Source organism: Eublepharis macularius, chromosome 4, assembly GCF_028583425.1.
Source record: "Eublepharis macularius isolate TG4126 chromosome 4, MPM_Emac_v1.0, whole genome shotgun sequence".
Taxonomy (NCBI): Eukaryota; Metazoa; Chordata; class Lepidosauria; order Squamata; family Eublepharidae; genus Eublepharis; species Eublepharis macularius.
The window spans coordinates 158748961-159036553 of record NC_072793.1 but is presented as its reverse complement, the minus strand read 5'-3'; the positions used below and the strand labels follow the sequence as shown (position 1 = coordinate 159036553).

The 287593-nt window shown below is 45.0% G+C and overlaps 7 protein-coding genes, 1 long non-coding RNA gene and 1 other non-coding gene across 13 annotated transcripts in view; 5 read left to right on the top strand and 4 right to left on the bottom strand.

Moving 5' to 3' along the window:
• Window positions 1-1706: 1706 nt before the first annotated feature.
• Window positions 1707-11628, top strand: LOC129328815 (uncharacterized). Of its 2 annotated transcripts, none has more exons than XM_054978103.1 (2): window positions 1707-1811; window positions 8946-11628. In XM_054978103.1, exon 2 carries the CDS (start codon window positions 8963-8965, stop codon window positions 11030-11032), a length of 2070 nt encoding a protein of 689 aa, XP_054834078.1. In that variant the 5' UTR covers window positions 1707-1811; window positions 8946-8962; the 3' UTR covers window positions 11033-11628. The 2 variants fall into 2 exon arrangements, with proteins under 2 accessions (XP_054834078.1, XP_054834079.1); XM_054978104.1 differs by lacking the exon at window positions 1707-1811 and adding an exon at window positions 3575-3795.
• A 2232-nt stretch (window positions 11629-13860) lies between these two features.
• LOC129328816 (uncharacterized) lies at window positions 13861-34640 on the top strand. Of its 2 annotated transcripts, none has more exons than XM_054978105.1 (3): window positions 13861-16301; window positions 25968-31009; window positions 33568-34640. In XM_054978105.1, the coding sequence occupies exons 2-3, from the start codon at window positions 30235-30237 to the stop codon at window positions 34086-34088; spliced, it is 1296 nt and encodes a 431-aa protein (XP_054834080.1). In that variant the 5' UTR covers window positions 13861-16301; window positions 25968-30234; the 3' UTR covers window positions 34089-34640. The 2 variants fall into 2 exon arrangements, with proteins under 2 accessions (XP_054834080.1, XP_054834081.1); XM_054978106.1 differs by having other exon boundaries at window positions 13867-16301; window positions 33568-34630.
• Window positions 34641-34644: 4 nt separating this feature from the next.
• Window positions 34645-52412, bottom strand: LOC129328817 (uncharacterized). Its single transcript, XR_008596894.1, has 4 exons — window positions 52186-52412; window positions 39674-39836; window positions 37133-37226; window positions 34645-35986 (listed from the first exon to the last, which is right to left on the bottom strand). It is a non-coding gene; the product is annotated as an uncharacterized LOC129328817 (long non-coding RNA).
• LOC129329502 (small nucleolar RNA SNORA38) lies at window positions 36503-36639 on the bottom strand. Its single transcript, XR_008596990.1, has one exon. It is a non-coding gene; the product is annotated as a small nucleolar RNA SNORA38 (small nucleolar RNA).
• A 54380-nt stretch (window positions 52413-106792) lies between the features above and the next one.
• DDR1 (discoidin domain receptor tyrosine kinase 1) lies at window positions 106793-177957 on the top strand. 2 transcript variants are annotated; one of them, XM_054977701.1, is made up of 18 exons: window positions 106793-107071; window positions 136396-136518; window positions 142880-142982; window positions 144605-144833; window positions 145687-145834; window positions 147551-147653; window positions 149257-149443; window positions 149981-150227; window positions 150366-150518; window positions 150643-150806; window positions 152484-152682; window positions 159482-159592; window positions 160043-160281; window positions 162648-162775; window positions 164707-164907; window positions 172587-172821; window positions 173519-173668; window positions 174323-177957. In XM_054977701.1, exons 2-18 carry the CDS (start codon window positions 136443-136445, stop codon window positions 174461-174463), a joined length of 2814 nt encoding a protein of 937 aa, XP_054833676.1. In that variant the 5' UTR covers window positions 106793-107071; window positions 136396-136442; the 3' UTR covers window positions 174464-177957. The 2 variants fall into 2 exon arrangements, with proteins under 2 accessions (XP_054833676.1, XP_054833677.1); XM_054977702.1 differs by lacking the exon at window positions 159482-159592.
• A 608-nt stretch (window positions 177958-178565) lies between these two features.
• Window positions 178566-201827, bottom strand: LOC129328563 (uncharacterized). The gene is made up of 6 exons (XM_054977705.1): window positions 201690-201827; window positions 199807-200074; window positions 198404-198499; window positions 196171-196404; window positions 189506-189528; window positions 178566-183527 (listed from the first exon to the last, which is right to left on the bottom strand). Exons 2-6 carry the CDS (start codon window positions 199855-199857, stop codon window positions 182309-182311), a joined length of 1623 nt encoding a protein of 540 aa, XP_054833680.1. The 5' UTR covers window positions 199858-200074; window positions 201690-201827; the 3' UTR covers window positions 178566-182308.
• Window positions 201828-208422: 6595 nt separating this feature from the next.
• LOC129328564 (zinc-binding protein A33-like) lies at window positions 208423-215111 on the top strand. Its single transcript, XM_054977706.1, has 6 exons — window positions 208423-208848; window positions 210209-210304; window positions 211114-211347; window positions 212091-212113; window positions 212592-212908; window positions 214439-215111. The coding sequence occupies exons 1-6, from the start codon at window positions 208423-208425 to the stop codon at window positions 214960-214962; spliced, it is 1620 nt and encodes a 539-aa protein (XP_054833681.1). The 3' UTR covers window positions 214963-215111.
• A 9233-nt stretch (window positions 215112-224344) lies between these two features.
• Window positions 224345-243689, top strand: LOC129328565 (uncharacterized). 2 transcript variants are annotated; one of them, XM_054977708.1, is made up of 4 exons: window positions 224345-224416; window positions 227398-227787; window positions 229624-229748; window positions 242791-243689. In XM_054977708.1, exons 1-4 carry the CDS (start codon window positions 224383-224385, stop codon window positions 242941-242943), a joined length of 702 nt encoding a protein of 233 aa, XP_054833683.1. In that variant the 5' UTR covers window positions 224345-224382; the 3' UTR covers window positions 242944-243689. The 2 variants fall into 2 exon arrangements, with proteins under 2 accessions (XP_054833683.1, XP_054833682.1); XM_054977707.1 differs by lacking the exon at window positions 242791-243689 and adding an exon at window positions 230868-231502.
• Window positions 243690-281057: 37368 nt separating this feature from the next.
• The window catches only part of LOC129327722 (nuclear factor 7, brain-like), a 6752-nt gene continuing 216 nt past the window's right edge, over window positions 281058-287593 (bottom strand). The window contains exons 1-5 of the mRNA XM_054976477.1: window positions 287396-287593; window positions 286302-286397; window positions 282825-283058; window positions 282368-282390; window positions 281058-281346 (exon numbers count right to left, since the gene is read on the bottom strand). The exon at window positions 287396-287593 is cut by the window's right edge and continues 216 nt beyond it. Of these exons, the coding sequence (XP_054832452.1) occupies window positions 281058-281346; window positions 282368-282390; window positions 282825-283058; window positions 286302-286397; window positions 287396-287593 (840 nt within the window). The remainder of the gene's footprint in view (window positions 281347-282367; window positions 282391-282824; window positions 283059-286301; window positions 286398-287395) is intronic.

Genomic DNA, 287593 nt, shown 5'->3' with positions numbered 1-287593 from the left:
CCGCAGAGCTCATTCAGCATTTTTTATAGCCTAAAGCCTGTGCTTTTTGCTGACTATGCTGAAGGACTGCTGAAAGCCTCTGCCCCATAGAGAAAGCAGATAAGGGAAAAGGTACGCTTTCAGAAGCCCTTGAATCGGGACCAGTAGCCAATGGGAGTACTCCAGCAGTGACGACACGTAGCCCGATGAGCTACTTTAAAAAGAGGCTACCAGCCACCAGAACCTGGCTGCTGCCCTGGCCAGTGGCTAGAGCGGTTCCAGCTTGGAAGCCTCTCTCCCTGGCTAGGCACAGGCCAAGGGGCGCCTTGTCTTTTTCGTGTCACGATTTAGGTTAAGTATTAGAGTGACTAGCGGAGCGTGAAAAAAAAGCTCCAAAGATCATAAGGATCGCATTAAGATTGCCTGTTATCCATTAAGTGTTAAGTGTTATTCTGACTTAGAGTATGGAAGCTATGCCCTATTCTAACTTAGAAGTTAAGTTGTATTCTGTTTAAAGTGTAATGTTAAGTCTGTAAATTGCTTTGCTTTGTGGTTTTATTCTTTGTACCTAATAAACTCTATTCTTTTAGCATGATATTAGTGTAAGTGTTAAGTGCCCTTAAGGGAAGGAGACTAAAAGGCTCCCTTAAAGCGGTTGCCCCGGCTGGGGAAAGCTACGGAACGAACTAAGGCTGACCGGTTGGGAAGTGGTGTGTTTGCTTCCATTATGGGGGTGTGAAAATTGCCACCTGGGTCCCTCATAAAACCCACAAGGGAGTGATCCAACACGCTCACACCCAAGAGAAAAATCACACCACAAAAAGGTTCACTCTGTTCAAAGGGGTTGCCTCCAGACTAAATTTTCCCATGGCAGAACGGAACTCTCCTGCCTCCCCCCTCCTACTGCATTTCCACAAAATGCTGTTCCTAGGGGACACATGGAGACAAGAAGTTGCCTTAAACTGAACCAGGCCATTGGTCCATCAAGGTCAATATTGTTTGCTCTGAATGTAAGGTTCCCATTCCCCTGGTGGGGGCGGCTGATCCCATTCCCACCTCCCTGCCCCCACTTACCGGGCCAGTGGGGGTGCGTGCCCCCCTGGCGGCGCCCCCCTGGGCAGCGCTGCACACCCTCATGAAGCACAGCACGCTCCTGTGCCCTGCAGTGGCACACTCCCGCAGAAGACTCCCCAGTTAGGAGCCAGCATCCCAGTTTCCCGCTGGGAGACCAAAGGGACCTGGGGACCTTATCTGAATGGCAGTGACTCTCCAGCGCCTCAGGCAGAGATCCTTCACATCCCCCAATCTGTTAAACTGGGAATGCCAGGGAGGGAACCCAGATCTTTTTCATGCCAAGCAGATGCTCTCCCACTGAGACATGGCCACTCCTATGGGTAGGGGATTTTGAGGAATGACATGAGGGAGGGTCTGCTGCGGAAAAGGGGGATCAGTGGAAAGGCCACTTTAGTCTGGATCCCACCCAAGGTTTGCAAATGCCGATTTAAGGAATGCAGCATAATGCTACTCATGAGATCCCTGTTTCCTGCAAGTACCTCCCTCTCCGGTGTTTATCTGGCCTCGAAATAGTAGCCAAAACATTCATTCGTTCATCCCCCATTCCTTTGGCTTGAGTTAAGTTTTCATTTTCTGTAAATCAGCTCCCTTCTTGGAGCCATCATGGTTTTGTAACACAAACATCTCACGACAGGAAGTATGTGAACTCTGCAGATTAATCTTGCAGCCGACAGAGCTATATATATACCACTGGAAACCATTTAAGCAGAGAAAAGCAAACTAGACTTTAACTGAGAGAGACTGCCATAAGTAAGAGGGTGAGTGTTTTGTTTTCTTCATCTAGACATGCAGAATTCTAATTGTTGTGGGGCACAAACACTGGGTCGAGCATATTGTTGGCTTTCTTAGATTAACCTGATTTCACTCTACTGGTTTGAATCCCGCTATTGCCATGAGCTCAGTAGGTGGCCTTGAGTAAGCCGCTCCTCTCAGCCCCAGCTGTATTGTGGCGATAACATTAACTTGTTCACCGCTCTGGATGAGGCACTAATCTGTCTAGAAGAGTGGTATGTAAGTGCAGTTATTATTACTATTATTTCTTATTTTTGTTCTTACTTTGTTGTCTGTTTTTCCTGGGATCTAAAGCTTTCTAAAACACATGTGCATATATGATGTGAAACATTTTGCCTGTTTTGTGAAAAAGTGATAAAAATAAATAATTGACATAACTGCATACATTTTTTAAAAAACTCCAAGATCAATCCTTCCTAGCAGGAGTGCAATGCAGGATAGCAAACTCTGGCTTGAGAATCATGGAGTTTAGATAGAGCAGGCGTTCTGGAGGGATGTGAGGCCATTGATTCCTTCTTCTTCCATTTTGCCCAAGGGAACTGATCCATGTAGTCTGGAGATCCATTGTAATTCTGGGACAACTCCAGGTTCTACCTGGAAGTTGGCAAACCCACTGCATTCCCATGGAGTGCTGTTAAGCTCCACAGGCACCCTTCTCTGCTACCTTCGCAGCACACCAGTGAAGCACATTCATAAGCAGTTACAAGAATTGAGAGGTTTTGTGGTAGGGTTGCCAGCCTCCAGGGGATAGCTGGAGATCTCCCAGAATTATAACTCATTTCCAGGCAACAGTGATCAGTTCCCCTGGAGAAAATGGCTGCTTTGGAGAGTGGAATCTATGCCATTATACCCCACTGAGGACCCTAGCCCAAACCCCACCCTCTCCAGGCTCGTCCCCCAAAATCTCCAGGAATTTCCCAACCTGGACCTGGCAACCCTATCTTGTGTGCTTCCCGTTGTTGGGAATGTGAGGGATGCACAGACCCTCAGATCCCCCCCCCCAATAATTTCTCACTCTCAACATGCTGTTTGTGGGGGGGCGGGATGCAGAGTGAAGTCCACTTAGTGCACAGGCAATCTTTCCATATCCAGGCATTCTGCTCCAGTTAGCAAGGATCCTGCACCAAGTACTTTTTTAAAAGGGAAAAAAGGTCTTACATTTTTATTTTAAAAATCTCCAAAATCTTATCTGTTTTTTAAAATGTGCTTTAAAGACTATTAAACCACTTTCTGTAAACCAACTGTTTTTGTCTATAGCCGCTGTTGCATATGTTTACACATGACATGTTAATCTTGCACTTTTCTCACAGGGAGTATTGCTTCTAGTACCTATCTCAGTGCCTGTAGAAAAGAAGAGAGTTTCTAATTTACGTCACACTCTCCCCCTTCTTTTCAGGACTGCTAAAGTCCACTACTGGCCCCTGGACAAAGATTCCCTCCGGGTCCCTATGGCATTTTTTGAAAACAAACCACATCATTTGCCTCGCTGCAGTGGGCCCCCTGGGGAATACAGGCATTCAGAATTTTGTCCCCCTAGTTTTCTTCTTTGGGCAGCCTGTTCTCTTCACATGTAACTGTGGAGAGGAGAAAATAGGATTTCTTCTGGCTATTACTGAAGTCCAAGCTAAACTTTATGCCAGACGTGTGTTCTTTAACAAGTTGGGTGATGCAATTTTACTTGGAAACTGTAGTTTTCAAAGACAGAGTCATTCGGGATCGCTGGGGAGAGGAAGGATTTTTGCACTAGATTCTCTGCTGGCTACTCAGCTGGCTGGCTACTCTGCTGGCTACTCAGCGCCCCCCCTCCCTCCGCCCATGCTCCAGCTGTCATTATTGCTGGGACAACTATGAAATTGTTTTCTTCAGCAATCTCAACGGAGAGAGGAATGACCAGCTCCCTCCCTCCCCCACCACGCTGGTTAGAGTCAGCTGTTTAAATATCTTTTGAAGGTAAGCAGGCCAGAAAATAATTTCCCGTCCCTAGCACACCCAACCACAAAATGAGATTAGGAACCCTAGGATCACAGTTTTCTTTTGTTGTTATTTAAAAGAAACTGCCGGGTCCCGTACTTGTGTGTGTAGTGTCTAACTTTCCCTTATAGAACTAGCACCACGACCTGGGGAGGGAAATTTAGTTGGTGAAAATGGTACCGGAGGAAAGGTTAAACACAAGTTTTCCCCTAACAAGGCAAATAGTGGGTGCCTGGGGTGGTTTGGGGCCAGGAAAACGGCCAAGAGGAGAAAGCCGAATCCTCCTCCTCCTCCTTCTTGCATGCTGTGGTCTTTCTTTGAACCCGGCCTGCCTGCATCTGGGTATGATGACATGTGTGAATCTTGCCGGGAGACAAAGAAGTCCATACACACAAAGGTCAAAGTGCAGAATGTGGATTTCTGTTATCATTTTAAAGTTTTGTAACAGCGATTGCATTGTTTTAATATATATATTCTTACGAGAAGTGTTTTATGAAGCTTTGCCATTCGGTGAGAATCTCTTGAGATCAGTCAGCCCCCCATGTATCCAACCATGCAATTCCAAATGGCACTTAAGTCTTTGCAAGAGAGGGCAGCAGTTTCCGATGATTCCCTTCTCCCACTTCAGACCCTCACTTGGCCCCTTTTTATTTACTGCTCCTTAAGTCTTACCTAAAAATCTCCCAGTTAAGTTGAAAAATAGCAGACTAGGAAGCAGGATAGACAAGAACACCATTTCCTACTGCATGGAGTTGTTCCCATGGGGGAGCATTCAAAAGTGGCATCCCTCCCTTGCAGTCTGGAGTGGTACAGTCCATTCTATGTTACCACCTCATTCTCCAACATGTGTAAACTTCTGCCTTAAGCACATGAACTGCAGAGGCTTTGAAGCAGCAAGGGTTCTTTCTAAGCCCTCTCCTGGCCTATAGAAAAGCACCTCAAAAGTAAAATTCAGTATATTTCCAGTATTCTTTTGTAATCAGGATTGCCTTTCTCTAGTTGGAGTGGGGAATCACCCACTGCCAGTAGCCACTTCCTGCTGCCATTCATCCGTCCAGCAGGGAGAAAATGTAGGAAATGGGGGGAAGATCAGAATTATCCCAGTGTGCTGAAGCGTCTCCTTGTATGCCCCAAAGTGACACCATGTCGCCAGGTTAAACCATGGAGTTTGCCCAAATGCCAGTATGTCCCTGGTATCCCCTGGCAACATGCTGATGTCACTTCCAGGCACACAGCAGTAATGTCAGTTTGTTGCTGGTGACGGTGACATCGTCAGTGAGCACCCCACAACCTGTTGAGGCCTCCACCCAACCCTATCCCAGATGCTTTTTTGGTGCAGAAACAAAACTGTAAGTGGCAAGCGGCTATACTTTGGGAACATTATTTACTAATGTATAGGTCACCGCAGGGCTTTTTTTTCAGCAGGATCTCCCAGGATCTGAGATCCGGCATCTCTGAAAAAAGATCACGTGACTGGTGGCCCCACCCCCGGAGCCCAAAGACCCGTGGACCATCTCCTCGGGTGGGGCTTCTCCCGGGCTGCCTGCTTCCCTAGCCTCCTCCCTTTATCTTTCTTTCCTTCTTTCCTTGCTTCCTTCTTTCTTTCCCTTCCTCCCTTTCTCGTTCCACGTCTTTTGTTCTTCCCTTTCTTTACCTTCCTTCCTCAGGTGCCACTGCCGCCTGTCTGGCTGAGAGGCAGGCCAGGAGGGAGAAGAAAGGAAGAGAACGCCCCCCCCCCTATGACGTCGTCATGTGTTTCCGGCACTTGTGCTAATAGAGAGATCCACCACCTCTTTTCCCAGAAAAAAAGCCCTGGGTAACAGTGTTCTCAGCAGCGTAGAGCCGCTTCTGTATGCATTCTGACAAACAAGTGAACCTGCAGTTGGAAGCCACAGGCCAGGAAGCCACGGCTAGAGCCTATCCATAGGCATTAAAGCCCGTGGTTGTGGGAGGGGCTGTGGCTCAGTGATGAAGAGTGTCTGTTTTGCATGCAGAAAGTCTCAGGTTCAATCATTGATGTGATGTTTTCCCAGAAGGCTAGCCAGTGCCACCAATATGATTTTCCCCCCTCATCGCAGTACAGTTTCCCACTAGACTCATGTGCTGCATTCATTAGTAATTACAAGGTTTAATGTTTTGCCTACTGCAGTCCTTTATGGCAGATTTTTATAACTCATCAGGAAATACGCTGCCCATAGAGGGCTAGAGTTTCTGAATTTCTATTTCATGTTCTGCTTTATTGTGATTTTTACACTGAATTGGGGAACTCTTTAATCAGCCCTCTTTTATATAACTTTAAAGGTCACTCTGACAAGCTCTTAGTTTTATATCTTTCATCTGACCAGAATTGTTATATTAGTAACCTTAATGCGAGCAAATCTACATCAAAGTCCTCCTCCTCCTGCCACCTGGGCCGATTCCAGATGACTAACCTTAAGTCGCTTCATGCCGCCCTCTTCCGGATCGCGACGGGGAAAATGCGAAATATCGCGTTTCCTCGCGCGAGTTTTGCGCGTCATCGCGCAAAACTCGCGCGAGGAAACGCGATATTTCGCATTTTCCCCGTCGCGATCCGGAAGAGGGCGGCATGAAGCGACTTAAGGTTAGTCATCTGGAATCGGCCCTGCTAGGGTTGCCAACCTGCAAGTGTGCCCTGGAGATCTCCTAGAATAACAACAACATTCGATTTATATATCACCCTTCAGGATGACTTAACACCCACTCAGAGCAGTTTACAAAGTATATTATTATCCCCACAACAAAACACCCAGTGAGGTGGGTGGGGCTGAGAGAGCTCGTAGAAGCTGTGACTGACCCAAGGTCACCCAGCTCCATCAAGTGGAGGAGTGGGGAATCAAACCTGGTTCTCCTGATTGGACTCCTGTGCTCTTAACCACTACACCAAACGGACAACTGTTCTCCAAACTACAGAGATCAGTTTCCCTGGAGAAAATGGCAGCTTTGGAGAGTGTTCTCGGTGGCATTTTACAAAGCTGAGGTCCCTCCCCAAGATACAGCCCCAAATTTCCAGGAATTTCCCAACCCTGCCCAGATCGCTTACCCTCCATGTACCACCTCACTTTGTCAGTCTGCCTCTTCTTCAGTCTGCTGTTCATGATGCTGCATCACCCATGTTCTTGCTGTCTTTGGAATCTTTCCTCTCAGTTGTCCCATAGACCTTAATGTTAAACAAGGATGCCACTGCTTTGCTTCAAAGGGGCAGAAGGGTGTTATTCTCTCTGTCTGAAATTTGACAACAGGGGTGTCCTAGGGAAGTATTAGCACCCCTTTGACTTTTGTCCAGAGCAGGGCTTTTTTTCAGGGGGAATGCGTTGGAACGGAGTTCCGGAACCTCTTGAAAATGGTCACACGGCTGGTGGCCTCGCCCCCTGATCTCCAGACAGAGGGGAGTTTAGATTGCCCTCCGCGCCACGGCCTCTGTGTAAACTCCCCTCTGTCTGGAGATCAGGGGGCGGGGCCACCAGCCATGTGACCATTTTCTCTGAGGGCAACCTGCTGAGTTCCACCACCTCTTTTCCCAGAAAAAAGGCCCTGGCCCAGAGGATGGAAAACCACAAAGGTACAGACCTGAGAAAGGGGGGAAAGGTCTTCATTTGAGGCCAGTAGGAAATAATAATGAAACAGAATTATGAAATGAAACAATAACAAGAAAAATCCCCATACCAAACAACTTTCCAATGCAAAAGCCCCTTTGAAAGAAACAAAGCAAATTCCCATGCCCAAGTCTATTCCCGCCTACTAATCTGTACCAGTTCTGAATGTCCTGACCTGCATGGCCCAGGTGAACCCAATCGCATCAGATTTGAGAAACTAAGCAGGGTCAGCCCTGATTAGTACCTGGACGGGAGGCCCCCAAGGAAGTCCAGGGTCGCTACACTGAGGCAGGCAACGACAAACTACTTCTGTTTGTCTCTTGCCTTGAAAACCCTATAGGGTTGCCATAAGTCAGCAGCAGCTTGACAACTCTTTCCACCACTGATCTGCATCAGGGTTCCCATCAGAAAAACGTGTGTGGATTTTTGTCACAGTCTAGTGGCAATAGGAACCGTTCTGCTTCAGAGCTCCCTAAGGCAGTGCTTCCGTACCTTACACCACACCATAATAACGATGATGATCAGGGCTCATTTCGAGGGGGAACGCGCAGGAATGCCATTCTAGCAGTTTCCCAAAGAGGTCACATGTCAGGTGGCCCTGCCCACCTGACTCTCGGCCATTTTGGGCCCGTTTCAGCCTGGATCGGGCCTCTGACGGGTGGTGGATCACTCTCCCACTCAGCAGCGGCCTGATCCTGACAATGTTGGGCCCCTTTTCGGCCATTTTCGGCCCGATTTCGGCCCTGAATGGCCAGGATTGGGTCAAAAACAGCCAGGATAGGTGATGTCAGGGGGTTTGGCAAATACAAATCAGTTATGCTAATGACACGCTTCCAGTGTGCTAATGAGTTATACTAATGAGTTCCTCCAGCTCTTTTTCTACGAAATGACCCCTGATGATGATGATGATCCGTCAAGAAGCCTGTCAAGGAGCCTGAGTCCTACCATGACAAAAACAAAAAGCCCACTTTTTCCAAAAGGATATTTGTATGTTTACAGGCATTCTGTACTACTAGCATGCCAAATGGTCATGGATGGACAATCAGTAGCAGGTAGGGGATGGCACGTCACTCTTGCAGATGGACATGGGGACTGAAGGAGAAGGAATACTTAGTAATTGTTATGAAAGTCTTCCATCCCACCTAGACTATTTCTGCATCCCACTGGTGGTACACAAACTACTGGTTAAACTGCATCACTGCTGTCTGTTTTCTGGCCATGAAGAAGCAGCACCAGCTCTGTGGATTTCAGTGCTTTATCAAATTGATTTTGACTGATATTAAAGGTTTTACAAATTGCAAACACAGCTTGATCAGTTTGGGATCCTTGCTTTTCGACTGTTGCTGTGAAAATAATTCTCTTTGTTGTCTATTTGACCTACATTATTGTAAGCCACCATATTCATAGGCAATGTGAATGTTTAAATAAATAAAGCACCTGAGAGTCTTAAGATAGCGCCTGGAAGAGTGGTTAAGAAAAATGTTCTTCTTAGTAATCAATTTAAAATATGTTTAGGCTCACAGGTTAACAGCATGGCGAGTGAAGAGGAGGATTGCCAAGCTGTGGTTAAGGCCGAACTGTCAGTCTGCAAAGCTCAAGATGTGAGAGAAGATACAGAATTAATTATGAAGCCCTACGCCAACTGGGAAGAGTATCTGATGCCAGCCCCTCTTTCCATTGCTATTTTGGGAAACCTGATCTTCATTTCTGCAGGCCAAGGAGACTTCTCCATCAACAAGAATCCACCTCCCCGTGGCTTCAGATACCTCCGTTACCCAGAGTCCTTCAGGGCCTGCTTATGTCAAGTGAGCAACGAAGGCTGGCATGCCTTCCACGAAGCCCACGTCAACATGGACAAGATCCGACTGCTCACAGCAAGCATCCCAGGAAGAATGAAGCTCCTGGTTGAAACTCTCTTCCAGGAGGTAGAAGTGGTCAATGCCGTGCTCCCAGGACAATTGAGCAGCATGAAGTCTATAGTCACAAAGTGCACAACCCTCGCTTACAATGTGAAGGATAAATATAAGAGCGTGATCTTTCTGATCCAAGAGCTCTTGGAGGCCAGTACAAATGCCAAAACAGCTCATACAAGGGAGCTGGAAGAGGTACAGACCGCATTGAGGCAGGCAAAAATTAGAGAGGAAATGGCAACCAAGCATATGAAGTTGGCTGAGGAATACTATAATAAAATGCAGAAGCAAACTGAAGATACATTTAAACGCTATAAGAAAGCCATGGATGATGTTCCTTCCGGATGGGAAGCTATTGCGATGACAATTGTGGAGAATTTAGGAAATGCATTTGCTGGCCTAGTCAATGGTTTTGCCAACATACTGCAAGGTAAATCTAGGACATCAACAGGAAACGGTCCTTCTGGTGGATATGAAACTTTGCAGAGCCCCTTACCTGCCATGAGAATCTGTAGGTTTTCATCCATGTTACTGACCCATGCATCAGGACTCAAGGACCGTGTTGTTAAGCAGGGTGGCATCAACCTTCAAAATGTTTATGACAAGAGGACAGGGGAGGTCAAAACCAACTGGACAAAGCAGGGTTTCTTAGATGTGAAGAATGACATAGAAAAGGAAGAAAACTGCCTACCCAAAGAGAAAGCTCTAAACATTTGTCAGACTGGGATATATGTCTGTGGTCAGCTGGAGCAAATGGCAAAATCTGCCAGAATAGGAAAGGAAGAAGAAAGTGCTATCATTAAGAACATCAAAGAACTTTGCCAACAGGCAGCTTCTTTTGATTCCTACAGCAAAGGCATCCTCAATGCTCCTGCCTTTACACCAAAACCACCCCATGTGGCTCATTACCAGAAAGAATCAACAGGAGGATCCGTTGGGGTGAGAAATGCACACCTCAAGGTACAGCAGAGCCGGGAGATGTACAAGACGATCCAAGAAGAATATCAAAAGAGCTTTGAGAACTTTAAGGAGGGAAATGAAAAACTGGTGGAAATCCTGTGCCTGATGGAGCAGTGCAAAGTGAAGGAAATTGATTTTGAAGCTGCCCTTAAGATGCTGACGAAAGGCCTAGAGGCAATGGGACAGGTCCAGCAGCAGTGGGAAAAGATGATCCGGTTCTTCGGAATGATCTCCAATATTATTGATACTCACTTAAGTCAAAGGATTAATGACTGCCTGGAATTTGTGTCAGATGTCCAGCAGATCAAGGGGTATTCATCCAAGTCCTTTGTGACAGACACCATCTACAATCAGATGCTCAGTGCTTCAGCTGTGGTCCACCTGGTCCATATGATTGCCGAGACCTACACAGAAGTGTCTGAAAAGCACGTGATGGATCAGGTCAGCAGTCTGGGGAGGCTTCTGAGCCTGGATTGTACACATCCAAAATTTAATGATGAATGGAACGCACTGAGCAAAAGATGCGACGAGGCCCGCAAGGGTATTTATAGCATGGTAATAGAGAAGAAAGTACAATTTGATAGGAATATTGAGGCTAGAATGAAGACCATTGAGAGAGAGATGAAGGCTGTGCTTCCCCCAATCAGTGCAGCAGAGAAAAAGATGATTGAAGAAGCAGTGGATGAAGGGAGAAAGGAGTTGACAGCATGGGAGAAGGCTCAGTTTATCTAGAATGGCACATCCAGCATTGCACAGTATGAATGTTCATTGTTCAGTAGAATATAACAAGCAGAGGACCGATGAGATCTTGTGAAGGAGGAGATGTCCAATTCTCCTCTAATGGCCGACTTCCCTGTGGCATCTCCTCTTATCCATGATTCTTCTCATTTTCTTCAATTTCCACTTTCTCCTAGCTGGCTCCCATTTCCTTCTCATCCCCCCACCGCCCGTCCTCTTTCCCTCCCCTTAACAGCCTCTTTCTCACACATCCTCTACTTTGGCCCCCATCTCCTAGAGGACACCGTATAAAGTCAGGCACATTTTGACTTCCTATAGCAACCTAAAATGCCACGGTAACATATTTTTCTGACAAAAGATTCCCCCTCCCCCCAGCTTGTAGGAACATCTACTTTATCACTGAGGGGACCCATTGTGTGTGTGTGGGGGGGGGGATGAGCCACCCAGTACATCCACAATTCAGAATTAGAATATACAATTCCACTTTCTTTTTTGCTTCTTCATATTTTGTTTACAATGCATAGGAAATTACTGGGCACAATATACTTTTAAAAAATAATTATCTGCTGACAGATACAAAATAGAAAACTGACTAAGAAAAAAAGGAAGAGTCATGAGAAAAATGAAGCAGAGGAGAGAGAGAAGTGCTTCAATTTAACATTGTAATTTGAAAGACACAGAAAAGATCATTTTTCTCCGTCTGTTGTCCAAAGATGACAAAGGCCACGCTCCAAAAGCATTGTACCTTCAGCCGAAGTTTCCTTTGAAATTTTATACTCTAGACAGGGCAAAACCCACCATGATTTGTTCGAACCTGGTACAAACTTTGTAACATGCTCCATCTGAACTGAATCATAAAAGAAAAGATTGTATTTTATTTCTGAAATCATACAAGTTAACCCTTATCATGGCAAATGAGTCGTCGTGAGGATGACCATCCTATGTAGCTGTTCTTCCTCCTTTGTTCAGAATGGAGGTCAGGTATGGAGACTGAAAGCATTCAGCCTAGAAATCAAGAGCGGTGTCCTGCCACTCCCCCCAGCTAGGTGTGGAGCCTTCCATCAGTGCAAGGACTTTCCTCCAGAGAAACCGCCTCTTCCAGAGGAAGTAGTCTCCTAGGGCCAGAAGAAGGCTCTGAGCTCCACTGATTGATGTAGCAATCCATTATTTCATCTGCCTGCAGTGTTCCATCCTAAAGACCAGGAGTTCAGCTGTGGCACCCTCTAAAACAGAAGGGTACCCGGAAGTGACAATTAAAAGAAGCGTGTAACATATGGATGAAGAACTGACTTCCGCAGCCTAATGTCAGGACCTTGCAAATTACCTGTTATTTGGACTTTTCTGAGGCCTCTCTGCTATTTCTCAAAGTTGGGATAGTTTGGGTCTTAGCATTCTCCTAAAGATTACTTGACCTGTGAAAGTGTCACTGAATGTTGCATTCTTACCATTGCTTTTTTCACTTTGAACAGTGATGAGCTTGAAAGCAAAATCATAGCCTTGCACGGAGACGGTAACATGACCTGCATTGTTTTGCGCAAGCTACACGCAACATTTCCTTGTTTTCTGTTTTTAATTTACGAACTGATAGCTAACAATGCAACTTTTAAAACACTGGTTATCATTTGCTATATTTTATTATTTGCTATATTTGATTGTCATGCGTAGTAATCTTTGATTAATTTGAGTGTACTTTATTTGCAAGAGCACTGTTTGCTATATCAGTCCTTATGTCTGTGATATACAGTTCTTCTTGTAAACAACCATTCTACTTTTATTCTCGTGTAACTTGCATACTTTGAATATTCAGTAAATTCTGTTGAACCTCCAAATGGGTGTGGCTTCATGAGAAATACACCAGAACTAGATGTGGCTATTATTGCCCTTGCAACTGTGGGGATTTTTGATGCTAGAAATATTCATGTCAAAAATGACCTAGTTCCAAACCTAAAGGACATGAGTACAAGACACTGCTTCACACTGAGTCAGCCTATTGGTATATGGAGGTCAGTGTTACTTGCTCTGACTGGCAGCGGCCCTGCAGGGTCTCCGACTGAGGGCTTTCACATCACCTGTTACCTGATCCTTTCGACTGGAAATGCCAGGAATTGAGCCTGGGGTCTTCTGCAGGCAAAGCAACGCCACCACTGAGCCATGGTTCTAATTTGCAATTACTGTTCTCCCCTAACTTGGGACCCATTCATATGTCGTTGTCCCTTTTTTAGAGTTTCTCTTCCCTTCCGCTTTCTCCTCAGTGCATTCAGCCAGTGGAGGTGGTGGAAGCCAATGGTCAATGGAAACAATATGTGGTTGCACATAGAAGGTTCTATGTTCAGTCCCTAGCAAATCCAACTAAAGGATTTCAGGGACTCAGGAGAAGGTATTTCTCTGCCCACAAGAGTCAGATAACACAAGTCTGGGCTCAATAGATCTGACTTCCTGTAAAGCAGCTTCCCGTGTTATTTGACAAAGTTACAACTAACTTATAATAACAACTGTGCTTATATACCGCTCTTCTAGTGCCTCACCCAGAGCAGTGAACAAGGTAGTGTTATTTTATTCCCACAAGACAGCTGGGCCTGAGAGGAGTGGCTTGCCATGGCTACCTACTGAGCTCATGGCAGTAGTGGGATTCGAACCAGTAGAGAGTTGATTTGCAGCCAAACCACTTACCCACTGTGCTACAGCAGCTTGGCAGGGGTCACATTTACTTTTCGGTTTCTGTTGAAGAAATTTATTAATACTAAGCATTTTAAAACATTTGTTAGTTATGATTATTAATTATACTGTGACCCATAGGGTTCCCAACTTCAGACTGGGAAATTCCTGGAGATTTGGGGGTGCAGCCCGAGGCGGACAGGGTTTGGAGTAGGGAGACAACTCAGCAGGATATAAGGCCATACAGGACACTCTCTGAAGCAGCCATTTTCTACAGGGGAGGTTGCTGATGCTGGAATCTGGAGATCCGCTGCAATTCTGGGAGATCTCCAAGTCCCACCTGGAAGCCTTCATTCTTTGTGCAACGCTATATATCAGTATCCAGACCTGGAAGCCACATAAGATTGCCAGGTGCCTGCTTTCTCTGAGGAACTCCTGTATTTTGGAGGCCTCTGGAATACCTGGGTTCCGCTTCTCTCTGGTAAAATCAGGGGAAGTAGCTGTGGAAACTCAATCGGTGAGCAGCCACAAGGTCCCCGTAGATGCCCGCAGTCGGATAAAGGGCTTTTAAAGCTACCCAGGCTGTTGGGGGTGAACTAGATAAGAAAGGTCAGCAGGGAACTTGACAAATTCCCTGTGAACAGTTAGGAGACAGAATGGGCACTGTGGCGAGTTGTATTTCTATTTACATTGTCGTCATCATGTGCCTGTTTACTTCTATGGATGAAAATTAGCATCTGCAGGGTATTTTTTCCCCCCTTCAAATATTGTCCTCTTTTGGAGGCCGTCCAAAGATAAAAAGTTGTAAACAGCTGTACTGGCCCACAGCATACCCAGAGGAAGAAAAAAATCCCGTGTCATACTTTTGTATTAGGGCCAATCCAAATGACCCCAAATTTTGTACAAGCTTTGAAGTTCCAGACTTCATTTTTTAAACTGAAATGTGCCTCCATTGTTTACTTCTTCCCAGAATGCAAGTGCTGGAATCTAACACTTTCAACCATTAGTTCTCTGTCATCATCCAACACTGCCAGAGCTGGCATGAAAGACTGCCTTTATTCTCAGTTTCTTTTTGGTAATGTCTGTCTGATGAAGAGCGCCAAGGAACCCAAAAGCTTGCACAACATTTTGTGCCCTTTTGATTGGTATTGCACGGGTTTTCATCGGTAGATGGCCCACCTAAAACCACATCTCTATGCCAGTGGGTCCCCCAGAGGGGACAGAAGCTGTATGGTTCCACCAGATCTGCCAGGGAAAGTTCTGCAAAAGGCACTGTATGTGTTTTCCGTATGGGGTTCAACATGGAATGGGGATACACTTAATACTGGGTCCTCTTTGTGGCACTTAGGAGCATTCCCAGTGCTTCTCAGTACTGCCACAATTTGTGTCAGTACTATGACCCCTTTGTTGTAGATCGGGAGCTGAGGATAACAACAAGTTCAAGGTTGAAGACTCATCTCAGGGACTTTTCTACCTGGAATGATGGCTTCCGTTCTGAACCTAAGATCCCTGCTGGATAAGTTACCATACTATTGGTCTTTGATAGATCTGTCCAATGTGAATTTGTCTAAGACTTTAAAAAAAGAATCTAAACATTTAAGCCTTGTTCCTTATGGCAACAAGCTGTGTGTTGTGTGAAATAGCTCAATTTTTTTTAAAAAACCCAAATATCTTACTCGAAGATGGCACAATCCTCAATGATTTTGTAACATAGTAAAGAGTCCAGTAGCACCTTTAAGACTAACCAACTTTACTGTAGCATAAGCTTTCAAGAATCACAGTTCTTTTCATCAGATGCATCTCACCAAATGTGATTGGCTGGGAGCACACTCTGCTGCACCCTTGCAACGATCTGCTTGGAAGGGAGAAATGCTATTGGCCAGGAAATCGGAGGCATCAATGACAAACACAAGTTTGTCCTGAACCAATAATGCCTTAACTGGACATAAGCAATCGTAGCTTTCCTTCCTCCCCCGATCCAAAATTATAACATTTTTCTCAAGGCACAATAGTGACAGGCATACGTATTCTAATGATGGTTGCCCTGGGAGTCATAAATCTGTCTCCTGTAGACACCAAAGCTCACTCACTGTACATTGTCTTGCTTATAGGATTCCTTGTATCATGGCTCTTTCCATGAGAAGTAATGAGATTTGCTCATCAGTATTCCGATGCCATTTTCAGTCAGGCATGGAAGAACTTGTGAGCTTTGCACAGAGTCTGATAGAAGCCAGGACAGACTTGAGCGCGTGTCACAAATTAAAGAGGCACATTTTGAGCGCATCACAAGAAATGGACGAGGCCCTGGAAGAGCTTAAGGGAGGCCTGCATACCACTGATGCCAAATCTGCCGAGCTGGTAGCACAGAAGAAACGCTTGGAGGATGAGAGACAAGCACAGACCCAGCAACTGAGTAACTTAAGGCACCAACTGGACTCACACAGAAACCTGGAAAGCAAGTCCAGGGAGATGCTGGAAGTGACTCGGAAGCATCTTGAAGAAATGCAGCGGCAGGTCTCAGAAAAGGAAAAGCAAAGAGAGAACAGTGAAATGATAGTAGGCATCGGTGGTGGACTAATGTTCATCCCTGTTGTGGGATGGATTGCAGGTGAGTGGCTTCTTATTGACTGTTTACCGACAGCTATGCATGACAGAAGGTTTTGCACCAAGGCCAATGAAACTGCTTTATGAAAAGCTGGATTTTGGGGGGAAAAAACATTTTGAAAAAACCACCAGTGAGGTCATAGGAAAGGCAGAGAGAGATCTATGCTGGGCACTGAAACCTTTGACCTCTGGAAATGCTGTTCCTCCCTGTCTCCCCCTACACAGTCATTTTTTCATTTCCACCAAGCACCAAGATTCTGACACTGAAATACTTGTTAGCATTCTTGCTAAATATACCAGCTGAGATTTTTTTTAAAATTTATTAGGTGAGAATATTAATACATACAACTTTCAAATATCATCTCAATATCATTTTCCCCCACCCTTTCCCTCCCCCCCTTTTTCAGGACTTCCAACAGCTTTCCAACCCTATATCTTAATCTATTCCTATCTATCCCCTTTTTCTGTAACTCATTATATCATATTTACATTCTGCTTTGTTAAACTAAGCCCTATCTGTTAGCTTCGAATCTATTATTATTAACTTAAAATCTATTATCTATTACTATCTGTTAACTTCAAATATATTTAAGTTTAACCTAACAATTAAATAAAATATCTACTTTATTAATTTTACCAATATCTATTAACTCCAAGTCCACTTAAATTTAGGCTCACAATTAGCTAATACTTCACTTCATATGGTAAAGATTCTGTCTCTTTCAATTAAAAAAAAACATTCTAATAATTTTCAAATTGCCATAATTCTCCTTTCACGTCCCACTTCTTTTCTGAATATGTTTTCAATCTCCCCCAATCAGTAAAAAATTCTGCTAAGTTCTAATCTCTCAACTGTCTTGTCATTTTATCCATTTCCGCCATGTACAGCAATTTATACATCCAGTCTTCAATAGTTGGTATTTCTTGCACCTTCCATTTCTGCGCGTATAAAAGTCTTGCTGCCGTCGTCATGTAAAATAGTAATGTTCTGTATTGCATAGGGACATCTTCCATACTTAAATTCAGTAGCAATAGTTCTGGGTTCTTCTTTATTTGGGTCTGCAAAATCTCATTTATTACTTCTAAAATATCTCCCCAATACTTTCTAGCTACTTCACACGTCCACCACATATGATACAATGATCCTTCATGCTTTTTACATTTCCAGCATTTATCTGACATATTTGCATTTCCAAGCGCAATTTTCTTAGGTGTTAAATACCATCTATAAATCATCTTATAGACATTCTCTTTAATACTGGTACAAGTTGAAATCTTCAGTGTAGTTTTCCATAAATATTCCCATGACTCCATTGTTATTTCTTTGTGACAATTAATTGCCCACTTCACCATCTGTACTTTGACCGTCTCATCCTCTGTATACCACTTCAAGAGTATTTTATAAATGTTTGATATCTTCTTTTTACTTTCTTGTAGTATAGTCTCTTCCAACTCTTAAGTTTTTCCATTTGATTCCTCCTTTTGAACAATCCGAGTTGTAAAGATCTCTAATCTGTCTATATTGGAACCATCCATAACAGGGAGATAACTCTTCCTCCGTTTTGATTCTTATCATTTTTTGTTCCATAATCAATATCTCTTTATACGGTAGACATTGTTCTTCATTATAAATAGCTCTCAGATCGATCACTTCAGACGGTACCACCCAAGAGGGGATACCTTCATCCAGATATTTTTTATATTTTTTCCAGATCGTGAAGAGGCTCCTTCTGATATAATGGTGCAAAAACATAGAATCAGCTTTTATTTTATCCTGCCATAAGTAGGCATGCCATCCAAACAACTTCTTATAACCTTCCAATGTTAAGAGTTTGCGGTCTTTCAGTGACATCCATTCTTTTAGCCAAACTAAACATATTGCTTCATTATATAGTCTAATATTCGGCAACTGCAGTCCACCTCTTTCTTTAGCATCACACAGGACTTTCATTTTTACTCGAGGTTTCTTGCCTGCCCACACAAAGTCAGAGATCTTCCTCTGCCATTTTTCAAATTGTTTAGTGCCTCTAATAATTGGAATTGTTTGTAATAGGAACATAATCCGTGGTAACACATTCATCTTAACTGCCGATATTCTTCCCAGCCATGACAGATTTAATTTGTTCCATTTAATCAAGTCTCTATCAATCTGTTGCCATAGCTTTTCATAGTTATTCTTGAATAAATCAATATTTTCCGCAGTTAGCTCAATTCCAAGGTATTTAACTTGTGTTACTTCGCAATCAATAAGTTCCATTAATTCTTGTTGCTTTTGTTTAGTCATATTCTTGCATAATATCTTTGATTTCTTCTTATTAACATAGAATCCAGCCAGATCTCTGAACTCTTTTATCTTACCAAGCAACTTCGGCATGTTTTGTATTGGATCTTCCACTATAACCATCACATCATCCGCAAAATCTCTAACCTTGTAGGTAAATTCTTTAATCTTTATGCCTCTTATAGTATCATCTTCTTGTATTTGAATCAATAGCAGTTCCAAAATCAAAATGAACAACAGTGGAGATAATGGGCACCCCTGTCTTGTACCCTTTCTTATTTCCAATTTTTTTGTTAAATCGTCATTTACTACAATTGCCGCACATTGGTCTTTGTATATTGCTTTTACTGCTTGAATAAAGTCTTTTCTCATTTGCAGCCTTTCCATTGTGGCAAACATAAAATTCCAATTCAGATTATCAAAAGCTTTTTCTGCATCCACAAAGAAGAAGCCAACTTCTTTTTCCCAATGTTTATCGTAGTATTCTATAGCATTTACTACAGTTCTCAAATTGTCTCTAATTTGCCTGTTTCGAAGGAACCCTGCCTGCTCTTCTGCAATGAACTCGACTAACCAGTCCTTTAATCTCTCCGCCAAAATTTTTGCAAAAATTTTGTAATCATTATTTAACAATGAAATAGGCCAATAGTTCTTGACATTGCTTAAATCTTGATTTGCTTTTGGTATCAATGATATGTTGGCCTCATTCCAAGACTCTGGTATCTTTTGTCCTTTTAAAATTTCATTCATTACCACTTTCAAAAAAGGTGCCAGTTCATTTTCCAATAATTTGTAGAACCTGGCCGTAATTCCGTCTGGGCCTGGTGCCTTCCCTAATTTAGTTGTCCGAATAGCCTCTTTTATTTCCATCTCCGTTATTTCTGCATTCAACTTTTCCTTCCATTTTCCTGATAATATTGGTAAATTGATCTTGTTCAAATATTGATCAAAAGTGTCCAAATTCACTTCTTTTCTTTGATGCAGTTTTGCACAATACTTAAAAAAGGCTCTGCTAATAGCCAATTGATCTGTTAACATCTTACCATCTTCTTGAATCTTGGTGATTACTTTTTTCTCCCTTTTCTTTTTCAATTGCCACGCTAAATATTTCCCAGGTTTATTCGCACCTTCAAATGACTTTTGATTCAATTTTTTCAGTTCCCACTCTAATTCTTTATTATTCATTACTCTCAACTGTTCCTGCAAAATTTTTATTTCTTGATTCAGCTTCTTCTTCCCTGGTCTTTTTTTTAATTGTAACTCCTTGGCCTTTATCTTTTCCATAATTTCTTGCCCTTTCTCTTCTTTTCTCCTCTTGTCTCTTGCATTTAAATCCATTAGAGTTCCTCTAATCACTGCTTTATAGGTGTCCCAAACTTTGTCAGTTGAAACATCTTTATTTAAATTGTATTGTATAAAGAATTTGGTCTCTCTTTGTAGTAGCACTATATTATCTTCTAATTGCAGCAAATCTTCATTTATCCTCCATCCTCGTCTTTTGGTGCCTTTCCCAAATTTCCACATTACTGGGTTATGATCTGAGCCTACTTTAGGCATTACTTCCACATCTTTAGTCCATACCACCAAATCTTTGGAGGCCCAGATCATATCAATTCTTGATAGTGTCGAGTGTCTCACCGAATAGAACGTGTATTGTTTTGTTTTAGGATTACTTCTTCTCCATACATCTTCCAAATTTTCCTGATCTTTAATTTCAAAAAAGGATTTTGGCAAAAGTCCTCTTTTTTTGTGAGCACCTTTCGTTTTTTTATCATCGTCCAAATTTGTTACTCCATTAAAGTCACCTGCCAAAATTATTTGAGCATATGTTAGTCCATCCAGTTGGTTCTGTAAATCCTTAAAAAAGTTCTCTTTAGCACCATTAGGTGCATAAATCCCAATCAAAAGTATTTTCTTTGTATTCCAAATTATTTCCACTGCTATATATCTAGCTTCCGCATCATTTAAAATCATTTTCGGTTGCAGCTCATCTTTAATATATAAAACAACTCCTCTTTTTTCTGGTTTGACGCGGCTGCAAATTCTTTCCCCAGTTTAGCAAATTTTAAATATTTCACATCCTGTTTCCTAATATGTGTCTCCTGCAAACAAATTATATTACAATGTTTTTTAGATAGCCAGTGGAAAGTGGTTTTACGTTTAGAAGGTGAGTTTAGTCCATTTACATTCCAAGATATGATTTTACACTCCATAGTCAAATTTTAGATCTTTTGGGTAAGTCTTTTTCATAATCCTTTATGAACATTTCCATCTCATGTCCAGATCTGAGTGTTCTTTTGATCTCACGAAATTCAAAGCTCAATCCTTCTGGTATTTCCCATCTATATCTAATGTTCAATTCTTTCAGCATTTGTACTAGTTCTCTGTATTTCTTCCTCTCCAACAAACCTCCCCTAGGCAGTTCCTTCATTATTCTCACTCTTTTTCCATCAATTTCCAGAAAGTTTTGAAATTGCTTACTCACAATCTCTTCTCTTGTTCTTTTTGTTGCAAATTGGACTATTATATCTCTTGGTAAATTTTTTTGTGCTGCATATTTTGAGTTGATTCTGTATGTTACATCTAGAAAGGCTGCCACCTCATCCAATTCTTTGTTAAAAAATTCTGCTAGTATTTCTGAAATCTGCTCTTGGGTTGATTTCCCTTCCACTTCCGGGACTCCGCGAAATCTGAGCTGTTTTTCCATATGTTTACATTCCACCATGGCCATTCTTCCTTTCAAACCCTTGGTTTCTATCTTGTGTGATTCAGCCAACTTGTCAGTTTCATCTTCCACTGTTTTAACTTTCTGCTGTGTCGATTGTAATTCTTTCTTGACCTCATCTATATTATTAACCAGCTCCACCATCTCTGATTTAAAAGTCTCTTTGAGCTCCTTAATGTCCTTCACAATCTCTTGCATCATATCTTTGATCTCCTTATTCCCCTCTGCGACTTTTTTGTCAAGACTATCCAATGCCATTTGCTATTCTTTCTTCGACATCGTGGAGCTTGCTTTACCTCGCTCCCACGAGTCTGCTCTTTTCCTTAACTCCGTGGCGTGGCTGATTTACTTTTCTTGGTATAAACGTCAAATTTTAACAAAGTCTTTTTAAAAATTAGCGATCCTAGTGTCCAAAATGTTGGGCGTCTTTTCTCTATGGTTTTTTATTGAAGTTTATGCCCTTTCCCTTATCCAAAATGTCCTACTTCTGTCCAATTTGATGTCAAGCACTTTCCCTTCTCCAAAATGGCGTTCTTCCTTTTCCGGTTCTTCAAAGGCCGCTTCCAGCCAATCTCTCTGTTGCACTGACGCACTTCTGGTTCCTCTTCTCGGCTCAGCGTTTCTCACAATTTTTCAGCTTTCCCACACTTCGCTATCTCTTTCAAGCCGCAGGTATGTAAACAATAATCTATTTTCCGAGTTAGCTCTTCTCTAAAAAGTTCTTTTTTCTCAATTACTTTGCCGGAACATTCAAAGTAAATTTTTAAGTCTTTTGCAATTTTTATCTTCTACTTTAATTCAGTTCTTTTACCGATTTTCTTCTCAAAAAGAGAGATAGCAATCGTTACCTTATTAGTCCTTCTTTGCGGGTTGTAATAGCTGTTTCAGTAATTAAAATAGTCCAGTTTTCCCAATTTGGTGCTGAAGCTTGGGTACGGAGGTCTTAAGCCAAAAACTTGACTCCAGAGCTGCTGCAGAGATCTTTGCCACCCGTCTACGAGCAGGACCTCAAGGCTGGGTGGGTTATCGTTGCGTAGATCCCCCCCCCACAGCCGAGATCAACTCACTCTTGGGATCTTAAGCGTACTTGCCTATTCTCCGCCTGAGAACAGGGGGCTGCAGGCAATCTGCACCCCACTAGCCCTCACAAACAGCAGCACGGACAGCTCAGCTCCCCGAGCTGCGTCAGCCCTCCATGATCCCCAAGCCGGAAGTCTCACCAGCTGAGATTATCTTTAGCAGAGTGTGAATTCTCTACCCAAGTCCCACATTTCCCCTATTTGAGCTGTAGGCTCACATTCATTTAAAAACTTGAAATGTAGCCCCAGAACTGCTACATTCTATTACAGCTGAACTGCTCTGCAGCATCCTTAGATTCTAAATTGGTGCTTTCGCAACTGTGCCTCGAATTCTGTGATTCCTTCGTAACTTATCAGAATATTCTCAGTGAGAAAATAAATAGGAGTAGACTAGCTTTGCTTGAAAACAGCCTCCTCTGCAATGTGTACTTACTTACTTAATTTGGTATCTAGCCCGCCCTCCCCACAAATGGGCTCAGGACTGGGTTCAACATTAATAAAATACATAATTATATAAATACAATTAAAATCATATCATAAAATCACAGCTCAGATGGCCTATTGCACATTCCTGCCCTCAAATACAAAGAGGGAGATACCCAGACGGATGAGATGTCATTAGACAGGAGAAGGCGACGGGAGGCTCAATGATGGTCCTAATACTGGCCTCAACCATATGCCCGGCGGAACATCTCTATCTTGCAGGCCCGCCGAAATGATACCAGATCTTGGCGAGCCCGAGTGTCTTCAGACAGAGAGTTCCACCAGGTTGGGGCCAGGACCGAAAAAGCCCTGGCCGTGGTTGAGGCCAAACAAGCCTCCCTGGGGCCAGGGATCACCAGCAAGTTCTTACCTGCTGAACGAAGCACTCTCCAGGGTACATACTGGGAGAGACGGTCCCTCAGGTATGCTGGTCCCAGTCCATTTAGGGCCTACAGGGGCATAGTGGATATGTTCTACCTTACACATTTATGCACAAGGCAAGAACAAAACCTTAAAAGTCTATCACATTCCCATGTCACCCGAGTTTTTGACCTACAACATGCAAGTTGTTCATGACAGGGACGCAAACTCACATTGTAGGGAAGGTTCTCTTTGCAAGTCAAAATAAGCATACACAAGTGAATAAGCGTATTCAAGATGACTCACTTCCTACCCTTGTGCACCACCAGAGAACGCTGCTGCAGAGGGAAGCCCCGGCAAGGCCCCATGTCCCTCCAGAAAATGTACCATGGCAGGAAGTCCAGCTAGAAAGCAGGATGGGAGCAGATGGCAATGCTCGCCCCTCTGCCTTCATCCCAGCTGGTATTAGGAGTAGGTGGAAATGCCTACCCCCTGCCTTAACCCAGCTGGTATTAGGAGTGGAGCAGGTGGAAACGCCTGCTCCCCTTCAGCCAGCTGGGATCATGAGTGGAGCAGGTGGCAATGCCCAGTCCCTGCCTTCACCCAGCTGGTATTAGGAGAGGGGCAATGGCCACCCCCTGCATTAACACAGCTGGATTTAAGAGCAGAGGAGGTGGCAATGCCTGCCTCCCTTCACCCAGCCATAATCAATCACGAAGCAGGAGGCAATGCCCATTTCCCCTTCACCTGGCTGGAATCAGGAGCAGAGCAGGTGGCAATGCCCCCCTTTACCCAGCCTGTATCAGGCAAGAAGCAGGCAAAGCCCATCACCCCTTCATGTGGACAAGATCATGCATGGAGCAGGTGACAATGCCCACCTCCCTCCTTCAGCAGCTTGAAACAGTAACAGAGGAGGAAGGAATGCCTGCCTTTCTGCCCTCCCCTTTGTACAGCCTGTTGTATTTTTTCCCACAATGGGCTTTGTTGCTAGTCTTACTATATAATTGAGTAAGCATATTTAAGATGACACACTTCCTACCCTGTTGGCAATGCTCAACCCCCCCCCCCTTAACCCAGCTAGTATTAGGAGTGGAGCAGCTGGCAATGCCCACCCCCACCTTAACCCAGCTGGTATTAGGAGTGGAGCAGGTGGAAATACCCGCCCCGCTTCAGCCAGCTGGGATCAGGAGCAGAACAGGTGGCAATGCCCACCCCTACCTTAACACAGCTGGTATTAGAAGCAGTACTGACAACTAATGTTGTAATCCACCCAGAGGAAGAAAACCAATTCAACAGCCAGCTCATATAGAAAAAATAATAATTTTGTTCCTCTGAAGTGCTAAAGTGCATAAGTGTTAACAGTGCTTATTAACAATAAATATAATATTTAAAAAACAGTCCACAATAACTCCTCTAGATAACAATCATGAATAGTGAAATTCATTCAGTAAATACATTCCAATAGAAATTCAACTGGTGGAGTCCATTAATTCCTCCATACAGAGCCCACTTCAGTAAATTCCAGTCAATCAATTATCACAATCTTGTATGAAATGTTTTTAACTTCATTAATCTTTCCTTATTTAGGAGGCAATCAAAATCCAATGAAGAGCTGTAGGAGAGTATTCAAGCAATGGTTGTATCTTTAAGCACCTGGCATACCAACGTGGTGAATGAGTATGTATTTGGGGAGCAAAAGTAGATGGAATGTTGCAGCCTGTGAGGAAGTTCTGTACGAAACGAGATTGCATTTTAAAGTATGCCAGCAACACCCGTTGGCTTAAAGGTGAAGCTGTTGCTTGAGGGCTCTCCTACAGTTTCTCCTTGTCCCCCTCTCCACAGCCATTTTTAAAATTTCCACCAAGCACCAGAACTTCCCACCCTTAAATGCTAGTTAATGTTCCTGCTAAAAGTACCAGCTGAGATTACCTTTAGATGAGGATAGTGTGGATTCTGTACACAAGTCTCACATTTTCCCTACTTGAGCTGTAGGCACACATTTGTTTTTAAAGAGTTTACAACCAGCTCCAGAACCACTTTATTCTATTACAGCTGAACTGCTCTGGGGCATCTTCACATTGTAAATTGGTGCTTTCCCAAATGTGCCTCAGACTGTGAGTCCTTCGTAACTTATCCGGAAATCCTCAGTGAGAAGATAAGTAGGAGTGGACTAGCTTTGCACAGAAACAGCTTCTCCTTCATCTTTCTCTTCAATGTGCAGCTACAGGGGCACATGCATGTGTTCTACCATGCACATTTATGTCCTGGGCAAGAACAAAGCCACCCTCCCATGTGACTTGAGTTTTTGTCCTATGACATGCAAGAGGTTCATGACAGCGTCTAAAAAAAGACATTGCTGGAAGGTTCCCTTATGACAAAGTCTGCAAGTCAAAATTCTACAATATCTATTGTTTCTTATTAACCTCAAGAGGTAATTCAAATGAAATTCCCTGTTGTTCAGATCAGACAGCTTGAGTTGGTATTCTGGCCTTGCTACAATATGCGTTTCATTTCACCGAAGTGTCAAGAGAGGGTATACAAACAGCCCACTCATTCATTAATTTGGTGCCTGATCAGCACAGGTAAATAGGCCGAACTGACAGGTTTTCAAGCATCCCTAAGTGAAACTGCCACATAACAGTGGGATTCACTGATGCTGAATAAATACTACTGAGGCTAATTCCAACTTCATCAAAACAAACAAAAAACTTCTACATCTTTAATGGTTCCACATTTCTGCAGGTGGCATCATGATTGGTTGTGGCCTGGCAGATATGGAGGCGGCAGAGAGAGCAAAGAAGGATGCGGAAGCTGAAGTTAACCGCCATTCAGCAGACATTGACCGGCACACAACTGAAACCTACAGACTGCAGGCTCTGGAAAGAGAAGCTGAATCAAATATTCAGACAAGTGAAAGGAGGCTCTCTTCCATTCGGTCAGAACAACAACAGCTGGCTTCCCAGCAAGCAGAAGTAGTGCTCTTTCAGAACACCCTGAGAAAATGTGTGACCTTCTTAGCTGTGTTGGCAGGGAAAGTAGACACAGCTGAATTTTTATGTAGGGATGTTGTAATCTACGAAGAGCTCGAAAGGATTCTTGAAGACATTCTCAATCACGTGTTTCCCTTAATGGGGCAGGGAAAGGAAACACGTCTGATGGCCCTCTCCAGTGCAAACATTCGACGGCTCATTGAGAGGTTAAAATCTGTTAGGGCAATGCTCAGTTTACATGCGCCACGGAAAGGACATGCTATAGACTTCTAGCCAGACACTCTCAATTAATGCAAATGCCTGAGACAGAGAAAGCTTTTTAATGTTCTTGCTTTTCAACCTTGTACTTGGGCAATCTCTAGATATGAACTGCATATTCCACCCCACCCCCTTCACTGCCACTTTTTGTATCAACACAAAACCAAAAGAGAGTTATGGTAACAAGCCAACTGGAAAGTAGAAACCCACTGGAACTTACTAACAAAGATATCAATTACACACACCGAAATATACAAAGTGAATATAACTATGTAAGCCACAAATTTTGACAAATACACCCTTTTAAACAAAACGAACCAATGTTGGCAAAGGTTCCAATCTCATGACACAAAGGACCTCTTAGAGCTATATAGGGACAATATGAATTGATGTACACTCAAATATTTTATTTCTTCAGCGCAATAAAATTCTTTTCACTAAATTTATTTTTTTAATTCTATTCAATTTATAGTCTGCTTTTCCCGCAAGCAGGCTCAGAGCGGATCACAGAAGGTAATAAATACAATAAAACAGTGGCGCTCATATTGCACATCCACAAAAATTCTCATGGCAAGGATCAATAAAGAAAAAGAACATAAATGGGACACATCTGTAAATCTCAAAACTGGGTGGGTTTGTGCTGTTGATGAGTAAACAGACTCACGCCAAGAGACATACTGGAACCCCAAAAGCCTCTAGTGGAAAATGAGACTCGAGAACAGGGGTGGCCAAACTGCCACTCGGGAGCCACGTGGCTCTTCTAGACATATTGTGCAGCTCCCAGAGGTCTCGGAGTATTGCCATGGCCATACGTTTTAGTTAAGTTTATTTCCCTCCCTTCTTTCCTTGTCTTTCCCTCTGTTCCGTTCCTTCTTTCTTTCCATGTCTTTAATATTTTCAATAAAAATGTTGGGGTTGCCAGGTCTGACTCAGAAAATATCTGGGGACTTTGGGGAGGGGGTGAAGCCTAGCAAGGATGTCACATCACTTTTGTGATGTCACTTCCAAGTCAAAGGTCATGTGATGGCTCTTCCCAAGCTCGAACCCTTCTGATGTCACTTCCAGCATATTTCACCAAAACTCCACCCCTTCCTGTGATGTCACTTTCAGGACACTTCCACAAACTGACCTCTTCATTTGAAGTCACTTCAATGCATCATATCCTGCGGCTCTCAAACATCTGTTTATTCTATGTAGCTCTTACATTAAGCAAGTTTGGCCACCCCTGCTCCAGAGCCTGCTTAAAAGGTCCAAGATCTCAAAGGAGGCCATCTGTTCCATAGCTTGGAGGCCATTACAGAGAATGCCACCAGAGTGCAGGAAGCAGCGCCCCAATGGTCAAAAGCTGAACAAAGATTCTCGGTGCCTGATCATAAAGATCAAGGAGGTAGATTTGGGTGGAGATGCTCCTTTGAGTATTTGGGAAGCAGACAGTGATGAGTGGGATTCAAACCAGTAGAGAGTTGATTTGCAGCCAAACCACTTACCCACTGTGCTACAGCAGCTTGGCAGGGGTCACATTTACTTTTCGGTTTCTGTTGAAGAAATTTATTAATACTAAGCATTTTAAAACATTTGTTAGTTGTGATTATTAATTATACTGTGACCCATAGGGTTCCCAACTCCAGACTGGGAAATTCCTGGAGATTTGGGGGTGCAGCCTGAGGCGGACAGGGTTTGGAGTAGGGAGACAACTCAGCAGGATATAAGGCCATACAGGACACTCTCTGAAGCAGCCATTTTCTACAGGGGAGGTTGCTGATGCTGGAATCTGGAGATCCGCTGCAATTCTGGGAGATCTCCAAGACCCACCTGGAAGCCTTCATTCTTTGTGCAACGCTATATATCAGTATCCAGACCTGGAAGCCACATAAGATTGCCAGGTGCCTGCTTTCTCTGAGGAACTCCTGTATTTTGGAGGCCTCTGGAATACCTGGGTTCCGCTTCTCTCTGGTAAAATCAGGGGAAGTAGCTGTGGAAACTCAATCGGTGAGCAGCCACAAGGTCCCCGTAGATGCCCGCAGTCGGATAAAGGGCTTTTAAAGCTACCCAGGCTGTTGGGGGTGAGCTAGATAAGAAAGGTCAGCAGGGAACCTGACAAATTCCCTGTGAACAGTTAGGAGACAGAATGGGCATTGTGGCAAGCTGTAGGTCATGGTACAAACACCGAGTCATTACTGATCCATGGGGGATGTCACATCACGTTTTCTTGGCAGACTTTTTACGGGGTGGTTTGCCATTGCCTTCCCGGGCATCTACACTTTATCCCCAGGGAACTTCCCAGAATGCAAGTGCTGGAATCGAATACTTTCAACCATCAGTTCTCTGTCATCATCCAACTCTGCCAGAGCTGGCATGAAAGACTGCCTTTATTCTCCTTGATTTTTTGGTAATGTCTGTCTGATGAAGAGCTCCAAAGAACCCAAAAGCTTGCACAACATTTTGTGCCCTTTTGATTGGCCCCAATAAAAAGGTATTGCACAGGTTTTCATCGGTAGATGGCCCACCTAAAACCACATCTCTATGCCAGTGGGTCCCCCAGAGGGGACAGAAGCTGTATGGTTCCACCAGATCTGCCAGGGAAAGTTCTGCAAAAGGCACTGTATGTGTTTTCCGTATGGGGTTCAACATGGAATGGGGATACACTGAATACTGGGGCCTCTTTGTGGCACTTAGGAGCATTCCCAGTACTTCTCAGTACTGCCACAATTTGTGTCAGTACTATGACCCCTTTGTTGTGGATCGGGAGCCGAGGATGACAACAAGTTCAAGGTTGAAGACTCATCTCAGGGACTTTTCTACCTGGAATGATGGCTTCTGTTCTGAACCTAAGATCCTTGCTGGATAAGTTACCATACTATTGGTCTTTGATAGATCTGTCCAATGTGAATTTGTCTAAGGCTTTAAAAACAGAATCTAAACATCTAAGCCTTGCACCTTATGGCAATCAGTTGTGTGTTGTGTGAAATAGCACGTATTTTTTTAAAAAACGCAAACATCTTACTCGAAGATGGCACAAATCCTCAATGATTTTGTAACATAGTAAAGAGTCCAGTAGCACCTTTTAAGACTAACCAACTTTACTGTAGCATAAGCTTTCAAGAACCGCAGTTCTCTTTGTCAGATGCATCGTCAGATGCAGGATGGGAGCAGGTGGCAATGCCCACTGCCCGCCTTCACCCACCTGGTATTAGGAGCGGAACAGGTGGCAATGACTGACCCCGCTTCATCCAGCTGGGATCAGGAGCGGAGCAGGTGACAATGTCTGCCCCCCACGTTCACCCAGATGGAATCAGAAGCAGAACCGGTGGCAATGCTCGCACCCCCTTCACCCAGCTGGGATCAGGCTCAGTGCCTACCCCCTTTATCCAATCGTGATCAGGTGCAGAGCAGGAGGCAATGCCTGTTTCCCCTTCACCCAGTTGCGATGCCCATCCTCCTTTACCTGGCTGGTATCAGGCGTGGAGCAGGTAACAAAGTCCACCACCCCTTCACCTGGTCGAGATCATGCATGGAACAGGTGATAATGCCCACCCCCTTCCCTCACCAGCTGAGATTAGTGACGATGGAGGAGGGAATGCTTACCTGCCCACCCTCCCCTTTCTAAAGCCCCTTGTATTTTTTCCCCAATAGGTTTTGTTGCTAGTGCTACCATAAATTGGTTAGTCTTAAAGGTGCTACTGAACCCTTTAATATTTTGCAACTACAGACTAACATGGCTAACTCCTCTGGATCTGTGCAAATTTGGTGCCCTTACCTTTATGAACATCTGCTCCAGACCCTTATATACATTCCCCATTGAAAGTAATGGTCCCAAACTCTGGAATCTACAAAAACATGGATTTCAATCCCGAACCAATAATGCCTTAACTGGACATAAGCAATCATTGCCTTCCTTCCTCCCCCGATCCAAAATTATAACATTTTTCTCAAGGCACATCAGTGACAGGCATACGTATTCTAATGATGGTTGCCCAGGGAGTCATAAATCTGTCTCCTGTAGACACCAAAGCTCACTGTACATTTGTCTTGCTTATAGGATTCCTTGTATCATGGCTCTTTCCATGGGAAGTAATGAGATTTGCTCATCAGTATTCCGCCGCCATTTTCAGTCAGGCATGGAAGAACTTGTGAGCTTTGCACAGAGTCTGATAGAAGCCAGGACAGACTTGAGCGCGTGTCACAAAATGAAGAGGCACATTTTGAGCGTATCACAAGAAATGGACGAGGCTCTGGAAGAGCTCAAGGGAGGCCTGCGTACCATTGATGCCAAATCTGTCGAGCTGGTAGCACAGAGGAAACGCTTGGAGGATGAGAGACAAGCACAGACCCAGCAGCTGAAGAACTTAAGACACCAACTGGACTCCCACAGAAACCTGGAAAGCAAGTCCAGGGAGATGCTGGACATGGCTCGGAAGCATCTTGAAGAAATGCAGCGGCAGGTCTCAGAAAAGGAAAAGTTAATAAGGTACAATGATATGATAGCAGACATCGGCGTTGGACTAATGGTAATCCCTGTTACGGGATGGATTGCAGGTGAGTGGCTTCTTATTAACCGTTTACTGACAGCCATGCATGATAGAAGGTTTTGCAGCAAGGCCAATGAAACTGCTTTATGAATAGGTGGGAAAAAACCTATTAACTGCCTGTGAGGTCATAGGAAAGGCAGAGAGAGATCTATGCTGGGCACTGAAACCTTTGACCTCCGGAAATGCTGTTCCTCCCTGTCTCCCCCTACACAGTCATTTTTTCATTTCCACCAAGCACCATGATTCGGACACTGAAATACTAGTTAACATTCTTGCTGAATGTACCAGCTGAGATTATCTTTAGCTAAGCAGTATGTGAATTCTGTACCCAAGACCCACATTCCCCCTATTTGAGCTGTAGGCTCACATTCATTTAAAAAGTTGAAATGCAGCCCCAGAATTGCTACATTCCATTACAGCTGAACTGCTCTGCGGCATCCTTAGATTTTAGATTGGTGCTTTCGCAACTGTGCATTGAATTCTGTGATTCCTTCGTAACTTATCAGAATATTCTCAGTGAGAAAATAAATAGGAGTGGACTAGCTTTGCTTGAAAACAGCCTCCTCTGCAATGTGTACATACAGGGGCATACTGCATATGTTCTCCCTTACACATTTATGCACAAGGCAAGGACAAAGCCTTAAAAGTCTAGCACACTCCCATGTGACCCGAGTTTTTGATCTACAACATACAAGTGGTTCATAGTAGGGAAGGTTCTCTTTGCAAGGCAGACTCTTCTTACTATATAATTGAATAAGCATAGTCAAGATGACTCACTTCCTACCCTGGTGCACTACCAGAGGGCACTGCCGCAGAGGGAAGCCCAGGCAAGGCCCAATGTCCCTCCAGAAAATATACAATGGCGGGAAGCCCAGGCCGGGAGCAGGATGGGAGCAGGTGGCAATGCTCACTGCCCGCCTTCACCCAGCTGGTATTAGGAATGGAGAAGGTGTCAATGCCCACCCCCCCAGCTTAGCCCGGCTGATATTAGAAGCGAACCAGGTGGCAATGTCCATCCCCTGCCTTCATCCAGCAGGGATCAGGAGCGGACCAGGTGGTAATGCCAGCCTCCCGCCTTAACCCAGCTGGGATTTGCAGCAGAGCAGGTGGCAATGCCTACCCCCTGCCTTAACACAGCTAGTATTAGGAGTGGAACAGTTGGCAATGCCCGCCTCCCCTTCACTCAGGTGGTATCAGGAGCAGAGCAGGTGACAATGCTCGCCCCCACCTTCACCTAAATAATCCTAAATAGTGAAATTCATTCAGTAAATACGTTCCAATAGAAATCCAACTGGTGGAGAGTCCATTAATTCCTCCCTACAGAGTCCACTTCAGTAAAGTCCAATCAATTATCACAATCTTGTATGAAGAAAATATTTTTAACTTGCTTAATCTTTCCTTATTTAGAAGGCAATCAAAGTCCAAGGAAGAGCTGTAGGAGAGCACTCAAGCAACTATTGCACCTTTAAGCACCTGGCATACCAACATGGTGGTGAATAAGTATGTATTTTGGGGGCAAAAGTAGGTGGAATGTTGCAGCCTACTAGGAAATTCTGTACGAAACAGGATTGCATTTTAAAGTATGCTGGCAACACCCGTTGGTTTAAAGGTGAAACTGTTGCTTGAGGGCTCTCCTACAGTTCCTCCTTGTCCCCCTCTCCACAGCCATTTTTAACATTTCCACCAAGCACCAGAACTTCCCACCCTTAAATGCTAGCTAACATTCCTGCTAAAAGTACCAGCTGAGATTACCTTTAGCTGAGCGTAGTGTGGATTCTGTATACAAGTCCCACATTTTCCCTACTTGAGCTGTAGATGCACATTTGTTTTTAAAGCGTTTACCACCAGCTCTAGAACTACTATATTCTATTGCAGATGAACTGCTCTGGGGGATCCTCACATTGTAAATTGGTGCTTTCCCAAATGTGCCTCGGACTCTGATTCCTTTGTAACTTATCAGGAAATCCTCAGTGAGAAGTAGGAATGGACTAGTTTTGCTAGAAAACAGCTTCCCCTTTATCTTCCTTGTAAATGTGCAGCTACAGGGGCACGGTGCATGTGTTCTACCATGCACATTTATGCCCTGGGCCACAAAGCCACCCTCCCATGTGACTTGAGTTTTTGTCCTATGACATGCAAGAGATTCATGAGTGTTTAAAAAAGACATTGCAGGAAAGTTCCCTTAAGACAGAGTTTGCAAGTCAGAATTCTACAATATCGTTTATTGTTTCTTTCTCATTAACCTCGAAAGAGGTAATCTAAATGAAATTCCCTGTTGTTCAGATCAGACAGCATGAGTTGTTATTCTGGAATTGCTACAATATCTGTGTTTCACTTCCCAAAGTAGCAAGAGAAAGCATACAGACAAACAGCCCATTCATTAAGTTGGTGCCTGATCAGCACAGGTAAATAGGCCGAACTGACAGGTTTTCAAGCATCCCTAAGTGAAACCGCCACATAACAGTGGGATTTACTGATGCGGCATAATACTACTGGGGCCAATTCCAACTTGATCGAAACAAACAAAAAAACTTCTACATCTTTAATGGTACTACATTTCTCCAGGTGGCGTCTTGGTTGGTTTTGGCCTGGCAGATATGGAGGAGGCAGAGAGAGCAAAGAGGGATGCGGAAGCTGAAGTTAACCGCCATTCAGCAGACGTTGACCGGCACGCAACTGAAACCAACAGACTGCAGGCTCTGGAAAGAAAAGCTGAATCAAATATTCAGAAGGGTAAAAGGAGGCTCTCTTCCATTCGGTCAGAAAAACAACAGCTGGCTTCCCAGCAAGCAGAAGTAGTGCTCTTTCAGAACACCCTGAGAAAATGTGTGACCTTCTTAGCTGTGTTGGCAGGGAAAACAGACACGGCTGAATTTTTATGTACGGATGTTGTAATCTACGAAGAGCTCGAAAGGATTCTTGAAGAAATTCTCAATCACGTATTTCCCTTAATGGGGCAGGGAAAGGAAACACATCTGATGGCCCTCTCCAGTGCAAACATTCGATGGCTCATTGAGAGGTTAAAATCTGTTAGGGGAATGCTCAGTTTACATGCGCCACGGAAAGGACATGCTATAGACTTCTAGCCAGACACTCTCAATTAATGCAAATGCCTGAGACAGAGAAAGCTTTTTAATGTTCTTGCTTTTCAACCTTGTACTTGGGCAATCACTAGATTTGTACTGCATATTCCACCCCCCCCCCTTCACTGCCACTTTTTGTATCAACACAAAACCAAAAGAGAGTTATGGTAACAAGCCAACTGGAAAGTAGAAACCCACTGGAACTTACTAACAAAGATATCAATTACACACACCGAAATATACAAAGTGAATATAACTATGTAAGCCACAAATTTTGACAAATACACCCTTTTAAACAAAACGAACCAATGTTGGCAAAGGTTCCAATCTCATGACACAAAGGACCTCTTAGAGCTATATAGGGATAATATGAATTGATGTACACTCAAATATTTTATTTCTTCAGCGCAATAAAATTCTTTTCACTAAATTTATTTTTTTAATTCTATTCAATTTATAGTCTGCTTTTCCCGCAAGCAGGCTCAGAGCGGATCACAGAAGGTAATAAATACAATAAAACAGTGGCGCCCATACTGCACATCCACAAAAATTCTCATGGCAAGGATCAATAAAGAAAAAGAACATAAATGGGACACATCTGTAAATCCCAAAACTGGGTGGGTTTGTGCTGTTGATGAGACTCACGCCAAGAGACATACTGGAACCCCAAAAGCCTCTAGTGGAAAATGAGACTCGAGAACAGGGGTGGCCAAACTGCCGCTCGGGAGCCACATGTGGCTCTTCTAGACATTGTGCAGCTCCCAGAGGTCTCGGAGTATTGCCATGGCCATACGTTTTAGTTAAGTTTATTTCTCTCCCTTCTTTCCTTGTCTTTCCCTCTGTTCCGTTCCTTCTTTCTTTCCATGTCTTTAATATTTTCAATAAAAATGTTAGGGTTGCCAGGTCTGACTCAGAAAATATCTGGGGACTTTGGGCTGGCTGTGTGTGTGTGTGTGTGTGTGTGTGTGTGTGAAGCCTAGCAAGGATGTCACATCACTTTTGTGATGTCACTTCCAAGTCAAAGGTCATGTGATGGCTCTTCCCAAGCTCGACCCCTTCTGATGTCACTTCCAGCATATTGCACCAAAACTCCACCCCTTCCTGTGATGTCACTTTCAGGACACTTCCACAAACTGACCTCTTCATCTGAAGTCACTTCAATGCATCATATCCTGCGGCTCTCAAACATCTGACGTTTATTCTATGTAGCTCTTACATTAAGCAAGTTTGGCCACCCCTGCTCCAGAGCCTGCTTAAAAGGTCCAAGATCTCAAAGGAGGCCGTCAGTTCCATAGCTTGGAGGCCATTACAGAGAATGCCACCAGAGTGCAGGAGGCAGCGCCCCAATGGTCAAAAGCTGAACAAAGATTCTCGGTGTCTGATCGTAAAGATCAAGGAGGTGGATTTGGGTGGAGATGCTCCTTTGAGTATCTGGGGAGCAGACAGTGAAGGGCTTCAAAGCTACATGTCTGCACCTTATTTAAGTATTTATAGCTTGTCTTTCTCCCCCAAGGGGACACAAAGCTGCTTGCAAACTGCATACAGGGTTTCTGTGCATTCTTGCAAACAAAAGAAAACATGAGCATCTCTGAACAGAAAAGAAACTCTTAAGTCCTAATGAAAAAAGAAACACTGGAATAGTATGGTGATGTGGCAACATGTAGGTGTGTATAGGAAAGTGATCTCACATGTGCCTGTGTGGAAGGGGACCGGTTGTTTACTGTTTACTATTTTCACATTTTACCAAAAAAACCCAAGATATATGGATGGAATCCACCCCACGGTGGGGGCCAACTCCTCTTGTGCACTTCCAGGACTGATGTTTTCTTGGGGCTTTTTTTCTGCCATACTGCATTTTTTAATCACATGGCACCAGTTCCCTGATCAGCTCATGCCAGCTCCTGAGGGCAAACGCAAGAGAAAACTGCCATTAATTTCATAGGAAACAAGGAGGTACATCCCAAATCTTTTGTCCATTATCTAAATTATGTGCAAAGCAGAAGATGGAAGAATGCTGAAGAGGTAGTCTTCTTTGCCATGTTAGATTGCAGGCCATGGATGCTAGCTTTAATGTTCCCTCTTGTAAGGAAAAAGACTCCGTGCCCTTATATTAAAAAGAATCTGGCCCATCAAGGAGAATGAACCTAACCAAGTTTATTCTTTGCAGTGCTAGTTTTCTGCTTACACAAGGGAACACTAAAAAAAATTGCAATCTTCCACCTGCAACGTATTCTACCACCTAATTCTGCTGCATGTATAGGCCCCTTGCCCCCCCTCCAAAGCTACGCACCCACAATATGACTGTTTTAAGCAGCTGTCCCATAGAGGGAAAGGGCCTCATATCTGAATAGCTGTAAGCCAGGCAGCTTCAGCAATTGAAACAGAACTGCTCTGAGACTACAGACCTGCTGTGCAGGAAATGTAGGACTGAAGGCCCAGGAAAAGCACAAAACGGCAGCTAGTCCTGTGCAAAACAACCTCCATCCCCATTCATTTGCCTCCAGTTCTTACGTGCCCACACACAGAGCAGTAAAGGCACGCCTTTGCAGGAGGTTTCAATTGCTACGCTTCTCAGTTATCCATAAACTAAAAACATGTTTCAAATATTTATGCTCCACACTCATAATCAAACTTAATGGCGATGTAATTTTACAAAAACAGAATAAAATCCCATCAGTAGGAAAACTACCAAAACAATAAAAGCCACAGGAGCGCTGCGGATAGCAGTACCAGGAGTCAAGGAGTAACAGAAAAGCATCCAAGCAAACACTGCCCTCTGCTGCCTGTCTCCACCATAGCAAAGATTGAACTGCTTTGATGTCGCGGAATGTTAGCCTACATTCTAACTACCAAGGGTCATTCATAAAATTATGAACGTTGGGGCAGCTGGTGAGAGGGCTGTCTTGCCACGGGGTGGGGGGGGGGGAAATATGGCCATGACAACATCACAGAAGATTTTATGCAGTAACTGCATCTGATCCCCCAACCATAATCCCAAAAAGCTCTAAAGTTTCCAAACCGGAAAGGCCATTTGATCACTGACATACCAGTTCTTGATCCACGCATCGTTTGTCCATTCATTTCAAGCGTTAATGGCTGTTCCCAGTCCCAGAATTCTCTTGTGGTTTAGAGTCTCTACACCTTGAAGAAATAATCGTATTTTTAAAAAATGAACTTGACTTACACTTGGTAAAAGAGTCCTCACTACAGGTTTAAGTTTCTGCATATTAAATATTCTAGATGTGTGTGTGTGTTATGTCATCTCCAACCTATGGCTGCCCTATGAATGAAAGACCTCCAAAATGACATTTTAGATGACATGTCTATTATTAATGAATCATTATAATTTGGCAAAGGCAGGGCCACTGAAGGGTTATCTTGTCAACTCAATTTATATGGCCTCTCCTCCAGTTCAAGCCAGCAGCAACTGTGCATTTCTCAGAGGTGATGCATTTCACCTCCCATGAAGCTCTTATGATGTGCTGTCCTCATTGTGCCATTGACCCAAGAACCAGCCCAGAGTAAGGTATTGATGACTTACTCTGAGTGACTCCCAACACATGCATGTTCGAAACTTCCACAGCGATCCACTCACAAACTGGATCCAGCAAGGCCCAGACTGCACAAATAGCAGATGAATTGGTAACAGACTGCAGGGGCCATAATAGTCAAGGCTGCATATATGAACATTCCTTAGGGAAAAAACCCCCTACACACAGAAATCTAGCATATCAGAGAAAAATCTATGCTAGAAGCACACTGATACTTAGTGTTCTAATTGCAGGAAGTTTCATGAGGGGCATTCAATCCTGATGAATCTCACCTACAGTTTGACACAGTATAGCCCAGAAACCAGGCTTTTCTACTGAACATGCCAACACAGCTCTGAAGTCAAAGTCCTCAGCCTTATTAAGTCTATGAGGTCTTTCAGATTTCTGATGAGGAGCAATGTCAGCTGCCACAAAATGGCTGCCATGGGAGATGTGGCCAATCTTAAAATAGATGCCATGGTAACAAGGGCAATTAGAAACTTGGGAGGTTCCAAGCCGAGCATTCGCCCATTAAGAAGTCAGCTGTTTCTGATGGGATGCCTCCTGAGAACTTCTGAAGCTTCATGCTCCAATGCAGGGGTTTTTTTCTGGGAAAAGAGGTGGTGGAACTCTCAAGTGGCAAGCTGCTTGGCAATTCGGGTATTTAAATGCTTCAGTATGCTCCTTAATGATTTGGGAATCTTTACAGATCACACCGAAGCTCAAAGCAGCACTTTTGTCGCCATTTCCAAACAGAAACAAAAGTGTTGCTTTCAAAAGTCAGCTGCTTTTCAGCTGATGGGAGGGGAGGACCCCCCTCCTGTCAGCTGAAAAAAGCTGCAGGCTTTGAAAGCAGCAACAGTTTTCTTGCGAGACAAGAAAAATGTTGCTGCTTTCAAATGCACCTATTTTTTTCAGCTGAGGGGAGGAGGAGGAGGGGTCCCTCCTCCCCTTTGCTGAAAAAGCTGCCCGCATTTTAAAACATCTTTTTTTCAGCTGATGGGAGGGGAATCCCCCTTCTGTCAGTGGAAAAAAACTTCCGGCTTTGAAAGCAGCAATACTTGGGCTGATCAGGGAGGAAAGGGGTGGGGCCCCCCCGGACATGTGATTACTTTCAAGAGGTTCCGGAATGCTGTTCTGCTGTGTTCCAGCTGAAAAAAAGTCCTGTTCCAATGAGATGGAAGATAGTTAGGACGGGCATGCTGTGTTGGAGAAGAGACGAGTAGGGGGACAGGAAACAGATCTATGGGAACCATAGAACCCATAGTTATCACACTGGAGACTACCGATAGGATACTGCCCATCTATCTTGGCAGGAACAATAAACCATCTTGTATTTGCAAGGAAGTGTAGGACTAAAGACCTTAGCACAGCCTCCACATTGTAGGTGTGCTCTCGTTGCAAGGTCCCACGCCTTTTGATCTACCTCCAGTTCTTACGTGCCTCTACATGAGAGATAAAGACACGCCTTTGTGGGAGGTACCTCCTCTCCATCTGTTTGTTTCTGCTCAACAAGTCGTCAGCTGAAATGACTCCTGTGATGAGGAAAAGTATCAACAAAACCGTATTGGGGTGAAGCAACTACTGTTCACAACTGAAAAAGCTGGGGGAAGACAATCAATGCATTAATTTTTTTTCAAGAATCACACCTTCTTTCCCGTCTGTGGGGAGGGGAAGGATCAGTAGTGGAGGCAGCAACAGTTGCAAGAACGACATTTATTGGAACTCACAAAGGCAACTAGCTGAACAGGTCAGAACTAGGCCTCTACAACTATGGTCACAAGACCTGGGCCTCGCCTTTCTGGAGGGCTTCGGGGAGTTATCCTTAAAGCAACAGTACCAATATGCCACACTTTCCAGCATGAACTGAGCAAAACTTACAATTAAGCTCCATGCCAACCCTTTTTACAAAATCAAAATTAGGATTCCAAGTAACAGTTTCTCTCTCTACCCCTTGAACTCCTCAAACCAGTGTGGACTGCACAGACCCCCTCCCTTAAATATTATGACTCCCTGGATCTCACACCACCATCTTAGGAGAATAAGAATATTATTTACCTTTTCAGAACATACCGCTTCTCAGGCTGAAGTAATTCAGGTATTTTTGGGTCCCATACTGAAGGGCCACACCTCAAAGGAAGAAAGATGATGTCTCAAGGAACTTCAGATATGGAAAGCCAGAAGGTAACGTGCTGTAACCTTTTCAGAGCAGGTGTCCCATCTGAACACAGCAGAGAAAAACAGGAAAACAAGGGATTCTGTATTCAAAATGAGATGGTATTAAGACTGTAAGTCCTCAAAGCAGGGCCCTGCTTTTTGCTTACATCACTCTGTAACATGCCATATATGTACAATTAACAATTCACAGTCAGGACCCAAAACATCACCACCCTTTCAAATTCTGTACCCAAGGAACTCAAATTCTATGTTTTAAAAATTATATATGAAAAGATACAGTTTGGCTTCTTTTGTTTGGACATATGCATACGTTATTCAGAATCTCTAATCAGTTTTGCAAAAGAAATTTGTTCTGGCTAAGGGTGCCACAGCAGAAGGAGCTCTTAATTTAGGACAGTTGGATGCATGGAGGGGAAAATATGGGTGCAAGTCAAAGCACGGTGGGCCCAGACAGGTGCTATTTGGAATTTTTGAAATATAATGTTACAAATGCAAGAATGAAGCACTTGTTTTTTTAAAAATATTAATGCAACTGGAGTGATGGAAACTAAAGTGGAATGTGGAAACAGGTTATGAATTAGGACCAGGGAGATGTAAGAAGCTGTGATTGCCACAGAATTATAGAGAAGATACCGGCAGGCGGGGGAGACAGCAAGACGAGGAATATTATAAGGGACTGGATGAGTGCCAGTTCAGATACTGCAACAGTGGTTGTGTTGGGGTTAGTGTATACTGAGGTCACTATCACACAGGTAACTCCAGCCGTAGGTTTCCCCATCTCTCTGACCCCCCAACCCATGGCCAGCTCATGGGAAGCACAGACCAGTTTGGGTTAAGGGGGATTTAAGCCAGACACCCCCATCCTACTCCGACTGGTGACAGATTCAGCCAAGACACTGTTGCAAGAAAGTCATGGGTATGATACTGTAATTCCCAAAGCATTATGTGCAAGAAAGAAAACCATGCTAACACAATTCAGTGAAATCAAAAAGAGTCCAGTAGCACCTTTAAGACTAACCAATTTTATTTTAGCATAAGCTTTCGAGAATCAAGTTCTCTTCGTCAGATGCCTGATACAGAGACTGGTCAAACACAGAAGAGCAGGAGAGAGAAGAGAGGCGGCAATTAGGGGGGGAGGGGGAGGGAGCAATCAAAACATTCCTTTGCTAGTATATGTAAACATCTCCTTTTGGTGTGTGTATCAGTTGGCTTCAAAGGAGTTTGCCCTGTTAGTTTGTAGAAGCCAAACAGCTAGACCATCCAATTCCAATGCAGTATGGGCCTTCGATAATCACAGCTCTCCCTGCCAGATGCATCTGACAAAGAGATCTGTGGTTCCCGAAAGCCCACGCCAGGTACCACTCTTTTTGATTTTGCTACCACAGACTAACACGGCTAACTTCTCTGCATCTACAATTCAGTGAAGAAGAGTGCTCACTCATGACAGTCACAAACCCCATACCCACATAGGTGTAAAAAATGCATATGGCTTGGGGGAAAGCTTGAATGCCATTTCGGCCACTGAACATAGAAACTTTATAAAAGGTGGTTCTCCAGGTAGGGTTAGCCTGACTGCAGCCTTATGTGACCTACTTTTTCTTTATTAGCACCCTTTCGGCCACCAATGTGTTTTAAAGACACAAAGAAGGAGTACACACTGGATCTCTTACCCAAATTCCTGCGCACACAGTTTTCCATTAAGAATTTGAGACATGCCATGTAGGATAAGATCAAGGTCCACAACGAACAGCAGGTATTTAGCAGCCCACCAGAAACTGGACACCAGTGTACTTAAAAACCACAGTCTACTTTTAACCAGCCCTATTTTAGGCCACAGCTGACTGTTTTTAAGTATTGGGAGCCAGTGTGTGCCAGTAAACATTTTTTAATGAGCCTGTAACTTTGAGGGTTAAATTTGTACAGATTATTGGAGAAGCAAACCATCCCTTCAAAAAGATTCCCAAGCAGCTACGATCTCCTCCCTTTCCACCTAACATAACTAGTTTTGATAGGATGAAGGATGGAGTTACGGCAGGTCTAGCCTGCCATGTTATTTTGAAGTTCTATTTACTTTTTACATGTGTGGAGTTCTTGGTAATCGTCCTTTAAAATGTTAGGTTACCAGAAAGCAATACAACAATTTACAAAATTCTATTTTAGCAGGGCTTTTTTTGGTTTGAAAAAACAGATTCTTGATTTGTGCTTGTTAGATTGTACTAGCCCGAATAAAGGCAGGTCGGCAGTGTTTAATTTAGTTTATTGGATTTATACTCCACCCTCCCCACAACAGCAGGCTCAGGGCAGATCACAATACAACTTAAAACACATTACATGCTTCAACTATCGTTAAAATTATAAAATACTATATACTATCATTAAAATTACATCTATATAAAATTACATCTATATGTTGGTCTCATATCTGAGGGGAATACACTTTTGTCAACTAGAAATCCTCTCCTGGATTTAGAAGGAGAAGGTGAGAGCACTAGGAGATCTTCCCACCCAATCCCAGTACACCGTGGTTGCCCACCATGATCCCCACATCAGTATCAGAAACACACCAGCACTCTCCATCACCATTTCAGCTTGAGCAAAGCCTTACAGCTTCCTAGCTGCACAAACACTGCGGTAACTCTGAGTCTTCCCAAACACTGTGTCCTAGATGTTCTTCCCCTAAACGTATAAAATTGTCTCATACCAAATCAGACCGCTGGTCCGTGTACTCCATCACTGGCACAGCTGTCTAATGTCTCAGGCAGAGGACCACTCCAGTCCTCCATCCAGAGTCATTTCAACTGGAGATGGAACCTGGGACATTGTGCATAAAATGGAGGTTTCTTCCATTTTAGAAAAAAGGATACCCTGCTTTTCCACAGAGATGAATGCCCAAAGCAGTTTACAAGTAGAAAACATCAATAATACAACAGTTTTAAGCCAATCCAATGAGCAAAATCAGCAGTAAGTAATCCAAATTTTAAACTCTAGTTTAAAATACTAGTCATTTTCAAAATTCTTCCAGAATAAATTAGTCTTCAAGTTTCTCTAGAGGACTTTGTCCTGTGGCTGTCATATTCTCACACTTTATTTGCTATTCTGGCATTTCTGGCACAATATATTCAGTTCTATTCTCAACAGACACCATGTTGGCAGGAGGCTCGCCTTGATACTGTGTTTAGCCAAAAGGGCAACTACTATTTTTTCCAGGTGTGCCATCAAGACAAAGAGGGAATTGTTTTACATTTGTGTACAAGGTACATGTAAAGTAATAAAATCATTTGGGCAGGTGGGTCATCTTTCATTCAGGGTAAGATTCCTTTTAGGCAAATGCAATATTTCTTCTGGATGGCGTTAGATACTTGATTTCAGTTACAGTTTGTATTCCAACTGAGATAACAGTTCCAGGTGGAAAAGTTTCAGCTGCGCTTGGTTCTACCAACAGATTTTAGTCATCTGGACTGTATCAACCAGCTCCTCAGCCATCTCTTGCCACTTTCCACGAAGCCATCGAAATAACCTGTGGCTGATACTGTTACTCTTGAGAGCATTTTCTGATCGTTCTTCCCCAAGGAAACAGGCTTCCTTCGACTGGAGGTTGCATCAGTCCACAAGTCTTTGATAGACATTCTCTGTGAGCCAATTCACCTCCAAACTTGTCAAAATGCCAGGACAAGTGTTATTTGCCCTCTGCCCAAATATGCCTTTATTCCACGTGTCCCATCCTCTTCTTGCTGTCTCCATGTTTTCATGAGGTAAACCTCTGAATATCAGTGCAGAGCCCCACTGCAACCCAAGCTCTGCTCACAAGAGTCACAACCTGAGTTCGATCCCGGTGGAAGCCGGGTTCAGGTAGCTGGCTCAAGGTTGACTCAGCCTTCCATCCTTCCGAGGTCGGTAAAATGAGTACCCAAGTTCCTGGGGCTAAAGTGTAGATGACTGGGGAAGGCAATGGCAAACCACCTCGTAAAAAGTCTACCAAGAAAACGTTGTGATGCGATGTCCCTCCATGGGTCAGTAATGACGCGGTGCTTGCACTTTTACCTTTATCAGTGCCAAGAGGTAACATAATGAGAAGACCTTGGCCCCTCTGCCTTCTTTGTTGTCCTTCCAGGGCAACTGGTTTGCCACTGTGTGAAACAGGATGCTGGAATAGATGGACGAATGGTTTGATTCAGAAGGGCTCTTCTTGGGTTGAATCTGGCAGTAGTTTCCCTTAGAGTTTCCTTTCCCCCACAAAGAGCAATCTGAGGAGCTCTTTGGGACTGTACTGTGACTGAAGAGATGAGAAACTCCCATTCTACTGACAGAAATCCCCTTCCCCATTGAATAACACTTATGTGTCGTACTGAATTGTGTTGTCTATAGCATCTTAACTGCTTTTAATTATGTTTCCTTGGGGTTTCGATTTTATTTCCTTACCTCACAAATCTTGCGTCAGGAATGCAGGATCTGAATGCCATAAATGAAATAAATTCATGTTCTGTACTCTGAAAGCAGGGCCCCTCTTCTATATCAGGCCACAAGTCACCAATTCCACACATACTTGTTTTACTCGACCACAAGTGTTAACCACTTAAACTTTCCATCTACTGCTCTGGTCTGCTTCCCTCCCATTAGCACTCATAAAAGGAACAGAGCTAGACAGAGGCTAATGCTGAAGCCACCGGTAGGTCACCCTTTGCGGGTGGGAGAAGCTTCAACATCAGCCTCTTGCACCCCAACGCACTGACTTCCAATCTGCTGCTGAAAAGCACTCAATATTTTATCGGAGCGTGGTAATGACTTGGCAGGCTGCACTGGAGACCCCAGCCCACAGGGCTGCTCGCAGCCGGGAAAAGAAAACAATGGCTTTTGTAACATATTAAATTGGCTGGGGAGAAAACACAAGACTGTGGCCACTCATGCCCTTATAAACAGAATGCTGGCACTTAAGAATCTGAACATTTTCCTCCCCACACAGGAAGGCCACAACTTAAAATTCAAAAGCAACTCCTAAAAAGGAGCCAGGTAGGCTCCAAGGAATTTTAAATCTCTTCCCAGCCTAGACAGAAGTACCACAGAGGCATTTGCCAAGCAGTTCACACAATAAAGTGGCATTTGGAGCGTTAGTGAGGCAAAGTGCTTAGAATGTTCTGTGTGTGTGTTATGTGTTGTCAAGTTGCCTCTGACCTATGGCAACCCTATGAAAGACCTCCCAAACATCCTATCATTAACAGACATGGCGTCTTTTATTGAGTCAAGCCATCTCGTTTTAGGGTTTCCTCTTTTCCTGCTGCCTTCCACTTTTCCTAGCATTATTGACCTTTCCAGATAATCTTATCTATCCTAGTATGACATTCTAGAATGTCATACTAGGATAGATGCAGAGGAGTTAGCCGTGTTAGTCTGTAGGCTACGCATCTGATGAAGAGAACTGTGATTCTCAAAAGCTTATGCTACAATAAAGTTGGTTAGTCTTAAAGGTGCTACTGGACTCTTTTTGATTATACTAGGATAGAAAGCTTGAGTTCAAACCCTGACTCACTATGGAATCTCACTGGGCAATCTGTGGCCATTCTCTCAGACTGTTACCTCACAGGGTTGTTATGAGGATAAAATGGAAGAAGAGAGAACCTGAGCTTGTCTAGAAAAAGAGAGCACTAGATAGAGTGAGACCAGACATGGAAGACAAGGCGTCACAACAGGCATCCGGCAGAGACCCTTCCCCATTTGCCCTCATTTCCTAACGCAAGGGTGGGGGCATCTAGAGAGACTAATCTCTCTTGGTTCCAAAGCGTTGGAACTCCCTTCCCCCATCCATATACCCCATAGCCTTTGAAACTCAGGGAGCCAGGCAAAACCATTTCTTTTAACCTGCCCTTTTTATGAATGTGGGTTTAAACCACCTTGCGTTCAAGACATGAATATTTTTACATCTTCTTATTGCCCTGTGGGTTGCTGAACTATTTTGATTGTTCGCTGTTGGTTTTACATGTAGATATAGCTTAGGTGAGGTCAGTTCTCAGAAGCTAAGCAGGGTCGGCCTTGGTTAGTGATTGGATGGGAGCTCTCCAACAAAGACCAGGGATGCAGGGGCAGGCAATGGCAAACCACCTCTGTTAGTCTCTTGCCATGAAAACCTCACTAGGGGTTGCCATAAGCCAGCTATGACTTGAGGGCACTCTCCACACCCTGTCTTAATTACTTAATAACATTTCTGCTACTGTGGATTTCATGACTGTATTTTTAAGTTTTATTGGGTTTGTGGGGGGGGGGGTTGTAAACATTTTATCTATAAGTAAGATTTCTGAACCACTTCAGAAAAAAACACCTCAAGAATGGTGGGTGTCAGTGTTTTCAAGAAATGAAGAAAGGGCAGCCAGCTTGGTGTAGTAGTTAAGAGCGCGGGACTCTAATCTGGAGAACTGGGATTGATTCTCCACACCTCTGCTCGAAGCCAGCTGGGAGACCTTGGGTCAGTCACAGCTTCTAGAAGCTCTCTCAGCCCTACCCACCTCACAAGGTGTTTGTTGTTGTGGGATAATAATGACATACTTTGTAAACTGCTCTTAGTGGGCATTAAGTTGTCCTGAAGGGTGGTATATAAATCGAATGTTGTTGTTTTTATTTAAAAAGTTGTATAGCTATCATACAAACATCATGAACAAAGGATAGAACACAACATCAGTAAAACAACATAATAAAATTTGAATACAAACTCTGAATGGTTATAACGTAACAACAACAACAACCAGTACCTTTACATATTCTTTCATATTATATTATGAAGCTTAATCACATTTTGGGAAATCTTAATTTTCGGTTGTAAATTATTTTTTCCATATATTCCAGAAAGGGAAACCCTTTCTCGAATGTTGTTACTGCTGTTAGTCTTGGCTGTCTTACAATATATACCCAAATGGGAGCCTTGGAGCATTCCAGGTTGCAGCTGTAGTTCGTGCAAGACAACAAAGAGGCCCCGATAGGCCCAGCTAGATTTCACATGAACCGATTATTCTAACCCACGAGTGGGAACAGTGAGATTCTACAACAAAGTAGCCAATATGAGAAGGATTTCCTGAAGGTAGACGGTTTGGACCCATTATAAAACTATGAACAAAGGCATGCTGAAGTGGGGTCTACTTTAATCCCCAATTAAAATAACCATGTAGGAGGCGATGCGAAAGACTTGAGACCCTGGAAAGCCACTGCCAGTGAAAGTAGGCAATGCTGACACTGAAAGACCAATGTTCTGACTTAGTAGTCCTATTCACAAGTTACGGTGAACACACATACAAGCCACGTACAGCGCGTTCTTGTTTTTTCTCTATACGTTTGTAGGGCAATTCTCATATTATGTGTAATGCAGATACAGCTGAATATGCGATTGAACCCGCATACTTATCCAGATATTGTCCTCAGTTTCATTTGCAAAGTGAACACAAATTGGCTCTTTCTTACAAACATAAATCCAGGATATACATGCATTCATAGTATCTCGTGAATAGGCCTACTGTACAGTGGATACTGTACGGCAGCTTTGTGTTCAAGCGTCTGAGAGAACTGAAGATGCTGCATAAAAATAAAAGGCACCAGAATATTAAAAACCCACAGATATATGGGGACTGCAAGGTGCAAGCCCTCCAGAGGAACCTGAAGACTCTTTTATTCTAGAAGGCTTTTGAAAATGTTTAATAGGCTTTCAAATTTGTTGTTCTAAATTGGGACTTCATATTGTTGGTTTTGCTGTTTAAATTCTGATTGATTTAAAATGGTTGCTCCATTGGTGCTTTCTACTAGTGAACCACTTTGGGCATTCATCTGAGTGGAAAAGTGGCATATAAGTTTTCTAAAATGGATTTTTTTAAAAAAAATCCCTCACAGAGACACAGTACAGGCATCTGCTGCTTAGATACACAGAAGCTCACTAAATTGCAACTTAGCCCAAGTGAGCCTGATCTCGTCAGATCTCAGAAACTAAGCAGGGTCAGCTTTGGTTAGTAATTGGATGGAAGACCTCCAACAAAGACCAGGGTTGCAGAGCCAGGCAATGGCAAACCACCTCTGTTAGTCTCTTGCCATGAAAACCTGGCCAGAGGTCACCTTAATTCAGCTACGATTTGAGGGTACTTTCCAATGCACTCCAAGAGATCTGTACTGAAGCAGAAGAAAAAACAGACAGACAGCTTATCTTTCTCATATACTACTGATCCTTCCTTCCCACCTGCCTCCCACTTCAGAGCAGCACACCACAGCCTTGTTCAGTGCAGCAGACACTGGAACCAAGGAAGGAAAGGATGGCAGAAACTGCAATGAAGCCATCTCCTACTGCACTGGTAAAAGTATATCGCAACCTGATAACCCGAGATGGGTACAGCTTGCCTGCAAGATGAGCCACAAGCTTATGCACCAGGGAAAACAACTTCTGTATTCTGAAGCATCATTGTTCTCCCAGCAACTGTGTTGGGACCAGCACAGCAACGTACTCTGCTGCACAACAGACGTTCCACTGGCTGCCTAGCCTTTGTAATAAAGCCAGTGTTTTCTAGCAGCAGTGGTACGGGTTTTCTGGGAAAATTTAAATAATATTAGCCAAGGGAAGGCAACTACACCACATACGAGGGTGAATGATGGATCTATGTACAAGTGCTGGGGTTTGTCCACGACTCCTATCCCACAGTTATTTATTTACTTCATTTATACCCTGCTTTTCTCCCCAGTGGGGACCCAAAGCAGCTTGCATCATTATCCTCTACATTTTATCCTCACAACAACCCTGTGAGGTAGAACAGAGTGGGAGTGTGTGATGGACCTACGGTCAACCAGTGAGCTTCCATGACAACACAGGAATTTAAATCCAGGTCTCCCAGATTCCACTCTGACTCTAACCACTACACTTGCTCTCATTTAGTCCATTTAACATGAATGACTGATATAACAACTGCTCTGAGAACTATAGACTGGCCATATTTATCTGTGTGATAATATAGCACTTTAAGGGCTCAACTCTTAATTTTTTTTTATTTACTTCTATTTCTAAACAAATAAAGGGGTCAGCTCTTACGATCATACATGACAGCAAGGCTGGAAGATTTTATCTATTTAATAATAATATTTTATTTAAAACTTTTCTATGCCACCTTTCCACCCAAATAAAGTCCTCAAGGTGGCAAATATCAAGCATAAAAAAGTTCAACATTAATTTTTTTTAAAATAATGTATATGAACAATAATTCAACTAAAACATATACACAGGCATGACACCAAAAAAAAACCAGACAGGAGAAGACTAATAACTGATTGGAATATGCCAAAGAGAACAAAAAAGTCTTTTGCTGGTGGCAGAAGACAAGAACAGAGGGAGAATGATGGATCTCCCTGGGAATAGAATTCCAACAGTTTGGTACTACGACTGAGAAGGTCCTACATCTCTCAAGAATGCCTGCATCTCTCGATCGGTTTCATAGCACTAACTAACAGACTTTCCTGACTTCTGAAAATAATTTTCCATTCAAAGGAAAGTATGAATGAACCGGGAGGGCATCAGAGTGTGGCGTCATAAAACCACACACTTTTAATTCACAAAATAGAAAAAGCCTATTGGGTCTGGCTGCAGAAAATTCAGTTCAACTTTATATGCTGAGTTGGGCTGCACATGATGCGTGCCATGGGGATCAACACCCTCCCTGAGAGGTGATCCGTCCCTGGCTGTTTCGTTAGAAGGTAGATCACGACCCAGTGTTAGACCACTCTCCCGTTTCTGGTGGAACACTTGGTCCGATTCTGGCAAAGAACTTTGGACTGGGTGGGCCTGATCCAAGGAAGCACATGTGGCTAAGCATATGCAGCATCATTTCACTCAGTTTAGGGATGCCATGATTAAGAAACACTGAGCATAAAGCACCTTTGACTTTAAATACCTTCACACGAAACAGCGGACCACTAGGATTCTAGTTTGCAAGAGTCTACACATGACTGAAATCAGATTACATCTCACACAGCAACCAAGGCAGTTATGTATTGAATTACTGTCATCACCCCAGGGATGGTGTGCTCTCCAGTAGCTTCACCAGTAGAACAAGCTGCCTCCTCATGCGCGCACACCCTGGAAGAGCGAACAGAGCACAGTTCTTCTTTCATATTCCTTTGAGCTCCATCACTGCCCACAATGATAAAACGAATGCCCCAAAAGTCATACTCTGAATGCATCTCTCCCAGCACAAAATGGGAAACAATCTCCCATTCATAACAACAATAATAACTGCACTTATATACCACTCTTCTAATCAGATTAGTGCCCATTCAGAGGATTGTCTCCACAATACAGCTGGGGCTGGGAGGAGTGACTTACCCAAGGCCACCTGCTGAGCTCAGGGAAGTAGTAGGAGTCGAACCAGCAGAGTGCTGATTCTCAGCCCAATCACTTAACCACTATGCTACAGCAGCCATTTCTGGAGGAAGCAGACATATCAGGCAACTCTGGGTGGGGTTCCTCAAGATATGCCCAGCAATGCTAGCCCAGCCCCATATCACCAACAGCCCTGAATAGAGAAGTTCTCTACTAGACAATGGAGCTCACCACTCCTCTCAGGGCTAAGGGAGATTGCCAGGTGGTAAGGAACTCACCATGGGAGCGCCTGTCCTCCTGATGAATAGATTGCCTAGCCTAGGTCTAAACTATAATATTCCCTGAAAAGGTGACCACCTTCAAATTTTCCCATTAAAAGATCAGTTGGATTGGAGGTCATATGAAAAACCTTGACTTGCAATCCTGGAGAGCTGGCTGCCAGTCAAACCGTACAATACTTAACTCGATAAAGCAATAGTCTGACTTGGTATAAGGCGGCTTCGCATATCTTTTTTGCTCAACTGGCTTTTCTCTAAGTGAGATCACCCTCCACACTTTTATTGCAAGGGGGGGGAAATCATTGCCGGCCTTTTTCTGCTCCTTCCCATCTTTAAAATGCCCATTTTTGAAAGAGATCCTGTCTTCAATCCCTGTCTCTCGCAGAGAATTTGCCCTTTTTTCACTGCTGTGGATCCTTTTCACAAAGCTGTCCTCTATGACCCCGAGATCTCTTCCCCAGACATTCATTCCCAGTTCAGATGCCCATCAATGTCTTCCTCGGCTTCTTTAGCCCCAAGTTATGTTACTTTACACTGAACTCCATTTAGAATTATGTTGCCTGCTCATCCAACTTGGGAGAGATCTTTTATAAAGCTCTTCACAATCCCTTTTGGTTCTTCCTACTCTAAATCATTTGGTGCCATCTGCAAACCTGGCTCCTCCATTTGCTCTTCCCATCCCAATTCAAGATGATTTATGAACAAGTTAATGAGCATTTAGACCCAAAAGAGATCCCTGGCAGACCCCACTGCTTACTCCCTTATACTGCAAGAACAACACTAACCAAGTTGGCCAAGAAGAAATTCCGCAGCTCACACCAACATACCAGCATCATTAAAACGAAGAGCTGCAGCTGTCCTATAATGCAGATACACAAATGACTGGCTGAACCATGAGGACAAAGAAGCCTCTCTGTGATAACTGATAAAGGGACAAAAAGGAGAATCTGCAGGCAGAAAGGGAGGGGGAAAGCCACTCCTTCCACATTCAGACACGTCTCTAGTAGGGTGGGGAAAATATTGCACATTCATAGGAGACAGGATCAAATTCTGCACATGCCCGAAGATGAGCCGTCTAGGCAGATTGCCAACACACATGCAAGCCTGCTAACTGACCTGGAGGAAATCTCCTGTCCTGTGCATTTAAGAGAGACTTGATGCATGGAAATGGGCAGGGAAGGTTTTTCCCGGCTCAGAGGGCAAGATCCAGGTCCGACAGCCCCTTAAAGAGTAATTAGATGTCCAAAGCCCATACCTTGGAAATCTAGTTTGTCTTTAAGGAGCTACTGTAACCAGATCTTGCTCTTTGACTGCAGACCAACAAAGAGAAACTATCTTCATGGCTCAAAGATGAATAACTTGGTAAATAACATCCCCTTCAGGGAACAGGATATCTTTCTCCAGGCTTGTTGGCAACATTAAATGTAGGTCATCCACACACCTGTATAGTAATGCCTATAATTCCCCACAGGAATACCAACCAACTTTTTTAAAAAAGTGTACCACTTTTAAAGAGATTCACTTTGAAGCTTTCCCCTTTTGACAGTGGGAAACATATTTCTCCCTTTGCACCGTTCGGTTTCCCCCCACCCCCCACCCCCAAAATGAAAGCTAATATTCCTGCTGAGAACTGGAGACATCATTGTACGCAGGTATGCCGCAGACGTGCCCAGACTCTCGCCTGCCAAAGTGTGCGCGCCCTCCTGTTAACAGAGAACCTGCATCGGTTACACCTTTCGCGCAGCTGCCTCGCACAGACAACGCGCAAACCCCGGCAGCGCTCCTACCTTCCCCATCCAAGCGGCTGAACACGCGGCTGCCAGAAAACGCCGCTGCCTGCTAAAGGTCGCGCCCAGTCCTCTCTCACAGGCGGAGCTCGCACTGGCGGGGCCCGGGAAGTTTCGCCTTTTTGCAAAGTCGAGCCGCTTTCCCACCTGCCCATCGTGTCGCCTTCCAGATCTCATCCAGGACGCCGATGCGAACAGATACGCAAAACGCATGCAGTACGAACCAACTACCCTTCACTCTACACTGCAGTGCCTGCCGGGAACCTGCAAAAAATGCTAAATTGCCTTTCCTCTCTTTTCATTGGCTTGCCAGGAGAGCCTTCCTATTGGTCAGACTGAGATCGGAGGGGGGAGCTTCCCTAGCCACGCTTTCCTGCTGCTGGCTGCAAGGCGGGGTGGGAAAACGTTGCAGAAGTCTGAGGAATGGGCGGCACAGAGTTCTTCGGCGGGCGGGGATGGCGCCGTTCACGAGTTCATTGCCGCGTTGAATGGGGCTTTGCTTCTAAGTGTTTAGTAAACGTTCATGAGGATTTGGTTCTAAGTAAGACAAACTGACGAAAGTGTCATTCTTTAAGGGGAGGGACATGGTTTTATTTTTTTAAAATATATTTAGTTTCGTTATTTATAGTCCGCCTTTCTCACCGAGACTGCAGGTGGATTGCACAGCAGTATACAGTACTAAAGTTCAAAATCCCCATGCCTTTTCTGAGGGCCAAGCTACTTGAACAGCAAGTGGATCGAGTGGAGGGCAAGTGAACAGGGAGGAATACACTTGCCATTGAAGTGATGCGTCACTTTGAGATTACTTCCTTACAGTACAACCTTCCTATCTTGAGTAGCTTGTCAGCTGCAGCCTCCCCCCCCCCCCAATAACTTTTCATCAGTTGTAGACTGAATGACAGTTTGGAGTATTAGTTAAGAGCAGCAGGACTCTAATCTGGAGAGCCAGGTTTGATGCCCCACTCCTCTCCTTGAAGCCAGCTGAGTGACATTGGGTCAGTCACAGCTCTCCCAAGCTCTCTCTCGGCCCATCAGATTGTCTATTGTGGAGAGAGGAAAAGGAGATGTTTGTAAGGCGCTCCCAGACTCCTTCCTTCGGGTTGTGAAGGGTGGGGTATAAACCCAACTCTTCTTTCACTGCTCCTCAGGACAATTTTCCTTAGCTGGACTTCTCTTGCTGTGGCCCTTTTATCTGAAAGGAAGTCTTGGTATGTATTGAAAGGTAAAGGTATTAAAAGGCCTAGCTTGCCCATCTTCCTTTGCATCTGGTCTTTGTATTACATTGATTTAGAAAGGAAGTCAATTGAGTCTGTCTGTGGGATGTTTTCCTGATGTGACCTCTCTATGCTTGCTAACATGCCTGTTCTCAAAACGGTTGCCTCTAATTTCAGTGACGAAGCCCAGTGCCCGGACTGTCTGAAGTGGTTAAAATTGTGTATGTCCTTTTAAATGTCTTCATATTTTGTTTCCCCTCATGGAATTTACAAAAATACCTCAGCCAACCAGTGGGAGAAACGTATACACAGACTTTGTATGTAATTGGCTGCAACATATGGCATCATTTTAGCAGCTGGTATTCCAGCCCTGTACACTTGCAAGGTTGCAGCTTTCCCCTGAGGCCTGTTATTCTTTCATTTCTTCCTCTTCATCCCTCATTTCCTTTGTTCCATATCTGGGCAGCATCAGCGGCACCAACTGCATTGTGGTAACATTCCTTACAGGGGAATATACTTTTAAACTCTGGAGCCTCTTGGCAGAGAAGATATCAAACCTGCTAAACCCTTAAATCTTCCTCTGCAAGGAATGGTCTTTTGTCCTCACAGCTGTGACTCTAAGATCTCTCCTTGCCATGTCCCCACCCAACTGGTGCCCCAGTGTGCAAAGTATTATAAAATCCACAAAGAAAAATGCATGCTTTCTGGGGTTTCTTAAAAAGGCTTTTCAGGCCAGGTTGTGATTTATAAAATTAGCTGTAGAAACCTGTCGTCCTTGAAAGAGATTCTTGGCGTAGACAGGCCACCCAGTCCTGCATCTCAGCAATGTGATTTTTTTACCATGTGCTATAATTTGAAAACCAAACAACGGTTGCCATGCAAGAAGCCAAACTGTCAAAATTTAAAATAAATGGGGAGGAAAAAGACAAATCGGGATGGTCGTACAGGAAAATGGAAATTACTCATGTGAGGAATACCCTAATTTGAAATGATCGGCCAGTAGGTGTCAGTCTAGATCCTTTTTTATTTTAAGCCTCTCTACAAATTCATTTTCAGTTTCTTTTGAAACGTTGGCTGCTTTGCTGTATGTTACGACATCTACACCATCCATCTTTTTCGTTTTCCCTCTGATCAGAACTATAATTTTCATCCAGATTCTGTGCCTTGCTGTGCTGGGGAGCAAGATTTGGGTCCAGTAGCACCTGAAAAACCAACTAGGTTTCCAGGGAGTGAACTTTCACCTACGAGAAGTGGGAAAAGGAAGTCCTTATAATCCAGGCAGAGGGTGGATGTATACTATAATACATGTTGAAGTTACCTTGATAGAGCCTGGGTGTGAAGAGCAGAAAATAGCATCTGGAACGCAAGAAAAATCCTATGTCCCGATTCAACCCTGAGGGATCTATTGTTCCAAATTTGCAAATAAACTCAGTTTCAGCAATCTTATCTCGCAGTGTAATTTTCCTTTGAAGTTGCTGTGTTAGGACTCTCAAAAGTAACAGATAGAAGACTTGAGAAAAAATATAAAGAAGTTTTATGGAGCTATTTATTTAACTTCATTTCTGTGCTGCCTGTCTTCCCAGTGGGACTCCAACTGACTTACATTGGTCAGTATAATAATAACCTTGTGTGGTCAGATAATAACCTTGTGAGGTAGGTTAGGTTGAGAAAGTGTGACTGGCCCATGGTTACCAAGCGAGCTTCCATGACAGAGTGGAGAATTGAACCTGGGTTCCCCAGATCCTAGTCTTTAACCATTACACCACACCGCCCAGCAATATTTTATTACAGCATACAAAAACCAATGGGTTTAGACTGGAGTAACTCTGCTTAGGGTTTCACTGATAGCCTTTAAAATTTCACAAGACTCCTGGTTATTTTTGCTGCATCACTTCTACCCTTCCAGAAATCCTCAAGACCTTGTAAGGCAATGCAGACGGAAGAGTTTTAATATTTTTGGTAATTAAATTCAGGTAGTCTACTCTCTGGTTCTTCATCCCATAATGCCCTCTGTCCTGCAAGACCAGTAGAAGACCTGCATCTTCCAAACAACCACTGAAACCAATTTGGATTTCACTCCCCCAGCTGTTCCCATGAGTCCATTGGTGAAGCATCTGTTTTGTATGTGTGACTCATTCAGTCTAACCCTGCCAATGAGGGTACATTGCACCACCCAAGATGGTTCTTTAGTCATGGCACCCTAGTGGGAACAGGCAGAATCCAAAGAGAGTGGGAGATGGTTTCTGCTGTAGGACAGGTGTACACCTCTGGCTCATGCTCTCACAGTAATCCTCTAAGCTCTGCTTTCCTCCCAGAAAAAGAAGGTATTTGTGTGAAAATCCGGCCTTTCCTACTTGGCTATGATATGCTCAGACCTGAACGAATCATCTTGTTTCTTTTACAACAGATGCAGTGTGCAGGGTGAATAAAAGGTTATAACATCATAGAAGTATGGAGCCATGACATTTTTCTCCTTGTTTTAAAAGAAGCCATTTTGGTTAGAGTGTTGGACTGGGAGACCGGAGGTTAAATCCCTCTTCAGTCTTGAAGTTCCTGGGATAAAGTCTAAACCAGCGCCTTTGTCCCAAGCTAATCTACCTCACAGGGCTGTTGTAAGGATAAAATGGGGGAATGCCCTGAAGAATGTGGTTCAAAAGTGTAATAGAATTTGAATTCACTCCTTGAAACTGACTAACCATAGCTTCAGAGTAGGCAAAAACTCCCTCCCAGTTACTAACCCAGATCAACCCTGATTAGTTTCTAAGATATTGTTTGTTTATGTTTATTACGGTCAGGGCTATCCAGGTCAGGGCCTTTTTAACACTCTGGACTTCAATTTTTAAGGCTTTTCCATTGCTGATCTCAGGTGCTGTTTCGTTGAATTGTTTGGCTAGTCTGCTGTGACTTTCATTTGAAGCCAGATTGTATTTGGTTGTTCTTCAATAAGATGTTTTATTGTGTTCTATTGCGTTTCTTATTTAGTTATATTATTTATAGGGAGAGAAGGGATATTGGAAGCCATCTGTGTGGGGTGCACATTTATTAAGTAAATAAGCTACTGGTCTCAGCGCGAGCACCCAGAGGAATCTGTCCGGTTACTCCAAATGCCGGACACTTAATGGAGCTAGAAATGATCTGGTGGGGAAAGTGTTTGCACTGAAGCAATGTGGCCTGAAAGCATGCCGAAACATGATTTCTTGTTAAGAATTTTGTTATGTTTTGTGGCTTCCGGAAAGGGAGAACTCGCTTCAGCAGCACTCCCACTTTCCCTTAGCATGCAATATATTTTGCCTTAACACATCATAAACACTCTTGTTTCTTTTGGTAAGATGGTTCATTAATGTGGCTATGGTGACACACAGCACAACTTTGGCCGGGGGCGGGTACTTGGTGGGAGACAATGCTCTGTCAATGCTTAACTCTTCTTTGTTTTTCTTGTCCACGTAACGTCCGAGACAGGGAGAAAAGCAAAGGGTGGATTAATTGTATCGACAAAGGACTCGTGAAACTGCCTGTTACTGAATCAGGCCATCTGTCCATCATGGTTAGTATTGTCTACTTAGGGCCAAACTACAAGTGACGAATGACACAAGTTGGACACTTGTCAGCTTCTCTCAAGTTTTGATGGGAAATGTAGGCATCCTCGTCTTGCAGCTTGGCTCTCTGACTGCTGTCCAATGGACTTTTCAACTATCACTTGCCCAACGTTCTGCCAAGCTGCCTACATTTCCCATCAAAACTTGAGGGAAGCTGACAAGTGTCCAACCTGTGTCATTCGTCACTTGTAGTTTGGCCCTTAGACTGGCAGCAGCTCTCCAGAGTCCCGGGCTGCAGTCTCTTATATCACCTCCTACCTGATCTTTTTACCTGGAGATGCCAGGGATAGATCCTGGAACCTTCTGCATGCCACGCCATGCCACTGAGCCACAGCCCTTCCCATATAGTAACAAGGATGTTCTAATATTCTTACAGGGACTGGACACATTTATGGAAGACAGTTCTGTCAATAGCTATGGCTGTTAGCCACGATGGCTAAACTGGACTAGTAACCCTCTGAATACTGGTGCTGATGGGCAACCACAGGGGGAGGCTTCGGCCTCCGTGTCTGGCTGGCCACAACATCAGACAAGATGCTGGGCAAGACGGCCCATTGCTCTGATCTAGCACAGCTGTTCTGATGCTGTTTTTATTCTTCAACACTTGTACTTAGCCAGATGAGAATATTTTATAATTTTATCCTGCCATTTCTGCACGGAGCTACAGGCAGTATGGTTTCTGTCTTTATTTTAGCCTCATAACAATCCTGCTAGGTACGTTTCGCTGAGAGGCAGTGACTGAATTTTCTTGCTTAACAGGGATTTGAAGCCTCATAGTTAGGGTTGCCAATTGGCCTGGGGGGAAAAAATGTGTTGCCTGTTTCATAGCGACCTGGTGTGTGGAAACGGGCAGCGGAAGCTTTTCAGGGTTTGGAGGCAAATAACATCCGGATATGTGATGTTATCTGCTCTGAGCCCGCTTGCAGGGACAGCAGGTTATAAATTTAATAATAAATAAATAAATGGGCAGTGGAAGCTTTTCACGGTATGGAGGTAAATAACATCATCTGGAATTTGCTGCAGATCAAATGGATATTAAAAGAGACCAGTTTAAAAGTTAGCAGCTCATACACCTGTGTTCTGTATCTGACCAGTTACACCATTTTTTTCTCTCCCTCCCTCCCTCCCTCCCTCCCTCATCAGCTACGCATTGACTTGATAAAAACAAGAGCAGGGTACCATACATTTAGCAACAGAAGGATTAGCCAGGTGAAGCTTTCCCGAACCCAAGGTGGAAAGCTACCCTTGCCAGAGTTTCCTTTTCCAACAACTGTGACAGTGCATTTGGTCACCCTAGTCAAAATGGTGCTTAACGGTATCTCCCACTATTAATTTTTAAACAAAAAGCTGTGCTTACACAGAGTGATAAACATAACTGTTATTGGAATATGCATGTCAGTATTCAAATAACGTAAGTGATAACTAGAGGTTCTGTGGGAATGAGAAAGGCTTCATCGGCTGCATTTCTGTGGCTCAGGTTGCCGCTAGGGCGTAAAAAGGGGCGACCTTGTAAGCAGGGCTTTTTTTCTGGGAAAAGAGGTGGTGGAACTCAGTGGGTTGCCCTCAGAGAAAATGGTCACATGGCTGGTGGCCCCGCCCCCTGATCTCCAGACAGAGTTTAGATTGCCCTCCGCGAGGGCAATCTAAACTGCCCTCTGTCTGGAGATCAGGAGGCGGGGCCACCAGCCATGTGACCATTTTCAAGAGGTTCCAGAACTCCGTTCCACCGTGTTCCAGCTGAAAAAAAGCCCTGCTTGTAAGGTACCAGTAATCCCTTTCCTCCCATTTTGCCCAAATTTAGCTTCTTACATTTAGCCCAGTGCAGTTAATCTAATAACACCAACCAGCCATGTAATAATTAATTTGATCTCGTTGACCTCCAGACAGCACCGCAGCAACCTTCCTTTTTCCCATGGAGCAGCATTTGCATATTTCTCCCTCAAAGCTTGCAGTTCTTTATAAATGCTTAACTCCTTCTCTCCTTGGACCCCTGCCATAATGTTGTGTGGGCAGGATTTTTCTTCTATTTCCTCCATCAAAGGAGTGCTCTTGGCCACTGCAGGGGCCTTTAAGAGTACACTCCCTTCCAACCCAGATACCAGATGCTAATTCATGCTTCTCAGGAATTTCTGTCCCATGACTTAACTTATAAGTCTAACTTTCTACATGCTTGAAATGCAGCAATTCTTGAGCTGGGAGGGAGGAAGGGATGAGATCTAGCAGGTTACCGCAGGCATGGTGTTCAGAACCCAGAAACGAGGCAACGGGTGGTGATTTATTCCAAATTCCTTACGCACGATGCCGTGTTACATTCTGCAGAGTGTACTCCTTGTTGTGTGCGCTTAAAACTATTTTGTTCATAATTGCAGGCTATTTTTAGATTTTTTTTTAAACAAAGGTCTTTATTGCGGTTTTCAAAAGGCTTTTAAGTTGACACAGCAGTGGTTACTTGGCACCAATTAAATGTTCAGCAAGAAAACGTTAACTGTGGTTCAGAACTATAAATCCTGTACTGAAAGCAAATGTTTTTCTATGTAAGTTGCATGTATGCATATACACAAATATTATATCGGCCCATACTTTTCACAGATACAACAGATGGCTATCATCTGGTTAAATATACAGTACGTGTGATTAATTTGAACTTAACCAAGCAATGACCAACGTACGAGCTGGAATGTGTGGTATTTTTTTCCTTCCCTCATTTCTACCAGCACGGCAGCTGTTATAGCCTCAATTCATGTATTATGAACATACTAGCATTTTGTTTTGTGAAGGGCATGAACCTGGCCAGTTGACAAGCTCACGCATTGCCTCCTTCCCCCTTTTACATGGTAGAAATTTCCTGATAACCGGGATTCTTCATTAGCATTAAATCACAATTAACATTGTAATTCCCAAGCAGAATTTCTCTCTTCTAAGCACATGGGTTTGGAAGGGTCTAATTCTGTTTAGGATTGCGTTGGAAGAATCCCAGTTTCTGGGAAGGAAACCTCAGTTGGTTGAGGTACCCCATTTTGGAAGTCATGAGACGCTAGAATCAGCTGAAGGCTTCTGTCTTCAGTCTTCCGTTGTACCACAGGGAGAGGGGGGAGAGAGTGTGTATGATTCCAACAATTGACTAGCTTCCTTACCCATTATGAGCATACCCTGGTTCATCTATGGCATCTGAAAGCAGCAACAGAGAGGGTCTTTTTAATGACTAGGGCCCACAAAATGGGCACAAAAACTGTGTTAAAACCTCTCTCCAAGTCAATTACTAAGCAGACCTGCTTATCTTTCTCATAGGTGCCTCTTGGTTTAAGGTAAGCATGCCCAGGAATTGCCTCTCTGGGTGTTGGAGGGCTAAGCAAAAGATATTTGTGATGGGAGAGTAATCTTCTATCAGAATACATTTTGGAGTTCCAAGAATTGGGAACTTGCTTGTTTTTAACCTGAAATTTTAAAAAAAAATTCTCTTCTATTCCTATCAAAATTCCATAGGCTGAGGAAAATTACCCTGAGTGTGTGAACACTAGTCTTCTGGTGCATGCTGTAGATTTGCCAACCAAGCATACTAATACCAGTCTGTTTGTTGTTGTTACTTTGGGGGCCAGTTGGCAGAAAACCAAGAAGCAAGGTCATTTTCTTTCTTTCTTTGGCAAGTAGTCAGTTTTATACTCGGTGCCTCCTCCATATTTGCCTAAACCAGATCTGCTGAGACATTTTAAAAAAAAATCCACTGGTCTCTGTGTCAGGCTTCTCTGGTACCAGAATTGTTTGTTGATTTATTTGTTTCATGAGCTATCAATCCAGGCTGCTTCCACTCCAAGGATTTCCCACATTTCAGCTGGTGCCCAGGAGGCTGTAGAAACCCTGAACTGGCACCTGGAGGCAGTTTTGGAGTGGATGCTGGCTAACGAACTGAAGCTTAATCACAGCAAGATAGGAGTGCTACTGGTGAGGGGGAGGTCTCACCCAAGATTTATGGCATTACCCGTTCTGGATGGAATTGCACTCCCCTTGGAGGAACAGGTCCATAGTTTCGGGGTGCTCTTGGATCCAGGCCTACTGCTGGATAAGCAGGTGGCAGCTGCGGCTGGGTGCCTTTAGCACCTTTGACTGGCAGTTGAGGCCTTTCCTGGGCCAGAAAGATTTGGCCACTGTGATGCATGCCCAGGTTACCTCTAGATTAGATTAATGCTCTGTGTGGGGCTGCCCTTGAAGAACGCTGCAGCCAGGATGCGGACTGGGGTGGGTTGTAGAGAGCATATCCCTCCAGTCCTGGCTCATCTAGACTGGTTTCCACTTTGCTTCCAGGCATAATTCAAGGTGTTGGTGTTGACCTTTAAAGCTCTGCATGGTTTGGGACCAGCACACCTGAGGGACTTGCCTACCCTCTTGAAAACCTACCTAACCACTCTGATCATTTTAACGCTCCTGCTTTGGGTGCCTCTGCCTTCCGAAATTAGGCAGGTGGTAACCCAGGAGAAGGTCTTCTCAGTTGTGGCACCAAAACTCTGGAACTTTTTCCCCGGGAAGATTCGCATGTCTCCTTCTGTTGCCACCTTCCACCAGTAGATGAAGACTTTTTTGTTTCAGTTGGCATTTCCTTAGTGATCTCCCCTCCCTCCCTGATGTTTTAGCTGTTGTTTTTATCTTTTGTATTTATTTTAAGCTCTGGTTTCAAATTGGTTTAATGATGTATTTGTGTGCTGGTTTTAATGATTTTTAAAATCATTTTAATCTGTATGTTTTAATTTGTTAGCTACCTTGGTGACCCTTTGGGGACAGAAATGCAGGATAAAAATCTTGTAAATAAATTGATACCTATGTTTTAGCCACCTGTTTTTTAATCTCTCTCTCTCTCTCTCTCTCTCTCTCTCTCTCTCTCTCTCTCTCTCTCTCACACACACACACACACATACACACACACACACAACACACACACACTTTGTTTTAGTTTAAACCAGTTTAAAATGGTGTTTCTTGAGCAGCAATCTATGAGCAAGAGCAATTTTGGGGTCTGAAGGAGAAACAGCTTAGTTACAGGACTTTGGTGAAGAGCTTGTCAAACAATTATTGTTTTCATTTGTTGACCTTTGCAAGGGACTAGTCTCTCTAGGGATCACTGAAGGCTCTGCAAATACCAGGTGTTTTTTTAAAAAAGTTGTTAAAGATATTGCATTTTTCCTCTCCAGCATTACTCCTGTCCTGATCTTTTCTGAAGGGGGAAAAAAACAGAAGAGAATCGCCCATAGCTCAGCCTGAGTTTTAGGAATGGGGGAGGGGTTGTTGGATGTCTCTGCAAATACCTATAGGGTTTTTTAAAGTTTTTTTAATTAAAACAAGGTGGATGGTGAACAATCCTGAGGGTCACACAAGAATGCTTCATGTGGGGTTTTATGGACATCAGGCATACAATGGAAACCACAGCCAAAAATGGGAGAGAAAATGGGCTGTCTGGAATCTCCATTGCAAGGGCAATTTCACACAGCATCTCTTCAGCAACCAGACTTCCATAGAAAATCACTCTGGTATGAAATATTTATCATACTTTTGTACTACCATTTTATGTGGAGCTGATAGACATCCTGTACTACCCTTTAAAACAATAATGGTCCATCATAAGTGACAGATAATGGTCCAATAATGGTCCATCATAAGTTGCAGCCTTCTGGGGCTGCTGCATGAGATTCAGTTCCAAACTTGAACCCTAATTCAACATTATACTGGGGTTTCCAGTGAGCTGTTCCTCCACCCACCCTGCAACTTATTCTTTGTCGGACGCTGATCTAGAATGGGATTGTGTCACCGAGGTTAGGGGAAGTATTTTTACTGTCTTTCATCCACAAGGAGCTGTCCTTCCTTGAGATGTTATTTGCTTCATCTTTTAATGATTTAGTACTTCTTCAAAAATCTCACTCTTCCTCCAAGGATCTCATAGCCATGCAGGTGGTTCTTCCATCCTCCATTTTATTTTAACAAACACTCTGTGGGGTAAGATAGGTTGAGAGAGTGTGTGACTGGCCCAAGTTCACCCAACAGCCCAAGTTCAGGGGCAGAGTGGGAATTTGAACCGGGGTCTCCCAGATCCTAGTCTGACTATGTAACCAGTATACAACACTGGCAATATTGTTTACTTGTCTGTTTCTTTCAGTGACCACAGGATGTTCAAGTAGGAATAATGGATGCAGGGAGAAAGGGTTAAAATCCTTCTTCCTATTCACTGCAATCCTAATCCAAACCAAAACCCCAGCATGGCTAGTATTGGCGGGGGGGGGGGGGCTTTATTTGGGAAGGAGAAATGGGAGAAAAGTGGCTGTGGTTTACCAAATTTGTCATTGTACTCTACTGCTTCTAGAATTAGACGGATTTCTGGATGGATGAAGCCACAAGATTCTCCATCTCTCTTGGCAGTACAGCAAGTATTTGTCCAAAGACCTCTCTGTGCATGTCCATGGATCAAGAAAAATGAAAGAAAGAAATTATGTGTGTGAGGGTCGGGGCACAATTATGTCCTTAATGGATAAGTTAAAGGTCTGGTTCAGTTAACATAATAAATACTCACTTGCATTTTTCTGCTGGAGTCAGCAGTATAGGAAGAGATTTAGCTCAAATCTGATGCCTGGAAGAGGGAAGGAGTGAGAAGAATTTAGCATGTGGCCCAGTAGGGTAATTCCTTATGAAGAAACTGAAAATAAGTGGAAAGGAATTGTCAGCATGAAAGTGTTTTGACCTCTCAAGTTTGAAAAGGGAGGCTATCAGCCCTTAGCTCTATTTAGTTAGCTGTTACTCAAGTTTCTTGCTAGTTGTGATTTCCCCTTCATCATCATTCATGGTCACAAGCCAAGCTACTAAGTAAGACTGTGTAAGGCCTACAACACCTGAGAAGTGGACTCGATGCCCCTCCCATTCCTTTTATTCTCCCAGAGAAACAAGAATAATGGATCCTAGAGTCACATACACCATTTAATGCGCCAGACCCCACTTCCCTCCCAGAACAATGCTTTCATTGCCCTTGACAGGTAAAGACAGGTTCTGCTTAAGAAAGCAGAAAGTTGCTTGAGAGGGATTTCAGTTACCATGGTAGACACATATTTATTTTGTCCCATTTTTGTCTCAGGTCAAAGAAGTTTTGGAAACTAGTTATTTCTGGTGAAAATCAGGATGAACGCAAAGCTAAGGATTGTTGCGATTCAGTTGTAAATCGACCTTCTCGCAGGGCCATCAGTTGGAGATACCTGCCTTTTTAATACTCAACTTTTAGAACTGCCTTTCTGCTTTTCACACAGCAGAAAAAGTGGCAACACAAAAGCGGCAAAAGTGACGACTTCAGCTTTGTTCAGATGGCCATGGGGATGTAACAAGCCACTGCGTGGTGTTGAACGTCAGACTAGGATCTGGGAGACCCTGGTTCAAATCCATGCTCTGTCATAGAATCCCACTAAGTGACCTTGGGTCAGTCACACACACTCAGCATAACCTACCTCACAGTTGTTGTGAGCCTAAAATGGAGGAGAGGGAAACAATTTAAACCACTTTGGGTCCCCACTGGGGAGAAAAGTGGAATATAAATGCAGTTAATAAATAAATGAATAGCTGGTTTGGACAGCAAGAGGCCGAGACCCAGGACTCCTGGGTTTGGTGGCTAGCTCCAATTTACAAAGGGCTTCAGCCGTAGTAGCAAACCATTTTATTTCCAGCAGGCCTAAGAGTGTGCCTGATGGATGGTACATTGTTAGCATTTGGGACTGTTATCTTTCCCCTGGGAACCCAGCAAATGCTGTGGGAAGTGTGACATTTACCTCAGCCCTTCTGACCTTGGAAGCAAACAGCACTGTTTAAGATCCCATTAATGTCAGCACACAACCAAGAGACCCCAAGCACCCTCTCCTTTCCAGGCTAGCTCATGCAGGGCTTTTTTTTCAGATGGAACACAGTGGAACGGAGTTCCGGAACCTCTTGAAAATGGTCACATGGGCTGGTGGCCCCGCCCCCTGATCTCCAGACAGAGGGGAGTAGAGATTGCCCTCCGCGCCGAGCACCAGGGAAGGAGACTTGGACACTTTGGGCACTCAGACTTGGGAAGTAAGACCCTTGGCGGGGGGGGGGGGAGGGTCTCCAGACCAGAGGAAGGCTCAAGCCCTGCCTCTTGATATCACATGCAAATTCAACCTTCTGCTTACTCAGAAGTATGTCTTGCTAAACTCCAATGAGTCTGACAACGAAATAAATGTGCCCAGGGAACAAGCTACATTTAATGGCAGCAATCCAACCTATTAAAAAATGGGCCTGTCTTGTTTGTGTAAGCTGGAGGATGTGGGAGCCATTATTTAAGGCAAAAGGGGTAAGCCCGTGAGGGGAGCTAGCCCTTCCATCTTCACCTCTCATTCCCCATAGCTCCCCCTCCCCTTTTGTCCAAACTGATCTGATTTTTTCTCATCAGCTATCTCAGGGACCATTAGCAGAGTGTTACGGTTTATAAATCTTTGAAACGAATGTTCCAGCATTGGAATTCAGTTGAGGTTTAGAGTGCTTGTGCAGCCAGTTTGGTTAAGAACGCAGGACTCTAATCTGGAGAAACGGGTTTGATTCCTCACTCTTCCACTTGAAGCCAGGTGGGTGACCTTGAGTCAGTCACAGCTTCTAGGAGCTCTCTCAGCCCCACCCACCTCACAGGGTGATTGTTGTGGGGATAATAACGGCATACTTTGTAAACTGCTCTGAGAACGGAACTACAAGTGACAAAAGGCACAGGTTGGACACTTGTCAGCTTCCCTCAAGTTTTGATGGGAAATGTAGGCGTCCTGGTCTTGCAGCTTGGCTCTCCGACTGCTGTCCAATGGACTTTTCAACTGTCACTTGTCCAACATTCTGCCAAGCTGCCTACATTTCCCATCAAAACTTGAGGGAAGCTGACAAGTGTCCAACCTGTGCCTTTTGTCACTTGTAGTTCAGCTCTAAGTGGGTGTTAAGTTGTCCTGAAGGGCGGCATATAAATCGAATGTTGTTGTTGCAGGATATGACACAGCTGTGGGGGGTGATGATTAAACACCCCCTTCCCCGTCCCTTTTGCACTTCCACTATATATGTGACTGGGCAGGGCTAGGTTTAAAGAAACAGGTATACTGTCATCGCTAGGATTTCCCGCTTAACTCTTGCAATCAGCATGAGCCTTTGCAAGGTGGGAGCATCGTGCTGTCATTTCCAGTTTGTACCTGGAAGCAATGTTACGGTGCTTTAGGAATCTGCCCATCTCTGTATTTTTTACATGTGAATCCCTAGAGTGTTGTGATGTCATTGCCATGTACAACCAGAAATGATACTGCGGTGCTGCATGTCATTGCACAGCATCACTCTCTACCCCTGCCCCATATTTCCACTGGAACGAAAAGGCCTGTGGGGTCTGGAGACCAGGGACGGGACCTAGTCCATCACCCCTGGGAGGATATCAGATCTGTTGGTAGGGTTCCCAGGAGCCCAACAGTGGTGGGCAAACTTCCAGCAGTTTGCCCTGGGGATAACTGATTGGTGGCAATTGGTAGGAGGTGGCAAGTGACCCAGTGATTGCCTGCCTCTGGCAAGTGACCTAAGCAGGTGGGTGGGCTCCTGGCAGAGTGCAACGACATCACTTCCGGAAATGATATCATCATGCCGGCTGCGGGAGTGCTCCCACACTCTGCAGGGACCGATTTTGGCCCTTCAGAATTGGCCACCTGCGAGGCGCGGGAACATTCCCTCGGCCAGAGCAATGATGTCAGTTCCAGAAGTGATATCGTTACACCGAGACCAGTAAGTACTGGGAACCACCCTCCAGGAGCCTATGAGGACCTGGCAACTGTGTCTGGTGTCCACCTTATATACAGTTTGGGATTTCAGTTTAATCCTGATGATGATGCTATACAACTTTTGCTTTTTGGAATTTGTCCGTTGTCCACCACAGCTGGTTGCAATTTTTGTCTAACTTTAGAGAGTAAATCAGTTGTAACAGGAAACTTCCTGTTGGATATTTCCAGTTATAAAGGGGTAGAGAGAATCCACTGGTAAATACGATTGATTGTGAGAGGCGGAGCGGTGGTGGAGAGTGCCCTCAAGTCATAGCTGACTTACGGCGACGCTGGCAGGGTTTTCATGGCAAGGGACTATCAGAGGTGGTTTGCCATGAATCTCATGCAAAAAAGAAAGTAGTGATGAACCTGAATTTTCTTCACAGGCCGTTTTAAAAAGGAATATTTCTCCTCCTCCTGTTTCTTGCAGTGTTCCCCACCTGTTTCACATTCAGCACCAGTTGCCACTTGCAAGCAACTACCTCCTTTTCACAACTGTCTGCTATACAGTTGTCTCTTTATGGGAAGTCTTGGGAACAGTTGTCACACCGTCTCTGAATCGGCATCAGTTGAGCTACAGGGTGCTTGGGTCAAGCTTGGATTAAATCCTCCTCCCTTCCATTACATACAAAAAGGAGATGAGAAAAGCAATCTCTGGGATCCAAGGATAAGCTGCAACGTCGTCTTTACATCCAATATCCAAATATATGAACACCATCCTATCTTCGAGAGTTCACACCAAATTATGTTACATTTCCTGGGGTTTGTGTGTGTGTGTGTTGCCTACTAAAATGATAATATTGTGTACAGAGGAGAAATATGCAGTGAGAATTACATTTTCTGCATGATACTAAGTAAGAATGTTATGTAGTTTAGGTGGCAAAACTGGAAGAAGGGATTGGCCCAACAATATTTCTTCTCGGGCTGCAATGGGGTCTCTGGGTTCTTGGTCCGCAAAAGGGATTTTCTGACAGTTACTTCCACAGATTCCCTTTACTGTTGATGCTAAGGACTGTGGACTATCTGGATGGAAAGCATCATGCACTTCCATTAAACCAGAACACCTTCACTCGGTATCTGAAGAAGTGAGCTGCGACTCATGAAAGCTCATACCCTACCACAAATTTTGTTAGTCTCAGGGCTTTTTTTCTGGGGAAAAAAGGTGGTGGAACTCAGTGGGTTGCCCTCAGAGAAAATGGTCACGTGGCTGGTGGCCCCGCCCCCTGATCTCCAGACAGAGGGGAATTTAGATTGCCCTCTGCACTGCTCGGCAGCGCGGAGGGCAATCTAAACTACCCTCTGTCTGGAGATCAGGGGGCGGGGCCACCAGCCATGTGACCATTTTCAAGAGGTTCCGGAACTCCGTTCCACTGCGTTCCTGCTGAAAAAAAGCCCTGGTTAGTCTTATAGGTGCTACTGGACTCTTGCCCTTTTCTACTGCTACAGACAGACAAACAAACACAGCTATCCATCTTGATCTCCCTTCACCAAAGCTCATGGGAGACCAATGTATGGGGTAGCACAGTCCCAGGCAGAGTTGTGTGTGCACGTTATGTGCCATCAAATCACTTCTGACTTCTGGTGCGCCTGTGAATGAAGGCCCTCCAAAAGTCCTATCATTGACAGCCTTGCTCAGGTCTTGCGAACTGAAGGCCGTGGCTTCCTTTATTGAGTCAATCCGTCTCATAAGCAGAGTTACATCCTTCTCAATGCATCGAAGCGCATGGGTCTTAGAAGAGCACACCTCTTAGGAGGAGTGCACTGCAAGTCAATCAATAGAATTCGCACCTGAAATCCTCAGTTATCAAGAGAGAAAAACTGAACGTTTGTCAGTTTCTTCCCCTTTTCATGTTAGCGTGTGATTCTTTTTCCATCTTCCTGACCTAATGGGTGTGACGGTGAAACACTTGCTGCAGGCCATAAGGAAAAAAGCTGGTAGGCGTGTTTGACAAAGGCAAAACCATGTTGGGGCTTGCTCAGTTTCAAAATCAAATGGTGGGAGGGACGCTTAGTAGCTGTTCGCACAAAGCATAATTACCACATGGAATTCCCAGCCACAAGGCTGTCCATTGTTTTGGATGGCTTTTTAGAAGTATTATGCAAAGTCACCGAGGCGATGTTTATTAGTAGCAAAAAATGGACCTCTGGGGACAGAACCAACCACTATACCTCTAATTTCTAGATGCTGATAACAGCAGAGAATAGCTTTCTCTTCCATATCCTGAAGTATCTGCCTGACCACAGTTGGAAGACTTGGCAAGTTGGAGCTGGGCAGGGTTTAAATTATTGGGTGGGAAGACAAAGGATCCTTAAAGAATCCATAAATGCCATTTCCTGATAGCTACCAATTTGGCCCCCTTTTAGCTTTCAAAAAAAAAGGTAGCTGGGAAGCTGCCCCCATTGTAATCTGGGCATCAGATCCAGGCCTGATTTAGCAAGGCATTTGATACGCTCTCTGCCTTCGAGAGATACGGAATCAGTGACTGCCTCCCATGGGGGATAATCTAACATTTTGTTACAGAGAGGCTTCCCAAAAGAGGAAAAGGGATTTTTAAAGCTTTCCTTTGCCGCAATTAGCTTGATTTAATTGAGTCAGTGCACTGCAGGCATCTTAGGTGTGGTGCAATTTACTTGTTTCTCCTGTCTGCTTGTGACATTCCACATTATGTAGAGGAAGAGACAGAAGAGATTCTGCTTTGAAGCCAGAGAGTGGAATTTCAGCTCTCCTTTTGCCCTTTGATTCTAAGGATATATTTTCAGCACTGAATTATCACTTTGAGAGGAGCAATCACACACACATATACCGTGGTTAAGATTTCTTATGAATGTAGTGCCGCATGATCAATTTCCATTCATTACTGCCTCCCAACTAAAGATTTGCTTACACTGCCATACAAAACCCATGGTGCTGTGTGACTGTGAGAATGTGACTAACCGAAGTAAGGCATTAGTCCTGTTCACTCAACATTATGCATATTGCTTTCAATATGCATGCAGAGTATGAATGGGTGTAGTGGTGTGCACCCATCGTCTTTGTCCCTGTAACCAGTAATACTGAATATTCCTAATCACGGGAATGCAGCCTACATATGTACAAAATGGACTCGAGTCGCGACCCATAATGTTCTGTGCCCATGGCCCAGTGAGCAGGAGTAGGAAGAGGGTGGGGCTAGTGGGCTCATTTTTTCCCCACTGCCCTTCTATGAGTGCATAAAATCAAGATGCATAAAATTGAGCCAGCAGAGATAATTGCTAACACAAAAACAGAAAATGCCAATGAGAATGGCCAAAATCTGAAACTGCAGATAGATTTCTCCTTGGAGTCTGTGTCAGGTGGAGAGCTATCATGGTAGAACAACAAGATCTCAATCCAGTAGCGCCACCAACAAGATTTTCAGAGTGTAAGCTTTCAAGAGTCAAGGCTCCCTTTATATCTGATGAAGGGAGCGTTGATTCTCGTAAGCGTGTACCCTGAAAATCTTTTTTGTCTTTAAGGTGCCACTGGACTCAAATCTTGCTGTTCTTCTGAAGTCTGTTGCTTTGGGATAGAAAAAAAGATTATTACGATGTAATTTCTCCTGGAGATTTTACAAACCCTTAAGGTATAACAAATGGTGATTCGTTTTCGTTTTCTCAGCCATGCCGGATGCTCCTCTCGGCTGGTCCGAGAGGAAACGACCGGGCACCCTGACCGGGCGGCTGATCCGCAAGGATTAGCCCCCAGGACTCCCAGGGAGGGAGCCAGGGTCCGGGACGCGGCGGGAAGAACTCCCCGAAATCAATGCGGGGGGGGAATTGCCCGTTTGTCCCTATGGAGGCCGGCAGATGTGCGCGGCGCCTCGAGTGCCGCCGGGCAACGAGAAACGGCAAGTAAAAGAAACAGGCGGAAGCCTGTAAACAAGCGAATCCCTTCTGTTCTACAAGCGTTTGTGAAGGAGAGGTTGATCTGAAGAAGACTCGCTCTTCCCCTTCGTGGAGTTCCAGAATTTTGTTGGCGCCCCTCCCCCCAAAATGGCAGCAAAGAAGCAAAGTCCCGCTCTCGGTAAGTCAATCTCGGCTACCTTGCAGAAAGGGGAGTCGCTCGAAGAGTTGGTGCGCAGGGCGGTGGTGGAAGCCATAAAACCCTTTGTTGACAAGCTGAACGAAACTGATCAAAGGGTGGGCTTAATTGAAAGCGAGGTGAAAACCATTAAGGCAGCAGCGGGGGGGGCAGAAAAGTCTGCTCTGGAAAGTGCGTCACTTGTGAAGGCTACAAAAAAGGAGCTGAAGTTGGTGGAGAACCAGCTGATCGGGCTACAGGTGGAACGAACGCAGACAATTTTGCGTCTCCAAAACGTGAAAGAGGAGGAAAATGAGGATCTGTGGGATTTGGTCTCGGAACTACTGGCGACACCCGCGAGGACGACTAAAGAAGAGGTTAAAAGCGCCATTTTGGAGGTCCGTCGGGCTTCTTCAAAATATGCAACAAAGCGACAGTTGCCTCGTGAGATCATTATTGACTTTTCAACTAAAAAGATTCGGGACACCATCCTATATAACTCATACAATGCGGATTTGGACTTTATGGGTTTGAAAGTCAAGATTTTGAAGGACGTTCCATTTCTAGTCCGGAAACGGCGTTTTAAATATAAAAAGTTTGCAGCTCTTCTGAGGGACCATGGAATAAAGTACAAATGGTTATTCCCGGAAGGAATATGGTTCAGATATAAAGATCAGGCCTATAAGATATTATCAGAAGATCAACTAAAGGATTTTGAGAATAAAAACCCAGAACTCTGCTGCACCAAGAACGAAGAAAAGGAGGAGCCGGAGGGGGGGGAGGAGGAGGAGGAGAGCATCGCAACAGCAGTTGCACAGAGAGAATTGCGTCCGGGACCTAGAAGGGGGAGGAAAGTTTAATCAGAATTTGAAATGTTTATTTTCTGTATGATTAACCACTCCATCATTATTCTATGGAGCTATTTTTGTATTATGACAGTATGAAGGGAAACATTGAAGTGTAGTGTTTAGTGTTTGTAGTTCATTCCCCCCCTTTTTCTTTTTCCACCCCCCTTTGTCCTTTCCCTCTCCCCTTTCCTTGTGATAGTCTGGTGTAGTGTTTTGTAGTTATGAAAAATAAAAAAAATTATAAAAAAAAAAAGGTATAACAAATGGTCACTTTACCAAGGAAAATATTACACCGTGCCTGTCTCATCACTGTATCTGTTAAGCTGACACCATCTCCTCAGTTATTGCAGTGAAGGATGGCACAAAGCTGGCTGTTGTGTGTGTGTACAGCTTGGGCTTAGAACTACCTATTTGTCTTTTCAGAACCAAATCCCATCACGACATACCTGAAAAATGAGAATAGTGGAATTAGAGAGGACTCCCTTAGGAATTGCTTGTGCCTCCCTAAGAAATCTTATTTCCCACTTTGGAACCAGGCTCCAGTAGCAGGCGTGAACCACCCTATGAATTCCACAGTGCTGCTGCACATTCCTGTCTCTGGCTGGCACAGATGTGTGGATTGTCCATCATAGGAGTGGCTAAGAGGCCTTATGAAATTCCACAGGGCGGTTTACGTGGCAGCTGTCACATGAGAATTGGTGATACAACAAATATGCCCAGCTCATTCAAGTTTAGAGACCACGGAGGAGGAATAAATGGAAAGAAAGGGCTCCCTTGAACTGGGTTTGGTCATGGGGTAAATTGAACAGTGGTGGCATACTGGACTTCTTTGAGTCCAGTCTGACCCACTCTGCTAAAATAGGTTGGTGAGTTTCCTCACCCATCTCCAACACAGATTGTTGCTTTGTCCTGCAGCTAGTGATAAGGCCCTAGCTAGAAGTGTAAACTAACTTCAGTTTTTACTGTGTTTGTAAAGGAAGCGTATAAATCAACTAATTTAATAATCTGGTTCTGCCAGCAGATATTCAGTAAAGTAGACTCAGATTGTTGCCAAAGAGTTCAGCAGGCGTTTTAAGGAAAGACTCTCCAATACCAGGGAAGTTGCTGAACACCATTTCTGGTTCTTGGTTTGTTTGTGATAATTTCCTTTGAATTTTTGTGCGCGTTCCATTCAGGCATCATTTTAGTTGCGAAGGATCAGTGGGGGAGGGGCATGGCCTTGTCTGAGATGGACAAGACTCTTATCTAAAAGCACATGACATAGTTGCTTTTCACTCTCAGGACATTCATATGCTCAGATTGACTGTGGGGACCAGTGGGTTGTACATGGAGCCACATATTTTTTTTAAAAAAACAGGCTCTTAATTTGTATCATAATTGTTTCCATTTAAGGAATGAATGTTTGTTTTTAGAATAAATACATATGGATTTTTAAAAAATAGCTATGTTTGATTTCCCCCCCTTCCCTTCTGGCTTGTGGCAGCGCATAACACTCTATCCAACTGTTCTGCCCACCGAAAATTCCCCCATGGATTCTTTTTCCAGATAACAACCACCCTTATCTTTTCAAGTGACCTTCAGCTACTGTGTGAACATGAAAGGGTACTCAGAGGAGGCAAAAGGTTATCATTTATTTAAGGGAGATGTGCATTATAAGTAGTTAAAAGCTTCTGAACACAACAGTAGTGGCTACAGCCTTACCAAATGGCAGTTTGTTTCTTTTTCCGGGTGTGGGATTCGTAACCACGATTAAGAGACTGGGAGCCATTATGGTGTAGTGGTAGAAGTGCCAACTATGAGTTAGAACATTCCTGGAGATTTGGAGGATGAAGTTTGGGGAGAGGAGGGACCTCAGCAGGGTGTAATGCCATAGAGTCCACCCTCTATAGCAGCCATTTTCTCCAAGGGAACTGATCAGTTGTAATCCCAGGAGATATTCAGGCCCCAACTGGATTTTGTTAATCCTAGATTAGATTGGGATTAGGAAAACCAGGTCTGAGTCCTCACTCTGTCTTGAAGCTCTCTGAATTATCTAGAGCTAGTCACACACTTCTCAATCTCACTTACCCCATAGGGTCATTGTGAGGCTAATAAGAAGAGGGGAGAACCAGTCTATGCTACCCTAAGCTTTGCGGTGGAAGGGTAGGATAAAAATGGGGGTACAGACTGAATAAAAACCTAGGTTAAACTGAGCCCAACAATTAACCATATTTGTACCTGTCACAAAGCAAGCCCACTGTTGAACTGACCCTAAGTTGTTGAGTTTATAAACCTGAACGAACTCAAATGATGTCTGATAGAAGCCATGGACACGTGGACATTGGCAAGGGATTTCTAGAAGTTTCTGTTTCTTATGTCAAACAGACAGCCTGCTACAAGGAAGGCCCAAATAAAACAACAACACTGTTAGTCACATACAGCTCTCAGTTCAAACCAGTTCAACTTGCTCATCTTTCAACATTATATATGTAGGGTTTCCAGTTGCCTATCAATGGTAGGCAATCTCCCCGGGGGTTGTCCTGTTGCCCGCCGATTGCTGGTGATCGGTGGGAGGTGGCAAACCGCACGGCGAACGCCCACCACTGGCAGGCAACCTGGACAAGTGCGCAGCAGGCACTCTCCTGGCAAGGCGTGATGATGTCACTTCCTCAAGTGATGTCATTGTGCCAGTGGTGGGCATGCTCCCACTCTTTGCAGGAGCCAATTTTGGCCCCAAATGGGAGAACATTTCAGTCTTCCAGGACATTCCATTGCTGACCTAAGGGTGGCTGTCCTCCAACAGTGAAACTGTTTACTGATTACAAGGAGAGATTGCTGAAAATGAGTACATTTAAAAATTCAGAACAATGGACCCCCCCACCCCCCCAGTGAGGGCTGCTCTAATCAAGCTAATTACATTTCACATTGTACCTCCATATCCTATCGTACTTCTTCGCAATACCACTCCCACTTCTAACTGGGATAAAAAGACTCAGATCTCCATTCCTACTCATATCTTTCAAAGGGAGATCCCCTCTTGAAAACTGATACCCCTGGAAGTTCTTTGTTGGTTTTAAGTTGCTACTGAACTCAAACATTGCTCATCTACTGCACACCAACATGGTGACCCACCTGAAACTGTTATTTTTTTGAAGCCCCAACTGCAAATTGGACAGCAGTCAAGTAACCGACAGCAGAGAGACCTCAGCTACAGTTCCTGATCAGAGATGGACAAGGAATTTTGAAAAGGATAGCTTGAGTGACAGAAAATCAATTATTTTAATTTTGTCCATATCAGTACTGGCTCCAGTCAAGATGATCCTATCTTGTTTTAATGGACAGGCTGGAGAACAAAGCACAATTGCTGTGATGCCTTGCGGGGGTGGACAGAGGGATAGCAAAAATCCATAAAATGAGGAGCAGCAAGAAGGCCTCTGGGGAGCCCAGGTCTTAATTTAAATCAGGCCTCCTCACACATTCACTTCCCTAATGTGTGAAGAGGAAGAGAAATCATGAATTTTATGAGACGAGGAGATTTACTACATGTTAAATCCCTGAAAAAGACTGAATGGCTGAAATGCGTCGAGTAACAATTTATAGCACTTTTATGAGTTGATGTTGCTGGTATAACTGCTATTTTTATGACAAGCATGTGTCTGTGATTTGAGTATTTGAGTGCATTCAGGTCTGCCCTATAATAAATATTTGCATTTATATAGTTTTTTTACAATGATCAAAGTCCTTTCTCATTTACTCATGAATCTTTAGAACAATCCTGTAAGCTATGCCATTGTAGGGTTGCCAACTCCAGGTTGGACAATTCCTGGAGATTTAGGACTTGAACCTGGAAGGGAGGAGTTTGGCAAGGAGAGGGATCTCAACAGAGTATAGTGCCACAATACAAAGCAACCATTTTCTCCAGGGGCACTGATCTCTCTGTCCTGGAGATCAGTCATAATTCAAAGATATTTCTAGGCTCTACTTGAAGGCTGACAACTAGGGTTGTCAGATCTCCTGCTACAGTGGCAGACATCCTGCTGGCACCACCTGCTGCCCGCTGCCACTCTGTCAGCTGGTAGGAGAAAAATTAATTTAAAAATCACTGTTGGCATGACAGCATGATGTCATTTCCAAGGAAAACTTAATAGTGCCATACTGCCACTTTAGGAATCTCTGGAAACTCTGTGGTTTTACTATAGAGTTCTGGCAATTCATAGAATGGTGGCCATGACATCACTTCTGGTTTTTCCCTGGAAGTGAGATCATGCTGTCGTGCTGATGGTATCACTGCCCCCATGCCTCCAGACTGACCAGCAACTCTACGGTATAGCAATCTCTCTTTTTATTGATGAAGAGTAGTACTGTGGCTTGCCAAAGGCCAACTAAAAGGGCATTTTTATGTTACCCTTCTTCCAAGGAGTTTACTCTTCCATGACTGACAGTAAGTGTCACGGCAAGCAAGCATTTGAACCCAGGTCTCTCTCAGACCCACACTACAAGTGACAAATGACACAGGTTGGACACTTGTCAGCTTCCCTCAAGTTTTGATGGGAAATGTAGGCAGCTTGGCGGAATGTTGGACAAATGACAGTTGAAAAGTCCATTGTACAGCGGTCAGAGAACCAAGCTGCAAAACCAGGACGCCTACATTTCCCATCAAAACTTGAGGGAAGCTGACAAGTGTCCAACCTGTGTCAGGCATCACTTGTAGCTTGGCTCAGTCATAGTCTAATACTTTAACCATTATACCACACTGCTTCCCAGAGAATGGGTGATTTGAGATTGGAATCAGGGACTACATCATAACTCACCACTCAGACTGGCAAAGCCTGACCCTATCTATGTTTACTCAGAAGCAAGTCCTTTGGAATTCATTTTCACTTACTCCAGTGCATGTGCGTATACAACTGGATCCTTAGCTACATTATTTGCACAAACTCCCTGCTCAACTAGCTCTATTTCGTAATGTAGAAATAAAAGCTCTTTAGGACATTCTGATAGCTATTTAAAAAATGTAAAAAGTTGATTTAACATATTCATAGACCACCTTTCAACAAACAGAGTTCTCAAGGCTGTTTAATGTATTAAAACATGTACATCAGTACATCAATGAAATTGCTGAGCAGTCGGGTTAGAATGGATAAAAGGAAGTACTTCTTCACCCAAAAGGTGATTAACACATGGAATTCACTGCTACAGGAGGTGGTAGCAGCTTCAAGCATAGACAGCTTCAAGAGGGGATTGGATAAACATAAGGAGCAGAGGTCCATCAGTGGCTATTAGCCACAAGGTATAGATGGAACTCTCTGTCTAGGGTAGTGATGCTCTGTATTCTTGGTGTGTGTGTGGGGGGGCAATCAGTGGGAGGGCTTCTAGTGTCCCTTCCCCACTGGCAGACCTCCTGATGACACCTGGTTTTTTGGCCACTGTGTGACACAGTGTTGGACTGGATGGGCCATTGGCCTGATCCTACATGGCTTCTCTTACATATGTTCTTATTCTGTCCAGGCATTCTGCAGTGGGTGGAAGCAATCCTTCTTAAGTATTCTGTTTTGGGTTCCCTAGTCTTGAGCACATAAGCCTCCTGTTAACGCCATACATCTGCCCTGGCACGTGGACTTTTGAGCAGGCGCAGATCATTTTCTTTCATTACCACTATTACTCATATGGGATTTAGGGTCACCAAAGTCTGATATCAAAAATTCTGAAACCAGAGTGTAGCGGGGGGGATGTACATCGGAAAGCATTTCCCACAGTTGTTGCTGCCACAACTCTATATTGTACTACAATGAACCACTTCCTTCAGGGATAGTGGCGGTGGCTGTGGCCAAACTATATATACACATGCGTCTCACATGCAGTCTGAAATGGTATGCTGCGCCTGAGCTCAAGAACCTGGCAATCTAGTGCTCTTACACTGGATGCACCACTTAAACAATGCCCAGTAAAGTGAAAACAATTTCTCAACTAATTTACAAAAAGAAGAAGAAGAAGACAGCCTTACTTAAAAAAAAAAATCTGTCAGCAAACCAAATTTGTGGCTTTTACACTAAATTTTGGCAGTCGGCCCCAAGGTCCAAAATAATCAGGTCAGGGTTTTGTTTTTGGTTTTTATTCATTCTTATTGGCAACTCTGAGGGGATTAGGGGACAGACTTCTAAATCAGATAATGCAATTTGGAAGCTGTCTCCTCTTTCATTTAGCAAATCGCCTACTGCCCAGTGGCTGAGGGTCAGGACGGAGAGACCCTGGCAGTGAACATATGACAGCTACCCAGTAACACTATATCCGTTCCCGGCACATTCTTGGCTCTGTATGCTGGCTCCAGGCGGGTGTCACCCGAGCTCCTTGCTGCTTGCACAGCCAGGACAGGGGACTGTTTACTCCAGGCAGGCCTTGCAGAGTATTATTAGCTCTCTCCAGTTTCTTGTTTGCATTTGAAGATGCGAAGGTCATCGCTGGAAAAGACACATTAGGTCATGTCTCATCCATCTCTTTCTCCCCCCCTCCCCAAAGCCCCTGCAATCCATTCCTGGTAGGTGGCCATGGAAACGGGTGGCCACCACTTCTGGCTTCCTTCAGAAAGGAGGAATGGAACCAAATGGATATAAGAGCGAGCTGCAAAGTCAAGGCTCCAGGCGAGCGAGCCTCTTCTAAGCTGGAGGAAGGGACTTGAAGCATAGATTCTTGTATGAGAAGTGTTGGAAAGACATTGTTGACAGTCGAGTTCGTCCAAAAATAAAGTCCAAAACCACAATCCGTGTAGTACTTGTTTTTAGAACCAACTCAATGACACAATCAGTGTGCAAGCTTTCAAGTTCATTAGAACTTGTCTTCAGAGTGGATGGTACAAAAAATGGCTTAAAAGGAGCTTTGGGACAGGAGAACGGTGTTAAGTAATTCCTGTTAAACCTGCATTGCGTGTGTCTTTGACGTAGAGCAGATTCAGATGGAGCAGGTTTCAAATTACTCCAGGCAAGAGGCAATAAAATGGTTATGCTTCATAAAATAAACAAAGTCCAACAAATGCCTCTGATGCTTCTTTAAACCAGTGAGACTCAAAATTCCTTTTCAGAAGAGAGACTGGAAGGAATCTCGAGAAAGTCATTGTATTCACTCAGGAAATACATTTAAGGTGTTGGACGAGATCTAGAGTCAATTGAAGCCAAATCAGGTAGTTCTACCCTGTGTTACATTCTCAAAGTCACACTAGCCTCCAGATGTCCTATACATCTCCTAGCTACTTTGTGTGTGTGTGTGTGTTGTCAAGTTGCAGCTGACTTATGACAACCTTGCAGAGTTTTCAAAGCAGGAGACATTCAGATGTACCATATAGATGTGGTTACATCAGGATTTTTGATAGACCGGGCTCCTGGTTTCTCTGCAAGAAGTGGGAGATCTGGTACAATCAGTGCAGGACAGGTTGGGACAGCATTTTTTGATTTACTAATAGGAAATGGGGACCATTCTATACTATAAATGTGCACAAAGAATCTTGGGAGTTGTAGTTTAGTGAGGGTGCTGAACCGTCCTATTTGAGATCTCAAATCTCATTTGAAAGAATTTCAGTTTGCAATTTGGGTGTTATATCACGTTATGTCTATAGTCTTTGTTTTGTTTTTATTCATTTTATTGTGGTTATTTTGTTTATATTGTAAGCTACCGTGAGTTCCTGCAAGGTAGAAAGTTGGCTAATAAATGTTGTAAATAAATAATAAAATAGTCCATAGATATGCCTTGTAAATTTCCTCAAATGAAAAAGTCCTGTAGATGTGTGAGCAAAAAATCTCTCAGGATACTGAACAAAAACAATAACAACTCTGCGGTCATTTTTGGCCCCATCCCCTCTTTTCAATACCAAACCTCAAGCTTCGACTATATAATCAAAGGATAGGCCATCTTTAATCATGAACAAAGTATCCGCCACAGAGTGCCATGTAGATGGATCAAGCAGGGCTACTGTACCTCCAACTCCGTTAACTGGCCAAATAACCCATTCCTTCCTGACAGGCTGTTGCTTACAGAATTCTAATTTGTCCCAAAGCTATGGGGGAGGTTATCTGGGTGGGACTCTGGCAACCTTACTCATCTCTCGGTAGGTGTTTGTTTCCCTTTTATTGTGATCAGGGGTCATTTTGTAGAAAAAGAGCTGGAAGAACTAATTAGCATAACTCATTAGCATATGCCACACCCCTTGACATCACCAGAAGTGTGTAATTAGCATAACTGATTTGCATGTGCCACACCCCCTGGCATCACCTATCCTGGCTGTTTTGGACCCAATCCTGGCCATTCAGGGCTGAAACTGGGCCCGAAATGGCAAGAAAGGGCTGAAAATGGCCATAAAGGGGCCCAAAATGGTTAGGATTGGGCTGCTGCTGAGTGGGAGAGTGATCCACCACCCATCAGAGGCCCGATCCGGGGAGTTCTGGCCCCAATCCAGGCTGAAACGGGCCCAAAATGGCCGAGAGTCAGGTGGGCGGGGCCACCTGACATGTGACCTCTTTGGGGAACTGCCGGAACTGCGTTCTTGTGTTCCCCCTCGAAATGAGCCCTGATTGTGATTGAGAGGATCTAGCCAGGTTTCAACTATACTGTGGCACTTTTAAAAAAAATAACAAGAGCTCATAGCAACAACTCTCTCTTATCGCTTAAGCTCCTTCCTGATAATACAGAAACCAGTATCACTTTGCACCCAACACAGGCTGGTACACCATGAGCTCTGGTGAGGTCTCTGTGTTCACCCCTGCCAATCTCTCTGACTAAAAATTCATTTACACAATTGTGCTACCTGAGTCATGTCTATATGTTTTAGAGAAGAGAGGGATACTGTAGAATTTCACATCTGGGGATCAAATATTGCAGTCATTTCACTCCAGATATGCCCTCTTGCCAAAGTACAGGTCAAGCTTTGCTTATGAAGGTCCAGCAGGACACCTGGGTTCTCCAGGAGGTGAGCAGTGCACAGTTGACTAGGGCAACACCATATGTTCCAGTTCTCCCACTATCACCTATTTGCTAGTAACAACATGTCATGGTAAACCACTGTCCCTATTTTGCTTGTCAGGGGATGTTAAAGATGTTTTTAAAAAAAATTAGAGAGAACACACATGCACTAAAGTTTTCAAATTTGCATCCACTTCTTTGGTCTGTACAAGCAAAATCTCAGATTAGGTGGGTGGATGCATGTTGGCATCCGCTCCACTATAGTGGAAGACCTCCCTCTGGCAACTTGTGTTGCCCACTACAGTGTCAATGGCAGAAAAATATTAAAAAAACAAACAAACCTGGCATCAAATGCGCTGCAATGTCACTCCAGGGGAAAACCTGGAAGTGATGCCAGCTAACTCTAGGAATTGCTAGAAACTCTATTGTGGCCCCCTATGTTCTGCCCCCCAGAGTTCCTCCAGTACCCTGCATCAATCAGTGGTGGCCACTGGCTAGTAAAGATTATATGGTCACAAACACGGGTTTGGAGGAAGCAGTTGGTCTTTTTTCAGTCTCTAGAGGCCACCATAGGGGAGCAGGGGTTGGTTTGAAGTTCCTGTCCTCTTCAAAGAGAGGAAGGAAAGTGGCAGAAATCATAACAGATATAGTTATCTGTGCTGTATATTTTATTGTGAGTGTCCTTTTGTGACTTATGTGTATTAAATTCAGTGCCTAAGTTGCCCCAACTCGTTGAAAATTTATTTGCATGATTTTATCCTGATTCCAATTTCTTGTTCTCTCCCAGTAACCTCCTGTTTTCCTGCTTACTTCTCTGTACTTTTGGGAGGAATGACTCAGGGAGTGTGAGGGTTTGACTTCCCTGTGGCTGTTCAGGTCTGCTACGGGGCGGGAAAAGGGAGCCAGAGGAAGCCGGGATCTTTCTTGTATAAAATCCAAGGAGGGAGGAAAGCCAAGATGTTCCCCTTCCTTTAAATTAAAATTTTGGTAGTATCAGCTAGGTTTGCCATCCATGAAGTCTGAACGGATGGCAAAGGGCAGTTAAAGGGTGCCAGGGTGGGAACTTCCCCTCACCTGTGGCAATCCCTCTAAGAGGTGGCACTGTTTGCCAGGCGATGCCCAGAAGAGGAGGTTGTTCAACATGTGAAAGGCCAAAAGGGAGGTTTAAATGCACTTTTATCAGGCCTTGTAATTGACTGACAACTATGGAAGAAAGTAGACAATTGCTCAATTTTTCTTTCCTTCCACAGCTGCCCGTTTCGTGTAGTGGTTAAGAGCGGTGGGACTCTAATCTGTAGAAATGGGTTTAATTCCCCACTTGTTAGCTTGAAGCCAGCTGGGTGACCTTGGGTCTGTCACAGCTCTTCCAGAGCTCTCTCAACCCCACCCACCTCACAGGGTGGTTGTTGTGAGGATAATAATAACATACATATGATGCACCTTCTCCAACAATGACCAACAAAATGCTTCAGGGACAGTTGACAAATCAGCACAAAGGCGATAGCTACCGTCTGGTAATCAGAGATACAGCTTTTTGTGGTTAAGAGAGCCATTGATAAACTTACCCTCCGTAAACTTGTTTTGATCCTTTTCTTTGTCATATGTACTAGTGGCCATAATAACACCTTGTGGCAATGAATTGCATATGTTAATCATATATTGCATAAATCAGTTGCTTTTAAAAAAAATAATTTACCTATTAGCAATGAATCATTTCATGTAGAATCATGTGATAATTTTGAGAAGCGGGGGAGCCCTTCCTCCCCCCATGCTGCGATTCCAACCAGAATCAGACCCCTGAAGCACTTGTAAATCGAGTTTCCACAGAGAACACACAGCTGCTATATGGCTGCAAGTTGCCAGATTGTCACGACAAGTAAAATGTAAGTTCGGTGCTCAGAAATCAGAATTCTGGCAAAATTCTTTCTGAAACCTTTTTATGGTGTGGACTTGGCAGTCATTAACGGTGACTTCTCTGTACTCTGAGAGACAAAATGATAGAGTCCTAATTCCTGGTCTCTGGGGACAATCTTGATCAAGAATTAAAGCGCCAGTTTGACGGTGGCACGTTACTATCTCCCACCCCGTTCTATGCATATTGACAGATCCCAAGGGCAGTGAGCAATTTCTGCATTATCTAGTAGCTGTTTCTCCCCTCCCCCTCCCCCACACACATATACACTCACATGCCACTCCTTGCCACAATCCTACCATATGGGCCAGGACTAGGTGTCACAACCCCAGCAGTGAATAATGAATGAATAAACCCCTACTAATGACAACTCCGTCTCCCAGTGGGATAAACTGAGAGCAGACGACAAATGTGTGTGATGATGATGCCTTTGAAAGGGGAAAATAATAAGGAAATTGTGAGGCACTTCTGTTCCAGGGAGAAGGGAGGCCGCTTCTGGTTTTTTCACTCGGGCAACGCCTGGGGGCTTTGGGCAACCTTAATTGCTTTTCTCCCCCTCAGTAGAGCTTATTTTACACACACAATAAACTAAGCTGTATCCTACTCGTGCTTATGTCGCAACAAAATTCTCCCTGTCTAATTCGATCTAAAGCCCTAGCTAAACCTGGGGAACCTAGCGCTAGTGACTCAGCTGGGAACTGTGCTTTAATGAAACTATGTCTGAATACAGTCCACTCTGCTATGGTTAGCATCAAACCAGGATCTGAAAGCAAGATTTGAAGTTGATCCGTTAGTCATACATCCTTAACTATGGTTTCATGAGAATTTGTGACTGTAAATACATGGGTAAATGCTGGCTTGGTCCCCAGTGCTGGCTTGGTCCTCAACGCTGCCCTCTCAGGATACTGAGCAAAGACCATCATACGAGCATTTGTCAAGGCAAACCAGGGTTTGATCAACCATTTGCAAGTGGAGTCTTGGTTTCACAAACTAACCAGGTATACCACCCTGAGCTCCTTGAAGAATCAGATAAAAAGTGCAGGATGGATGTTGAAAATAGGGCTATCACATCTCAGGGGCTAAATCAATGGGGAACCTCAAGAGGAAATCTCAAATCTTGAAGTGAGAGACCAAAAGCAAAGGATCAAGGTATTTCCCTCACTCAGCCATCACCACCCTCTCTTCTAAACTTTAAAATTAGCTCTGGTAAGTCACAATTCAGACCACATTTATTGCTTCTTCCCCTCCTATAGTCACCAGAGAGTGCTGAGCAGAGGAATGGTTTTACTACAATGTCAGTATACTTTGTGGCAGTTTCACAGCAATTTTGTGAATCAGCAACTTAAGTAATCTGTTGATATTTACCTAAAGGACATAGGAGGAGCTAGGCTCAAGGTCCAAGAAGGAATAAAGAAGTTTTGTTGTTGATTATAGCACTCTTAAATTTTGCCCTGTGCCTTTCAGCCTTTTTTTTTTTTTGGTAAATAAATATTCCTTGTTAAGTGCACGCGTCTCACACTGTGTCTGCCCACAACAGGAACCACACAGTTTTGTGCTTGTCTGTAGGACATGCATTTGTTCCACTGTTCAGCTGTATCCAAGCAAAAAACTGGACAAACCTGAAACGCAAGGAACGGATGAGACAGAATAAAAACACAAGAGGAGAGAAACAATAGATGTATCAAGGTACTTTTGCAACAGAGACTGAACTCCTATGCATATTCACTCAGGAATCCTTTTTGGGGAAAGTAGTGGGGCTGACTTCTTTGGGATGCAAATATGAAGTATTTTATTTCCAGGGACTTTAATAGGACTCGCTGTGTGATTTTAGCCTGATACGAATTTGCTCCTCAAAATTCTCCTTTGCAAATGTTACCTTGAGTATTTCCTTGATATTCTCTAATTATTTCCCCAATGCTCATCCTTATTTTTGATACTCAGTCACATTTTATTTGAGTAGTTGGTATCGGACCAAACTGGATAGTTAGTTTACATGCAGTGGCATGTTGGATTTGTCAGTGAAGATGGCTGTGGGGGGCATTGCCTGCTGGAACTTCAAAAGTCAAAAGGGGTGGCTGAACAGGATTTCCAGGGGTCAAGAGTGGGCCTCCTGTGTCCTGCATGACTTTATGTTCCTTCCTTTGATTAGCAGAACCAGACTAGATTATGCAAAATAGGAGAAAAGCAACGAAAGTGAGAGGGGAACCCATGAGGAGACATGGGGCAGGGAAAATCCCTCCCCTCAACACCCCCCTGTGTCCTTTCCTCTTGCTTTAGGCCTTGGTAACCTTGTTTTAGGTTGCATAGGTAACCTAAAATGTCAGACAACTTCTTGCAAAGTAGAGTTAGGAGACTTTGCTGTATTAAAACTTTTTATCTGATCATATTTTTTTAAGTTCATACTTTCCTGCACAACTGGGGGTTACCCTAGGTTTACAGAAACCTGTACCTCAGTTCTGGTATCTTCCTCCCCCCTCCTCCGCTTGCAGAATTTTTTATTTGTATGCACAGATTTCACCCTTTCTCAAAGATATGTGATATGCACACATATACAGCCTCAGGATCCAGCTTTTCAGCACAGAATTTGGATTACCTTGACACTGAATTTCAGTGTTTCAAGGTGATGTACAACAGCCCTTTCCAAAACTGTTCCATCAGCCATCTGCACTCCTTTTCTCTCTCACTCTGTCTCCTTTGCTCCTCTGACTGCCCCCTTCTCTGCCACTATATTTAACCACAGGAAACCTCCTGGAATCACATAGATAAAGCCGGTACTTCTCCAAGAGGCGCCAGGGGCCTTGATCCCAGCCATACTTTATACAAGAGGTACCCTGCCAGTTAAGAGGCTGGAATGGAACAAAACAGGTTGTAGGTCGAGAGCTGGGAGCGGGGGAGACTTCAGCGGAACTCTGAATGGTGGATGGTGGCGGTAGTTCTATCAGAGCTTGCGTTCCATACGTCCCCTTCCCTCCCGGGAGATAATCTCCCTGGGAAATCAGAGTCTCCTTCTCCAGCCAGAAAATCTCTCCGGCTGGCAGCCTAGAGCCCAGACGGCTTGGGAGGGGGCGGGTCACGCGTTGTCACATTTATGCACTTAGAGAGACAGGCGGAGACGCCAGCAGAAAACTAATGTGCTGTCCGACACTGCTGCTGCTAGGAGGGGTGTGTGTGGGTGTTTTGTCCTCCTCTTTCAAGTCATCGTCTGTTCACAATGAAACGGAAAGGCCAAGTTTCAGTGTCACCTTCCTTCCAATAGTTGGTGCCAAAACAAAGGTGGGTTGCAGGGCCCCAAGATGCCCAAGAGCACTCCAGATGCCCAAGAGCTGACTGGCAATGACCGAGTTACAGGTGCTGTGCAGTAATCATCTGAGTAGTTACTGCCTGGCTCTGGGGCTGCCATCTGCTTTGGCGGAGCAAAGGCTCCCAGTGCAAAGCAAACAGTACTGGCCTGTTTCCTGTACCTATTACACACAGATGCGTGTGTGTGCATGGGGTCACTTGAGGCTGCTCATGGGGTTAAAACAATGCAATAAAACCATAAAAGCAATAAAATGAGAACGATCGTAGTCTACCTCACAGGATTGTTGAAAGAGAGTTAAATGGAGGAGGGGAAACTGATGCACACCTCCCTGAGCTCCTGGGAGAGATCCAATAAAAATGTAAATAAATAAAACTGTAGAGGTGTGCCTGTGGAAGGCAAAAACACCTGTCACCCCTGTCAGCCCCCTTGAATTCAGGACAGGAGCTTCCCAAGGTGGCTAGGATTCCTGATGATGTTCTCCGTAGTTTTATGCCTGGGCCCCAGAAATAGATTGGAGAGATACATGGATACAATCATCCTACAACAGCCTCCCAAACAGTGATTATGGGTCTCCATCTGTGTGTGTGTGTCAGTCCCCATCCTTAAAGAGAGAGATGGAGACTGCCGTGTCAGTTGCGTCTGTCAGTACAGACTCCTGGGTTTTTGGGGAGGAGCTTTGGGCAAGATGTCCTCAGTGGGCAGTCTTCTCTGAGCAGGCTTACTTCCTTGCTACTACGCATTCAATTGCCCCCTCCCTCCAGACTAAGAGCCAAGCTACAAGTGACGCCTGGCACAGGCTGGACACTTGTCAGCTTCCCTCAAGTTTTGATGGGAAATGTAGGCATCCTGGTCTTGCAGCTTACAGAAGTTTACAGAGTGGCAGTCTATGGGAGGGAGAACATGCGGTCAGGAGGGGCGTGCAGGTGTCAAGCTCTTGCTGGGCGCCCCCCTTCCCCTCCACTGGGTGTGTGTGAGGGGTTTCTGTAAACTTTAATTAAATGGAGAGCCAAGCTGTAAGACTAGGACGCCTGCATTTCCCATCAAAACTTGAGGTAAGCTGACAAGTGTCCAACCTGTGTCAGGCGTAGCTTGGCTCTTAATCTTCATTTCTGCCCAGAGGATGAGGGAGAGATGGACCATGGCAGCCGCTCTTTCTCTTCATGCCTGTATCTTCTTACCCCAGACAGTGACTGTCAAGAGGAGGAAAGGGCTAGGGTTTAAACATGAACTCATGAAGCTGGCTTAGGTTGAGTCAGGTCATTGGTCCATCATGGTCAGTATTGTCTACTCTGACTGGCAGTGGCTCTCAGGCAGAGGTCTCTTGTATCACTTCCTATCTGTTCCTTTTAGGAGGAGATGCCCAGGACTGAACCTGGGACCTTCCGCATCATGAAAACCAGATATTCTTCCTCTGAGCCACAGCTCTTCACAGTAGGCTCCCTTTGGGGGCTTCGGAAAGACAACACTTGCCCGAATTTGTGTGATGCTCTCGGGGAGTGATTCTGCACACATGGGATAATGCACTTCCAATCCTCTTTATAGATCATTTGGAACAGATTTTTTTTGTGTGCGGAACAAAAAATCCACCTCAAACGATTGATAAAGTGCATTGAAAGTGCATTATCCAACGTGTTTGGAATCAGCCTGTCTGTGGCTCTTTAAGGTGTAGGGAAACAACTTGCCCATCCAATCCATGTGTTGTGTTGCATTTCCAGGCCTGCCAGTCCTAAGGTCCCAGGTTCAATCCTGGGCATCTCCACTCGGAAGAATCCCAGGGAGCAGCTGGGCTTTGAAAGATTCCTGGCAAAGATTCCTGACTGGCTTTGCTAGTCAGAAGAGATAAAACTGGGCTAGCGAGACTAATATAGACTCGATATAGAGAGTTGCTCTGTATGCTTGCATATCCCAGGAATCCTGACTCAGCCCCCGTCTCCAGCTCTGCTCCCTTTCAGGCCATGTTCTGGTTTCTGTTCTTCCTCTGGGCCCACTTGCCCTTTTCCCATGAGGCAGCTTCTCTGTGTTGTTGCTGTGCTGCCCTCTCCTTTCCCAAACCTTAAATTAGTCACATGCACCCCAGCCAAAGAGAGCCAACAATAGCCCTTTTGTCCTCCCTCCTTCTTGCTATTGTGGGCTTATAACACAGCCCTCTCTTGGCAGTGCCCGTCTGCGGGATGCCCCCCCTTCTCTCATTCGCCACAATTCTCTACTTGCCAAACAGCACGGGGTGAGAAGGGAGTGTGCCAGGCGCAGAAGCTTGGCACCCTGCCCTCTCCTTCATTGGCAAAAAGACTCCAGCCAGGGAGTGGCTGGTACAGGCCTAAGGCAAACAGGAGAAGTGTCGTACCATACCAGTTAACTCTCTGCAGGCTGCGAACTTCGTCCTGCTTATTTATATATATATTTGTACTCCACTTTTCTACCCCAGTGTTTGCAACTGCGTTCTCCCCTCCTCCATTTTAAACACAACTCTTTTGAGGTGGTTAGGCTGGCTCAAAATCACTCAGCAAGCTTTCATGGCAGAACAGGGATTCGAATGTCGAGCTCCCAGCTCCTAGATCAGTACCCTAACCTTGACACTGCATTGTTGGTACAAGAATGGCGTTGATCTGCGGCATGCAGCTTAAGGAGGTTTGCATCAGCAAACAGGTTTAGGGCTACCAGATGCAAAGGACTTCTGTGCTTTCGATTGCTTATGTAGGAGAGCAAATTTCTCTCAGGCGGAGTTTTTCTTACCCCCCTGGAAGTCAAGCCGTGTCTGTCCAAATTCCCTCTTCTTTTGTAAGACAAAAGGCAAGCCGGGGCGTTGCTATTTAAGCTATTCTTTGAAATATGGGCTTCATGACAGGTAGGGCTGCCAGCCACCTTTCTCTGGCAAATCTGCTGTGCCTTTAACTGCTGTGTGACTGGCACACATTCAACAGATTCAGCACAGACCGTGTCTTGGCAAGGAGAGCGCTGGCTTTAATTCATGATTGGCAATTTGAAAAAGGACACAGGGGAATTTATGTGGAGCCCTTCCCCGGCTCTGAAGTACCAGCTGTGCTTTTGTTCCCAACATGAGAAAATGCCAAAGCTCAAACCAACCTGAAATCCAGGCACTCGGAAGCAAAATTTGTGCATACAGCTCTGTGGTTAATCAGTAAGGGAAATCATTCTGCACATGGTCTGAGACCTTATTGGCTAGCCTAACATGCTTCACAGCTAGTCTGGTTTAAATTATGCCACTGCTAACTCTTAGGATCTAACTCCACATTATGTTTTTCATCAGGGTGCTCCTCAGGTTTGCTTATTCAAATGTATATTGCGAGCTCTATGCTGGGAAATAATCCCAAGCACAGAGAGGCACTTTTCAGATCAGGACTCATGGAGAAAGAGAGTTTCAGCTTTCCTCCCATGTCGTTTTTCCAATTTGAAATGGCCCCGGGGGATGTTATTTGCCCCATTGGGGGGTTTCCATGAGCACTGATGGAGGATGTATCTAGGGGACAAAATACCACCACCTGAGACCGTTTCAGGTCAGGAAAACGTTGTATGAGGGGAAGCTGAAGCCCCCACCCCTCATGCACCACAGTTCCAACCCAAATTGGACCCATCTGTGCCAAGGATCCAGTTCCCAGTATGGAACCCACAATACAAATTCGATCAGATGAACTCGGGGAGGACCTAAGGGGAGAATACATAATACGTAGTTAGGCCCTAATTAGTTGTGAATGGGTGACTTGTGGGAGGACAACAGAGCATAAACAAGCCAACCCACCCACTCTTGGGAGCCTTCAAGCAGCTGCGCAGTTCAAAGCCTGAATTTTTTTAGCTGCCCCTCTTTTTAAGAGATTTTGATGAATGATGCCAGGGTTCCCAGCTAGTCAAGTAGAACCAGCACCTTTTATCTTTGATAGCTGAGCCCTGGAGTAGTAGTTAATATGAAGAACAGTGTGTATGGGTGCCGGCATCTCCGTGAACTCCACAGATGACACTCATGCCCCTAACCCACCATGCCATGCCCTTTTATTCATGCCCACAGGCCATGGTTTCCGACAGGCAAGCTCCATCAATCATGTGAGAAAATGAAAGACTGGGAAAGGAAACCAAGCTTTTGAAAATGAAATGAAAGACAGACAAATGCAGTTATCTGGTTGCCTTGGGCAGTGGAAAGTTTTGTTTGCACAACCAAAGTTATCTGGAATCTTGAGAATCTGAGTTTAAAACAAGTTCCTAGTCCTTAGGGAATTTAGTTTGCTTCTTACTTAGATCTATTTTTGTTCTGTTTTTTCCACAGTACAGACCCAAAGCAGCTTGCCACATTGTTCTCCCTTCCTCTGTTTTATCTTCACAACAGCTCTGTAAGATAGGCTAGGGCAGGGCTTTTTTTCTGGGAAAAGAGGTGGTGGGACACAGTGGGATGCCCTCGGAGAAAATGGTCACATGGCTGGTGGCCCCGCCCCCTGATCTCCAGACAGAGGGGAGTTGAGATTGCCCTCCGCGCTGGCTCCGGAGGGCAATCTCAACTCCCCTCGGTCTGGAGATCAGGGGGCGGGGCCACCAGTCATGTGACCATTTTCAAGCGGTTCCGGAACTCCGTTCCCCCGCGTTCCAGCTAAAAAAAAGCCCTGGGCTGGGGACAGTGATTGGCCCAAGGCCCCCAATGGCCGACTGGGAATTCAAACCTGGCCCTCTCACATCCTAGTCGGATGCTGTAGCTCGTAGCTACTATACCATGCTGGCTCGATGATTGTGCACTGCCAGACCTAAGCAAGATTTTGCAAATGCAACTAGCCACCAGTCAGGTCTTCTCCAAGCCCAGCCCTCACTTGTACACAATCCAGGAGGAGAGGAAGTAAAGGAGAGTTCAGTTCTTGGCTGCAGGACAACTTAATTCTTCCTGACCCAGCCCTTCTTATTTGTCAGTCCCTGTCCTCTACCGGCCCCTGTGCTCCTATTTTGTTTGTCCAGTGTAAATTATAAATCTCTAGGGCAGGCAATAAAAGAGAGAAGGATAGCAGATTAGGGAATGAGTTGTCCCACCCTAAGCCACCTAATACTCTCTGCAGGTGCCTTTTGGCCTTTTCAGATGACATTACATGTGAGGAACAGGTGTAGAAGGGGAATGGACAAATACTGCACCCCACACCTATGCCGTGGCGGTCTTCGCCATGGGACAACCAGGGCAGCTGCCCTGGGCCCTGTGCTAGAGGTGCTGTGCTGGGGGTGCCAACTGCCAAGCTGCCCTGCTTGCCAGCTGGTGCTGCCGGCTTTTATGCCACCACAGCAGGTGATAAGGACAAAAGGTATTCCGACTCAGGAGGCAATGTTGGCAAGGGATGGAGTCTCTCACTGCCATAACCTCACTTCTCTTTCCTAATAATAGTAGCATATTTACACACTCAACGTATACAGTTTTTGGACCACTTCAGCTGTCGTGACTTCCCCTAAAGAATTTTGGGGACAATAATTTGCAAAGGAGATTTCTCTACTGGAGAGCCCCCTCCCCCCATATAACCTGAGCTCTCTGGAGAGAGGGTGTAGCTGTGCCCTTAGTCCATTCACATGACTCATCCATCTCTGGCTCTCCAAGCCCCCCTCTCTGTTCATAAGGAATGTCGCTCAGTCCAATTTCTGGACACTTCCAAATACTTTTGCCACTGCAGGGGGCCGCCTGACTGTCAGAGGCAGTGGAGTGTGGCTGTTTGATTAAACTCCTTTGACAGCACAGCACAAAAGGGGGCCCATCCCAGCACCCCCTCTGAATCTCACAAGCTGGCACCTCCAGCTTCAACCCAGCTTACGTCATTTTTTCATAGTATTCAATGGCAGATTAATCTCTCTAGACAAGAAAGTCGCTTCCCTCACCCAATGGATTCTAAAGCACAATCCAGAGGCTCCTATCAATTAACCCTCTCTCACTTGCACTGTCTGTGTGCTTGTGTGTATGTATTGGGGGAAGAGTTGCATGAGTCAAAATACAAGGTTTTTCTTTAGAGAAAAATGAGGAAAAAGTATGAGGGACCCTCTTGATTTGGGTGGCTTATGAGGTTGTTTGTCTGTTATATTTTTGGCCCTGACTAGAGAACCAACCAAGGTGACAGGAACCTGTGGCCTAAGGGAACCAAATGAACAGGAATACCTGAACTTCTGAGTTTTTCTGGGGTGGTGTGGGGCTTTGAGAACAGGACTTGGGAAAAATGGGAACCGGGCCAGGGCCGTTTCCAGATGGCTTACCTGAAGCTGCTCCATGCCGCAATGTTGTGGATCGCGCCGGGGAAAACTCGAAATAATGCGTTTTCTCGCATGAGTGTTGCGTGACATCGCGTAAAACTCACGCGAGAAAACGTGATATTTCGCGTTTTCCCCAGCACGATCCACAACATTGCGGCATGGAGCGGCTTCAGGTAAGCCATCTGGAAACGGCCCAGATGTAAGTCAGAGGTCTTAGGTTTATCAGTGGAGTTCAACTTTATAACATGTATGAAGTAACAACGAGGAAGAGATAATGCCTCTGAGAAGATGTATTTTCTACCTCCATGCGGTTAAGCAACTTCTGTTATGTCTTATATTTCACACTTGTTTGGTTATTTGTTTGTTTATTACATTTTTATGCAGCCTCTCCAGGAACCTGCCTGAGGCAGCTTACAAAATAAAAAAGTCATAAAAACAAAACACTAAAAAAGTAAGAATTAAAAAACCCAGTCCAGCATAGGCCACAAAAACAGACCACTTACATCATCAAATAACAATTTCCAGATTAAAATAGCATTAAAAAAATCAGCTCCTTAATAAAAAAAACCCCGATTGAGGAGAAATATTTTGGCTTGGTGCCTAAAGAGGAAGAACATAGGAGCCTGACAAGCCTCAAGAGGAAGAACATTCCATAAGTGAGGGGCCACTATTGAAAAAGCCGTGTCTCTGGTTGCTACCTACCTCACTTTTGAAGGTGGGGGCACAGAAAGCTGGGCTTGTGAGGCAGATCTTAACTGGTGGACTGGACAATATGGGAGGAGGTGGGCCTTCAAGTACCCCTGCCCCCAAGCCATTTAGGGTCTTAGAGGTAAAAATCAGCAAATGGACAGCCAGTGCAGATCTCTGAGCATTGGGGTAACTAATAATGCTCCCTTTATCCTGCTTCTGACAATAGCCTTGCTGCTGTAATTTGGACAAGCTGAAGTTTCTGAACCATTTTCAAAGGAAGCCCCACATAAAGCACATTCAAGTAATCTAACCTGGGTGTAATGAGAGCATGATCACCATGGACAGATCATGCTTTCTGAGGAATGGCCATAGCTGGCGTATCAGCTGAAGATGCTAAAAAGCTGAAGATGCTAAAAAACACTGAGGAGACCTGAGCCTCAAACTGTAGACCAGGATCCAACAGTACCCCCAAGCTATGAACCTGTTCCTTCAGGGGGAACGTAACCCCCCTAGAACTCCTTAGTCTTCAAGCAACTTTGTTATTGACCAGCCAGTACCTCAGTCTTTTCTGAACTAATCTTCAGTTTATTGGCCCTCATCCATACTGTCTCCAGGCATCTGTTTGGGATTCCCACAGACCAACCTGTCTCAGCTGTTAAGAATATATAGTGCTGGATGTCATCTGCATATTTGTGATACCTCACTCTATATCTCCATATGACCCTCTCAGGGGTTTCATGTAGATGTTAAACAGCATGGGGGACAAGATGGAACCCTATAGGACCCCGTGCCATAAACACCATGGGGCCAAGCAGCAGTCCCCAAGAATCACCTTCTGGAATTGGCCAGTCAAGAGTGGAACCACCAAAGCAAGGTACCTCCTCTCTCAATTCAGCTGCCTATTCAGAAGGACACCATGGTCGATGGTACTGAACACCAAAGAGAGATCCATGAGAATCAACGTTGATGTACTCTCCATTCCTTGCCCAGCAAAGAACATCCATTAGAGCAACCAAGGCCATTTCTGGCTCGCCCAGTCCTGAATCTAGATTGAAATGGGTATAGATAACCTGTCTCCTCCAAGACTGCTTGAAGCTGCACAGCCACCACACACCCAAGCACCTTGCCCCAAAATATGGTTGAATCATATGTCAAGGAAGCACATAAATAGTCAGTGTGGTGTAATGGTTGCAGTGGCATAGCGTAGGTTAGGGGTGCCCGGGGCATGAGGTGGCATCCCTGGTCCCATGCGCGCATGCAAAGCACATGCGTGCTCTGGGCCCTACACGATGATGTCACTTCCTGGAAGTGACATCATCACACATGGGTGCACCTCTGCCCATCAGAGCGCTCCCATGGTTCGGGCCACTTGCCTCATCGCCCCTTACCACTTCGCCACAGCTGCCCGCTCCACCACTGGTCGCCGAACTGATGGTGGTGGCGTGGGCAGCTGCATCAAAGAGGTAGGGCCCAGGAGAGGCAAGCAGCCCATACTGCTGGAGTGGGGAGGGGCAGGGAGACGAACGGGGAGGTGGGCTGCCTGCTGCGCCGCCTGCCACACCACTGGGGCACCCACTAGGCACCAAGCTGGCAGTGGTGGCACAGGCAGCTGTGGTGAAGGGGTGGGGAGGTGGGCCGGGAGTGCTCTCGAGGAGGGGATGTGGATGTGGCGCCCCCTCAATATTTTGTGCCCGGGGCAGCTACCCCTCTGCTCCCCCATGCTACATCACTGAATGGTTGGCATGTCAGGCTAGGATATGGGAGACCCAGGTTCAAATACCAACTCTGCCATGAAAGCTTGCCTGATGATCTTGGGCCAGTCACACACACTCAGCCTTACCTACCTCACAAGGTTGTTGTGAGGATACAATGGAGGAGAGGAGACCAAAGTAAACTGTTTTGGGTTGCCATTGGGGGGAAAGGAGGGGTATAATTAAATAGATAAATGAATCTTATGACAATCAAATTTATTCCTTTCCTCACCAGTGAAAAATTGGGGTGGGGGGGAGACAATAAAATGACCAGAGGGAAAGAGCAGACCAGACAGAATATATATGGAGAGGCTTGGGTGATATTCTTCATCCCAGGACAAATGAAAATATTCCAACACAAGGAGCAGGAAAAGAAACACAAACAATGAGATGTGAGACCAGGAAGGTGATATACCAACCTGTCCAGCCAAGTGTTTTGGGCCAGGCAGGTCTTTCCCACCCTCTCCAGTTCTTTGCTATCTGCTTTCTTCTCCCTCACTGATTTTTGTGTTTTCTCTTTAGACTGGGAGCTCTCTCAAATACAAGAAGTCTATCAGCCCTTTCTCCTAATAAAAGTAACAAGTTCATGGAGATTTGTTACTAGTTCCCATGAAGGACTCTTGGAAGTCTGAAAGAGGTTGGGAATTTTTTGTGCTGAGTAAACCTGTGCATACTCAATTTAGTTGTTTTTCTTTGTCAGGTCATTGGTTTTTCGAGCTTAATTCTGTCCGTTCTAACTGATAACAGCTTTCCAAGATCCTCAGCAGAGGTCTTACCCAATTCTCCTACCAGAGATTCTGTAACTGGTGAAACCACATGTTGAATCTGGAATCATATACATGCAATCTATGGCCCCTGTCACCAGGCTATGGGTCTTTCCCGAATGCCAATATTTTTGATGCTGTCTCTGTTGCACTGAGTTGACGCAAGTTCTTGCGCCCAGGTTATTTGAAATATTAGAATGTTGTGACCACACCTTTGAACTCACCTATTTCTTACAGCCGCAACCATCACATGTTTTAACTCGGCTCCTGTTCCCTTTCATCCTCATGTCCAGGGCTTCTTTTTCTGGGAAAAGAGGTGGTGGAACTTCGGACTGCACAATGACGTCACTTTGGGTCAGCTGGAACAAGGGGAGAGTTTTTAAAAGTTTAAATCACCCTCGGCGGAAATGTTCACATGGCTGGTGGCCATGTGGCGTGGAGGGCAATCTAAACTCCCCTCTGTCTGGAGATGAGGGGGCAGGGCCACCGGCCATGTGACCATTTTCAAGAAGTGCTGGAACTCTGTTCCACCGCATTCCAACTGAAAAAAAGCTCATGTCCCATGTTCTTAATTGCCCAGTACACACATTATAGCAAATGAACATACATCCGGCATGTATGTACATACTTCTAGAAGAAAGAGCTAACATATATCCACTTTAATAATAAAACCAGGGACCAGTATCTGGATAAATGAGAATCTGATATCACACATTCAGCGATACGTGCATTGAATCTAATGTCAGAAATGCTCTGTGTGTGTAAGAAAAGGCAATCTAAGTGTGCGCGGGCACAGATTTATATGTTGACTGCCCAATGATCTGACAAAGAACAGCAACTAAATTGGTTGTGTACAGAGCTAGTCACAATGTCTACCACCAGCACTGCTCCATAATTCTGGATATTCCAGTGTCTGCGATTTGACTTCTGACTGATGTGCATTCATAAATGCAGGCATTACAGGATATGTATGTGCTTCATTAAGAACCGCCCTTTCTCCTGACTCGGTGGTTGTTTGAGACATATCCCAGAAGGCCTTATCCTCCTGGCAGGTCAGTAACAGAGTGCAAACTTGTGATGGCTGCCATTAACCTGTCTCTCCAACAGCTGGATTCATCTGCTCGTCATCTAATCACACACATCCCAATCATCATGAATACTTCTAGCACATTATATTATACACGGAAGAAGATCTGGTTGCAACCAATTGTGCCTCTGGTATCTGCATCTTCTCTACAGGCAAGTGGAGATGACATTTATTTTTCAGCGTGAAAGCGTTCAGGCATCTGCATGTGATCATGCAAAGAGGCCAATCACTCAGAGCTCCTCTTAGGTAACCTTCAGCCGAGCCATGGAATATCTGGTTTTTGTTTTCACTCTGTACACCTTAAGAAGGAAGAAGGGTTCTTCGTAACTCAAAAGCCCACGTCTGCTATTTTAAAGACTCTTTGGCTCAAAGAAAATTATCATCTTGCTTGCTGTGTTTTCTGTCATCCTGTAGGATCTACCGAACTATGGTTAAAATCCCCAATGATGGCAGTTTAGTTTAATTTTTTATGGTCCAGCCTTCTTCTAACGAGCTCAAGGCAGCATATATCCTCAAAATAAACCTGTGAGGTAGGTTAGGCTGAGAGAGGACAACTGGAGAAAGACCTTCATATGGGATTACCAACTCTGGGAGGGGAGAGTTTGGGAAGGGCAAAATATCTTAAAGTTCCAACAAGTTAAAACCAGGGTCGAATCCACATTCACCCATTACCCGCATGTTTATCGGATATCTTCCGTTTGCCTCCAATCCGTGATTTTTTCCTCTTCATTCACATCCCTGCTTCCAATCCGTCTTTCTTGCGCGTCCCTCCGGTCACATGGCCGCTCAAAAACCGCTTTTTTGGGCATGACCTTTTTTTCCCCGCCCATTTTTTTAAAAAAAAATTTAGCACACTTTTCCGTTATTTCGATCTTACCTTATAAAGAAACATCATTGAAGATAATGATGCCTCTCTTTCCCCCACTGACAGCACTGATGGCTCTCTCCCATTTCTTTTTTGGAAATTTGGAAGCATGTGGGAAGCTTTTGTGGGCATTTCCTATGCAGGACAGTTCAGTGCCTGAAGTTTACTGAAGTTTCACTTCCTTGGAGTGTCATTATTTCGATATTTCATAATTTCGATATTACAGTAATATAAAATAAAAAAATAAAAAACAGTTAAAAAGGAAGTTTCACGAGTCCGTTCTGAGAATGGATTCACCCCAAAATGATTTTTCAAACTACCAGATTTGATTCAGAAACAGCACAATCAATAAATCCAATGCTATGAAGTCAAAAACAGTCTTTGCAGACTACGGAGCACTTGCAAGTTGAATCAGCCAATAGGAACTCTCAGAACGGCCGGAGAGACAGGAAGTGGGGGGGGGGTTAAAAAAACGCATAAATTGCGCATTGGCCCGTTCACGGCCACCGTGAAACTCCCGTTGAAAACCTGTGACCACATATTCGGGAGAAATGCGAATGAAATGCGTCTGTTTAATGAGGTAATGTGACCGGCACTCGGGATTGCGTGGGGAATGCGGGGAACATGCGACTTAGAATGAGTAATGTGGATTCAACCCAGTACATAAATATGGTTAAGAGCAAATACATACAGTTAAAAACACAGTCTAAAATTAATTTACCCTCTACTAAATGCCATCTGGAATACAACAGTCTTATTGGCCTTCCTGAACTTAACAAGCAAAGAAACCTGCAGCACTCACTCTGGTAGGCCATTTCAGGGGAATGGAGCTGTCACTGAGAATGCCCATGAGCTAAATATAACAACAACAACAACAACAACAACAACTAGGGTTGCCAGCTCCAAGTTGGAAAATTCCTGGAGATCTGAGGGGTGAAACCTGGCGGAACCTGGAGAAAGTGGGGTTTGGGGAGGGACCTTGGCATGACGTAATTCCATACAGTCCCTCCCAAAAGTAGCCATTTTCTCCAGGTGAACTGATCTCTGTGGCCTGGAGAGTTGTAATTCCGGGAGATCTCCTGCCACTACCTGGAGGCTGGCAACCCTAACAACAACATCCGATTGATATACCATCCTTCAGGACAACTGCGGCGCCCAAGAGCATGCCCCGGGAGGTGCGTTCCCCTGCTTTTTCCCCAACCGGCCAGGTAAGCAGGGGTGGGGGTGGAGGGCGGGGGGACTGGCAACCCTACTTCCTGTTTAACAGCTGGAAGTGATGTTATAGCCGAGTATGATCCCATTCCTTCCGGTCTCCACCCCTGCCCCCTGAGTCCCCTGACAGGGAGAGGGGTAGCAGATGCACTGATTTAATACTCCTGAGTCCTGATGCTCCCAACTACCTTCACTCAGAAGCACCCTATAAATGTGACCTTTTGCATTCTTATTCTATCTGGGTTGGCTCTGGTTAGAGCTGGAGGCACAAAATGGTCCTCCTCTGTACACTACTAATGAATATGAGGTTAGTGTTACACAACTTCCCAGTAGAACTATTTCCTCTCTCAACGTGAAACCCTTAATGGCTTCCAAAATCTGTTGCTCAAGGTTGCCTTACCTTGCCTCATGGCATTCTGTTCCCTGCCACCACCCAGAGGCCTGTCTGCAAAATTCCATACCTCAAAGTACAGACTTGCACACAGTCTGTACATCTCCCAGTATGGCTGTAAATCATGACTCCTTTTCTTTCTGAGAGAACCCCGAGTTCCCCTCCTATTTTGAAGCAGAAATCCCCCTCTTTCTTCTTTGAGGCATCTCAACCATCTCCCCCTTTGCTCTAATGAGCTAGATTCCACTTCAGTTCCAGGGAACCCAGGAGTCCTGTCTCGCAGCCTTTCCCCCCCACCCAAGCTGTGCTGCGTAACCCACTTGAAATTCCAGATTCCGTATCTCCCTCTCCCCTCCCAGCTGCTCTCTGAGTCACTTCAGTTAATCCACCAGGAGACGTCTAGACCTGCCTCTGCTCACATCTTTCTGCTGTTAAATTAGGAGTTTAGGGTTGACGTTTTACCTGCTGGGGCCTGCACCAAGGCCCTCAGTGGTAGGCATCTGAAAAACGACTTGTATGAGTTCTAATGCTGAGCAATGATGTCTTTCCTCTCATTTTGAAGCAATTCAGATACTGTTCTCTAATTGCACTTCATGTACAGTCTGTTCCTGTCTTTCTGTCCCCCCCCCCCCCGGGAACAGAATTTCCCAAACTTCTGATAGCTTAGGCTTACTTGTTTTATAAATAACAATTACAGGCACATTCTTTACATTATGTTTCAAAAGATTTAGAACATGGAAAAGTAGGAATTGTCTGCTCTTATAGCAGCATTCCTAGGGTATCTGCGGGAGTCACTGTTCTGAACATGAGTTCTGATTGGAGCCTAGAATCATGCAGAGTCACATGACCAGCATGTTTCTGGGTGGGGGCTTTGCACCCAGAGTGACTGAATCATCCAATCACTTGCAGTTAGGGTTGCCAACCTCCCTCTCTTCCCCATACTCTGCCCTCTCCAGACGCTTTCCCCAAACCTCCAGGAATTTCCCATGTCTGAGTTGGCAACACTACTCACAATGCAGGGATACTCCAACACTGGAAGGTGATTGGCCAGAACACTACAGCATGCAGAGGTACAACTATCTCTGTCTTTTGTTTTTCAACCATCTTTTTGATCCTTGAAAAGCCACTGCCCGTACTTAACTTACTCTTACCCTAGACTGTACCTCTCCGTGTTAATCATATGTTTTAAACTCAGAGTTGCTCTGCAGTTTATAAATCTTTTGTACCATGTGGACTAGATGGTGCAGCTTCAGTTCAGCCCAAGGAGAAGGAAAATGCTACCCTATAACATTTCTGGGTTCGCAGACAAAGACTAACTGAACGAGGAAAGGCTTAAAACAATTTTGAGATGAACAGTAACTAAAACAATTTGTACAGCAGTCTCTAAGCCCTGTTCTACTAGAACGAAGGTCATGCGGTTGTAGTACATGTCCTCAAACTACCAGTTCTGCAATGCCGTTAAACATAATGGAATGTCTCTAAATCAGATATTTTATCACTCCCCTCTGTGCTTTATGTACACAACGAGCAGTGTCCCTCAGGTTAAAAAGACTGGCTGTGTAGCCCCTCTCAGGGCTTGCTGTATAGGGATTTTTATTTCCCTCTCCCCACGCTGTACAGCACAGTTCTGTGGGAAAGCGAGAGGCTAGGGATATATACATCTGACTTAACTGACTGCATCCATCCTACAACTCTCTAGTTGCAGCCCTATTTTAGGATACAGTTCTTGCTTACTTCAAAGCTTATTGGGAAGCGCCTTCTATCCTAATTAACTACCTCCAAAGGACCCCTTAAGTTACAGCAGGAGGTGAGGCCTATTAAAGCCCTTTCTTGCTCCATTCTGAATCTATAAATGCATACTGACCAGTGTTTAATGCTCAGCAATTCTCCTCGCTTGCAGCCCAGGGCCCTGATTTATGGAGGTCATTTGGAAATTTTAGCCCCCTCTGTAGTGTTTGCCATTTTCCCAACGTTCATAGCACATGCAGATCTGCATTGTAGATACTCAACGCCTTCATTTTTGAGCCCCTAACAAAGATAAGGTGACAGGCAGACCAAGAGTCCTGTGGCATAATAAAGGCCAGTGTGTTGCTTTCTTGGGAACCTATTTCATCAGATCATTTGCTGAGTAGTCTTTTGTGAACAAAAACGTGTGCAGTCATAAAGTCTCTTGTTCCCTTCTTCTTGACTTTGAACCATTCATCCATCTCCTATGATTATTAAAATGTAAATTGCAGCTTCCTGTCACTCATAGCAGCCAGGCGGACAGCCCTCCCTGCCCCCAGCCCAGGATTACAGTAAGAAGACTTTCCCTATTGAACCTTCCAGCAATTTGTATACAAAAATGGTTTCTAGTAGGGCTCACCTCTGGAGAAGGTGACATCAAGGTAACAACAAGAGCTTCAGGAACAACTGGAGGGGTGGGTGGGGAGACCAAATCACACCAATTAGAATGAGACCTAGAGGTCTCCACCTCTCTTTCCAATAAGGTTAGCAGCTGCCCAAGGGTGAAAAATATTATGTCCAATTAATAGAGAAGTCATGCATGGAAAAGGGTTGTTGAAGCTTTTTAAGGCATGAAGCTAAATAACATCACCCACTTGCAGATCAAACTGATATACTGAAAGTTGAACTACACGATACGAATGACACGCGAACAACACGCGAATGGACTTACACGTGTCTCCCCGTTGCTTTCCTGTACACTCGCCAGCGTGGCCAGACTGAGCTTGATCTCGTGTCTGTGCTGGCACAGGTTTCTTCTGCGCTCCTCAAAGATGCAGGAATGGTATCCCATCATGCACTGCCAGTTTGCGCATGCTTAAACCGTCCCCCGTCCCCTATTGCCTTTCTGTGCAGGAACAGAGAAATGGAAGCAAAACAGAATCACCACTCTGCAATGGCGATTCGATAATATTGTCTGCAGACACTCACCAATGTAAACCACTTTTTTGCTGACACGAGCACAGAGCAGAGCCACGGACGTGAGTTCATCGGGGGTAAAACAGACTTGGGAAGATGAGGGGGGGAAATGAATCTGGCCACTCGCATAGAGTTGTGTAATTCATCTCATCTAGTTAGGCTCTCAAAGCCTGTCTAGTGCAGCAGTTACAGTGTCAGACTAGGTTCTAGGAGACCCGGGTTCAATCCCTAGCTCTACCACTGAAACTCACTGGGTGACCATGCACCAGCCACTCTCAGCCTAACCTACCTCACAGGGTTGTTGTGAGGATAAATCTGAGGAGAGGAGAATGATGGAAGCCTCTAGACAACTAGAGGGACAAGTTAAAAAGCCGGAAACCTTGCTTTCCAAGGTAGCTTCTAGAAAAACTGGCTGGCTTATACATTTTGTATTTTTCTTTGTATATAACTAAGTAAAACAATGTTCCTATACACTAATCAACCTGTTCTATAATAAAGTAAAACGAAATTCATAAGCACCAACCAACTATTCAGGCTTGGGTAGCCAGCAGGTCTGGGGGGGAAATGCTCTGCCACTTTAACATAAGCTTAATGTCTGGAAATCAGCAATTTTCACAGCATGGGGGTAAAAAACATCACTTTAAGCCTCTGTTAAAAGTATAATACATCCCCTCCTCCCCTCGAAGCAGTTAGCAACCCTGTCTCAGATTAATCCACAATTACAAGAAAACTTCAGTTCTCTTGAGGGAAATTATTTGCTATCTCAAGTGTCTAATTCTGCCCCACTTAAATTTTCACTTCCACTATTCTGTAATTTACAGTCCAAACAGCCATTGTGGAAAGTCCAGGGCTGTTGGGATGGCAGCAGAATATCATTCCTGAAGCCAGGATATCCTGAGTTTGACAACAGCGTGATTCACCTCATGTCCTGGAAATTCAGTTCATGCCAAAAAAAAAAAAGTTCATGGCCCACTTCTTTCTGGGAAGAAATTCCATTCAGATATGTTATTATTAGTAGAAAGTGATGCCTCTGCATTGAACAGAATGATTCAGAATCTCCCAATCCCTTCCCTTCCCCTTAGTGGGTAGAGATTTCCTTCACGGATGTCAAGGCAGCGTACGTTGTTCTCCTCTGCTCCATTTTATCCTCACAACCACCCTGTGAAGTAGATTAGGCTGACAGGAAATGCCTGGTCCAGGGTCAGTCAGTCACTTTCATGACAAACATGGATTTGAATTCAGGTCTCCCTGAGACCCCAATTCTGGCACAACATTCTAACCACCAGGGCTTTTTTTCTGGGAAAACAGGTGGTGGAACTCAGTAGTGGAACTCAGGACCACACAATGATGCCACTTCTGGTCAGCTGGAACAAGGGGGGAGTTTTTTAAAGTTTAAATTGCCCTCGGCAAAAATGGTCACATGACCAGTGACCCCGCTCCCTGACCTCCAGACAGGGGAGTTTAGATTGCCCTCCATGCTGCTCCAGTGGAAATCTGTCTGTAGATCAGGGGGCAGGGGCCACTGGCCATGTGACCATTTTCAAGAGGTGCCAGAACTCCGTTCCACTGTGTTCCTGCTGAAAAAAAGCCCTGCTAACCACTATACCCTATACCACACGAGATTTCACACACACACACACACAAATGTATATATGTATGCATGTATATAATGTCCCATGTATATTAGTGTATATGACCTATGTTTTCCTCACAGGGCCCATAATGGCCTTTGAAAGCATTATAAGATCTCTTACAGATGGCTGTGGGTGGCTTCTACACTCCAAGATTTCTCCACATTGCATTCATTTCCACAGTGCTGAGATGTGTGTTGGCTTCCACACATGGGAGTTTTCTGTGTAATTCCCTTTGTCTTTTTATGGTTTTCTCCTTCCACATGTGCTTTGCTGCAGATCTGCATTAGTAGCTGGGGCTATGCTCATCACAGCTTCTGAGCCGAATTATCCTTTTTTTCTTTCTTTCTTCATGTGTTACAGGCTATAACGGCTCTACTAAAATCTGAAATAGATACATGACAATCGATTAATGCTATAAGACAATATTGACATACAAATCATATCTCTCCGGCCATCTTGTAGCTTCTCCTTCCCATTCAGTTCCAGGCATAGTCCCACAATGAAAAGGGTTGGAGACATCCTTTTTAAAAAAATGAAAACTGAGCATTCAGAGGGACCACAATTTGAAAAGGTAGGTGAAGACAGATTGTTTTAGTGCTATGATCATTACTGTTTTGTGTGTTTTTTTAACTCACAAGAAAACCCTGTGGTGGGGAAGTGTTGGGAAATGGTGCTGACATAGGTGGGACCAGGGCTTTTTTTCTGGGAAAAGAGGTGGTGGAACTCAGTGGGTTGCCCTTGGAGAAAATCGTCACATGGCTGGTGGCCCCCGCCCCCTGATCTCCAGACAGAGGGGAGTTTAGATTGCCCTGCCGCCAAGCAGTGCAGAGGGCAATCTCAACTCCCCTCTGTCTGGAGATCAGGGGGCGGGGGCCACCGGCCATGTGACCATTTTCAAGAGGTTCCGGAACTCCGTTCCCCCGCGTTCCCCCTGAAAAAAAGCCCTGGGTGGGACCTTTGCAGCAGAAAAATGTACACCATTCTTCCACATGACATGCCAATGTGCTTGGACTGTATTCATTCTAAAAAAACCAGTATGAAGCAGGTTTGGGAATGAGTGTATTAACAACAGAGAAAACCCGAAAAGAGGACAGGTAGTGGCTTATGTTGTGCAAATGTTCCAAAATAAAATAATATTTTTAAAGTTCCAGTTTGAAAACCAAGGTGGTGGTGGTGAAATCTCTGTGTGGATGTAGCCTTGCTTTCTAGAAATGAAGTAGTCCTCCTCCAAAAAAGACATCTTGGCAAAGGATTTTTCTCTAGTAACTGAGAACTATGAGAATGTTGTGTAGCAGCTCAGGATCTCCTGCTTAAAAAATAATAATTCCGAATCCCAAGCAGATTGGAACAGGAGATGGTGTTTAACCTTCGCTTGCTATTTCCTCAGTCTAAATCCACTTAGGGACTGATTTATATCAAGAAAATTGCATGGGTAACACCTTTATGGATCTTCGGAGCAGCCATGTGGAACTGGCAATTAACTCTAGTGTAGCAATAATGTGTTGCAGTGCTGGGAAACCTTGGCCCAGAGTAGAAAGTGTGGCCATTTCTCATGCACGGAGTCCAGCACATTCGTGAGGAACCCGGTGTTAAATAATTCATAGAAATTCCAGAGCATTGCGTATATATTGAAGCAGTCCCCTTTGCTGGAAGCTGCTGGGGGGAAAGCGTAGAAAATTTGCAACCAGCAGTGGCCCTGCCATGAGAAAGAAGAGGCAAGTGTCTTTCTTTGCAATGAATGTTGGCTGCTGTCAAGGGTGGAAAAACAGCTTGGGTACGCTTCCCTGGGGAGTTCCCTATAAGCCCCACTGAAACAGATATGAGGGGCTGTGCATTTTAATAGAGAACTTCCTAACTGGTGACAAAGGAGCCTCAAGCCCCACTGCTTGAGAAAGGGGTTTCCCCTCCCCTTTTTAACCTCCAGCTCGATGAAGAGGTCTGGAGACCTGGAAAGCTGGCACGGCGTTTTATGATCTTTTGGTTGACATTAATTAAACGTATTATTTTGGTGTTTGCTCCCTAGGAGTAATTAACATGTGTAATCAAGATAATCCACACTATGGTATTCCCCATTACTATGTATGGATGTGAGAATTGGACATTGAAGGAAGCTGGAGGAGAGTTTTGCAGCTACCATGGACAGTCAAAAAGACAAAGAAGTGGGTTCAGAATCACATCAAGCCGGAATTTTCCATAGAAGTTAAAATGACGAGACGAAGATTATCGTCCTTTGGTCACATCATGAGAAGACATGATTCTCTGGAAAAGTCAATAACGCTAGGAAAAGTGGAAGGCAGTTGGAAAAGAGGAAGACCCAAAATGAGATGGCCAGACTCAATAAAAGAAGCCACATCCTCCAGTTTGTAAGATCTGAGGAAAATCGTTAACCATAGGACATTTTGGAAGTCTTTCATTCATAGGGTTGCCATAACCCAGAAGCGATTTGTTGGCACATCACACACACAATGTGGACAGCTGTGTACTTTTTGTTTTCTGCCTTGAGAATCCTCTGCGTCACGTGGTCTTCAAGCCCAACTAGGAGGCTTTTAACTTTTAGATAGTAAGTTCCCTGGAACCTAAAAAAAGTCATGCTGGATGATGCCAGAAGTCCATCTAGCTCAGAATGCTAGGGGATCAACCAAAACCCACAAGCTAGATGTGAAAGCAGTAGCACTCACTTACTGCTGGCTGCCAGTAACTGAGGCTTCCGGGATACACTGCTTCTGAACGTGGAGGCTCCATCTGGCCATCATATCTAATGGCTAAACAAAACTTCCATTATCAGCGGCAGCTTTTTTGTGCCAATGAATACTCTGTCCAGTGCTAGATTTACTGATGATAATAAGAACAGCACCATATTTTTGTATGATGTTTTTAACTGTTTTAATATGGAATGTTTTAAATGTTCTTAATGTTGTTATCCGCCCTGAGCCTGCTAGGGCGGAATACAAATACGATACAAATAAATAAATACAGTTATTTGTTTCCTGATCTGCTGCCCTCCACCTCTCGGCAGCAATCCATGACCAGGATAGGGGACAGGAGACTTAGAAGTGGTTTCCTCTTCTCACACAAGAGAAATCCCTTCTGCAGGTCGCCTTGTTCCGAGACAAAGAGCTGGGAGGGGAGGAGATTTTTGCTCGACCTCTGGAGTCCAACTTTCCCTCCGGGTACAAGACAGCCGCGTCCTCTCTGCGTGCATGCATAAGGCAGCGCCACTTACCCAGGCGAGGGGGGCCTCTCTTGGGAAAGGAGAGGGAAAACTCCGCCTGCCAACAGCTGAGCAAAAAGGCGTGAGCGGATTTCAGAGGCGGGTGGGAAGGGGGCGGACAAAACCTCGCCGGGGAAGAAAGGCAAGCAAGGCAGGAGCAAGGAAGCTGGGAGGGGGCTTCGCTTTGGCTGCCCGCCCACTGGCAGCCGAGCCTCCGCCCCGCCGGCGTGCGTGTCGAGAGGAGCGGGCGAGCTATGCAAATGCTGGATGAGATCAGCGCGGAGCAACTGGCGCTGCAACTTCGGCGCGGCGCTCTCGCTCGCCAGTTCCCAGCCGGAGAGGCGCGGGGCTCGCCTCTGGCTCGCTGACCGGCGCAACTGGGTCTGTCCCGCGGGATCTACCACGCCGGGTGGATTACTGCCTTTCGGAGTTTACGGCTTTCCTCGTTTCCCCGCAGGTGGATTTATCGCCGTTTCGTTGGGAGAGGAGAATCTGGGAAAAGGTAATCGCAACCTCCTTTATTTTTGTTTCTTTGCAACCTTGAGACGGGGTGCAAAAGTGTCCGATGCGGTGGCTGCAGCTCCGGAGGCGAAAGAAGCGCAAACGAAACGGGGCTTGCCCGTGCCCGACCGCACTTTGCGTTCAAGCCGCAATTCACCTGCTGCCAGCCTGAACGTGCCCAGCCGTGGATTTATGGGCTGCCCTCTGGATTGAAATCCTCTGTTTTTAAAGTAAGGGGCGAATCGGGGTTTCATTTGAAGGGGCCGAGTTCGGCCACAGAATCTTCTTCGAGGCAAGTTTAGCCTGGGGATGAAGAGCGTGCTTCTGAGCATGGGCAGAGCGCCTCTGAATCGCAAGCCGTGTTACGTATTACAAAGGGAAAGAAAGGCCTTTCGTGTGGCAGGTGGCAGGCGGAGTCGCAGCTGGTCTCCGGGAAGTCCCAGCGTGTGAACGCGGCAAAAGGCACACGTGTGAAATAGTTTCTGCGTTTGGCGGATTTTGTTCTGTGTTTCTTTTTCTTTTTGCACGGCTTTACTTTGTTATAAGGTTAATTTATTTGTGCTTTAAAAAAAGAGTAGCAGAAGTGTTGCAGATAGATAGATATATGTATATATGCAATAAATAAATAAATACAGACTGCATACTCATTCTTACATGGCAAAATATACAGGTTTTGTCACGTCTGAAGCATCTGTAGATAATAACAGCTAACACCCCCCCCCCCACTCCCCCAAGTTATTTGGCCCCATCGGCCCCTCTCAGCATTGAAGAAAACGCTGGTCTAAGTTTCCCACAATGCAAACCTTATAAAAGTGAGATCAGATTTCACCTTTTGTTTGACTTTTCTTATTCGGATTTCGGCTGTGAGGTTTTACAGGCAGGAGCACGCCAACCCAGCATGTGCGAAGTTCCCCTTCGGTCCCCATTTCTCATTGGTGACGCCAGCTGTTTCCCAGAGGCAGGTGGGGATATGAGCGCTTGTGTTTCCTCCTTATGTGCAGAGAATGCATTATAACATTCCCACTAATGCACAGCGGAGGAAGAAACTGTGTTCCGTAGGCTGAAAGTCTAATAAATGCAATATTAATAACAGTGACGAATAACCCATCAGTGTGTTTAGAGAGAAAGCCCCGGTCACCATATACTTTCTTTAAAAAAAAAAAAGCATTGCTTTTAACATAATGCCTGGGAAACCATACTGTATCAATACTAGCCTGCAGCATAGGGTTATTATTACTGAGATAATGTATGTGAGGCACTTAGGAAAAGCTCTCTATGTACATGTTATATAATGATTATTGCCATTATTATTTATTGGACATAATGAATGCAATGCATGAGATCATAATGCGGATCTGTTACCCTTAGGTTCTTATTAACCAACAGTGTTCTTAAGAAAATCAGAATGAGGTTTAGAGTGTCAAGTGTATAATTGGGGAGACCTGAGTTCAAATCTCTGCTCAGCAGTAAATGCTCACTAAATGACCTTGGGCCAGACTCAGCCTAACCAACCTTCCAGCATTATCGTGAGTATAAAAAGGATAGGAGAACTCTGGATCAGACGCTTGGAGAGGAGGTCTAATAAAAATGAGACAGAAGGGGGCAATGAGAATACCTGCTTATGGTTACAGTTGGGGTTCTAATTGTTCTTCAGAATTGTGAGTTTTCCCAAGTGAATTTCTGCAGAGTTTACGAAGTGTGTGTGATGCAGGCCGCTTTAAATGGAGCACCTGCTCTGTACCGTCTATCTTTATTGACTGATTGATTGATTTTTTAAGAAAAAAATTGCATCCCACTGTATCCCATTGAATCAGAGCAGCTTCCAGTTTTTCTAAAGGCAAACCCCAAAGGGGCCTGTCTAAATTATTAAATAGTTTCTAGTATAAAAGAGACCAAATAATTTTTTAAAAAACAACACTGTAAAATCTATTGAAAGTAAAAAAAAAACCACACACACACACAAGCAGGCATTAAAAGGGCTGTATTTTTCTGCAGGCAGACTTCATTATACCTTTTCTATCAATCATTTATTGTTATGATTATTATTATTGATGATGATAATGACCATCATCATGGCAAGCAAAATGTGAGAGTGTGAGCTGAGAGAGGGTTTCTGTGTTGTGAAGATCTGGGTCTCTGGTTTCAGAGACTGTTGTTCCTCCTGCAGGGCCAGTGGGGGCTTGACTTCTTAGGAAGCAACTACAGGAGATGGCAGGAGAGTTTTTATTTATTGGTTTTCTGCATTTATACCCCACCCTGCTTCCTACTGGGGACCAAAAGCAGCACACCTTGCTCTCCTCTCCTCCATTTTATCCTCACAACCAGCCTGTGAGGTAACTTAGGCTGAGAGAGAGCAACTGGGCCAAGGCCGCCCAGCAAGCTTCCCTGGCCAAGTGAGAATTCGAACCTGGGTCTCCCAGGTTCTAGTCTGGCCACTACCTCCTCCTGGGTCTACTTCTGCTTCTTTTAAGAATCTCGCTGGGGGAAGATAAAAAAAGAGCATCAGGATAGAGTTATGGAGTATGTGTGGGTGTGGGTGGGTGAGGGGTTTAACCTTTTCCTCTGCACCGTGGTATAGTGGCCAGGGTGTGCGACTAGGTCTGGGAGACACAGGTTCCAATTCCCACACTGCCGTGGAAGTTTGCTGAGTGACAGGCCAGCCAGTCACACTGTCTCTCAGCCTAGCTGACCTCATGGGGTTCTTGTTTTGATGATAAAATGGAGGAGAAGAGAATGAAGTTGTCAGTCACTTGGGATTCCCGTTGAGGAGAAAGGTGGAGAAATCAGGGACGAGTCACACAGATCAAAAGGCCCCGTGGCTTGAAGGGACTCAAAGGGGTGTAACTCTGCTTAGGATGGCCCTGCAAGTCTCCCTCCAGCCCTGGGATGTCTGCCCCATGGGGGTGGGTGGGAAATATTAGAGATGCTTCTATAGTTTCTCCCGTGTGGAACAAACAGCAGCTTCTGGAGCGGGGTTTGTGAGGGGAATGAGATCTAGAAAATGGCACAGGGGATGGCTTACCCCCTCGCCCTAGGACCAATTTGAAGCTGATCCTTCTGCGGTGTTTAGTGTTTATTTTAAAAAAAAAACCCTTAAGAGAACGTAATCACAGAGCGCCCCGAGGTCAGGTTTTGTCCTCACCAGAACTTTGCCCCCAAGGGAAATGCTTTATTTTTCTGTACAGGAGTGCACAACAAACACCTGTTTCTATAAGGAGAAAAGGGTGCATGTACAGAATATCAACAGAGTGGGAACTGAAACTGTGAGTTCCCTTCCCTTGGCCACCCTAGTGACCCCAGCCATTGAGAATGAAGCCTGGTACGGTCTGCTCTAGCCCTGCCTCTTCTTCTAGATGGGCGCATCCTGGGATCTCTTTCTCCAGTGTGCTAAAGCAAGGATAAGCAATTCCCAGCATGTGGGCCAGATAGTAACATGCTCCACTATTTTGCTCAGCACTCAAGGCTGGTTGTCTGCATAAGGTACCAAGGTGAGCCCCTGCAGCACGGGCAGAGGCTACTGTGGCCCAGCTTGCTCTCTGCATACCTGGAAACAAATACTAACAAAAACTACATTGTTTTTCCACTACCACCTGCCCCTTTGTTTGCTGACTCACCAACATCTTCACAGGTAGGAATTTGGGGGCGGGGGTAGCACTCTGACCAAAAAAGGTTGCCAGCCCTTGTGGTAGAGTATAACACAACCAGGAGAACCAGTTTGTTTTCAGACATTCACAGAGCTGAGAAGCTAAGCTTGTAAAAGGTCACACAAACACTGTGAGCTTTTTGAACACTGCATTGAGGCAGACCTGGTTTTTTTTTGTCAAGTTTGCTTTTGTCAAGCAACTGCATTCATTCCCTGCTCTCTGACAAGCGTACCTGTCTGTTTCCACAGCAAATGTGTATATAGACAACATGAGGGTAGGGAGTGAGATTTCACATTGCATTTTTTCAGTATCTAGATCATTCAGACAGAGGCTGTGCATGATATGTAAGTACATTGGCTGTGTTTAGAAAATCCACTGTGCACAGGTCAGGGGCCAGTGTGTGCAGTCTTGTTTCTCCATCAGAGCTATCCCAAAAGCTTTCTGCACCTTAGGTGGGCCAGTCCCAGTGCCCCTGCTCTCTGTCCTGCCCCAAGCTATCAACTGTCTCATGATTCACTTACTGCCATTAATGCAGGAGAAAGTGGGAGGAATTGCATTGGAACCCAGAAGCTGATGCTTCTAGGCAATGCTCTAGGAATCTTTGAAATAACTAATGTAAAGACCATAGAGATTTTGGAAGTTCCTAGAGTGTTGCCTAGGTGGCCAGCCAGCTAGTGGGGATGGGGAACATAGCCCCCCTCCCTCCGGCATCCTAGGCAATAGTTTAGGGCTGTCTAGTGGGTGGATGGCCCTGTCCTCAATGCACTTGTTTGCATACATGGTTTTTAGCACATATACACATTCCATTTTAAATATGATGTGTACTTGTAGACGATGGGCACTCCTTAAGAAGGTAATATATGTAGTTCTAAGTCCCTGACCAAAGTAAGATTGCAATCCGGATTTTGTAATTTAAGCACAGGTACAGGTTTCCTGCCCTGAGGATCTTACTTTCTACTGTTCTGTAGTCAGGAAGAGTGGCCAACCAACCATTTTGCTTGGTGCCCAGGGCCATATCTCCACCCAAGCAACCAAGGCACAGGCAGAATGGCTGAGGCCAGCTGTGCAGGAGAAGGCAACAAGAATGGCTTGTGCCTGTCATCATCTCCTAGACCTGCAAAGCCACCAGCCAAGTCCAAGGCTGAGTCCAGTCCCTGAGATACTGGCAGCACCGCTGGGGTTTGGCTTGCTCCAAACATGTCTGGCCAAGTACAAGTCCTCCCCCTTCACACTCCAAAATCTTCACACTTTTTTCAGCATTTGGGCTAAAAACGTGGCCTGCCTTTGCTCTAGCAGCCTCTTCAGTGGAGGCCTGTAGGGAGGTATGGTGAAATTGACTGAGGCAATGTAAAGGAACTAGGCAGAATGAGATTTACAGTGCTCTGCTGAGATAATATAACCCCTCTCTACCCCCTCTCAGGGAGCAATCCTGAGCAGGTCTGCTCAGAAGTAAGTAACATTTTATTCAATGGGGATTCCTCCCAGAAGAGTGTTGTTAAGATGGCAGCCTTAGTCTGCTACTTTACTCAAAACCAGGGCTTTTTTTCTGGGGAAAGAGGTGGTAGAACTCAGTGGGTTGCCCTCAAAGAAAATGGTCACATGGCTGGTGGCCCCACCCCCTGATCTCCAGATCTCCTCTCTGGAGATCAGGGGGCGGGGCCACCAGCCATGTGACCATTTTCAAGAGGTTCCAGAACTCCGTTCCCCCTGAAAAAAAGCCCTGCTCACAACGATTGGGCAGGACTCAGGTAAAAATCCAGTGCTGTGTGCATTGCAGTTAGGATGCCAGTCGCCTGCTTGTAATGGGAGGGCTCTCATCTTGCCCGCTGGAGAAGTGGGGAAACGGCCTGGGGCCAGAAATGATGTCCATGGTGTTTTCTGTGATGTCCTGGGTGTCACCTGATGCATTGATGTCACATCCTGGTTTTCGGGCAGATGTGATCTCATGCATTGGCGGATGTCATTTCAGCCCATCGCCCTGTCCTGAAATCTTCTGGCCAGCAATCTGGCTTCCCTAACTCCAGAACTCATCTCATCCTAAAAATCTCAGCTTTCTTTAAAAAAATTTAAAGGAGCAAGTTTCTAGTTCTTTTAGCTGCAAACGCAGGCTCATAAGTGCAGGTCAAGTGGCATAGCTCTTTGCAACAGCAAAAGCTAAATTAATTATAATGATGTCAGTGTATGAAAGCTGAAAATTTAGGGAAGGGGTCTAGAATGCTCTGAAGGGAACCAGGCGCCAATACTCCCCCATACCTTCAGTGTCAGCTAGCGCATTCAATGGATTTTTAACAATATCTGCATCAGCCTTGAAGGATAAGAAAAGTGTTTCCAGAGATTGCCTACCTCTGGCTGCCAGATGCTGGGGTTTAGTAGATAGGGAGGGTATCTTCCTTGTACACTGTCTGTGAACTCCTCTGAGGCATCTGACTGGCTGTTGTCAGTGCAGAAGGTGCTGAGATAGATGTTAGCTTGACCCATATTTTGTGCTCCAGGTAGAAAGCAAGGCTTCGGTAGGAAGGAGGATTTGTCCTGAGTTCTTCAAGTGTATCCCTACAGATGATAATAGCATGCAGCCTCATCATAATACAATGACAGTAAAGCTACACATGAAAATGGTCTTCTTTCCCTTAGGTCTCGTGTAGGCCTCCCAGAGCAGTATCTTTATGCTGATTTACCCCCCTGGCCATCATAATCTAGAGATGCTCTGTGGTAGCAACAGCCTCCAGAAGGAACAGGTAATCTTGGCCTGTGGCCTCTCCATATCAGGTGGGGGGAATCACAAGGAACATTACTGGACACTACTGTGGCAGTAGAAAGTCAGGTTGTGGAGACTGTTTACATAGCCCTCTGCTTATGACAAAAACAATGTGTAATGTTGATAACAGGCCTGGAGAAAAATGTCCTGTCCCTTTAATAGAGGTTTTAATGGGATTTTGTTTAGCAGGCAGTGTTCTTGCCTCTTGAAAAGTTTCAGCTACCTATTTCCACACATTAAGCCTCTATTAAATTTCTCCAGGCCAACTCTTGATTTCTCCAGGTGACAACTCTTAACAACATGTCACCCCAACTACAGAAAGGTTAATTGGAAGCTATTGGGCAGGGATGTGACAGTTTTGCTTGTGCTATCTTGTAAAATGCTACACAATAAAGAGATCTTAGATCTATTTAGGGACCAAACAGATATCATAGCTAAGTGTTGTCATGTGATATTATTGTACAGAATTGCCAGAAACTCTATGGCTTTACCACAGCAATTCCTAGAGCTATATAGTATCACTTCTGGGTTTTCAGTGCACATATGATGCTCAGCAACCCCATGTTCCCACCCCTCAAGCTCCCACTGGTTTCCAAGACATGGCCTGGCAACCCTAGTGCTATGTCTTCTGCCTCTCTTTACATATGTGCTGAGATGTGCAACGAGATAATGGGGCAGTAATGAAGATAATTTAACCTTTGGCTTGTTCCTCATTATGATACAGAGACAGGACAAGAAGCGCAAGCCAAGTACCAGAAGATGGCCGTTTTCACACTGCTTACCGACCATGGAACATAGTGCTGAGCTTCCAGAACGATAGCGTCTTCCTGCCGTTCTCGCCCAAAATCGCACCAGGAGGACGCTGCCATTCTGGGAGCTTGGCGCGATGTTCCGTGGCTGGTAAGCAGTGTGAAAACGGCCATCTTCTGGTGCTTGGCTTGCGCTTCTTGTCCTGTCTCTTTTGGTCTGTTGCCCATGGACCTGCTTGTGACTTTCTAATGAGGGCTCCCCCTCTTTCTGTCACTTGACCTTGATAGCCTGTTACATGCTCAGTGAGTAAGTCTACTGCCCTAGCAGACCTTTTCTTAGCCTGTTTGCTGCTTCATAGCTTGTTGTTTGAATACCTCTGCAGTTCTGAACTGTAGTAGCAGATTGGCCTGATACAAAGACTGGACTTCTGTACCTCTTACAGAGATGCAGCGGATTCAGTAGGTGTTTTTCTTTTCTAATAACCCCTAAGTGATAAGCTGTGTTTGTTGACATTCCCTTGTCTACAGAAGTGATAACAAGTCCAGGAATTCTGTGATCCTCCAGTGCATGTGTTTATACTCTGAATGAGATGAGAGCCAGTTTGGTGTAGTGGTTAAGACAAGCAGTGGGACACTAATCTGAGAACTGGGTTTGATTCCTCACTCCTCTACTTGAAGCCAGCTGGGTGACCTTGAGTCAGTCACAGTCACAGCTCTTCCAAGAGCTCTCTCAGCCCCACCCACCTCACAAGGTGATTGTTGTGGGGATAATAATAACATACATTGTAAACCGCTCTGAGCGGGTGTTAAGTTGTCCTGAAGGGTGGTATATAAATCGAATGTTGTTTTTATTATTATTTTCATGCGCACAGCTCTGTACAATGCTCTGTAACTTTTGTCACATGTTGTTGATTAGTATATGTGTCTGCCTTGCACTTTGCCATTTTTTGCCAGCCTTAAAAGAGAACAGTTCTTTGTCTCAAAGCCCAATGGGAATTCACCATGAATTGCCATCTTTATTTCTGGCAGGATTGCTGTGTTTTTAGCAGGCAGGAATTCAGCTTCCCTCTCTCGCATTTCCATCCCAGGAAATACTGTACCCAGGGCTTTTTTTCTGGGAAAAGCGGTGGTGGAACTCAGTGGGTTGCCCTCGAGGAAAGGTCACATGGCTGGTGGCCCCACCCCCTGATCTCCAGGCAGAGGGGAGTTTTGAGGGCAATCTCAACTCCCCTCTGTCGGGAGATCAGGGGGCGGGGCCACCAGCCATGTGACCATTTTCAAGAGGTTCCGGAACTCCGTTCCCCCGCGTTCCAGCTGAAAAAAAGCCCTGACTGTACCTGCTGTCTATTCCCATTATGAGCACATTTCACAGTTTTAATCTGAGTGCAAAACACAGAGTTAAAAGCAACTTTGAAGTACTGTAGAAAATTACAGTGATTGTAATCCATGATTATATGTTTGTTTTGGATTTTTATTTTGCCTAACCCACAAAATTCCAGTTATAATGAAGGAAACAAATTTAAGATTTGTTAGGTTTTTAAACTTCCCCTGATGATTTTCACCATAGTCCCTTTTCCACTCTGATTGACCCATCAGTTCAGTTAAAAATAAAAACCTTACAGCATTTCTGGAAAATCCTTACACTTGTCATGTTTCGAGAGAAAGAAAAATATAGCTGATGTAGTGTGGTGGTGTGTCAGACGAGGACTGGGAAGCCCAGGGTTCAAGATCCTATTTTATCACAAGGCCTCGTTTTCTGTTTACCTCATGGTAGAACAACACGTGCTGCCTTGAGTTCCTTGAAGGAAAAACGAGATTAAAACCTAATCAGTAGTCCCAGAATCAAACAGGTACTCGCCTGAACAATAGGTTTGAAAGCACTCCGGCCTATCTGAGAAATGGCAGTGGGACGAAAAGAAGGAACATTTCAGTTTACTAGGCTTTCAAGGTCAAAACCACAGCACAGGGCTTTATCCATTAGATTATTTCCTTCTCTGTTTTTCACTCTAGTTAAATTTTCCTTTCCTCTGTTTTTTTTCGGGCTTTCTTCCTCCTCATGCTTTAATTGTAGCCTAGTAGAGCTCAGCTCGCCCTGGAGCTTTCCAGCTAGTTCTCAGCTCTGAACCGGTAATAAAATTCCCTCATCTTGAAACTGCTACGAATGAAGTGGTAGAGTCCTGAAGTCATAGAAGCGAATGTACCACTTCAGAATGCATCTAGAGGATACATTTTTAAAAAATGTTCTCATAGGCTGGGGGGAAAAACTCTCCTCCCTGAAAGCTCGTGGAGGAGGGAGAGAGGTTCTAGTGTAGCCTCGAAAACTACTAATTTTTATACTTAACAGGATGTATTTTTTTAAATGTAGGGGTCCATTCAAAAATGATACCCTACCACAGCTGCAGGCTGAAGGGATACAGTCCATTCTACACTCTTTGGACTCTACCATTGCATTCTGTAGCAATGCATAGTCCCAACATTATACGCAGAGCCCAGGGGGTGGACATTTCTTTCATCTTGAGCCTGTGCCTGCTTATTTGGGAGACCTGCAGAGTTCAAGGGGGCTGACCTCCCAGTGAGCATGCATAAGATTTCAGCCCCTGAGGCCTGGGGTCCTGAGCATTTCTCCCTTTAGAAAATAGCAACAGAGCATTTCCTCTTTCTTTGGCTTGTTTTCTCTTCCCTCTGAAACTGTTGCTGCTATGGACGTGGTGCTTTGTTTGGGTTTTTTAAAAACACATAAAAGCTCCATCACAGCAAATCTTTTAGCTTGGACATAGTATTGGGGGCCATGAACTCTTCTGCAAGAATTACTAGTTTGGCCGTAAGAAAGTCCATAATGTGTTAGCTATTTTATCTGTTTGAGGATTTGCCTTCTTTTCTCTTTAGCGGACCTGATTCTCCCATGTATGGCTGAGGCTGAAACCAAGTCCTGAGCCCATTGACCTTGAGGCTGATGATTGACAGTGTGTCTTCCAGAGCCCCTTCCCTGCAGGGTATTGTTGGCCCTTTGTTAATGGGCCCCAGGGCTTGCTGCTCTTCTATCTCATCAAGTGCATTAGAACCCAGTTCTCCTAGACTGTTTGTATTGTGCCGTATCCTGCCTTCTCTTAGCGACAGTGTAGGACATTTGCCCAAGGCTACCCAGTGTATCTGACCCTCCTTGGATCCCTCTATAGAAAGTCTGTGAAGTGATGATAGCCATAAAGGGCTGGTCTTCAACAATCCCTTGTTGAGAGTTCAGGGGAGACGGATGGGCAACAGTCAGCAGGCATCTAACATCTGGTATTGTCAACAGGTGTGCCCTGTCCCTTTAATAGAGGCTTAGAGCGGGACCACAAGTGACGCCTGACACAGGTTGGACACTAGTTAGCTTCCCTCAAGTTTTGATGGGAAATGTAGGCATCCTGGTCTTGCAGCTTGACTCTCTGACTGCTGTCCAATGGACTTTTCAACTGTCACTTGTCCAACATTCCGCCAAGCTGCCTACATTTCCCATCAAAACTTGAGGGAAGCTGGCAAGTGTCCAACCTGGGTCAGGCGTCACTTGTGGTCCCGCTCTGAGTGTATGGAATGGGGCAGTTGAAGGGTTTCACAGTATGGAGGTCAATAACATTTCATTAAGCCTCTATTTAAATCAAAACAAAGCCCGAATTCTCCTTAGAAATTAAAATGACAAACTGAGGCGATCGTACTTGCATCACACAAGACTCACTGGAGAAGACAATAATGCTAGGAAAGGGAGTAGGAAAAGAGGAAGACCCAAAATGAGACGGCTAAACTTAGTAAAAGAAATCATGACCTCCCATTTGCCAGATCTCAGCGAGGCTGCTAATGATAGGATGTTTGGGAGGTCGTTAATTCAGCTTGACGGCGCATAACATGTGCAAGCCTCTAGTAAATGGATGGGACAGTTTTCTCTAGGCAGTTGGCAACTTTATTAGCATCCTCCTCCCAAATCTTTTCTAAAGAAGTGCATAGATTATCAGTTCCACAATTTTCCATTCTTGTTTCATTCATTACATTTATAATGAAGGCTTCCTCCAAGGAGCGTGGGATGTAGTACATGATGTTTCTCTGCCCATCTTTAAAACATCCCTGTGAGATAGATTAGTATTCCAGGAGCATTGCCATACAGGGAAATGATCATGCCCAAATTAGCCCATGGTTTTCCTTGTCTGGAAAATGGAAATAACAACAGTGCTGCATACATGCTGTGCTTAATGGCAAGGCAGAACTACTTCCATGGGAGGAGGGGGGCATGCATTGGTGCAAGAAGCAGACATTCCCAATCCCATTTTGTTCCTGGACCCCTTTTGCACTCACAGTTTAAAGCACCATTTTTGAGCAGTCGCAGTGGCTTTGGTTTGGCACCGATCCTTTCACACTTCCCAGCAGTTTTGATTTGGCCTCTTGTGATTCCTTTCAGACCTGCCTCGAAGCCTCTGTTCAGTTTTGAGCTTTTGGGGTATTGCAGTGCACGTCACTTTTTTTAAAAAAACTTTGAGCATGCATAGTAACGTTTCTACATCTTCTACTGAGAAGCCTCCCATGCCCACCCTTCAACAGCACCGCCCATCTCACTCTTCCGAAGGAGTAAGGCAGGACTTCAGTTTGCATGGCACATTTTAAAAAAAACTCTGAGCATATGTAGTAACGTTCCTGTGTTACTACATCTTTTGACAGACAAGCCTCCTCCCATGCCACCCCTTCAATCACCTACCTCCACCCCACTCTTCCCGGGGTAAGGCAAGACTTGCCTCCCCAGGGGTAAGGCATGGTTGAGGGGGGAGCAGATTCATACAGCTCTGGCTCAGCTGAGATGCGCTGAGCTGGGGCTTGGCTGGGACAGCCACTCTCCTGCTCCGCAGCCGGGCTGTGGAACATGAGAGCCGCCTCGTCCGAGCCCCGGCTCGCTACACTATCTTGTCTGAGCCCCAGCTCAGCTGAGCACACAGTGAGCCAGGGCTCGGACAAGGCGGCTCTCGTGCTCCACAGCCTGGCTGCGGACCAGGAGAGCGGGCGCCCCAGCCAAGCCCCGGCTCGCTGCGTGCTCAGCTGAGCACACAGTGAGCCAGGGCTCGGATGAGGCAGCTCAGACAAGGCAGCTCTCATGCTCCACAGCCTGGCTGTGGCACACGAGAGCGGCTGTCCCAGCCAAGCCTCGGCTTGGTGCGTCTCAGCTGAGCCAGGGGTGGGTATGAGTCTGCTCCCTCGCATCATGCCTTACTCCTGGGGAGGCAAGTCCTGCCTTACACCAGGAAGAGTGGAGTGGGTGTGGGTGGTTGAAGGGGCGGCATGAGGGGAGGCTCGTCTGTCAGAAGATAGTAACGCAGGAACGTTACTACATATGCTCAGAGTTAAAAAAAAACATGCTGTGCAAATTCAAGTCCTGCCTTACCACAAAAATGGGGTGGGAGTGGGTGATTGTCAGGAGGGCTGCAGAGCGGCCAAAAAAAATGGTGGAAAAAGAGTTCAGAGAGCTGAGTTTGGTGGGTGTGGTTAATTCCACACAAACCAATCAGCTCCCAGGGAAAAGGAGGGGGGAAGTGCTGAAAAACGTTCACATTGGCATTAATCGGGTCAGCCCTGACTGGGCAGCTGATTAAAAATTAACATCAGGGTATATCCGCAGGGAGAAAAATTGGGGTAAGGGGGGGGGAAGAGTGACACAGTGTCCCATGACTAGCTTGCAAGTGTGAAACCCCTGCAAACATGTGATGCAGAACAGGTACGGACATGCTTTAAAATCCTAATGTGAAAAGTACCCTAGATATGGGATACAAAGAGATCAGTGGGATTCAGAAGCTTACTGCCTATGGACGCTGAGGTTCCGTTTAGTCACTGTGACTCCTAGTCATTGATGGAGCTATCCTCCATGAATCTGTCTAATCCGGTACCACTGAGCCATAAACCTCAACATGCAGGACAATAAGACAGTTGTACCATAGTGCCAGACTACTGAGTTTCAATACTGAGCTGGAAGCTATTCCTCGTTCTGTGTAAGAAAAGGAAGAAAGTGACATAAATAAACGGGAATAATTTTAAAAAAAAAATAGTGGCCAAGAGGCTTCAGTTGTGATCCACTAAGTCCTTGGTTCAGATTTGACCTCAAATGACTCTCAGCTTCACACCCTCAGATAACCTTTGTGGCAAACAGATAACTAAGAGGGTAATAACATTCGTTGCCAAGCTTACGGGGGTCAACTCAGATGTGGTGGTGGCAGCCATATTTGTTCATATGTTTACTTTATTCATGTAGAACACGATCCCTGACCCTTTGATATGCCAACCAAGTAATTTTTCTTCAAGCCTGAATCACTTTCATTGTTAGAGCAGGATGGGGGAAATTCAGGTGAGGGACCACAAGGTGAGGAGGGGAAAGGTTTAGCTGCCTTCACCTGGGTTCCCCTTTGATGGTAAAATTAGATATCCTTTTTAAAAAAAATATGACTGGGTCAGACATTTGAACAAACAGACATGGCCACTCCAGTCATGTCTAGGTAAGTCTGGCAATATTGTCTATGAAGTAGGTTGAACGATGAAGTGCTACAGAAATACAAAGTAGTTCTTATTATGAAGTCCATATTCAAATTCAGACAAAAAAGTGTGGGTATCTTGCTTGAGGCCAAACAGTTTATGAATGGATGAAGCTGCAGAGACTTGATGGAGAGATTTTTTTTTTTAAGTGAAAGAAAACAGGTGGGAAAGTCAGTTGGGAGGATGACTTGTTTCCTGTGGGTTTTATTTCTGAGCCTTTTTGACTGAGCGATTCCAAACTCCTGCCACTAATCCTGTCCTATCCCTGTTTGAAGCCAGACAGATTCAGAGTGAACTTCGAGGGAGTCCAAAAATGGAGCTCCAAAGCTAGATGCTGAGGCCACCTTTGCGACGGGATGGCAAGGCCGGCCTATAATTAGAAGCTGCATTGCATGGCAGTGACACCCGCCTGCTGAACTTACATTAGAGCCTCGTAATTCAGCTTGGATTTCTTTCTTTCTTTCTTTCTTTCTTTCTTTCTTTCTTTCTTTCTTTCTTTCTTTCTTTCTTTCTTTCTTTCTTTCTTTCTTTCTTTCTTTCTTTCTTTCTTTCTTTCTTTCTTTCTTTCTTTCTTTCTTCTGTCAAATAACAAAATACGATTTCATGGACAGAAATGGCAAAGCCAGGCTCAGGTATCAATAGCTGTCAACTTTCAAGAATTATCTTTGTGTGAGGGGCTCCAGAAATTTATAAAAAATACCCAGGTTTCTTTAAGAAGACTTCATATTTTGTTGACCCCTCCCAAAATAATTAGCACCATTTTTGTAGTACATCTCTAACCATGCATTCTTTATTTCTGTGGCATTTGGCTATTATAAACTACATTACCTAATAAAATTCTTGGTAGGACTCAGGGCCAAGCTACACATGACGAATGACACTTGAACGGCAAGTGGATTGAGTGGAAGGCAAGTGAACAGGGAGAAATACACTTGCTGTTCAAGTGTCATTCGTCATGTGTAGCTTGGCCCTCAGTTGTCTTTATGAGATTGGAGTTCATAATTCCAGAGGACTTTGGTGGATGACTAGAAACTAGTTCTTTGTAAACACCTTCCTGGTATGTAGGCAGGAGGTGTTAGGAGTAGCTTGGTTGTGTTTTGAGTTCACAAGTTTGCAGGGCTTGTCAAGGTGAATCAGGAACAAAAGTCAGAAAATTTGGAGTGGGGGGCTAATAGCCCCCCACTGTAATATCCTTACAGATTGCATACATTGGGGCTCTAGCTTGGTGAAGGAGATAAGCAGGGAAGCTGTTGCAGTGAACAGAATTATGCATATGAAGCTGCCTCAGTAGTTTGTCTAGATCCGTACCTGGTAGTGGCTGTCCTGGGTCTGGGGCAGGGATCCTTTAAGGAGAGCTCCCAGGGACTGAGGGCCAAGCTACACATGACGAATGACACTTGAGCAGCAAGTGTATTTCTCCCTGTTCACTTGCCCTCCACTCAATCCACTTGCAGTTCAAGTGTCATTCGTCATGTGTAGCTTGGCCCTCAATCTAGGTTCTCCTGCTTTAAATATATGTGTGTATACTCAAGAAAATGGCTAACTCTATATTCTTGAAATTGGATGCTAAACTTAGCATTTATTTGCCAGTCCGAGTAAACGATACAAATGCGTATGTATGTTGAAAGATGGTAGAATTAATTTTTGCATGTTTTTTAATTGAGTTTAAACAGTTGTGGTGGTGGGGGGGGGAGAAGTCGAGGTCAAGGGGTTCCATCTGTTTTCAAAATGAGACCCTTGCTGGTATCCTGATGTTGAAGGGGGGGATTGAAACCCCCTTACCCTGGTTTTCACTGACATACTTAATATTGGCTACCAGTTCCCATCCCACGGGATATTTTGGTTGAGGTAAGCAATATGGACTTCCGCCTTGAGTTTTATGTCTACTGAATTTTATGTCTTTTAATGTGATTTTATTGTGGTTTATTACGTGATATCCTCTCTAAGCCTGCTTGCAGGGATAGCAGACTATAAATTCAGTAAGTAAGCAAGCAAATTAAATTAAAATAAAATAAAATAAAAGTAGTGGTACTCACTCCATGGCTCACAAAGGGGCATATTAAAGATTTCCATCAAGCAGAAGAGCCACATGGCTACTATATGCCCTGTTTGCCACCCCACCACATGCACACATACAATAAGGATTGATATTCATGTATAAGTATTACTTTTTACATTATAAAAGTACCTCTAAACATGTAGAGTTGTCTCTCTGTACCTCCACTAAACCTTAGCTAGCCCTTGAGTATCTGAAGTGAGGGGAAGGGTTTGCAAATTAGACTTCTGACACAAAGCAGTGTGCAAATTTTCAAAGTTCTCCAGAACTCTTTGTTAGGCTGAGTGTTAAAAGATACATGTTTCCTTATTTCAAAAGTATCCTTTAAGATGAACTCTGCTGTTGCAAGAGGTAGGGTAGTTAGATCTCTTTCTCTACTAAGTGGGGACCAGCAGCCAACCACAAACCCCACTGGGCAATAGCCATGCCTCTGGAGAATTGCTTATGCTTTGTTTCAGCATATCTTCAGCTCTTTAATGGATTTCTGCTGATTTTCTAAATCTTTGCAAATTTCCATGTTTCCATGCTTATTGAAATGTCTTTGATATTGACTGTACTAACTCACACTGTGTAATCTGCCTTGCGTTTCAGTGAGAAAGGCAGACTATAAATGATGTATTTAAATAAATAACAACCCTAAGGGCCAGTTCAGATGGTGAAACTGACAACAGTTACATTCCTTTTGCCTGTCTTGGTCCAAAGCAAGACCCCACATAAAGGCAATGAAAAGTTGTAAGAACTGCAGAAGATATCTTCCTAGGTTGCTTGTGTGCCTGACCAGTTTGGACCTGTGTTATATAAAGAAATAACAAGACTTCTCAAGTTTGCCCTAGATACTGCGTGTTTTTCCTCTTCCTTTTTGATCACTGTCTTAACGGTCTATTTCTTGTAGCTTGTATTTTGCCTTTCACCTTCCGAAGCCTTTAAAGGGCTGAAAAAGACCCTGCTGTGATACTGTGGAATGCCCCATTGAGTGGAACAGAAGCATTGGGGGTGTGTAACAAGGAGAGAGGACATCAGCTGCCCCATTTCTGTAACTTAATAATAATAATAATAATAATAATAATAATAATAATAATAATAATAATACGACTTTTAGCCCTCCCCATAAGCGGGCTCAGGGCAGGTCACAACAAGGATAAAACAGTAAATACAAACATCAATACATTTCCACAATAAAACCAACAAAATCACATCAACTACAGTACCCCTCAAACTGCAGCACATTCTGATAGTCCCTGCCAGAAAAACGAGCAGAGAAGGGGGTTTGAGCTGTTCTGATCAGATCTTCTCATGAGAGGGGGTATGCGTGAGGAAACTATACAACGCCCTCTTAACTATACAACTCCCTCTTAACAGGAGACTGGTAGTGAGGCTTGTCAAATGGAAACCAGGCTGGCCTCAACGATACGCTCGGCGAAAGGATAAAAGATCTTGGTGGGCTCGAGTATCGACAGAGCGTGCTGCCAGGTTGGAGCCAGGACCCAAAAGGCTCTGGCCCTGGTCGAGGCCAGTCAGACCTCCCTGGGGCCAGGGACCACCAGTAGGTGTTTATCTGCTGATCTAAGTGCTCTCCAGGGTACGTAATGGTACATAATGGAGTTGTACACAACTCGTGATGTGCCAGGACTCAACAGCTCACATTTTGTTATTGACAATGTGGTGTAGTGGTCAGAGTGTTGGATTGGGACCTGGGAGATCCAAGCTGGGATCCTGACTCTACCATGGAAGCTCACTGGGAGCGGAACCACAAGTGACAAAAGGCACAGGTTGGACACCTGCCCGCTTCCCTCAAGTTTTGATGGGAAATGTAGGCAGCTTGGCGGAATGTTGGACAAGTGACAGTTGAAAAGTCCATCGGACAGCAGTCAGAGAGCGAAGCTGCGAGACCAGGATGCCTACATTTCCCATCAAAACTTGAGGGAAGCTGACAAGTGTCCAACCTGTGCCTTTTGTCACTTGTGGTTCTGCTCCTGGGTGACCTTGGGCCAGATGCTCTTTTCTGGCCTAGCCTACCTCAGAAGCTGTTTTGATAATAGAATGGAGGAGGGGAGAATAGTGTTGTGAATCTCTTTGGGTCCCCATGGGAGGCAGCATATAGACCCTGTTTTTCATTTCTAGGCTGACAGCACCCCCCCCCACACACACACCCCAGGGTTTAAGGGTTGCAGTTGACTTGATGAGTTCCAAGTTGTGCAGGCCTGTTTAGCAACAGCCTGATATGCAGAACTTACATAGGTAAAGCTTTCCCCATTGCTTTATCTCCAAGGCAGGAAAGGCTTCACCTGTTACATTTCTGCACAAGAGATTGCTGATATGTGATGTAAGTTAAGTTTATTGTTATAACTTTTGAAAATAACTTTAAAGTGCCTTGTTAGCTTTTTTGAAGTAACAATTATAGTGCATAGATATGCTATGATAACTATTTAAGAATTAATACATTGTTAAGTACTTTAAATATTTAATAATTGATAGTTAATACTAAATAATTTTTCATTTTAAGTGGACTAGTATATGTAGTTCACTACACGTCTACTGATCTAATGGCAAGGTTTATTAAGATGAAGAGATTAAATATTGATGAGTATTATGAGTAGTTGAATATCTGAAATTTACATTTTAAATGTCATATGATTACTACATTATTATACTAGTGACCAAGCCCATTTTTTAAAAAAGGGGCTCTACAAACAGCTCCTGCGCTGCACACTGGACTGATTTTGGCCCATTTGGGGTCGAAATCAGGCCACTGCAAAGCACAGGAACGCTGCCGGGGTGGTGCAGTGGGCCCTGGAATACTCCCGTACTCCACAGCAGGCCGATTTTTGCCACAAATGGGCCCACTTCGGCCTCAAACGGGGCGAAATCGGCCCGGCAGAGTGCAGGAACACTCCAGGGTCCATCGCACTGCCATGGCCTGCTCAGGGCCGCCGCCGCTCCAGGCCTTCCTGGGCCTCTGCAGTGCCAGGCCTTCCCATTGCCACACCAGGCCTTGTTGTTACTGGGCCGCGACTTCCTGCCATGGCATTGGGCTTTTCCGCTGCAGCATCAGGCCTTCTTGTTGCTGGGCTGGGCCTTCCCGGGCCTCCAGAAGCCCCAAGGTGGCGGGAAGACAAACAGTGTTGCCGCTGACTCTATTCTTATCCCTGCTATGTGCGTCTGCACGGGGATAGAATGTGTCGTCAGCAACACGGCTTGCCTTTTATGTCTTAGGATTTTGATAGTCCTTGCAACATGCATTTTAAACTGTTTTTTTAAACTTTCCCCTCTTTTCCTTTTCTTCTCTCTACCCGTAAATAAAAATATTTTTAAAAAGGAGGGATTGCTGATAGCTGATAGTAATAGCCCATTAAAATGTCTGGGAGCAAGGACACAAACAAAGTTCAGCAACCCTAGAGGGGCAAGCATTGCCAAATGTTGCGTGTCTTTGTGCTTTCCCTGGACCATCACAAACTGCAAGTTGTCCCTCTGTTTCCATTTGGGGCAACGGCAATTAATTTGCCAGTTCCTGTTGACCCGCTATTGTGCACTTCCTTTAGTTCTGCACTGGAATTCAGAATTCAAGCACCTTCTTTTATGATGTGATGGGATCCCCTCTTCCCCCATTCATCAGTTTTTTTTACAGTGTGTGCAATATGCCAAGTTCTTATAAACATTTACCATACTGAATGCAGAAAATATGAAAGAGCAATTAAAGAAGAAGACATATGTAGGCATCTGCTCTCTGTGTGGTGCTTGTATGTGGTCAGGTCATGAGAAGTCATGTCAAATTTTTCCACTTTTCTGCAATTTTTTTTTGCTCCTTGAAGGCTCTGTGGTATGAATCGAGACTGATCTTGTTGCAATCCGCAGGCAGGAAGAGCATTACGGAAAGTGTTCTAAGACAGATTTGGTGATTGTTGTTTAGTCAGCGTTTTGGAGAGATGTCTCCTTACTGGCCCCATTTCTGTGCCTTTGACACCAGTCCGCAGTACAGAAATTAAGGAGCTGAAGCTTTGCTATGTCTCCATCTCTGGAACATTCACGTATGTAGTTTCTGGATGCTGGCCTACTGTTTAAAGGTAATGGAACAGGGCCAGGAGAGGAAGTTGACAACCCTTACCAGCTAGGTTGCTATCCAGAAGATTCTTTTAATTCTTTTGTCATAGCCCTTCTTTGATTTCTTGCTTGGTCTAGTTAGAGCCAAGCTACAAGTGACGCCTTACACAGGTTGGACACTTGTTAGCTTCCCTCAAGTTTTGATGGGAAATGTAGGCGTCCTAGTTTTACAGCTTGGCTCTCCATTACAGCTGCAAGACCAGGATGCCTACATTTCCCATCAAAACTTGAGGGAAGCTGACAAGTGTCCAACCTGTGTCAGGCGTCACTTGTAGCTTGGCTCTTACTTGTAGCTTGGCTCTTACTCTCTCCTGTCTTATGGGGGACTGATAAAAAGCTCTGTTTGCTTGGGAGGCAGGGGAGGGGAGTTGAGGAACAAGACACTGCAAGACACTGCAAGACAGAGACAACTGTGTGGTACTGGCAACTGTCTTTTTCGGCAGCAGTGGAATTAAAAGAGAAAGAGTATCCTGGATTATAATCCAATAATCCTACTAAGTGGAGATTGAAAATAGTGTTGATTTTGTATTATGAGATTCAGATGTTATCATCTACATTACAAAATTATTCCTGTTGAACTAGAAAATTAGAAATGTAACATCTGTTCTCATTCTCTCCTCCACCCCCCAGTTTAAACGTAGGTGAATCCTAGAAAACCCAAGTCTGGGACATAAATCTGTGTTTCTCTTGCTGCAAAATGTGAGATGCTTTTCACAGAATTTGAGACAAGAGTTTACCTTTAAGATTTAAGAATTTCATTTGTGAAATGTATGCTTCCGGGTTCCCCACCCCAACTTGTGGATTCCCACTGCATGACTTGCATGTAGCACTGCCAATAAGCTGGAGAACATATCCTTTAATAGAAGTTTTACTAGAGACAGTCTGTATAGCCCAGACTAGCATTATCTCAGTACATCTTGGAAGCAAAGTAGGGTCAGCCACGGTTAGTACTTGATGGGAAACCACCAAGGAAGCCTGGGGTTGCTATGAAAAGGAAGGCAATGGCAAACCACCTCTGCTCATCTCTTGCCTTGAAAACTCTGTGGTCCTGGCATCATCATGTGATTGTACATAGTTAATATTAATGTGTGGGAAATAACATGGAGGTAAATAATAACACCGGGTAAATAGTATCAGTTAATCCTCTGTTAAAGGTAGCTGGCTCAAGGTTGACTCAACCTTCCATCCTTCCATGGTCGGTAAAATGAGTACCCAGTTTCTAGGGGGTAAAGTGTACATGATTGGGGAAGGCAATGGCAAACCACCCCGTAAAAAGTCTGCCAAGAAAACGCCCAGATGCAACGTCTCCCCATGGGTCAGTAAAGACTCGGTGCTTGCACAGGGTGCTTGCACCTTTACCTTTTCCCCTAATCCTCTGTTAAAGGGTCTGAACATTTTTCCTTTGGATTGTTGGCAACTGTATTTGTATATTTCAATGTGAGTGTATTTTTCCTCTTTTATTTTAACTAGAAAATGATTAGGCCTCTAGCGACAAAGAATTCTGCATAACAAATAATTTCATCCACCACCACTCTTATCCTTTGCTTATGCTGTTGGGAGAATTTGGCTTCTCTGCGTATTTGGAAAGCTGAGGGGGGAAACGATACGAAGGAGTGGTCATGTTAAGTGGATTAATATGAACTTTGGATGTGAATAATGGAGAGAAAACAAACATTTGCATTCTTGTAGCAAGTTCTTCAGGTCGAAGGATTTGGCAAAATACTTGGTGAATTCCAAAAAGTAATATGAGGCTAGTGTGGAAAAGGGCTGTCTTGATCAGACCTTTCTTGGATCAGCACTTTCTGAAGTGCACAGAATCTGACCCAGATTGGGAGACAGATGAACCTACTTTTCTCATAAAGAAAAGCTGTCATGTGGCTTGGATGTGTGCAGATGCAGCTAACTGCTCTGTTGTGCAGTGAAAAGATGCCCCCCTTTCCTTTTTTTTCTGCCTGGCTGTTGATGATGTATAATAATAACAGCTTGCTTAATGGGCAATTTGGCGGCTGTATATCCGAAACCACCCTGGAATGCAAGTCAAGTCACGCCTTCCTGCCAGGGTAGGGCCTGGAACCAGTTTTGTCCACCTTTGCCAGAGTGTATGAGGAGAGCTGGAAAATGGCCATTCTGGAGAAACGCAGGGGATTCAGAAAGGGAGCAGGCGGCAACAAATGTGAACAATTAGAACTGCATGTCTGAGCTCTTTTAGAAGGGGATAGGATTGTAATCTATTGCAATATTTTTTGTGATTATCACCTTTTTATTGCACAGTCTGTTACCTTTGTAATCTAGGTCGTGCTTTAGACAGCCTTCTTTAAGTGATGTCTTATGCTGTTTGATTGAACTGTTTTTAAAGTTTGTAATCCGCCTCAAGTTTCAGTGAGAAAGGTGGCTTATAAATGAAGTAAATAAAATAATCAATTGCCAAATTGGGTTCCCATGTACATGAGAATTGAGTTCCCAGTGCAGAACTCCAGGGGTACTTCTGATCCAATGTCCTTACACCAACCACATGTCTGCCTGTATGAACTGTAATGTATTTATCAGTCTTCAGTTGGCTATTCTGTCAAACTTGTTTAAATCAAGGAACTCTGAAATTGTTCCTGGGAATTGATAGAAATCCATAGCAAAGTTTTCACAGCATCCTTACAAAACTTCTGCGTCCATTTATATATCTATATCTATATGCCCACGGAAAAAATACAAAATACCTCTGCCGAAGAGGGCTCCAGTCCCCAAAAACTTGTGTCATGGTAAATCGGTTACAGTGCCACAACAGCGTATTTTATTTTGCCATAACAGACCAACATTTCTGGAATTTTGGAACATATTTGGTGGTGATGGTAAGAAACCATCTGCTTTTAAACTAGTTTTAATCAGATTTGTTTAAATTTTGTAGCGTACAGGTGCCCAGAGCATAGAAGTTTCAGGTAAGCCTTGGTAGCTCTCATGAAAACTCTACCTGTATATTTCAGTTCCACTATTCTCCTTGCCCTGAGCCCGCTTGCGGGAAGGGCGAGTTAGAAATGTAATAATAAATAATAATAATAATAAAAAATAAATAATAATAATAATAATAATAATAATAATAATAATTTTATGGAACTCAAGATGGCATTCTTAGGGTTTCCGTGAGGTTTTTCGTTCAGACACTGACCAGATATGGACCTGTTTAGGTCTAGCAAAGTTGCTTTCTCATAGTGATCCTTCTGCATTGTATAATTGTTGCGGCATTCACAACAAAAGCAGAGCATCCACAGAACAGTTTTGTCCATGCCCAACCAGAGGGCTTTCCTTTGCTAAAAAAAACTGTAACCAGTAGTTGTTATCTCACTATAGTGTTATAATGCTATACTCAAGGCCGGTGCTCCCATTGAGGCAGGTCTGGCCCTGCCTTGAGCGCTGAGGCACTGAAGGGGGCGCCGGGGGTGGGGATGCGTGCTGCGGAGCTAGCCCCACACCGCCGCCACCAACACACGCCCCTGGCTGGGCAAAGCAGCCACAGGCCAGGCACGGCAGGCGTCCGGGGTGGCGTGCAGAACCTCCCCAGCCACCCGCTGCGCCTGACTGGGAGCGTGGGCAGCCTCTGCGTGCCGTCCCAGCTGCCCGCTAGCCAATGGGGCCGGCTTGCTGTGTGATGACGTCACATGCAGTAATGTCATCACGCAGTCCGGGGGGGGGCACTCTGTGCAAGTGCGCATAGGGGCAGCCATGGGTGCCAGAAACCTATAACATGTCTCTATAACACCTTCCTATTCACGTGGCTTCAAACTTGCTTTGACAGTGATCTTTCAGGAAAGATCATAATAGAACAGGTTTGGAAGAGGATGGAACAAAGTCTGGGAAAACCTGATAGTGGATGAAATTGAGGGCAGCATTATGTGGGTGCTCACACACGCAAAAACAAACGTGGGGCAAAACCTCTGTTTTGAGCAACCCAAGATAGTACTGTAGGGCTGACGAAAACTCCTCAGAGACCAATTTAGGGACCTTGTCCTTTGTTTCTGCTTACGCAGCCTCGGGATCATTTCCTTGCAGCCAGGACTCTGTGATCGTTTTCTGCCTTATGGTATGTTTAATCTAATGTTTAATTTACTGTTGGCAGTCAGTCAGAAACTGTGGGGGCATCCATTGGGCTTTGCAGCTTTCCACAGCAGGCCAGTTAAGCTGGGCTGGCACTGGGATCCCAGCTGCCTTGCATTCTTGCGGCATAGCTGAGATTCCTCGCCTTCCTTGTCCCCTTCAGTGCCTTTTGTTTTTTTCTCTAAGAACAGAGAGGATGTGGTGGGAGATCCCCGCGTTGCAGGGGGCCAAAAAGTAGCTGGGCAAAATGAGGACACCTTCAGCTGCTGACAGAAACTGAGGAAAGGACAGCCGAATCATACTCCCCCCCCCCCCGCCTCGCATCATTGTTATGTGACAGCTATTCATACTGTAGTGGATATGCTTTAATCCTGACCAGGCTTAATATGAGCCGAAGTTTAGCCCCAGAATATGTTTTTTAATATCATGGTTCTGGGGTGCCATTTTAGGCTTCAGGAAGGATAAGAAGATTTAGTAGCGGGTGGATGGAGATTTTCAGTAATATTCTAGGGGGTGCCTCCTTTTTTTTGCAATTTAATCTTTTGTTTTTAAGAACATTTGTTTATTCTCAATATTTTCACAATGATCAAAGGTACTGTAGAGAAATAATAACTTACAATATGAGTTCTGGAGGGGAGTGGTCTATCTCCCGCCTGCTCAAAATAATGCCCTCCAGCCACAGAAGGGTGGAATGATAATCAAGGGGGAGCAGCTCTGAGCATGTGAAGAGTGCATTTCCTCACTCTTTTGGGATTTGGTAGGCTGAGATTATTAGATGGTATGGCTTCCAGGCAGGCATAGCCCCTTGGTGCCTTAAGAGTGATTCCGCACACGTTGGATAATGCACTTCCAATCCTCTTCATAGATCATTTGGAACGGATTTTTTTATGTGCGGAACAAAAAATTCACCTCAAATGATTGATAAAGTGCATTGAATTTGTGTGGCACCACAGTACAGCTCATCAGTCCTCCTGTATCTTACAGTCATATCCTCCCCCCGCGACACCCATCTAATAGCTGAACATTTCCAACTGAAGCATGGCAGTCCTTTCAGGTCTTGCCTATCTCCACTGCAGTTTTCTAGCCTGTGTTTGATATAGGATTTATCCCTCTCAGTACAAAGGAGGTGTCCAATCAATGACTTGATTCATCCCCTCCATGTTGGCACCCCCTCCCCACGGTGCCCTGTCAGCTGCTGTTTACCAGCCTTAGATCAAGGCAGCTGTTTGAAGGGACATTCCAGCAAAGGATTATGGGAGCAGCTGGCCCACAGCCCTTTCACACCCACACATGCTTTATCCCCACATCCCAGTGGCCGGGGAACACTAAGGGGAGGGTGACATTGGTTGCTAGGCAGCAGGAGTTCAGCCACTGCACAGGCAGAAAGGGAGTCACTTGGGGTCCTCTTTCCTCACAATAAGAGAGCATTTTCAGTGAAGGGGAACTTGATATGTGTGTATTTGTCTCATTAGGGACCGTTCTTTGCCCAGCCCCGTATCTTATAGCAGGAGTGATATTCCAAATCAGCTGTTTGACAAAGTTCTCAGGCAATTCAAGTCACTCAAATAGCTGCAAACCCTTTTTGGGCCAATTTTTGATGAGATTTTGGGAGCATGTATGATTGATTATCCTTTGTTTGTAATGGTGAAAGCAGGCTTTGAGTGGGGTTAGGGAATGCCACTCATTATGGGATATTTTAACTTTTTCTCTCGCTGTTCTGCTGATCTCGTCTACTCCCTCTTTTCTGAGACTGGTTGGAGGAAAGTGTATAAAAAACTATGTTTAAGTTTTCCTTTTGCAGGTGAGTAGTTATTTGGAGGGGATAAGTTTGATGAGGAAAATGCTGCTGCAGGAACGTGTCGAATTCCCCCCCAACTCCAGCACTGCTTGCCAGCTCCATATTCTCCCACCGTTTCAGACTTATTAAGAAAACTGCGCAAGATCTGATCCTTGATTTCCTGCTGTCTCATCTACTTTGGATCTCAGTGGGCCCTGTGTCTTGGGATAATGTTGGCAAATTGCTAACGTTATGCCACTGATGAACATGGAACAAAAAATGGCTTGGTTCAGACAGTCCTCCAAACTGCGCATAGGAAGTGAATTCACGGTTTGCACATGCTCCCGTTTGTCCTTTGGTGCATGGCTGCCCTTTCAACTTCTCCTTCAGTCCTCATGATGGTTTGTCAGGATGCCCAGATTGGCAAGTAGTGCTTTCCTTCTAAATTAACATCAGAAACAATAGCTCTGTTCAAATGTTACAGTGGACACATGTACAACCTGCAGTTTTGTGCATACACCTACAAATGAAAGTAGAGACCAGTACCTGGATACATGTGGGGTTTCAATCACACATGTAGCTGTGAATGTGTTGAATGTTATGTGAACATATATAAAGAATACTCAAGTATACCCTGTATATGGATTGTACATGAATTCACTGTCACTTGTGAACAGGGTTTTTGTCTTTCTCCTTTGGAAGGAAGAGGCACAAAAAGAGAGAAGACAACCCACAACTCCCTCGCATGTCTCCAGCTCACAAACCATGTGTGTGGGGGGGGCGGGGGTAGGAGCCAAGGATTGATTTAGAAAATTTCTGTGCTGCCCCTCCAGGAACCCTTGAGAGATCTAGTCTGGTTTAGTAGTGAGAGTATCACATCTGGGACATGCAAGCTAAAATCACCCACCATGGTATGTAGCAGAGTGGCCTTGGGACGGTCACTCTCTCTCAGCCTAACCTACTAGTTGTGAGGACAAAATAGTGGACAGTAGAATGATGTAAGCTGTTTTGAGTCCCCATTGGGAAGGAAGGTGGCATATAAATGAAGTAAATATAAATAATAAATCTATCTGAACTGCCTTACAAAATAAAACATAATCTCCTACTGGTGACGACTTGCTTTTTATCCCTGTGCAGGCACACTCGCACACCCTGCCACGGGGATAAAATGTGAGTTGTCCACAACATGGCTTGCCGAGGAGGCCCCAATAGGACTGCCATTCCCCCACCTGGGGCAGAGGATCCCCTGCTCCCACCCTTCCTTCCCCCGTGCCCACTTACTTGGCCGGGTGGGGGAGCATGCTTCCGCGGCCACAGTGGCCCAAATTGCGCCCTGCAGTGCCCTACAACAGGCCTGTTTTGTGCCAAAGTGTAGTGCTCAGGGAGCGTGGGGGAGCACACTTTGCCCCACATGGCCACTTTTGACCCGCGTGACAGACGTGACGTTATCAGGCAAGCTTTATGCGTGCTGTCCGCATGCATAAAGAAAAAGACCCAGGACAAGGCAGGGTAAGTTCCAGGCTCCCAGGCTCCCGCCGGGGGACTCAAGGGACCTGACAACCCTAGGCCCCAAGGAAGCCATCACTGGGGAGCTCCAGCATGGCAGCAGTGCTGCTGCAGGGCCTTCAGAGGGCTGCGCTACCCCCGCCCTCTCCACCTCCCCACTTACCTGGCTGTCAGGAGAGCACCTCCCAGGGTGCACTCTCTGGTGGTGCAGAGTGCTCCAGGGTCCCTTTTGACACCCTCGCAGCACTCCCAGGCTCTGCAGCAGGCCAGTTGGGCCCACTGCGGCGTGCAGGAGTGCTCCGGGGGCCATTGTACCACCTCAGCAGTGCTCCCAGGCTCCACAATGGCCCAAATCTGTAGTGTACTGGGAGCTTCAAGCAAAAAGGCTTTCATAGCAAGGTTCCATACAGCTGCATTCCAATTGGCTGTGTTGTTAAGCCAGCCAATCAGGATTCCCCTGCAGACTAATGAACTAGCGAATAGGGTTTCTGGATACCAGGTGTTTGCTATTGGTTGAGTTTAATTGTGGGCGTGTTCTGGAGGGGGAGTTGAGTGTTCTATAACTGCTGTTTTGATGTTTGTGCTTCGAGTGGTTAATAAAAGAGTTATTGGAAATCACTTGATCAGTTTGGGCTTAATCGGGCCGCTGCAGAGCACCGGAGCACTCTAGGGCCCAGTGAGCTGCCCCAGCAGTGCTCCTGGGCTCCGCAGTGGCCTGAATCGGGCCCGTTTCAGGCTGATTCGGGCTGCTACGGAGTTCAGGAGCGCTCTAGGGCCGGTTGTGCCGCCCCAGCAGTGCTTCCGCATTCCACAGCGGCTCAAATCAGGCGCAGTTTGACTTGCTGCAGGCAGCGGATAGGCCCTCCCGAGGCCCTGTAGTGGGGCCCTGCCAAATAAGTTTTCTTGAGCCCGTTGTATTTTTCCACAGAATGAGTTCAGTTGCTAGTAAAACATAAAACATCGTAAGTTACTAATTAAAACCCACAATTAGAAACCCAGTCAGAGCATAAAAGCATTGAGCAACTTAAAACGCATCTCAAACATTTCTCAGGCTAAAAGAAGACTATAAAAATGATGTTTAAAAGATCGAGTCTGTTTCTAAGAATTACAAAATTTGTATACAATTTTTTATTAAAGCTGTAAGATTTCTGTAGGGAGTTTTTCCTCCCATTTTGACATAGGAGTATGCTGAATTGTGTTTTGGATCACTGAAGAAGATACTGTGTCCAAATGAGTTTGGTCTTGTGTTTCACAATTATTATGAGGAGTGTTTTACGTGTTATTCTTTGAAGCATTTTGTGATACTGTTATTTAGTAAAAGACATAATTTGTTTCTGTTTTCTAAACAAAACCAGGTTTAAGTAGATTTTCCCCCTTAATCTTTTTGGCTTTTTAGTTGTTCTATGGGTTGTAGGTCCATCCCAACCCCCCCCCCCTCATTTTCCTATGTATTCATTGGGAATTTAAGCAGTGTAGCTGTCTTCATGGTCTACAGACTTGGGGGTTGAGTGATTGTGGAAATAATTAGCATTTAATTTAATCTAGACTGTTTCCAGTCTAAATAACCATTTATTTAAATACTGGATTATTCCTGGCCAGTTTGTGAGCACCTTTCATGGATATTTGACTTGGCCTACTAAGTGTTTTTGAAAAATAAAAAAAGTAAAAAGTCCAGTGGCACCTTGAAGATTAATAGCATGAGCTTTTGTGAGTGTGAACTCACTTCTTCAGATGTAATGGAAAGAAAGCAAGTCATTTCCCTCATATTTTTTGGTTTTGGCTCATCAAAGGACTTGCTGTGTAAAATCAAGCTGGGAATCTCCTAAACCAAAGCATGGTGTACTCAACCACAGGTTTGGCTTGTAGCCTTTCCCTGTGATTATGTGTCACTTGTCTAATTATTTTGGCCTGGCTTGAGAAATAAGGACAATAGCAGGATGCCAGTGAGTCTGGTGTGTGGAATGTGAATCATTTAATAGCTTGGGGGCCAAGAGAAAGTGCCTGACCCCAGGCGGAAGAGGCACAGGACGGCCTGCTCATGTTGAGTCAGCCAGGCTAAGGCTGTCAGCTGTGTGTAAGGAACCCCTGTGTGGTAAACTAAATTTTCTCCTTTTTGAAAGGCATGAAGACTCAACTGCTGGTGTAACCAGTGAGCCCAGAGAGCATTATGGGACCTACAATGCTTTGCTTGCTGTTCTTGGCTTCTGTTGGTGCATCGGAGTTGGAAGAACACTTTGATCCAGGTGAGAAAGACAAAAATGATCAACGAAGAAAGGGGAAAGGAGTAGAGTTGCCAACTTGGATTAGAAAATTCCTGGAGATTTGGAAGTAGAGTCTGGGATGGATCTTAGTGGGGAATACAAAGCAGCCATTTTCTTCAGAGGAACTGATCTCTGATATCTGGAGATCAGTTGTAATTCCTGGAGATCTCCAGCCTGCACCTGGAGATTGGCAACTCTAGAAAAGAGTGATGCATCTAGTTGAAGTCTTCAGATGGAAGCATGGGTTTATAAACCATGTTGTGCAGAATTATAGTGGGGGGGGGAGAATGGACGGATGAGAAGAAAGGACAAAGTAGGTGAGGACAAGAAAACAGAATCTGTGGATGAACTAAGGGGCAAAAAGTAAGCTTAGGCTGTGCAGTGGCTCAGTGCCATTTTCAATAGCGGAACTGAGTCCTAGAATGTGTGAGTTAATAGTAACGCAAAGCTGCTTGAACATAAATACGGGTTTGGGAAGCTGCCTTGGACAGAATCTGCTATTTATTTATTTTTATCCTGCTCTTCCTTCAGTGAGGTCAAAGCATCTTACATGGTTCTCTTGTCTTCTGTTTAACCTCACAACACTGTGAGGTAGTTTAGGCTGAGAGGAAGCTTTTTCAGTTATTAAATTTTAACACACGTATGAGGAGAACGTACTATGTGCGATTCTTTTGATGCACATGGTTGCCATTTTTTCTGAAAAGGGCCATGGTCATATTTTCCATTTCAATACATGCAAATCAGAACTCTGGAAAATCAGAATTCTCCCACATATTCTAGGATTTAATTCTAGTATTGAAAATAGGATTATGCCCAGGCACAAACTAAACTTGGTGAGCTATGATCCGATTCCCAAGCTTCCAGCACAGCCAGCACAGTTTTGAGACAGTTTTGAGGCTTCTAATTTTAGTGATCAAGCACTGAACAAGAGTAAAGGAAGCCAGTTTGGTGTAGTGGTTAAGAACAGTAGGACTGTAATCTGGAGAACCGGGTTTGATTCCCCACTCCTCCACTTGAAGCCAACTGGGTTACCTTGGGTCAGTTACAGCTCTCCGGAGCTCTCAACCGCTCTGAGTGTGGCATTAAGTTGTCCTGAAGAGCAGTATATAAACACAAGGTTATTATTATTATTAATGCAAGTGGAAAGGGGAAAGAGAAATGGCCTGGGATGAAGAAGGACAGGCAGGCTGAAATAAGGCATACAGAAATAGGCACTGAATAGAATTCAGCTCCCGTGATTGAGCACTATGGAGTTTGGTAGAATTCTTTGTCAGCAATAAGATTTTTGTGCTCTCCAAAGACATAATACAGCCATCTGCTTGAAAGTAAGCAGGTCTGGTACTAATTGGTGTCTGGAGACTGTATGGGAAATCCACGTGTGTTGTCTTGAGCTCCTTGGAACAAAACGGGGACATAAAGATCCTAATGAAATTACTTGGAAGTAAGTCCTATTGATCACAATGGGGCCTGATTCCAAACAAACATGATTAGGAATGGGCAGTATGAATTCAGTTCAATAACAACACATAAAAATACAAAGATCATTAATGAAAGTGGTACCCACACAAGTCCCTCCCTGTGTAGAAAGCCACCAGAGTGTCACATTACATAGAATTTTTTTAACAGTTTTAATAACCAAAACTGGTTATTAAACACCATTAATTCAACTTGGACATATGTTGTACTACCATAAGAGCATAAAGATTATACCCAGAAAATATGGTTGTTCTTTAAGGTACACCTGGACTCAGATCCTGGTGTTCTACTGCAGACCAACATAGCTACCTACCTGAAAAAAATGCTTCTGGTAGAAATTTCCTGTCTTCCCAACTGTTACTGTCCCTGGAACAGAAAAAAATTGTGACACCTGTTTTATATCTGCTTTTTTATCCTACCAGAACTAACAACAGCTTGGTGGGCCTACTAGGAAAATGGCAGCGGGAAAGGGTTAAATCAACCCTCCCCAGAGTACTGTGTCAGGAGAACAGAACTTTCCTGTCTCTCTGCTGCCGCTGCTCATTATGAAATGCTAAGCACGATGTGGGTGACTGCAGTGGGAATGAGGAACTGGTGAAAATCACATGTGTGAAACAACTGTTGGGCAACGTCCCAGTATCTTTCTTGTAAAATCCTAGCATAAAATTTACCCTTTTTATTGTCTTCCAAGCAACAGCAAGTGTTTCACACAATGAGATACTGATAGACTTGAAAGCTTGCAGACTATTTGACATGTGGGCATTCTCTTTTTGTCCGTGTCATTTGTTCCCTCTTGTAACTGAGTGTGCCCTCTGGTGGAAAATGTAGTTGTGTACTAGTACTCTGTTTCTGATGGTGGGGAAATGGCCTGTTCCTGTTTTTAAAGAAATCATAGTATGGTTCTTTCTTTGTTGTTGTTGTTTTGCAAGTTAAAGGAACTTAATTTTGACAGCTTTGCCTGCCCTGCCACCCTGTCCCCTATTCCAAATTCAGCTTTGTTAATGGATCGAGGGGGGTGGGTGGGAATAATGAAAAAAAATAAGAGATTAAGGTGTACAAAAGGGCTGTACGAGATCAGATAACAGTGTCCCTTATGTAAGATAATAAAGAGCCCCGTTGTGCAGAGTGGTAAGCTGCAGTACTGCAGCCCAAGCTCTGCTCACAACCTGAGTTCGATCCTGGTGGAAGCTGGGTTCAGGTAGCCAGCTCAAGGCTGACTCAGCCTTCCATCCTTCCGAGGTACCCAGTTTCCTGCAGGTAAAGTATAGATGACTGGAGAAGGCAATGGCAAACCACCCCGTAACAAAAGGCTCCCAAGAAAACATCATGATGCGATGTCCCCCCATGGGTCAGTAATGACTCGGTGCTTGCACAGGGGACTACCTTTACCTTTTTTTACCTTTATGTAAGATAATATGTCTGTCTTTTGTGAGAGAACTTTATAAAATGGTAAACAGTGAGGTGAGAACAAATGGAGGAAGACTGGGCTCCCTTTGCTCTAGAATTTGGAATCCTTGGTGAAGCTGATTGGCAGGCTCCTTAGGACTGGCAGAAGGGAGTATTTTGTTCTGTGTGTAATGATAAAAAAATGCCCTGCTCCAAGATGCATTCGTGGCCATGATCTACACATGCAGCAGGTTGAGGTGGTAGAATGATGCAGCGGTAGGCTGGACTGTACCACTTCATACAGAAGCAGAAAGTCACACTTTTAAAGATTCGCCATGGGAAAAAGCTCCCTGCAAATTAAAAAACCAGCTCTTCTTCCACATGGGGGGTGTAGAAATGCACCCCCTATGAAAGCAGCTTGGGTCTAAGGCTTGATTTGAACGTGAGGCCTTAGTATGACGTTTAAACTGCGTCCATGCAAAGCAGGTACATGTTCTTTGTTTGCATGCCAGAGGCCTGGAGACATTGCAAAGATAGTCCTGGCATGCTAACTAATCACCCGTTGCTACTTTTCCCAGATCGTTTGCAGCAATTTAAATGAGATGCTGAACTGATGCAGCCGTTTAAATGAGATGTTGAACTGGCAGAGTCATAGAGGAACTCTTTGGCTTCACCAGATTCACATTTAATTCAAGCTTTGAATGGCTTAAAAGGGGGGTTCAATAAATGCAGGAAGGATGAGACTGTCAGTGGCTCTTAGCTGTGATGCCAGCCTGTGTACCTGAAGGTTTGTTTAGCTGTTATATCCCTGATTATCAGATGCTCGGTACAAAGGTTGGCCATTGCATCCATGGCCTGATTGTGAACACTGGGAGAGGCACGTGACAGCTAGCACAGATGGACTTTGACCTGAACCACCCTTGGCAAAGGTGTGTGTAAAGGATATAGAAGGACGGCCGGCTAGGCAGGGAAATTTACAGAATGACATAATTTAGAGAAAGGAAGAATAGTACTCACCTCCTGTAGTGCTTCTCATGGCATTTAAGATCCTTTTATCTGTGCTCTTATTCTGCGGTCGCTAATGTAATTTGTATGGTTTTAGTATTGATTTTAATTACCTTTTCTTTCCCTCCCCCCCCCTTGCAACCCACCTTTAGGGCTTTTTGTTAGTGGTTCTCAAACTTGTTGAAGTGGGACCTGCTTCTATCCTTACTCTACTTTTTGAGACCCGCTTGTAACTCCACAGGGCTTTCCCCCTTCCCCAACATAAAACTTGGCAGTCTCACATCACTTAATGCACATTTAGTGTTTATAAACATGCAAAGCAACAGGCTGTATATTTCATGGCTGTGTTGTACATTCGACAGAGGGAAAAAACCCAAATTTACCAGGGAGCCTCTCAGAGCCAAGCTACAAGTGACGGATGACACTTGCCTGGCAAGTGAACAGACTCGCGTGTATTCCTCCCTGTTCACTTGCTGTTCACTTACACTCGATCAAGTGGAGCGCAAGTGAACAGGGAGGAATACACGTGAGTCTGTTCACTTGCCAGGCAAGTGTCATTCGTCACTTGTAGCTTGGCTCTATGTATCTCCTCTCCCAGGATACCCTGTTCTTCTTCCTCCAGGCTTTGCAACCCACCTTAAGAGAGTCATTGCTGGTTTGGTGTTCTGAACGGTGATTTGCGAACAAGGGGGAATGAGATCCAAAGACTCAAGGATGTTCCCTGATCTGGTTGCAAGAGAGATGACTGCAAACTGGCTTCTGTGGGTTCTCTCAAGTCGTTTTTAAATTAGCCCACTCTGGTGCTTGGAAGATGGAAAAATCTTGCTGGAGGCCGGAGCGTGGAAATCTTTCCTCTCATGCCTCTTCCTTAATTTAAATATCTACTCTCACCACCTGGAAATTCCAAAGCTCCTGTTAGCTCCCTGGGAAAGCAGCAACAGGTTTAGCCCTCGTGCCTTCCTTTATCATCCTGGGAAATAAATTAGAGCTTTGGGAAGGGTGTGAGGGGAGGGACAGCTGTACACTTCCTCTAGGCCTAAGGGTGGGGTGGGGGCTGCTTATAAGCTGTTCTTAACAAGCAAGAGCGCTTAATTGTGGATCTGTAGCAGAATGCTTAGATTTGGCCCTAAGGGAGTAGGCAAAAGCTTTCTGTCCAGAGACTTTACAGAGTATCTCTGGAACTTTCGGCACCCTGGCCAACTGCTAAGCTTGCCTTCCCAGCAGGGCTAGCCTTGCAGGTGCTACCCATGGGTGCCACCCTCTCTCTCTCTTTATGCATAAGGACCCTTTCCCATCACTTGTCCCTGTAAGTAGCAGGGAAGTGGAAGGGGGAATAGCCTTGGACTGGGAGGTGGGGTTGGAGATGGAAGTGGCCATTCAGACAGTGGCCTCAGCGCGGCAAGACGTTAGTCCCGTTGAAAGCAGTGGGCCTTAACCTTAGTTGTGACAAACTGTCATCATAGGCTTTAGTGTAACTACATTGAGACTAACTAGTTGCAGTTGGATCAGGCTAAGAGAACAGCACTGATATCATCACAAGAGGAAGATCTGCACAGACTTGTGGGGGAAGAAAATCCCTTGTCTTTCCCCACTTCCAGGTCCAGCTTCATTTTCCTATGTCAGCTCCCTGCTTGTTCCCTCACTGAGGGCCAAGCTACAAGTGACGCCTGAGCCAGGTTGGACCCTTGTCAGCTTCCCTCAAGTTTTGGTGGGAAATGTAGGCATCCTGGTCTTGCAGCTTGGCTCTCTGACTGCTGTCCAATGGACTTTTCAACTGTCACTTGTCCGACATTCCGCCAAGCTGCCTACTTTTCCCATCAAAACTTGAGGGAAGCTGACAAGTGTCCAACCTGTGTCATTTGTCACTTGTAGTTTGGCCCTTAGACTGGCAGCAGCTCTCCAGAGTCCCAGGCTAAAGTCTCTCCTTTCCTGTCACCTCAGGTTCCCCACTTCTCTGGCTGATTCCACTTTCCCTCCCTCTGCCCCCTCCAGCTCTGCTTCTCTCCCCCCCCCCCGCCCAGTCTTCTTCTCTGGGTGCTGTTTTGGCTTCTTGTGGCAACCTGTATGCTGCTTGTTTCCTTGTTTGGTTCTCCCCTCTCCTTTTACTAAATCAGGAAGAATTTTTTTAACCTCTTGGTTTGTAGACCTGTAAAGTGTAACGGGGGCTGAATTTTTTGGTACTTCTCTTCTCCATTTGTGGTATTATTGTTATTATTGTTATTATTCGAATTATCCAAAACAATCAACAATAAGCAGAAGTCACATGTTATTATTGATTGGCCTTGCTAAAGTGATACACATTTCCACCAGAGATCTAAGTATCAACTAGATATTGCTATAATATGTATGCTGTTCCAAGTTGTTGTCAAGGGACAACCCTTGAATTTTAGCTGTAAGGATACGCATGCAGATGGTGGGGAAGGGGCCATACTGACTTTAGAAGATGTTCTTCAGTCTCTCTTCCTCCTTCTTACAGCCAAGTGCCGCTATGCTTTGGGCATGCAAGACCGTACCATCACAGACAGTGCCCTCTCAGCCTCCAGCGCATGGTCTGATTCAACTGCCGCAAAACACAGCAGGTGAGGATGACCTTTGAACTGCATCTCAGCTGGCCACCCATGTCTTTTTTATCTGGTGTTAAAATATATATATATTTAAATGGCCCATCGATGTCCTCCCCTTGAAGGAACAGGCCTGTAGTTTGGGCCCAGCCTACTGCTGGATTGGCAGCTGTGGCCAGGAGTACCTTTGCCAGCTTCGACTGGTTAGACAGCTGCGACCGGTTAGCCAGCTGCGACCGTTCCTGGACAGAAAAGATCTGGCCACTGTGTTGTCTGCCCTAGTTACATCTAGGTTAAGATTACTGCAATGTGCTGTATGTGGATCTGCCCTTGAAAAGAATTCAGAAATTTCAATTGGTGTAGAATGCTGCAGCCAGGATGTTGACTGGAGCAGGTCATAGGGACCATATCACTCCAGTCTTGGCCTGTCTATGCTGGTTCCCTATTTGTTTCCAAGCACAATTCAAGGCACTGATATTAACCTTTAAAGACCTACATGGTTTGGAACCAGTATACCTGAAGGACCACCTACTGCCTTATGAACCTACCTGACTGCTGCAGTCATCTTCCAAGGCCCTGATTCAGGTGCCCCTGCCTTCTGAGATTAGGCAGGTGACAACCTGGGAGAGTGCATTCTCGGTCAGGGCACCAGAACTGTCTCCTCAGGGGGAGTCATCTGTCCTTTGCTGTTGCCATCTTCCGCTAGCAAATGAAGTCTTTTTTGTTTCATTTGACATGCCTTCAGTTATCCCTCCTTCCTGCCTAATGTTTTAATTGTTGTTTTTATGTTTTTCTTTATATAGTTTAGCTCTGGTTTTAATTGTTTTAATGATGTGTTTTTCTTGGTTTTAATGATTTTTAAGATGTAATTTTATTATGTGTGTCTTTAATTTGTTAGCTGCCTTCATGGCCCTTATGAGGGCAGAATGTCAGGGTGTAAACTTGGTAAATAAATAAAAGACATAAATATGTTGCTAATCAGTTTAATTTGCATATACAGTTTGCATATTTTTGCATGCTTCCTTTTGCTTCCTCTGGTCAGGGAGGAGGACACGAGTAGCATTGATACTAACCCTTAAGAGCTAGAAATATTCAGAGTGCACACACACAGCTTCTGTAATTCTACTACTCATCAACCACTCAGTCTCGAGAATGTCACTGCAGTCTTAAGGGCTAGAAGCTTGTGATTGTTATTAAAAAATGTAAACAGAGTCTGTGCCAGATATTGATTTAGACAAAATGTTTGCAGACTTGGAGAATGCACTCTGCCCTTCTTTCATGCAGCTACCATTGCCTACATTTGTAGATATGCTCCACTGCGTCTGTGCACATGAGTTTTAATGTCCAGTTGCCAAACTGTCTGTAATGAACTAGCTATGAATAATTTTCATATGTAGGGCGTGAAGAAACTCTCAGGTTTGTAAGATGAAGGGCTTAATCTGCATTCAGCAGAATGCTCATTTGCATTACAAATACCTCACGGCAGCCATCTCTTCTTCATGAACAGTGATCAGATGTTAAGCAGTGCGAGAGAAGTCTGACAGGAATTTTCCCCTCATGAAAGGAAGTATTTCATAGTAGGCCATTTACACATACTTATGAAAAATGGTAAAGTAACACTTCCTATTCCTGCTGTACAGGCTAGGGTTGAGTGAGGGGGACGGGGCCTGGTGCCCTGCAGGTCCCGTCTACCCCAACGATGCCGAGTACCTGGAGATTGACCTGCGCCAGCTGCACTTCTTGACCTTGGTGGGGACGCAGGGCCGTCATGCAAGTGGCCACGGCAAGGAGTTTGCTCGCACGTATCGGCTCCATTACAGCCGAGATGGGCACCGCTGGATGCCCTGGCGTGACCGGTGGGGCAACGAGGTGAGCAAAGGATAGAGCTGAATGAGCATTGTGGGAAGCAGCCAGTGGGATCTGGGGCGGGATAGAGGTGGCAGAATGCATGGCATCTACAGAATCTGCAGCAGTGCGGCTCATACGAAGTGGACCTAGTTGTGATTTTCATTGGTGGTTTAAGGTGATTGTTTCCTGGGTATTTCCAGAGATGTTTATTTTTAATTAAAGGGAGCCAAGGCAGGCCTCTCTGAACAGCGATGTGATGTCATATGATTTTAACCTGTTTCCCTGCAGTGTTTTCCTGATCTAAATTCTGACCTCCTCCCTCAGGCTGCTGCTTGCCCTGCTGGAGAAAAATATTTGTACTTGTGATCAGTGCTTTTTTTCTGGGAAAAGGTGGTAGAACTCAGTGGGTTGCCCTCGGAGAAAATGGTCACATGGCTGGTGGCCCCGCCCCCTGATCTCCAGACAGAGGAGAGTTGAGATTGCCCTCTGCAATCTCAACTCCCCTCTGTCTGGAGATCAGGGGGCGGGGCCACCAGCCATGTGAACATTTTCAAGAGGTTCCGGAACTCCATTCCCCCGCGTTCCAGCTGAAAAAAAGCCCTGCTTGCGATCAAACTTGGAGTCTCCCATGGCAGTCTTTAAAGAAAAACATTAGGAGATCCAAACGCTAATCTCACATGTAACAAATTCTTTGGCCCTGTGTCTAATAAACAGACGTGGGTTTTTGTAGCGAGCTAGGTTGCTCATTTCTACCATTTCCCAGATGCAAGCCTGAAAAAACACACTCACTGCTCTGTCATGACTCTGCCCAGCAGGGTCTTTGGGAAATGCCAAAGGAGTAGTAATTCCTCTTAACCACTTTTTTCCTCCTCAGGTGATTTCAGGCAATGAAAATACAGAGGATGTGGTATTGAAAGACCTGGGCCCACCAATCATTGCTCGTTATGTCCGCTTCTACCCACGTGCCGACCGCGTCATGAGCGTCTGCCTGCGTGTGGAGCTGTACGGCTGTGTCTGGAGAGGTAAGGAAGTCAGCTGGTAGATCCTTCTTGCCACTGTGGTTCAGCTCTTTCCTCTCTCTTCCACTATCTCAATTGCCCGTGTAGTTCATCACTTGTTTATAGATAAATAGCTCTGCTCCCATGTAAGCTTGCTTCTCAGCACCCCTTACCAGGGCTTTTTTTCTGGGGAAAGAGGTGGTGGAACTCAGTGGGTTGCCCTTGGAGAAAATGGTCACATGGCTGGTGGCCCCGCCCCCTGATCTCCCGACAGAGGGGAGTTTAGATTGCCCTTGGAGGGCAATCTCAACTCCCCTCTGTCGGGAGATCAGGGGGCGGGGCCACCAGCCATGTGACCATTTTCAAGAGGTTCCGGAACTCCGTTTCCCCGCGTTCCCCCTGAAAAAAAGCCCTGCCCTTTACTATCTTCCATGCTTTGTAATGTTAAGGTTGATTCTTGTGTGTGTGTTTGTTCATTTGCCACTGGATGACATGCACGTGGATTGTATGAACTGTTGTTGCTGAGATTCAGGTGATGAATGCTGGTCACTTCTTGATGCTGTAGTGATCAAGAGATAAGCATACATGTCTAAATGAGTTCTAGGGAGAACTGTGAATTCCAGATTACATTGTACAGATTTGTGGTACAGCATAAGCATTGCATGAGGAATGTCCCAGGTCCAGTGCCTGAGATCCTTAGTTTAAAAGGTTTCAGGTAGCAGGACTGGGAAGGCCTTTCTTTCTCTGAGCCCCTGAAGACTTGCTGCCTATCAGAAGAGGCAGATGGATCAATGATCTGACTTGTTACAAGACAGTTTCTCATATTCATATACATCTGCACCGAGCCACCAATAGTTCAGTTCAGGCGTTGTGCCAAGCCACGGTTTCTGCTAAACATATGTTATACCCCAGGCTATGGTTTGCATTGCACTTCCAAACATCTAAGCAAATCCAGGGTTTTGAACTGATGTCTGTTTTCATTTTCTGTCTCCTAAGCACTCCATTTTTATATTACAGGCTTCTGGTGGAAGATCAACAGCTATAAGTGTGTAAAATCGCACTAAATCATAGTTTTGCAAAAACATTTTGAATCAAGTTTTTTCTGCATCTGGCTAGCCAGCTTATCAAAAAATGTGGATAATTGGGGTGGGGGCATGTGCCTTAGCAACCTTGTTGCAGCTAAGGACGTCTGGGTTTGGTTAGTGCCTGAATGGGAGACCTCCTAGGAAATCTGCATACTTTGTCTTGAATTCCACGATGGAACAAAGGCAAGATAAGATGCATGTGAGTGCCATCAAGTTGCAACCAACTTATGACAACCTCGTCAAGGGGTTTTCAAGGCAAATGAGGAGCAGAGGTGGTTTGCCATTGCCTTCCTCTGCAGAGCAACCCCTCTTTCTTGGTGGTCTCCCATCCAAGTATTGACCCAGGCCAACTCTGCTTAGCTTCCAAGATCCGACAGGATTGGGCTATACCATGCCACTTTCCCATCCATGCAAATTATAAATGTAGCAAATGAATGGTAAGTTCATAGCTGAGGCAAAATTTGAACCAGGGACTCTAGGCCTTTAGTAACTATATAACACCTACCATGTACTTACTATTTCATCTTTTGTTCTTGCATTGCATACCCCCCAGACTGTTGGTGTTTGTGCTTTATCATCCTGAGGCCTTTCACACAGTTGTGTTCCAGAGGAAGACTGCTGTTTTGAATATGACGTCCTCTGTCTCTTTACACAGATGGTCTTCAGTCTTATACAGCCCCTGTAGGCCAGATTATGCCTCTTGTCCCAGAGCCAGCCTACCTAAACGACTCCACTTACGATGGGCACAGCGTCAGCAAGTGAGTGAGTGATCACCCCTACCCGTTTTTGCATTCTGAGCTTGGATGGTCCTAAATAGTGATCATTTGGGCCTGGATTTATTCACGATGGGTTGCAGTTATGATACAGTAACCTGCTTATTTGAAGGACTACAGGAAGAAAACCCCTGTGTGGTCAGATTGCTGTCATGTGAATGGGGTTGCAAGCAAATCGTGTGGATCCATCTCAAAGAGGAGATGTCAGGCAGGTCCAAACTAGATGTTATGTCTCGTACACACATCATCCCAGTTCTCCTGAGTCAGCTGTGATGTTTGTGCAGCCAAATGTGACATCAGGGAGCTGAAGTCCCCAAGGTTGTGCGAGTCCAGCCAAAGAGAGTGTCAAGGCACTGTGATGTGTACTGGACAGGGTGTTGGATGTGGAGCGGCGAGTCTTGAGTTCAAATCCCCCAAGCTTATTGGGTCGTCTTGGGCACGTCACATCTCTCTGTCTCAGTGACCCCTCCGTAAAATGGTAATGATCATGGTCTGTGTTCCATTTGTTGAATGACTGAGACAAGAACTAGAAGGTTATTTGTGCTAAAAATGCTGTAGATATAAAAACACTAACAGAAGAGGAACCCAAAGTTGGGTGGTGCATAGAGGCAGATAACAAGAAGGGGCAGGGAAGACTCAGTGAAGTACATGCCTTGAATATTGAAGATCCCAGATTCAGTCTGTGGCATCTCAGGTAGCTCAGGTGTTGGAGGAAGACCTTTCTCTGCCTGGGAACCTGAAAAGCAGATCCTGTTCTCTTGTATAGCTGGACTAATGGTCTGATTTGGTTCATGTATAAAAGGAGAGAGAGATGGGATTGAGATTGTCAGCTTCATTTGGGTCATTCTTTAGGATGAAAATGAATGCCATTAATCTTCCTTGGTGTATTTTCACATTAGACCGGGTTTTTTTCCCCAGAGAGGAAATGCACCATTAAGCATGTGAACAAATTTTAAGGTTGATTAGTGATGATAATATAAGGTGGAGAATATGTAGTTAGTTTCTGTAATGTGAGTCGAAACAAGTTAAAAACCATATGGTAAAATGGGCTCAAAACAGGGGAAGTATAACTTTGTATGAGGAAAGTGTGGAAACTGTTTATGTGGAAACTGTGTGTGAAAAGTGGGACATTGCTGCTTCTGTTTAAATAGGGATACTAAAGGGAACAATTTAAGACATCCAGATAGTGTATTACTCTTCATTTGGTGGATCAGCTAGAATGATTAACAAGGCAGACTAGTGGCTTCAAATCCCTGCTCTGGTTGACCTTGGGCCAGTCAACATCTCTCAGCCTAAACCACCTAACAGGGCTGCTGTGAGAATAAAATGGAGGAGGGACCATGAATGCTGCCCTGAGCTCCATAGCAAGATGGTGTGATGAATATTTTTAAAATAAATGATAGCCCGTCTTGGTTGGAAATGTTGCAAACAAAATGGTGGCTTTAGCCTTAATAATGAATGTGCTCTCTTGTGGAGAGATACTGGGGAAAATGTAAACTGTAATGACGCACATCGTAAGTTACATCCCAGAATTCCCTTCTTCTACACATTGTTCCTCTTGTCACTCTGCCTGTATTTTTAACTACAGGTTGCAGTTTGGAGGCCTTGGTCAGTTGACTGATGGAGTGGTGGGCCTGGATGATTTTACCCAGACCAAGGAGTTGCGTGTGTGGCCAGGGTACGACTACGTGGGATGGAAGAACAGCTCTTTCCCCAATGGCTTCATTGAGATGGAGTTTGAATTTGATCGCCTCAGAGCCTTCACATACATGAAGGTACCGAGGAACAGTTGAACATCCTTCTAGAAATATCTATAGGACATCAGTGGGCTGCCAAGAGTGAGGGACGCACCGTGCTGGAAGACACCAACCGTGATGAGATACGACAATGGCTTGAGAGGATTGGGGGAGGGTGATGTTGGGACGGGGACAACACAAACTGATTCACATGGCTACAATTGGAGTTATATGAATAAATTGTTACAATTTAGGGAGAAGAATATATCTAGGACTGAATTGCTAAGGAAGTGTAAGTGTCCAAAACTTGGTGAACATCAACAATCTCATACAGATTCTGAAAATCGCTAGTCTTGCCTTTTGGAGGAGCAGAAATTGCCTTCTTCCATGAGACAGTCATGGAGATATTTGAAGAGTATAATCATGTCTGCCCCTTAGTCGTTTCTTCTCCAGGCTAAACATAGTAATATTCAAAATAGACATAGAAGAGAATAGCAGAGAAAAGAGCTTGCTTGGAAGCTGTCTCTCATTTGCGCTTTTTCCATTTTTCGCATTTCTTGCCCTGCCCTTCCACAGGTTCACTGCAACAACATGCACACCCACGGCGTCACTGTCTTCCGACAAGTGGACTGTCTCTTCAAGCGCAGCCTGGCCACTGCTTGGGAGCCCACCCCCGTCTCCCACCCACTGGCTGTGGATGTGAGAGACCCCAGCGCCCGCTCCCTCACCGTGCCCCTGGATGGAAGGCTTGGCTTGTTCGTTCAGTGCCATTTTCACTTCGCTGGCGAGTGGATGCTCTTCAGTGAAATCGCCTTTCTCTCTGGTGAGTTGGAGTCGATGGGCTGGGACTGGAGGGTGGCATGTGGAGGGAGTAGGCCATCTCTTTTCTTACCACCCCAGTTCTGTGTTGCGGTCATTCTTTCCTTGTTCCCTTCTCACCTACCTGTTCCTTTGCTTCCAGACGTTGTGGATGACCCCTCTCTTTCTGCTGCTAGCCGCCGGCCCCCAGTTGTGGCCCCTCCTCGTTCCTCTGGCCGCGACACTCCCATCTCCCCAGCCCTGGTTTCCATCCTGAATGAGAAAGCTGGTGCCCACTCAAACCTCACACTCCCAGGTGAGAAGCTGTTGATGAATCTGAGAATAAGGCCTGATTTGTTCTGGGGAAGGCTGCCTGTTTCAAGATGGTGGCGCTTGAAGACCAGACTGTGACTTCTTTTCTCTGTTTCTTTCCCTTTAAGACCAGGAGAACTCAGGGGAACCAAAGTCAAGCCTGCCAATTGCAAAGGACGACAACAGCAACACCTCCATTCTGATAGGATGCCTGGTGGCCATCATTCTACTCCTCTTGGTGGTCATATTCCTCATCCTGTGGCGGCAGTATTGGCAAAAGATCTTGGGGAAGGTAGGAATGCTGCCGTTAGAGTTCCAGTGTAACGGTCAGAATTCAAACAGCCTGAATGTTTAGCAATGTTGTATGTATTTAAGTGGGTTAAGTCAGATTTTTCAGAGCGGATGCTTTTTTTTCTGGATTAAAGTTGAAGGCACATTTCACTTGTAAAAACATTTTACTTCTAGTATGGACAAGTAGGTTACCCATCTACGGAGGGGCCCAGCTCCATTGTTTTTCAGGAAGCCATTGAACTGGGAAAACCCCCTAATTTGAAAAAAGGCAAGGCCAGAGCAGTAACTCAGGCAGATGTGGAGCAGGCAGCCTCCTCTGAGGTTGGGAGATTCTGTTGTGTCTGTACATGAGGAGCGATTGAATGAGCCCATCATACTCAGAGGAAAGGTGAAGATGAATGATTGGCCTCCGTTAAAGGCAGATGGGAAGGAGGTGAGGCCAGAGCAATGTCATGCAGAGATACAGCAGTATCCTCCACAAGGACATTTTAAACTATTTGTTTAATATATGTCTTTCACTAGGGATTTCTTTCACCCAGTTGGGAAATTACTGAATTAAGATCAGTAGATGAGCAGTGATGCTGTTTTCTCTCCTCTGGGAAGGGGGGCAAGTTTAGAGAGGGCTTTTGAAGCCTCTACAAAAGGTGGCAGGGAAAAGAAGGGAAGGAAATGGTTGTGTGGTCTTGGGTGGAAATGTAATTTTTCTGAAGGGTGAAGAAGAGTGGTGTCTGGTGGATTAAAGCACGGAGGAACTAAAGTTGCCAGTTTCCTGGTGAAGGAGGCATATAGCAGAGAGTGAAATGTGAACGCGTCTCAGATTTTGAGCTGTGGTTGTGGTCCGTGAGAGGTTCATGAAGAGGACAAGATGTGGGCCCTAATGTACCCATTGCCTATAGAGCAGTATGCGCATATAGGGAGGGTAGGAACAAAGACTCTCTGAGGGTTTGTGAAGGAGTAAGGGGCTGTTGGTTTCAAACTTCCTGCCCTCAGAGATCCTGGACACATTCAAGGGTATCTCCAGACCTACACAGCATACTAGCCAGTCCTCTTGGATCTCACTGGCAGTCTACATGAACACAGCTTTGAAATGTGCCTGATCCTCCCTTGCTTCTGCACATCGCAGGAGAAGATGGAGGACAAGCTTTATCTTCTTCGCAGTTTGTCAATTGTGACTTGCCCTGTGGCTGATGAACCATAGTGTTCCTTGGAGCACAGTTTGAAAACCGTCAGAAGAGAGTCTATAATTCTGACTTCCCAAATGAATAAAGGCAGAGGGGAAGGGAGTCTATTGGACCAAATTAGAAGTGTCAGGCCTGAAGGCAGATGGGTGTCTCACCGGTGGGTGCAGGCAGGTGACTGGAGAGCCTTTATACTTAACCAGACGGACTAGATTGGCTCTCTAGGATCACATGATTTCCCAGGTTGGGAGGATTATGGGCTGTCATGTGAGTTCCTTGCATTTTGTAGTTCCAACCTACACGTCCCAACAGCTCAGGGTTTAGTGAACCATCTCCTAATTTAGCCCTTATAGGAAAAAGAATTAAACATTTCTATGTTTCTTGGGGAAGTAAAAGAGTTTGGTGGCTTAAGACTTGAAGACTCTGGGCTGGGAAGCGGGATGCCAACTATATCAACCTTTCTCACCCTCGTCACTCACTGTCGGTCCCCCACCCCACAGGCTCAACGCCGAATCTCAGATGACGACCTCACTGTTCGCCTCTCTGCACCCAGCGACACCATTGTCATCAACAACACGATGGGCTCTCACAGGCACTCCAACCGCTATGAACGCATCCACTCGGGGGAGACGGAGTACCAGGAGCCCAACAGGGCTCGCATGAAACTGCCAGACCTGCCCCACAGTTCTGAGAACTCCGGTGAGCGGGAAGAGACAGGACAGAATCGGGGAGGGAAGAGGAGGGGAAAAGGTATTTAGGAGGTGGCAAGGGAATGGGTTGGACCACTGGGGAAGTTCGTGTCAAGATGGTAAGAAGGGTGGCCAGTTTTTGTGTTCATGGATCCACATGTGTTCATGGATCCACTTGAACAAGCTAGCATTTTCATGGATGGCTACATAGCGGTAAAGACTGTCGATCAGGGCCTTACAGGTATGGCACCTGGGCATTATGAGGTCACCAGCTGGGCAAGTTTGACAAGCAAATGTGGTTTGGGGACGATCTTCTTAAGGAGGTAGGGGATGAGGCCATGGCTCAGTGGCAGAACCATTGCTTTGCATGGAGCAGGGCCCAGGTTTGACCCCCATCATCTTCAGTTGAAAGGATCAGGTGACATGAAGGTCATGAGACTCTGAAGAGCGGTTGTCAATCTCAAGACTGACCTTGGTAGAGGTCAGTAGAAGGCATCTCCATATATAAGCAGATTGGACATATGAAACACAAAGTCTTATTCCTTCTTTTCTTCAGAAGTGCTCCAGCACACCTTGATCACATTTGAGGGGGGCTGCTAGAGGCCCTAGATACAGCTCCCCAAGAGGTTGAATCTATCTTGCAGGACGTTTTTTCACTACCCTGCTTCAGGGATCCAGATCTTTCTATACAAGGCAAATCATTCATTCATTCATTCCTTGCCTTTCTCCCCAACGGGGACCCAAAGTGGCTTCCATCATTCTCCTCTCCCCCATTGACTGGCCCAATGTGAGCTTCCATGGCAGGGGAATCAAACCTGAGTTGCCCAGATCCGAATCCATCACCACACCAACTATTACACGCTGTTATGTTAAAATTATGCAACTGTGCATCTATTTTTCTAATTTATTAACCAAACGGCAAATGTATTCTGCGAACCCTGTGTGGAGCTGTGCAAAGCATCAAAGCTTCTCTGTCATAACCCTGCCTCAGCCCTTGACCAGGGGTTTTCACATTCATCCTTGTAGTCATAAGGACTAGAATTCTTCATTTTTTAAGGGAAAGTGATATTCTTAGGATGCTTAATTCTATTCCTGGTACCAAATCCAGCATTTTGTTTGGTATACCTGTGGAATTTCAGGATGAATGCAGCTCAGTTTATGTGTTGTATGATACAGATATTCTCGCTTAGGGCTGAAAAAATCAGGTCACTTAGGAAGCATCTTGAGTTATTGTTGAGGCATGACGTTTCTCAGAGAGACTTAAATATTTAGGGAGATGTCCAAAATGACTCAAAGGTATTTAGTAGATTGTCTGGCTTTTCACTAAGGAGTTGACCAAACACAGACTCTTAGCTACCTACCACATTTTCTCCCCCTTCCTCTATGGAGCTCATGATGCTATACATAGTTCTTCTCCATCTTACCCTGCACCAATCTTATGAAGTAGGCTAGGGCAAGAGAATGTGGCTGGCTCAGAGTCATCCAGTGAGCTTTTATGGCTGAGTGAGGATTTAACCTGAGTCTCCTCAGTCTGACACCCTAACCATTACACTGCCCTGGCTTTTATCTGTAAATCTTTCTTCCCAGTCGCTTCATATTTCATGTATTCTCATAATAAAGAGATTGCTTTGTAAATTTTCACACATTTTCACACATACACCCTTTGTTATTTTGTTTAAATTGAAAGTTTCTCCTACTTGGGCATTGGGGTCATTTAGACCCCAATTAAAGAGACTAGGAGACACATTTAACAATCTGTGATACAATTTTATGTTTGTATATTAAGACATTGCTTAAAAACATCTGATTTTTTAAATTATTATTATTTATTTGAGGTGTATTTGACCCTGACTGATTACTTTCCACAACTGCAGGAGAGTGAAATATATGTGCTTATTATGTTGTCATAGTGCTGTTTTGAGGCTAGTGGAGCCAATGTGAGCAAAAGCCCTCTTTGTTAGAAGAAGAGGACATTATTAATACAGTGTTTATTTTTCATTGGTATGTGTATTTACTAAAATATTGGTATCCCACCTTTCTGATTTTAAAAGATATCCGTAAGGTAGCTAACAAACTTCATTTTTTAAAAAGAACCATGCAGATTAAAAGCACAAGAAACACCAGAAAACAAATTATCTGATAAAACTGGAACAGGGGAGTGGGAGATGACAGACATCACGAGTGCAAATTATCAACAGAACCAAGAGTAGCAGTGGCAACTATAGATTCTAGTAGACCAATGGTTCTCAAAAAATTGTGGTAGTATTATTGGGATTGGGGGCAGTGATTTCTTAGTAAAACTCTTCATCCCTCTTTATACTACTTCTGTGTCCCACCGGTGATATGTGTACCACTAGATGAGAACCACTGTCTTAGAGCTCTCGAAGGTTATCTGAGAGAATACCACTTCGGTCTGGCGCCATCGCAGGGTTTGGGGGCTGTGTGCCTTCTGGTGGCTCTCTACTACCACCACTGTCGACATCAGTTGGTGTTGGGGGTGAGCCCACCAGAAACTCTTGAGCCTCAACAACTGCCCAACAATACCAACACTGTATTGTCGAAGGCTTTCACGGCCGGAGAACGATGGTTGTTGGGGGTTTTCCGGGCTGTATTGCCGTGGTCTTGGCATTGTAGTTCCTGACGTTTCGCCAGCAGCTGTGGCTGGCATCTTCAGAGGTGCCAAGACCACGGCAATACAGCCCGGAAAACCCCCAACAACCATAATACCAACACTGAAGTTGGACAGTAGGACAGCTGAGGCAAACTTCTCCAGGGAGGGAGTTCCACAGGCTCTGTCCTGTGAAGCCAATCATCATTCTTTGCTGAGGGGAGGGCCATGAAGTAGGAGCTCTGAGGAAATGTCTTCACAAGCAGGTAAGTTACAGTAACACCCAGCTGCCTGTCTTTCTAATCAGGAAAAAAACTCATCCAATCTCAGTCAGTCATGCCAATTAAACCTGCCACACTGGTTAATCAGCTTTCCCACAGCTTTTGTTAATTCCTTTCCCAATGAAATCATGTAGCCCTAGGCTAAAACTGTATATATAACTGCCTGCTGCCCTTCTTTTGTGGGATGAAAAGGGGGAATTACTGACAGGTCCCACACATTTAGTTCCACAGGAGGCTCATGTTTATTGGCTCATGCCCTACAGCCATAGTGAATCTTCTGAGACCACCAATATGCTTGGACCAAAAAGAGTCCAGTAGCACCTTTAAGACTAACCAACTTTATTGTAGCATAAGCTTTTGAGAATCACAGTTCTCTCCGTCAGATGCATGGAGGGCAAGAAGAAACTGGTCAGATATAGAGGAGGAGAGGGGAGGGAGGAGTAGATGCAAACAGCTCCTTCTGATATGGAGATCAGTTTGCTTCTGTAAAGGAAATCAGTTACTTTTGATAATGAGATAACCATTCATAGTCCCTATTCAGTCCCAGCTTGACAGAGTCAAATTTACATATGAATTCCAATTCAGCAGCTTCCCGTTGGATTTTGTTTTTGAAAGGTTTCTGTTGAACTACAGTGACCTTTAAGTCTTTGATGGAATGTCCTGGTAGATTGAAGTGTTCTCCCACTGGTTTCTGGACGATGCCATTTCTAATGTCAGATTTGTGTCCATTTATTCTTTTGCGTAGAGGTTGGCTGGTTTGTCCAATGTACAGAGCAGATGGACATTGTTGGCACATGAGGGCATATATCACATTGGAGGATGAGCAGCTGTAAGAGCCAGAGACAGTGTAGTTGATGCCATTGGGTCCTGTAATTGTATTCCCTGGGTAGATATAAGGGCAGAGCTGGCATCTGGGTCTGTTGCAGGGCCTGGTACCTGTGCTGGTGACTCTGCTGGCCGATTCATGATTGTAAGTGAGAAGTCGTTTAAGGTTGGGGGGCTGTCTGTAGGCAAGGAGAGGTCTTCCACCCAGGGCTTCTGAGAGAGAGGTATCATTTTCCAGGATGGGTTGTAGCTCACTGATAGTACGTTGGATGGGTTTGAGCTGGGAACTATAGGTGACAACCAGTGGTGTTCTGTTGTTAGTTCCTTTAGGTTTGTCCTGGAGCAGGCTGCTTCTGGGTACTAGTCTGGCCCTGTTGATTTGTTTCCTCACTTCATTTGGTGGGTACTGTAGTCCCAAAAATGCTTGTTGTAAATCTCTTAAATGGAATTCATATGTAAATTTGACTCTGTCAAGCTGGAACTGAATAGGGACTATGAATGGTTATCTCATTATCAAAAGTAACTGATTTCCTTTACAGAAGCAAACTGATCTCCATATCAGAAGGAGCTGTTTGCATCTACTCCTCCCTCCCCTCTCCTCCTCTATATCTGACTAGTTTCTTCTTGCCCTCCATGCATCTGACGAAGAGAACTGTGATTCTCAAAAGCCTATGCTACAATAAATTTGGTTAGTCTTAAATATGCTTGGAGTTTCTGGAAAAAAGGAGAGGAAAAGGGGTGAGGGGGGGGGGAAGCTGGGGCATAGCCTGGAAGGAGATGAAAGAACAAATAGAACAACGGTTGACATTAGACAACATCTTTGTTCCTGTGCACTTTTATATCCACTTGCATGTATATTGTTTGTATATAAGGTTGTATATTGATGAGCTGTTGCTGAGAACTGATAGCAAACTGTCACTTATGAGTGACTAAAGAAGCAGAAGGGAGGGATGGAGCAAAGGATTGGGTGGGTGAGGGCTTGATAATATCTAAAGGACACTGGAGATAGTTTCCAGTTGATGAGTTTTGTCCAAAATAGCCCTTCTACAAGGAGAAGGCAATTCTGCTGATATTAGCAGGGGAGATTAATGATGTCTGAGGATTTCTCCTCAATCTGCAGCCCCCCTCGCCCCCACGTAGCTATTCCTGAGGGTCCCCCAACTCTCATAACAGTTTTTCAGGTGATGGAAGGGAATGCAGTTGAGATGGGGAGGTGGGAAGTACCTGTTCAGCAAGTGGAATTCACAGTTCTTTGGATCCAAACAACCGGTCTGATCTATATATTTATTAAAATCATACATTAAAGACTTTTTTGAATTATACCCAGACTATACCATTTTACATTACAGTTTTCCAGGTCATGTTTTTAATGCTTCCTCATATAAATAAAGAAAGGTCAGCATATCATGGCTAGTTTTTCCCCCTGAAGCAATCCTTTTCTATATGCAGGGAATCTCTTACCCAAGGGAACATTCAATAATAGGGCCCCATCCGTGGCATCTAAAGTGTCCGGGTCTACTGAAGACTCTTATCACACTATATTCTTGAACGTGTCGCTTGGACCTACGCTTTATTAGTATCAGATTCCTAAAGTGAGAGCTAAGTCAGCTTCAGGCAAGTTTCGGCTAAAACGGGTGAATTCTAAGATCCTTTTTATGGCCGTCAGAGAAGTACCTAAGTCAGATACTAAAGAATGCAGAGAACTGGGGAAGGAAAAAGCAGCTGCTTGCATGGTGGGTCACAACGAGGATTCCAGCTCCCACTGAAAGGGGATATAGTGGACTTTTGGGAGGGCATCAAGAGGTGGGAGAAGTCTATCAAACTTTTATCCTACCCTTTCTTCCTGGAGCTCAGCATCAAACTGGTGTTCTCTTTCTCCATTTTTTTCCCCTCAGAAAAATCCTTTCAGGTAAGTGATGCTGAGATATGTGTCCGGTCTAAGTTGTCTCTAATGAATTATGACAGAATTCCAACTTGGAGGCCAGCACTCTAACCATTCCATCACACCACTCCACCAGTGCAGCTACTGAATTGCCACACTCTTGTATGGTGCTGCCGCTGCAGCCCCAGCACCTCCGTGGCTGCTGCTTAGTGCCCTTCAGTGAGGATATCTTGTCCCCCTCCTAGGGCTGCCAACAGGCCTGGAGAAAAACATGCTGTCATTTTAATAAAGGCTGAAGAGGATGTTACTTAACAGGTGATGTTCTTTACCTCCATGCCATGAAAAGCTATATAAAAGGGATAGGACATTTTTCTCCAGGCCTGTTAGTAACTCTTCCTCCTTTAGCCTCTGGAATCCACTCCATAAGCCACTGCAAGAGAGAAGTAGCAATCTTCCCTTAGTTTTGGCCCCATTTCATATTGTTTGTACGTACACCCTCCCTCCCTCCCCGAGTGTCATGGATAGCCCCTTTCTGACACTGACCCCAGGATTAAGTGGGGATTACCCAGTGCACCTGTAATTCGTGGTACAGGTTGCACAAAGGGGGAAAAAGTTGGTTAAACTGTTCCTGGGCTGTCCCATTCCAAATTGCCAAGGAAAGGTGAAACACATGGTTGAAGGCTTCATCGCAAAATAATTCCCCGCACTCGGAAAGAAAGCATTTGAAGGAAAGGCTAGAGTTTTCTTCCTGACATTTGCTTTTCTGCATGTAAAGGGGATGTTTTTATTGGGCGAGGGATAATGAACATTCAGCCATGTGATTCCACCCCACTTAGGGGATTTAGGGCACCTGCTGTTTTCTTTGTTTGAAAACACGGGGGAGGAAGAAGTAAGATTAAAACATTTGAGCCCTTTGAGACAAGGGCACGAGAGCCAGAGAGCAGAGCAAGGGCCAGGCTCCTGGGTTTCGTCCTTCTACCCACAGTGCTGAGGGTGGGCACCGTTCCATCATTATACTCTCTGTTGTTTGGTGTCCGTGTCTTTTGCTGCTGTGTTTTGGGACGAGAGGCCTGAAGGGGACAGGAATCCCCTAAAGTGCTGCCTCTTCTCTGTGTCATGCCTTACCTTCCGTATGCGTCCCTCCATCCGTCTGTCTGTTCCTCATCCGTCCGTTTGTCTCCTCCACCCACCTGCCCTCCCCTTCTCCCGACAGCTCTGCTGCTCAGCAACCCGGCTTACCACCTCTTCCTGGCCACTTATGCCCAGCCCATGGGAAGGCCTGCTTTCCCGCCACCCAACCGGGTTAAACCCATCAACACCAATGGTAAGGAGGGTCACCAAGCTTATGTGGCGCGGCTGGGAACCTGGGTGGCCACCGTCCCAAGTTAGAAACATTCTGCCTACTGCAATTTCTCTTCCCCCCCATCGGGGGTGCTGTCTGTCTTCATCTCTCTTCCTCCACCGTGTCTGCCCCCCCCCCAGTTCATCTCCCTCTTGTCTATCCTCCGCATGGCTAACCTCCTTCTCAGACAATGTTTAACCTTCAGCTTTGCAGGTTCTGTGATGCGGCAGCTCCTGGGGGCTGATGGGTGGCCGGGGGGGCAGGAAATTCAGGAGGGCTCCCTGGACCAAAGCTGAGATGCAGTTGCCTCTGAGCTAGCCATGGCTGCTGGGTTTCCGACCAAAGCAGCCGCCCTTAGGGTGGAACAAGCACCTTGTTGTGTTTAACTGTTGAGGTGAGTTCCCTCTACTTTTTTCTTTTCTTCTTCTGCAGCGTGTGGGGCAGACTACATGGAACCAGAAGCCACAGGCGGCCCACCTGGCTTTCAGAACAGTGTGCCACATTACGCTGAAGCCGACATCATCAATCTGCAGGGAGTCACCGGCGGAAACACATACGCGGTGCCGGCTGTCGCGGTGGATGCCCTCGCCGGCAAGGATATGGCGTTGGGGGAGTTTCCCCGGGAGCGGCTCATTTTCAAGGAGAAGCTGGGAGAAGGGCAGTTTGGGGAGGTAAGTCCATTTGTACACCCAGGCCCAGTAGTCGGGCACAAGGTCCAAGCGTCAACTGCAGCAGCCGAAGGACCGGAAGACACAAGGGCACTTCTGGGTGTGGGGGATTCCTGCTTTGGCAGTGCTAAGCTGATTCCGCACGCATTGGATAATGCACTTTCAATGCACTTTAGCAATCATTTGGAAGTGGATTTTTTGTTTCACACACGAAAAATTCAGTTCCAAATGATCTCTAAAGAGGATTGGAAGTGCATTTTCCAACGTGTGTGGAATCAGCCCTACACACCATTAGTATTCTAACCCATACAACTAAACCGAGCAGTTCCTCCTTATCGTACGGCTGATTCTCTTTCTTTTTTTGCCTTTGCCTTTTTTTTTTGCTGCTTTGCTTCTTCTACCCTTCTGATCAGTTTTCCATTCCTATCTGAGATTTCCTTCATTCACTCTGTTGCTCTCCTGACTCATTCAGCCAGATTCTGAAAAAGCCTACAAGCCCAGGCTTGGATCCAGTGGAACGTTTCCATTAACGGGAAGGATTTCCATCCGTAGTGTGTGATCTTTTCACCTCCCTGTCTCACTGCATCTCCATATGCCCCCTGAAATGCCGCTCCTAGCCCCACGAACAACATTTCAGGATATTTGGGACTGCAGCAGGCAAGGAGAGGCAGGAAAGTCACAGACAGTGGATGGAAAATTTCTGCCTGCGGAAACGCTGTTGGATCCAAGCATCCCCTTGATGTCCCCACACCCCACTGGCATTCAGAGGTTAACTCTCTGAGCTGGAGTTCCCATCTAGTCATGGTGGCTCATAATCACCGAAGGACTTATCCGCCACTGAATTTATCTAATCCCCCTTTAAACTAGTGGTCATCATTACAGAAAAGGCTATTTAAGGCTCCCTTTTCCTCATCCTAAATTCTCCACTGCCTTGTCAGAGAAGCGAGTTGCATCCATTCAGAAGATAATCCTAATACTACATACAAAACCATAGCTTGTATGGATCTGCGCTGCAGCTCTGAGCAGTGCTCAGCCTCCAAGACACGAGTTCAGGTATCTCCCGCTTTGCTTGCTGGCAAAGGAGCTTACACTAGAGTAAACTAGAAACGAAAAACCTTTACTGAATCTGAGCATTTACTCACATCAAGTTCTCAGGTCTGCTTGGCCCTGTTATTTAGTAGCTCCTTTGACAAAGTCACCTGAATGCACAAAGGAACAGGACAGCTGTGCGGAGGGGTGGGTCTGGGCTGGTTTGACTTCTTTGTACGTTTGCCCACTCCCCTCTCAGCCCAGTCCCGCTGTCTTCAACGGCCAAAAGGCTGCTTAGGGAATGTCTTTGATAGGAAGCTGATTTTCAAAACGATGGGAAATAAACCTTTATCATCACTGTTTGACTCCAGTATCGAGCGCTGGCCTGCAGTGGAAAATGCCTGCCCATACCGACACTTGCCTAAGGAGGATGCTTTCAGTTATGGCACCTCCTGCCCAAAAAGGGATTTATTTTTTGTTCTTTCAAGGCCATTGTTTTGATTTCCTGTTTAGGCTATGTTCAGACGTCACAATAATTTGTGAAGTTTTTAGGATGCAGTTTGTGCAACGAACTGGTCAGTCACAAGTAACGATTCCCAGTTTGGCCATCCGCCTGTGTCTTCTTGCCTTTCTTCCTCCTCCCTGCGGGAAGAACATCTTCCCTGGACACCCAGCTGTCTGTTCAGGCGGCCTAAAGGGGGCAGTGATACTCAAGAGACACTGGCTTGTGAATTCAGACATTGCAGGGAGATGTTTCATTAGTACCAACAATGGATAACAATCCATTACAAATCCTAGTTGGAGCCCTCAGGGTGGTGCAGCTAATAGACAAAACCCAGTTTGTTGGCCTCTCTTTAGGCAAAGGTCACAACCCACAGGAGGTTGAGCACACCACCGTCTTTAAACCACAGTATATCTTGTAGTCCAAATGCTGTACTACCAACTTGCCAACTTGTGATGCTGAAAATATCGAGACAGAGGCAAAAAATGAGGTCATTTCTTTAAACTCTTCCCCTTGCCCAAAGTTACTTGGATTCTTCAGCAGCATAGCTATGTTGAACTTCAAGCAAAAATACTAGATTTATTTCTTTAAAATGCCTTTGCTCTGCGTTTTAATCCAGAGTATCCCCAAACTTGCTTACAGAATAAAATTATGTCAATAAAATGGACTGGTCACCCTAGTTATTTTTGCTTAAATTGTGAATATGTTTTAAGGCCAGGACTATTACTTGTGATAAAAGGATCGAAGGGAGTATATGCGCGAAGGATATTCTTTGGCAATTATGACGGGCTTCTTTGACTTTGCTATCTGATTGGATGGATTTGTCTCTCCACCCAAGGTTCACTTGTGCGAGGTGGAAAACCCCCAGGACCTGCCAAGTTTGGAGTTCCCATTTAATGTGCGCAAGGGGCGCCCTCTGCTGGTCGCAGTGAAGATTCTACGCTCTGACGCCACTAAGAATGCCAGGTAAGAGGATAACGCTGTCTGCCTTGGTGTATACCTCAGAGCCAAGCTACAAGCGACGCCTTACACAGGTTGGACACTTGTCAGCTTCCCTCAAGTTTTGATGGGAAATGTAGGCATCCTGGTTTTACAGCTTGTCTCTCCATTACAGCTGCAAGACCAGGATGCCTACATTTCCCATCAAAACTTGAGGGAAGCTGACAAGTGTCCAACCTGTGTAAGGCGTCACTTGTAGCTTGGCTCTCAGTCTAGACATTCTTATCCCATCCTTCCTCCAGTATTCTGAGGATAGCATACATGGTTTCTTATGGCCCCCTTTTTTTCTTTACAACAGTCCTGTAAAGTAGGCTAGGTAAGTTTTGTTCCATCCTGCTACAGTCAAAATATTATTAAAGTTATAAGAATCTGCTTTACATTGATTTAGTACTCTGGCAGTGCAATGCTAAGCACAGATGTGTCCTCTTAAGCCCACTGACTTCAGTGGACTTAGAATGGTGTGGTTCATCTAGCCTAGTGCTGTCAACTGTGGCTGCCGGTAGATTTCCAAGTTCTTCTGCAGCATTTCCCCTCAACTTTATTGCCTGGGACTGCTGAACTGGTGAGAGAGAAAGGTTTCATACATTCAAAGCACAAGTTTGGTGTAGTGGTTACGAGTGACGGGACTCTTATCTGGAGAACCAGTTTGATTCCCCACTCCTCTGCTTGAAGCAGCTGGGTGACATTGGGTCAGTCACAGCTTCCCAGAGCTCTCTCAGCCCCACCCACCTTACAGGGTGTTTTGTTGTGGGGATAATAACAACATACATTGTAAACCATTCTGACTGGGTGTTGACTTGTCCTGGAGGGCGGTATATAAATTGATTGTTATTATTATAAGTTCTCCAACTGAAAGACTCTTATCAAAACTTTTCTTCAGAATGGCTGTCCATTGATTTATTTCTCCATTTGAAAATTCCCAGCTATTCCTGATCACTCTCCCCCATTTCTTTCTTTGGCCAGGCTGATGAGATTTATGGGGGTTATGCCTATGGACCCAGCCCTGAAATTGTAGGGAGAAACTTAACAGCTCTGCTGCTATAGCCCCCTGTTTACCCCTTCTCCCCAAGATCAGTCATTTTGGCTAGGCCTGGAAAACTCGATGGGTAGAACATAAGAAGTGCTCCACCAATGAGCAAACGGACAACCCATCCACTTTGAAGAGTCTAGTAAGAATTGTTCTGTCATGGTATGGTGTGGATTTTGTGGGTTAAGCTGGGGAGAAAGAGCTGAGGGCTGGTGGACGGTGGAACCCACCATAGAGTAGCTAGGCCTTGGGCCGATTCCATATTGCCTATGTTGATGATCCTCAGCTTGCCTTCTGTGGCTGTCCTGGCACCCGTCGCTGCATTTACTATTCTATTAGTTTTCTTGGAGGTAAAATTAAAACTACCTTGAATAGAAGAAGGGGAAAAAACATCTCGCTGCAATATCTGAATTCACAAGCCAGTGTCTCTTGAGTATCACCGCCCGCTTTAGGCCACCTGAACAGACAGCTGAATGTCCAGGGAAGAGGAGGGAGAAAGGCAAGGAGACACAGGCGGATGGCCAAAGTGGGAATCATTGCTTGTGACTGACCAGTTCGTTGCACAAACTGCAGCCTAAAAACCCCACAAATTATTGTGATGTCTGAACATATCTGCATATCTCCTTGAAGCTCTTCCACCTCCCACTTGCAGAAGCAGAGTTAATTGTATAAATTGAAGCAAATCATTGCCAGTTTTCCTACCATGCCTGAATTATAATGGTTCCAAAACTTTGCTTCCCTCAGCACAAATTCAGAGATCGTTTTTAGGTTCTGAAATGATGTGCTTGGGGAGGAGGGCCGCTTTCTTCCTTTGAGACCAGGGAATCACCCTCTTCCTTTTCCCGGTATGTTTTCTGTCCTGCCCACAAAGGAACGACTTCCTGAAGGAGGTGAAAATCATGTCTCGCTTGAAGGACCTCAACATTGTGAGGCTGCTGGGCGTGTGCGTGAGGGACGACCCCCTGTGCATGATCACGGAGTACATGGAGAACGGTGACCTCAACCAGTTCCTCAGTGGCCACGAGCTGGAAGATAAGATGGGCGGGAGCCCCAGTGGGAAGCCAACCATCAGGTATTAACCCCACTCGTCTGAAAGCAAAACTCCACCACTGGAGACTTGAGGTGGGAGAAAGTACCTCAAGTAAATCCTTCAGGTTTTAATTTCTGTTGCCCAATTTATTAAATTCCCCTTCAAAACAGTATAGTCCTTTGGCACCTTAAAGACGAACAAATGTACGGCGACACACACGTATTACAACATAACATTGTTTTTTATTGGGGCTCAGATTATCCTCAGGCAAAGAGTTTTCTTTATCAGCTGTATCATCCACACACTGCAGGACACATGGAGAGAGTCTTGCCACAAAAAAGGCTCACATGGTTACCTTTTGGGAATTTATATCAGCATTCTCCAAGCTATAGAAGTTGTTGGATTTTGCAATTTTGTTTTAAAATATTTACATGTGCCAAGATTTATTTCTCAATTTTATTCTTGTTTTTATTTTAAACATTTTATTAGACAGCTTTTCAACTCGGAAAGTGTCTTCAAAAAGAGTTTGTGCTCCACTGTAATCTACCTTGAATACATACAGAAAAGTGATGTAAGCCTTTTTAATAAACAATTAAATTTGGCAAGCTGGTACTTTATATATTTATCGCAAAGACTTATACTTTCCTGTTGTCATAGAGACTCAAGGAGTTTTACACTAAACTCTACAAATAAGGAATTTCTGGAGTAAATTAAAAAGAGTCCAGTAGCACCTTTAAGACTAACCAACTTTATTGTAGCATAAGCTTTCGAGAATCACAGTTCTCTTCGTCAGATGCATCACTGTGGTTCTCGAAAGCTTATGCTACAGTAAAGTTGGTTAGTCTTAAAGGTGCTACTGGACTCTCTTTTATTTTGCTGCTACAGACTAACATGGCTTCATCTTCGTTCTTCTGTGCCTCCACACATGGGGACTGCGCAGGCGCAGGCCAGCCGCTGGAGAATTTTCTAGAGCTTCCATGGCTCTGAAGGGGCCGTTTGTCGCGCGCCTCAGCGACCGTTTTCCCGCCCAAACGGTCACGTGATCCTCCAGCGACCAACGGCCCCTTCCCTCAGTTCTCTTCTTGCCGCCGCTTGGAGAGAATGTGAGCTTCGTTGCTCTGTGCTTTGTGCTTTTTCTGACTTCTGACTGATCTTTGGCTTTTTGACTTTGGACTTCGGACCTCGACTAATCTTCGGCTTACTGATTTGGACTTTGACTGGACTCGGTAAATACGACCCGGATTGTTTGACCTCTCTCTAGCGTGCCCCTGAAGATGGCCTCAAAGGCTCTCTTTAAGCATTGCTTACAATGCCACACGAAAATGGCCAAGACCGATGGCCATGAACTGTGCCTCTTTTGTTTGGGGGAGACCCACAATGTGTCGGCCTGTAGGATTTGCCAGGGCTTCACCAGCAAGGCCCGGCAGGAGTGCAAGGCCCGACTGAACTCCTCCCTGTGGCAGAAGGTCATGTCCGGAGGCGCCCCGTTACCTTCCCCCAAGGCCGGCCCTAGCCCCTCTGTCGAACGGCAATCAAGAGCTGGCTCAGTGGCCTCCGCGAGGTCGGGGTCGAGACCGCGTCCCTCGAGTGCCTCGGCGTCGAGAGCGGCCTCTCCAGCGCAGGGACCGGTGCGGCCGCCCCGTAGCGCGTCGTCCACCAGGTCGGATCCGAGACCGACATCGGAACCGAGGATCCGGGTACCAAGTCCCCGATCGGAACCGACGACCGGATCGATTCCGATGAAGTCTAAGAGGTCGAAGCCGAGGTCCCCTTCGAAGGCGAGGAGCGCGTCGGTTCCGAGGTCTTCTTCGGAACCGGCGAAGAAGAAGAAGACTAAGCATCATCGGTCGCCGCGTCCCGCTCCTCAGGAGGAGGTCATTGTGCTTCCTCACACACCTTCCCCTCATCTGGGCTCCCCCGAGCCAGAGGACATCTCCGGGCCAGTGCCGGATCCGATGGCCTTCGAAACGGTGCCCGCAGAGTTCTCGTCGGGGCCGGAGCCGAGCCCGCACCGTCGGAGCCGACCATCGCCTGCTCTTCGGTCGCCGAGGCTGGAACCGAGCCCGTCTCCTCGTCGGAGCCGTCCATCCCCTGCCCATCCATCTCCACCTGCTGCTGGTCGTGAGCGACGTCGGTCTGGGGACAGTGTCCGATCAGCCCGGTCCACTGCGTCCCAGCATCGACAGGCCTCCTACCTCCCCTCGCCATACCGTTGCCAGTGGGAAGGGGCACCTGCCGGCTTCTCCATGTCGGAACCGGGGCCATCGACGTCGAGGCCGGCGTGGGCTCCCCCTCCACTCCAGGTTCCGGAATCCCAGCTCGGTTCCGATGAGGAGGATGTGGAGAGCTTTGGCGGCTACCAGTCGGAGTCCTGGTCCGAACCGTCGCCAGCTGAGGAGCTAGTGCCATCTGCGGACTCGCCATTCGAGGACCTCCGCATCTACGCCGACCAGATGGCAAGGATGGCCAAGGCTCTCGAGATGGATATCTCTTCAGCAGTCCCCCAGACCAAGGACAAGCTCCTCAAGCGTATCTATGGGGATAATCCGGCGTCCGTTGGCTTCCCCATGCTCGAGGGTATTGAGGAGATTGTGGAGAAGGTGTGGCAGGTGCCCTGTGATCAGCCTCCAACATCCAAGCGCATCGAGCAGCTTTACAAGATCAAGCAGGGCACCTGGCCGGCGTTGGTGAAGCACCCTCCACCTTCCTCCTTGGTCACAGAGGAGTTCAACCCCCGACGATCGGGTCACTCCTCAGTGCCTGCCGATAAAGAGGGCAAGAAGCTTGATGCCATGGGCAGGCGCCAGTACATTGTAGCTTCGTTGGGTCTGAGGATTGCCAACTACCAGACCATCATGGCAGGGTACCAACTGTACCTCTGGGAGAAGTTGGCGTCCTATACCCGAGACCTCCCACCTGAGCAGAAGGCTGTGGTGTCCCTGCCGCAAACAGAGGCTGTCCGGCTGTCTAAACAGCAAATGAATGCTGGGAGCCACGCTGCTGACACTGCTGCTAGAGGGATGGCTTCGGCGGTGGTCCTCAGGCGCCACTCTTGGTTACGGTCAACGGCCCTGTCCCAAGAGGTGCGTTCCAGGGTGGAGAGCATGCCCTTTGAAGGGGACTCGCTGTTCTCCAAGTCCACCGACGAGACCCTGAAGAAGAAAAAGGAGGACAGGCAGACGGCGCGGTCCTTGGGTCTGGCTCCAGCGGACAAGCCCTCCTCCAGGTCACGGTACGCTCCCCGGTCCGGCCCTTACCATTACCAGGGCAGATACCAACAACAGCGGCCGGGCTACCAACAGTATCCTGCCTACCAGCAGCGGCCTTACCCTCCCGCACAACAGCAGAGGAGGCGTCGGCCCTTCAAGCCTCGTCTGGCACAACAACAGGCCCAGCAGAAAGATCAGCAGGGCGCCGGGAGGCAGTACTGACGGGTCACGCCAGCCGTATCCCCAAACTTTTCGGACAGACTGAGTCCACTCCTCTCTGAGTGGGAGTCAATAACATCTGACTCTTGGGTCTTAACGATTGTTGAACTGGGATACGGGCTGGAGTTTGTTGAGCTGCCTAGATGCAGTTCACCCCTGACAGCTGTCAATAACACTATGGCCGAGCTGGATGCGGAGATCGTGTCGCTCTTGGCCAAGGGTGCTGTGGAAGAATTGCCCTATGAGGATTCTGTACAGGGTTTCTTCTCTAGGTTCTTCCTGGTCCCCAAGAAGGATGGGGGCTTACGTCCCATTTTAGATCTGAGGGGCCTTAATGCCTTCCTCAAGGTGACCAAATTCAAAATGGTTACGTTGGCGGCTGTGATCGCCTTGCTGAAACAGGGAGATTGGTTTGCGGTTCTTGACTTAAAAGACGCATACTTTCACGTGGGCATACGGAAGGAGCACAGGAAATACCTGAGCTTTGTTTACCGGCAAAGGGTTTTCCGGTATAAGGTGCTCCCCTTTGGCCTGTCCACTGCCCCACGAGTGTTCACTAAATGTGTGGCCCCTGTGGTTTCCTTCCTACGGAAAGAAGGCTGTACCATCTTTCCGTACCTCGATGACTGGCTCATCGTGGCTGAATCGGAGTCTAGGCTGGTGCAGGACATTGGCTTGGTACTTAGCACTTGCCAACGCCTGGGGCTCCTGGTGAACTTGGAGAAATCCAAGCTGGTGCCCAACTGCAAAGTGTCCTACATTGGTGCACTGTTAGACTCTGTGGAGGGTAAGGCTCTGCTTCCCTTGGAGAGGGCTCGGTCCCTAAGGGTCTAGTGTCCATGTTTAAAAGGAACCGATTCCAGTCTGTGCGCACTATCCAGTGCTTACTAGGGCATATGGCAGCGGCCACCTCTGTGGTGCCTTTCGCTAGGCTGCGTATGCGCCCGCTCCAGAATTGGTTTGTGCGGAGGTACGATGCTCTGCTGCACCCTCCGTTCCTCAAATTCTCTATCCCGAGGGTCATCCTCTCCTCCTTGGACTGGTGGCTGTCTGATGATAACTTGTTTAGAGGGACCCCCTTTGGGTATCAGCACCATGACGTCACGGTTACCACTGATGCCTCTCTGTTGGGATGGGGGGCTTACTGTGGTGATGTGTCTGTGCAGGATGTCTGGTCTGAGAGGGAAAAGACCCTCCATATCAATGTGCTTGAACTAAGGGCCATTCGTTTCGCACTTGTGTCTCTTACAGCACTGCTGAGAAATCGTCAGGTCTTGGTGCAGACGGACAACACGACTGCCATGTACTACGTGAATCAGCAGGGGGGCACAGTGTCCATGGCCCTGTGCCGGGAAGCCACACTCACTTGGCAGTGGGCTATCAGGAACGGCGTGTCGCTCCGTGCTATACACGTGGCTGGGTCAGACAATGCCCGGGCAGATGCCCTCAGCAGGGTCCCTTTGCTGGACCACGAGTGGGAACTGAACGTAGAGTGCGTTGGGCCGATCTTCCAGATGTGGGGTCATCCAGTGATAGACGTGTTCGCCACTGCGGCGACCACCAAGGCCCACACGTTCTGTTCCAGGGCAGGGAGCGACCCCCTCTCTATTGGGGATGCCTTCCAGTTTACGTGGACGCAGGGCTTGCACTACATGTTTCCTCCGTTCCCCTTGATTCCCAGGGTCCTGTGCAAGATAGAGGAGGACGGGACGGACTGCATCCTGGTGGCCCCCTTCTGGCCACGGCAGGTTTGGTTCCCGAAGCTCCTGCGGATGTCCCAACGGACATATGTGAGTCTGCCCCCTCGGCAAGACCTTCTCCTAAACGGGAGCCTAGTCCACCACGGTCCCAGGAAGCTGCACCTAACGGCTTGGCAGATCGTTCCTCCCCGATAGGCTTTACTGACGAGGTACAGAGGGTCCTCCTGAATGCTCGTCGGCCATCCACTAGGCGCGCTTATGCGGCCAAGTGGCGCAGGTTTGAGCTCTGGGCACTTGCCAGAGGAGTGGTGCCTGACAGCAGTCCCTTGGGGGTTGTGTTCGAGTATTTGTGCCACTTGCGTGGCCTGGGCTTGAAGGTGTCCTCCCTCAAGGTCCACCTGGCAGCGATATCAGCTGCTCACACCCGAGTTGAGGGTGCTACGGTGTTTTCTCACCCACAATCCCGCCAGTTCCTTAAGGGCATGTACAATCTTTACCCACCTGTGTCGGCGCCAGTGCCTCAGTGGTCGCTGTCCTTGGTGCTCTCACGTCTCATGTTGCCTCCATTTGAACCTACGGCTACATGCCCCTTGGATATGCTATCCTACAAGGTAGCATTCTTGGTGGCCGTCACATCGACCAGGAGGGTCAGTGAGCTGTCTGCACTGCGGTCTGACCCTCCCTTTCTTGTGTTTCATCCCAAAAAGGTGGTCCTGCGTCCCTGCCTCGGGTTCCTGCCCAAGGTGGTGTCCACCTTCCACCTCTCGCAGGATATCTCACTGCCTGCATTCTTTCCTCAACCTTCCTCTAGGGGGGAAAAGGCCCTTCATTCCCTAGACTTGAAGAGGGCCCTAGCCTATTACCTGGATAGGACAAAGGAATTCCGCTCCTGTCCTCACCTGTTTGTATGTTTTGGGGCCAAGGACAAGGGTAACAGGGCTTCCTCACAGACCCTGTCTAGGTGGATTGTGGCGGCCATTAGCAAGGCCTATTCCCTGGCAGGGGTGGCTTGCCCGCTTCATGTCAGAGCCCACTCCACGCGGTCCCAAGCATCCTCTTCGGCACTCCTCAGGGGGGTGCCCCTGGTTAACATTTGTAAAGCAGCCACATGGTCCTCTGCAGACACCTTTGTCAGGCATTACGCCGTTGATGTCAATGCGGAGCAGGATGTATCTGTGGCCAAGGCTGTCTTACACTCCCTTTTTTCCTGAAGGAGTTTTGGGATGACTTTCTTGGCGTACCTGCTGGGTACCCTTGAGTGAAAGAGTGTATATATGTACCTTGGGGTGTATATATATGTAAATATTGAGTATTTATGTGTCCTTACACAGTTTTTTACATAGATGTATATATGCATATCTATTTATTGTTGTTCTTGTTTGTTCAATAAAATTGTGTTGGACTTCACCCCCACCTTCCTTATTGTGTGAAGCTTGGTACACTCCCATGTGTGGAGGCACAGAAGAACGAAGATGAAAACAGGGTTAACATACCTGTAACTTATGTTCATCGAGTTCTTCTGTGCTGACACACAACCCTCCCTCCTACCCCGCTGTGAACTCCAATGCACGATAATGTGATGGCTGTAACGGAAATTGGTGTTTTTAAGGTGTTATGGCTGAAGTGTGTTGGTCAAGCGGCGGCAAGGGAGAACTGAGGGAAGGGGCCGTTGGTCGCTGGAGGATCACGTGACCGTTTGGGCGGGAAAACGGTCGCTGAGGCGCGCGACAAACGGCCCCTTCGGAGCCATGGAAGCTCTAGAAAATTCTCCGGCGGCTGGCCTGCGCCTGCGCAGTCCCCATGTGTGTCAGCACAGAAGAACTCGATGAACATAAGTTACAGGTATGTTAACCCTGTTTAACTCCTCTGCATCTATGACCCTGAAGTATATTGAAATTCATCAGTTAGTATACTCTGAGATTCATAACTGACTTAAGATGTGTGAAGATAACTTCCTGATTTTGGTATTTCAAAGTCACCATCAAAGCCAGATTTTAAAAGCCACATTTGAAATGCAAGAATATAAACATATTTTGAAATTTTTTGCCAGGTATCAAATATTTTTCAACTTCTGGTTCAGGTATATTTACTATCCTGTCTTTCTACTAAAATTGCGCTCAAGATGGCTCACAAGTAAGGTCACACAAGGATTATCAGTGCCATGCCACTGTTACACCGTTCTAAGTCCACTGACATTAGTGGGCTTTGAAAGATGTAACTGTAGGATGGCAATGAAAATAATTTGTAAAAACTTAAAAAGAAATTAAAAAAAACCAGTAGCAACAACTTATCAGCAGCCAATCTCAAAACAGCAATAAAACAGAGTGAGTAAGAATCACTTTTAAACAACCATCCAGATTGCAAGATAGAAACTGGTAGGCCAGACAGCAAAGGGAGAGATCATGACATTTCACAAAGTCATGAGACTCCTGAGGTAATTTCTGTCCATTCTGGCTCTCACCCAACTACACAGAGGTCAGGTACCCTAAAGGCAAGCCAGTTACACCACTGCTTGATTCGAATATTTCTTACTTGTATCACAGAGGGGAAAGTCCCTGACATGGCTTGTTCTGTCTCTCTCCTTGCCACACAGCTACCCAACTCTGGTCCATGTAGGGGCCCAGATCGCCTCAGGAATGGCCTTTCTTGCTTCCCTCAACTTTGTGCACCGGGACCTGGCTACCCGAAATTGCCTGGTGGGCGAAGGGTTTACCATCAAGATTGCCGACTTTGGCATGAGTCGGAACCTCTACGCTGGGGATTATTACCGCATCCAGGGGCGGGCAGTGCTGCCTATCCGCTGGATGGCCTGGGAGTGCATCCTCATGGTAAGATCACAGAGCCATGAATACTGCATTGTGGGAGGAAGGTTAGAACAGTTCCACAAAATGGCCTGGGTTACCCAGTTCTCCTAGTGTGGATTAGCTGTTCCCTTCTTAATAATAGCACCCCATATGGGTCAGATTTGTGGATTTGTTTGTGAGGGAGATTGTGTGGTGTGGCTTTCCGAAGGGAGCTGAAGGGAAGGAGTCTTGCGGTGGATGAAATGGGGATTATTTGGGCTTGAAGAATTATTAGTGTGGAGGATGTGCTGAGAGGGAGTTTCAGGATTCCTAGAAAATGTCACTGAATCGTTCCACTGTTATTCAGCTGCCTTTCTGGCTTCAGAAGACTCAGCAGGCAGCGTTTACAGACTGCCAGACATGTTTTCAAGCCGTAAAGGCTAGACACTGTTTTACAATGAAAGCTGAGCTTCCCAGGAAACTCGGTTCTGAGGCTTTTGCACTCCTGTGGCATAGATTGTGTTTATGGAGTTGTGCAAAATTGAAGAGCTAAGCCTGGAAGGTTTTGGTTTGTGGAAATCATCTCGGCAATGCCTCCGATTTTTTTTTTTGAACATTTGGTGTAGAGATAGGGAGGAAGGATAATGATTGGGGGGAAAACAGGTAAGGGGAAGTGATAGGGGGTGTGTGTGTGTCATCTGCTGCCCTTCTGTATTCTCACTCCTACTCCATTTCTCCTCAGGGTAAATTCACCACGGCTAGTGACGTCTGGGCCTTTGGGGTCACACTGTGGGAGGTTCTTATGCTCTGCCAGGAGCAGCCCTACAGCCAACTTACCGATGAAGCGGTCATTGAGAACGCTGGCGAGTTCTTCAGGCACCAGGGCAAGCAGGTATCAACCACAGGGCCTGGCCAGAGTTTCAGAGTGGACTGGGAGGGATTCTGGGTAACGGGATCCACTATTTATCTTAGCTCTCACTGCTAAAACAACCTCAGCACACATTAGGGGGCCTCTGCTGTTGAGGCTATCAATGGTATTCTGCAGCATTGGAAGACGGACATATAATTGGGCAGGAGGAGCAGGCCCACACAACCTGTGACTCGCCAAGTGGGGCAAGGCCTATCTTATCTTACCACAAGGGGATAAAACTTGTGATTTTGTTCTGTGCCTGAAACTTCAAAGGGGGTGGGTGGGTTCCAGCCTGGGATATGTGATCTCCCCCCTTTAAAATTTTCATTTATATTTTGCTTTCACTGGTCTCAAGGAAAATTTGAATGTCATTTTTTAACTCCTGGTGTCTCTTCCTCCCAGTGACCTCTTAAACTCTGTAATTCACAGTGTTTGAGACCAGGGGAGTCTTACGTATTTTTCTGTCAGACATAAGGAAAGGCAGACTCACAGACAGATGATTGGACAATGTCCTGTTGATCTTGCCTTTTGTCCCAGAAACTCGGGAGTGGCGTTCACAAGTTCCTTTCCATGTTGTTATTCCCATTCATTTAACCTCACATGCATAACAAGCAGTGCTTTCTCCTCCCTCCCCAGGTCTATCTCTCCCGTCCTCCCGCCTGCCCTTTGGCTGTGTACGAGGTGATGCTGAGGTGCTGGGCGCAGGACGCCAAGGACCGCCCGTCTTTCCACCACCTGCACCGTTTCCTGGCTGAGGATGCCCTCAATATGGTGTGAACCAGGCTGCTAGTGGGCAGTGGAGACGACGTTGAGGATTTGGGCAGCGCTCCAGAGACTGTTGAGGGGCAGGATGAGGCTGCTAGGGCAGCTTGTTCTGGAATCTTCTCTAGCAGGACGCCTGTAGGATCTGTCCTTCCTTGGCCCTGCTCAGAACCACCTGTCACTCTCCTTCCACCCACCCCAACCTGTCCTTGTCTACCTATTCTGCCTCTCTCTCTCACTGTCTTCTACCTACCTGTCTCCAGTCTCCTTTTCATCCTTTCAGTGAATGATCCAAAACTGCCAAATGGAGATAATCTGTTCACTATGCTCACCTCTTCTTTTTTTCAGCCTTCTTTCCCACCAGCAGACTCCCATTTCCTTCTTACCCCTGTGTCTGCTGCTGTCTAATCCAGTTCTGCCCAATTCTCTCTGTCCTCATACAACCAGCTACACCAAGACCTGCCTTTTGACTTTAAACACACACACTTATTTGGGTCCCTCTGGGTTCTTCCTGTCTCTGTATCCTTCCTCTACTCCATTATTTTCTCTGTGTTTCCCTTGCTTCCCTCAGGTTCTCCACAAGTGAGTTGAGCCTTCCTAAGGGAGCATGGGTGGTTGTGAGGTGCTTCTCCCTGCCCCTCATTCCTCCAATGCAGGAGCAAACATAACCTAACTTCTGATTGGTCCAGGATCTGGCATGCTCATCCAATCAGCTCTTCTCAATTCCATGCTAGTAGCCATGCTTGTGCTGCAAGCGTTGGCGAAGAGCGGCGGCCTAAAGGGCACTGAGCCTGTGGCTGAGGTCTTGCCTTTGCGTGGCAAGTTGTTCTTTATCACTTCTCATCTCCCATCTGCAGTATGGAGATGATAATGTAGACCTACCTTACAGAGCTGGTGTAAAGATTACTGAGATGATGCTCATGAAGCACCCTCAGAAACTTCTGTTGTCATTAATGCAAGTGGTTATGTTGAGGTGGATGTAATTTCAGGTTTCTGGGCTGCCACTACCCAATGGTTTAAAGTCTCAAACTATGGGACAGGACCTTCAGGGCGGGGTTGGGGGAGCATAAAAAGGAGGCACACCTGGAACCACCAGCACAGAATTCCAGGGGGAAACTGGATCTTGAAACAGGTGGAATCTTCCTCCCCAAGTCATGAGTGGGTGAGATGCCTTCTAGTGGAGAATTCTCACTGAACCACACTGGATTTGCCCTGTCAGCCCATCCTGGTTTGGGAAAGGCCCCTGCTTTGACGTTTCCCCAAATGTGTGTTTTGCGCCGTGTCAGAGACGTCATGTTCAAATCCCCCCTTCGCAGACTGTGTTGGATTAGGACAGATCTTTTGCAGGCCACATTCATGGGACTGCATGCTCCACTGGTTGGCACTTCAAGGGATCTGTGAAGTAAAGAGTATGTTAAGAAACTGGAGGCAGAGAGAACTTACAAAGTTTGAGAAACCTTGCCCTAAAACACGTCCTTCCTCCTCTGCTGTGCTTTCCCTGCTATTGAGAAACGAGTTACGCCCATCAGCTGAATAGTCTACTATGGCCCAATAATATTGGGAGGGATGGCAGGGCAGGGAGAACAATGCCCAGTTTGGGTTTTTTCCCCTCATATAGAGAACTAATCTTCTAAACTTAGGGAATTCTAGCTCCTGTTCTGTTCTTTCAATTTCTACTTGTTACCCAGAGAATAATTTCATTCCGCTGAGGAAAGAAGGCAGGAATTTGATGTACTCAAAATCGAGGATCGATTTCCTACCTTTTAAGTTTCTGCTACGACTGGACTAACACTGGCTAAGCAAGTAGGGCCTTCTGGTCTGAGCACACTGGGATTTTAACTGAGCACTGGACACTTGGAGAGGCTGGAAGAAGTGGCTTCGAAGGTACTTTGCAAACCCATCGTAGGCTGGGCAAACCCAGTACTAGCTGCTCTTGAAGGGGGGTGGGTGGGGTGGGGGGAAGAGTTCTTGGTCTTAGCTACTCTGACAAGTAAATGAGGCCAGAGACCAGACTTGAAGCTGGGCATGACCACTGTTCAGCCTTCAAAAAAGAATGAACACTGGCCTTCTGAAAGGACTGCTTTTCCATTGATGCTTGCACAGCATTGACCTCTAAGCTGCCACAGATACACACCAACTGGGGAGCGGGCCTGTTCTTTGTGAACTGAGTTGGCAAGATTGTAGATATTGTATTGTAAAACGTGCAGGGGGGGAGGTGGAGGGGTTGCAGTTTCCAAAAGCCAGCTGATGGGTTGGGGGAATTGTTGTGTTCTCTATGAGTCCATTCGGAGCTGTTAAACAAAAAGACGCCATTCCCAGCAAATCACCACAATTATACGCGGAGCTGTCGCTCACAGCAACGGGACGTGTGCACAGCCAAGCCATCACAGTGAACGCTGTTAGATGAGGTCCACACGGGCAACTCCTCCCAAATAGCCGGTGCAGTTCGCTTTCATAATGCCAATGCACTGCTTGTCTGAGGGCAGGGGAGATAAATTCTTTCCAACTATTGTTTGGTTTCCTAATCACAAAAACAACCCCAGCAGACTACATTCATAGAATCATAGGGCTGGAAGGGACCTCTAGGGTCATCTAGTCCAACCCCTGCACAATGCAGGAAATTCACAAATACCTTTCTCCCCCCCCCCCGCATGCACACCCACATCCTTACTCCATGCCCAGATGATGGCAAAACACCATCAGGATCCCTAGCTGAACTGGCCTGCTGAAAGTTGCTATCTGACCCAAGGCGGCAATCGGCCTTACCCCAGGCATGTGAGAAGGGGCCACGAAATTGACTGAAGTTGATCAGCATCTTTCTGAATGTAATGTTTATTAAATGATAGTTGTGGAAAGCAGAATATTATTTTGATGGGAGGGAAGAGGTGAGATTCCTTTTAAAAAATCTCATTCTGAAATAATGTGTGGTTTCTGTGCACATTTTCCCCACTTCAATCAAGCCCTAAATTATTTTTTAAGTGGTAAATATATACATTGAACATCATCCGAAAGGTATGAGGTGCAACACAATCCTAGGTATGTTTACTCAGAAAGAACTTCCTTTTAAGTTCCACGGGGCTTATTCCCAAGGAAGGAAATCTGGGATTTAACAGCATTCCGTTGCTTTCCAGAGGGACAGTTGTAAGCAACCTTTGGCTTGTGGGGACAAATTTGGGGACTTTTCAAAGGGGTGAAATGCCTCATTTTATGTAGATGTATATTTCTATTTGGAAAAAAAATCAGCAGCCTTCTGTCTATAATTGCTTCTCTGTTTAATGGCACCTCCTCCTCACTACCCCTGTCTTGATTCCTTTCTGTGCGTGTGTCCCCCCAACCTGGGATATTTGTAGCTCTTTGTTTGTTTGTATTTTGCATCAAGATGTGTACATATTTGAAGAGCAGAGAAAATAGACAGATTTTTTACACTAATATATAGATGCTATCGGGTTTTTTTTTTTAGTCCTTTCCATTTATGTGGTCAATAAAAGCGCTTTGCATTTTGTACAGTATTTTTTGCAAGAGCTAGTCTGTGAATTGTGTATGTGTGCACACGTGCATGCAGCATGGGTTTAATTTGTGAGAAATGGGGTAAGAGCAGACCTATAGGGCAGCAAAGTTTACTGAGGGGAATTTTGACACACACACACACCCTTCATTGTTACTCCTATATCATTGTCATCAAAGGACCATCATCTCTGCTGCCACAAGAGCTTGGCAAACACTTTACTAAGGGGGGAGGAAGGAGAAGAATGAATTCCAAGACCAGTTGACCAAGACGATTTAACACTGGTATTTGATGCAGTAGCTGTTTCAGAGTAAACTGTAGGAAAAGATATCTAGTCTACATGCACATAAGTCAGATGAGTGAGATGGCTACATACTCTTTTTTTTTTTAAACCCAGGGCTTCCCATCTCTCTCTACACAAAACACCTGGGTGCTTGTTCATCAAATTAACATTGCCTCTCCCCTAACACTGCCTCTCCTGTCATGTGACAAACCCGTGCCCGGGCGTCTCATGTAGAGAGATGCTCATTTTAGAGGAATGGAACCAAAAAGGCTGAGGCCTAACATGGTATTTGGCCAAAGCTTCTGAATTCCCAAGGCAAAATCCAGAACTATTTTGAAAACTACAAATTTATTCAGGCAAAAAATTTAGAATACATTCAAACATAAAATAAAATACAGCAATATGTCATTTTAAGGAAAGGAAATCCCAACATTAGACCAAAGCTTATTAGTTACCAGAAAAATGCAACAAATTGCTGATGAACAGGTAGCCAGACTTTTCTAGCAAGTGTCCTATAAGCTAGTTCCAAAGCTGTAGGAAATCTTTGGAAGCATTTCTACAATAATCAAAAGTATTCCTGTAATCAAAATACGTTTGGCAGCGTGCTTGTTATTAACAGGTCTTCATGATCAGATTTACCCATCAATTCTGGTAGTCACCCAGGCTAAAAATAAAAAAAGACCAAAGGAGCACACTGCGCAGTGTTCGCCATGAGTCAACCTGAGTGCGAGAAAATGAATCCAAAGGAAGGCCTTAAATACATTCAATTCTTAAATATACCACAGATTCAATTAATAGGCCAGCCAAGTTTCACACCTCTGACTTGCTCATTCCATGGGTGCTTATTGGTGGAACTGGGGAGTCTCTGTTTTTAAAGTTTGTAAAAACAGCTGAAGGGTAACATTTACTCCACATCAACACCAAATTACATACTGATACCATAAAACCTATTGGCTCTCACATCTGTTGACTGTGCCCACTAGTATTACTTACTTTATTTTACATATTTATAGGCCACCTTTCTGCCTTCACAAGGGCCACTAAGGGCCAAGCCACAAGTGATGCCTGACACAGGTTGGACGCTTGTCAGCTTCCCTCAAGTTTTGATGGGAAATGTAGGCGTCCTGGTCTTGCAGCTTGGCTGACTGCTGTCCAATGGACTTTTCAACTGTCACTTGTCCAACATTCCACCAAGCTGCCTACATTTCCCATCAAAACTTGAGGGAAGCTGACAAGTGTCCAACCTGTGCCATTTGTCACTTGTAGTTTGGCCCTAAGATGGTTAACAAAACATAATAAAATTAAAAATATTAAAATCAGCCAAAATCATTAAAACTAGAGCCAAAATAATATACAAAACATAAAAATAACAAAAACACGGGGCAAGAAAGAGGGGTCGCTGAGTGAAGGGCAAATGAAACCAAAAACTCCTCACCTGCTGGTGGAAGATGGCAAAAGAAGGGGATAAATGAATCTCCCTATGGAGAAGTTTCCAGTTTTGATGCCATTTCCAAGATGGCCCTCCCAGGTTGCCCCCTGTCCTAATCTCAATCAATCAAAGTTTAATATGGTCAAAGACCAGACAAATAACAGCATACAATCTAATTAAAACATACAGTCAAGGTAAACCATATTGTTAACAGATCCATCTAAAAACATTGAATTTCCAGGATCCAAATTCTTAAATATTTAAAACTTTAAAATTAATAAAATATTTAAATATTTTCCCCTACAAAATACTTCCAGAGCCGTATGGCCTGCACAGCAAATTTTGCCACCTTTAAGGTGGTTTATTGGTCTCTATTGGCCAAAAGCTTATCTAAATAAAATCTTACCATTTCTTCCTGGGAACTGATTGCAAATCGGAGTTATATAGGCAGCTCTGATATTTTGGTAAAGTTTACACTCAAAAGGGACATGTCTCCTCGTTTTTATCTTCCCAGCCCCACATACGCCTGTCCTAAACTCAGAAGGTGGGGGCATGCAAAGCAAGGTCTCTGATAATAATGGTAGTGGGTGGCTAGGTTCATACAGGAAAAGGCAATTTTTCAGTTATGTTGGTCCCAAATCATATAGAGCTTTAAAGGTCAACACAAGCACCTTGAATTGTGCCCAGAAACAAACTGGGAAGAAGGGTAGATGTATCACGTGAGTGATCGGTTCCCTGGCAAGCCGCTCCACTCAGCATCCTGGCTGCAGCATCCTGTACCAACCGAGGTTTCCAAACACTTCTCAAGGGTACCCCACGTACAGTACTTGGCAGTATTCTAATCTAGATGTAACCAAGGCAGGCGCCACAGTGGCCAGATCTTTTCTGCCCAGGAAAGGCCCTAGTTGAGTAACCAGTCAAAGCTGCCACTTACTTATCCTGTTCCTTCAAGAGGAATGCAACCCCATCCAGAACAGGTGATGCCTTAAATCCCAGGTCAGACCTCTCACTCACCAGCAGCACTTATCTTTTTGGTATTAAGCCATACCCTCCCCATGCATGGATGAATTTCCAAGCCAAACTTGTAATTGCCTGCATTTGGGGGGGGCATGGCACAATGGGAAAACATCTGTGTTGGATACGCAAGGCCCCAGGTTCAGACTGATGTCTCCAGTAACAAGGATCAGAGAGAAGGTGACTTTGAGCTGAAATGCTGCCAGGGAGAGTAGACAAGCCTGACCTCGATAGACCAAGGGTCCGAGTCAATCTAAGGCAGCTGCATGTGTTCAAACATGATCTGAGAATCTGAAATGCTATAAACTCTTTAAAACTTAAAACAACGTAAGAAAGCATTGCATTCTGTGCTTTTTCTGCTGTTGTGTGGAACTGCAGCATACACATAGCCTGCTTTTTACACACACACAAAATGGAAGTCCAGTGCTGGGCCATTTCCACACGTCTTACCTGCCTGCGGAACGTCGCGCGGAAGACACCGTCTTCTCGTGCGAAATTGCGCCAGGAAGATGATGTTATCTGGGAGTTTTGCACAGCCCTGATGTTGGTCATTATTACTCTTTACATCTGTTTAAGCAGAGTTAACATCTCTCGAAGTTCCTTAAAGACAATGAGCTGAGCGGGGTGTTGCTTTGCTTAGGATTGCACTGCCCCTGTTAGTCAATCAACTGATCAATTATCAGCACAATCTCGGGGGAAAGGGGCAAAAGTGCTCAAAAGGGACATGTCTGCTGGTACAGTGTCTGCTGGCACAGTGCCAGCATATCTCTGAGATGCACCAGCAGAGGGTCCAGGTTTTGCTGCGCCCCAGTTTGGCATGGTGCGACAACATTGCAGAGCAATGCCAGTGCAAACCACTGTGCAGGTGGGGAAAGGTGCATGGCAGGAGTTAGTCAGTTCCCTGAACTACCACAGCCAGGGAACACTCCCCTCCCCAAACCAGCAGAAACCCCATAAGAGGCACATGGCCTGAGGACCTCCTCCTCCCAGCCACTCTCAGGGGTATCAGCTGCTGTTGCCTGACTGGTGGGGTGTTGCCTGGTTTGCTGTAGACTCTGGCATGCTTGCTCTGCCACCTGTGCCTTAAGGAGGAGCACGTTATTATTTCCCCTGCGGAAGGTCTGTAAGGAATGGACCAGGGGTGCAGAGATTGCCCTGGTGGGTGGCCACCTCTTGCTCAGCAGCCCTCAGAATTGCACTGTAAATCTGCATAAATGTATCTGGCAATAAAAGCAATCATCAGGAAGATGATTCAAAAAGCATTGACTTTTGCTTTTTGATGATGCAGACATGTCTCCACAGGCAATATCTTAGAAGAGGCGATCCTATATAAGAGAAGGAAAAGGCATTTACCTTAAGATGGCACCAGCTGCTGGCATTTTTAGTTGTACTAAAATACATTTTTAAAAAATCTACTGCCAGATTAACTGACAGCTGGGGGGGGGGGTGTAATCCCAAATCCATCAATGTCATTAGCTAAACGCTGCAGTCTTCCCACTGGTGGATCTGACAGATGACCAAAACAGTTGATACAAATGAGAGGTGGAAATCAGGTATCTCAATATGTCATCCCCAGCCCTTCTCTCATTCAGATGCAGCCTCTTCTCAGGGAAATGAGGGGGGAAGCGACTATTTGCCCCGAGACCCTTTCGCAGAACCAGAGCCACGGCCACAGCCTCCCTGGTGAGATGCTTGCCTGTTCCATGATCCTTTGCTTGAGGACGCCCGTCCTCCACTGTGGTGGGTTGGTCCTTTCTGAGCAGACGCTCGACCTTGCCCTGAACCTCCTCGACCCACTGCAGACCCTCGGCCTTGCCCCGAACCTCCTTGACCCACTGCAGACCCTCGACCTTGCCCCAAACCTCCTCGACCCACTGCAGACCCTTGGCCTTGCCCTGAACCTCCTCGCCCTGGGGATGATGCAGACCCTCGGCCTTGCCCTGAACCTCCTCGCCCTGAAACATGAGTCCCCCTAGGCTTGGGCGGATGTGTCTTTCCTCCACTACTTTGACCTGAGTTGCTGCTCCCACTGGACTGACGTTTCTGCGTATTCAACCAACCTCTCCCTTGCCCAGAGGCACCAGCCTCTCTAGGTTTGAATGTACTTTGAAAACCTCTGCCATGCCCCCCTCTGGATGAAAGGAAGTGCCTAACTGTGGCTCCTCTGCCTCGCAGCATGGCCCAGCCCCTTCTGGGGCTAGGCCTCCATCTACATGGGGCCCCCCATCTTTGCACTACATTGTAAAGTGGTATTTGTTGGAAGACAGGCACCGGGAAATAGTTAGGTGTGCAGTGGCTGGGTGGTGGACTGTGGAGGGCTCTTCCCATGGGCAGAGCTGCATCAGAGCTGCTGCTTGGCAAAGGTTTATCGGAGGCAACTTCGTCTGGTGCTGAGGTGACATCTACGGCGCAGATTAAATCTTCTTCCTCAACTGCCTCAGAAGTTGCTTCCTCCTCAAGTGCCTCAGAAGCACGACTGTCCCCAAGTTGGAACATGTCTTCCTCTGGTGATGGGAACCAGGAGAACGAATCTGGATTGGGGGTTTCCCAAATACTGATGCTTTCCAACATTTCTTTCCAGGTTTCAAAATCTAGCCACTCTTCCAGCTCCTCAAGAGCCGGATCTACAGGTACAATGTCCTCAGCATCCTGAGCTTCTTCAGCATCCTCAGCTTCTCCATAGGTTTCCCCTTCATCATTTTTATTTTCATTCCCCTTTCCTTCAGGCATATTTACATCAACCTTCTCATCTTCAGTATCTTTCTCCTCAGTTTCCTTGGCCCTCTGGTCATGAGCACACACTTCATGTTCTGCTTTTCCATTTTCTTCACCTAGATGATCCTGGATTCTGCAGGGAGAAGAGACCCTAGTTTCATTTGCTTTGCACTTTTAAAAGATTCTTGGGCTGTTTCCACACGGCTTACCTGAAGCCGGGCCATGGAGCAACGTTGCGGATCGTGCCGGGGGAAATGTGAAATACTGCGTTTTCTCGCGCGAGTTTTGCACGTCATCGTGCAAAACTTGCACGAGAAAACGTGATATTTCACGTTTTCCCTGGCACGATCCGCAATGTTGCGGCATGGTCCGGCTTCAGGTATGCCATTAAAAGTATGGCTGGAAGTAAAGCCTGGTAAGACTCAGTGATGATCTCATTGGAACTCTGTCTCGATAAGTTGTAAGGAACCTTCCCTATACTGTATAAGTGTTTGGGACATAGATGGAGAAGAACATAAACATGTATTCAGCCAAACAGCTGGGATTTCTGTTTGCAGAAGAGACGGTAGTGATTTCCATTAATCCCCACTCCTACTGCAGAACCTAACAGGCTGCATCAGGAGAGGGAAGTAGGAATGTCTCACTCCACGAAATCTGCAGATGGTTGGATGCACACTATGATTCAGTATTCCTGAGCTGAATATCTACATGAATAATACCTTTCCAGTATTATTCGGGTATACTCAGGAATCCTGAATAAATCTGGGTATGGTTGTTGTGGGTTTTCCGGGCTGTATTGCCATGGTCTTGGCGTTGTAGTTCCTGACGTTTCGCCAGCAGCTGTAGCTGGCATCTTCAGAGGTGTAGCACCAAAAGACAGAGATCTCTCAGTGTCACAGTGTGGAAGAGGATCCTCTTACAGGATGACTCAGCTCAACCCCACCCCTCCTGAGTAGATACAAATGACCTACATCTTTTCCACACTGTGACACTGAGAGATCTCTGTCTTTTGGTGCTACACCTCTGAAGATGCCAGCCACCGCTGCTGGCGAAACGTCAGGAACTACAACGCCAAGACCACGGCAATACAGCCCGGAAAACCCACAACAACCATCGTTCTCCGGCCGTGAAAGCCTTCGACAATAAATCTGGGTATGTTCAGGTATGCCAAATACTGGATCCCCAAATAATCCAGAATTATTTGGGTTTACCCAGGAATTGCAGCACCAGCCATTTTAAAGCTGGCCAGCCTGTTTTCTTGGGCTTCTTTTCCTGAGGCGGCAGGGAGGAGTGAGGCAGGAGGGAGGGGAGAGAGTGAGTTAAGAATGGGAAGTGGTGCTGAGGGGAGGGGAGTTTTAGTTGTCTGTCCAGAATTTGAATTCTTCAAATTCTTGCAAGAACATAAAAGTAGGCCTGGCTCAGAGCAGACTCAGGGCCAAACTACACAAGGTGCCAGACATGAATTCTTCATGTGTCGGGTCCCGCAATGTTCCCTGGGAGGGGTCGTTTACAAAGAACACCAGCTTGCTAAGATTCTCCAGTGGGGAATCTCCCCCCCCCCCTTTTAAAAAGCCACTTGGCTTGGATTTTCCTCTGGAAGCTATGGGGAGGACACAACAGGAGGCAGGAAAAAACTAAGGCTTTTTGCAAGACAGAGGGAGAGAATATCCTGCCCATTGTGATTTTCATTTCACTGTGATTGTCTCTTGTTCCTTCTCTCCTCCTTTCCATCTCCCCTCCCATTCCCTCTTTCCTCTTTCCTCTTTTTTTTTTTTAAATGTTGTCCATCAGAGGATCAATGAATCGCTGGTTTGAAAGCACCAAGGGGATTTCCCTTTTTATTCTTTTTGCAGAGAGCCATGCAACTGAAATTGACTGACCTTTGTCAATTTCACCCCTTGCTAGGAGGTAAAATTGATGGATGTCGGTCAATTTCACTTGCCCAGGGCTCTCTGCAAAAAGAATAAAAAGGGAACCTTCCCTTGGTGTATTTCAGACCAGCAATCTGTTGAGCAGCTGTTCTTTGTAAAACTATACTTCCCAGGGAAACTTGCAGGACCCGACACGCACCTGCACATATCGTGGTCCAATCTTCTTGAAACTTGGTGGATCTGTAGTGGACAGGTTCCCTGCAATTTTGGTGGCATTTGCACAAAAAGTGCCCCCCCCCAGCTCCCTAGGTAAGTTTCCCCCGCAGGGAATAATGATGCCAAATATATTCTGATTCCTGAATAAAACCTGAATCTGAATACTGTAACAGTATTTTTGGACCCGAATATTGGGAATACTTATATTTATTGGCTTCCTGATACCTGGATCTGAAAAATACCCCCAATCTTTAATGCATACTACTATATGCACACCATATTCATTCTAATATGAATGAGAAGCCAGGCAAATATAGCCACAAGACTATGCACTCATCATGTGCAAAGACTATGACAGAGAGATTGTATGCCTAAATGCTAAATCAGGAATTCCTGTCACATGGTCACTTGCTTGAGTCAGCCTCATACTGGAGGATTGGAAGTAGCACTCAGAAATATAAGCTATGTTTACAAAAGCTGTATGCAAAAAAAATCTGTATTCAATAGTGTATTTTTATAAACATATCAATTCAAATCCACAAACAACTGCAGTGGGAAGAGATGGCTCTGATGATCCGGCTGCAGCAGCCCCTGGGCAAATTGCTTGGCCTGCCCAGAGTCTTGGGCAGGGATCAATATTCCCATAGAAATCCATACTACCTTCCCGGCAAGCATCTGGCAACCCTTCCCACATCTGTCTAGTGATTTCTAACCTTTAATACACTACTAACCAACCCTCTATAAGTATACAGCATGATCACTGAATGCCCTCTCATCCAGAAGTAAAACATTAGGACATCACTGTTGCAATATATGTTGCAAGGTCTGACAATCGTTCATTATGGGGTTAATGTTTACTCACTGTGCTATTGTTTTGGATTGACCTGGAAGAGAACCTGGCACAGAGCCAATAGCCTGGAAGCCTGGGGAAACTGAGATGTGTTTGTAAACTGTTACTGGTCAATAGGTCAGGTGATTTTCTTTCTGGATCAAGAAGACAGAGGAAGAATCCCCTTTGCTATTATCTCTTTGTTTTGTGCTTGTGGTCAGTAAAGATGTAGCTCATAGGTTTTATTGTTTTGTAGCAATCCTGTGTACCTTTTTTCCTTTAGAAGTAAATCTTTTAAAAAAGAAAACTGACATTTTGACTCTCTATTGATTCAAGATCCATTGCACGTCTGATTTTAAACTATTTTAATCCTTTTTTCCTCAACAATCACTACAGCACTCCAGGCAAGAGAACTTCCTTTACATGGGTATATTAATATATTTAATTCTCAACCTGGCCAAATTGGAAAGCCGGAGGTTGGAGCCATGAACAGACAAGACAGATCTTTTTACAAGCCTGAAAAATACCCAGATTTGCAGAAAAATCTGAAATCTAAAACAAACAAACCAGTGAGAAAGGGGGTGGGAATAATAGAAGCATGACCTCTACCTTTAAGGAACAAATGCTCTCAGTGGTTGTTGCTAGGCAACCATGCAGTATTGCCAGCCTTTATCAAGCCTTGGTTTCTGTCAGTAAAAGGCAGGGGGAAGGGGACAGAGTTGTTCCAGAGTTGTTTTGGCCTTTGAAGGAGGACTCGTCAAGGCCAAGCCCAGAAGCAACCACTGAGCAACTTGTACCACGTGACTTGCATGATTTACCAAGGCCAGGCTGCTTGCTGCTGTTCAACAGCAGCTGTCCCAAGAAAGCTGGTGTAGTGTAGTGTTTGGAATTTTAGACTAGATCCTGGGAGACCCAGCTTCAAACCCTTACACTACCATGGAAACTCACGGGATGATCTTGGGTCAGTCACACGTCCACCACCTAACTTAGAGCTGTCAACCTCCAGGTGAGGCTTAGAGATTCTCAAAATTCAACTGCTCTCCAGAAGTCAGTTCCCCTGAAGAAAATGGCATTATACACCACTGGGTTCCTTCCCTTCCCTAAACTATACCTTCCCTAGGCTCTACCCCAAATCTCCAGGAATTTCCCAGCTGGAGTTGGCATCCCTAGCCAGGCCTACCTCACACGGGTTTGTGAGGATAAAATGGAGGACAGGAGAATGATGTTAACAGCTTTTGGTCCCCATTGGGGGATTTAAATGAAGTAAATACATAATAAAAATAGCTGAAGATAGGGGCAGGTAAAAGGTGAATGGGCGGAAAGGAGATAAGGAAATGGAAAGCTGAAGATACGGGGGCAGCTAGGAGAAGAGAAATAGGGTGGTGAGGGGGATAGAGGGGAAAGTAAGGTGCTCCATACAAGTCCTTGCATCTTCCCCATCATGTAACTGGGCCCAACCTGTCCGGCACCATGCAACTGGGCGAGACTTTTTCAGAGGACAGGCTGCTAAGGGCAGGGAAGGAAAGAAAGGTTGGCTGGTAGCTGCGAAGGAGAGAAGAAAGCAAGAAAAGGGGAGACACTAGAGAAGTTTTCAGGAAACAGAAAGAGGAAACAGTGGTGGAGAGGAAAATGAGATGCCCTCCACAAGTCCTTGCCAGTTTTGCATTCATTCAGGCATTCATTCAATGAGATCCTTATGCCTGAGGGCCATCAGCCAACTCCTTAATGTTAAGGGGAGGGATGGCAAACCCCGTAACAAACTGGTGTGAAAGAAGGGCAGGCCCACGGGGAATACAATAGAACAATATTTCACAAACTATTCAATCTTTAAAGTGCCAGTGCTGTATGATTTAAACATTCATACATATTTGTGTTGTTCTTACAGGAACAAGAGTAAATCCCATATACAAAAAGTGCATTCAAGATAAATATACAGAAAGTGCATTCAAGGTTATTGCAACATGTCTGGGTGTAATAGAGTTTGTATGAATATAGATCCTTGCATTAGACTCTTTCCTTCTTTCTGGTGTCCTTTCCTTACACAGAGCAAAAATCCTCCTCAGGCCCAATCTGGGGCCGGTTTAGAAACCTCAGATTTCGTGTCTCTTCTACGGGAGCACTACCTCTGGTTCCATGTGGTTGAAGATTCTCATATTACAACAACCGGATAGGGCGGCCGTCTATTCCAAGGCGCCTTGGAATAGACGTCTATTCCAAGGCGCCTTGGAATAGACGGCTGCCCTATCCGGTTGTTGTAATATGAGAATCTTCAACCACATGGAACCAGAGGCAGTGCTCCCGTAGAAGAGGACACGAAATCTGAGGTTTCTAAGCCAGCCCCAGATTGGGCCTGAAGAGGATTTTTACATCTCTCCCACCTCTGCGTTTGCTCTGTGTAAGGAAAGGACACCAGAAAGAAGGAAAGAGTCTAATGCAAGGATCTATATTCATACAAACTCTATTACACCCAGACATGTTGCAATAACCTTGAATGCACTTTCTGTATATTTATCTTGAATGCACTTTTTGTATATGGGATTTACTCTTGTTCCTGTAAGAACAACACAAATATGTATGAATGTTTAAATCATACAGCACTGGCACTTTAAAGATTGAATAGTTTGTGAAATATTGTTCTATTGTATTCCCCGTGGGCCTGCCCTTCTTTCACACCAACTCCTTAATTTTAGCTTCGACTCCTATTTGCTGTGCACCACTTTTTAAAGGTCTTGGGGAAGAAAGCCAGGATTTTGTCCTCAGGGTGGGGTCAGCAATGTAAAACAAGTTTCTTCTGCCAACTGTTGGAAGCCATTGCAGGTGGAGAGAAAGGAATACCTAAAATCCCCAATGCCCCCAAAGTTCCAAATCCTCCCCCCACAACCCAAGATTTTTAGATTGCCCTTCCTGGGGGAGGGGGAGGTATATGGCCACTGTTAAGAACTGCTGATTTAGCACATATCCCCCTGCAATCAGTTCAGGAAACTCCGAGGGACGTACACAGTTCTTCCTTCCTCCATTTTGCTCTGATAATAACCCTGCAGATTTAGTTGGGCTGAGAAAGTGTCTGGCCAAAGGTTATCTAGAAAGTTTCACCACAGACAAGGGATCTGAATTCATAACTCTAACCACACTGCCTATCTCAGCTGCTGCTGTTCCAATGTTATATCTAGCTTAGAAAGCAAGACAAATACTCACCGTCTCATCAATTCCTTGATTCCCTAAATGGAAGAGAAACAGGTACAGTTAAGCCCCGGAACTGCATATCAAAGCAACTTCCCTCAGCTCAGCCATCCTATACAGATTAAGCCTTTCAGAGTAACCAAGAGTCAAACTCTAACCAGTCATTCAGACAGTAAGAGGGATCATGGTGTCAGAACTGTGGCTAGATAAAACCCTTACTCCAGTCTGCCTTCTGCAATTAGACAAAAGTCCATTGTTTCCAAAAAGCATTTACTGAAGAAAAAGATTATTATAGTCCACTGGCCTGAATGCAATATCCAGGTTGGTACAGATGCATTGTTACCAATGACAAGCAAAGCATACGGTACAGAGTAACAGTTCCCACTTGGCCCAGCCTCCCCCCACAGTTCTCAAAACATCGTCTTTGAGGCTTGGGAAGTTGGAGTCTCTCAAGGCCGGTCCGGGGTGGAACGTCGGTAGACCAAACAATCTCTCTCTGTGAGAAATCTGCCTGGGAACCTGGGCACCTGCAGAGGAAGCACTTAAACACTAGAAGCATGAGAAAATGGAGTTGGTACAGCACAGAAGACTCTGAACCTGACATTCTGCCCCCTCTAAAATAAATCCCGCCCCCCATGTTTATATGTATAGCGAGAATAAACAGCTTTGGTTACTCTAGGAGCAGGGACATGTATAGAATTCAGGTCAGTCCTCCAGGTCAGTCCATCAAATAAGACAAAATAGCTGATTGCGTTTGAATTTAAAGCTCAAAATTTGTTGTACTTCGTAGTGGGTTCGATCATCGATTGAGAGGAGATGGGAGGTGCTTTGGTGTGCCAGTTGTCAGAAGCTGGGGCATTTTTAACAAGCTGACGTGGAAAGTATCGTGGACATGGCGGAACTTCTTTGGCAAATCCAACAGTTACTTTGTTGATCACTTTGTGCACCGGAATGGGTCCAAGAAACTTCAATGCAAGTTTACAGCTGGTTTGGGGAAGTCTTACGTTCTTGGTAGTCAGATAAACAAGATTTCCTGGTTGCAATTCTCCTTCAGCCACATGGTGGCGGTCGGCGTATTCTTTGTAATCCTGTTTCAAGGTGGTTCTTAATGAGAGTTCATTGTTGGGCTGCCTCCCCCTACCTTTACCTTGGTGCGCGTTGCAAGGTCCTGCCAGGTTAGGTAGAGTAGGAGATTCTGGGAGTATAAGGTTAGAGTTTATAAGATCCTCCTTGTCCAATTGGAGTTGTGTAAACGCGCCGATCTTTTGTGGTCGTTCACCTCTATAGAAGCAGACGTTGGTTTTAGCTGGCAAGGTCTTTAGTTTTAGATGGCGGTATTTGTTAGAAAATGCACAGTCGGTAGTTGTGTTGGTTTCTGCTGTTTGAATTCTACTCCGGTGTGTGAACCGTCTCTGCAGATGGCCATTCTGTTTGTTGCTTGGCTGTATATGATTTAACGTCAGGGCTATCCGAATAGCATTGGGGCCATGGTTATTTGGAAGTTGGACCAAGACTCCTGAACTTCCCCAGGATTGCATAGAAGTATTTAATATGTAGAGTGAGTAAGGTGTCTTCATTGTTGCCTTCCATATTTGCACCCTCTGAAACCCGTTCCTTTTAGCCGGTAGGGGTGTTTCCCTTGTGGGCATTCGCTCCCCCTCGTTCTCTAAGTTGCTTTCCCCCTCAACGGCCCACCTCCCCCGTCCGAAAGGAAGGAGGTTTGCTTGGTTACTCCTGGTGCCCCTCCCTCCTTTTGCTGGAACTGAGAAGTGGTTTCGCTTCCCCTTCGCTTTGGGGCATGCGTAAAAAGTTGGTTCGGTTGGGAGGAGATAAGAGGGAGAAGTTAACCCCTGAGAGGGCTTCAGTCCCCGGAGTTTGATAATAGTAGATCATATACAGAATCTCCTGGGTTTTGCAATTTAGGTTTAAGTCATAATTTCCGGACACCTTCCCCAGTTTAATGGTTAGAGTTCTTTCAACCAAAATAATTCTGGGCTTCTCAGTAACTTGGGTATATTTATTTTTACTAAAAGTCTGCAGGGTCAGTGTAAAGTAAAAAGACTTACCACGCTCATTTAGGACCCCAGAAAGTTGCATTCGTTCTTGAGTAGGGGACAGGTGCATAGTCTTACTTGTATGGCAAGCAGTAGTCTCTCTAATAAGGTCATGTATTGTGCTCAGAAGTCCCTGCCAACTCCAGTTAGCTTTGGAACATCCCTTTTTCCAATCTGCATCTTTTGCCAACACTGGAAACAGGTAGACAGGTACATTATTGGCAAAGTCTTTGAGGTTCTTCTTCATGCCAAGGTCTATTTTCTCTGTATTTTCTTTCTGATCCAATTTGATTAGTGCTTGAGGAAAATCAGATGAAGACGTTGGATCTTGTAGTAGGATTTTCCTTATGTTCCGTACGACAGGACATGCTTGTGGGCTAGATATCCCCCAATCTTTGGAGAAGCATCCTTCCCAACTGGGATGCCATTGGTGGCAAGATCGTAACACTTGCATCACTGTGAACCCCATAAGAAGGATTGCTATTATACAGGACCTTTTGTTCAAAGTCCTTTCTAACTTGGACAAGTTTCTCAGTGTCTCTCCCTTTCCTACTTGGGGTGGGGCTGGATTTTCGGGCGGCGTTACCGGTTTTTCTTTCATCAGCTTTGGTGTCAGACATTGTTGCTTTAATTTTGCTTTGCTAGGTGAGTGCTGCGTGGATTCTTGTGTCGTAGAGTTGAGAGGTCTGTCTTTTCCAAGGGCTGGTTGAGGTTGTGTGAGCTGCTGTTGCTTCAGCAGATTTGGCTCCCCGCTAAACCGCTGTTGCGCGGGATATCTTGCCCTGGTCTGCCTCCCGAGTGATTCAAGACATCTCCCCTCTCCTCTTACAGGTTGTAAGAGAGGCGATTGAGAGAGGCTGTTGCGAGGGATGGCGGGAGGCATTTGTAGTAACAAAGGAGGCCTCTCTTTTCCACCAAAACGTGGGGACAACCGAGGGGTAGGCATCTCCCCATCCTGGTAGTCAATTGGGGCTTCAGCGCCCGCTCGTTCTCTCGGCTTTGGCTGCTCTTTGAGCTGTGGTGACTGCACCTGTTGAACCGGTACTGTCCTCCGTGATCGCTGCATGGGCGCGCCTATCCGGGCTGGTGCCTTTATCACCCTTTCCCCTGATGATTTTTGGAGCAGTTACAGAAGGATTTGCCTCTCTTCCCCCAAAGAGGTTGGCGGCAGTTGTTGTTGTATGGTAGGCGCTTTGGAGGCTTGGTTTAGACGTTGGAGCTCATACCGCTCCTCGTCTGGTTGGTCTTGCATTGGGGTTTCACCCTCGGCTTTCATTCTTAGTTCTAGTGATTCGCTGGGTGCTGGGCGCTGCAGGAATGTAACACCTCCATTTGACGGGTGGACTTGCTCTCCAGGCGCCTCCAGATGAGGTGCTGTTCCACACCCTTGAACAGAGTCCTCACCTCGCATGGGATCCACTCCTCCATCCATTCCAGTGTTGTTGGCGGAGTCAGGACCCGTTTGGATCAGGTTTGTAAGCTCCCTCCCCTTAGTACTGCTATCAGACAGATCAAACAAGTATTGCTTGGTATCCATCTCCCGTGGAAGGAACGGATGCACCTCTTCTTCTCCTCGTACAGGCGGCTGTGGGGAAGGTGGTGAAATTGCTCGGTGCTGAGCAATTTCAGCCCTAAGGTTTGTTGCTGAGATTTGTTGCATCCTAGGCTGCGCTGGAGTATCTCGCAGGACTAGATGGTATGAGATTACAGTTTTCTCAGCCATTCGCCCCACTTCTGCAGTTGTCTGCGTGGTCATCGACGGCGGCTGTGCGGTGGGTAGGCACTGGGTGCGCAGAAGCGGGTCCTCTTTCCGGGAGACTGGCCGCGGCTGCAGGCTTCCCCCGCGCTCAGCGGCCAGCTCTTCCATTCGAGTTGGCACCACTTCCTCCGGGAAAATTAGGTGCTGTGTGTGCAGGAGCGAGTCCTCTTTTCGGGAGTCTGGCCGCGGCTGCAGGCTTCCCTCGCACTCGGCGGCCAGCTCTTCAATCATTCGAGTTGGCACCGCTTCCTCCGGGAAAATTAGGTGCTGTGTGTGCAGGAGCGAGTCCTCTTTTCGGGAGTCTGGCTGCGGCTGCAGGCTTCCCCCGCGCTCAGCGGCCAGCTCTTCACCTCTGGGATGCCTTGGGGCCTTTACAGCATGGTTGTCAGGGTTCACCTCCACTTCCCCTCCTCCATCGATAAGTAACTGACCGTTCGCCGTCTCGCCTGGTTTCCATAACTCAATGGACGGGCGAGTTTTGCGACCAGCGGCCACTCTGTGAGCAATACGTTCTGTACTATCTTCCAAGCTTCTTAATGATACTTCTAGCTCTTCACTGGGCAACTTCTCGGCTGCTGCCGGATTAGCTTGCACGTAATCTGGGGCCTTGAGTTCCACTAGTGAAGCGTTCAGGACCGGGAGACTCTCTCCCAAAGTATCATCTCTCACCGTGGTCCCTTGGTCTGCCTTCAGCATCCCTATGCTCGTCTCCCTAACTTCTTTTGGCAAGGGATTTATGGCTAAGTCCATCAGGGGACGGGGAAATGCAATGTTGGTCTGACCCTCCATATCCGCTTGGCAGAGGGTTGGCAGCGTTGCCAGCATGGCGCCTTTATCCCTCCCGGGAGGTACAACCAGCAATACACCCTCATCCGGCTTCGGCTCCCAGGCACTTTGGCAGCAACTTACGCTCTCTTCCGCCTCTGTTGACCTTTCTCGTAAAACTGGGGAGGGTACCTCGCGGAGCAGCCAGCCCAAGTCATCTTTGACTACGTATCCCTGCACCACTATCCCTGGCATGGGTTCCTGGCTAGCCCCCCAGTAAGGGAACATGGGGGTGATACAACCTTCGCTACCTGGCCTCCAGGGATTTCGTAGCGGGGTCCGCCGGGAACCACCTCGCCTCTTGCGGGATTTCTGACGAGTGCCTGTCTGATGCGCTCTGCCCCAGGCGGTCTGATAAAAAAATCTCACTTCCTCCATTCCAGGTGTTGACGGCTCTCCTGTATCCATCCTCTCTGGGTGAGGGGTGAGAAAAGTGTGATTGGTAACAAAATGTCAGAACTGTGGCTAGATAAAACCCTTACTCCAGTCTGCCTTCTGCAATTAGACAAAAGTCCATTGTTTCCAAAAAGCATTTACTGAAGAAAAAGATTATTATAGTCCACTGGCCTGAATGCAATATCCAGGTTGGTACAGATGCATTGTTACCAATGACAAGCAAAGCATACGGTACAGAGTAACAGTTCCCACTTGGCCCAGCCTCCCCCCACAGTTCTCAAAACATCGTCTTTGAGGCTTGGGAAGTTGGAGTCTCTCAAGGCCGGTCCGGGGTGGAACGTCGGTAGACCAAACAATCTCTCTCTGTGAGAAATCTGCCTGGGAACCTGGGCACCTGCAGAGGAAGCACTTAAACACTAGAAGCATGAGAAAATGGAGTTGGTACAGCACAGAAGACTCTGAACCTGACACATGGTAGACGCACATGCTCACTAAGGCTGTCATCTGAATAAACGAGTTCCAGTCCACGATAGGAATTTTGATAATCTGCAGAAAAATGCACAATTCTGAATTCCCTGTTTTTCAGATGATGTGTGCACCAATTGCAACAAGCACCGTCTTAGAAGATGGACTCCCTCCGGCATCTTTAAGAACATTCCTACGGCTGTCTGTTTTCGTAAATACATCTGATATATCTATAAATCACTGCTTACTTAATTGCAGAAAACTTTTTAATGGATTGAGTGTATTTTGCCCCCTTGATGCTAACCTAGAGAAAGGGAGGGAAAAACGTATATAGCTATAATATTAAAAAGATGTGTCTGTCTGTCTGTTTATCTGTCTCTTTCTAGCAGGCATAATTCATCAGGGAAAAAAGCTAGGCATTTAAAAATTTGCTTCCAGCTCCAGGGCAATCATGGGAGTTGCCAGGGCTTTTTTTTCAGCTGGAACGCGGTGGAACGGAGTTCCGGCACCTCTTGAGAATGGTCACATGGCCCGTGGCCCCGCCCCCTGATCTCCAGACAGAGGGGAGTTTAGATTCCCCTGTGCCATGTGGTGCAGAGGGCAATCTAAACACCCCTCTGTCTGGAGATCAGGGGGGTGGGGCCACTGGCCATGTGACCATTTTTGCCGAGGGCAATTTAAACTTTACCGCCCCCCCCCGTTCCAGCTGACCGAAAATGATGTCATTGTGCGGTCCTGAGTTCTACCACTGAGTCCCACCACCTCATTTCCGAGAAAAAAAGCCCTGGGAGTTTCCCTACCAAAACTGAAGGGAATTGGAACATCTTGGCCCGGATCAGCTCTAGAACATTCCTCTGCTAATTGCAATGGAAGTGATGTTTTACTCCCTAGAAGCCAGGAAGGTGGAGGCAGCATACACAGGGAGGGTAAAGTACATCTCCTCCTTTATGAAATGCCCTTTCCAGCAATTCGCCGAATAAGAGGTCTTCTTGCGGATGATGCTCATTGGAAAAATACTCTAGAGGAAGATCTAGACGGTGTACTGAAAATACTGGCCCTTATAGGAGAAAAACATGGCCAAGCACCATTTTGTGGGCAGCAGGCAGGGGCAGAGTGCCTATAAAACAATATTGTGAGTACAAGAGAGCTAAGTGCTGGTGAGCGGAGCGAGAAGGGCTCACCTTCAGCAAAGCAAATTCATTGGTTTCTTCAAGTGCAGCTCGGACCCTGGAGGTGGTCTCAGCATGAGAGGACTCGTACGCTTTTAAATACGCCAGCCTTCTTTCCATTTCAGCCTGGTTATCTGCCTTCATCTGTTTCACCGTGTCCATCATACTTTGCTCTTTCGCATCTAGGATTTGACGAAGACTCTCAAACTCGATGAAGATGTGGCCATACAGATGTTGACTTAAGCTCTGCAAAGGGGGCAGAAAAACTCTGTCAAGCTGAATTTGGCCTCCTGCTTGGCAATTCTCCGCTTGCTTGTGGTTTTCTGAATCAGATAACCAGAAGCAGGTTTGCTGGCACTAACACAAACCATGCTGAGATGGCTCACAGTGATATACAAAACAGAGGCAATGTTATCCTTGTGGTGAATGATTCATTCTATTATAATTTGCCACAAGGAGGAACCCCCACAGGAATAGAATGACTATATAAGAAAGCCTGATCAGTAAATTAAAAAAACCACAATTGTCTTTACAAAACCACATTCACTGTGTGAATCACATGTGCCTTGAAATAAATCAAAAAGACAACCAACATTTATCAAGTTTCCCTGCCATAGTTACTTGGAAGTCATAACCCGTCTGATGCTACACCCACAAGTCTTCTGTTCTACTGTCCAGGCAAGTCAAGACTCCTCAAATTTTCCAGTGGCCTTTTGGCTTTCATGGCTTGATTCACATTTCAGCTGACATTTTATTGGTAAGAACATAAGAAGAGCCCTGCTGGATCAGACCAGCAGTCCATCTAGTTAAGCATACTGTCTCACACAGTGGCCAACCAGTTACACTGGAGGGCCAACAAGAGGGCATAGAGGTAAAGGCCTTCCTCTAATAGTGACTCCTGACACTGGTATTCAGAGGAACCGTGTTCAAATCCCTATTCTATCATGGAAACTTGCCTAGTGACTTTGGGTTAATCTCACTCATTCAACCTAACCTACCTCACAGGGTTGTTGTGATAAAATGGAGAGGAGAACAATGCAAGCTGCTTTGGGTCCCCATTGGGGAGAAAAGCAGGATATAATTGAAGCAAATAAATAAATGGAGTAAATAAATAAAACAAACTTTGGGGAAGCTAACAAGCACAAATGGCCATACCCCTGTGACTTGTTCCCCAGCATGGTACTACATCTGGACATAGTGCTTTTATTTATTTATTTATTTTAAAGTATTTATATAAAGTAAATAAATGGGGGCCCAAGGTGGCTTACGTCATCCTTCTCTCCTCCATTTTATCGCCACAACAACCCTGTGAGGTAGGTTAGGCTGAGTATGTGCGACTGGCCCAAGGTCACCCAGCAAGTTTCCGTGGCAAAGACGGGATTTGAAACTGGATCTCTCAGATCCCAGTCCGACATTCTAATCACTATACCACGCCAGTTCCATTTAGCCATTTCAGGATTCTGTAATAAACACCAGGTTGTCTTTGATTGGATCAGCAAACCCAGTGCCTGTACACTTCTATCCAATCAGCACAGCCTTTGTTGCTTTGTGGGATCAGCAGACGGCAAAGAATGGTACCCCGGTCTCCTCCTCCTTTGAGTCCAGAGACAAACTGTACGAGAATGGGGGAAGTTTATAACTTCACTCAGAACTAGGCCACAGGGCATCACGTAGGCCTTAGATGGAATATCTGAGGAGACTTTACTGGAGTGTGGGCCTGTGGCTCGAAACTAGGCCAGGACACTGTGGCTTTCATGGCACTGATCTCTGGAGTAAGGTTATTAAATATTGGCTGTCCTTGGTATCTAAGGTAGAAACACTGTAGCACAAATTGTGTGTTTACAGACCAAACGGTTGAATTGATAAAAGGATCATGTGTGTGAGAGGAGTGAACCTGACCCATGATCCATATATAGGATCTCCAGCCAACTGGAAGGCTGAGCTGGCAGCAGTGTCTGAGAAATCCTTGAAAGTCCCTTTAACAGAAGCTTAATGTGTGGAAAGGGGCAGTTGAAGATTTGCATGGCTTGGATGAAAAAAGACAGGATGTTTTTCTTCAGGTCCATTGGCAACGCTACTTCTTGTATGCTACATAGGAGCTCTATTCAACATTCAGGACAGACAGTAGCAAGGCCAAAGAACCCTGGCTGTGATTTGCTTTCATTCTGCCTCTAAGCCCACCTCTTCCAATGATTATCTTGCTCAGCATTCCTCTTTAATTCTCTGCTTCCCTTCTTACATTTACCTCCAGTTCTTCTATTGCCTCCTGCTGGTGAGACTGATTACTTGTGGCCCATTTCATGCCATCTTCCAAGGACTCAAGAGATGCCTTCAGTTTACCCTATGCAACCAACAAACAAATAAGAATCAGGACAAAAGTGATCTAGACAATAAAAGGCATTAACAGTCCTTGCCCCCTTTGTTCTCATGGGCTAGAATTCCCACCATCCTTCTGGGGAGTGTTATAGCTGGTATTAAAGTCAACATACAGAAAAGTTCCACCCTGTTATACCTATTGACTTCACCTATGCCTATTGACTTCAAATAAATAAGATCCAGGACAAAGGTGATCTAGACAATAAAAGACATGAACAATTCTTGGCCCTTTTGTTCCCATGGATTAGAATCCCCAGCTTCTGGGCAGCATTCTAGCTAATATTGCAATCTTTAAAATAAACGTACAGGGAAGAGGCAATAAATGTAGAGAGATGTTCCACCCTGCAATGCCTATTGACTTCAACAGCCTAGAAAGGGTATAATTTTACTTAGGATGCACCTGTAAATGGCCCACTAGGGTTTAAATGGGACTTGCACACATGCTTAGGATCATGCTACATGACTTTTTTTCAGGCAGTTGCATCACTTGGTGACTAGAGCATCAAGCGATGACTCATATATAAAAATGCCACGCGTAGAACATGCAGATCGTGGTAATGGATGTCTCACAGCACAGAGATCCACAGGCAATCCACAGGCACAGAGATCCACCTGACAATCTTTCACAGCATTCTTGATAGGCAAAAAGCTATGACCATGATGTTGTGGCAGGTCCCGGCAGATCACGCAAACCAGTGCCTCATCCTCCCTACAGAAGAGTTTAAGTGGCTCCTCATGTTCTTCACAAAAATACCAGCTCCCAGCCCCATCGGACTGGGCTCCCTCCTCTAACTTGAGGAGCCGGGCCTTCTCTGCCAAGTTGGCCAGGACTCTGTTGCGTGCAGCCTCTTGAAGGCTAAAGGGGCGTCGGCACTCAGGACATGTCCCCCGATGCTGGCCCTTGGGGATGACACAACTCTCCAAACAACTCAGACAGAAGTTGTGGCCACAGCCCAACATGCAGGGCTCCTGGAAAATGGAAAGGCAGATAGAGCAGAGCAGGTCTTCAGCAATGCTGGATACTTCTCGGATGGAGGTCATTTTGCAGCTGCTGCAGAGTTCATTTGCTACTTTTGGGTGTCTGCTTCCTGAGGGGAGAATAAGTAGACTCGTTGTTGGAAAAAATGCTCCCAAACAGTGATCCCCCCTGCCCAAGAGTCTGAGGTAAAAAAAATATGGCGTTATCCTTGATTTTTAAATGTTTTTTTAATAGGCAAGGCTAAAACCTGTACAGAGGGAAACAACAGTTAGACATTCTTGGCAGCCACTTACTTTCTGTAGCTTGGTTCCATGGTTTGGTTGAAGGGCACCTGATATAGCCATATTGGTGATGATATGCAGAGCCCCGTGGCGCAGAGTGGAAACTGCAGTACTGCAGTCCAAGCTCTGCTCATGGCCTGAGTTCGATCCTGGCGCAAGCCAGGTTCAGGTAGCCGGCTCAAGGTTGACTCAGCCTTCCATCCTTCCGAGGTCGGTAAAATGAGTACCCAGTTTCCTGGGGTAAAGTGTAGATGACAGGGGAAGGCAACGGCAAACCGCCCTGTAAAAAGTGTGCCAAGAAAATGTTGTGATGCGACATCCCCCCATGGGTCAGTAATGACTCGGTGCTTGCACAGGGGACTACCTTTACCTATGTAAGACTAGCTCTGGGAAGGGCTGTGGCTCACTGGGAGAACATTTGCTTTGAATGCAGAAGGGCCACGTTTCAATCACTGACATCTGTTAAAAAGTATCAGAACTAACACCTTGGAAAGTCACTGCCAGTCAGAGTGGACAATGCTAAACTAGCTAGATCAATGGTTTGACTCAGTATAAGTCCGCTTCATATGGTCAACATCTGGATAGGACATGGTCTGGGAGCTCAATGAACAATGCCTTGAGTTTCATGATGGGAAATGAGTGGGGTCTAAATCATTGTCTCTAGCAGCCTTGGCTTTCACACTTACGGAGGCAAAGTAAGCAAATACCTTTTGCACTCACACCTGGGGAGGCAGTTTTCCAAGGAAGGAACGTAGCTGAGGGGTACGTGCCATTGTAGCCTCTAACCCCAGCCCATGACACTACATCCCAGCACAAAAGAGATTCTCTCTTAAAAAGAGATCTGATCCTTCTCTTGCCGCATCCTGCCAGGCCATGTATTTTTCAGATCTAGAGCACTCATTCTCCCTCTGGGACTGTCAATTCTACCTTTGCGGTTGTTGCATTATTTCAGACCTAGAGAATTCCATACCCAGCACCGTAATTCCATGCCCAGTGGTCGTCATTCCAGTCTCCGGGTTGTCCTTCCTTTCTCTGAGACTACGTTTGACTCATCCCAATATTGTCTCAATCCGTTCTCCATTTTAGTTGCACCTTGGCAGTATTTCAATGTGATTTAAGCAAGACTTGAGTACAGTAGCACTAGCAACTTAAAAGAACAGCAAGAGTTTCCAGGGGATAAGCTAGAGTTCCCCAAGCAGTTTCCACAGGACATTGACAAGGGCTCTGTGAAAAATCGTGGAATAAATAACAATTTTTGAAATACCATGAAAAATTGCAAGTATTGCATAATCAAAAGATTATGCAAGCTGTAGACACAAACACTCATATATATTAGCAGCTCTCCACAAATCAATTTTCTACACAGTAATTTAGCAGTAACTGAATTGCACTCCCTGCCATCAACTTTTTCCTGGCCTGTGAATGTTTTCATAGGTAGGGGTTCCTTGCAATTTAAAAAATTAATTTAGGGGTTCCTTCATGGAAAAACAATAGGGAAACAGTGGTATAAGCTTTTGAGAGTCAAGCTCCCTTTGAGAGTCAAGCTCGCTTCTGACAAAAGGAGTTTGGGGAGTTCAACTCTCAAAAGCTTATAAATCCTGGAAACTTGTTGGTTTTTAAAGGTGCTACTGGACTCGACCCTTGCTCATCTACCACAGCCCAACACAGCTGTCCAGCTGAAAACCTGTGTTTTAACAGAGCCAAGCCAAGCCAGTTGGCATTCCCGGCTTCCACCACATCAAATGGGTCTTCAGAGAGTTCTTGCTTTTTCCATTGGGCTCTCTTGGCATTCCTACATACCTTATAAAGGGGACACAAGTCTCCACAGCTCCAGTTTCTTTCAAAGTGCAGGGATGAAGTTGGGGAGGGGGGCTAAGCATTACAGGACTACCTACCAGCCTGTGGAAGTGCCCCTCTCTCCTTCTTCTGAACACCTTCTCACAGAATTTCTGCACAAAGGGTCTCAAACTGTCATGTCCTTTCTCTTCAGCATAGTGAGATCGACACTCTTGTATCCTGAAGTCCAAGGGCGCCTGAGGCAGCACAGTCGAAGAATAAGATCCCCGTCTGTAACAGCAGCTAACTCCACTTGCTTCCAGAGTTTCCTTTATTTTTTCTACTTCCCTATAATTCCTGGAGTGGATTACTGTGAGCCAGTCTGAAATAGCGGCCTGGATCAAGGAATGGAGCTGGCATCTAACCCACACAGAGCAACTGGGAAAGACTGGAGCTTTGCTTCGGACACTGCCAAGTTAGGCAGCTTATGTTGTGGCGGGCTGTGGGTTCAGCCAGTTTGGTGTAGTGGTTAAGAGCGTGGGATTCTAATCTGGAGAGCCGGGTTTGATTCCCCACTCCTCCACTTGAAGCCAGATGGGTGACCTTGGGCTAGTCACAGCTCTCTCAGCCCCACCCACCTCACAGGGTGCATTGTTGAGGGGATAATAATGACATATGGTTGTTGTGGGTTTTCCGGGCTGTATTGCCGTGGTCTTGGCATTGTAGTTCCTGACGTTTCGCCAGCAGCTGTGGCTGGCATCTTCAGAGGTGTAGACAGAGATCTCTCAGTGTCACTGAGATGTCTCAGTGTCACTGAGACACTGAGATCACTCAGTGACACTGAGAGATCTCTGTCTTTTGGTGCTACACCTCTGAAGATGCCAGCCACAGCTGCTGGCGAAACGTCAGGAACTACAATGCCAAGACCACGGCAATACAGCCCGGAAAACCCACAACAACCATCGTTCTCCGGCCGTGAAAGCCTTCGACAATACATCAATAATGACATACTTTGTAAACCACTCTGAGTGGGCATTAAGTTGTCCTGAAGGACGGTATATAAATCGAATATTATTATTATTATATTACTTATCGGCTAATTATGTGACCAAGCTAGATCACAGGACAGTTTGCAGGCCTCTGCGGATGTTGCCCTTCTCCAAGTTCAGTTGTACTGCTGTCTCTTCCCCCTTCTCCTTGTGAATGATTTCTGATGGTCCCAGGGATAGTCATTTCCCTTGGTGCTTTAGTGTTACTATTTACTTAGCACTATCAATGCATACAGTGCTTTTCAGAGAAACGTTAACCACAGAAACAGGCCCCTGCTCTGAACAGTAGGCAATTGAAATGTTGGCTGGCAGTGGCAGAGATGGTGAAAAGAAAGAAAGGAGGAAAGGGAGAGGCCAAGATACGCTGTAAATTCAAAATCAATACAGAGTCCTTTGGGACTTTAAAATCTAACAAATTTATGAGCTTTTATGCATTTAGATATTTATAACCAGCTTTGGGACCCAAAGTAGCTCACAACATTCTCCTGTCCTCCAGTTTATCCTCACAACAACCCTATGAGGTAGAAGGGGCTGAGTGTGTGTGACTGGCCCAAAGCCATCCAGCAAGCTTCCATGGCAGAGTGGGAATTTTGTTCAGAGCGCACTTCCTTAGACACATCATCATCATCATCACATTCGATTTATATACCATCCTTCAGGACAACTTAATGCCCACTCAGAGAGGCTTTGGAAGAAGCTGGTTCGCTGTGGCTTCCATGTATTGGTGGAAATAGCATTCCCTTAGAGCTGCAGAAGGCCTGAAATGGCAGGCAGGAGGCAAAGTCAAGGAAGTGAATCCAGATGATAGGGAGGGCTCTAAAAGCAGCAGTCCAGAAGAGTCTGGAGTGGGCAGAACAGGAGGAGAGATGGAGAGAGGGTGGCATGGAGGTGGAATGAAGTAACTCCCCATGAGCTGCAGTACCTGAAGCCAGATGTGGAGTAGAAGTGGTTTCCAGCCATCTGCTTGTGAAGTTTGTGGTAGCTGCCATGAACTAATGATCTCTCCCCGCCCCCATGCTACCTGAGGCTGTCTGCTCCAGCTATAACACCTAAAAAGAAACAGTGACTTTCTGTAGCAAGCTAGTGATTCCCACTCTTGGTTAAACCCAAACCTGATAGCATCATAAGCAGGGCTTTTTTTCTGGGAAAAGAGGTGGTGGAACTCAGTGGGTTGCCCTCAGAGAAAATGGTCACATGGCTGGTGGCCCCACCCCCCTGATCTCCAGACAGAGGGGAGTTGAGTTTGCCCTCAGAGTGGAGGGCAATCTAAACTCCCCTCTGTCTGGAGATCAGGGGGCGGAGCCACCAGCCATGTGACCATTTTCAAGAGGTTCCGGAACTCCGCTCCCCCGCATTCCCCCTGAAAAAAAGCCCTGATCATAAGAATGTAAGAAAAACCCTGCTGGATCAGACCAGTGGTCCATGTAGTTCAACATCCTGCCTTACATAGTGGCCAACTAGTTGCCCTGGAGGCCCAACAAAGAGAGCCTTAGAGGCCTTCCATTGATGCTGTCTCTTATCACTGGATTTCAGATCCAGATGAGTAGCCATGTTAGTCTCTCTCTAGCAGTAGGAAACAGCAAGAATCCGGTAGCACCTATAAGACTAACAAAAGTTGTGGTAGGGTATGAGCGTTCACTCACCTTCAGATATCGCTAGAATGTGAGTATACCTTGGAGAGTGGAGTCATTTCAGATGCAGAATAACAATAGCAGAACTTCAAAGGTTTTCTACCCCTGCATATGGAGGTTTACTTTATTCAGCTGGGGTAACGGAGCCACTCCTAGACTAATCTGTTCCCCTTTTAAAGCAATTATGCTTATGATCACCCTGACCTGGATAGCCCAGGCAAGCTTGATCTCGTTAGATCTCAGAAACTGAGCAGGGTCAGCCTTGGTTAGTAATTGGTTGGGAGACCTCCAGTGAAGACCAGGGTTACAGAGGCAGGCAATGGCAAACCACCCCTGTTAGTCTCTTGCCTTGAAAGCCCCACAGGGGTCACCATAAATCAGCTATGACTTGACAGTACTCTCCTTCATGCCTGTGGCCATCACTACGTCCACTAACAGTGAATCACACAATTTAATGCATCTGACGAAGAGTGCTGTGATTCTTGAAAGCTACAAATAAGTTGGTTAGTCTTAAAAGTGCTACCAGACTCTTTACTATTTTACACAATTTAATGACTCCTTGAGTGAATAAATACTTTCTTTCTTCAGGATTGATCCTCAATTTCTAGTATTATGGGAGAGGGAGAAGAACTTTTTCCTCCACTTTCTTCACCTCATGCATAATTTTATAAACCTCTGCCATGTCTCCATTCAGCTGTCTTTCTTCTAAACTGAAAAAAAAACAGATTCTTTAGCCTTTCCTCACAGCTGAAGTTCCTACTTCTTCCCTCTGTTACTGCCCATGTTCTCTTCCCTCCCACTTCTCCTATTGTGGGGGCACACTTCCTATGATCCCCCATGTAGCATTAATATCCCCTCACACAATAGCACTCGTATTTCACCTGCTTCCCAATCCTTCCCTCCCTCCTGCCCAGAGGCAGCAGCCTTGACCGGACAGGGAAAGTGCTGAGTCAGATTTCTGAAAGGCTTGCAGTTTGCAGAGGGAAGAAGTGCCGCATCATTAGAGGGATGCGAGTTCTGCTGCAGTTTGCAGGATAGGAAGGCTCCCCCCCCACCTCGGCTCTTGAATGCAAAAAGGCATGAAGACTAGGAGGGAAAGCAGGTATGGAATAAGAGGTTAAGGAGATCGTATTTCCAGAAAAGGGGGTGGTGGTGGTAATTAAATCTAAGAGCAATTTTCCCAAAGTCAGAAGAAAATCTCATAAGAGAAGACTGGGGTACTGCAGCTGAAAGTTGAGGGAAGCATTTGGCTAAAAGGGTAAGACAGAGTTTTTTTACTCTCTGCAACCAGAATGCCTGGATCCCGGGGAAACCTCAGTGTTTTGAGGCAAAAGCCAGTGTGACTTTGTGCAGTTTGGAATAGAGAAGCTAGAAGCAAGGGTGTTTAAGTTTCAGATGGGTAGCTGTGTTGGGCTGTAGTCAGCAAGGGATTTTAAAAGTCCCATAAATTGGGGGAGGGGGGACCTAATGGATGTGAAGTAGGTCAAAATGTAAAAAGTTCTGGACTTGGAAAAGGGGATCATCTTGAGATGTGTATGTGGCAAGCCCAAAGAAAAAAGACAGTAAGGAATTTTATCTCTACAAGAATGAGCCATCCACATCCAAAACTAGTGACCTTCAGTTGCCCAGAGGGACTTGTGCTGTTTGGGTGAAAGGGGAGGGGGAGGTATTAAGGAGGACCGGTTCATTCTCTTGAGCAATCTCAACTTCTGAGTTTTCTTCTTTGCACACAGCATGGGTCGAAGCCCTTGTTCACTCCCGTTTTTTGCTTGAAGTGCCCTATGGGTTATTAGATGCTTCATCCTATTGATTGCGTTGATTTACAGTGTGAATTCCTCTTTGAGTCTATTAAATAAATAAATACCTTATTGGCTGGGGGAGGAACTGAAGTATATAGAGGGAGGAAGCTGGAGACTTTCTTTTTAAAAAATATATATTATTTTATCAAAATATATATTATTTTATCAAAAAAAGGGGATACAAAAAAAAGGGGGGGAGGGAAAAGTTAATATGGGCTGATTCCACACACGTTGGATAATGCACTTTCAATGCACTTTATCAGTTGTTTGAGGTGGATTATCTGTTCCGCACACACAAAAATCAGTTCCAAATTATCTATAAAGAGGATTGGAAGTGCATTATCCAACGTGTGCGGAATCCGCCAAGATCAAGAAGATTTTGCAACTTATCGCTACAAGAATTCTTAGAATACAGAGTGCACAAAAACTTAAATCTTTTTCAATATTTATCCATATAGCAATAAAGATTGCAACTGCCAAGTCCCATTACTATATATTATTCCTCTATACTACACATACTTAGCGCCTCCCACCTCCTTCTCCACACTTCGTAATAAAAATTAATAATCAAAAAGGAAAAACTCATTCCATTATTACTACACTATTTCATCTTATCTCTTTATGTAACTGATTAATATAGCAATCCTCTCTGCTTATCCCTAGCTTTATCAATGTTTCCATATCTACAAACTATTTTAGCAATTATATATTCGATTATATATTCATACATTTCCCCCCTTATCAGAGACTTTCTTATGTCTACTTCTATATGACTCTAAATTAAGTTTGCCAACCTCCAGGTGGGGCCCAGAGAACTCCCAGAATTACACCTGATGACAGAGATTAGCTCCCCTGGAGAAAACGGCTGCTTTGAACAGTAAGCTCTACAGCATTATAACCCACCAAGGTCCCTCCCCTCTTCAAATTCCACAGGCTCCACCCCCAAATCTCCTGGAATTTTTCAACCTGGAGCTGGCAACCCTATCCTAGTGGCTATTGTAGGGATAGTTATAAAAAATGTAGCAAACGGCACATATTGTCTTGGGAAAGTTCAGCATCTCTTTATCAATCTTTTTTTAAAAGAAAAGAAGGCAAGGGATAATCATCTTTAGAGTTGTTTTAAATCTAGAAAATATGTTCAATGTCAGGGATTGAAGGGAGGGACCTGTGATGACTCTCAGGAAGGCGGGAATTCCAATCATTTTATATATTTTGTGCAAACCTGGAGATTATCTCAGGTTTGCAGAAAGATATACCCTAGTCCTCCTGGGTGCCCCCACTTTGTGGAGTTTTTGATATACATACTGGGGCTGCCCATTGCTATTATATGATCACTAGATTTAGAGAACCCTGAGCTGGATAGCCCAGGTGAGCCCGATCTTGTCAGATTTCAGAAGCTAAGTAGGGCCAGCCTTGGTTAGTAATTGGATGGGAGACTTCCCACAAAGACCAGGGCTGCAGAGGCAGGCAATGGCAAACCACCTCTGTTAGCCTCTTGCCATGAAAATCTTGCCAGGGGTCACCATAAGTCAGCTATGACTTCAGGCCACTTTCCACCACCAGACCGAGAGCATCTTGAACAAAACCCAGCAGTTCTTGTGTCCTTTGTCCCCTTATGTCCTGTGTCCTTTTATGTGAAAGGACTTGGACAACATTTTGTCCAACTCTCAATATTTACAGCTCAGCCCTACTTTCTGAGGCAGAGGAGTCGATCATGAGAGATTAGCCCATTCTTCCCGTTGATCTCCTCTACCTCAGATATTTTTGCATTGAACTTCAGCGTATGGTGCACTACAATTCCTTTCCTGGAAGGCACCCTTTTCATGTACTTGAAACTCACAATTGAACAGGGAAGTGTGATGGGACCACAGATATGGAGCCTTATGTGAATCTTCCTACTGGGAAATGCCATCAGTGGGCATCTGCTGAGCTGAGAATGGTGGACAGTTCTCCCACTAACTTAGAGGCTTTCTTTTAATACAAAATTAAAAAGAGAGTCAAACGCCCTGACTTCACCAGAGTTATTGACATATTCCTAATGTGCTTTAACTTCTGATTCACCTCTTGAATACAGGAAAATATCAGAATTTTAAGTGAGTTCTAGCATTGTTATATAAAGATGCTGTTATTGTTCTTATTATCAGTTTTCATTGATAAACAGGACATTCCAGTTCAGGGCCTTTTTTGAGGGAAAACAGAACAATTCAGGAAGAACAAGCTTGACTGAAGAAAGAAAACTTTGTCTTGATATGGTTCTTTGAGGGGGACAAAACATTTTACCTCAGCAGAGAGAACATTTGAAGGAGTCCACCAACACAATAGGCACATAGCAGGCTATTTCTGGGAGAAGCGGAGCCTCTCTCATCACCCATTATGGCGTCAGTGAGAGAGGTGTCCAGCTTCACGGAAGACCTGCTCTGTCCTATCTGCCTCTCTATCTTTCGGGACCCTCACATGCTCGAGTGTGGCCACAGCTTCTGTGCCCCATGCTTAGAGCCCTGTATCCCCAAGGGCCAGAGACGTGGCCTCTGCCCCGAGTGCCGCCGGCCTTTTGCATTGCGCCGCATGGCGGTCAACCGAGCCCTCTGCAGCCTGGCAGAAAAGGCCCGTCTACTCAAGCTGGATGAAGGCCCCCAGTTGGGAGGGAGTGCAGGCTGGTACTTCTGTGAGGAACACGAGGAACCACTTAAACTCTTCTGCAGCCAGGATGAGGGACCTGTTTGTGTCATCTGCCGGGACTTGCCTCAGCATCGTGGACATGACTTCCTGCCCATCAAAAATGCAGTTCAGGCCTATCAGGTGAGAGACAAAAATACTAGATTCTGTGGTAGACAATGAGGTTTGATTAAATAAAGGTGGAGAGTTAAGATTCCAGGAGTTTTTCTGAGAAGATTGGGGTGGCGAAGGAAAGACTGGGATGTAGAGAGGACTTGGATCTATTTTCAGTGCCAGAATCACATAGCTTCTCTGGTGGGGTGGAGCAATATTTCTGTTTTCAGAAATTCAGAAGGGGCTGCAATTTTCACTTATTCTCCCCTACTGCCCTCTGCACTGTTCCTGAAAGTCTGTTGAGCCCCAGGAACAAAACTGCGGGGGGCGAGGGGCAGAGTTAGTGGATTGCAGCAACAGGAAGAAGGAGAAAAGCTACTCCATGATAACTGGGGATGAGTGGATACATGCCAGTGTTTCTAAGGATCTACAAAATGCCTTTCCCTCATGACTAATGAATGGTTCACAAATTAAATTTGAGGAGAATAAACTAGTGTGGGGGAACTAAGATCACATGTGTTGGTCCCACCCCATCCATGTTTGGTATAACTTATGAACAAGATTCAAAATTCACACAATGAGGATTTGTGAGAAATGGTGGGGTTAGTGATAATTTAGAAATCCCATCCACCAACCCAACCCAAAGAATAGAGAAGAAGGTTCAGATAGATGTTATAGCATGCCTTATGTTGCCTGGATAAAATATCTTGAGAAGAAAACACATTGCAGAATGGGAGGAAAGCCAGAAGCGATGGAAGGAATGGAGATGGTATTATTTCAGTGGCAGATGACAATCTGAACCTGAGAGGATACAAGGAGAAGCTTATCTCACCCTTGACCACTGTCCACAAACCCATATAGAGTCTTTCCTAAGGGATAAACTTCTTATTATGGAGTCCTTGTGTTTCTTGGGTAATAATAACACAAGTACTTTGTATCAGAAGCATAATGGGAGTTTTCCTGTTTTCCAGGGCTTTTTTTCTGGGAAAAGAGGTGGTGGAACAGTGGTGGAACTCAAGACCACACAATGATGTCACTTTGGGTCCACTGGAACAAGGGGGGAGTTTTTAAAAGTTTAAATTGCCATCGGCGAAAATGGTCACATAGCCGGTGGCCCTGCCCCCTGATCTCCAGACAGAGGGGAGTTTAGATTGCCCTCCATGCAGAGGGCAATCTAAAAACTCTCCTCTATCTGGAGACCAGGGGGCGGAGCCACCAGTCATGTGACCATTTTTAAAAGGTGCCGGAACTCCGTTCCACTGTGTTCCCGCTGATAAAAAGCCCTGCTGTTTTCACAGGAGAAATCCTTAAGGATCAACATCTATATGTGGCACTTGCTTCCACTCATTTCAAGTGACTCCAGTTTTGTTTGTTTTTTCCTTTCCTCTAGGATCAGCTGAAAGCATCTCTAGAACCCCTGGAAGAAGGACTCAAGGGTCTGAAAAGGAGCCAGTGCCGCCAGCAGGAAAACATTATAGAATTAAAGGTGTCACATTGATTATGATGGTTGGCAGGAACAGGCCCCCATCTTGTGAAATCTAGATCCATCTCTTGCCAGTCATCTCAAAATTCACTGCTGAATTCATTTTGGCAATTTGTTGAATATTATGCAGCAAAAAAAAACTGGTACAGAAAAACCCTATTAATAATATTTAGTTTAAATTATACAGCTGAATGTAGACTTTCATTTCTTTCTGGAGCACCTGAAAATGGCTTCCCAATGGTGAATGATCCCTGGTTGGCCATTAATGTTTAAACATCATTTGTGTGGCACTCCCACACCAGATGTGTCTCAGATATACCTTCCAGTAAGAGGAAGATGGAACAGTAGTGTTAACACTCAAGTTGAGCTGACCAAACCTCCTAGTAAATGATATTACATATTAGGGGCCCAGTGAGGAATGAGGATCCATTTCCCATGGCTTCTTCCTATGACATCTGCAATGCGCTCCACCTTGCCATCTTTTGGGATGGATGCCCTCACTGTTGGGGCAGACCCCTAATGTATGACACTCAGGGCTTTTTTTCAGGGGGAACGCGGGGGAACGGAGTTCTGGAACCTCTTGAAAATGGTCACGTGGCTGGTGGCCCCGCCCCCTGATCTCCAGACAGAGGGGAGTTTAGATTGCTCTCCGCGCCGCTCAGTGGCGCGGAGGGCAATCTAAACTCCCCTCTGTCTGGAGATCAGGGGGCAGGGCCACCAGCCATGTGACCATTTTCTCTGAGGGCAACCCACTGAGTTCCACCACCTCTTTTCCCAGAAAAAAAGCCCTGATGACGCTTATTCCTTTTCAGACCTGCGCTGAGTCCTTGTCCGATCATGTCTCTGGGGAGTTTATGAAGATGCACCAGTTGCTGAATGACAGAGAATATGGTTTAAAGGTGGCCCTGGAGCATCAACGAGAGAAGAACCTGATCCAGATGGAAACCAAGCTGAAAGAATTGAACTGGAAAGTGGCCTCTTGGTCAGAGACCCTCTGTCGAGTACGAGCAGGGCTTGAAGGCAAGGATCATATCAATTTCCTCAAGGTGAGAGGGACGCATCTCTATCCAGATTCTGCTTAGGGAGAGAGGGAAAGACGGAGGGAGACCATTCTCACATGTGATCTTTTCTTATCCTGTCTGTGACATGTGAATTGTATTAATATGGGACAGGATACCTTTCATAGGGGAAAATGCAACGTACAGGAAAAGATAGCAAGAAAACTCGTACTGTATATTTTGGACTCCATACACAGGAGCTGTGCTGTTTTGACAACTATGTTCCTTTAAACCAGGCCAGTGTTTGAGACTGCGCCAGTCTAGGATTTTGGTGCGGGCAGGGATAGGGGAAGGAAGGAATTTATTGTATCTGCAACTAGAGAGAGAGAAGGAATGAGATTAAAACTGTGCTTTGTTGGAAGCAATACTGCCTCGTTATTCTTAAATCTAGCACTGAGGATACAACAGACACCGGCCGTTTTCACACTGTCTATAAATCACGGGAGACTTACGGAAGGCTGCCCGGCTTCCTCCCGCGATTTTTAACACCATCCGATTACAAACCGCCATAAATCACTGTTTGTGGCGTTTTGTAAACAGATGGGTCAAAAATCGCGTGAGAAAGCCGGCAGCCTTCCATGAGTCTCCGCGATTTATAGACAGTGTAAAAATGGCCACCTTTGCATAATTTGTATCTAAATGGCCGCAGAGCCTCTGTTAGATGTGGATTAAAAAGGAGCCATTTTGAATTCTTCTTTCACCCCCACCCTTTTCTGTTTCTTCTTGTCCAGGAGGCAAAGGAGTTACTAGACAGGTGAGTTGACTTGTGCCTGCCTTTTGTAGAATACCAAGCAGCCTCAGAGAGGTAAGGCATTTCTAAACAGTTTAGAAGAGAGAGAACTTCTAGCAGCTTTTACTTGTGTGGCCCTCTTGGCCTGCTCTTTAAACATCAAGTGAAACATTTCACCACATGGAGGGAACCATTATTGTTTAAGGCATTAAGCTGCACTTTAAAGACTCAGCTACAGAGGTTTGTTGAAAAGTTGGCAGGCCTGCCCCAGAGACAGAGGCAAAGCAATGTCTTGTGGACCTGAGCTATGTGAAAAGTTCAGCAGAGAAACCCTGTCACCTCATCATAGTCCTCTCCCTGGAGGACTGTTGAAGCTCTGCTCCTGTGCTCATAACATTGCCAGAAAAACTGAATGCCAACAAACTCTACTTAAATCATATTCGGGCAGATAGTAACATATCCTTCTAAAATGGCTGACACTCTGGGAGATTTCTTCCCGCAGGGTCCGCAAGGAGCAAGGAGCCCCAGCAGAAGAGGAAGAAGAAACTGAAGTGGAGATGGTGGAAGAAAGGTTGGGGGCTAGCAGTGAAGACACTGATGAATACGAGAATGAGGCAGAAGAGGGAGATAATGTAGATGGTGATGAAGAAGAGGAGGAAGAGGAGGAGGAAGAAGAGGAAGAGGAGGAAGAACAAGAGACAACTGAGGCAGAGGAAGAGGATGAATTTGGAGTTGTGCCTGTAGACTTGAACCTTGGAGAATTCAAGGGACCTCTTCAGTTCTATGCCTGGAAGGAGCTCTTGGGTGCAGTGTATCCAGGTGAGGAGACATCCTGGGGCATTCTGGGAATGTGGTTTTCTTTCATGGCAACTTTACCATAGTCTGGATAGCTTTATAGTCCTCTGTTTATTTACTTAGCAGCTCTGACTTACAGATTCACCCCTTGGCTTAAAAATACTGGTATTTCCTTGTGGTATATCAACTGGAGTCTTGAAACTGGCTGAAATATGTACCTTCCACAGTTCTGAATACAAGATAGGGTGTGTGTTTGGCAAGCAAGCTAACCGGGCATGTAGGATAGGGCTTCAGCTGTGGGGCCAGAAGACATGTAATGTGAGGGGATGCTTGATGAAGTGCTATTTAGTTGCAAAAAGTAATCATAATGGAAACCTCAACAGAGATCGGGTTTGTAATATTGACGAGAGGGGAGATCTTTGTCTTTACAAGATTTTCCTGATTGAATGTGCCTTATCACATCCGCTTTAAGCCCCAGAAGGAAAATGACAGGAGCCAGTCTTTTCTGACAGAACCCACCTACAGATAGAAACGGGAAAGAGATCTTCTCAAGAGCATTGTCTTCAATATGGCATTGCATAACAAAGAATTTGATTATAGTTAATTTGAAAGAAAATGTAGGGTCATAAATAATGAGAATTCCATAAAGAGATTTAAACAAATACATACACTATCCAATGACATTTGCTGCCATTGTTACACTTCTCAAAACAGTCTTATTTTTTTTTTTGGTCACAATAAGGGAGTTTGGTGTGTTTAGTGAGATGGCAAGATATGTTATTCCTTGGGCTAGATCCCAGAATTTGCAGATGTAAGCATCACAGATCCTGCCTAAGGGAGCTCTTGGAAGCTCATACCCTGGAAACGTAGTTGGTCTTTAAGGTGTTACGGGACTTGAATCTTGTTCTAGATCTCTCCGGTGTTCCCCTTCCCCCAGCAGTCCTTTCCAACCCTGGGGAATGTGGGAAAGGTCTGCAGCCATCAGTAGTGCTTTCCACTGATGGACCATTGGATCCAACCCAATGTGATTATGAAATTTTGGGTTATTTGAAAGACTTCATCATTGATCATGATCTTGGGATAACAATTGGTTTCCCCTCCAAATAAAATATGTTTTGTCTGCTATAAAACGAATAGCTCATCAATGAATGGGTTGCCTTGACTACTGAATAGCCTGGACTACTAAATGGAAAGCAGAAGGGGTTCCAGTTGAAAGATTTGTTGAAGAACGAATTTTATTTTTAAAATAAAATTTTATTTTATTTTTAAAATAAAATTTTATTTTATTTTATTTTATTTTTATTTATTAAAATAAGTATCAGCCATACTACACAATGCAAAACAACTGTTCTTGTTTACATATTTAATTTTTGTGTATTGATTCAGCAGTGGAAAAAGTATCATTAATAAGGACCATGAGTAACATTTGATAAAATTAAACCAGATCCCATGATCTCGAACACAGTATTTTTGGTGGCCAAAGAGGACCTTCTCCTTCCCTTTTCAGCAGCAAAAAAGCTTGTTGGATTCACTCCGTTTTCTCTTTGTCCCCAGTCCCTGCCTGTATCACCTTGGACTGCAACTCTGCTCACCCCAGTCTGATCCTTGTGGAGGAAGCCACCGGGATCAAGTTCAGCCCAGGACGACGATTCTGGCGGAGAAAGCCTGAACGCTTCATCTCTAGCCCTTGTGTGGTGGGACGGAAGGGCTTTAGCACGGGGCGATTCTATTGGGAGGTCCGAGTGGGGGAGAGCATGGGCTGGGTGGTAGGGGCAGCTAAAAAGTCTGTGAAACGCAAGAAGCGTCTGAATTTCCAGCCCAAGGAAGGGGTGTGGGCTATTGAGTTGAGAGCTGGGGAGTACCAAGCGCTGAGTGAGCCCCGGACTCCACTCTCTGTTTGCGGGAGGATGGAAAAGGTGGGGGTCTACTTGGACTTTGAAGGGGGGCAGCTCTCTTTCTACAACAGCAGCAGCATGAACCACCTGTATACTTTCCAGGAATCTTTCCATGAGGAACTACTTCCCTTTCTTAGCACCCAAAGCAGCCACCCTCTCGCTATGTGGGATTTGGATCTCTGATCCCTGGCTTAGGAGGCATAATTTTTTAAAAAGCATGGATATAGTTAGAGACAGGAAGCTCTTTAGATATGGGTTCTTTGTTAAACTAGGGAGACTCTAGTATTAACTCTTTCACATTGTTAACAGAAAATGGGTTTTCCACATATTTGAAGCAGGTATGATTGTCATTATACTTGGGGCTCCATATGGCACAGTGGTTGGAATGTGGGAATAGGGAAGGGGGGGTGTCAGGTTGAATTGGTCACTTCTGCTGTGAAACTTGTGGGGTTACCTCATGCTAGTAGTCTGTCTCCTCCATCTAACATACTTCATAGGGTTGTTGTGAGGCTAAACAGGTCTACTTCATATTGCCTTTTGCCGCAGCATTGTAATAGGTATAGATTTTCTCCCTTCGGCAGCCCTGTATTGTGATAGTAACACCAGCTGAATTCCCTTCTTCTGGACAACCCTTCCAGGAGATCAGTCCACTTTTGTGACTGGCCACCCCATCGCTTTCCTTATTGGCAAACCAGAAATAAGTACAAAATCTGAGATTTTTTAGTAGATGAGTCAGGCCCAGTTCTTCCTTGGGAAAAACCTATTCTCAGAAGCCTCAGAATTGGGCCTGATTCATCTACTAAAAAATCTCAGATTTTGTACTTATTTCCAGTTTGCCAATAAGGAAAGCAATGGGGTGGCCAGAGGTGCCTTCATTCTAAAGTCCCGGGGTGTGGCCTGAAGGCACAAGATCCAAGTACTTTTTCATCTGGGACTCCTTTGTGTCCTGTCTTGGCTTTCCTCCAAGAAAAGTTGGATATCAATATACAATAACAGTGTCACAAAGAGACGTTTTGCTTGGAATCGCCAATCTGTGATCAAAGAAGGCGTTTAATGTCCTCAGTCTAAAAAAATAAACAGATTGGAAAATTCAAGTTGGTACTTTCTGTCTGTGTGAGACTTCCTCATTTTCTCTGCCATTAACAGTTTGTGCCAGTTAATATCTTAGTAACATAGCATACCAGCCCCCCCACTCTTTCTCCATTTCTGCGTCAAAATACTACTCGCGTGGTAAAAAGATTAAATTGTACGTCTTTCACAACAGTGAATACTTTAAACACCAATGAACTTTGAATACAGCAGTGGTTGTTGCATTCCTGATTTGTACTTGTGGTCCACTCATATGTAACCTTTCGAGTGCCCTCAATAAACAGTAGCTGATCTGGAGATTCAGATCATTGTTGGTCGCATTAATTTGCTGTTTAAGGTTGATGCCATATGTTCCCTGGGGTGTTCTTGGAACCACTTTCATCCATGATTTCCTTAAACCAACAGGCTTGCTCCCAGTTTCCAACCCTGGGTAAATCATTAGAGGTGCATGAACCAGCGTTTCAGAACTGGCATGAGGGAGCAAATTGTACAGCTTGCAACTGGCACAACTGAGAACTTGGAAGAACAAGTCCCTCCTCATCTCAAGTCCGGTATCTATATACCCTGAGGTGGGGCAGCTACCAGAGCCCAGGGCTGACCCCCCTCCCTGCCCACTCACTTGCTAGTGCTCCACCACTCATGCTCTCAACTGCACACACTGCCAGTGCCACTGAAGAATGGGTTACAGGCAGTATGGGTGCCTCTGAGCATAGTTGGTGGGAGGCCTTACGAGTGGATGGGAAGGACACACAGGCAGGTGGGGGGCATGTGGGTGTGTGAGAGGGAAGGAGGGCATGAGCAGGGGAGCTGGTGGTGGGCAGACAAGGGTAGGGACCATGGGCATTCTCTGCTGGGGCCCTCCAAAACCTGGCACTGGCCCTCACTCATCTTTACCCTGATGTAAACCCTGTGAATTTCTGCCCATGGTCAAAAGCTACTCAGGTCCCAAATGAGATGTTACACTGGAGATCCATGGCTGGCTGTCCCAACGGATTTGTTTTACTCTAAAGCAACTGCAAAGGGGAGGGGACAGATTCGATCATAGCAATGGCAACGGCAAAGGGAACATCTAATTCTCCATTTCTCCAATCCAGATCACAAAGTATCTGTATTATTTCCTCCCCTCCTCACAGAATCAGCAGGTGCTTTGAGGTGTGAATGCCATGAGACAACCTGATCTCCCACCTAAAGAGTAGTTTGGTCTGATCAGTGATAGCATCAAATGCAAACGGAAAGCCGTACTGACGTTATTGGATCCAATGCCAGAACCCATAAAAACAAGAAATACCCACAGTCAATCTGACAAAAATGAGAAAACTGTTCAACTTAACAAATATTTATTACAATATATACATAGAAAATTTTGGAAATCAAAACCAAAATTCAAGAGTCCAGGAGACCCTGGATATTTAGAAATCTTCACAGGAAAAAAACCTTACAAGTAAAAAGACATTTACAGGCCACGCGTGCAGAGCAAGTGGATTGTAGGGTCGTGTATGAACTGTTACCATAGTCAATAGGGACTTCCAGCCAGCTAGGAGGGAGGGACAATGCGCTGGATGTTTTCATTAGTGTTCTCCTCTGCCTGAGAGGAGGTAAGCTCATTCCGTGCTTTGATGAGCCAGTCCCACAGCAGCCCCAGTCCACTCAGGAAGGCGATGCCAGGGACCACCAAGAGAATCCGATAAAGGAACCACGGACCTGATATAGGAATTGGGGGGGGGTCAACAAATAAAAGTGGGTTAAAAGCCACAACAAAAATTACTTTTAAAACTATCACAGTACCTGAATATGTGCTTGCTTTCCTTCTGTGCCCAGACACGTTACTCTATTAATACCTATCTTTACTGTAGTAAAAGATCAGACCATCCGGAGAAGTACTGAAGGAGGACTCCAGATGAGGCATGGGAGCTTGGAGCAAGGGCCATTTTGTTCTGGCTTTCGGATAGCAAATTGAAATGTAAAGCTTGTGCCTAAACTAGACATGACACAGAGGTCGCTATTGTGAGGATAATAATAACACTCTTCATAAACCGCTCTGAGTGGGCATTAAATTGTCCTGAAGGGTGGTATATAAATCGAATGTTGTTATTATTCTGTCAGGAAGTACACAGGTTGCGTCTGGGGTCCCCAGCTTGTGCTACAGTGAAATGGGTTCCCCATAGTTACCAGGTGGGGTTCCCAGTTCAGATTAGGGGTTGCATATATACCCTTTCCCCGCCATGCCATGGTCCCAGTCTGAACTGGGACCCTGCACTCTTGGGAAACAAGTTTCCTTACACCTAACTGGACCTGTTTGAGTTAATGTCAGGTCAGGGGAATCCAGACACTACTATTCAAGAGGGCTTTTTACTCAGGTTATTGGGCTCTGTTGTAAGGAAATGGTAAAAGCAGGGCTTTTTTTCAGCTGGAGCGCGGTGGAACAGAGTTGAAAATGGTCACATGGCTGGTGGCCCCGCCCCCTGATCTCCAGACAGAGGGGAGTTGAGATTGCCCTCTGCGCCACTGAGCGGCATGGAGGGCAATCTGAACTCCCCTCTGTCTGGAGATTAGGGGGCGGGGCCACCGGCCATGTGACCATTTTCTCCAAGGGTAACCCACTGAGTTCCACCACCTCTATTCCCAGAAAAAAAGCCCTGGGTAAAAGAGATGTTTCAATAAAGGGATAGGGTCTGTAGACTATACTATTGTGTGCTGTTTGTACCTGCTGCTTATTTCATCATGTCAAATTGCTTATGTTTTGTTTCAGCGTTTCAGTTCTGAATCAGATTTCAGCTTGTTTTCAAATTTCGGCAATACATTCTATTGGTTTTTCGTAAATCCCAGCTGTTAATTGTATTGTATTACACTGCGTAATCTACCTTGAGTCTCAGTGAGAAAGGTAGACTGTAAATAACATAAATAAAGAAATGTCAGTCTATAAGGAGGTACAAGTGGGTGACAGCTGCATGTTTCTTTTACACTGTGTTCCTCAGACCATTTTGGGAGCAACATAATTCCATTGTCTATCAAAAGTTGGGGGGTTTTGGTAGAAACTTTATGCTTTGCTTCAATAAAATTGCTTTGCCACAGGCATAGACAGCTTTAAAAGGGGGTTAGACAGATTAATGACTCTCAGTGGCTACTAGCCATGGTGGCTAAAATAAACCTCCGCATTCAGAGGCAGTAAACCTCAGTACCGGTGCCAGGAGGCAACACCAGGCCTCTGTGTCCGGGCTGTTATCGGCCCTCCAGTGTAACTGGTTGGCCCTTATGTGAGACAGAACGTGAGACAAGATGCTGGACTAGATGGACCATCCACTGGTTTGATCCAGCAAGGCTGTTCCTTGTGTTCTTGTGTTCTTTCATTTTTGTGCTGATTTTCCTTTCCTTGGGCGTGTATATGGTATTTCCCTCTTTGTATCTCAATAGTAGCCTTGTTAGGCTGACTGGGCCAAGATCACCCCATGACCTTCAAGACAGAATTTGAACCTGGTTCTTCCTGATATCAGTCGAACACTCTATACCACACTGACCATGTTTTTATTTATTTAAATTATCTTTAGATCTTCTCAAAGCTCACAGAATGGCAGGACTAGAAGATGTAGGCTTGTCAGCCATAGCTGGAAACCCAGTAGGAGAATTTGGGGGAGTGGGGACAAGCTCTTCGGCATTGTGCCAATACACAATGTCACTTCTGGCATGAAACTGGAAATGACAGCATTGTGTTGAAGAAACACTCTAGGGTTCATACAAAATTCTCTGGTTTAACTATAGAGTTTTGGATGAATCCTACATTGCACATTGGCATGATACTGAACAGCCCCCACTTTCCCCTTACCATCCTAGTGGTGATGGGCATCAGAATGGGGGCCTGAGACAAAGAGGTGTCTCACTATAGCAAGAGACCTACACCCCCAAAGATTGCATCTTCTTTCGGGGTGCAGGACACAAAAGACAATGTATGTCTTTTGGAACCCCTAAACACGACTACAATCTGCATTTGGAATCTGGAATCACTGGAAAGCCAGTTTGGTGTAGTCATTAAGAGCGGCAGGACTCTAATCTGGAGAACCAGATTTGATTCCCCACTCCTCTGCTTGAAACCAGCTGCGTGACCTTGGGTCAGTCACAGTTCTCTCAGAGCTCTCTCAGTTCCACTCACTTCACACCTCCAACTTAACTGGCTCTTTCTCCAATGAAAGAGCCACAAGCGAGAGGAAGTCTCTTTAGTGTGAAGGAACATCCTCTAGATTAAGGTCCAATATCTGCCGATGAATTGATTATTGCTTCCTTAATCTATAAACTGACTTCTGCTCTTCCAGTGCTGAAGTCATACAGTCCTTCCCTCCTACGCACATCAAAGGATTCTTACCCACTGCTGTCAGCAAGATCCGAGCTTCGCAAGTTCTGTTTGCTCCTGAAAGGACTTGGTACTCTCCTTCCAGTTCGTTGCTCATGTCTACAACAACAAGGCCAGTGTGGTGTAGGACAAAGCGATCCTTCAGGTCCCTGTTGAAGTAGTAAGAGTGCCCCCTGCTGGCAACGAGGACCCAGTCACAATGAGAGGCAGAACTATTCACTTTGCACAGGATGGAGTAATTTTCAGGGAGTGTCACGGGAATGAAAGTTCTGGAGTTTCGGGGGATGTAGCGGTGGATCATGGTACATGTCTCAAGTCCTGCTAGAAAGAAGTCAGGTGGGTGTAAATAGCTAGCAGCTTTATTTATTTTAAATATTTCTCTTTCTCTCTTCTTCAGTTGAAAGGCCTCTAAAGTTTTGTGACTCTTATCGGATCAAAGAAAATACAAAATGCCACTGGGGTATTCCATGAAAACAAAATCAAATTCAGTCTTGGCTAACTCAATTCTGACCGCCAAAAGCCAAATCAACAGAGAGGGCTTGCACTTCTTCTCAAAGATGCTCAGACTTTGGAGAGCATTACAAAGAAGATCCATAGCTCCTCAACAGCTTTCAAGAATGCTCCTCTGCACACATTTGCAGTATGTACCTGTTAGGTTAAAGGTATCTAGAGCGGCTTGCAGGAGTGCATTCATAGCTTGGGAGTATTCATACATCCCTGCCTACAGACAGAGGTGCACCTCTCCTGCATATTGCATACAGCCTTTGCCCTTTCTTAGGTTGCCACCCATCTAGCCTCAGTTGGCAGGGGCACCTGAAGCAGTGTCTCTTTATCCGTTCCTCTCCACAAACTCTCTTTCTCTGTGAGACTAAGAGCCAAGCCACAAGTGATGAATGACGCTTGAACGGCAAGTGAACAGACTCACGTGTATTCCTCCCTGTTCACTTGCACTCCACTTGCGCTCCACTTGATCACGTAGTAAGAGTGCTGTTCACTTGCGTTCAAGTAAGTGCCGTTCACTTGCCATTCAAGTAAGAGTGCCGTTCACTTGCCGTTCAAGTGTCATCCGTCACTTGTAGCTTGGCCCTAATTCAGCAATGAGGTGGCAGCGATTCTGCCTTGATGCCACAGGCAGGGCACTCTCTCCCCACAGTGGTGTGCCTTGGACCTAGCCTTAGTGGCTTTGGGCACTAGGTGAAAACTTTTCTTTCTTTCTTGGTTTGTTGTCGTTGTTTTTGCCAGCCTTCTTAGCGTGAGCTGGCTCTCTACAAGCAGAGGAAAGGATGCTTTAAAGTCAAGTCTGCACAAGGCTTGTTGTTTTATGAAAGAAAGGGATATTCTTTATTGTTTAAAAAAAATTCCAATACTATGATAGGAAAAGAGAGAGAGGCAGTCTAGCTATCTATGGAAGCCTAGGATGGAGAGCAATTCTGAGAGCATGTTGCTCTCTTGGAGGGTGGAGAACAAAGACGGAGATCGCCAGAAGGGAGTCCCTGAGATCAGCAATCTAGGTAACAATGAGATAGCAGCAGAATAAAAAGAGAAAGGATACAGAGTGCAAATGAGTGCAGAAGACAACTTTTTAAAAGTAAACATTATTTGAGGGTGCCCTTAGCTGCTCCTAAGACCTGCTAGTAGAAATCAGTAATGATCTCATTACTCCACACAGCCATGTGCCAAATTTTGCAAGGAGACCAGCCCTGCCAAACTTTTTCCAGACTAGTTTACCAGATGTGAGAACGATCAAGATGGATAGCTGTGTTAGTCTGTCTGAAGCAGTAGAAAAGAGCAAGAGGCAAGTAGCACCTATAAGACTAACAGAAGACTAACCTATAAGACTACCACAAATTTACTAGTCTTATAAGTGCTACTGGACTCTTACGCTTTTCTACTGAAAATATGAGAAATAAGACATTTGCTAACTTCTTAATTGTGTTAAAGTATAATAATAATAATAATAATAATAATAATAATAATAATAAATGGCTGGTTTTGTAATATGTCATGGTTGCTCTTGTCTCTAGTTACCGACTGTTTAATGGACTGAAGACCTTAATTCTTGCTATCCCTCTACCCATTGCTACACAATTCTGTCTCTACTCCCTGGTTCGTTCTTTATTCCTTGTTTTTTGGGGGACGGGGGAAAAAAGAAAAAACAATACTCATAAAAACTATATTTACATTTTCCAAAATGCATAAACAACACTTGGCATTGTGAAACCTGAAAAACAGGGATACAAAAAGAAGAAAAGAAAAAAAAACTCACTATAGCTGTGAAATTCCACAGTCAGGATTCCTGTTTGGGCCTGTTAATGGGTATACGTTTATCCCTCAGCCACTGAGCCACCACATCACACATCCCAGGTAAAAGTAAAAGCCTTTTATCACCCCACATTTCAAGCACAATGGTGCACCATGACAGCACAGCAGAACTGCTACGTACCAGAAGGAATACATAGCCTATGAGACAGATTAGGGGCAACTGACCTAGTTTCTTTCAGCATAACCTTCCTCATACGGTTGCTGTAGTTATGAAAACGAGAGCAGGGACAACCATTTATGCTGTCTCAAATTCCTTGGAGGGTGGGTCAGGTATACATTCTATGGGCAAGTTCCTTTGATTTCATAGACCTGGTCCTGTGAAAAACTGGGTTGAAAATCTAGTTATAGCTGTTGATTTGATTACTTCCTCCTCCATAAAGTGGGAAGCATATTGTGAGTTGTCAGTTTTTTTGGCCCACTCTCCATGCAGTTAGTACAGCTGTGCAGAAATGCATAAAAGAAGTTCAGTGACACAATGACCAATAGAACTGTTATTTTCAAATGATGATAGGACAAGACCATTGGTTGGTTTAGCGATAGCTATTAGTTATGGTGAGAGCTAAACGGGGCCTTCGTCTTCAGAGGCAGTTTACCTCTGAATAGGTGAGGGGCAGGGGGATGAGCAGAAGGCTCTATACCCAGCTCATGGCATTTCCAGCTGGCTAGCAGGACTCTTCTTATATTTTTAATTCAAGGATCTTGATTGTACTAACCAGCGTGAGGAGTGTATGTCTGTATGATGGAGGTTGGGGCAATCTGAGTAAATTCCTATCAGTACTCATACAGTCTACCTGATCTAGGCCAGGCCCTACTAGTCTCCCCACTTACCTGCTTCTTCTTTCCTCATAGACATAGATAGAGCTTCTGTGCCCCATTGTCCTAAAAGGCCCCCCCAAATAATGAATAAGATAGATTTGGACCCCCACAACCTCTTTCCTTCCTTCAGTGATGAACCATAGGCCCTCATCTCAGAGCTATCCTGGCAGTTCCCCAATGATTATTTGAAAAAAGCGGATAAGGAAAGGGTTCCACGTTGATGTCACAAAGGAACCCTACAAAAGGCAGTTAGAGGTTGAGGAGACTGGGTCCAGTGTGTGGTGTAATGGTTAGAGGTCTGAGTTATGACTCTAGGGAGACACATGAAGCTCACTGGGAGACCTGAGGCCTGACACATAAGTTTACCTCATGGGGTTAGTATAAGGATAACATGGAAGAGGAAAGAACCATGTACACTACCCCTGTGGGACTCAGAGAAAGAGTAGGATAAAAATTTAACAGATAGCTGTAATTATGATTTCCACAGCCACAAAAGTGTAATGAACAAGTTTGCTAAAAGGACAGAGCAGGGAAAGGGAGGATAGACTTTCAGTTTTGGATGCTGGGGCCTTGGCAGTCTTGCTTTCTCCCATCATCTCGGTTTATTTCTAAACATTAAATATCTGTTTAAAGGACAGGGCATTTTTCTCCAGGCCAGCTGGCAATCCTACTAATTACAGATGGAGTTTAATTAGAGCAGTAGCACATCAAAATTTGTTTTGACAACATGTGAAATGAAAATGAGGAAAAGGGGAAGCGTTTGACCCCAAAAAAGAGAAGTGTTGGGCCTCTACCTCCTTGGAAAAACATCTGCTGACCTCGAAAGCCCTCCTAAGTTCACATGGACAGAAGGAAAGTTTTTATTCCACTTTCAAGTGGAACCTTCAAATTTCTGCTGGAGCCAATCAGTGGCCCAGCCAGAAGGCCTGACTCCGTCTCTTTTCTCCAAGCGAAGCATGTGAGTTTCAAGGGACTTTTGCTGACAAGAGGCAAAAGGCCTGAATACAGAGAGGAGAGAGCTGTCCTGGATTGCAATGGCAGGGCTGTGCCTGTTCTGGATATTGGTGGGTGAGTAAAGGGGTGCCTGGACAAGTTGCGTGGGAAGGACTGTGTCGAGCTTCAGGGTGCCGGTTACACTGCATGTTAGGTGGAAGGGTCCCACTTGCTTGAAAAGGAGGGGCCTGACAAGCCAGGGTTTTTCTTAGATTGTGGGACACTGTGGTAGGCTGCGCCCCCATTTGCAGCGTGTGGAGCTACACCCCAGGTAGAGCTTTTCCACACAATTCTGCTCACTGTTATTTTCTAAACAACACTAGAAGGAGAGAAAAACAGAGCTCACACAGCTGTTGCTTCTGCTGTTGATGTTGCTATGTTATCATAACCCACCAGATGTTTGGGCTGAGAGTTTTTGGTCCTTCACCAACTTGAATTTTATCCAAGAAACTAGGAGTCAGTGTGGTATCACCTAAGTATGGCAATGGTCCAATTGTTATCCTGTCTATCCTGATATCACTTAGGGGCAAGCTACAAGTGACAAATGACTCAGGTTGGACCCTTGTCAACTTCCCTCAAGTTTTGATGGGAAATGTAGGCATCCTAGTCTTGCAGCTTGGCTCTCCGACTGCTGTCCAATGGACTTTTCAACTGTCACTTGTCCAACATTCTGCCAAGCTGCCTACATTTCCCATCAAAACTTGAGGGAAACTGACAAGTTTCCAACCTGTGTCATTCGTCACTTGTAGTTTGGCCCTGAGATACTAAGTTTGTCCTTCATTTTGGATCATTCCCCTTGATATTTTGTTGTTTTTTAAATCTCTTTTCCTTCAAGTTGACTGCCACCTGGGATTGCCACATCAATCAGTTTGATACTACTACTACTACTACTACTACTACTACTACTACTACTACTACTACTACTACTACTACTATAGAGTTCGAACCTTGGTGTATCAGCGCCAGTCTTTTCTACTCTGACTGCCAGTGGCTCTCCAAGAGGCTCAGGTCGGCATCTCTCGCATCACCAACTACCTGATCCTTTTAATGGGAGATGATGAGGATTGAACCTGGGATGGGAACTACAGCGTGCAATGCAGATGCTCTACCACTGAACCACAGGCCCCAATGCGATGGCATAGTGAAAATAATAAGCTGTTTTATAATGCAATATCACAAAAATTACTATGAATAAAATGGGATTAATTCCCAGCCCCCACCCTGATGTGATGGAATGATGTGCAGGACTGAACAGGAGCCATTTTGAGTGCCAGGAGGACTCACCTTCTGCAGCGATAACAGCAGCATGCTTGAGTATGCGCAAGTGCCTGTCATTCACTACTGAATGGCTACAGACAACCCATATATTTCTTTCAGGCGCAACATTTTCCTTGTGAGGCAATAATCAATATGGGAGCAGGGAGGAATTGCACAGCCACTTTTAAAGCACAGCTTATTTTGTTGAGCATTCATGGAAAAATAAGCTTGAGGACATGATTGCATGTTCTGTAATTCTGTGATTTTGCGTGTCATTTTTTAAAATTTTTATACAATGCAACCACTTTGGGTCGCCACCTTTTTAAACTGGTCCCTCTAGCTCCTCCTTAATATCAGTTTGCTCTGCATTCCATTATCGGGCAGTGTTATTTTACTTTATGCCCTGAAAAGCTTCAATTGTTCATTTCCATTAATTAAATCTCTATGAAAGGTACAGGAAATTATTTTTCCTGGCCAGTTGGCAACCTTACAACCACTTGGGGTCTGATTTAAAAATTGTTTGGTATGGAGTGAGGGTGAGGAGAGGGGTTATTTAAATTGTCATTTTCCAGCTGAATATCTTGCACTGAGACAATAAAATATGGGATCTCTTCATAATGGAAAAGCTTGCCGATCACCTTCAGTCATTAGACAATCCTCGTTTCCAATCTACTTTGGCTAACACGTGGCTCCCTTACCTCAACTATATTAAAACTGCTGACTAATAGCAGATACCTGACACCACGATTCACACGATTCTGTCCACCCTTTGACATGCACAGATTTGCTATAATCAATTGAAATGTAAAGCTAACATTTATTGTTTTGATCAGTGCCAGTTTTTACAATGATATTGTCTATAAATAGTGTTGTCATACAATGTATTACAGTTATGAGTGTTAGATTGCACAGTTTGGTTTAACTAAAAATGGAAAATAAAGTTTATACAAAAAATATCTTTCACTGAGCTGTTTTTCCACCTGCTGGGAAAAAACTATAGTTACATGTAAATTTTCCCAGCAGAACCAAATGCAGCTTGGCCATTTTCAGCAGGAAAACAATGTGAATTTTTAAATAGCTCTTCACCCTTTACACCGAATAGGTCTTTGCATTAAGATATCGACTAGAGTTGTCATCCCCATAGATCCAAAATTATTATTCTTGGGTACCTAAAAGACTTAGGAACAAAAACAAAAGACTGAGGGCATTTATTACTGACACGGCACCTAGGAAGTTAGCTGCCCAGAATTGGTATCATCTTCAAATTTTCTAAGAAACTGGTTTCAAGTTCCTTGAAAAAGATGTATTAAGATTTTGGGAAAGGGGGGCAAAATATGTGGGAGATAAATAATCAATCAATCAATCAATCAATCAATCAATCAATCAATCAATCAATCAATCAATCAATCAATCAAAACAAATAAAAATAAAATAAAATAAAATAAAATAAATTTGAAAATGTTTATGTTTGATAACTTTTTACAGTAATAATGTATTAGAGAATGAAAGTATAAAGTTATTTATGACAATAGTTAGCAGAATTGAAATTATTTAGGGATGTTAGTGTTATGAAGTTATTGGTCTTTTGTCTAGAGAACAGGGTGACTTGGGAGCGGCTTGTGTTTCTTTGACGTTTCACCTGTGGCTTTTGAGCACAAGTTGTAGTTCCTGCTCTGCTTCCTGATATGCTAATGGATTACGAGACAATCCTCTGCCACAGTTTGGCTATCCCAATCTAACAGAAGGAATCAGATTTTTGCCACATTCGCTCACTTTCCCTCCTGTTCACTTCCTGCCAGGCCCCACTGCCGCCCTCCAGGTGATCTTGCCAGAATCTTCAGTTTACATCTCTGCTGGGAATACAGCTTTACTCTCTGCCTCCTTGAATTTTTCTCCTCCGGTGCCAAATTACTTCCAGTTGCGCTGGCGTTTTGTCACTGGCAGCTGGCTGGTGCTGAAGCTCAAGGCGAATAATTGCATGGCAAAGAATGGAACCCAACACTGGAGGGACTCCTGTGTGATCAGCATTGAAGCAACGGAGAGATACAGGCAACGAGCCAAGCTGTCGTCCAACGATGCTTCGCTGGTACTCCAGGATGTGAGGACTGAGGATTCAGGGATCTACAGCGTCACAGTGCTGGCTCTGGACATGACCTCATCAGCTACCATCAGTCTGGCAGTGACCAAAGGTTAGTGGATTAGGTCTGCACTAATGTATCTCTGTTTCAGTGTACTGCCATTGTGGTTTAGTGTGGCGTTGTTTGTTTAAATAAGAATAAAGAAGAGTGCAATTAACAACAGAACAGAGGAAGGTTTGCAGGGCCATTCTAAGCAGCCATAACCTTCTAAATCCACTGAAGTTTTAACTCTCTTAAGGATGGCACTGCTATTGAAGTCGTTCCAATTCTCATGCATTGTAAGCAATTTGCCTTTCTTCAAGTGAAGTAGAAATTGTAAAAACAAAATTGTGCTGTGAGTTGAAGGCTCAAAAAGGTACATGTTTATGATTCTTCCCTCACTTCAGCAGCTGTTGTTCAAGTTTTGTAATTATGTGTACAGATGTGCAAATAAGGTTGCCAACTCTGGCTTGGAAAATTGCTGGAGATTTGAGGGTGGTGCCTGGGGGGGGGCTATAGTTTGTGGAAGGAAGTTAGCTGGAATGTGATGTCAAGTCCGGTGATGTCACAACAAGGGCAAAGGTCAGCTTCTCCAACTCCTCCCTTTCCAGTGAGGTCACTTCTTCCCACCAAAATTCAAATTTTAAATTTCCCACGTCATGTCAGAAAACCTCCGAAATTGTCTTTTTCAATGTTAAGGAGTCTCACATATTATTTCAGGCTAAATAAAGTTCACACTTCACAGACATAACAAAGCTACAGCATTATTGGTGGTGGAGAGTGCCGTTATTAGAGACATTAAAAATGCTCCATCCATGTTTTATTTTTATCTCACAAGCTGTGGTATTTCAAGGTAGTGTACTAAAGCCTGCTTAACATAGTATAACTGAGACGCCTATAAAGATTGTGAGGGAAAATTAACGTAGATATAGAAAGGTGCCATTCTGGAAAATCTGAACTCAGTTAAGGGGAATTGCAAAGACAAAGATGAATGTGGTATTAGAGGTTGCTAGCTCTTGATGGGGGAATTGCTAGAGATTTGGGGAGGGAACCTAGGGAGGGCAGGATTATGGGAGTGACCTCAATGGGGTATAATGCCATATAGTCCACCCTCCAAAGCAAAGCGATCATTTTCTCCAGGGAATGGAGCGCTGTGGTCTGGAAATCCAGGGTTGTCAACCCCCAGGTGTGGCCTAGAGATCTCAAAGAATTACAACTGATCTCCAAATGACAGAGTTCAGATCCACTGGACAAAATGCCTGCCTTGGAGGCTGGACTGTATGGTATGACATCCTACTGAGGTGCCTCCGTTCCTTAAATCCTCCCCTCCCCAGTCTCCAACCCCAAAATCTTTAGGAATTTCCAAGCATCCTTAGGATTGCACTGTTAGTAACCAATGTGGGAAATGTGAAAATTTCACCTGAGAGATGTTTCAGTTATGTCTCGATATAAACACAAATGAAGCTCCGATCCAAGAATCTTCTCACAGGGTGTTCTTAGTATACGGCAAGGTAGAAACCGCCTCGAAGGCAAAAAGTTTGAAAAAACACTGCAATAGAGTAAAAAAGCAAGTCCCTCAAAGGGGGTTGTTGTCACTCTGAGGGAATTATTCCACAAAGTCATGATGATGGCCAGCATGTACAATAGACACCACACGACCATGCTGTGTAGTTTAGACCTCAGAGGAAAAAAAGAGTGCTTTGGGAGAGATCGCTTTCAGAGTTCCAGGATCTGAGACCCCACTGCAGTGCCTTGTGTTCCCACTCTCCATTTCTGGGAGTCCTGCCTAACAAATCGGAGATCATGAAGGTCCAGAATGTCCTTATGCTTTTTTCAGTGACTATCACCAATGTTTGTGAACTAAACGTAATTTTATGTGATGGTAATAGTGCCCATCTCTTTCTACAGTGGATCCAGATATCCCTGTCTCTTTTGTGAAAGCAGCAGATGATGGGGGCTATACACTGTCCAATTCCATACAGCTGGGTTTGGCTGGACTGATCCTCTGTCTCCTCGGACTCATCATAGCAGAGGTAGATATTTATTTATTGGTTTGTGCTATTTATGGTCTGCCTTTCTCACTGAGGCTCAAGGCAGATTACACAGTGTGAATTAATACACGGTCTATAAAGTTAATATAAATGCAAATGTGCAAAGATTTAAAATCAGCAGAAATCTAATGCATAGTTGAAGAAATGCTGAAACAGAGCATAAGCAATTCTAAGACTGATACATTAGACAACATAGAACTACCTAGGAGGATCATACCCAACAGATGGCGCACGGTAGTACATTGTAGTAAAGTCTATGGTCCCTCCCTATCTCTTTACTGATGCATCCCTCTGAGGCCACGTCCTTACAGTATAGCCCTCTTTTTCCTTGTCCAGTGTACGTGTTCTAATCTATGCCCTTCATACTGTTTCATGTCCCCCTTTTCCCCTTACGGTGGGAAGTTCAAGGCAGCCTTGACAAGTTCAGTTTCCTTTAGGAAAGATCTATGAGGGTTCTGCACAGTCCTGCAGGAACATCATTTTGGATTAGCAAAATAGCTGTGGGCACAGCAACTTAACAGATTCCATGCTGCTTTTTTCAAAATCAGTTTCCAAATGATTTTGGCTAGAATGCTTAGCTTTGGAATGCTTAGATTTTGGCTAGAAAGCTAGAATGCTTAGCTTTGATGAAGCAAGGTTTTTCTATATACATATATGCATGTACAAATACACATATGAACAGCACTCCAAGGGTGTTACTTTTACACAGTTGTTGTCAACCTTATTAAAGAAGTGGTGCCTTTGAGAAGAGATAGTGGCCACCCCAACAAAATGGCTGCCACAGAGAGTGGGACTAATGACAAAATGGGTGCTGTGGAGCTGGGTCCAATCACAAAACAACAAACAGTTAATCGGCAAAGGCAGCATTTTCTGAATGGGTGCTTCTTGCAGACACAAAGATGATGCCTCCTGGGATCTCTTGAAGCACCTCCTATTCCAGTTAAGAGGAGGAAAGCCAATATGGGCTGTTTGATTTGATAACATACTTTGGAGAAGATGCCAATGGCCACCAGGGTACACATGGTCAATACATCATGATGGCGGTCATTTCTTTAACCCTAGAGTCCAGCTGCATCAGGGCTTGTTTTTTCCCCCCTACAGCATGTTTCCTTCACTCACTGCAAGTGCAGAAAAATAACAGCCCAGAATGGAAGAGAGACCAAACAGTACCAAGCTGGGATTGAACCCACCGTTCCCCCTGAGCCAGGCTCCATCTATGAGCTCATGGAGAAGCCTCCAAGTTCAGATGAGTTGTATTGTAGCATTAGCTGCTGATTATCCTCCTTTACATCCTGCTTTTTCAGGCCACTAGAATGTATATATGACTATAGGGGAGGCTAAAGCATTGTTTTGTTTCCTGAAATGTGGCTGCAAAATCTAGATTGGCTGCAGTGTGCAGTCCAATCATTTTATGCATTAATTTATACTTATCTAAATAGCCCAAGAGAGATTCAAATGTGGTTTTGTGGCTGCAGCCCTATGCACACTTGCTTGAAATGAACCATATTGAATAGAGTGTTTCTTTCCAGTAAAAATGTATAGGATTTAGGCTGCATACATGCCACGTGACCAGAGGACTGAAAGTATCCTTAACTTTATTCAACCCGATGAGTGACAACCAGCCTTTCTTAAAGCATGCACAACAGTTAGCTGTTTTGGAAAACCTCCCAGTAAAGGATACTTTGCAGCCTTTCTTATAAGCTTATTCATTGCTGAGCCCATTCGTAGTAAGAGTATCTCTGATTTTCAGAGTTACATAACTTACCTTTTAATCTCACCAAGAAAAGCAGTTCTTCTTTTTTTGATTTCCTATGTATGATCATTTAGAAATAATGGTCTTTCCTCTAATCCTTCAACGATAGGGTGAAAAAGTGTTCTCCTTTTCAACATTCTTTTTTCAATATTTGAAAACTTATTGTCATATATCCTCATGTATCCTCATATATCCTTCCCCTTCTCCAATCTGGATCCAGTCTCCCTGGTAAATAGTTCCTACTAAGTTTTGGTTTCCTGGGTCCTATGGAAAATATCTCTTGAGTTGTATTATTGTATACATTACAATGGATCAGTCTGTTCCCCCACCGCCCCGATATTTGTGTGTGTTAGACGGAGTCCCTGTTCCCTAATTCTGTTTGTTAGTTAGTACAAACTGCATGAGATCCCTTGTCCTGATACTATCTGTTCCCATCCATGTATCTTCTTGCTAATAAAATGGATGTTGTTTTAAACGCACCTCTCTCTGTTGTGTGAACTGAAGCGCAGAAAACTCAGTCTCTCTATACAATACTTTTGAAACATGTTCTTCACCTTCTGGGAGATGCAATGTTAGCTGGGAAGTGTAGTTTTAAATGATAGAGCCAGCGGAGATTGCTCCAGAGGGGACGGATTCTCTCAGCCTTCTGCTGCCTCTGGTGTCTCCCCTTCCAGAGCCTTTGCCCTGCCAAGGCGCAGTTAATTTAAAATTTTAAGCAGTGAAGGCAGCAGGGTAAAAGCTCCAGAAGGGGAGACAGTCTGGAAAGCAAAATGGAACTCCACAGGGTTGCTAGGTTCCTGCTGAAGGCAGGGGATGCCCCACTGGAGGCTATTCCAGCTGCCACTCAGCTAGGCAGCAGCAGAAAAATGGGAGAATATGGGGCGGGGGGAGGTGATGGCCAAATAAGGATCCCAGCCTGAATCCAGAACACTGGTCTGAGCACAGCATTGCTTCTCAGAAGCCTGGCCAAGACACAGCACAGTCTCAGGAGCCTCAGCACCTGCCAGCAAGTGCAGCTGAACCAGATTAACTCCCAGCCTATTTAGGATGAGGCTTGGGGTGGCTGCATAGCTGGATCAACTGGTCAGCTAGGCACAAGTCCCATGCTCCAAGCTCCAGTCTGTGCTCCCAAGTCTAGCCAGCAGAGCCTTACTCTAGAGGAGCCCAGATCCAGCTCGCTTGCAAAGCGCAGAGCACTAACTTAGATGCACAGTGCTAAACAGGAAACCGCTTTAAAACTGAGAGGAATTTCCTGGGACATTTGTGATATGACATATGACTCATAGGAAGCACAGTCCTGGCAGAAGTCTGGTTTCTTCTGCAACAATTTTATACCATCACATAGTGGATCAACCATACTGCGCCTGGGTGTTAGGCAAGCAGAAGCTGCCAGGGCAGTCTTAGGAACTGTTAGGTTGCGATGGCATTACCACATTCTAATGATTTGTTCTCAAGATCTGTGAGTTCTTGGCTTTCATTTTTAAAAAGTAAGTCTCTAGATGTTTTTGTTGGGAAGTTATTAAAAGAAATGCATAGCCTGCACCTCCACAAATGCACACTTCTCATTTAGCTGACTTCCAAAGGTGCATGGCTGTGATCTTTCCACAATGATTGTACTAAACTAAGTTTGGGAAAGATTGAAGGTGGTTGTTGGAAAAGGCAACTCCGCATGCCTTGGACATTGGGGGTGGGCACTGCATGTCTCTCTCTCTCTCTCTCTCTCTCTCTCTCTCTGTGTTATTTTTCTTATTAGCAAGATACCTCTCTCTGTCTAAAGTGGGAATGCCTCCAGAGTCTTCGAGCAGAACCACAAGTGACAAAAGGCACAGATTGGACACTTGTCAGCTTCCCTCAAGTTTTGATGGGAAATGTAGGCAGCTTGGTGGAATGTTGGACAAGTGACAGTTGAAAAGTCCATTGGACAGCAGTCAGAGAGCGAAGCTGCGAGACCAGGATGCCTACATTTCCCACCAAAACTTGAGGGAAGCTGACAAGTGTCCAGCCTGTGCCTTTTGTCACTTGTGGTTCTGCTCTTCCTCTCTTTGTATCCAAGAGAATTTCTTTCTCTTGCCTAATGGCTTTCCAAGGAGAGGATACATCATTTCAGAACTTCTACCATGAATGCATAACTTACATACCCACCTGCAGTTGTGATGCTGGAACAGCTGGCCATGCCAAATAGGGAAAGTTTATGGTTAGTCTAGGATTCTTTCTTGTTACAAGAAAATGCTGTGAATGGAATCTACCTCAATAAATCTTTTCTACAATTTAATTGCCTGAAGATTAATTACTGAATATTGGGGAAACACTTCTGACTAGGTAACTCTACTAACAAATGAAATATACGTATTTCTAATAGAGGGACCACAGCAGCAGGACCAATACAGCATAATATCTCCTCAAAACAGTCCTGGTTTGATGAAGCCAAGCTGGAGCCAAACATCTGTGTGGAAACAGTGGAAACAGCAGCAGCAGTTCTGTTTCTTTTGTGCTATCTAGCCCTATCCTCTGGTAATCCTCATCTCTGCCCACAATGGACCCAAGAAGATGCTGCTGCTCAGCTGCCTGAACACCACATCTGGATCTCAGCCTCTCAATCACCTGGTTGGGTCAGGGTATGCCCTGCCCCAAGCTCCTGTTGGTTGCCCACCAGTGCTTGGAGCAGTGGCTGGGGAAAACGTTTTTAAAATTTACCTGTTTCACAAGCATGCTTATGTCACTTCTGGTGGAAACCTGGAAGTAGCATTGGTAGCTCTAGGAAACTCTAGCTCTAGTTTCCAGTGACTCCTAGAAATATTGCTTTCACTTCCACATATTCTCCAGAAGTGACACTATTGCACTCACAATGCCTCCCCCTACCATGTCCCTATCACCAACCCTCCCTCAAGTTGCCAGGCTCAGTGGAGAAATCCTATTCAGATCTGCTGTCCTCCTGGTCAGCCATCCCTCTTTCCTTGCTGCTGGATTTCCTTGTCTTTTGTTTCACTCTTTCTTGCATTAGGTCTGAATGACCTCTGTTAGGGTTGCAGAAGTCCCAGGGACAAGAGCTGGGATGCAGGTAGGGTTGCCAGGTGTCCATTTTTGACTCAGACAGTCTGGTATCTGGGGGGGACTGTCCGGGGAAAACATTTCCTAAAAATGGGTCTTCTGGTCTCTCTTTCCCCCTCCCTGCTCCCCTCCTCTGGTGGTGCAGTGCCACCACTGGTCAGAGAAGTGGCCAATCAGCCGGGGCGCCTGGGCAGCCTCCTGCTCCTGTGCGGTGGGTGCTACCCTAGAGTGGCACCCAACAGTGGGGGATCCGGGTGTAATGACATCACCTCCTTATGCCCCGCATGTTACTCCAGACCCCATCTGGCAACCCTTGATGCAGGTGGCAAGGGGGCATGGGAGCAGTGAGGTACTTACCTCCTTCTCGTGCCCAAAATGTTTGCATGCTCCCACACTCCCCCGTCATACTAGGAAATTATGTCATTTTCTGCTGCGATGGAAGAGCTTCTCAGCACTCTGAAGCCAAGCTCAGTGGAAATCACCTGTTTTGGGACTATTTTTAGTGAGTTCAGCCTCAGTGTGTCCTGAGGCTCCCCCATTGTGCTGGGTTCCTGGAGCTCGCCCACCACCAGCAGGCACCTCAGGAGGTACCTCCCAACCAGGGCGGAGATGTCACTTCCAGAAGGGATGTTGTCGTGCCATCCACAGGAGCATTCCTGCACTTCGTTTGGGGCTCACAGGCCGAATTGGCCCCATGTGGAGCGCAGGAGCACTTGCGCAGCTGGAGTGGTGATGTCACTTCTGTAAGCAAGACCTCCTGCCCAGCACAAGGTGAGTGCCAGGGACTCCACCCTCCTGGCAGGAGGTGAGGGGTACCTGGCAACCTTACCTATGGAGCGACATCTCAAGAGGACTGCCAGGGATCACAGTGTGATGTTGTAAGCCTATCTTTGCTTGTTCTGCCTTGCTGTGTAATCACCTCACCGCCCCACTTATTTGGGGCTAGCACTAGAGAATTGATCTCACTTGTTGAGCTACAAGATGGCTGTGCAAAGCGTGGTGTCTCAGCCATGCCGGACGCTCCTCTCGGCTGGTCCGGGAGGAAACGACCGGGCACCCTGACCGGGCGGCTGATCTGCAAGGATTAGCCCCCAGGACTCCCAGGGAGGGAGCCAGGGTCCGGGACGCGGCGGGAAGAACTCCCCGAAACTAATGCGGGGGGGGAATTGCCCGTTTGTCCCTATGGAGGCCGGCAGATGTGCGCGGCGCCTCGAGTGCCGCCGGGCAACGAGAAACGGCAAGTAAAAGAAACAGGCGGAAGCCTGTAAACAAGCGAATCCCTTCTGTTCTACAAGCGTTTGTGAAGGAGAGGTTGATCTGAAGAAGACTCGCTCTTCCCCTTCGTTGAGTTCCAGAATTTTGTCGGCGCCCCCCCCCCCCCAAATGGCAGCAAAGAAGCAAAGTCCCGCTCTCGGTAAGTCAATCTCGGCTACCTTGAAGGGGGAGTCGCTCGAAGAGTTGGTGCGCAGGGCGGTGGTGGAAGCCATAAAACCCTTTGTTGACAAGCTGAACGAAACTGATCAAAGGGTGGGCTTAATTGAAAGCGAGGTGAAAACCATTAAGGCAGCAGCGGGGGGGGGGGGCAGAAAAGTCTGCTCTGGAAAGTGCGTCACTTGTGAAGGCTACAAAAAAGGAGTTGAAGTTGGTGGAGAACCAGCTGATCGGGCTACAGGTGGAACGAACGCAGACAATTTTGCGTCTCCAAAACGTGAAAGAGGAGGAAAATGAGGATCTGTGGGATTTGGTCTCGGAACTACTGGCGACACCCGCGAGGACGACTAAAGAAGAGGTTAAAAGCGCCATTTTGGAGGTCCGTCGGGCTTCTTCAAAATATGCAACAAAGCGACAGTTGCCTCGTGAGATCATTATTGACTTTTCATCTAAAAAGATTCGGGACACCATCCTATATAACTCATACAATGCGGATTTGGACTTTATGGGTTTGAAAGTCAAGATTTTGAAGGACGTTCCATTTCTAGTCCGGAAACGGCGTTTTAAATATAAAAAGTTTGCAGCTCTTCTGAGGGACCATGGAATAAAGTACAAATGGTTATTCCCGGAAGGAATATGGTTCAGATATAAAGATCAGGCCTATAAGATATTATCAGAAGATCAACTAAAGGATTTTGAGAATAAAAACCCAGAACTCTGCTGCACCAAGAACGAAGAAAAGGAGGAGCCGGAGGGGGGGGAGGAGGAGGAGAGCATCGCAACAGCAGTTGCACAGAGAGAATTGCGTCCGGGACCTAGAAGGGGGAGGAAAGTTTAATCAGATTTTGAAATGTTTATTCTCTGTATGATTAACCACTCCATCATTATTCTATGGAGCTATTTTTGTATTATGACAGTATGAAGGGAAACATTGAAGTGTAGTGTTTAGTGTTTGTAGTTCATTCCCCCCCCTTTTTCTTTTTCCACCCCCCTTTGTCCCTTCCCTCTCCCCTTTCCTTGTGATAGTCTGTAGTGTTTTGTAGTTATAAAAAATAAATAAATAATAATAATAAAAAAAAACAATAAAGCTGCCTCTGAAGCTTTGCAGTCAAGGCTTCAGGTCTCATACAGGGGGGGCCTCCCTAATGTGGTGGCTGCTGTTCATTTTTTGTAACTCTGGAAAGTCATCTCTAATCTGCTAAACTGGCTAAAAGAAGTTCCTTCCCTTCCGTTTTTCCTCTCACACCACTTCCCTTGTTAAGCAATGCTATTTTTTTGGGTTAAAGTTTGCAACCACAAAGACAGCTTCCTCATACTCAGGTGATAGGGTCTCCTCTTCTTTATTCCACCTGGGTTTTTTTGGGGGGGGTGTAACAGGGATTTGAACGTAGTGATTTTTGCAAGTAGAGCTGCCGTCCTGTGTACTCTGGAAGTGAGCCTCAGTAAACACAGTGAGACTTACTGGAGTAAACGTAGGGATCTCAAGTGCCTACCAGTGGAGGGCAGCCTCTTGGCGGCTTGTACGCTGGTCACTGGCAAACAGCAGGAATTTGCAAGTTGTCCAATGATCACCTGCCACAGACAGGCACCGCAGGCACAAGCATGGTGCCTGTGCTCCCGGTGGACACGACAGCATCATTTCCAGAAGTGATGTCATTGCACCAGCCGCGCGAGTCCTCCTATATTTCACTTAAGGCTGATTTTGGTCCCAAATAGGCCAATTCTTAAAAGTATTGGCCCCGTTCAAAGTACGGGAACATTCCCACAGCAGTTGCAATGACATCGCTTAAAAAAAATCATAGTATTTCCACCTTCTTTATTTGGACATTTCAAAAATCATCATTTGTAAATACTGATAGACTTATTTTATGTCTGCTTTTCTCAAACAGGCTTTCACAAGACCACCAAATTGTTTATCACTAATTGATCATATCTTTCACAGCCAGATTTTCCTGTTCTTTACAGTTGCTTATTCTGAGTCTGCAAGTCACATCTTTGATAACTGAGGAAACAAGGGAGATTGGTGGAGCAATTTACCTACTAAATTTTTGCCATGTCCTAATCATATCATTTATAACGTAACTAGCAACAGAGCCTGTTGTGTAGAAAAATACAATGGGCTCTAGAAAACTGATATGTCAGACCCCCACTGCGGGTCCTTGGGAGGGCCGCATCACCACACCGGGCCTTCCTGCCGAATTGGGCCTGACTCGGGCTGCTGTGGATTGCGGGAGCGCTGCCAAAGTGGTGCAATGGACCCTAGAGTGCTCCTGTGCTCCACAACGACCCGATTCAGCCTGAAACAGGCCCAATTCAGCCTGAAATGGGCTTGATTAAACCTGAATCAGGCTACTGCAGAGCGTGGGAGTGCTGCCAAGGCAGCTCAATAGGTCCTAGAGTGCTCCTTCACTCTGCAGCCAGCTGAATCAGGCACGTTTCAGGCCGAAATTGGCGTACTGCGGTGCATAGCAGTGTGCTGCGCCACCAGGGAGCATGCCCCTGGAAGCGCATCCTCCAGCCTTTTCCCCCACCAACCAGATAAGTGGGGGTGGGGATGGAGGGTGGGAGCAGTGAGTGGAGGGTGGGCGCGGGGGATCCCCGCCCAGATTGGGGGACTTGCAACCCTACGCAGGCGGGAGGGCCCAGCACTGCGGCACAGCTCTCCCAAGGCCCTGCAGCGTCCGTGCCGTCACTGGGCCTTCCTGTCACCACAGTGGCCTCTGAGGCAAGCCGTGTTGCCTACAGCTCAGCTTTTTATCTCCACAGAGCAGCGTGCGAGTGCGCCTATGCAGGGATAACAAGTGAGTCGTCACCAATATGGCTTGCCTTTTATATAGCAGGATTATCAGTTGTAACATTTTTTTTTCTTTTTCAGGTTTCCCCATCCAAATCCATATTTCAAGTGGTATATTAACATAACTTTGCTCTGTTAATGTAAGGAAGAGTGTTGATTAGAATGTATCCATTTAGATAACCAAACAGGGCATGCCATATAATAATAGAAATTAAAATGGTATGCCTAAACCTGTTTTGAACCATCTGCCTTGGGATGTTATCATATCACTTCTTGGTCTTTTATATACCAAATAAATTCATTAATCAACTTTTGAATATTTTCTTTTGATCTTTCCAAGGAATGAAAAGGTTACTTTTGCTCTGTTTTCTAGTAAATAAAGAAATAAATACCGGGTGCCAATGTAGCAGATGAATCCATTCTGACCAAACCCAAACACTTTTAAGCTCTGAATTAAGAATCTACTTTCTAATGTATTATAAGCCTTTTCCGCATACAGGAACAAAATGGCAGCTGAAATCTTATGGTTCTTAGCAAATTTTTCTTCAATTTTTTATTATTTGAAAACCAGGGATGATTGATCTGCCTTTCCTATAAAAATTTATTTTTAAATATATCAATGTATGCTCCATATAGATGATAGGACTAATACTTTAATAACAACCACAAGAACAACAAGAACAACTTGATTTATACTGCCCTTCAAGACAACTTAACACCCACTCAGAGTGGTTTACAAACTGTGTCATTATTGTTCCCATAACAATCACCCTGTGAGGTGGGTGAGGCTGAGAGAACTCTGGAAGAGCTGTGACTGACCTAAGGTCACCCAGCTGGCTTCAAGCGGAGGAGTGGGGAATCAAACCCAATTCTCCAGATTAGAGTTATGCTGCTCTTAACCATTACACCAAACTGGCTCTCTATGCCAGTTTGGTGTAGTGGTCTATGCCTCAAGTAAACTTGAGGAGTTGAGAGATTAAAAATATATAGAATCTTGTGCTCCAGAAACAAAAATAAAATCTCTTTCATTTGGGTGATAGTTTCTCTGTATAACTTCTTAATTAAAGAGATTTTTGGACAGCTTGAAAGAATGTCTGTAATGATTTCTTTACATTTTTCCTATTTCCTGAACAATCTGTTACTTGGGACTTAAGGTAAGCTGTGCATATGCCAGAAAACAATGTGTTCATTTTAAAAAGCCTCATGTTAAGCCAAATTTCTGCCTGAAATATTGAAGAGTTACTATCAGAGTTATGCATAACCTCCCGCCAACATCCTGTGGTTGGTTCTCCTCCTACAGCAGCCATTTTGTTGCTGTTGACTCTACCTCCTGTAGCAGCTATTTTGTGGTTGTGTTAAAATTCCAGAGGTACCCACACACTAGAGTTGCCAGGTGCCCAACTCTTGACAGTTTGCCCCCTTTCTGCCAATCACTGGTGATTGGTAGGAGCAAAGGTCATTTCGTAGAAAAAGAGCTGGAGGAACTCATTAGCATAACTCAATAGCATATGCCATGCCCCTTGCCATCACAGGAAGTGTGTCATTAGCATAACTGATTTGCATATACCACACACCCCTGACATCACCTATCCTGGCTGTTTTTGACCCAATCCTGGCCATTCAGGGCCAAAATTGGGCCCCAAAGGGCAAAAAGGGACTGAAAATGGCTGAAAAGGGGCCCAAAATGGTCAGGGTCGGGCTGCTGCGGAGTAGGAGAGTGATCCATCACCCATCAGAGGCCCGATCCGGGCCATTTCGGCCCCAATCCAGGCCGAAACGGGCCCAAAATGGCGGGGAGTCAGGTGGGCGGGGCCACCTGTCATGTGACCTCTTTGGGGAACTGCCAGAACTGCGTTCCTGTACGTTCCCCCTCAAAATGAGCCCTGGGTAGGAGATTGCAAGCCACCCAGTGATCACTCACTATCGGTAGGCATCCCAGGCAAACAAGCGTGTGTGCCTTGGTGTCCTTCCGCGACAACCTCACTTCTGGAAGTGATGTCATGTGGGGATAGGAGTATGCACGCACTGCATCCGGGCTGATTCCTTAAGAATATAGCATTTGGGGTCAATTCTTAGGGAAGGGAAAAACACAGTAATTGCTCTACTCCCCATGCCCCTCATCCTCCAGATCTCCTGGCAACCCTAATGCAGGATCAAAAATGTCTAAACTATAATTTAGAAAAAAACTAAAGCTGCAAAGCATTCATTTCAACATAGATTACTATATGATTATAGGCCCAAGAAAAAGTTATGCTTTACAAAATATATTAGTATATACTTCCATAATACCTCTAATAGAATATGTATGATGAAACAACAACCCATGCACTTTTGATAAGCAGCCTAGGTTAGCACTTGGCAGTCTGATCTTGTTACCCAATGGGTCTCCATGCAAGTTTTGTGGGGGAATTAGCAGCAAGGAGAGGTTGCAAGAAGACGGTAACTGCAGGATCTTTTAACCAATGTATACGAGCATTGCTTCCTCTGGAGAATGCTTTAATAAACAGGCAGATGTTCAACAGGAGTGGTTTTTATTAAATAAATAGTAAAAGAACAATTGTACAAAATACACTCACCTACAGATTTAACTAGAAAACAGTAAGGAAAATGAGAAAGCAGTGCAGGGAGAAAGGCATAGTTATCAATCCTGAAGACAAGAGGAGTTCGTTGAGGAGGAGCGTTGGGGTGTCCAGCACACTGCAGCAGGGCGGGGAAAAGGGGGCTCAGACAAGAAGTCTGAGGATGTGTGGAGGAAACACTCAAACACACAGAGGCTGAAAGCAGCCCATTTTATAGGAAATATCCATCCTTCGGGGCAGGATGGAGCCTTTCGCCCACTGCAATAATTCAACAGGCTGTCTCCAGCATTGCTAGGCAATAAAACCAGCGAAGGTTTGATCAAGGACATCTATTGATGCTAAAAGGCTGCTTTCCAGCTCGCTGAGTGTGGGACAGGAAGCGCCCTCAAGATTCCTGAGTGCCGTTAATTAGGGAGGAGGTGAGGGGGAAGGCCAGAGGGATTGGGACCAGGAACTCTGGAAAGATCACTTCTTTGATCTGTAGATTTTGCACAATTCCAGGTGGTTATGAGGCTGTTAGCTTGCCTTTCCCACGGCCCACAGTTCAGTACTTTTCCAGTCTCCTGGCCAGGAGATGGCAACTGTATTCCCGCCTTGCTGGGCAGTGGGTGTTAAGGTGTAGTCCTGTTAGGGTGGCTTACAATCGCAGCTTTGGATGGATTTCAGGCCTGCATGGCCAGGAATTGCCTGAAAAGGACCACCCAGCTTAGCTGCTGTAGCTCAGAAGCAGCCTTGGATGGAGTCACAGCAGTACAAGTGGTAGGATTGCCAAATCTGGGTTGGAAAATTCCTGGAGATACTGGGGTGAAGCCTTAGGAGAGCAGCGTTTGGGGAAGGCCAGAACCTCAGTGGGGTGTGATGCTATAGAGTCCACCCTCCAAAGCAGCCATTTCCTCAGGGGAACGGATCTCGGTAGTCTGAAGATCAGTTGTAATTCCAGGAGATCTCCAGGGCTCACCTGGAGGCTGGCAACCCTAACCAGTGGTGGGGTAGTGCCACTGCAGGATGGAGATGCAGACAAAGTACCAAGCTGATGACCCTTTTCCAAACAAGAAAGGGGTTCTACTAATAGTCCTAGTATAAGAGCAGTGCACAGTAAAAACCTGCACCAGCTGCCCCCCCCTGGAGTCAGCTGGGGCAACCACACCCCCTTCTCCTATGGCTGTGACACCACTTGGCCAAAGATGGTCACATCCAAACAGGGCGGGCAAAGCCACAATCCCCTTCTTAGAAGCCTCCAAGTGGTCCACGCTGGTGCAATGCTATGATGTGTTTTTACTGTGCTGGAGGATGCACAGGGAAGAACCATAATCAAAAAGAGTCCAGTAGCACCTTTAAGACTAACCAATTTTATTTTATTGTACCATGTAACTTAAACATTGGTGTCTAGTTGGTCACAAATTCTCTTTCCTCTTGCAGGCGCAGTTTTCGATCTACATCAGTGCAGACATCGAGCATTTGATCTTCGATATTTCCACAACAAAGCTGCGAACAATAGTGCTGCTAATGGTAGAAGTAGAAAAAGCCAGTACAGCCCTGCAAAGACAGAGAGAGAGAGAAAGGGAAATGTGAACATTCTGATGGAGCCAGTGTATGGTTGGAGGAGGGCACACGACAGAATAATCCAAGCAGGCTTGCTCAGCAACTGAATGGCAGACCTCCGGAGAGGTATTTACATAAGTAAGGAGTTTTTGAGAGGCATCCATCAAGAGCCTAGGTTCAATTGCTAAAAGATTGCTTCTCCCAGTATCAACCTGTGAAACAGCTCCACTCCTCAGAACAACAGCTATTGATTATTCCTTCCTGTAGGGTAGTGAAGACAGTCACTGCTAGATCTAGGTTTTTTTTTCAGTGGCTGCTCCTATTTTAAAGAACAGCCTTTGGAAGGCTTCCACTTCGTTCATATTCCACAAGTTATTCAAGGCAGAATTGTTCAGGAGAGCTTTTGATACTACCATCTATGTTTGTTGAGAGCCAGTTTGGTGTAGTGGTTAAGAGCGCAGGACTCAAAACCAGGTTTGATTCCTCACCCCTCCACTTGAAGCCAACTGGGTGACCTTAGACTAGTCACAGCTCTCTGGAGCTCTCTCAGCTGGAGCAGCCATGTGACCATTTTCAAGAGGTTCTGGAACTCCGTTCCACCACGTTCCAGCTGAAAAAAAGCCCTGAATAAAGCCCATATAGATCATCTATAAGACTAAGGCCCCACCCACCTCACAGGGTGTTTTGTTGTGGGCAGGGCTTTTTTTTCTGGGAAAAGAGGTGGGGGAACTCAGTGGGTTGCCCTCGGAGAAAATGGTCACATGGCTGGTGGCCCCGCCCCCTGACCTCCAGGCAGAGGAGAGTTTAGACTGGTTCTAGAACTCCGTTCCACTGCGTTCCAGCTGGAAAAAAAGCCCTGGTTGTGGGGATAAAAATAACATACTTTGTAAACCACTCTGAGTGGGCATTAAGTTGTCCTGGGGTGGGTAAATAAATGTTGTTATTGTTATTTTTATGGATTTTTAATTTGTGTGTGGACAATAAGAACTTTACATCATTGTAAACTGCAGGCTGTACTTCCTTTTTCAAGTAAGCCTACTTGAGATGACCCTTAACAATTGAAAGTGGTTCCCTTTACTCAGGTTTCTGTTGCAGAGCACAGAATATTTCAAGAAATAGCCCCTAGGGAAAAATGAAGTGATTTCCCCAAGATTGAAAAGAGTGTGTAGCAGAGCCACAAAATGAGCATCCGGTTTTGTTTCCCTCATTTTCTCCCCACTTACTGTGATCTTGTGTTGTGACACTGGGGGATGTCGATCCTGGAGGCGAGGAAGGCGAAACGTGGGTGGTCTCATGATCTAGAATAAACAAGAAAAATGGATTTAAAGGATGAAACGTTGCCAAATAACCAAAAACAAATGACTAAGTTTGCTCTTCTGCCTTTCAGCATCAACTTGGCCACCCCCCTTCTTCACTTGGTTGGGATCAGGAGCAGAGTAGGTAGCAATGCCCACCCCCCTCATCTTCACCTGGCCGGAATCAGGAGAGTAGGTGGCAATGCCCACCACCTGCCTTCACCTGGCTGGGGTCAGGCACAGAGCGGGTGGCAATGCCCACCCATTGCCTTCAACTGTCGGGATTAGGAGCAGAGCAGGTGGCAATGGCCACCCCCTGGCTTCACCCAGCCGCGATCAGGAGGGAAGCAGATGGCAATGCCCATTCTGCACCTTCACCTGGCCAGGATCAGAAGCATAGGTGGCAGCAATGTCCACCCCCCCCTTCACCTGGCCATGACCAGGTGCAGAGCAGAAGGCAATACCTGCCCCCCCCTCACTCGTCCAGGATGAGGCGCAAAGCAGGTGGCAATGCCTATCCCCTCTTCACCCTGTCAGGATCAGGAGCAGAGGAGGTAGCAATGCCCACCCCCTGCCTTCACCTGGCCGGGATCAACTGGTGGCAATGCCCTCCCCCTTCACTGGACGGGAATCAGGAGTGGAGTAGGCAGTAATGTCTGCCTGCCCACCCTTCCCTTTCTAGAGCCAGTTGTATTTTCTTTCACATTGGGCTTTGTTGTTAGTTAATATTAATTTTTTAAGTTATTTGTGGGAAAACTTACAAAATCAGTGGTCTTGCTAGAAATATTGTGCAGGGCTCATTTCAAGGGGGAACGCGCAGGAACGCAGTTTCGCAAAGAGGTCATATGCCAGTTGGTCCCGCCCACCTGACTCTTGGCCATTTTGGGCCCATTTTGGCCTGGATTGGGGCTGAAATGGCCTGGATCGGGCCTCTGACGGGTGGTGGATTACTCTCCCACTCAGCAGCGGCCCAATCCTGACCGTTTTGGGCCCCTTTTTGGCCATTTTCAGCCCCTTTTTGCCCTTTTGGGCCCAATTTCAGCCCTGAATGGCCAGGATTGGGTCCAAAACAGCCAGGATAGGTGATGTCAGGGGGCATGGCATATGCAAATCAGTTATGCTAATGACACACTTCTGGTGATGGCAAGGGGCGTGGCATATGCCACTGAGTTATGCTAATGAGTTCCTCCAGCTTTTTCTACGAAATGACCTCTGATATTGTGTATGTCAGAATTATTGTGAATCAACGATACCCTACAATAATTTAACATCATAACATTAGTAAGCATCAAACTATATTCTTATATGATAGGGATAAATTATGCAAGAAAATTATGCATCTAAGTTAACAAATGTGCAACCACGGGCAAGCAAAAGTTAGGTTTACAAAGGTTGGGAGACAGGAAGGGTGTGGCAAAGTCTATTTGGGCTAGGCCAGACCATACAGGAGTAAAATTTATATTATCCTCTAAACTTCCTTTTCTCACAGTGCAGAAATGCACCACTCCCTCGGGGTTGTTCCAGTTTGCATCATCTTCATTTGTCAGTGGAGAGACTCCCCTCCATTTCTCTTTAATATTTAGTCTCTCTTCAGAACACTGAAATGTTGCAGGAGAAATCCATGGCCACTTGGGCCATGATCTGAGCCTGTTTCCTGATCACTTTGTCGGCCAAGCACACACCCCCTCTCTTTGAGAAGATTCCGCTTGCACAAACTCACCCCGCACAAAGACATTTATCAAGGCCACACAGTTGCTATCATTGTCATGAAGTTTGTAGCTCCCAGTGGAGTCTTTGCTCACATTCAGCAGTTTAAAGGTCCCTTCTTCCACGGAGACATGCTCTCTGAAGGATGAGCTATATTGTGTGCCACTGGGAAACTCCCAAACGAAAACCCATCTGGAGGTCAAGTTGTTCCAAACACATAAGTCTGAGACTGGTTTAGAGGTATCAAGAGGCACCTCTACTGAGCGTCCTTCTTGCACTGATATTTTTGTGATTTTGCAGCGGTCTTCGTCTGTCAAGGATGAGGAACAAGAGGATTAGTTACACGCAGCTTCTGCAGCAGGTATGTAACTGTGCTTAATGCAGATATGGGCATATTCTATACAGGAAACTCTTAGGCTCTGTTCCTGTTTGTGAAATTAAATGGTTTGCTGCTGGGAGAGAGAATTCTCTGGGGAAGGAACAGGGCTGAATAGTGTAGGAGGCAGGTAGATAAGGAATGCCTTGCGGTTTATGGGCTTCCTACATGAAAGTCTGTCCTGTGTAAAAAAATTGTGGGCAACCCATGTGCAGATGATAGCTCACTTGCAAAATTCAGTGCACATAAGCACAATGAAAAATGTGTGTATTCTGTTACTACACTTAACTTTTTTTATTGTTGACTTTCTCACTGCTTTCTATACATATACAAAGTGACCTTGACTCAGCTTTAGCTATGCAGCCGCTGGTGCACAATGTGGATGCTGCCACCATCTGCATCAAAGGAGTCATGTGGCCAATGTAGCAGGTACCTCCGAAACACATCTACATGCGTATTGACTGGCTCCACAGACAGATCTGTCTTGATGGATGGGAAGGCGTGTATAAAACCTGTATCGTGTCACAAAATACTTGGAATTGGGGGGGATTTAGAAATAGGAGTGTGATGAAACTGAGTTGGTAAAAAAGCCAGATAGGTATCTTGCGTTCTCTGGAAAGAGATAGTATTCTACTGGGCTCGACCAACTGTGGGAACCAGATCCCTGGGCGCTCTAGAAATAGAGTGTAGTTTGATAATTAGAGAGCAGAGTGTTAGAAATCAGGACTCCTGAGTTTCATTTCCTTCTCTAGGTGAAGCTTGATGGTTGTATCTAACGTGCAGATTTTTAGAAAACTGTAATGTCTTACTTTGGCAGTCATCTGCGAAGACGGGGTGAAGAGTCAGCATGGTGAGACAAAACCCCCATTTAATTGCTCTAATGAGCAGCTTGGCATGAGTTTTCAGCTGCAGAGGGTCGTCCATCATAGTATCTGAAACAATTTAGCCCCCCCAAACAGATTTTATAAAACAAGGTTGAGAGCCCACAGATGAGGGCTAAGGAATCAAATCTCATTGTCCCTCAAGATTTAGTTGTATTTTAAAAAAATCTGCTCTATGCTTTTCATATTTTATTGACTGAAATTTGCTGAAACTCTTCCACAAACAAGAAATTGATAATTAAAACTGCAATAACTCCCCCAATTCATTTAAATGAGAAGATTATCCAAAAAAAGTTCAAACCATGAATTTTATAACAATATTCTTTTTTCATTTGTAGTTATTCTTTTAATTAATGCAATAACAAACAATAATCAGAAACACAAGCAAAAAAACCTACATAAAACCATACTGTATTTTTCTATACATATAACTAATAGAGAAAGAGCTCTACCATGTCTTTAAAAAATCAAATGGTTTAATATGATATAAGGTAACATTCTATTAAACAAAGCCACACCTATCCAATGCTAAGCTCTTCGAATACCCATTTGTTACAGTGGTATGGTGTCTGTCCTGACATCACTGAGAGTTTCCTCTCTGAACACTATTTAATGAATTTTACTTTAATAATATCTGCATTAGCTAAAAATAGATGTAAGCTACCATAGGAGGCAGTTTTTGGTTAAAAAGTGGAGAAAAATACAACAAATCATGTCCTATTGTTTGGAAACTGAATTTTTAGTTTAATTTTTTTTCAAACTCTGAAACATGGTCATGGTGTTATAATAAATTTCTGGAAAGTACTTTTTGATTTTATAATGCTGGTTTGAAGAACAAGCTGTCAAGTGAAAACAGGAAAAAAGTTATCTCCAATACCTGCACTGAATTAAAAAGTTCTTTAATTTTTTCTTTTTGCTAGTAAGTTTGTTTGACAGTGCTGTTCTAAGCAGAGCCGCATCCTTCAGAGACCATTGATTTCAATGAACTCCGTTTAGGATTGCACTGTGGGTTTCATTTGTGTGTTATATGCCATGAAGTTGTCTCTGACCCATGGTGACCCTATGAAGGAAAGACCTCCAATACATCTTATCATTAACAGGCTTGCTCGGATACTGCAAACTGAAATACATGGCTTGTTTTATTGAGTCAAGCCATCTAATTTTAGGTCTTCCTCTTCCACTTACTTGTCTTTTTGGCTGTCCAGGTATCTGCAAAACTCTCCTCCAGCATCACATTTCAAATGAATAAATTTTTTTCCTGTAAGCTTTCTTCACTTTCCAACTTTCACATCCGTACATACATTCTCTGCAATCAGCAAACAAGAACATCTCTTCATTGGGTTTCCCTCCCTTCCCAGAAGAAATCTTCTCACCTGATATGAAATTCATGCACTATCGAACAGAGTTTCTTTGATGAAATCTCTTATCTGATCCTTCTCCAACAGAACTGATTCCCCAAACTGCACCGTGAGAGCAGTGGATACGAGTTTGTATTGGCCCAAATATAGCTCAAGATCACGCCATGGACAGTCTTGCCCAATACATGAACACACAGGCAACAAGAGATGAACGTTTGCAGCAGACTACGAATCTAAGCAAGTGCCGTGCAGTTTTTAAAATACTATGTCCCCCACATTCTCCCACCTTTTTAATCAGTAGATCCTACTTCTCGGATACAGGAAACCACAACACCATTCTATTAAACCATTAGCTCACTTCCCCTCTGTGTTACTGGAACTGCTCTGTTAATAGGATGGGGAGTTAGCTTAGCAGTCAAGAACTAAAACAGCGCGGATCTAGACAGCTATACCAAGGTCCATTTTCAGAAATCCCCGTGACAAAGAGGCAGACTACAGATGTTCAATCAATAACGTGTATTTTCTAATAGTGTGGTGTATGCCTGAAATTACACACACATCCAAGATTACATACAAGATCTAAGAAATACAGAGTATGAAAATTAGAGACCTGAGCAGGAACCCCACGATGACAAAGGGCATACTCACAAGCAGTAGGCATGTCAGAGATATAGACGTGACATGATCCAGCGCCCGCACTGGAATCATGGAGAGACAGCAAGGAAGCTAGGATGGGGCTGACGCGCGCGCCCCCTCAGGTTTGAGCGGCTAGCTTATATACTTTCAAAGCACCCAGGGGCTGGCGCCCCTGTCAGTGGTTCTCACGACTTAAATCAAAGGATTTGAGGCCATCGGAACAGCCTTGATTGGACCATGTTTGAAGTCTGATTAATTTATAAATGACACCTTTGGGGAGAGGGGATGGGGAGGAGGGAGGGGATCCGGGCAGTTTGCTCGTTCTGGTGCCTTCAAGTCTGGAGTGCAAAGGTTGCTTTGATGTGCGCTTGTTGATTGCCCTGGCTGACTGATGATCAATCTCCATTCTGGAGAAATGCGGAGGAGAGTGGGATTCTCTTGCAGCGTACGTGATCCGCTCGCTCCTTCGCAATGGCTTCCCAAAGCAGGCTGTTCCCCTCGGCTTCTTGGCTGTTCTGAGAACATGGCTATCATCTGGGCATGGCTAGGTCTTACCAGCAGACTGCCTGGCAGTGAGGGCAACCAGCCCACGGGAGGCTCCCGGCAGGAGCTGGCCAGGGGGTGCCTGGCCATTTTCGCGGAAGGTTTCCCCTGGCTGGCATCTGGCTGCTGGCAGCGTAGCTGGAGCCCAGAGTGAGGCAAGCTCTCATGGCAGGCAAGGGAGCAGCGTTTAAGACACAGTCCATGGTTGGCAACAGGGCAGCATCACACAGGAGAGTCCAGATATAAGCTTGAGCAGGGCAGTGCCATGTAAGAGTTCTGAGAGCAATTGTCCAGGAACTGTCAGTCTATTGCAGCATCAGATATGAAACTGACATGTGTATTAGAGGCACACAGGCACGGCAATCTTTTAGTGTAGAACTCAGACCCAGTTCATGGCTGGCCTCTGGAGGGAGGGGGGGGGCTGCTCGGTAACATCTGTTCTTCGGTAGTTTCACATTGCATTTCACATTTTTCACTAGATAGAAAATGACGCTCCAAACATTTTTGTTGTGACTTGACAGCTTATATGTACATATAACTTTTTGTTAATTTGAGATTTATTTCCCCAATGTAGTAGCATCTTTTTTCATGAGGACTAGGCCTTTTGTTTAAATTCAGCATGATTCTCCCTGGGGAATGTAATCATTCCAGAAGCCAATTGTGAAGGAATGAGTTAACAGTGTAATTCTAGGAGTAAGCCCCGCTGAATACTCTTGAATTGGTCTGATTTCTGCCTGTTTGAGTCCAAATTGGGCTGGTACGGGATGCAGGAACACTGCTGGGAAAGCACAAGGGGCCCTGGAGTGCTCCTGCAATCCACACCAGTCTGATATCTGCCTGTTTGAGGCCGAATTGGGCTGATGTGGGGTGCAGGAATGCAGCTGGGGCAGGACGATGGGCCCTGGAGTCTCCTGTGCTCCGACCAGCCTGATTTGCATTGTTAAACACGATGGGCTTTGTTTCTAGTCACCTACAAAGTGTTACATGGTCTTGGACCACGTTGATTAAAAGACTGTCTGCTCCCATATATTTATCTGCCCACCCATTAAATTCTTCTGTGTGCTTTTACTGAGCAGGCTTGTCTATGCTATGGGCCACCACTCTCTAGAGACTAAATGGAGGTCTTTCACACCACCTACTTCCTAATCCTTTTAACTGGAGATGCCAGGGATCGAACATGGGACCTTCTGAATGCAAAGCAGATGTTGTTCCTCCCACCCACCGCTCTTCCTTGATAGGCATTCTCTGTCTCACCAAGACTCTGGAACTTCCTTTTGCAGAGTTCACCTAATGTCAAATTTTTAAGCTTTTCAGTGCCAGGCAAAGAGTTTTCTTTAATACCCCTTTTTATATTAACTACCCTTTGCAACTCTTATTTGTTGGATCTAGCTGGTTTGCATGATAGTTCTGTTCTAACTTTGTGTTTTACCTGCTGCTTCCTATGTTGTGCGGATACCATTTTCAAGGGCATGTTTTATGCTATGTCTTGTGTTTTGCTCTTAGAATTTAGAGATGGTTGTTTTTATTGTTTTAATTAAAATTGTTGTAAGCCACTTTGTATGTATGCCCATAGGAAGAGGAGGTATAAAATAATTAGATGAACCTCTCAAAAGTTTGGTGGATTCAGAACAGTTTCTTCATAAACTAGAGGTAACGGGGAATCTACATGCATATGTGCACATATGTATTCAGATCTAATGGGGGAGACCTTGCACCTTCCCACTGCATAGATCAATATGTTTTGTTGTTTTCAGTATTTTTATTTCAATGCAATTCTGGTTTTGGCTAGAAGTAATCCAGGCTAGGAGAAAAGAGAAGAAAGCCATGGAGTGCGGGTAGAGCAGCTACGCATGTAGGTTTCGCTCCCCTTTACCCACAATCTCCATTTTCTGCATTTCCAGCATAAAAGGACTTCAGCACCCACTATTTTTGACTTGAATGGATGGAAACATACTAACAAGTATGTAACCTTCATTGTATTTATGCTCGATTTTTCCCTGTCTTCAAAAGGAAACAAATGATGGGTCAGCTAAGCTTGTGCCCCTTGTGGGAGGGCATTTTGTGGCCGGACTACTGAGAAAAACCCTTCTATTCTAATTCAGTTTTCTCCAGCCCTTGTACAATTCAGCTGTCTTACGGCTGAGGAAACTTTCCTTTCCCTTCTGATATAACACACCTCTTAGTCACACTCTGTTTCTGAAGAAGCACCTGAAAAACTTCCCCTTGCACCCTTGGCAGGCACTGAGGCACTGCAGCACCATTGTTGATGATTATGAGCTTACCCCAAGCTGTGATTTTCTGCGGAAGGGCAGCTTTACGGCAATATGTATCCCAGAATGCCTTTGTGCATTGGCTGAGCTGTGAGAAGAAATGAATTTTATTAATAGCACCATGCTCTTCAAGTTAGCCAAAATGTTATAACATTTGATTTATATAGCACCTTTCAGGACAACTTAATGCTCACTCAGAGCGGTTTACAAAGTATGTTATTATTATCCCCACAACAAAACACCCTGTGAGGTGGGTGGGGCTGAGAGAGCTCCAGAGAACTGTGACTAGCCCAAGGTCATCCAGCTGGCTTCAAGTGGAGGAGTGGGGAATCAAACCTGGCTCTCCAGATTACAGTACTATGCTCTTAACCACTACACTACACCAAACTTGCTATAAGGGACTGTCTCCTTGCCACTACTGTTTTGTGCTTTCTCCATAGCATAGGCTGAATCAATAATCAGTGATGTGTGCTTAAGGTCGGGAGATCATTTAATACTTTCTGTGGTTGTGTTTGGAGAATAAAATTGGCCTCTAGAATCCAGAAGCTTGCCATGCTGGGCCAAATCCTCCCACTGTGGGAAAAGAATGCCAAATGTTGGAGGGGGGGGGAAACAAAATTCTGCATCTTAAAAATAATCAGTAATATAGTAATTTAGCACCAGTGTTTTATAATGTCTTGTACACACGGCACTGACCACAGGGCTTACAATTTCATACCCATTTGCAGAAATAAAATTCATATTGGAAGAGTAACACAACATTTGCCATGGGGGATGGGTGGGTGGGGTAGCATTCCAGCCATCCAGTATCAAGTCCTTTAAGATGTGCTGATGAAGACATAACTTTCAATTTCAATTTCCTGGTCAGAATCCAACTTCTTGTCAAAGTGCCTTTTATATTTCCCAAGAACTCTTACCCAATCTCATGGTTTTAAAGCCACAAGTCACATGTCCATCAGCAGATGTCGTTTTTGATGTAATTGACTGTGGGGGAAATGAATCACCTACATGGGGAATGAGCTTATTTTGGTTCTCGTGACACTAAACAAGTTGTGATGTTACAAAATCCGAGGTTGAAAATCTGTATTTTTTAATTTAAAAATGAATTCTCGTAGTGGGTATGGCTGATTTGTATTGGGGCTGTGGTATGAGGGGAAATGTGTGCTGTTTTCAGTGTGCTGTTTCCCCACCCTCAATCCCCCCTCAGAGGTGTAGAGGGATGAAGCACTTCACATCAGGAATCAGCATGAAGGAAAGGGTTAAACCCTCCATTACAGCATAGCCCCAGTCTAAATCCCCCTTCCTCCCCCATGGCTGTTTATCTTTTTATTTTTAAATTAACAGTGGGTGGTTCATTCCCAGATCTTCCAACACTGTTTCTAGTTTAACCTTTAGGCTTTGTTAATCCAAATGATAATGAACAGCATTAGAGCTATTTCTGATTTTCTAGTTAGGAGTATCATATTTAGTGAAAATTTGTGAGGATGCCCCAGAATTCTCCTTCCCCTGTAATGAACAGAGGAAGTAGATTCCACCCCCCCCCCCCCCCGCTCTAGTAAATAGTAGCATCTGAGGAAATATTACAGCAGGCTGTACTCTCGCAAAGGATACATAAACATGACACAAATTCAGAAGCAATACTGTGGGAAGGAGAGAAGGAAGAAGGAAAAGGGGAGAGGTTATGGGGGCTTTCAGGGAAGTGAGAGAGGGAATACTACAAGAGAGGGAAATGAGATGCCTTCTGTAAGTCCTTGCGGGTTCCCACTTGTAAGTTGTGAAACAACTAAACATTTGAAAGATTTGAATAACTCATTTGGCTACTGAACATGGCTGACTCAGAAACAAACATTTATCATATGCACATAACAAAAGTATCTCCATACAGCATTGCACTAGCTTCCATCCCACTTCCTCATCTATTCTATATCTTTACAGTTAGAACTTCTCCACAGACCTGGCCTCTCCTGCCTTTCTGCCCTTATTTCCTTCTAATTCAAGAGTTTTAAACTGTCTGAGTCTCTCCCTTATACAACTCTGCCTATTCTCTCTTACTGCTCTCTTGTGCCTCCAAATAACTCATTTTTCTGGGACAGCTACCCTTCATAGAATCTCAGGTTTGGGACCTCTAGGGTCATCTAGTCCAACCCCCTGCACAATGCAGGAAATTCAGAACTAGCCCCCCTCCCCCAGTGACTCCTGCTTCATACCCAGAAGATGGCAAAACACCTCCAGGATCCCTAGCCAATCTGGCCTGTGGCTAAGGATCCTGGAGATGTTTTGTCATCTTCTGGGCATAGAGCATGTCATCCCATCTGTCCTCAAGCCTAGCTTAACAAGGCCTGAGCTTGGAGATTCCAGGATTCCTAGCCAAACTGGCCTGTGGCTAGGGATCCAATAACTAGTCTTAATCTCAAGCATTTTTAAGGAAGTGTGGGAAATTGTTGAGAGTTGCTATGGGAACACAAAGGAAGCTATAAAAGAGCTAAGAAAGGGAACTATGATGAAGAGAAAAACTTGAAGGCAGAGAGTCATAAATAAAATAGAGTCCAGTAGCACCTTTAAGACTAACCATCTGACGAAGCATCTGATGAAGAAAGCCGTGGTTCTCGAAAGCTTATGCTACAATAAAATAGGTTATTCTAAAGGTACTACCAGAGTCTCTACTATTTTGCAACTACAGACTAACTGTAGTTGCAAAATAGTAGAGACTCTGGTAGTACCTTTAGAACTCCTCTGGGTCCAATAAACCACAGTATAACAAAATATAACAGTGGGTGTGAGAGGTTGGTGTGTGTGTCTTAATTTGTCAGAAGCATGTACATAACTGAATATGCTTAATTTTCTGTAAAAGACTCAGTACACAAAATAGAAAATGGCACACTTAAAAAAATCACTGGCTTGATTTGGGCATTGGAGAAACAAGGTCCAAATGGAGATTTTAAGGTCAAACTACCAGAAATAAATCATCTTAGTAATTAAAAAATACTGGTCCACAACAGTTTCAGTCAAATTAAGTTATTCTGGTAATGCCGCTTGCTAAAGATGAGTTAAAAGTTTATGGGAACTTCACAGTGAGTGTATAGGGTGAGCTTGAAAGCAATCTTAAGCAAGTATCTCAGAAAACATTCTCAGGATTGTTGTTTGTGAACTTTTCTTTGTGTATTGGGTTATATCCTAGCTTTGAGGGCCCTAATAGAGGTGCATTGAGTCTAGATTAGATGTACAAGCCTGTAAATGATTTTACAAATGTGGAAATCTCATTCATGCTACAGAACTCGTAAAACTTATATCTAGGAAATAAATAGCACGTCCTACACAAATTAAGTGGCATACATTAAGTGATAAAAAAGGCTTTTTACTCAAATGGGAAGTCTGTATTGTAGGGATGGGGTCTTAGATGCTTCACTAATGAGTTGGGGACCATAGACTTCATCACTATATTGCCTTAAACTGCTTTAAATATGTACTTCTATGTACCACCTGTTCCATTGTTTATGGAAATGTCCTTGATACTGAACAGAAACGTAATTGTTACCGATTGTACTAATCTCATACTGTGTAATTTGCCTTGAATCTTAGCGAGAAAGGTGGACTATAAATGTCATAAATAAATAAATGCAACAGAATTATTTCAGCAGCTTTTTAATATGAGCCAATCTTCCTGCTTTTTTATGGCCATGCAAAAAAGAGTTGTCTATGACCCAATACAATGTCTCTTTGCCATACCTCTTTTTCCTTCTGTTCCTCTCTTCAACTTTTGACTTACCCAGATGGAGACAGGAGAGAGTCTACAATACAATGCAGGCTTAAGCATGTCATGGCTTTCCACTTTGATGGTATTACACTTACCTAACAGCACAGATTGTGGTCAGGACATTCCCTAATTAAGGAAGACTTTAGCTCAAAAGTGTATTAAAAATAATTGCATCCTGCTCCCATCCATTGCCCCCTGCTGCTACTCATCTGGCTGGCAGGGGGGTGGGGGGGAGGCCCCAGAGAATGGGTCCAGGAGGCAAGAAGCCTCCTGAGCCAGCCTGCAGCAGGCTGGCTCCCCACAGGCACAATAATGTCACTTCCAGAAGTGATGTCATTGCGCATGGCGGCGGGTATGCTCCCATCCTTCATAGGGGCCCAAATTGGCCCGTCAAAGGTAGGATCATGCAAGGCATGATGACATCACTTCCAGATGTGACATCATTGCATCTGCTGGGAGCTTGCACGCGGATCACAAATGTAAATGCCTGCCCCTCCACGGGGAGTTTATGGGGACCTGGCAACCCTAGATGGAAGCACTCTTTAACTTTTAATAATTTCACTATTATACAGTGTTACAAGCAATGCAACATTTTAATACACTGTACTATAAATCAAGCCCAGAAAAAGCATTTAATGTATACGCACAGTTGGACCAACTGTAGGGTAAAAAAGGTAAAGGTCCCTGTGCAAGCACCGAGTCATTACTGACCCATGGGGGGACATCACATCATGACGTTTTCTTGGCAGACTTTTTACGGGGTGGTTTGCCATTGCCTTCCCCAGTCATCTACACTTTACCCCTAGGAAACTGGGTACTCATTTTACCAACCTTGGAAGGCTGGAAGGCTGAGTCAACCCTGAGCCGGTTACCTGAACCCAGCTTTTGCTGGGATTGAACTCAGGTCGTGAGCAGAGTTTGGACTGCAATACTGCAGCTTACCACTCTGTGCCACGGGGCTCCTACAACTGTAGGGTGAACATGAGGAATTCTGAGCTCCTTGGAGGAAAGAAGATACAGCAAGACAATGACAAACAGGTTTTGCTGTTAATATTTTATTACATTTCTGGAATGGCGTTTAACAGGAGACCCACAGAGTTTTCAATTAAAACCCACAATATTTTAATTTTTAATTGTGCCTAGAATGAAATATTCTCTGTAAGGGAAATCTCTCAAAGCCAGCTGTAGAAATGTTTCTCCCTCATAATCGTTTCTAAAGTTTCTATCAGTTTTTATCTGCCTTCCATAATGTTAGAAAATAATATGCCAGAATCATTTATTTGATGTTGGGTCATAGTACTCTTTAAGAGATTGGCTTGTCACTAGTTGGCCTAGTTGCACAAGTTAATCATTATGCAAGCAAAAAAGAGAATTTGAGGAGCTGATTTCTAAAAGCATCAAAACAAACAATAAAAACATCTTCAAATATATCCAGAGCAGAAAATCAGCTTGGCCTTTGGATAACTAAGGAATAAAAAGAGTGGGAAAGGAAGATGGGCAAGTGGCAGAGAAGCTAAATGAATCCTTTGCATCTGTGTTCACTGTGGAAAGCGTGGGGCGTGTGCCCAGGCCACAGGCACTATTTTCAGGGAAGAGAAAAACGAGGGGAACGGTCCAAAACAGCAAAAAGGAGAGATGCCGAAAGACGAGTCAACAGACCGTATAGAACAGCTTCAACTGTAATTGTATTTGTTAGAGGCACAAAAAAAGCCTTGGGCAAAGAAAACAAAGGGAGAGTGCCTGGATTTCCTGGCTGCTCTCAACAGCAATTAAGCGAGGACAAAACAACACAGGGAGAGTACTTAATTTTCTCAGCTACTCCCACAGGAATTAGATAAAGAAACCAGAAAGCAAGGGGAGAGCACTGGGGTTTCTCGGCTACTCCCGACGGGAAAATGGCAACGGGCTTGCCAGGCTATACTTTATCCCGTTTCACACAAAATAAAGCTTCTTCAGCAGCCAAAATCATAAGTTCCTGAAAACACACAAAACACAGTACTTTACATAGTGAGCCTCAATTAAACAGTAAGAATATAACAACATCATGAAATTATTTTGTGTACATATTTACCATTACATCATATGGTACTTCATAACAAATAAAAGTTGCTGGCCGGCAGACAGGAAATAAACGTTTCTTCTCAGTTTCAAAACAGCTGTAGTTTCTCCCATCCATCTGCAAGCCCTAGTACGTGGGTGTAACCTAAATAGAACGCCCAGCATACCTAATAGAGACAGCCCCAACAAATTAAAGGGCACATAGCACCAATGCACAAAACTTAATGAAGAAGTTGGACAGGAACCAAAAATCAACAAAGCCAGTGAAAGATCCCATCATGCCAGAAATGGAGAAAAATCTATCTCCTGATTGAGACCGCTGGGTGCCACAGTCCTAAGGTTAAAAATCCATTTGGCTTCCAAACGAAGGAGAGTTTTACGATCTACATTGCTCCCTCTCATGTCTAAAACTTGGAGTACAGTGTAACAAAATTCACGCTCATTTTTATGATGTGCCATAAAATGTTCGGTGAGTGGTGCCTCAATAGCAACATTCCTGATTTTCGACATGTGCTCTTGAATCCAGAGCTTCACAGGTCGAATGGTGCTGCCAATGTAAAGCAGATCACAGGTACACTTGATGGCATAAACTACCCCTGGGGTACTACATGTGGAAAAACTTTTTGTGAACTTATTCCCAGTTATTGGATGATTGATAGTGTCCACATTTACAGAGAACTGACAAATGTTACAGTGGCCACATTTAAAGTGGCCAACTGGTCTTTGGGTCATAACAACGGGCATGGACTTCCTAAAGTCAGAGTGCACCACTAAGTCCTTTATACTCTTGGATTTCCGAAAACCAATGACAGGAGGTTGAGCACAACCAGTTATACTCTGAATAATATGCCAATTGCGTCTCACACTCCTGGCAATTGGCATGGCTAAGGGAGAATAGTCAATGGACCATGCTATGCTGCTGAGTCCTTTCTTTCCAGTAGGGGTTAATAAGGAATGCCTAGAGACCCTACTGGCTTTTAATCTGGCTCTATTGACTACATTAGATGGATAACCCCTCTCAATAAATGCCCTCTGTAATCTAACCGCCTCTCTATTGTAATCTTGCCTGTCAGTGGAGTTGCGTTTGATCCGCAAGAATTGACCAAAGGGTATGTTCCTGATCAAACTTATGTTGTGATGGGAAGAATAGTGCAAGTAAGCCCACCTATCGGTTGGTTTTCTATATGGTTTAACACCTAGTGTGTGGGCTGTGTTCTTATAGATCACAACATCCAAAAAATTAACACAGTGTTGGTGAGATTGCCACGTAAATTTGACGTTATTGTCCACTGAGTTCATCCACTCACCTAAGGTATCTACGTAAGTGTTATCCCTCAGGATCATGGCCACATCATCAATGTACCTCATGTAGTAAATGATTTCCTCATAGAAAGGATTCACTTCTGGATTCAAAAGGTGCAAATCCTCCAAGTCTGCCATATATAATGTTGCTATGCTTGGGGCAGCGGGACACCCCATAGCGACTCCCTTGCATTGGAAGTAAAATTGATCCCCAAATCGAAAGTAGTTTTTCTCCAGGATAATATCTAGCAATTGTAGCAAAAAATCAGTAGGGGGGGGGGGTTTCAGAAGTTCTAGCTAGAAGCACTTTCTCAATCACTGATCGGGCGCCCTCATGTGGGATCGAGGTGTACAATGATTCCACATCCATTGTAACTAGGGCTGCCTCTGTTGGAATTTGTAACTGCTCAATGGATTTAATCAGTTCAGTGGTGTCTTTAAGGTAAGAGGCCGTTTGTTGAACAAGCGGCTGCAGTACGTGGTCTACGTAAAAGGCCAAGGGTTCCAGAACAGAGTTTGAACCTGAGATAATTGGGCGACCGGGGGGTGGGCATTTATTTTTATGAATTTTAGGTAACACATAAAAGACTGGGGTGCGTGGTGATTCATTTATAAGGTCCTTGTAGAGGGTGTCAGTTAAGGTCCCAAAAACTAAGGCTTCATCCAGAACTACTTTAATTAACCTTTGGATGTCTGGAAGTGGATCGTTGGCAATAGGAAAATAATGATCAGCATTGCTTAACTGGCATTCTACCTCTTTAAGATAGTCAACAGTGTTTAACACTACAACGCCCCCGCCCTTATCGGCGGGTTTCAAAACAATAGAGGGATCGTTACTCAGACCTCTAAGTGCTTGTCGTTCGGCTGCCGTCAAATTCTGCCACACGCGGTGTGGCTGGGATTCCAACCTCTCCAGATCCATAAATAATAGGCGTTCAAAAGTCTCAATTAAGTTATCATTAATTTTAGGAACAAAGGTGGACTTATGTTTAATACCCCCCAATCTAGTAGGCACATTTTGTTCCCCAAAGAATCTCTTCAATTTTATCAATCTGATTAATTTGAAAACATCTACTCTGGTTTTAAAACTGTCATATTCACAAGTAGGGACAAACCCCAAACCCTTATCTAGGACCCCAATCTCCGATGGTGTTAAGGATCTATCGGATAAATTAAATACTAAGTTCGAAATCTCCCCCGTCTGGGTCTGTTGCCCTTCCCTAAAAAAGAGCCTGTTCAAAAATTGCCATAAGGAACCTCCCTACTTCTAAGTGTCCTAATATTCTGTTGCTCATCTCCTGAAAAGTCAGTGTCTGAAGGGTCAGTGGTGTCATAATCTGAGACTGCCTGTCGAACCGGCCCCCAAGTAACCCGTTTTTTCTTATGCTGGGATGACATTGACTCCCCCCAAGAATAAATGTTACCACTCGTGTAATCCCTGCGGTCTCTAGTCAACTTCTTCTGTTTGATATCACGTAATTTACTCTTAATCAAACGTTCTATTTCGCTGGTTCTAGTCAGAAATACATCTTCGGGCACTGTGCCCTTAATTTTATCCTGCAACTCATTGATTTCAATGGTAATGTTATCAGCCTCCATGAAGGCTGTCTCTATTATCAATAACATCAAATCAAAGGAACAACGATTTAAAATAGAAGCCCACCGTTGAGTAAAGGTGTTGTTGTCCTTAAACATACCCGGAGGCTTGTGAATCCTGAGGCCCCTGGGAATCATATTCAATTTACAATACTCAGTCAATGATGTAGCATGGGCACGGAATCTGGTTTTCTTCTGCATCAAAGTCTCTAAGGAGTCCCAATCTTCGGAGGCTGGAGCTGAGGTATTTGCTGGAATGTCCTGTGCAATGGCCAAAATCCGCTCCCTCTCCTCTCTCGAGTAGGCAAAGGTATCTGTGCAATCCATGGTCCCCAAAACAACAAGGAAGAGAAAAACGAGGGGAACGGTCCAAAACAGCAAAAAGGAGAGACGCCGAAAGACGAGTCAACAGACCGTATAGAACAGCTTCAACTGTAATTGTATTTGTTAGAGGCACAAAAAAAGCCTTGGGCAAAGAAAACAAAGGGAGAGTGCCTGGATTTCCTGGCTGCTCTCAACAGCAATTAAGCGAGGACAAAACAACACAGGGAGAGTACTTATTTTGTGCGAAACGGGATAAAGTATAGCCTGGCAAGCCCGTTGCCATTTTCCCGTCGGGAGTAGCCGAGAAACCCCAGTGCTCTCCCCTTGCTTTCTGGTTTCTTTATCTAATTCCTGTGGGAGTAGCTGAGAAAATTAAGTACTCTCCCTGTGTTGTTTTGTCCTCGCTTAATTGCTGTTGAGAGCAGCCAGGAAATCCAGGCACTCTCCCTTTGTTTTCTTTGCCCAAGGCTTTTTTTGTGCCTCTAACAAATACAATTACAGTTGAAGCTGTTCTATACGGTCTGTTGACTCGTCTTTCGGCGTCACTATTTTCAGGGAGCCTGAGGAACTGAGTCAAATTGAAGTGGAAAGAGACTTATTGGGAAAATCAGAACGGCAAGAGTGGACAGAACTCAGTCATCCAAAGAAGTTAGAAAACAGAATGCTGGACTAGATAAAACATTTCTCTGAGTCAGCGGGTATATTATGATCTAGTTATTTGCCTGGAATTTTACGTTCCAACTTTTCCTTCCAACCCTCAAAGTCCAACAACTCTTTGAATGTCTCAAAGTATGGAGATACTGGTATTACTTCAGTATTATAACTGTCAGCATCATCAGTAGTCGTAGTAGTCGGCATCAGCATAGTTGGCATAGTAGTCGGCGCCAGCGTAGTCAGTGTCGGCGGCGTAGTCGGTATCAGCACTGGCGGCATAGTCGGCGTAGTCGGCTTCAGCGCTAGCAGCGTAGTTGGCGCTGGCGGCATAATAGGTGTCGGCGGCGTAGTCGGAGCTGGCGGCGTAGTCGGCTTCGGCGCCAGCAGCATAGTCGGCATTGGCAGTGTAATCAGTGTCGACGGCGTAGTCGGCGTCAGCACCGGCGGCGTAGTCGGCATCGGCGCTGGCGGCGTAGTCAGCGTCAGCGGTGTCGGCGGCATAGTCGGCGCTGGCAGCGTAATAGGTGTCGGTGGCATAGTCAGCTTCGGCGCCAATGGCGTAGTCGGCATTGGTGGTGTAATCAGCGTCGTCGGCGTAGTCGGCGTCAGCACCGGCGGCGTAGTCGTCGGCATAGTCGGCGTCAGCACCGGCGGCGTAGTCATCGGTATAGTCGGCGCTGGCAGCGTAATAGGTGTCGGCGGCATAATCGGTGCTGGCGGCATAGTCGGCTTCGGCGCTGGCAGCGTAGTCGGCATTGGCGGTGTAATCGGCATCAGCTGCATAGTTGGCGTCGGCGGCATAGTCAGCATTGGCAGCGTAGTCGGTATAGTCAGCGCCATAGTTGGCGGCATAGTCGGCTTCGGCATAGTCGACACCGGCGGAGTAGTTGGCTTCAGTGCCGACGGCGTAGTCAGCATTGGCGGTGTAGTTGGCGTCGGCAGCGTAGTCGGCGGCGTCTTCTTCACTATTTTCATCTTCATCAGATGTTCCCTCATCTTGATCATAGCAATCTCTCTCTCTTTGGTTATCCTTCTTGACTCTGTGAACGTAGTCGGCGCCGGCGGCGTAGTCGGCGCCGGCGGCATAGTCGGCATCGGCAGCGTAGTCAGTGTCGTCTTCTTCACTATTTTCATCTTCATCAGATGTTCCCTCATCTTGATCATAGCAATCTCTCTCTCTTTGGTTATCCTTCTTGACTCTGTGAACAGCATGCATTACATTACCAGAGATAAACTCTTCCGTATCATACATGCCCTATCAGCTATCTTTGAAAAAGGGTATTGCCCATCTATGGGATAGGGCTGACTGGAAGCAGGCCTTAAGTCAACCCCAGAATCACATTAATTGTACCTTCCCCTTTCTGAACTTACAGGTTGGTGCCATTCTACTTCTGCAGTCTTCATTGGCAACTTAGTCTTGAGAGGGGTCATTTTGTCAACCAAGCAAGCAGGGCTGGTTCCAGGTGTTGGGGGCCCCCGGGTCATGCTCAGGGGACCTGTATGCCCACTACTATATTCACCTTCTTGCCCTTCCACACACGTATGTACTCCTACTTGCCTGTGTGTCCTTTCTTTGCCCTCTTGCAAGCTCCGTCACCACCTGAAGTCACAGCTGTCCACACTGCCTGAATACCCCTTCCTCAATGGTGCTGAGTGCTGGGTTCATGTGAGAGTGCCACTGCCATGGCTACCATATATTTTTTGAATGGTCTCCATGCACTGGTACGTTAATGGTCAGATACTTTCTCTGGGTATAGGTGATTAAGATACTTTGTCAATAACATTTGTAGAGGCTTCAGTGGGGCTGAAATTGACAGAACCTACTCTGTGTTATTGAAATATTTTGTTTGAGCTTTGCTAGCCCCCCAAAAGCATTGTGATTGATGAAATATATATGCATTAAAACCTTATCGTTTTTGTATTTTTAAGAAGTTGATTAAATCACTTACAGGATATATCCTTTTGAATTATGATCTAATTAGTTTTCACAGCTTTTTGTTTAGCTCTGTTACATGATACTTTCGTCTGTATATGGCTACCAGGAATGCTGGTGTGTTGTACCCCACCTACATGCCCTTCTCCAGCAGTACTAGGCAGCAGATGCAGCTGGGATCAGAGGTGACAAAGCACTCAACAAGCAGGCAGTCGAAGGGTGTGAGTTCCGGCACCAGAGGAAACGCATGAGTAGGGGCCAGCAGCAGTGGGCCCCGCTAGAAGCCATGGGCTCCAGCAGCTGCCCACCTTGCCATGTGCTGATGTTAGCCTTGCAAGCAAGGCCTGAAAGGCCAACCACGTTAACCATGCCCACTCACTCATTCTCACGCAGGTAAAGGATTCTTCTCCCACAATGTGAACAGCCACGGTGCCTCTGGCAGAGCCCTTCTTTCAAGTGCCTTCATTTCCTCGGATGTGCATCAGACTGAGCAGCCCAAGTGCAGCCTATGAGAAGGGCTCTGCCAAAGCCCTGTCATGGTGACACCTTCCTGCTTCTGAAATCAGGAGGAGGGACAAGACTGAGGGTCAGCGTGGACTGTGGAGTTGTACCGATACTAGAAACTTGGGCTCACAGTCCGTACCTCTGCTACAGATTCAATGTGTAGCATTATTTACTGAAATACATCTCCTGGGCCTGCTGTCAGAAGTTACACAGCACTTCATTTATTATTTGTAGTGGCACCATCATTGTTGATCAGATCCCACCCCGTACCAAAGGTACTCGCCTCGTGTCCACCTTACAAGTTTTTGGGTACCCAATAAAGATAAGGGAAGGTTGTGTTTACAGTGAGGAGCTGTGGTTGTTGTTGAGCATCCCCTTTGCATCCAGAAGGCCCTAAGTTCAGTCATTATCATCTCGAGGTTTAAAAAGAAAGGATCAGGTAGTAGGAGATGCGAAAGCAGGCTCCTAACCAGAAATCCTATGCCAAGATGGCATGAGTCTATTGAGGCTATGGCGGGGGGGGGCGCGCTATGGGGTCCCCACGATCCCAAACCTCATTAGGTGGGGCCTGATGATATCATGGGCAGGGGAGTCTAGTGATACCACATTGAATAGCAGTATTAACAACAGTGCCTCCACATACTACTAGATATGTATCATATGGTATCTATGTTTAGTCACTAGCATGTAGATTTGAAGAAATAAGCTCTCTAGCAGGCTATTTTTTTAATAGCATAGAAAATTCTCTCTACTAAACTGTAGTCAAACCATTACCAATGCCTGCCATTTCTAATTTGCATATACAGTAGTTGTCTCAAGCAAGCATGCAGAGATGGTTTGGTTTACAAGCAGGCTTCGCATTTACCCAGTTGGAGTACCCTGTGGAAGCGAAGAGCAGGAGAAAAAATTACCTCCGCATAGTTAAACTCTAGGAATTTGCCTTAGTCTCCACGATAAAATCCACAGACCACCCCCAGCTGCCCCCCCTCCAGCTTGCCTGGCTGGTGCAGGGGAAAGAAGCAAAGGAAAAGGCATGAAGAACCAGCCAACTGCATGCTCTCCACCTGAAAGGCACGCAGCCAAAATGGGTGCACGCACTTCAACATTGCCAGAAAAATGATGCTATTTCCTGTGTGATACAGAAGCCATCGGTTGTGAAAGATGCTGATTCACTAAGTTTGGGGCTGATTATTAGCAAACCAGCCCCCGTTGTGACCTGTCACTTCTCTGTTGTGCTGGAAATGATATCATTCTTTGGCAATGTGGAAATGCAAGGGGGTTTAAAATGGGTATTAATGTTTCTCTTCCCCTGCTCCACCTGGTCCCAAGGCAAATTTCCCACTGCAACAGTGTTACCAGCAGACTTGGAGGAAAATGTCCTGTCCGTTTATCAAATGGTTAATTGGGTATCCATGGAAAGCTTCAGCTTGCCTTTTCCACACACTAAGCCTCTATTAAAGGGGCAGGATATTCTTCTCCAGATAACCTTATACAGCAAAGAGAAAAGGCAACTCCAAGAGTATAAGTTTGACTCTACTTGTCTGCTTAATGCTCTCACATCACTGTGATTATTAACAAGCAAGAAAGAAACAAACAGCTCCAGGAGAAAAAGGTGGAGGAAGGGAATTACTCTGGATTAACTATCCCCCATTTTTTTCTGGGTAACTTGGACAAAAACTGCTTGCACATTTCCCCTTACATTTCTGCACTGAAAAGGGCTAGACACTTTTCTTGTGAATGAAAATCCTGTCTCTCTCTCTCTCTCTCTGTGTGTGTGTGTGTGAGAGAGAGAGAGAGAGAGAGAGAGAGAGAGAGAGAGAGAGAGAAGACCATGCTTCCTAGAGGCATGATCCTTTTATGTTAAATATCTTCACCTGAGACTCTGGAGAGCTGCTGTCCGCAAAAGTATACAATATTGATGTTAATAGACCAAGGGACTGACTCAACAAAAGGCAGTTTCGTGGTGTAATGTAATGATATCTTGTAACAATTTTGTTTTTTGTTTGTTTTTGTTGCCCACCTTGAAAGTTTGTCTAAAAGACAGAAATATTTTAAACAAAAAATATTCTTGATAATAAATGAATGGCAGTAATTTGTAATCTGCTTGATGCTTCAAAGCAAGGGGAAAAGATGGAAACCCTTGGCCAGTAGAGATTTAAGGACAAGATACATTTGCGGGAAATGTACATAAAAACAACTCCATTCACCTTGCCCCCTGTCATGATCTAAAAAAAAAAAAAAAAAAAGAAATACCAAGGGCAACCCTAGTGCAAATTAGCAAAAACAACAAGCCAGGGCTACAATATAGTTAATAATTGGAGTATAATCTATTGTTTACAATACAAAGTGCAAAAGTGCTGAAAATACATGCATGGATTATAAACCAATTTATACAGAAGAATTCACAAGTGCATAGATACAGTTACCAGTAGCAAATATAATTGTGCAAAATATCACTGTCCGGAACAAGTCTTATCTATTAAAGTGCAAATGCCAAAAAAGTCAAAGGAGAATCGGTAGGTGGGAGCTTGCGCCAAAGGGATATTAGCAGTCCATACAATCAAGGTACATATACAGAAGAAAACGCCGACGGGGACTTGCAGGCAAATAACATTAACCCGTTTCGTGAGGATCACCCCTCACTTCTTCCTGGGCGTGTAGCAATTCGGACTGTACATAAGTATGAAAGTAGCGCCACGAGTTCTCCCACCGTTCCTCCGACACGCAATTCACGGACGTGGGAGAACTCGTGGCGCTACTTTCATACTTATGTACAGTCCGAATTGCTACACGCCCAGGAAGAAGTGAGGGGTGATCCTCACGAAACGGGTTAATGTTATTTGCCTGCAAGTCCCCGTCGGCGTTTTCTTCTGTATATGTACCTTGATTGTATGGACTGCTAATATCCCTTTGGCGCAAGCTCCCACCTACCGATTCTCCTTTGACTTTTTTGGCATTTGCACTTTAATAGATAAGACTTGTTCCGGACAGTGATATTTTGCACAATTATATTTGCTACTGGTAACTGTATCTATGCACTTGTGAATTCTTCTGTATAAATTGGTTTATAATCCATGCATGTATTTTCAGCACTTTTGCACTTTGTATTGTAAACAATAGATTATACTCCAATTATTAACTATATTGTAGCCCTGCCCTGTCATGATCTGGCTATGCCAGGAAGGCCTAGCAACGTCTCGGAAGCCTGTTAGCAGTGGGAGTAGGCCTACCTACAATTCCCAGGAGCCCCTGGGCCATTTTGGTGCCCTTTTTGGCCAATCAGAACACAGGGGACTAGTGCTATATAAGTCTGGGATGAAAAAGCCTGGTTCTTTCACCCAGTGAGCAGGCCAGATGAGGTTTCTGCTAGGGAGAGGGGCCCTCATCCAGGTAGGGTGAGAAGACAGGCCTGGCAGACAGAGGGACAGTGAGTTCAGTCACGCTAGGGCCTCTTGGTTATTTTGCTTTCACTCATCTATTGGTTGCTAATGCACCTTGTTTGTTTGATATTAACTGACCTCCTTGTAAATAAACTCTTTTGTTTGTTGTTACTCTGCCGGGCCCTCATGCCTGTTTATTGGCCAAGCTACAGAGGTCAGAAGGGTTGGGAGGGTACTCTGGGCCTTCCCAAGGGGCCCTAAATCCCAGAGTGGTGGCAGCGAAAGGTGGCTCACCCCACCTGAGGCATGACAGCCCCTTACAGGATCCCTATGCAGATGACCTGTTTGTGCACGTGGAGGGACCCTGAGGCCGAGCCATTTGCAAGATGCGAACTCTTTGAAGGAACACCATGTCCACACTCCCTCCCTGTGATTAGCAACATTTGGAGAACAGTGTTGCTGATCATGGGGAGGGTAAACAATTCCTCTGCATTTCTGCATCCTGCAGACAGAGTCTCCTCCCCATGGGGGTGCGGAAGCGGGATTAAATCCCTTTTGGTGGAGTACAGATTTTTATCTTTAAAAACAGAACAAAAAAAACAGCTTTGACTTCCGTATGCATTTCCCCATGGCTGGATCGTGCCCCACATTTTCAGCAATGTAGGAGGAAAGAAAAAAGGTAAGAGTAGAAAGGAAATATATGAGATGTAGAGCAGAACCACAAGTGACAAAAGGCACAGATTGGACACTTGTCTGCTTCCCTCAAGTTTTGATGGGAAATGTAGGCATCCTAGTCTTGCAGCTTGGCTCTCTGACTGCTGTCCAATGGACTTTTCAACTGTCATTTGTCCAACATTCCGCCAAGCTGCCTACATTTCCCATCAAAACTTGAGGGAAGCAGACAAGTGTCCAATCTGTGCCTTTTGTCACTTGTGGTTCTGCTCGTAGTTAGATTCTATTTCAGTTGAGGACGAGGCCTAAAGGGTTAAGACAAGAGATTTATAGAAGAGAGAAGGTTTTGAGAGGAGAACAAAGGGCAAACATGTAGAATCCGTCCAAAAAAGACTTACTGCTCCATCAGTTCCTTGAAGCCCTGCATGAAAGAGGCAGGTTTTAATAGGTTTACAGCATTTTCCTACACTAATTTCAAATGAAGGTACAGAATTTATTTTTGAAGCCATTACAACAATACATTAATGAAATACATCATCGTTTCTTCAAATATTTAATAACTTATTTGCAAGGAGCAAAAAATAATACCCAACAAAAAATAATGCCCAGCAACATTCCATACACTTGTAGTTCCATGCAGTTCAATAAATGCATGGATTGATGTAAGGCTGTGTTTGATAAGAACTGGTATGTTGTTTCCCCCACCAACCCACCCCCGGCCAGTGCTCATTACTAATCTCAACTGTTCTGGACTTGTTAGCCGCACACAGGATTTGTGTAACAGCTGTAAGAGGCCAGGCAGGATTTGAACCTGAAACTTTGGGTATGCCTGTGCCTGTGCCTGCTCCCTGTAGTATGCCTTTTTGCTACTGGCCTGTGTTCAGATCATCTGTACTTGGCTACGTGTGGGGGTCAGAGGACTGCCCTTGAATGCCTGAGCTTCTACTCCAGCCATTCTTTCTGTTTTGCTGCTGCTCAGTATATTGCTGGAGAAAAGCTGAGCTTTGCCTTCTTGCCACCACCCCCTTAGTGGGAGTCGAACCCAAGGTCCCTGATTGACACACGCGTCATGATTTCCAGCAAGCTACAGGGGAGTCAACAGGCCTGTCTTTTGTGAACGTGCAGTTGTGCGTTCTCTTGTCGCTGCTCTGGTGTCTGCACTCCTGACCTCACCTAAAGACCTGGATCCACGTGCTGGAGAGGTCTTTTGCCTCTACTGAGAGAGCCACAGAAGCCTGTGAATGTGGCTGGACTGGTGATGTTTTATTCCTCATCTGCGCACCTCATAAAAGGGGATTTGCTTGCAGGAAAGCCTCAAATCCACATCGGCAGAGCTCCCTGGAGTATCTTCACTCCAGGGCCACTCCAAATGTCACAGTACTCCTTGTGTCCCCTTTGGTCCCTCCTTTGGTGTGTCCTGTACATGGGCAATGGCCTGGTGTCAGGGCTTTGTCAGCATATGCTCATTGGCTGTATCTACCTGCCAGTCATAGGGGGCATATCATTGGCATGCTGCACTGTGATTGATGACTTGCAGCATGCTTGCTTGTGGACTCAAGAGCAATTGCTACACTCTCTGGGCCTTGCAACGAAGCTTCCAGGTAAATCTTTGAAAGCCATTCTTACCTTAAGGCAGAGAACATGCTCTGCTGGTTTAAATGCAGCTTCGACTTTGGCAATGGCTTCAGTACGTGAAGACACTTCAATCTTCAGAGAGGTTAAGGAATGCTCCATTTCCTCCATATTGTCTTCCTTCTCCTCCTCTACCCTCAGCTTTATGTCTCGTTCTTTGCTGTGCAAGATCTGGTGGAGAGCCTCAAACCCTTTGGAAATGTAATCTACGAGTTCTTCAGAGCAATTCTGCAAAAGTGGCAGAACATCCGAAGCAGCAGGAGATAAGTATCATCATGGATGAGAAAATATTAAGTACACTCTCAAGAGTTGAAAAATTAGAACTTTTAAAAAATTATACACCATCTAAAGGTCCATACAATCGAAGCTTCTAGATTTTACTTTGATTGTTGGGGGGGGGGGGTGGCAGGGAATGTATCATGCATTTCTGAAACAAAATCAAGACATAAAGTGATCTGGAGGGATTGTTCCAAACACGTTTGCATCACTGTTTGTGTCGTGAGGGCTACTTAAAACCTCAGAAAATAACTCGGGACTGTGAGTTTCTTGCAACTGTGTGGGAGCACACAAAACGTGGCTGCAAATGTAAAATTTCAGCCTATGAGTGACTATTCTGTCTCTGGATAACGTTAAGCATAAAAATGTAGCCACAGCACAAGTTCCTTAAATACAATTTTCTCTGAAATTTCCTCCTGAGCCTGTCCAAAAGGAGATAATGAAACTTTGCTGGGAATCCCATCCCGCTTTGCCCCAAACTTCCCCTCCCCCTTTTTACCTTCAGAGCTTCAATTTCCTTCTGCTGAGCAGTTTCATTCTTGGTCTTCCCCTCCAGAAGTTTCTCCAGAGGCTTTAAGTATGCTTTCAGTTTTCCCTGTGTAGCATAGAATAAATTAACAATTCCCTCTCATGGAGAGCCCTGTTCAGTCATCATGGTGTTCCTGTACTGTGTAACAGGAGAATGTGGCACTTGTGAGTCTTCCAATTGTGAACAGAATTTTAGAGTTTGGCTTGTTTTGAACCCAAACCCCACAAACAAAATTAACTTTGAATTAAAAAGCAACTTCCAAAAGTTCTTACTTTAGGTTCATGAGCTCTAAAAACCTATGGGAGAGCTGGCAGAAGTTTGCAGTAGTTTGCTTTAGCATAAATTAGGCATAATTAATAAAAAGTGTTAAACTGGAGAAAGATATTCAGCTCTGACATATAAGACTAATAGAAAAGGACCTGCACTGTGATATCTGGGTAAAAGTTCACTCTTCCCCCCTCCTTTCTAGCTGAGCAGAGAAAGATAGTCATTTTTAGATTTTACACAAAATGCTGACCACTGCATTCCACTAGGTACTGGGAATGAGCTATTTTTATCTCTCAAGGACAAGCACACCTGAAGAGCCTCAGAACCAATTCCATTGGCTAACACGAGTCACCTGGTCAGAAAAGTCACTGACCAATTGAGATCCAGCAAAGTTAGAGTGACACCTGTGTTAAGGTGACATCAACCAATTAATCTTCAAGACAGGTATTAGCCAATCAGCTACCAACCAATCAGAAAACTGAGGACTTTTCTATAAAAAGTCTAACCAAGCAGCTAGTCCTTTGCCACTCCTTGGGGGGAGACACACACTGGTGTCTGCCAACAAGTGGTCTCTGGGAAGCCCACAAAAGACCCAAGTTGGTCCAGAGGGGCTTTCCAGAAGGGGAATTCAGATACCTGCAGGGGATTTTTAAGCTAGCTATTAGGGTAAGGTGTTAGGCTCTTTTTCTGTGTTAAGGACTTAGTATAAAGTGTAAGCTTAAGTTAAGGATTAGGATCGTAGATTTTTAGCTGTGTTAAGCTTTATGTAAGGGTTTGCTTTATTAGGCTGTAATAGTCTGTTAAGTTAGGTCTTTCCCTCAGTCTGTCATAAGGTTTATAGGTTAAGACTCTGTAACTGCATTTCTGTAACCATTGCCTATCCTGCCCAGTGCCTGTAATTTGTGAGGGCAGTTTGACCAAATACCATCAGAATTCAGAACTATATGTAACATTCCGTTGTGCCATTTTGTTATTCAAAATAAACCTTGAGGATAGTTAAGAACTTTTCTGTGGAGTGTTGTTTGCTCACATCACAGAGACGAACCGGTGAATGGAGGGAGAGTGAGGGGAGGAAACGGTTATTCTTGATTCACTCCCCGGGGGCCTTAGTGAGTAGTCACAGAAGCCACAAAGAACTGAGGGGCTGTCAAGGGAGGAAACCGGGACACCGCCCCCCCCCACCAAATTCTCCCAACATCAATATGTACAGTTCCTATTTTGTGTGAACAGGGCAATGTATGTTTCCTCCAGCTTTTGGTATGTGAGATGGGAAACTCAGATCTTTGGCAGTATACATTTGTATGCACCTAAGCTGGAAAATGCATATGTTGCTCTATTCACATAAAATGGTGACTATGTGTAGCAAGGTCTCTCTTGACATGTGGCTGGATTACCACAGCTGTAATGATGGAACAGTATCGAAGATTCTGACAATCAAGAAGTATTTGTTTGAAGTATTTTCTGATTATAAGAAGAATTAGAATGTTGTATTTTAATACTTACTTTATTTTAATACTTATTGTTTTTAGTGATTTACTCTCTAATTTAGTAGGACCTGTTAGAAGAGGTTCCAATATTGGGGAAAAGATGCAGATACAATACCATTGAAATATCTAATTTTCAACTCAGCCAAATCTGAGGATTCTTAAATCCAGAAATCGGAATGAATGGACAAATCAGGGGGAAAAACCCTGGAATCTGAAGAAACACACACAGAGGGATGTTAACCCCCTGCTCAAATGATAAAAGAAATGTCTGTCACTTTAAGAAGCAGATGCCCTCAACAGCCATTGCTAGGCAACTACAACAGTTTTGCCAGCACTCCAGGTTTGGTTTCCGTCAGGAAAATGCAGAGGGCATAGTGGCCAGAGTTTCAGACTAGGACCTCAATCCCCAGTCTGTTGTGAAAATTCACTAGGTGAGCTTGGGCTACCCTATGAATGAAAGACCTCTAAAACATCCTATCATTACTAGCCCTCCTTAGACCTTGCAAATTGGAGGCTGTGGCTTCTTGAGTCAAGCCATCTTGCTTTGGGTCTTCCTCTTTTCCTACTGCCTTCCACTTTTGGAAGTGGCATGATAGCTTCAGTTTGGTCATTTTAGCTTCTAGGGAGAATTTAGGCTTGATGTGATCCAGAACCCACTTATTGAACAAGGAGTCCCTGCCATAAGAGCTAGGAAGTTATAAACCATCACCAAGAGTTGCCAGCTTTTCAATTAGCCTCCATAGCACTACCATTAACAATGGCTTGATCAGTTGCGCTTAGCATTTGATAATGCCAAATTCATTATGCTAATTTTTGCATGTTAAACAGTTGTAAAGAGGACACAAGCAGGCTAGACCTTGGCTAGTTTGAACCTGAGTCATACTTGGTGAACACTCAGAAAGCAGAGGGGCTTGTTAAATAAGATTTCCCAGAAAGCAAAATAAAGATGCATGCATACTTGGGAGTGCGGCTAAATCAACTCAGTACGGCTTACTTCTGAATAAACATACTTAAGATCTTATCAAAAATAGCAAAACTCACAAAATAAATTATACAAATTAAGGGAAAGAGTACAGTTTGCCTTACTTTCTACAATTTGCCTTAAGTTCCATCAGATGAAATCCTTGGCCTCTCTTGGCCCTCCAGTGCAACTGATTGGTCACTGAATGGAACAGGAAGCTGGACTAGATAGACCACTAGTCTGATCCTTCGCACATCACAGAACTGTGTATTTCTTTCAGCCAGGCCCTATAAGGCGGCGGGGTGGGTGGGTGGGGGGGGGGGTCAGTAGGTGCATCGCACCAGGGCCCATGGGCCCCAAGAGTTTCCTACAGTCCCATAAAATGTTTGCATATGAAGACCAGCATTTATATCTCACGTTGTTAGCCTACATAGCATAGTTTTATCCTTTACATTGTTGTTACATTGCGTTCTCAAGATCTTCCACTAGGGGCAGCATGTGCCAGTTAGAAGATCATGTGACTCCAGTCTACAGCCAGCCAGCCAGAATGTTTAGGCTGGTGGCCATTGTTGTAGTGGATGTGTTGGGATGTATTAGTACATTCTAAATCCATCTTTAAAGAGCAACTTTGGATGGAGAAGTTGAAGGTATGTTCTAATACCTTTCCTTAATTATTGTAGTGACATTAGGGCCAGGCTACATTTTCATTGATTTAGTTTGTTAAGTTTGGGTTCAGGATTTTTTGAAGCAACATGGCACTAATCAGAGCTGATTAGGAATTAAATTTCCCCTTTTTAGATATAAAACAAGAATTTATTAATCCCCCATTGAAAATGTATTCTCACAAATCAGGAACTAAGAAAAGAAAAGAATGAGAGGAACATGAAAAGGGGACAACAAAATCTCTTTCAAGTTGGATCAAGGGCACCTTCAAAAAATTCTCATTCAACCCACCGATAGAATTAGAACAAGAAAAAACTCTTGACAGCCTCATTCCAAAACAAGGAGCAGTTGATTTGGGTAATAATGTACAGAATTTTGATAAAGGAACACATGCAGAAAATGACAAAAATGAACTGAAAGGAACAGAATTTCAGGCTCAGGTGAAAGTGAGTTTAGAAAATGAGAAGAATACTGTAGGCCTTGACACAGGTTGCATCACAACTGAATTTTCTTCTCAAAAAGAAATAGAAAATGGTTGTTGTGTGTTTTCCGGGCTGTACTGCCGTGGTCTTGGCATTGTAGTTCCTAACGTTTTGCCACCAGCTGTAACTGGCATCTTCAGAGATGTGGCACCAAAAGACCGGGATCTCTCAGTGTCAAAACACTGACACTGAGAGATCCCGGTATTTTGGTGCTACACCTCTGAAGATGCCAGTCACAGCTGCTGGTGAAACATCAGGAACTACAATGCCAAGACCACGGCAATACAGCCCGGAAAACCCACAACCACCATCGTTCTCCGGACGTGAAAGCCTTCGACAATATATAGAAATAGAAAAGTTATGTTACCAGTGGTCACATCTCATTGCCTAAATCATTCCCAAAAGACTGGCTGGAAATGAATGACAAAGATGATTCACCAGAAGAAGCCTACTTCAGAAAGTCTGTGTTTCATGTTTTGGTAGACAGTGGTATAGCAGGATTAACTGTAAGATTCAATGCTATGAATCAGTTGACTGAAAAGTTCAATTTCTTGTGGAAATGCCTTGCCATGTCTGAAAGTAACTTGAAAGAAAAAGCTTTATTTTTATTGAAACATTATCCTAATGAACTTAATTATGAGGATTTTTGACAGAAATGCAGCATTTACCTTCAGTGCATAAGGCAAATTTTGGAAATGCACAGTTAAAACCACTGGATCTGTTGAACATAGTAAAAGAATACAGATCTGGTGACCTGTTTCCAAATGTTTGTGTCAGCTTATGAATTCTTTTAACAATTCCAGGGACAGTAGCTTCTGCAGAGAGATCATTTAGCAAACTTAAGATGATTTAAGAATTTGTTAAGGTCTACAATGTCTCAAAAACGTCTTGTGGATTTGGCCAGGCTGAGTATTTCCAGAACCATTAATTTTGATGCTGTTATTAGAAATTTTTCACAAAAAAAGGCAGGAAAGCTCATTTTTAAGTAAACTCAAAGCCTATTTTAACCTGTTTTTACCTTATGCTTAAAACCATTGTGGATAAAAAAAAAGTTATGGCTAATGGAGCCAGAGGGGTCCTGAAATTTTTTTGCACTGCTTCATAAAATTCCTCTCAGACACCCTGCTTTCTGCAGAAAATGTGGGTAATACTGGCGATGTTCAAAGCTGCCTGACTTTCTCTACAGGATGCCAAAAGGCCTTAAGCTCAAGGGCTGCGGCATCTCCCCCTCCTTCCACTTTTTTAAAACGTGCAAGCTGATGAAGAATTCTGGGCCGCTTGGAAGCTTGCAGACGGTTTAGTGCCATTTTGATCGATCCTAAAATAAACGTGTCACTCGACTTTTGGATTTAAAGAGCCACGGCCTACTTGTAGCCCAGGGAGGAGACATTTCTTGACGGGATCCACCCCTCCCCATCCAGCCCATTTCCCGCATCCAACCTGAGCAAACTTCATCGCCTTCTTGATAAGCAAGAACTCGTGGCCGCGGTGCTGGGGCAGGTCCCGGCAGATGACGCAGATGGGCATCTTCTCCTTCTTGCAGAGGAGCTTGAGCGGCTCGTCGCGCTCCTCGCAGAAGTGCCACGGCCCGGCGGGCGCCCCCGGCACGGGCTCCTCGTCGGACTTCCAGCGGCGCACCTTCTCGGCCAGGCTGCCCAGGGCCCGGTTGCGCTTCAGCTCGGCCATCTGGAAGGGCCCGCGGCACTCGGGGCACGTCCCCGCCTCCTGCCCGCCGGGCACGGCGCTCTGCAGGCAGACCAGGCAGAAGTTGTGGCCGCAGGCCAGCATGTGGGGCTCCTGGAAGAGGGCCAGGCAGATGGGGCACACCAGGTCCTCGGCCAGGCCGGAGGCCATGGCTGCGCTGCGCGGTGGCCGGAGAGGAACTGGCCGGACGGACTAGCGCGCCTCTCCAAGCTGGCTCTAAACAGGCGCTACTCCTGTGGCGGGGCCAAACGCAGCCAGACCGCCCGGCTGCCCGTTTCAAGGCGACTTTGCTACACACGGAAACTGGCCTCCCCTCGCAGATAATAGTACAAATTCCATTAACTCTCACCAGCAGCACTTTCCTTGCGCGCACTTCTTTAAAAACTAGTTGCTCCGCCCTGCTTGCTCTTCCAGCCAATCCTATAGCTCGCTGCGCTCGCGCTATTTAAACACTAAAGGAGCAGTTGCGCCTCCTGCTAAAAGCTACAACCCTTTTGGGGAAATAGGAGCATCTGGTGCGTTGGAGGCAGCATTGGGTGTAAAACGAATGCCATATTCCTGCCTTTTTCCGCAATACGCACCCAAAGCTGCTGGCTCCGTTATCATGTCCTCCGTTTTATTTTCACAACGACCTTGTGAGGTAGGCCTGGCTGAGGGTGTGACTGTTCCAAAGCCACCCATGGCTGATTGGGGATTTGAACCTGGGTCTCCTTGATGCTAGTCCAGTATTCGAAACGCTACACCATGTAGGCTGTGGGAAGGGAAGCTGTTAAACTCTCTTACGTTCTTATCGCAGAGGGGTTATTTTCCGTCCTCCCTGACTGTGCTACCTGCTGCAAAGGAAGAACCCATTTGAAATAGCAAGGGGGTAGCAATTCATTGCAATAACTTTGGCCTCGGCTGTGCGTGTGGGCGCGGCCCCGTTCCGATAACAACCTCTTATTCATAATTTGCACTCCCCCCCTCCCCCCACACACACCATAAGAGAAAGGAATTTTCATGGAAATTTCCTTAGCTCCCTTCATGTATTTAGCTATCCATCAGTCACAAGATAAACCAACATGGACCTTCAAGCGTTTTCATGTTTGTTTCTCCTGTTCAATTTGCTTCAGCCCTCCTTTATTTCTTTGTGGCTACTGGTGTTAGTCAGACAATAGTCTAAAAAGGTGTTGTGGGCTCTGTCAATAGCATCCCACCAGTCACAGCTCCACCTGGAAAGAAAGAAAACAGAGATTACTGACTTCATATAGGGAACTTACCTGTTGGATGTCTTCCTTATTGTATTATGTAGCACTTTAATTTGTAGTGTGATTCTCATAGGTGCTCTAAGTTTTGACCTTGATGTATGATATTATTAACTTTTGTGATTCTTTGATTATGTTGAGTTTTATACTCCAATATATTGTTTTGACTGTTTTGTATTCATTGATTTACTATTACCCCCAACTCGTGTGTATTCACCTTTCTTTGCTATATTTGAGTGGGTTCCTCTCGTTTTTGTTCTGCTATAGACCAGCATGGCTACCCACCTGAAAATATTTTCAATAAGAGCGTCTGAAGAATTGACTTGATGAGAGATGAAGTTTTAAATCTATTGTGGAAATTAAAAACCAACAATTCTCTAGCTCCTGATGGCATATATCTAAGGGTTCCTAGAAAACACAAATGTGAGATCATTGATCTACGAACCAGTATATGAAACTGGTCATTAAAACTAACTACTGTACTAGAAGAACAGAATGGAACAAATGCACACTGATTAGGGTCCAGAAAATTAAAGGCTAGTTTGATTAACATCTGCATAAGACGAATTAGTAGGAATTGTAATGATATACGTACTGAGCACGTAGAACAAAGCAGCCCTGCCTCAGCAACATTTTGGAGTTCTTTGAGTAAATGAACAAACATATAGATATAAGTGCCGTGGTGGATATCATATACTTGGACTTTCAAAAGGTTTTTTGACAAGGTATCAAAACAAATACTGAGTAAGTTTAGCTGCAGTGGGATAAGAGCACAGGTCCTTTTATGGATTAAAAAATTGGTTAAATGACAGGAAGCAGAAGATAGCAATAAAAAGTCATTCTCAGAACAGAAGGATCGGTATTGAGGTTGGTGCTATTTAATTTGTTCATAAATGATCTGGAATTGGGGTTGAAACAGTATAGGGGCCAAGTTTGCAGACAACACAAAATTATTCAGGATGGTGAAAACCAAAGATGATGGTGAAGAGCTTCAGGAAGATCTCCGACTGGATGAGTGGGCAACAATGTGACAAATGAAATTCAATGTAGGCAAGCATAAGGTAATGCACATTGGACAAAAACCCCAAGTTCAAGTATATGCTAATAGGGTCTGAACTTGCCAAGACTGAGAAAGAGATCTTGGGGTCATAGTGGATAGCTCGATGAAAATATCAATTTAGTGTGCTGCAGTGGTGAAAAACACAAATGCTGTGGTGGGGGTTTATTAAGAAAGGGACTGAAAATAAGAGCCAAAAGTCTAATGCCTGTGGTGCAGCCTCATTTGGAATACTATGTGCAGTTCTGGTCACTGTATCGCATAAAGGACATTGCAGAGCTGAAAGCAGTACAGAAGCACGCAACCAAAATGATTAAGGTGTTGGGGAACCTTTACCGTGAGGACAGGCTGAAGAGTCTGGCATTTTCAGTTTAGAAAAACAATGACTAAGGGAAACATGATATTGGTTTATAAAACTATACATAGGGTGGAGTGAATAAAGACTTCTTCTCCCTGTCCCAAAATTGTAGAACTTGGGGGCACAGAATGAAACTGATAGGCAGTAGATACAGCTTAGACAAAGGAAACGCTTCTTTACTCAATGATTAAAACGTGGAGTTCACTGCCTGCAGGTGTAGTGATGACAGGCATAGATGGCTTTAGAATGAGGATTAGACAGATTCATGGAGGATAGGGTATATCAACTGCTATCAGCTAGTGACAATTTAGAGGCAGTAAACCCCTGAATACCAGTGCTAGGAGGCAATATCAGGGAAAAGCCTCCATGCCCTGGTGTTGGCCTCCAGAGTAAGTGGGGTGGGGGGCACTGTGTGAGACAGCCTGCTGGGCTAGATGGATCACTAGTCTGACTCAGCAGGGCTCTTCTTGTGTTCTTAAAGGGGCACCTTAGCTGGATTCCATAGTGACACAACTCAAAAGTAACAAGCTCCTTGTTCATCAGTAACCCCATTCTCAATCTCAGCTTCATACCGCAAAATAGGTTATGAATTCAGTATCTCCAAATGATGTTTCAAGAATTGGAGCCAACATCACTTGCCAAGATATGAAGTTAGAACTATTATATGTATGCACAGTAGAGCATTTGTGGCTTCAGGTGAGAAGTCCATTTACGGATCTCTCTTGAGGCAGTTTTTAAATTCTGGTATGTATTGTGTTCAGTTCTGGGTGCCATGCATTAAACCAATTAGAACAGGTTCAAGAGGACAATATTATTTGATTGGCTGTCTGGAAAACAAATCCTATAAGGGAACGTTGAAACGTCAAGGAATATTTAGCCTGGAAAGCATGTTAAGATCTGGCCCAGGGAAGAGGACAAAGACGTGCACTCTGCAGTTCCAGAGACATTATTAGATCTAATGGGCTTAAATTACTGATGCAAATTTCTGTTAAACATCTTCCCAACTTGAGTATTCTTTCTTGCAAGAAGTCTTCAGGCAGAAGCTGGTGAGCCAGCCACTGGGCATACTTTTTGATTCCCTGCACAGAAGAATGGCTTACAAAGACCCTTCCAAGACTCATTTATAGCTGCTGTGATCCCAACTGTAGTCTGACTGCTTCACCCAATATGCAGTAAAAGATGGTTTACATTGATACAAAGTTTCTGTGTACCGCACTCTTTCTCCTCTCCATGTTTGCTTCTATACTTTCCTGGATGAAGGCAGAAAACAAGGCTCACAGTCTAATTTTAATTTAAGCACGGTCAAGCTTGGTGAAGTCAATGGCCTTTAAACTGGCATAATTCTGCATGGATAGTGAGCCATGGTCTTCAGCCCTAAACCAAGTTATCTCCTTGGTTTAGGGCCGCAAACACAAGAATTATACTTCTCCCTTCCAAAAAGGGATTGGTATACCATCCGAAGGAATGTTATGGTTGTTTGAAGTACAGTTCTCTACCTGTTGACGGTATAGTCTCATGCTTGAAAATAAGTGCTATTTAAAAGTGTGCCATAATTCTACAGAGAAAATGAAAGATGTGTGCATATTTAACCAAGTCTTATCCTACTGTGGAGGAGTGAGACAAGGTCAAAATGACATTGAGCACCTTGAATCAAATCTAACAAAGATTTTTTTTTAATTTATTGCCATCAAGTCACAGCCAACTTAGGGCAACTCCATAGGATTTTCAAGGCAAGATTTTCTGAGGTTGTTTGATGGTTTCTCATCCAAATACTAACCAAGTAGTGACCCTGCTTAGATACTGAGATCTGACATAATCAGTCTATCCATAAATGTGATACTTTTATTTTTTGAAAAATGCTAATATGCAGACCCATAGAACTTTCCATTAGTGCCTGGGACATTTTGGTTGCACAGAAGAAGACATCACCGGCAGCAGACTTTCAAAGCCAGTTGTGGAAATGCAACTCTCACTCTCTCTCTCCACCAGTGATTACTTAAATTTTCTATTGGCAATGCATAACATTAAAATAAAACTCAAATGCCCTTAAATGGGTTTGCAGAAAACAAAACAAAAAATCAAAGCAGTCCCTGATTTGTGCATGTAGCAGCTTAATTTTAGACTGTCACTCTCATCACAGTAGGTAACTACACCAGAGTCATTTGTTTGACCTAGGGATGTAGTTTCCTCTAAACCAAAAGATACCCTGCCCGTAGCAGTTTACTGTCCAGGGCAAAAACATTAGATAATCTCCTTGGGTTTGATACTCTCCAACTGTTCCTTCCAGAGCTCAAAGTCCAATGACTCCCCAAAGCTCTCAAGTGCTAGCTCCACAGGGATCACCCTATCATCGTCATCATCATGATCAGACTCGTCAGGTTCATAATCTTCATTATCTTCTTCACCGTCAGCATCTTCCCATTGATCCTCCCCACATTCAGCGTTATTGGATTTCTCTTCTGCTTGATCATCAGGTTTCTCCTCATCTTCCTCATCGTCTTCAATCTCTCCTTGGTGAATCTCCTTCACTCTGAAAACAGAAACGAGAGGCACAAGAGGGAAGAGTAGAGAATCGGTAAATGCAGAGTAGAGGGGCTGCTATAAGGGTAGAAGACAATGGCAGCAGAGAAGAAGGGACAAGAGGGAGATTAAAAAAGGGGGGGGCTAAGGGGAACAGAAGCAAGTGAAATGGAACAGTGGGGGAAGGGGTTGACTAGGGACGGACACAGAAATTCTGTCCCACGTGAGAACTAGCAACAAAATATTTTAACTTGCGCGCGCGCGCGCGCACACACACACACACGGCCTAAAATAAAGGAGACAACTGGCTCATGGGGAAGGGATGACCAATGTCAGGCACAAAGTTATCCTCTGGAATCACATTCTCATTTCTTTTCCTCTGGCACCTGAAGGTTGGCTGGAGTGTGTCTCTATAGCCCCTGGCAGGCAACCAAGTCTTGAGAAAGACTATTACCAACTGAACAAAGATCACACCACTGGTGTTGCCCACAGACACACAAGGAAAGGGCTCTTCTCCCACAGCGTGAACAGCAACAAAGGCATCGACAGGGCTGTTTCATTAGGGGCCATCATTGCCTAGGAGAGGGAATTAAGAGTCCTTTGCACATGTCCAAACTTGGGAGAAAAGTGTGCAACAGTGTGTATTTGGGAACTGCGGCCCAGGTCTGTTTGGGGGCTAGGTATGCCCCATGCCGCTCTCTCGTCTATGAGCAGCTGTTCTCTCAGCACTGACACTTTGACATCCCTTCTGTTCTGGGGAAAAATAGCAGAGGGGGTGCTTCAGTGTGTAGATCTGTCCGCCCCTGCTTCCAGTGCTTATGTGCTGGGGTCAGATGAGAAGTCGCTGTCAGCTCTGTTTGCCTCACAGTACAGGAGACGAAGGGGAAGAGGAAGAGGTAAGATGAAAACACTTGAGTGTGAGATGCAGCTAAATTCTACTTCAATTGGAGATAAGAACTAAAGTGTAAAGACACAGTTTTATGGAAGATGAAGGGTTTGAAAGGACAATTCTGAAAGCTGTTCCAACTTACTGCTCTATCAGCTTCTTGAAACCCTGTATGAAAAAAGACAGATGGTATTTTTAAGTGAATGAGTTAGCCTGTCGGTATTAATCACAACAATGACTTGCATTTCTTAGGCACTTGCAAAGAATGTATAGAATGACTTTAAACCCGCCCCCCACCCCCCCCGCCCAAGTATTCTAAGAACCACCAATGACGGCTTGTAATAAAACTGGATTATGCAATTTAGAGCTTGACAGCTTATAACCATAGGTGTGTGTTACATCTGGGAACTAATTGCAAATATTGTTGAATTAGATCCAGCCAGTGTATCTTGGCTAACTAGCTCTATTTCCTAGTGCCCAACCACCACCACACCAGACAAAGGGGATTCCTCCAGAAGAGTTCTATAAACATCACTCTGAAATCCTTACTCGGTCTTGCAAGTTGGCTGCAGCTAGACAAAGCTGAGGGAAGCACAACCTACCTTTAGAAAGGCAATGTGATCTGTTGTTTCTAACGCAGCTTTGACCTTGGCAATGGTCTCCGTCTGTGAAGTCCCTTCTTCTTTCAAAGAGGTTAAGGAAGCCTCCATTTCTTCCATGTTCTCCTCATTCATCTTCTCTACCATCAGCCTAATTTCTTGTTCTTTCTTGTGCAAGATCTGGTGGAGATCCTTAAACCCACTGGAAATAAGACCCAACAGGTCTTCAGTGCAGTTCTGCAAGTAGTAGAAGGCAAGAATTATTGAAGGAAAAGCAAGCATTAGCGTACAGAAGTATACCAAAGAGGTTTTTTCTAAGCCACACAATATAGTGTCTTAACATAAGTGCCCTGTTGGATCGGACCAGTTTTTCATCTAGCCCAGCAACCTGTTTCAAATAGCAGCCAACAGCTGCCCTGCAGGAACAACTGGAAGAACATAGAGGCCAAGACCTCTTCCTGATGTTCCCTACCACCACTGGTATTCAGAGATTTTCTGCTTCTGCAAATTATTTCATTTCTATACAGCCTCTCCACCCAAACAGGGTCCCCGAACGCAGTGACTACCAAAATATGCCAACACTTGAACAACAAGATATTAAAAACAGCATTTAAAATACATGTATATTTAAAGTATTTAAACAATTATATAAAACAAGCACACAACACAAATGGGGAGGGTGGGGACAGAAGAAGAATTGTCTCCTTGTTACGGATGGTTTCAGTATAGACAGATCAGAGATCTTTATAACGCGGACTGCCTGAGAGGAGGTATAAGATTGGAAAAATCGGAGTTGGAGGAAGTGTTATTACAAGACGGCAAGAAAGAAATATCTAAAATCTGTAAATTACTTCTGAAATGGCATACAGAGGAGGAAACGGTAAAAGTCCAGATGGTGAAGTGGGCAATAAACTTTCATAAAGAGATAACAATGGAGGCGTGGGAGCATCTATGGAAAAATACATTGAAGATTTCAACTTGTACGAACATTAAAGAGAATGTGTATAAAATAATTTACAGATGGTATTTAACACCAAAGAAAATTGCACTAGGAAATACCAATATGTCAGACAAGTGCTGGAAATGTAGAAAACATGAAGGATCATTATATCATATGTGGTGGACTTGTGAAGTAGCTAAGCAGTACTGGGGAGAAATAATTGAAGCAATTAATGAGTTTTTGCAAATCCAAACCAATAAGAACCCAGAACTGCTGCTACTGAACCTTGGAATGGAGACTGTTCCAATGCAATACAGAACATTGTTATTTTACATGACAGCAGCAGCAAGACTTTTGTATTCGCAGAAATGGAAGACACAAGAAGTACCAACTGTAGAAGATTGGATTTATAAATTGCTGTACATGGCAGAAATGGACAAAATGACAAGGAAACTTAAAGATCTCGATCTAGGGCAATATATTACTGACTGGGGGAAATTGAAACAATTTTTAGAAAAAAAATGGGATGTAAAAGGAGAACTGTGGCAGTTTGAGAATTTTTAAAGAAAAATAAGGATAAGAGAGAGAGGGGGGATCTTACCATATAGGGGAAATGTAACTATAATCTAAGCTAGTATAAAGGTTAGGGGAATTCTACTCAGATTATATGAATAAGAGTATAGTTAAATAAATATACTAATGGGGTATACTATATAGAATATATTATGTTAGTGGATCAGATTGTATATTATATAATGTGATCGTGTTATAGTGTGTTGTGTGCTGTGCTACATTGGTGGCATGGCACACAGTAAGGGTTTTATAATATATATTATATTGACAGTGGTATATCTGATAGAACATATGTTTAAAAGAAATAGAATATGTTTAAACTAAGATTTCAGTTATAATACTATATTATATTGATCTGCTATATTGAGGGGTATAAGATGTAGACTATACTATATTGATAGTATAACTGATAGATGTATACTATATTGATAGTATATTTGACATACTTGATAGAATATCTGAAAAAAATTAGAATGTGCTTAGAGTAAGGGATATCATTAAGTGATAAGAGGGGTTAAGTGTTGGAAAGCTGTTGGAAGTCGATAGGGAGGGGGGAGGAAAAGGGTGGGGGATAGAGTTAATTAGATATTAAGGGAATGTATGTATAAAATTTGAAAGATATACTCACCAATAAATTTTTAAAAAAAACAAATGGGGAGGGTGGCCAGTAAGAGTTGAGGGAGTGCTAAACAAAAGTTTCCCCCACTGGTTGAAGACAATGATAGGGGGAGACAATCGCCCTGAGAGAGGAGTTCCAAAATTTTAGCACCCTGACCGGGAAGGCCCTTTCTCAGGTTGCCATTCATCTAGCCTCAGGTAGCAGGGCCTCAGGAGTGGTCGAGTAGATTCACATGGGAGTAAATAGCCCTTAAGTATGCTGGCCCCAAGCCATAATTTGGGTCTGGAAGCGAATTCAAAGGCAGTGTAGATGGGGTAAGACTGGAGTGGTACGGTCCTTCAAGCCTCCCACCTTCAGATCACCTTCTGTCTACCCAGAACAGAACACCAGATCAAGACTGCACCCTGACAAGAGTGTGGGGCCTGTTATTACCTGAGACAGGCCCATGGTTGTCATGGAGACATGAAATCCTGAGCTGCTCCTGAAAAGGTAGCCTAAGCATTGGATGCTGGAAATCCCCCCAAACAATCAGCCTTGTCTTCAACACTGAGAACACCTCTGTCAGTTCAGGGAGATGGTTGGGCAAGTTCTACTATTATGCGAGACAGAAACAAACTCTATCCACTTTCCCCAACCCATGCATAATTTTACAAACCTTTATGACCCCCAGCTATCTTTTTTCCTAGTCTCAGACTCTCCAGGCTTTTCTCATTGGAAAGGTGCTCTATCCCCTTAATAGTTTCTGTTGCCCTCCGTTATACGTTTTCCCAGCTCTGCAATAGCCTTTTTGAGATACGGCAACCAGAATGAGGCTGCACTGTACCTTTACGCAAGGGCATTCCAATATTGGCCATTTCATTTACAATTCATTTACAAACCCTTTCCTAATAATCTCTGCATGCAGGATGCTTTTCTTCCCTGCTGCTGCACACCGAGTGGAAATCTTCATTGAACCTATCGCTACAACCCCAAGATCTTCCTATCTCAGCCAGTTCAGACTGCATGTGTTAGATTTCTAAATCTCGGCAGTTTCACGTTTGATACACACCTTTGGGAAACCAGCCACAGCAGAGAACAGTAAGCAGTGACTATTTACAAGTGTGTTCACAAAACATGTGTTCGGGCAGCCACTCTCTTGTCGCATTTGCACGGGAGCACACCAAACATGGTCCTGGGTGCAAAATTTCAGTGCATGCCTCAGAAGAACCTTCAACTTTATGTACTGAAGTGCAATTCCAACAAAAGTTCTTTACATACAGGTTTCCTACAATTTACTCCAAGAGTAGGCTATAGAACCTTGCTAGGAATCTCATCCCTGACTTTGCCCCCAAACCTCCCTTCCCTTTACCTTCAGTGCTGCAATTTCGTTCTGCTGATCTTTTTCATCCTCAACCACCTCCTTTAGATGCTTCTCCAGATGTTTCAGATATGCTTTCAATTTTCCCTGTGCAGCAGAGAAACCACCGTGGGAGAGAACGAAAGTCAGACTCCTCTGCGACAACACACTGACAGCTATTTATGATAGAAAATTGTCTTTTTTAAAAAGTAAGATAACAGAAAGCAGCAGAAAGTGTGCAGGAAAAAGCCTAAGAGAACAGCCTAGATTTAAACATCTTTCTTTAAAATATTTATATCCTGCTTTATCTCCATACGCCTCAAGGAAGCTAACAAAGCAACAACAACAAAAACCCAGGAGAAGGTAGTCTGTAGCTGGTGGGATATCAGGAAAGGAGACATGAGGGTTGTGAAGGGCTTTAAATGTACCTTGAATTAGACCAGAAAGCCAAAAGGTTACATCGCACACACACTTTTTAAAAAAAATGTAGCATTCTGCCTGCTGAACAGTTCTGGAGCATTCAAAAGCTTGCATAGTTTTGTGTCAGTGAGGTTAGATTTAACTCAGGGTACCACAAGACTTTTGAAGTAAACCCCAGAAACATGGGGTCCGTTTACAATATCTGCATGCTGCTCAAAGGGGCAGGGCTTTGGCACTGTATACAGCAGTCTAGCGGCTAGAAGCCGAGCAAAGCGCAACCGCTGTTGGGAAGAAGTTGTATCGAAAGGGGGCGCGGCAGGGAAGGTTCATATAAACGTGATCGTCAGGCGGCACATTTTTAAAAAATAGGATATAGTATGCAGATGGAGGAGGCATGCAATTGGCCTCAGCGCGTACAGCTGCAACTTGGTAGGTTTCTTGGCAAAGTTTTATTCCAAGATCCAGAGAAGCTAGCCCTGTTAGTCTGTAGTAGCAAAACAGTAAAAAGTCCAGTAGCATAATCTTTCGAGAGCCACAGCACTCTTCGTCAGATCTGACGAAGAGAGCTGTGGTTCTCCAAAGCTTATGCTATAATAAAGTTGGTTAGTCTTAAAGGTTGCTACTGGACTTTTTACGGTTTTGTTCCGGAGCCGGACCTAACCCGCTCACCCACGCCCATCTTCCACCTGAGAGACCAGCACAGCATTCTTGGTAGGCAAGAACTCGTGGCCGCGGTGCTGGGGCAGGTCCCGGCAGATGACGCAGATGGGCCCTTCGTCCTCCGTGCAGAAGAGCTTGAGCGGCTCGTCGTGCTCCTCGCAGAAGTGCCACGGCCCGGCGGGCGCCCCCGGCAGCGGCTCCTCGTCGGCCTTCCAGCGGCGCAC

Coding starts and splice junctions, on each gene's coding strand:
- LOC129328816 (XM_054978105.1), top strand. CDS start 30,235: ATGAACATCTGCTCCAGACCCTTATATACATTCCCCATTGAAAGTAAT. Junction 31,010..33,567: donor TGTTACGGGATGGATTGCAG/GTGAGTGGCTTC, acceptor ACATTTCTCCAG/GTGGCGTCTTGGTTGGTTTT.
- LOC129328565 (XM_054977707.1), top strand. CDS start 224,383: ATGGCAGGGCTGTGCCTGTTCTGGATATTGGTGG. Junction 227,788..229,623: donor CAGTCTGGCAGTGACCAAAG/GTTAGTGGATTA, acceptor CTCTTTCTACAG/TGGATCCAGATATCCCTGTC. Junction 229,749..230,867: donor TCGGACTCATCATAGCAGAG/GTAGATATTTAT, acceptor TCCCCCCTACAG/CATGTTTCCTTCACTCACTG.
- LOC129328564 (XM_054977706.1), top strand. CDS start 208,423: ATGGCGTCAGTGAGAGAGGTGTCCAGCTTCACGGAAGACCTGCTCTGT. Junction 212,114..212,591: donor GCAAAGGAGTTACTAGACAG/GTGAGTTGACTT, acceptor TTCTTCCCGCAG/GGTCCGCAAGGAGCAAGGAG. Junction 212,909..214,438: donor CTTGGGTGCAGTGTATCCAG/GTGAGGAGACAT, acceptor CTTTGTCCCCAG/TCCCTGCCTGTATCACCTTG.
- LOC129328815 (XM_054978103.1), top strand. CDS start 8,963: ATGGCGAGTGAAGAGGAGGATTGCCAAGCTGTGGTTAAGGCCGAACTG.
- LOC129328563 (XM_054977705.1), bottom strand. CDS start 199,857: ATGGCTATATCAGGTGCCCTTCAACCAAACCATGGAACCAAGCTACAG. Junction 189,529..196,170: donor ATGAATTTGCTTTGCTGAAG/GTGAGCCCTTCT, acceptor TCTTCCATTTAG/GGAATCAAGGAATTGATGAG. Junction 183,528..189,505: donor ATCAAGGAATTGATGAGACG/GTGAGTATTTGT, acceptor TTCTCCCTGCAG/AATCCAGGATCATCTAGGTG.
- DDR1 (XM_054977701.1), top strand. CDS start 136,443: ATGGGACCTACAATGCTTTGCTTGCTGTTCTTGGCTTCTGTTGGTGCA. Junction 145,835..147,550: donor GTACGGCTGTGTCTGGAGAG/GTAAGGAAGTCA, acceptor CTCTTTACACAG/ATGGTCTTCAGTCTTATACA. Junction 150,807..152,483: donor GGCAAAAGATCTTGGGGAAG/GTAGGAATGCTG, acceptor CCCACCCCACAG/GCTCAACGCCGAATCTCAGA.